At 46.0% G+C, this 288358-nt stretch overlaps 4 protein-coding genes across 10 annotated transcripts; 2 read left to right on the top strand and 2 right to left on the bottom strand.

Annotated features, from left to right (window-relative positions):
* Positions 1-11367: 11367 nt before the first annotated feature.
* Positions 11368-95593, bottom strand: LOC140394450 (ubinuclein-1-like). The gene is made up of 18 exons (XM_072481724.1): positions 95143-95593; positions 81148-81240; positions 79108-79203; positions 69335-69478; positions 65568-65674; positions 61725-62190; positions 58040-58110; positions 53576-53705; positions 42370-42414; positions 41654-41772; positions 40047-40169; positions 30996-31139; positions 30120-30170; positions 28704-28746; positions 24854-26098; positions 21043-21313; positions 16411-16500; positions 11368-13371 (listed from the first exon to the last, which is right to left on the bottom strand). Exons 1-18 carry the CDS (start codon positions 95365-95367, stop codon positions 13319-13321), a joined length of 3516 nt encoding a protein of 1171 aa, XP_072337825.1. The 5' UTR covers positions 95368-95593; the 3' UTR covers positions 11368-13318.
* A 212-nt stretch (positions 95594-95805) lies between these two features.
* Positions 95806-138498, top strand: glyr1 (glyoxylate reductase 1 homolog (Arabidopsis)). 4 transcript variants are annotated; one of them, XM_072481725.1, is made up of 16 exons: positions 95806-95887; positions 96070-96106; positions 98267-98346; positions 101330-101453; positions 109670-109798; positions 110142-110210; positions 115400-115453; positions 118650-118700; positions 120748-120821; positions 124415-124514; positions 125791-125901; positions 128869-128970; positions 130581-130743; positions 132004-132183; positions 133334-133458; positions 135222-138498. In XM_072481725.1, the coding sequence occupies exons 1-16, from the start codon at positions 95847-95849 to the stop codon at positions 135294-135296; spliced, it is 1515 nt and encodes a 504-aa protein (XP_072337826.1). In that variant the 5' UTR covers positions 95806-95846; the 3' UTR covers positions 135297-138498. The 4 variants fall into 4 exon arrangements, with proteins under 4 accessions (XP_072337826.1, XP_072337827.1, XP_072337829.1 ...); XM_072481726.1 differs by having other exon boundaries at positions 125809-125901; XM_072481728.1 differs by lacking the exon at positions 125791-125901.
* Positions 138499-144601: 6103 nt separating this feature from the next.
* On the top strand, positions 144602-171849 carry rogdi (rogdi atypical leucine zipper). Of its 3 annotated transcripts, none has more exons than XM_072481730.1 (11): positions 144602-144687; positions 153191-153262; positions 154136-154218; positions 155912-155966; positions 159030-159110; positions 161259-161354; positions 162757-162879; positions 164270-164383; positions 168552-168601; positions 170460-170586; positions 171650-171849. In XM_072481730.1, exons 1-11 carry the CDS (start codon positions 144646-144648, stop codon positions 171689-171691), a joined length of 885 nt encoding a protein of 294 aa, XP_072337831.1. In that variant the 5' UTR covers positions 144602-144645; the 3' UTR covers positions 171692-171849. The 3 variants fall into 3 exon arrangements, with proteins under 3 accessions (XP_072337831.1, XP_072337832.1, XP_072337833.1); XM_072481731.1 differs by having other exon boundaries at positions 162781-162879; XM_072481732.1 differs by lacking the exon at positions 162757-162879.
* A 6163-nt stretch (positions 171850-178012) lies between these two features.
* Positions 178013-198883, bottom strand: smim22 (small integral membrane protein 22). Of its 2 annotated transcripts, none has more exons than XM_072481733.1 (4): positions 198710-198883; positions 185912-186115; positions 183960-184039; positions 178013-180402 (listed from the first exon to the last, which is right to left on the bottom strand). In XM_072481733.1, the coding sequence occupies exons 2-4, from the start codon at positions 186039-186041 to the stop codon at positions 180355-180357; spliced, it is 258 nt and encodes an 85-aa protein (XP_072337834.1). In that variant the 5' UTR covers positions 186042-186115; positions 198710-198883; the 3' UTR covers positions 178013-180354. The 2 variants fall into 2 exon arrangements, with proteins under 2 accessions (XP_072337834.1, XP_072337835.1); XM_072481734.1 differs by having other exon boundaries at positions 198690-198852.
* Positions 198884-288358: the final 89475 nt, after the last annotated feature.

The following is a 288358-nucleotide window of genomic DNA, read 5'->3' on the forward strand; positions in this document are numbered from 1 at the left end:
CCCTTGGATTAATAATAATAATCTTTAGTGTCACGAGTAGGCTTACATTAACACAGCAATGAAGTTACTGTGAAAAGCCCCTAGTCGCCACATTCCGGCGCCTGTTCAGGCATGCAGAGGGAGAATTCAGAATGTCCAATTCACCTAACAGCACGTCTTTCGGGACTTGTAGGAGGAAACCGGAGCACCCGGAGGAAACCCACGCAGAAACGGGGAGAACGTGCAGACTCCGTACAGACAGTGACCCAAGCCGGGACTTGAACGTGGGATCCTGGCGCTGTGAAGCAACAGTGCTACCCACTGAGCTACTGTGCCACCTGTAAGGATTATAAGGTAACAAGAAAAGCGGGGGAGAGAAAACAAGAAGCGACAGGCCAGTTAGCCTAACATCATTTGTAGGGAAAGTGCTAGAACCTATGATTAAGGATGTGGTAACAGGTTAGAAACATAGAAAATATGAGCTATTCAGCCCGTCGAGGCTGCTCCGCCATTCATCATGATCATGGCTGATCATAAAGTTCAATACCCCGATCCCGCCTTCCCTCCATGTCCTTTGATCCCCTGCGCCCCAAGAGCTATATCTAACTGCTTCTTGGAAACATACAATGTTTTAGCCTCAACTGCTTTCTGTGGTAATGAATTCCACAGGCCGACCGCTCTCTGGGTGAAGAAACTTCTCCTCATCTCTGTCCGAAATTGTCTACCCCGTATCCTCCGACTGTGGCCCCTGGTTCTGGACACCCCCCACCATCGGACACATCCTTCCTGCATCTACCCTGTCTAGTCCTGTTAGAATTTTGTAGATTTCTATGAGATTCCCCTCATTCTTCTGAACTCCAGCGAATACAATCCTCTTTTTTAAACAATAATATCGAAGGGATATCAAGAAAATGCAGAAACAAAGAGCAATAAAGAACAAGCCATAATACAGTAACAATGCATGTAACACTACAGCAATATGACACAGAATCCTCCCATATATACAAATACATCAACCACACCCTCAAAAGGATTTTTAACCTAAATAATCCACTCCTACCACTTAATAACCAATAACTACCATACCCCGCGAATCTCCCCCTCACACCATCGATGTTCCAGTACTTCTTGAAAAAGTCGATGAATAGCTTCCACCTCATCGAGAACCCATTCCTCTCATAACGAACTTAATTTTCTCCAAATGAAGAAACTCAGCAAGGTCTTTCTCCCAAGACCCGGTGGGTCTGAGGACGGCCAGTTTAGCAAAATTCTCCTCCGGGCTCAAGGAGGGCACTATGTGAACCCTCCCCCCTCCCCCCTCCTCTTTGTGGTGTTGAGCTTGTATCCAGAAAAGGAGCCAAACTCACTCAGAATCCCCGATATCTTATCAAGTGATTCCATGGGATTAGAAGTGTACAACAGGAGGTCATCCACATATAGAGATCTGGTGCTCCACTCACCCTCATTCAATACCACTCCGTTCCCTACAGGGAGGCAAAGGCCACAACATCGACTTCTTCCCCCACCAGAGCACCCGCATCTCCAGATACTCTGAAAATAGCGACCCATGGGGAAGGCGTGACTACCCAATGCCTTAGACAATACATCCGTGACTCTACTCCAGAAGCCCACCAACTTCGGGCAGGACCAGAACATGGGGGCATGATTCGCAGGGGACCCAACACATTGCACTCAATAATCAACCACTTCTGGGGAGAATCAGCCCAACCTTGCTGGCATCATATGTGCTTTGTGTACAACCTTAAACTGAATAAGACTATGTCTGGCACATGACAAGGACATGTTAATTCCTACGCAGCGCTTCTTCCCAAATCCCTCCTCGCACCACCCCTCCTAATTCTTCCTCCCATTTTTGTTGCATTGCAATCATGGAAGCATGAAGGGGCTGGTTTAGCACAGGGCTAAATCACTGGCTTTGAAAGCAGACCAAGGCAGGCCAGCAGCACGGTTCAATTCCCGTACCAGCCTCCCCGAACAGGCGCCGGAATGTGGCGACTAGGGGCTTTTCACAGTAACTTCATTTGAAGCCTACTTGTGACAATAAGCGATTTTCTTTTCATTTCATTTTCATTTCCTCCTTCTTGGCCAGCCCAGCATGCATGTCGGAGATCTCACCATTCCCAATTGCATCCTTTGAAAGGAGCCTATCCTGTAATCCCGGGGTGGCAACATTGGGAACGAACCCACCTCCTTTCTCAAAAAGGCCCTGATTTGGCGGAATCTGAACCCATTACCATTGGGCAATCGGTATGCCTCCGCTAACAGTCGAGTCCGCAAATTTCCTGCTCAGAAATAGGTCTTTGAAGCATTTGGTCCCCAAATGGTCCCACTCCCGAAACTTGGCATCTAATCTAGCTGGGATAAATCTCTGGTTACCACAGATCGGGGCCTTCATATACATGCCCTCTAGGTCAAAATGTAGCCGGCCCTGATTCCACACACTTCGTTCGGTGAGAAGGGCCGAAGCCAGTGCCCTCAAGGAGGGCACTATGTGAACCCCCCCCCCTTTGTGGTGTTGAGCTTGTATCCAGAAAAGGAGCCAAACTCACTCAGAATCCCCGATATCTTATCGAGTGATTCCATGGGATTAGAAGTGTACAACAGGAGGTCATCCACATATAGAGAGATCTGGTGCTCCACTCACCCTCATTCAATACCACTCCGTTCCCTAAACAACCCGAGAGTCATCGCCAATGGCTCAATTACAAGGGTGCAGAGCAAAGGAGAGATTGGGCACCCCCGTCCAGTCCCACACTGCAAGGTGAAGTCCTCCGAGTTAACCCCATTAGTGGAGATGCTTGCTTTTGGGCTTGTACAGCAGTCTGACCCAGTCTACAAATCCCTGTCCAAACCCAAACCGCTTCAATATGTCAAACAAGTACGCCCAATCCACTCGGTCGAATACCTTCTCGCCATCCATCGACACTACAACTTCCATCCCACTTCCTCCTGTGGGCATCATAAGTACATCTAATAGCCTCCACATATTAAGGCGGTAATATTCTGGTTTGGTCATCTTCAACTACACCCGGAACTCACCCCTGTGGCCAAGGTCTGAACCAGGAGTGAGATCGGACAATAAGATCCACAGTGTTCTGGATCCTTGTCCTTTTTAGGATAAGCGAAATGGAGGACTGTGACACGTGGGAGAGGACACCCTTCTCCAGCACGTCATTGTACATCCGCACCAGCAACAGACACAGCTGCGTGCCTAAACGTTTGTAGAATTCTGTTGGGAATCCGTCTGGGCCTGGGGCTTTCCCAGACTGCATTGACCTCACACATCCCACCACCTCCCATACACCTAGTGGGACCCCCAACCCTTGGAAACTCTAATCCATCCAAAAAGCGCTGTCGCGACTCGTCCCCTGAAGGAGGTTCTGGTTGGTACAGTCTCTGATAAAAGGACTCAGAAATTCCTTTGATCCCTTTTGGGTCTGCTACCTCCCTGTCCCTCAGCCTGCCCATCTCCCTGGGCGCTGCCAGTTTCTTCAGGTGGTGAGCAAACATCCTGCTGGCATACACTAACCTTTTAGCTCTGCACATTTGTCTCACTGCCTTATCAGAAGTGACCAGATTAAAATCCATCTGGAGCTTCTGGCATTCCTTCAACATTGCTTCATCAGGTGATTGCCTCCACCAACCTTGTCTGCTCCTCTCTCTCCACCCTCAGCCTGTGTGCCTGGATCGAGAGGAGTTCTTCTCTAACCACGGCCTTCAGTGCCTCCCATAGCACCCCGGCGGAATCCTTCCCTGTGTCATTCTGATCCACAGTTACAGATAGCCCCTTCTATCCTTTCACATATTGCCTCACCCACAAGGAGACCTATGCCCAGCCTCCACTGGGGACTGCGAGGGGACCCCTTTTCGGCCTGCAGGTACATGCAGCTGAAAGTGGTGCACAGAGCACACCTAACCAGAGCCTGAATGAGCAGGTTCTTCCCGAGGTGGAGGTCAAATGTGACCGGTGCCAGGGAGGCCCGGCCAACCACACCCACATGTTCTGGGCCTGCCCCGGGCTTGCCAGGTACTGGACAGCCTTCTTCGAGGCAATGTCCAAGATTGTGGGGGTGGAGCCGTTCCCAAGAGTGACAGTCTTCGGGGTATCGGTCCAGCCAGAACTACATATGGGGAAGAGGGCTGACGCCCTGGTTTTTGCTTCCCTAATCGCCCGCCGGAGAATCCTGCTCGGCTGGCGATCAGCAGCACCACCCACGGCTGCAGACTGGCTGGCAGACCTGTCGGAATTCTCCACCTGGCAGAGATCAAGTTCGCCATCCGAGGGTCAGAGGATGGCTTCCACAAAGTGTGGAGGTCATTCACCAACTTGCTCCAAGCCCTGTTTGAGGCCAACAGCCAATAGAGTGAAGGGAAATGAAATGAAAATCGCTTATTGTCACAAGGAGGCTTCAAATGAAGTTACTGTGAAAAGCTCTTAGTCGCCACATTCCGGCGCCTGTTCGGGGAGTGGAGGGTGGGACGGAAGCACAGGAGCCAACGGGGCGACAGGGAAGGGGGGGGGCGTGGCCGAAGAAAAAGGATGGGAGGCTGGAAAATGGCTGACACAGAGGCCAGAGGGTCCACAACGGGCCGCAAGGAAAGGAACCCCCAAAGAAACACCTTAAACAGGATGGGAGAGGGGAGAAAAAGCAGTGGGGGTGGGTGGAAGGGGAGGCACAGCTCTCACGTAAAGAGCAGAAAACTGTACTTGCACAGTAAGGGTCCCAGGAAAGGACTCTGAAACAACGAATGAAGGGGAGAGGGGGGTACACGGTAAGGAGGTAAATGACTGGTACTTTGTAACGGAGGCATTTATCCTTATTGAATGTACAGTGTATAAAATGTAAAAACCTCAATAAAAACATTTTAAAAAAGATTGCGAATCAATGAATATGGGGATCGGGATTCGCAATGGGCGTTGAAGAAGACTGGCCCCGATCTTACACAAGGGTTCATATCGCCTGCTGCTAGTTCTCAAGTTCAGCCTTACCAAGCCGTGAAAGGTTGAATTTTAAAACAGAGAGAGAGCATTGACAGCAGTGAATGCAAGAATGGCAAGGGGGAGAGTCAATTTAAAATCAAATGGGGCAGCAGATGGCAATGAGTGAATAAATTGACAAATCAGAAGGTGGATTGGAACTGGGCCTGGGGCAGGGTGAGCTGCAAACACCGAGGAATTGAGAACTCTGTGGAATGGGAAAGAACAAGGACGACTTTGAGACTTGTGAAAGGAACCGTGGGACAATGGACATCAGTGAAGCAGGAAACCAGTCAATAGAAATGAGGGACGTTAATATTAAACTGAATACACAGGTGGTTTCTACTAAAGGGCTAAGCAGTGAACAAGAAAATTAATTAATCAGCACAACCACGGCATTTCGTGCCATGTCAAACGATAAAAGCAGATTTTTAAGCTGCTTATTGTGGTTGTGAGCTGCATTTATCTTGATCCAATCTGCTCTCGTCGTCACAGATGTTAATTTATATGGCATCTTTAACATTAATGACGTATTTGCAAGACCTCTCTCAGGAGCAGGCATTCTAGAACAAAATACGACACCGTTGCCAACTTTAGCCTTAGTTTAATTGCTCTGTTCTATCACCTTTGCTCTTGAGTCGCCAGGTATCTTTCTGATACCGCCACGTGGTTCAAGTCCGAGTAATGATTAATAATGCACCACACCGCTTAGTAAGAGTTAAATCAACGCTCATTTATTATATACAGCAATCACTACTCATGCATAAAAGCTACTTCCTACAACTAACAGGCCAATACTTAACTTGGAAATGGCCCACCAGGTCAGGGAAACGAATGGCCTTTTGTTCGGGTTCTGAGCCTGCGGGATTCAAAGCTGGTACAGATTGATAGCTAGGAGCGCCTATCTCGTTGCGAGCGTTGAAGTAAGACTTACGGGATGTTTCGCGATGGCTGGACCGGTCACTGTCAAGGATTGGTCTGCGTTGCTGAGTGAAATGGTCAGAAGAAGCAGAAGGGTGCAGGAGGATGCAGAAGGGGTAGCAGAAGGGTCGATTTGAACTTGGACTCAATTCTTATAGTCCCCAGGGGCTTCTCGCCTTTTGGGGCGGACCCTGTATCTGGTTCCAAGTGATTGGACTTTGTCCCAATCACTTGGTTCGATATTCTCCAATGCTGGAGCGATTCCTTGATCGATGGGCGGTCTTGAGGTGATCGTTCACCTCCCTTTGGTAGGCTTCTGTTGGTGCCGATGAGTCTGGGTTGGCTTTGTGTCTAAAATGTTGCACATTGTTCCCGGGGATTGCTCATTAGTATGAAGATGGCTGGTGTTTTGTTGTGCTGATGGTTACTGGTATCGACCTTGTCTGGCCTTCCCAGAGGTGAATACAGTTTATCAGTAGCTGCTTGTTTTAGTCCTGTTGGGTGATTTTCCCATCAGCCTTTGCCGTTCGCCATTTTAAATCGGGGTTAGCCATTCTAAAATCGGGAGTTAGCCATTTTAACTGGCTACATCACACAGGGAGATATTGGGTTAGGCGACTTAAAGCTTGGTCATGGGCAAGTTTTAAGGAGTATCTTAGCGGAGGAAAGCAAGACAGAGGTGCAGGGAGCCAGGGCAAAGCCATCAATGGCGGAGTAAATAAAATTAAGGACACAGAGGAGGTTCACAAGAATGATCCCTGGAATGAAGAGCTTGTCATATGAGGAACGGTTGAGGACTCTAGGTCTGTACTCAGAGTTTAGAAGGATGATCTTATTGAAACTTACAGGATACTACGAGGCCTGGATAGAGTGGACGTGGAGAGCACGTTTCCACTTGCAGGAAAAACTAGTGCCAGAGGACACCATCTCAGACTAAAGGGACAATCCTTTAGAACAGAGATGAGGAGGAATTTCTTCAACCAGAGGGTGATGAATCTGTGGAACTCTTTGCCGCAGAAACCAAATCACTGAGTGTCTTTAAGACAGAGATAGATAGGTTCTTGATTAATAAGGGGATCAGGGGTTATGGGGAGAAGGCAGGAGAATGGGGATGAAATAAACATCAGCCATGATTGATTGGCGGAGCAGACTTGATGGGCCGAGTGGCCTAATTCTTGGGCCGAGTGGCCTAATTCTGCTCCTATGTCTTATGGTCTTATGATGCACAAGATGCTAAAATTGGAGGAGTGCCGATATCCTGGAGGGTGTTGACATACGAAAATAAAATGAAAATTAGGAGCCCACTCCAACATTCAATAAAATCATGGCTGATTTAATTTCAACCTCAAATGTGGGGTTGGAGGAAGTTAGAGAGAGGGAGAGGCGACACCCTGTGGAAAACAAAAAACAAGTTGACAATGTAAAACTCAGGACATTGCTTGCCCGGGAGCCAAGGGAGGTCAAAGAACAAAGAACAGTACAGCACAGGAACAGGCCCTTGGGCCTTCCAAGCCCGCGCCGATCACATGTCCTATCTAGACCAACCTTCTGCATCCTTCTATACCCAGTCTGTTCATGTACCTATCCAGATATGTCTTAAAAGATCACAAACATATCTGCCTCAACCACCTCTCGGCAGTGCATTCCAGGCCGCCGCCACCGTGTAAAAAAAACTTCCCCGCACATCTCCACGGAACCTATCTCCCCATCAGTGAGCACAGGGGTAATAGAGGAACATGACTTGCTGTGAGTTAAGACACGGGTGCAGTATTTACTCCACTCAGTCAAGACTAGAGGTAACAAGGCATGAATGAGAGTTTCAACGGCAGATCAGCTGAGACAGGGGAAAAGTCAGGTGATGTTAGACGTAGGGGTCTAAGTATTGACACAAATAGGAAGTTGGAAGCTCATCTCCGGATGAAATGTGACAGTAAGATTGCGAACACACTAGCTTAATCGCAGGCTATTTCCAAGGGGAGGGATGGGGTTGGTATCGAGTAAATAGAGGTTTGTGCAGGGACTGAAATTACTTGTTTCAGTCTTCACAATGTGGAGATTTTCTAACCCTAAATACAAGTACCATCCACTAACAAAGAGCATTAATAATACTGGCACTATTGCTTCACAGCGCCTGCGACCTGGGTTTGATTACGACCTCGGGTCACTGTCTGTGTGGAGTTTGCACTTTCTCCCCGTGTCTGCGTGGTGAAGTTAAAATCACCACTATTCTTAGAAATCTCCCCCTAAACCAAAAAGGGTCAAAAAAGATGTTCTAAATAGTGAACAAGGATTTTCACTCCTCGACTCCTTTGCAGACTTAAGTAGGTGCTATTCAGGTCAAACTAGTGTTTCAGGTTATCCCCGGTATAACCTATATCTTCAAAGAAGGTTTTATCTACTTACCACTTAGTAGCTTCGATCCTGGGACCCGCCTTGCTAAGTAGACTTATCGATATTTTGTAATAACCACTGTTTCAGGTTACGGTTAATTTTTAAATTGCTTTATTTTACTTCAAAAGATAACATCACTGTCTTTACATCAAGTAAAAAAGATCTTGCTTTGGATTTTCCGTTTGTTGTTCGGACCTTTGTGGCCCCCTTGACAATCTCTCTTCTTATCTGTGGGCGTTCTCAGTAGCTTCGATCCCTTGTTCAGCTCCTGCATTCAATCATTCCCATGTACCGAAGCAGCTCAGAGCTGGAAGTGGCTGCTGGCGATTCAGGATATTTATTTCCCTTCTCACAGCCGTGCTGGTTACATTTTTGTTTCAATGATAAGCATTGGTAAAAATGCTTTGATGCTGGTCAAATCTTAAGAGGAGTGATACATTCGTTTCTCTCTCGTCATGTTTGAACTGTCTCCTCCTTGGTGTTAATTTATGCCTTATTAGACTGGCAATTTTTATCAACTGCTTGCTAAAATAATTAACTACTAGGAAAGTGTGAACTATTGTTTCCTCTATGTAACTAAAAACTTAAATCACTAGTATTTCTTTAACTTGAAAGGACAGCATCAGATGAGCTGTCTCAAGCTGGTTTTCAAGCTATTTGCATTTCAAACCCTCTTTTCTGAATGCTGTTAACCCTTTCTGGGATTTTTGCTTGCTTTTTCCTCCTATTTCTTAGGGTTTTGTCAGACCTTCATGTTTCAAATGACATCTTTCCCATTTTACGTCATAGTGGGTTTCCTCCGGGTTCCTCCCAGTCCAAAGATGTGCAGGTTAGGTGGATTGGCCATACTAAATTGCCTCCTGGGGTGGAGTTGCAGGAATAGGACAGGGGATTGGACCTAGGTAGGGTGGTCTCTCGAAGGGTCGGTGCAAACTCGATGGGCTGAATGGCGTCCTGCTGCACTGTAGTGATCCTATGATTCCAAAGCAGGAGAGTCTGGCTGGGCTCCTCATGCCTCCTTTATCCAGAGATGCACTCTCTCCAATTACCTAACTGCTGATGGATCATTCCCGTGGATCCTGGCTACAGCCTCGTGCCTGCGATATTCCACCCTCACCAGTATACATTTTGGACTAAAAGGTTTAAGGAAAGAGTACTTCCTAAGTGTGAGGGCAGGGGGTATCCAGGTACAAAGATCATTAAAATGCAATAAACAAATAAAAAGGTTAATGGGATGCTGGTCTTCATATCTAGAGCACTAGAATGTAAATTGGGTGGAAGTTATGTTTCAGTTCTGCAAAGCCCTCGTTAAGCAATCCATTTTGGTCGTAATAATGGAAAAGCAACTTATTCTACAAACGAAGAGAAACGGTGCAGAGGGAGCTGGGTGGCCTGCATGAATCACAGAAAAATAGTCTGCAGGTACAGCAGGTAATAAGGAAGGCAAATAGAAATTTGGCCTTTGTAGCTAAATGAAAAGAGTATAAAAACAGGGAAGTGGTGCTGCAAGTGTAGAAGGCATAGGTGAGACCACACCTCGAGTACCATGTACAGTTTGGGTCCCCTTATTGGAGGAGGGGAGTAGTTGCATTGGAGGCAGTTCAGAGGAGATTCACTAGATTGATTCCAGAGTTGAAGGGTTTGTCTTATGAAGAGAGGTTGGGCGGTTTAGGCCTATACTGTCTCAAGTTTAGAAGAATGAGGGGAGACCTAATTGAGGTACATGATAAAAGGCCATGACAAAGTAGACATAGAGAGGATGTCTCCTCATGTGGGGCAGTCTAGACCAAGAGGTCATAGTTTTAGGATAAGGGGTAGCAGATTTAAAACAGCGATAGACCAAAATGATTTCTCTCAAAGGGTCATTAATCTGTGGAATTCACTCCTCCAGAATGCGGTGGAAGCTGGGACATGGAATGAATTTGAGGAGGAGATAGACAGATTTTTAATGTCGGGGTGGGCTCAAGGAGCTGAATTGTATACTACTGCTCGTGGGTATGTTAGACCACAGCTGGAGTACTGCGAGCAGTTCTGGGCACCACACCCCTGGAAGAGGAGGGAATGGGGAATGCAATCTTAAAAGTTCAAGATGGATTTTTTGAAGGTTTTCCAAGACAGAAAGGGGAAACTTTTTCTGCTGGTTGGGGAAGTCAAGGACTAGAGGCACCATGTAAAAATTTGGACAAGACTTTGTTACGATCCAAGTTTGTTATAACTGGACGGAAAGATCCCAGAATGGAGGCCTGGCTCAAAAGGCTGTAACTTTAAACTTTAAAAAAAAACATGGAAGTCACATGATCATTAATTAATTTTAACAAGGAAAAATAAATTTAACATGAAAAGTTGGATTAATATACAATATTACCCCCTTAGTTTAACATATACACACACACATTTTAAGACTAACAGATTACAAAGTACATTTTTAGCTTCAATGGTCCCATTATCACACCCTTTTAGACACACAAGATCGGCTGTGGCCAAATGCACACACTCCACTTTGAACCCAAGTTAGTGTCTGTGGTTTTCTCCTCAGAACCCCCCCCCCCCACAAGATGATCGTCACAGGAGAGTTACCAAACTCCACTCCCAACATCGTGGCACAGCGGCTAACACAGCAGCCTCAACTGTGCCAGGGACCCGGGTTCAATTCAGGCCTTGGGTGACTCGTGTGGAGTTTTCACATTCTCCGGGTCCATGTAGCACACTGGGTTAAATCGCTGACTTTGAAAGCAGACCAAGGCAGGCCAGCAGCACGGTTCAATTCCCGTACCAGCCTCCCCGAACAGGCGCCGGAATGTGGCGACTAGGGGCTTTTCATTTGAAGCCTACTTGTGACAATAAGCGATTTTCATTTCATTTACAATTCAATTATCTCCTTTGGGTTGTATAACCTAAAATAGTTCACATTTGGTTATAACAAAATTGGTGCCATTTTTATGAAGAAAAAGGGAATTGGAAGCAGGTCACAAAGAGAAGTGACCATCAACGTTCGCTTAAGGATTGCTCAAATAAACAATTTTCAATTGCGCTGATGGGAAACATCCTGTGTTAAAAACCATAAGCAGTCATCACCGTTTTCTCCAAAATGTTCTAGTTTATTGACGTCAGTGTGCAACAGGAACAACCACTTCTTGTCCTGCAGCAAATACATACACAAGTCTCGAATAAAACAATATACAATGAAGCACCATCATTCAAAGTAATGTCTATTTTAATTAAAACAAACTGAACTTACTAGCACATCACAATATACAGAGTTCGAGAATGATTATACAATTTCAAGTAGAGCTAAACTTCATTAACACAAAATCAGATCCAGCAATTTTCAAATCCTGAGTTTCTGTAGAACATTTGTCATTGCCTGTGAGTCGCCCATAGTATCAAATATGACTGGAGCACTCCAGAAATGAAATGTCACTTTTGTTTAAAAACCGTCTGAAAAAGCCAATCAAACCCAAAAAAAAAACCCTTTCAAACCATCAGCCTGCGACCATGTTCCACAAGCTTGCGTTATCTCGCATGAAAAAAATCTTTGGCTTCTCCGCTGACGTGGTTCTCGATAATCAACTAGATTGTGCCAAATGATGAACCACGTGGGAATTATTATTATTTTTTTAAAAAAGAAGTCACTTCCCAAATCCTGTAGTTTATTTTCCTTTTTAAAAAAAATATAAATAAGGTTAGTGTCGTACAGGGATTAAGAATACATGAAATCTCAGCACATACTTTCCATCTTCTCCACTACAAGGAAAGGCACTGCAATTGTATCACTCTTACTATCAGTATCTTTTACAATACTGTAGGTAGTCGTCATTACGAACAACAAAATGATCATTTTTTTTCGGGGCCAAACTGAAAGGCCTTGGGCCCACCTTCAATCCTGGGTTACAGTAACATGAGGAGCTGTAAGAGTATATGACTGAGATTAATGGCTTGCTTTTTTAAAAAAAAACTTCTGGACACCAGGCCAAGCTGATCAGTACTAGTCGCTCCTAAGTTGCAACTGAGGTGGTTGGTACAGGTATTGAAAGCAAATTCTTTAACACTTAACCTTTTCCCTCGAATCGTTAATCAACTCATCATAGTTCTGATTTGTTATATTCCACGTGATCTTGTGCTTCGACAAGCACAAGGGTCACAATAGTGCCTCAGGAGTTGTGGTCCTGTTCACAGTGCACCAACAGAGCAAGAACACGACAATGTATAAATGCCCCTTAAACAATTCACCATTACAGGCAATAAATAGCAATTTCAACTTTTTTTTTTTCTTTTTCAATGATCCAATGCATAGTGCTCTGAAGAACTCTACACTAATTGGAACTTGGACATCTTTAAAAACAGAAAACTCTAGCAGAGTTTGGCTGTGCCAAATAGAGCGGCACATTTCTATCCCGCTTATCCCGAAACCTGTATTGGTTCGAATTCACCCCACCTCTACAAAAAGTGAGCCAGAGAGTCCACCCCAACCACCACCACCACGTGCCTGTTTCCAATAATGTCACCCTGCTTGCACACATTCCAACTTGTTGCCCGAATAAAATATAAAAGCTTTTAATTAAGCCCACTGCTGAACACAGGATTATTTTTTAATGGTTAGAACAGAATACAGGAACAAACCTAAACACTCTAGCTGCCTTAAATCTCAGGAATGCACTGCATACAATTTTGCTCTAATGACCATCGTTGCTGTGTCAATATTAAAAGTGTTCTTGCATAGGCATTCAGTGGAAGATACTTTTCTAGACGTTTCAAATCTAAGCAGACACCAGACCAACTCGAGGTCCTCCAGCTATTCACTTGGCCCCCCGATACCTTTGCCATTGAAGCAAACCCTTTGTCAGTCTCAAAAGGTACGCAGCAGATTTCAACTAGTGTACTTGCCCCAAAAATAAAAGGGCGCAAGTAATCCATGAACAAGAGCAAATGCAGAGTTGGCCATCCAGCCCAGCAGCTCCTACAGCGTGGCTGCTCCCTCGGGATTTTGCTGCAGCAATAGCTTCATTCGACTGTGCTTTGTGGCAGAGCTCACTGCATTTTGCGTTGCATGCTGGAAGTTTCCCCATGGATCTTGTTGCTGTCTGCATTTGAAGGGAAGGAAAAACACAATCAGTAACAGTCAACTTCACGCGTGGCTTTCTGGGATGGTGGGGGGAAAAAAGGCTGGAGTGGATTTTGGTCTGACTGAAAGGCTGAGAAACAGAAAATCTTTCCACCCAATGTTAGTTCCCAGCAGGCTGGCCGAGCATTGCTCCTTCCAAGTGACTAAAAATATCTCGAGCCAAATTCCAGAAGCACATCCACTCCTATAAAACAGGGAATTTATATTTCTTGCACTCGCCATTCTCCCTCGAACCCCCAATTAATAGGCAGTTACAGGCTGTGGATTGTTGTTCAGTTGGAATAAGACCAGGAGTGCTCAAGCTGATGACAAAGGAACCACACAGCGAGCAGAGAAGTGACATCCTCACCCTTCATTACTGGTGAAGAGGTTGGAGAGGTGAAAGGACAGCCTATGTACAAGCGGGACTTCATTTGAATTGAACTTGATCTCAAGATTCCATTCTTCGGAAGTCAGCTGGCTGCACAAACACTGGCTCTTAGCTTTGAATGAAGATAGAGAGAAATAATTTGCAGTTTCTTCCGGGGCTAATTAGAGAAGTATTATTTTTTGTTAAACTTACTCGCCACACCTCCATTCTGGTACAACTCATATTATGCCTTCCAGGTTAGCTACAATGACTGATCCATAAGGAACCTAATTTCCCTCCTTTACTGACTAATTTTTCCTGCTATGATTTCTCTCTCGTGAGGCCACTTTCACCTCGCTGGCGGTAGCAGTATACCGGCAGTTCTTCAGTCAAGTGTCAGGCCGGACATTGAACACGAGCTGTCTTTTTGATTATGGAGTGCCACCCAAATTGGCACCCTGCCTTCATCCAACATCTACAATCTACCTGCTTCCAGCAGGGGGAAATTGGATTGGGATCAGAAGTGAGAATGCCAAGAATCAGCACATCTATCGTTCCCCATGAACAATGATATGCGTTTGGATTGGAGGTGAGAATGTGAAACTGCAGTTGGCTCACATCAAAACTGAAGAACCTGGCAGGGCAGCCAGGGTGTTGACCGATTTTAAATTTTAACATAACCCTCTCTCCCCACCTTCTCTGCCTCGCTTAAGAAATAGACAAATTACAATATTAAGGATGGCACTGTAACATTACCAGATACAGTATGCTACCACTTCTGTATATCCTCGCATATATACCTGAATATATTTTTTATTTGAAAACTGAATGCTGGAGAACACATCACGTGAGGATATTAATTAACATGTGGAGTGGGAATAACAAACTTAATGGGGATCAATAAGGGCTGCAAGTCAAATGCTGCAATTACATTATTTTAAAGGCATTTCATACCCCCAAAAAGCCATCATAAGGATAGTGGGCAGCCTGGCGCACAGGGGTTAGCACAATTGCTTCACAGCGCCAGGGCCTCAGGTTCGATTCCTGGCTTGGGTCACTGTCTGTGTGGAATCTGCACGTTCTCCCCGTGGGTTTCCTCCGGGTGCTCCGGTTTCCTCCCACAGTCCAAAGATGTGCAGATTAGGTGGATTGGCCATGGGAAATTGCCCTTCGTGTCCAAAAAGGTGGGGTGGGGTTACTGGGTTACAGGGATAGGGTGGATGCTTGGGGTTTAAATGGGGTGCTCTTCCCAGGGGCTGGTGCAGACTTGATGGGCCGAATGGCCTCCGTCGGCACTGTAAATTCTATGATTCTATGATAATCTTCCATTTTCAAAAGCAGTTCAGATTATATTTTAAAAGTTTAAAAGAAACATGCAAACAACAATTAAAGAAGACCAGACATGAAGCACATATACACCAGCTCCTGTTCAGTCCTTTTAGCCCTTGGCAACATCTTTACATCCAGTCTTTACAAATATACAAGCACCAATTTAGAGAAAAACATTGTTGCTAAAACAGTGGTCTTTAACCATTTTAGATACAAGGCTGGCAGTGCTGCCTCATGGGACCCAGGTTTGATTCCGCCGGGGCTCTGGGTCACTGCCCGTGTGGAGTTTGCACATTCTCCCCGTGGCGGCGTGGGTCTCGCCTCCACAACCCAAAGATGTGCAGGGTAGGTGGATTGGCCACTTTAAATTGTCCCTTAATTGGAAAAAAATAATTGGGTATAAATTTACATTAAAAATATAGATACAGGGCTGATTAAACCTAACGAGAACATATACAGTTGAATGAAAAGTGGAATTTCACCCCTAAAGTGGAGCAGTTCTTGGCCCCCAACTATCTTTATGGCTGAGAGAAGTGATTCTCTAAACTTCACTCATTTTGTCACTCGGTGGTTCAATGCAAGCATGCTTTTTAAAAATAACTAGACCTTTTGACTGGAGATTTGGGTCACAGTACTTTGCAACAATCCAGATTGCTCAGCTCTTTTCAAGCCTCACTTCTGCACTCCGTATTCTTGCTAATTTACCTACAAACATTGTGTGCAACTTCAATGCAAATTACCTCCAGGGGCCAAGTAAAGAGAGACACTTCCGACTGTATCCATCCTGAACTATGCATTGCCCGTGAAATGACGCCGGTTAAATGCAAACGTGCGCTTGCAGTTCTCTTAGCCAGCCTTTCATCAAAATTGCAGTTCTGGTGCAATAGCAGGAGCACTATTCGCAACATTTAAAATAATTACTATTACATTATCAGTGGTAGTGGTCTAAATTTAATATTGTAATTTTAATGCAGGCACTTGCAAAATAAGAAATGCAGCTCCTTTTTGGAAACTGAATGTCACTCATAATTAATACAATATAATTTAAAGAGGATGACAAGAAAACAAACCATTGTATGAAGCAAGTATATTGAAGCTGTAATTAGTCTCTCATGGCCATACCTTTCCCCATAAAATTCTCTATGTCAACATATCAAACATAAGTTAAAATGAGGAAAAAGAAATAAACGTTAAAAGGAAAAAGTGGCAAAAATGTCTCGAAAAAAACTGATATTTGACATGTTTGACAATACTACATTTAGCAATTTACTATCGTGTTGGGATGCACAGCGTAGAGACAAAAGTCACGTGCTATATTACCTTGCAGAGACTGCTGTATGTGGGTGGGCAAAACTGCATGTGGAAGCTGCACTGCATGGTGAGGGTTTGTGTGTAAGCCAGCAAAAATACCTAGAGGGTGGAAAGAGAGAGTCGAGAGTGAGCATGCAATTTAGTGATTAGTCATTTCAGCACAGACATCTGCAATGGCAAGTACAATCACTGGTTTATAAGATGGGAAAGTGATTTGATGCCATCGGCATTGCAGCGCCTCAGTGACTGTTTCAATGTCAAAGGTGCAGCTGAGAGCTAAAGACAGTGGAAAGCAAGGACAATCAACCTACCAACCACCAAACAAAATACACTATTTTAAGACTAACAACCTAAAGTATTTACTCATCGACACCGCTGCATTTCCACAATAAATGCTTAAAACAAATTGATTGTGGAGTTTCACTGCTGTATATTTTGAGAGAAAGACTTGCATTCATATAGCACCTTTCTCAGGGCATTCAAAGTCTTAATAGCTAGTTGAGTACTTTCAGAAGTGTAGTCACTGCAGGAAACACTGCAGCCAATATGCACAATGTGTGATAATGACCAGAGAACTTGTTTTTTGTGCCGTTGGTTGAGGGATTGAGATTGGCCAGGACTCCGGGGATAATTCCCCTTATAGTCTTTGAAATAGCGCCATGAGATATTTCAAGTCTACCCGAGTGCGGAGACAGGGCCTCGATATAAACATCTTATCCAAAAGGCAGTAACCTCCAATAGTAGTACGGCATTCCACTAATACCGCACTAGAGCATCAGCCTAGATTTGTGTGCTCAGGTCGCTGGAATGGGACTTGAACCCACAACCTTCTGACTCGAGAGGCCAGAGTGCTACCAATTGAATGCAGGGCTAACACTCAATGTAAGGTGCAATAAATACAGCTTTAGTCCCCGTACACAGCAAGCATCTTCTTGATCAGTTTTTCCCCCACTCACTTTTGCTCAAGAAATCAGGTGTCATTATTGCACATATTAACACAACAGTACAAATGATTAAGCTTACAGAATAATATTTTTGTAAAAACTAATTTTCAGAGACCTGACACTCTCGGAGAAATTCCAGATTAAAGTTCATAAGGAATCCGTGAGCCATGCCAGCAGCTAAAGTTTTTCTTATGCTTAAAGCTATGTTTAAAATGGTTAAGAGTTATAATCTGCTTTCTGTATTTTATTTTGGTATGTAGTCTGATGAATATAATTTGTATTTGTAACACTTGCTTATTTGATGGTACATCATTGAACATGATGGAAGCACCTCTGTGGCTGAACAAAAGTAGATGCTTCAATGATATCTGGCTAAGCCCTGTGCCTACTTTTGTAATAGAGATTGTCAGTCTTCCAATCTTGTAAGTAACTTTGTCAACAGTCCAGCAGGATGGCCGCAGGCGGAGCCAGAAATAAAAGCCAAGATTTATTGTAGTTTTGTAGCAAGCGCTGCCTTCGGATATCAGAGGACAAAAGCCTTCGACAACCGTGACGTCCGTACTGACACCAAGATCCTCATGTACAAGGCAGTGGTCCTCCCAACTCCTTACATGGCTCAGAAACTTGGACTACGTATAGACGCTACCTCAAGGCCTGGATTCTCCACATGATCTGGGAGGACACGTACTAATATCAGTGTCCTTTAAGGAGCCAAAAGCACCAGCATCGAGGCCACGAACATCTAAAACCAACTCTGCTGGACTGGCCACTTGCTTAGGATGCCAGAGTCCTGATTGCCAAGGCAAACCTTCTCCACCTAGCTCAAGGAAGGCTCCCAAAGAGGAGGACGAGAAAAGAAGCACTTCAAAGACACCCTGAATGCGTACCTTAATAAATGAACATAGATGTAGGGGCAGCACGGTAGCATTGTGGGTAGCACAATTGCTTCACAGCTCCAGGGTCCCAGGTTCGATTCCGGCTTGGGTCACTGTCTGTGCGGAGTCTGCACATCCTCCCCGTGTGTGCGTGGGTTTCCTCCGGGTGCTCCGGTTTCCTCCCACAATCCAAAGATGTGCAGGTTAGGTGGATTGGCCATGATAAATTGCCCTTAGTGTCCAAAATTGCCCTTAGTGTTGGGTGGGGTTGTTGGGTTGTGGGGATAGGGTGGAGGTGTGGACCTTGGGTAGAGTGCTCTTTCCAAGAGCCGGTGCAGACTGGATGGGCCGAATGGCCTCCTTCTGCACTGTATATTCTATGAAATTACGTCTATGTCAACACCTGGGGGACCCTTGCTCAGAAGAGATCTACTTGGAGGAACCTCTGATTGGAGGGACATAGTTCTTCAAGAACACCCAAATGCAAAAGGAGGTCTGGAAAAGGAGCCCGAGAAAGAAATACCAGCGATCTCGAGTCCAAGGAAACACCTGACAAGTGCGTGGTCGGAGATGCAGCTCTTGGATTGGGCTCATCAACAGAACTCATACCAGTGGCATGGAGATTTCTAGGTGGACAATCATACTCGTTAGCGAGCGATTGCTGAAGGAAAGTTTTATGGGGAATGTGTTTTTAAAAATTAGTTTATGGGATATGGGTATCGCTGGCTAAGCTTGCATTTATTGCCCACCCAATTGCCCTTGGAGAAGGCATTTGAAGAGTCTAAAGAAGCCATGGCGAATTGCAGTAGTGCATCCTGTATATGGCGCACACTGCCACCACCATACATCAGTGGTGGAGGGAGTGAATGTTTAAATTGGTGGATGGAGTGTCAATCAATCTTTGTCCTGGATGGTGTTGAGCTTCTTGAGTGTTTCCGCAGCTGATCCAGGGAAGTGGATAATATCCCCCTCCCCAAAAGACACTGATGTAAGATGCTGGTGGGGTAGGGCCAAACATGCCAAAGTCAGCAGTTGCCATACATCAGCCAAATTACAGAGTCATTACAGCAATGCTTGATGTGAACCAGACGAGTAATGGGATTACATTTTAATAATGTTAAAAGTAGCTCCTATCCCAGGGGACAGCCTTTATCGCTTTCTGACTTGTCAAATGTCCAGTACCCATGGCTCTCCTCATACCTCATGAACTTTGACACATTGTGGCAGATGTTCCTCCACCCACCATGGATTTTTGGATCTCGGAACTCTTCAGGAGCACAAAATTCCAGTGACAGGTTATCTACTGTCTTTTAAACAGATGTGTCCAAATTCACTCAAGTGGTGCTCAGCAGTAGCAGACTCTAATTAACCTCGGCAAGACCCAAAGTTTTGCAGCAGCAAGTGAACTCAGTAACCAGCCTTAACCAAACTACATACATTTCATTTTACCTTGGCATATGGATTTTGTGCTTAGAACAGCACATTCTCAGACTTACCGAAAGCAATGCCATGACAGGTTTCTTAGCAAAACACTGAAATTGTACATCAAAAGCATTAACACCACATTTCAAAATGAAACACCCTGTTGCAGGTACAAAATTATCTTTTTTTTTTTAAAAAAGCACGGTGGCTTCACAGTGCCTTGGTCCCAGGTTCGATTCCTGCTTGGGTCACTGTCTGTGCGGAGTCTGCATGTTCGCCCCATGTCTGCGTGGGTTTCCGATTTCCCCCCACAAGTCCCAAAGACATGCTTGTTTGGTGAATTGGACATTCTGACTGCAAGGTTGTGAATGATCTGGTTCAGCTTCAGACAATTTCCAAATAGAGGGATGGAGGAACCCTGGGAGCAAGAGTGAGGTCAGGGACTGGTTTCAGTCTTCCCAATATTTAGTTGGAGGAAGTTTTTGCTCCTGTACTCCTGGATGTCAGGCAAGCAGTCCATCAATTTAGAGACAATGGGAAGTGGGGAGGTCGAATGTGTAGCATAGTATAAAGCTGGGCGTCATTAACATACACGTGGAACACAAAGCTTTTGGATGATGTTGCCGAGGTGTCCTCAATAGAAAATGCATGGGATGCGGGCTGTGCCAGCATTTTTGCCCATCCCCAATTACCTTGAACCAAGTGGTTATTCAGTGGACAGTTTAAGAGTCAGCTACATTGTTGTGTGTCTGAAGTCACATATAGGCCAGACCGGGAAGAATGGCAGATTTCCCTCCTAAAATGACATTAGCAAATCAGGTGGATTTTTATGACAATCGACAATGGTTTTGTTTCATTATCATTAGACTTTCAATTCAAAATTTATTTTTGTTGAATTCAAATTTCACCACCTGTTGTGGTGGGATTTGAACCTGGGTCTTGGAGCACTGGGTCTCTGGATTACTCGTCTTGTGACAATACCACTAGGCCACTTTCTCCCCTTTGTCAATTATTTGAATATGTCATGCAATACTAACATTTGATAATATGTTTGGGAATAAATGGCTTGGGAGTTACTGATTCCAACAGTTCACAGAAGAGGAATCAACAATGGTGCCATTACTAAAGCACGGGTGATTTTAACAGCATATGTTTGGGTTTAACCAAGCCGATTTTTCAATCGGATCATCAACACTTACCTTCAATACACTAATATTCGCCATAGAAACAGTAACAAATTTAAGAATAACCATTTTCATTACTTCTTAATATGCTCTCTACATTTTGAAGGGAATGATATTCTCTACGTTCACTCCTGTAAATGCTGCCAAAGAATTGTGTTGTACGAGATCTCAAACAACAAGATCCACCCTTCAAAATCTCCAGAACGTACAACTTACTATGCGCAAGGCCATGGTGGAATGTTCCTGGGGCAGGTCCCGTGACTATTGCATCTGTTGATACAGCAGATTTTGGTGTAGAGTCTGAGCCTAATGTTAAAACGGTGGGGAACGTAAAGTGCATAGGAACAATGCCTGGCATCATCCCGAGTGAGGCTTGGCTCAGGGTTGCTGAAGTGATTTTCTGGTTTGCTGCATTAAAGGAAGGTGACAGAAGACTCAAAGATGGAGAGCTGGCGAGTAACGCTGCTCCTGTGGTAGCCTGTAGAGACTAAGACAGAAAATATCAACATAAATGCCGATGTTAAGACAGTACTAAAATTTTTATTTCAATTAAAGCTTCATTTAGCCTGGATTACATACTATGATTTTCATAGTTTGAAAGCAATGCAATATAAGCATACTTGATATTGTGTAATAGCACCCGAAAATAATTGCTGGTTAACAGGTCTATAATTTAAGCAACTCAATAAATAAATGGCATTTCATTTCGGTAGTGAAAATGTTTGGACAGTATGATCATCTTTCATATTAGGTTCTATCAGACAGCACAAATCCATACTGAAGCTATATATCGGTATAATGCCATGTTAATTCTCAAATAAGCCTTGATCCAAACATGGACAGAAGAGTTGAAATAAAAAGGTGAGGGGAGAGTGACTGCCCTTACATCAGGCCGCATTTGACTAAATGTAGCATCAAAGAGCCCTAGCAAAACTCAAGTTAATGGGAATCAGAGGGAAAACTCTCCTCTGGTCATTCATACTTAACACAAAGGTTGCGGTTGTTGGAGGTCAATCATTTCAGTCCCAAATAAATCACTGGAGAGTTCAGTCCCAACCATGTTCAGCTGTTTCACCAATGACTTTCCCTCTATCATACGGTCAAAAGATATTCTGGGAAGGGAGTTGCCACTGACCAGAAACTGGATTAGCCATGTAAATATTTTAGCTACAACAGCAGGGCAGAGGCTAGGAATCCTGTGGCCAGTAATTCACCTCCTGACTCCCCAAAGCCTGTCCACAATCTACAAGGCACAAGTCAGGAGTGTGAAGGAATACTCTCCACTTGCCTGGATGAGTGCAGCTCCAACAACAAAGAAGCACAACACCATCCACAAGGCAACACGCTTGATTGGCACCCCATCCACAAACATCCACTCACTCCAGCACCGGCACTGACACATAGTAGCAGTCATATGTACCTCTACAAAATGCACTGCAAGAACCACCAAAGTTCCTTAGGCAGCACCCACGACTACTACCATCTAGAAACAGCACTGCCTGGAGGTTCCCCTCCAAGTTACCCAGCATCCTGACTTGGAAATATATCGTCATTTCTTAACTGTCGCTGGGTCAAAATTCTTCAACTCCCTCTCCAACAGCAAAGTAGGTGTACCTACAGCATATGGTTTTCAGCACCACCTTCTTAAGGGCAATTAGGGATGGGCAATAAATGCTGGCCGAGTCAGCGAGCCCCACATTCCATGAATGAATAGAAATGGGGATGTTTGCTGACGATTGTACGGTGTTCAGCATTATACACAACTCCTCAGGTATTGAAGCAGTCTGTGTCCATATGCAGCAAGACCTGGGCAATAATCAGGCTTGGGCAGATATGTGACTAGAAACATTTGTGACATACAAGTGCAGACAGTGATTATCTTCAACAAGAGAGAAATTAACCAGCTAACCAAGATCCCTCTCTCTCTCTCTCCCCCCACCATCAACATACTGGGGGTTACCACTGACCAAATCCTGAACCCAGCCATATAAATATGGCGGCTACGAGAGGCCGAGCTGGGAATTCTGCAACTCACCTCCTGACTCGCCAAAGCCAGTCCACCATCCACAAGGCACAAGTCAGAAGTGGGACGTCATATTTTCCCCTTGCCTGGATGAGTGCAGCTCCAACAATACTCAAGAAGGTCGACACCACCCAGGGCAAAGCCACCCTCTTGATTGACACCCCGTCCACCACCTTAAACATTCACTCCCTCCACCACTGATGCATAGTAGCAGCAGAGTGTACCATCTGACGGGATGCACTGCAACAATTCAACAAGACTCTTTTGATAACACCTTCCAAACCCAGAACCTCTACAACCTAAAAGGACAAGGGCAACAGGTGCAGCACGGGGACACCATCAAATCCATTTCCCTTCAAGACAAACCATCCTGGCTTGGAACTATATAGACGTTCCTTCACTGTCACTGGGTCAAAAGTGAACCAGAAGGGTTTTTACTGCAGCTGGTGATAGTTTTGTGCCACCATTACCAAGGCCAGCTTTCAATTTTCTTTCCTTTTATCCAATTGAATTTAAATTCCATCAGCGGCCATGTGCCTACGGCACATATTTAGCCTGGGCCTCCAGATTACTAGCCCTGCAACATACCACTGTGCCACCATCTCCCGGTCAGTATTAAGTAGCATTAGTAAAAGAAAATTGAATGCAATTTGGGAGGGGTAACTCTTGTAACAATGCCCTTGGTGTTTTTGCATTCGTTTCAACCTAAAAGCAGATTACGTAACACATGGAATTAACATTTGCTTAATTTTACCGTGAGAAATTTAAGAGAAAGGAGGAAACTGATTGCCTCAGGTTTTGAAAAGATTGGAGTGAAAACTTTGCTGCTAATCACATTTTGTGCATCTTTTTAGGTCAATTAGATCACACGATTCAACAACATTTTTGAAAGTCAAAGCTAATTATTATCTGTATGTAACAGAGATCCGAAATGTGCGTATGGGCCGCACTTAGGATGACGAACATTACACTTAACAAATTCCACAACCTAGGGCCTCGACAGCTGTATGGAGAAAACCACCAACAGTGAAACAAGGGCCAGAATCTGAAAATTAAACTGAAACACCACAACCAAAGCCAAGCCACACAGCACGTTGTTTTTCTTTACATTTGAGCCACGTCGGATGTTATCATGGCAGAAGAATGCCTCAGCGTGTACATGCATCATGAATTAAGTGAGGTGATTCAGAAAGGTAATCTTAATTCAGCTTTATAACGCTTAAATGTCTGTGCGGAGTCTGCACACCCTCCCCATGTGTGCGTGGGTTTCCTCCGGGTGCTCCGGTTTCCTCCCACAGTCCAAAGATGTGCAGGTTAGGTGGATTGGCCATGATAAATTGACCTTAATGTCCAAAATTGCCCTTGGTGTTGGGTGGGGTTACTGGGTTCTGGGGATAGGGTGGAGGTGTTGACCTTGGGAAGGGTGCTCTTTCCAAGAGCCGGTGCAGACTCGATGGGCCGAATGGCCTCCTTCTGCACTGTAAATTCTATGAAATGACTGAGAAATATTGGCAAAAACATTAGCAGAAAACCTCCGCAGGTCCACAGGTTAGTTTCCTCCAACTGCTGAATATGGTCTGATAGAAACGAGGTATAACTGTATATAGGCCAATTGCTTGATTCTTACAGGCGAGAGAAAAGACCTGAGTTAAGGAAGAATATCGGCGAGAGGGCTTGTATGCGAGAATGAAACACCCAAGTTTTTAAACCATTCTCTCGTTTCTGAAAGTAAACATTTCAGAAAAATAAAATCTTGAGACAGATATATATGATCTAATGCACAAAATGACCAAACATGACCAGGAGACATAACTTTAATTTGAATAAGTGGTAACTGCTGGCCTAACCTAAATAATTGGAAAAGCAGCAAACAACAGAATATTCAAAATGCAATTAAATTCCAAACAGTATGCTAAACTATATTATTTTAATCCCTCCTTTCCAACAGTTATTAAACCCATGTATATTTTAAGAATAAATCCATACATTTCTGTTTACACTCACCAGTATTGCTCCTGAGGCAGTGGAACTATTAACAGCTGAAGATTTAAGAGAAGAAGTTAGTAGTTTAGCTACACCCTGCGTGCCACTACTTGAATCTCCATTACTGCCACCTGGAGGGGCGACTAGAGTAAGTTTCTGAGAAATTGAAGGCTTCTTTACATTGATATTAGGTGACTGCCGATTTAACGCCTGTCCTGAAGATGGAGACTGTCTATTTAAATGACAACTACTGGACACAGAAGTTTGAATACTTGATACGTTCTGAGTAGGACTACTGGAAGGGATAGAATGCTTAGCTGTTGTGACAACAGTCATCGGAGACTTGAAGGTTTGATTTGCAGAGCTCGGAGAGTTGGTATGTTTTGCTGTACAACTGACAGAAGTAATTGAAGTGCCAAGCGTTCTGTGAGGGCTGGGAGAAGTCTGTACATTACTTGCTAAAGACGATGAGACAGAATGAAAATTTTGAGTCTTTGTTGAGGTTTTTAGGTGCTGAATTAATGGCCGTTGTTGCAATTGACTAGTAGCTTTAGTCTGAGAACTGGTTTGCAGTTTGCTTATGCTAAAAGATGGTGATGACATGAAGTTTTTCTGATGTGAGCTGGTCTGATGGTACTGTTTCGCAGCCTGTGTCGACACCTGGTTTTGAACTTGGGACTGAGATGTACGTTGCACACCAAGATGCTTCAGCTTATTTTGGGGAGTCTCTGCGAAACCTTTGCTGTTTGCTGAAGAAATGTTTTTAAAGGCAGTGATGAGACTAGTGGTACTTTCTGAAGTCCTTTCCTGAGACAACTGTCCCAAAGCGAATGCCTGTCCAGCCAAAAGATTGAGAGGTGAATGTGACTGAGGAGCAGGCGATGGAGCGGAAGAGGGAGCGGGGACCTTTTGCAAAAGTTTCTTCTCTGATGACACCGCGACCGTTACTTTGTCACTCAATGAATTTGATACTAGAGAACTGAAGTTCTTGGTGCCTCCTGCAGCATCATTGAGAGCAGCTAGTGCGACAGACACATCTTCCAGAGAAGGCTGGTTATTGGGTAGATCATCATCGAGGGAATCGTCTAAACTGAATGACTGGGGGGTTGTCGTATCACTGGAACTCTGAGCAGCGTTGGAGGAAACTGAGACATTAATTGGAGTGATAGGTGGAGTGCATGATCCTTGCACGGTGGAACCAGCGTTACTGCAATGAATTGGGGTACTTGTTTGCTGCAATTTTCGTTCAGTCTTGAGCATCTGATCCTGTAAAAGAAAAAAAAAAAAATGCATTCACGTTCAACCCCTTAAAAAGACAAATTTATATTGCGTTGTATTCCTCACTGTAATGTCGTTTGTTAAATTACTTTTCTTTTCACTACTTCTTTGAATTTCATTCATTTCTAAAATAGAGTCGATTATTTAAACTTGTACACAAGAAATGGTACTTTATTTGCTGCAGAGATTGGACATTTCGTTACTTGAAAAGACTGCGTAAAGGCACAGTTTGGCCTGCAAATTGTGTGGAGGTGGATTAATAACTAACATTTTGCAACTCTGCAAAGCTGCTGTACAAAATACAGTTCATCAAGCAAACTATAACCAGTAATTCTTTTTCAATGCCACATCTGAAGAATAAAGTAATCCCCCTCAGTACAAAGGGCATTCTGCATTTTTATTTCTCCATTCCCGGTGTTCAGGGAACCAAAGGTGCAACCAAAGATTATGGCCGGAATTCTCCGACCGTTGGGATTCTGTGTTTCCGTTGGCAGAGCACCCCCACCATTGGGTTTCCCGGCGGCGTGGGGTGTCTTCAATGGGACGTCCCATTGATAGCGGCCGGAACAGAGGATACAGCCACCAGCGAACGATGCACCACCTAGAAACACAGTTGCGGGACCGGTGAATCCAGTGCTGTGGTCCCATATGGCGGTTCTAAATTTGCATGCAGTTTCTAATTCGCCCCCCTTCCCCAAGAATATCCCTAGGAAAAGGGAATTGCTATTTCAACTAATAAATTAATCCCACAGCCTAGATACCCATTTTGAGTTTTCTGCTACCAATCATCTACAGTCTCCCTCGTTGACATACGACTTCCCCTTCTTGGCCTTTTGGCTAAGATGAACGTGGGATCAGGTGTAATGCCTGGATCTGGTATGCCTCTCTTGTGGAGACCATGAATTGGATTCAATTTGAATTTGAATTGGTTTTTGGAGCAGGCAAGGAGCTGGATTAGGGGTTCGCCCCTCTCCACACTGAGCCCTGGCTTTGTTACTCAGGAAAAGTAATTTTTAAAAAACTGGTGATTTTTATCGGGCCTTTTAAGCTATGGAGCAATAATTAGCCTTTTCTTTGAATATGCCTTACTACACTGCACACTAAAGAGGTTTACAAAACCAATGTGTAAAAGATGACTAAATGGATGCACCAAAAGGCTATTCTATAATGGGACAGGCCATGTTTGGTAAGAAGACAGCTGCTAACCAGAAAGCTGAATAAATAACTCAAAAAAGTGGCTTGTAAAGAGCTTTGAGCCTTGTTTTGCACGGATGAAAAACTTGGGCCCTGCAGAAAGAGGAATCCAACTTGCTAAATAGCTTTGAAATGTGGGTTTGAAGGAGAATGGAAAGGATCCGATGGAGAGTAAAAGTAACAAAGTGCTTAGGAGATTGAATGACTTAATTAGGAAAAAGGAGAGACTGGGGCCGGAATTCTCTGGCCGTTGCGATTCACTTTTCCCGCCGACAATGCACCCCTGCCAGCGGATTTCCTGGCGGTGCGGAGTGGCTACAATGGAAAATCCCATTGACAAGCGGCTGGAAAATATAATTCGGCCTCTAGCGAATGGCGCGCAGCCAAGAAACACAGTGACTGGGGGACTGTAGAATCCAGCCCTGGGTTTCTCTGAGAAACATAGACTTTTCCCCTTTATTCTTTCACAGACGTAGGTGCCACTGGCAAGTCCAGTATTTGCTGTCCCTCCTTAATTGCCCTTGAACTGAGTGGCTTGCTGGGCAATTTCAGAGGGCAATTAAAAGTCAACCACACAGCCGTGGGTCTGGAGCCACAGGTAGGCCAGGCCAGGTAAGCTCGGCAGATTTCCTTCCCAAAAGGATAGTAGTGAACCAGATGGGTTTTCACAACAATTGATACTAATGGCCATGGCTGCCATTACTGAGGCTAGCTTTACATTGCAGATTTATTGATTGAACTCATATTCCACCAGCTGCCATGATGAGATTTGAACTCATGTTGCCAGAGCATTAGGATTACTAACCCAATAACATCGCCACTGTGTCACCGCTTCCCCGTAACACTTGTAGAAGACACGATGGAGGGAGGATTTCAAGGAACGTTGGATGGCTTGAAAATTGGAGGACGTTATTGCCAAATATAAAGAATGGCACGCAGTAGAGAGAAGTGGGAAGATTATTCTAAGCCAAGGACCTGTCTTTGGGCAGAGCACACATGATGATGATGATGATGAACGCTTACTGAAGCGAAAGTAAGCCCACAACTATATTTAATTAATTGTTCAGAAGTCCTTGCTAAATAATCGATGTTCATATTGGATTTTGTGTTTTTGCCAAAGTAAAGCATCCCAATGCTGCGGAATACATTTCTATATATAGAGCCAAGATAACATTCGCCCAGCTCAGATGCTGCATGGAACAGGTCCAGAGTCAAATGATTTAATCACTTTGTTAATTAGTAAGAAATTCAATTTCTTTAATTTGTCCCATCTCAAGAACTATCATTGTAAAAAAATTCTTCAGACAATTGTGATAAAGAAGTCAAATGCCTAAGGATTACTTGCCAATAAAATATATTTCAATTGTGGATCTTGTCTCAATACACCGGTGGCACTTACCTTCATTTTAGTCTTTGGGGCAGCAATGACTTTCTTCTTCATTCTAAATTAAAATGCAATCAATGTTAAGTTTGCAGTTATCTGTATCTTAGTACTTCCACAGCACAATGCCAAATATAATGATCAATGTAATGGTTCAACGGTAAAAATTGTGCTTTGCGTATAATTCTGCTGAATGGACCTGAAGATTGGCAGGGAGCTTCAATACTTCTGTGAGGGAGGGATGAAAACTGGAACACGAACATAAAAAATAGTAGTAGGCCGTACTCAATATATTCAATGATGGCACACACCCCACTCTACCGTACCTGCTCAGTTCCAGTTCCAATCTTGGACGCTTATATGAGATCACCTCTCATTCTTTTAAACTCCAACAGGTACAGGGTATAATTTACTCTGCCTCTCATTACAAGTCAGCCTTCTCATCCCAGGTGCCGTTCTAGTGAACCTCTGCTGCATTGCGTCCAAGGAAAATGCACAGCAGGTTCCAGGCCAGGTAGAGTGGGTAAAATATCCAGGATGGATGTTTCACAAAAGGAGGGTGGGAGACGAAGAGGGGGAATGGAATACTAGAGCAACAACTTAAAATGGTTTGAATCCCCCCCCCCCCACCCAGATTTATGGTGTCACATTGCTTGTACTGAGCAATATAGGGATCTGATTGGTCATAGTATCAGATGGGTGAACAAAGCCATTTTTCTGCAATAATGTGGCACTGCAATATTATGCACAAAATGAGCAGTTTTGGTCTTTGGTTGTGCTCCAAAAAAACCATAGAATTTACAGTGGAGGCCATTCAGCCCATCATGTCTGCACCGGTCCTTGGAAAGAGCACCCTATTTAAGCCCATGCCTCTACCCTACCCCGTAACCCCACCTAAGGTTTTGGATACGAAGGGGCAATTTAGCACGGCAAATCCACCTAAACTGCACATCTTCGGACTGTGGGAGGAAACCGGAGCACCCGGAGGAAACCCACGCAGACACGGGGAGAAAGTGCGAACTCCACAGACAGTCATCTGGGGCTGGAATTGAACACTGGTCCCTGGAATTGTGATGCAGCAGTGCTAACCACTGTGCCGCCGTGCTGCCCAAGAACTGGACTTCAGTGGAATGAAAATAAGGTAGTTCTATAAAGAGCTAGTAAGTCACACTTTAAGTCACACCATCAGATCACCGTCCAGGCAGTTAACACGAAAATCTATTTCAACAGTGTCGTTAAAAAAGTGTTTGTGTCTTAGAATACGAATGACTTAATTTAATTTAAATTCTAATTTAATTTAAAGATGTTAAGACACCATTTTAACATTCCATGAGGTTCTCTCAGTGGGATTAGCAGATATGTTACTGAAGCTGCTTGTGCTGGGGGAAAAAAGGGCAGGAAATACACAGCGGCAGTAAAGCTGCAAATACTCACAGTATTGAGGTGACATGAACATGTACTTTCCTGCTTTCTTTGAATAATGTTCTGTTGAGGAAAAGCAAATCTAAATATATTGCGTTTTTTTGTTCTTACTGTTTATTCCATGTGGACCATGTAACAATCTTTTAAACAATCCATGCCATGTTGCAATCACCAGCAGAAATTATCTTTCAAGTAATTTATAACTTAAGTGTCCACACTGGAGATATTGGGTGAGCAGAAAACTACCTGGGAGATTCAGCTAATGAACAAACTGCAGAATCATTATTAAATCTTAAAAGATTTTAATTTGTAGCCTGCAATCCTGAACAGGTGCTTGTACGGTTAGAAAAATGAATTTATGAAAATGTTTAATAGAAGCGGTTATTCTTGCAGTTGGCCCTGAAAGTTACAGATACTGGAGCAAAGGCCTACAATTCTGATGCTGCGTGGCATGTACTGATCCAGGGGTACTGATGGGTATAATCCTCCTAATGGCAGAGTGTGCCCCCATCCACAGCATCGGCAAGACCGCCATACACCACATGTTGTGAGGAACGCAGGCACACACACTGTCACGCCATCTTACTTTTGCAGGCACCAGCTGATAGAGAAGCTCTCGTGCCTCTTAATGCTCATTACTCACTCTGTATAGGATGTTCATTTAACTTGGAAATACTTAATCTTAGTTGAAACATGTGCTGTTTACAAACTTTCAAATGAACTGATTGCACTCTATGGTGCGAGGTTGGCTCATTTATCTGCAGGATGCACAGAACACCTGACAGCACAGGGGGCAGCGCTGCATGGGACTATGTTATCAATTTCCAGAACAATGTTAGAGGATCAACAATGAAGAATGTAAATAAAAAATACACAGTTGCCACACACCTTCCTTGCATCCATCCTTTAGGCCAGAGTGGTCTGACCTCCGATTCAAGAAAAGACTTTAGGTAGTCTTCTGCAGCTTGGGTCTTGTTTCTCTCCTGCTCATAACAAGCCATTTTTGTCCTCACCACACTACACAGCAAGCCTCTGTATCACAACATAATAAAGAGGTGTAAAAAGTTGGTGGTACAGTATGTTGACATGCCAAGAAGGGCATAGAGTAAGTACCCCGAGAACATCAACCATGTGTCATTTTCTCTTAATTGGTCAGGAGTTGCGGTCCAGACAGGCTCCGGGCACGTTCGTGAGCGGACGCAGCAAAAAGGCTCCCGCAGTTCCACGAAGTCGGGGCTTTTTCAGGGGGCCTCCGGATTTTTAAAAACAAAATGTCAAATTTTTTATTTAATTTGGGCCCTCGGGAGAGGAGCGATCCGGCGGCACCCCCCCCCCACCACCCCAACGCACGTCAGCAGAGCACAGGGCAGGACAAGCGGTGGCCAGGACCGAAACGGGGGCCGAACGTGCAGCGAGGAAGGAACGGAGGAGCGACTGACACCCCCCCTAGCAGGAGAGCGCAGGGTGCGACGAGCGGCGGCCCGGACCGAGCAGCGGGGAACGAAGCAGGGACCATCCGAGACTCTGGACCAGAAGCCACTCTCTCTCTCTACCTGGGTAAGTGAGGGAAAAGGAAGGAAAAAAGAACTTTTGCAAAAACAAAACCCTGAAAAGAAAACTTTTAAAACTTAAAAAAATAAATATTTTTGCACTTTTCTTGTTCTCACCCAAAACATCCGAGAAGAATTTTATAAAAGAGGGAAAAATAAAGTGGTAAAGGAGAGAAGGGAGGGGAGAAGAAAAAGGGATTGGGGGGGGGGGGGGGGGGAAAGAAAATAAATAAATAAATAAATAAGAAGGGGGGGTGGGGGAATGCCAGAAGGCAGCCAAAGCCGAGGGAGAAGGGGCACCAAAGGCAGACGGGGCAATGGGCGAGCCAGTTCAGACAAGCCAATCAGCGAGCAAAGCGGCACAACGGAAGTATCGCCGCATCAAAAAGAGCTGGGCAGACAGGTGCAATCTCCCCCGGGGCTAGGGGGGAGCCGGAGCTGGAACTGGAAGACAGCCTTTGCCGATGCGCTGAGGGAACATCAGCAGGTAAACAAGGCAGAAGCTAGGGCAGACATAGAGGCCGCAGTGCAGGCAGCAATTGCCAAGGCCCTGGCGGAGGTGCAGCAGGCCCTGGGCAGAGCAGAGGAGAAATTGGACGCCCAAGGGAAGAAACTGGAAGCCCAAGAGGCGACCATCAAGGAGCTGGAGAAAGCAGCGACTGACGTGAGCGTCCGGATCACGGCCCTGGAGAGGGAGGTGGCGAGACTGGGCACAACACAGGGGAGCCTGAAGGGCAGAGTGGACGACCAGGAAAACTGCTCAAGGAGGCAAAATGTCAGGATAGTGGGCTTACCAGAGGGGATCGAGGGTAGAAACCCCACAGCATACGTGGCCGAGATGCTGGGCACCTTAGTGGGGAAGAAAACCTTTCCCAGCCCACCATAAATGGACAGAGCACACCGGTCGCTGCGCCCGAAGCCCAAAGCAGGTGAACACCCGAGAGCAGTTATAGCTGAACTGCACTGGTACCAAGATAGGGAAAGTTTCGCTGGGTACAACATACCAAAACGCACGTTGCTCTTGTGAAGAGCTGCTTTCGCCCTATTAAGCTTGGCCAGGAAAAACAGAACCTGCGAATGGGAAGGATATGCCATTAGAATTTACGAGGACATTGGGGCAGACCTAGCCAGGAGACGGGCCAAGTTTAATAGAGCGAAAGCAGCTCTTCACAAGAGCAACGTGCGTTTTGGTATGTTGTACCCAGCGAAACTTTGGGTCACATACCAAGAAAGAGAATACTTCTTTAAAGCTCCTGCCGAAGTAAACAAGTTTGTCGAGGAACACGGGCTGGAAAACCACCAGCGAAGGTAGAAATGATGGGCCCCTGGCAGGGGGCAACAACACGCCGATGGGGGGGGGGGGGGGGGGGTGAGGCAACGCCAGGCCCCCCCGCTCCCACACCACGGCGAGCGCACCCTGAACTAAGAACAGACCACTGCCCGAGGGACCGCTTCAGGTGGGAGGCCAGGCCCCAGCACGAGGGAACGAGAGTAGCGGAGAAGGGAGAGCAAGCAAGAGGAGTGCAGGGTAGGATAGGGGAAGAGCGGGCAGAAAACCGTAGAGGCCGGGCAGGGGAGAAGCGAGACAGTAACTCCCGAGAGGGGGGCCACCGTACTAGCGGGAAAGCTAGCGCCGGGGGCATGCAACAAAGCAGGGCCGCAGCGCGCCCCCAACAGGGGGGAAGGCATCAGGCTGGAGGTGGGGGGGACCACTCAACAGAGACGGGAGAGCAAACTGGGACAGGAACAGGGGAAAGAGGGACAAAGGAGGGGTACAAGGGAGAGGGGGGGAAAAGGGGAGAGACCGGTAAGGGGGGGGGGGGGGGGGGGGGGGGCAGGGAAGGAGAGACCGGGGAGGGGCGGCACAGGGAAGGAGGGACAAACAAGGTTTGAAAAGGAATTGGGCTACAAAGTGCCACAACCAAGGGCTCGAAACAAGGAATCGCTGCAAGCACCCACCCAGTACAGTCTCTGGGCGAAGGGAGACCCCAGAGTGCAGGGGGCTACCCGCATGGCGGACGCACAGTGGGCGGCCATGTCGGGTGCCCCAGGGACAAAGGGAAACCCTGGAGCGCAGGGACCCGACCGCGTGGAGAGAGCAGTGACAGCAGTCATCCTGGACGGCCCCCTAACAAAGGGAAACCCCGGAGGGCAGGGGCACGTCCACCAGGGAAGTATGGTTAATCCCACAGGAGCGTGGGGGCAGAAGCCCCCCCCACCAGGATAGTCACCTGGAACATAAGGGGACTGAACGGCCCAGTGAAGAGATCCAGAGTCCTCACCCACCTAGGAAAAATGAGGGCCGACATAGTCTTCCTCCAAGAGACACACCTGAGAGAGCAGGACTGACTGCGGGCAAGAAAGGGCTGGGTGGGACAAACCTATCATTCCTGCTATGGAACAAGGGCCAGGGGGGTGGCGATATTGATCGGCAAGAGGACAATGTTTAGGGCGACAAAGCCGGTTACGGACCCAGGGGGACGGTACATCATGGTCAGCGGGGCCCTGGATGGGGCACCGGTAGTACTAGTTAACGTGTACGCACCCAACTGGGACAACACGAGCTTCATCAAGAAGACCATGGCAGAAATCCCTGACATAGCGACGCAACGACTAATGTGGAATACTCTGCAATTGTGATATCAGACCACACTCCATACTACATGGACGTGAGGCTGGAGACGGGCAGGGCCCAACGCCCCACATGCAGGTTGGACGTCGCCCTACTAGCAGACAAGGCTTTCAACAAAAGGTTATCACGGGCCATTGCAGAGTACACAGAGAACAACCAGAACGGGGAGGTCTCACCCGCCACGTTCTGGGAAGCACTAAAGGCCGTACTAAGAGGGGAAATCATCGCTTTCAAAGCACGAAGAGATAGGGAGGAAAGGGTGGCGAGGCAGCAGCTGGTCGACTGCATACTGCAGGTAGACCGTAAATACTCCGAGGCCCCGACCATAGAGCTCCTGACGGAGAGGAAAGAGCTACAAAGGAACTTTGACCTGCTCTCCACCAGGAAAGCAGTGCACCAACTCCGCCAGGCACGTGGGACCCTATACGAACACGGAGACAAAGCCCCCACATGCAGTTGCCTGTTGGCACACCTGCTGAGAAAGCAGGCAGCCACCCGAGAAATTGCACAAATCAGGGATACCAGAGGCACGCTAGAAACAGAACCAGAAAAGATCAACAAAACCTTCAAGGCCTTCTACCAAGGGCTGTACACTTCAGAGCCCCCAATGGGGGAGTCTGGGATGAAACGGTTCCTTGATGGACTGGACATTCCAGTCGTGGGGAGGGCAAAAAACAGGGCTTGGAAGCACCACTAGCACTGGGAGAGATCATGGACAGCATTAGCTCCATGCAGGCGGGGAAGGCACCAGGACCCGACGGGTTCCCGGCGGACTTCTACAAAACATTTGCGACAGCACTGGCCCCGCACCTGCGGGAGATGTTCACAGACTCGCTAGCGAGGGGCACACTGCCGCCCACGCTAGCAGAGTCCTCAATCTCACTGATACCTAAGAAAGACAAAGACCCAACGGAATGTGGGTCATACAGACCCATCTCACTGCTGAATGCAGACGCCAAAATACTGGCCAGAATCCTAGCCAAAAGGTTAGAAGACTGTGTACCTGAGGTTGTCGCAGAGGACCAGACGGACTTTGTCAAAGGTAGACAGCTTACCTCGTAGACAGCTTACGCCTGCTGAACGTGATAATGGCCCCCTCCGGGGAGAGAACACCAGAGGTGATCATCTCCCTAGATGCAGAAAAGGCCTTTGACAGAGTCAAATGGAAATACCTCAGAGGTACTGGAGCGGTTCGGGCTTGGAACAGGGTTCACCTCCTGTGTAAAGCTCCTATACAACGCTCCCATGGTGAGCGTACGGACCAGCAATACCAACTCCCGATACTTCCAACTGCACAGGGGCACCAGACAAGAATGCCCACTGTCCCTGCTGCTGTTCGCTCTAGCGATCGAACCACTAGCAATCGCGCTCAGAGCATCAAAAAGCTGGAGGGGGATCCGAAGGGGAGGCAGAGAGCACAGAGTCTCATTCTATGCAGATGACCTGCTCCTCTACATTTCGGATCCACAGAACAGCATGGACGGAATCATCGCGCTCCTGAAAGAGTTAGGCGCCTTCTCGGGCTACAAACTCAACATGAGCAAAAGCGAGATCTTCCCGGTACACCCACAAGTAGGTGGGGCAGCCCTAACGGGACTGCCGCTTAAACAAGCCCGACATAAATTCCGCTACCTGGGGATCCAAATAGCCTATGACTGGAAAGGGATCCACAAATGGAACCTCACCAGTCTGACTGAGGAAGTAAAAAAGGACCTGCAAAGATGGAACACACTCCCACTCTCCCTCGCGGGGAGAGTCCAGACGATCAAAAATGAACATGCTGCCCAGGTAACTCTTCCTATTCAGATCCATCCCGATCTACATTCCCAAGGCCTTTTTCAAAGGGGGGGGGGGGGGGGAAAAGAATGCTAGGATCCCAAATAAGGTCTTACAAAAAACAAAATCCAGGGGGGGGGGGCTTGCCCTCCCAAACCTACAACTTTACCACTGGGCGGCGACGGCCGAACGAATAAGGGGATGGATCAAGGAGCCAGAAGCAGAGTGGGTGCGTACGGAAGAGGCCTCCTGCATGGGGACCTCCCTCCGGGCCCTCACCATGGTGGCGCTCCCATCCCCATCCCCACCCAGAAAACACTCCAGCAGCCCGGTGGTAATAGCCACCCTCCAGTCCTGGAACTAACTACGGCAATTATTTGGCCTGACCAGAATGTCGGGTAAAGCTCCCATCTGCAGCAACCATAGGTTCACGCCAGCGCTGACTGACGCCACCTTCAAAAAGGTGTGGACAGGACAGAAGGACATTGACAGTCAGGGACCTATACACGGACGGCAGGATCGCAACACTGGGCGAACTGACAGAGAAATTCCAGCTAGCCAGGGGGAACGAGCTAAGGTACCTGCAACTAAAAAACTTCCTACAAAAGGAGACAGGGACATACCCACAACCACCACAACAGACACTACTGGAAGAGTTACTGGATGCAAGCATACTAGATAAAGGAAACTGTAGTGACATGTATGACCGACTGGTAGAAGGGGCCGACACCGTATTGGACGCAACAAGAATGAAGTGGGAGGAGGACCTGGGGATTGAAATAGGGTGGGGACTCTGGAGCGAAGCACTGCATAGGGTCAACTCCACCTCCACGTGTGCAAGGCTCAGCCTAATGCAACTAAAAGTGGTACATAGAGCCCACTTAACAAGAACCCGTATGAGTAGGTTCTTCCCGGAGGTGGAGGACAGATGTGAGCAGTGCCAAGGAGGCCCAGCCAACCACGTCCACATGTTCTGGTCCTGCCCCAGACTTGTGGAGTACTGGACAGCCTTCTTTGAGGCAATGTCCAAGGTGGTGGGGGTGAGGGTGGAGCCATGCCCGAAAGTGGCGGTCTTCGGGGTTTCAGACCAGCCAGATCTATTCCTGGGGAGGAGGGCGGACGCCCTTGCCTTTGCCTCCCTGATCGCCCGCCGTAGAATCCTGTTCGGCTGGCGGTCAGCAGCACCACCCAAAGCTGCAGATTGGCTGTCCGACCTCTCGGAATCTCTCCAGATGGAGAAAATCAAATTCGCCATCCGAGGGTCAGACGACGGCTTCCACAGAACATGGGAGCCGTTCACCCAATTGTTCCGAGACCTGTTTGTGGCCAACAAACAAGCAGAAGAATAGCCAGGTAGCCAAGAAACAGGGGAGAGTAGCCAAAGCATGAGAGGGAGAGATAGACCGGGAGGGGGGGACAGCTAAATCTAAGAGGAAGGAAAGGCGAGCCACAGGGGCGGGGTAGAGGGAAGAGACGGAACAATAGAGGAGAGCCAGGGAGGGGGAGGGGGAGGCAGGGAAACGTTGACAAACTTAACATCCACAGGAACAGAGAAAACGGGGAAGACGGGAGGGCCGCAGAAGCGCGCAGAAGCGGAACGAGACGACAACGGCAGCGAACTCCGTCTGGGAGAAGCAAGGGACGACAACACCACGAACAGATGCGTGTAAATAATTTTGCCAAGTGTACAGAGCTGCTGCTGTTGAGCGGGGGCATAATACCGCCCGAAGGCTTCTCAGGGAAAATTAAAACGTCAGCAGCAGCAGCGACCCGTAGGGGAGTGGGGGTGAGGGCTCCGTTGGGAGGGTGTGGGAAGACTGAGGCGCGAGGAGTCACGTCTAGTCAACTGCTATTGTATATTCTCTTTTTACACTATGTTAATGTTCACTCTATTTTGCTGTGTTAGGATTATTACTATTTATTATGAAAAACCTTGCAAGACTTTAATTTAAAAAAAATATTTTTTTTTAAAAAGGAGTTGCGGTCCAAACAGAAATCAGGATACAAGAGCTCCGAACTGTTTGATATGCAAGACTTAACACACTAGCTGATTTATTGATGTTTTGAAAATGCAACAAGGTTACATAAACTCTCACTCATCTTGATTGTGCAAAATTTGGCGAGGTTCCCTTAGCATAGATGGTGATCGAAATCTCAACTCCAATGTATAATATGAAGGTGATTAATTCCATACTTCTAAATTGTTCATGCATATAACACCACAATTCTACTTGCTGAATACAGTTAAGAGAACGTGAAGCAAGCTCAACAGCCTACATTTCCCTTTAACGTGACTGTTTTTGGCTGCAACATATCCAAGATTTGGTCTAGTTTCAGGTTCAAGTCCAGATTTAAGTGTCTCCTCTGGCTGCAAAGGGTGATCACAAAATGGGCTCATACAGTTTCAAGCACATTTATCATTTGCGAATTCACCACACAAAAGGGCCACTAATTCAGCACTGTTTAGTAATTACACACAAATAAACCAACAATTGGAAATATCAGACTCCTACACTATAGAGTGCTACCATTTAAAGACCATGTGGTTAAGGCTCAGAGGCAAGTGTTTATCTTTACCACAACAATGATAACCTGGTGGGGTTCAGAGTAATGGAATAAAATGGACAACAATGAACAGTTAATTGTCCCACCAGATTACCATCCACATGGCGCAAACAAAGATTTATACCAGTTTCTGGATATGGTTTAATTATAATGAATGCATGATCTAGTGTAAATGTCACCCCAGTCCCAGAGGATGATGAGCCACTCTCCCTTTTTGAGAGAGAGCTGACTGGTGGTGATTTAACCCGAGGGTCACCACACCTCAGGTGAGGGGCAAAATTGAGAAGGCGGGGCCTCCATGAATAATGTGAGCCGGTACGGGAATTGAAGACACGCTGTTGGCATTGCGCGGCATCACAAACCAGCCATCCAGCCAACTGAGCAAACCGACCCCTAATCATGATCTGATGTGCACAACTTTAAAATGCTCAACACACACAGTAAAATACAAAACCTGAATAAATGTCCCAATTTCAGCTCAGTATACATCTTTATTTAAAATATTTATCACACTTTTGTTCTCTCCTCCAAACCTAGACTTGCTGATCTCACTAAAGCACCTTCCACCATTGTTCCATTCTGTCCTGCCATTATGACCAATATTACGTTTTATCTCCACTTGGGCCATTAAATCCTGACCTCCAATGGCATCTCATCAAACGTGAGATACCTAGCTCCAAGTTTGTTTCTGATTTATCTGATCTGTTATTCCCATTGCTCCTGAAGAATACCATCAAAATTCTACGTAAGGTGGTCCCCCTCTTACCTTTCGAACAACCGACCAATTGGCCTTGCAATCTCCCCTTCCGGTCTTAAACTTCTAAAACTGCAGAAACTACTGTTGATCCTTAAATTGTCCACCACCTCAAAAAGTTCTGAATTCCTTCACCAACACGAATATGGTATTCACCTCACTTGTCCCATTCCTGACCAATGCTACACAGCTCTGAAATTTGACTCTTGCACACTTTGAATTAGACTGTCTTGGATAATATCCCGATTACCCTCCAAAACAAATAAATCGCCCACCAAAACTGCATTATGGCATTCAGAAGCCTCCCAAGTTGCTCTATTTGTATTGTAGTCCAGTGCACCTATTTCCTATTGTAGCCCTCAAACCTATTTCCATTAAATTGGAGATCCTTCATGGTTCTCCTCATCCATTCGGATTACCAATAATCTATTCTACTAACCAACAAATATTCACTCTCTTCCTGATAATTTCAGCTACACAACATTAGTAACAGTGGGCCAATTTGACATGCAGTCCTGTCAATCACTATGTCCATAGTGAGTTATCATATACAGCACAGATGTAATCCACAATGAATTGGATAATAACCGGGTGAACTTAAAAGGCATACTATTGTTACAAATGTCGTTATGTGGTTTGTCACAACAATCAACATATCAAACCTGATCTCCTCATTCCAGTGAAACTTTTTACGAGGTCCCACAATTCTTCTTCCCAACTTGTCTTCTTCATCATCATCATCAGAGAACATTCTCTCCTTCTGGTCCTTATCCTCCCCCATCATCCTGCAGGTCAAGAATTTGAAATAAATTGAAAATTCACCAACTTATCGGTCCCAATCTGCATGATTCGGAAAACCCAATGATTAATTGGCAATGCTTATTGGTGCCTCCATGCTTCTTACAAACATACAAATGAATAATCATGTTGACCAGTAACTACAACACTTTTTATAACTACCTGAAAAAAAGTTTATGATCCCACACTAAACAAAACTATTTAAGTCACAGAAATATGGTGGAGGTTAGAAATAAAGCTTTATTGCTTGCAGGATTATAAAGAGAATGACAAAATGTCAACATTGAAACACCCAATGTTATGTTAAAACAAGTACTTTTTACTTTCCACTTAGTTAAATTATAGGCAGCAGTGCGACAGCACCAGGGACTTGGGTTCAATCCAGGCCTCTGGCGACTTGTGTGTGGAGCTTACACATTCGCCCCGTGTCTGCATGGGCTTCCTCCGGGTTCTCCGGTTTCCTCCCACAGTTCAAAGGTGCGGGTTAGGTGGATTGGCCATGATAAATTGCCCCTTCGTGTCCAGGTTAGGTTATGGGATTACGCGGAGAGGCCAGGGTTGTCGGTGGAGTGGACACGGGTAGAATGCTCACCTTGAAGGTTTTGTGCAGACGGGGTGGGCCAAATGACCACCTTCTACACTGTAGGGATTCGACGATTCTCGTTTTTCAATAAAGAACAAAAGTAAATCCATAATTTGTGCATAGTTAGTAAGTCAGTCGATTCATTTTCAATGATCTTTCTTTGTGCTTGGTGTGACTCCAATCGATGGAGAGTTTTGCATGATTCCCATTGACCTCAATTTTGCCACAGCTTCTGGATGCCAAACGTGGCCTTGATGTCAGGGGCAGTCGATCTTGCCTCACCTCTGAAATTGAGCTTGTTTGACTTTGTTTGGACCAAAGCTGGAATGAGGTGCGGAGCTGGGCATTGGTGAGCAGGTTATTGCCAATTTTCACTTGATAACACTGAAGATGACACCTTCCATCGCTTTGCTAATGCTTAAAGAGTAGGCTCGTGGAGTGGAAATTGGTCAGATTGGAATTGTCCTCTTTTCACAGATTGGACATACACAGGCAATTTTCCACAATGTCAAGTTGACGCCAGTTTGTGGCAGCAGTGGAACAGATTGACTGGGGTGGGGGTGATTCTGCCCTGAACAAGGGGGAATAACGATAAATACAGAGCTAGCCCATTTGGGATGTCAGGAAGTACTTATTTAAACAACAGGTAGTGGAAATATATAACTCTTTTCCTATCCGTCGCTTCCTCCACCCCTTCCCAAAATAGATGGCTGTTTGGCTAGATCAGCGGAACATTTCAAAACTGCAACTGATGGATTTTTATTAGGCATGAGCATTATGAAATTTGAACCATGGTTGGTTGAGGGAGTAGAGTCCAGTCGAATAGACCGAGGGGCTGAATGGTTTTCAATGCAAGTGCAATCTACTGTATTGCAATGTGGCACATACTTAGCAAATTTAGCTTGGCTGTGAGCCTGGCAGTCATCTTGATACTTTGCCATCTGATGTGGCATTGCTTTCCCAATTGCCTCTTTCAATTTATATATTGGTTCCTTCAGCCGGCCATCCTGCAAGAAAACAAATTAAAAACAAAAAACATTTTTCTTCGATAATAAATTCCAGCACCTATCAATAAGGCCCAGGTAATACCACGGATTCAGAATTTTAAAAATAGTATCTTTGATCACCCCCAGCCCCTGAAAAAATGTAAAACCATTAATTCTACACAAGATTTACAGCATACGTTTGATATATTAGTAAATCTAGGTTGTTAATATTACACAACATAATCTTTTAATGAAATGCAGCGATGTAGACTTTTCTTCTGCCACTAAAAGGAGCTCTGATACTTGGTGGTAGAAGCTCGCCTGAAGAAGTGGCAATCCAAATGTTATTCCTGATGAAACTGGTCAAATTAGCCAAGCACAAAGTGAGGCTAAGCAGAAGGATATGAATGGCTCCAAGTGAAATACTAAACACTGGTTTAAATATAATTTAAAACGGTGTAATCAGACTGTTGCAGGTTACGTATAGAAAAACGGTTTTAAGATCACACCACACGCACGTATAAACCAATCCAAACATGACGTTAAAGAGTTTCACACACAATCTTTAAAATTCATTTGTTATTTACGATAGTCAGTGAAACCTGTATAAATGCTCACCTGCATAAAGCATTCACCTGTCTTTACCAGCCATTTTGCCCCAGTCTGCAATAATTTTTTAAGAGGACAAAAAAATTAGTTGTTTAACAGAACTCCCACATCAGAATTAGGAGAGTATAGAATTCCTTTCCCCCACTCTTTCACTTTGTCCAAAAAAATATTTTATGGAGAAAGCAACATAGCAGCCAAAACAGGAGACAAGCTGGTCACGTATGAGAATGAGTTCTAACTTCACATTTAAGTTAAATTCACCCAAAACAATGATGTGTTTGCCGATTTGACATGGTTTTATGCTGGCAGATCATGCTTCGTGAATTCAAGAGTCTACTCCTCTTAATTCAAAATGACTTTGTTCAAATTATGTGATCATTCAGAATATCAGAGCACTAAAATCCTACTTTCCAGTCACTTACAGACTGTTTATTCAAATTACTGGGTGATTTGATAGTTTAAGCACAAGAAGTATCTTTGAATTATCAGGAGAAGACTGTATAAATGAAGTGTGTATGATCTTATCTCCTCGTGATCACTTTCTAAGGGTGGCACAATCAAACAAACCCAGCATGAAAGTAATACTTTTACTCAACAATAGAAGAAACTGTTATACTAATAACTTAAAAATCCAAATATTCAATTTTGCCAAGATGAATTTAATGTAACTTTATAGGGGACAAGTTTGAAGATTATACACAAATAATATATGTTGTAAACATTAATATTTGAAGTGACATCATTGTTTGCCTGGAAAGCAACACTTGTCACAGAATAATTTTATTTTCCAACAGGAATCAAACCTGGATTAAGCAACCAAGTGTTTCTGTTCTACGAGTAACTACTTTGCACAAAACTCAAATGGCTACGAGTTCTCAATATTATTACAAAATTTAGCATATTTGTCTAAATGAGGTTAAAATGATTAGTGATTTGTTTTTGCTGCATAGGGTGCTGCCATTTTCTTATTGGCTTATCAGTAAACAGGAAACCTGGACAGACAAAATTTAATCAATCATTCAGGCTTTTAGAATAAAACCGTGGCTCCTGTTAGTTTGGTTGCGTGGTAGCCGTTAGCTTGGTTGCGTGGTAGCCGTTAGCTTGGTTGCGTGGTAGCCGTTAGCTTGGTTGCGTAGTAGCCGTTAGCTTGGTTGCGTGGTAGCCGTTAGTTTGGTTGCGTAGTAGCCGTTAGCTTGGTTGCGTAGTAGCGGTTAGCTTGGTTGCGTAGAGTTGGTTGCGTGGTAGCCGTTAGCTTGGTTGCGTGGTAGCCGTTAGCTTGGTTGCGTAGTAGCCGTTAGCTTGGTTGCGTAGTAGCCGTTAGCTTGGTTGCGTGGTAGCGGTTAGCTTGGTTGCGTAGAGTTGGTTGCGTGGTAGCCGTTAGTTTGGTTGCGTGGTAGCCGTTAGCTTGGTTGCGTGGTAGCCGTTAGCTTGGTTGCGTAGTAGCCGTTAGCTTGGTTGCGTGGTAGCCGTTAGTTTGGTTGCGTAGTAGCCGTTAGCTTGGTTGCGTAGTAGCGGTTAGCTTGGTTGCGTAGAGTTGGTTGCGTGGTAGCCGTTAGCTTGGTTGCGTGGTAGCCGTTAGCTTGGTTGCGTAGTAGCCGTTAGCTTGGTTGCGTAGTAGCCGTTAGCTTGGTTGCGTAGTAGCGGTTAGCTTGGTTGCGTGGTAGCGGTTAGCTTGGTTGCGTAGAGTTGGTTGCGTGGTAGCCGTTAGTTTGGTTGCGTGGTAGCCGTTAGCTTGGTTGCGTGGTAGCCGTTAGCTTGGTTGCGTGGTAGCCGTTAGCTTGGTTGCGTAGTAGCGGTTAGCTTGGTTGCGTAGTAGCGGTTAGCTTGGTTGCGTAGTAGCCGTTAGCTTGGTTGCGTGGTAGCCGTTAGCTTGGTTGCGTAGTAGCCGTTAGCTTGGTTGTGCAGTAGCGGTTAGCTTGATTGCGTAGTAGCCGTTAGCTTGGTTGCGTAGTAGAGGTTAGCTTGGTTGTGTAATAGCGGTTAGCTTGGTTGTGTAGTAGCGGTTAGCTTGGTTGTGTAGTAGCGGTTAGCTTGGTTGTGTAGTAGCGGTTAGCTTGGTTGTGTAATAGCGGTTAGCTTGGTTGTGTAGTAGCCGTTAGCTTGGTTGTGCAGTAGCGGTTAGCTTGGTTGTGCAGTAGCACTCTCAGCTCCGAAAGCTGAGGCCCTACGCAGGACAAGGGCAGAAAATCTAGGCTGAGGGATTGCTACTCTTTCAGAAGTGATCACTTTCGACTTCCGGGTGCGGCGATGACCAGCTAAGTCGCACGTTTCGGCAGCTCCCGGTGGAACGGACTTTAGGGCTCTTGATAGGAGCCCCAACGGCAATTTTAACGGCTAAAAACACCGTGCGGTAAACCAGAAGGGTGTTCCCCCTGGACACGGATGGAAAAAGGAGAGGAAAGTGGCCGGATTGCAGCGGATCCTTTGGAACAACGGCAAGGAAGGCAAGCAGAAACCAAGATGGCGGCGGAAGGTGGCAGTCTCATATGGGGCCCTGAACAACAAGAGTTCTTGAAACGCTGCGTGGAGGAGATAAAAAAGGAAATGAAGAAAGAGTTGTTGGCCCCGATATTACAGGCGATTGAAGGGCTGAAAGAGGAACAAAAGACCCAGGAGCAGGAGCTTCGGGTCGTGAAGGCGAAAGCAGCAGAGAATGAGAACGATATACAGGGCCTGGTGGTGAAGTCGGAGATACAGGAGGCACACCAGAAACGATCTGTGGAGAGGTTGGAGGCACTGGAAAACAACGCAAGGAGGAACAACTTGAGGATTCTTGGCCTTCCTGAAGGTGTGGAGGGGGCGGACGTCGGGGCATATGTGAGCACGATGCTGCACTCGTTAATGGGAGCGGAGGCCCCGACGGGTCCGTTGGAGGTGGAGGGAGCATACCGAGTTATGGTGCGAGGATCGAGAGCAGGAGAAACTCCCAGAGCCATAGTGGTGAGATTCCTCCGTTTTAAGGATAGAGAAATGGTCCTTAGATGGGCGAAGAAAACTCGGTGTAGTAAATGGGAGAACGCGGTGATCCGCGTTTATCAAGATTGGAGTGCGGAGGTGGCGAGAAGGAGGGCGAGTTTTAATCGGGCCAAAGCGGTACTTCACAAAAAGAAGATAAAATTCGGAATGCTGCAACCGGCAAGACTGTGGGTCACATATCAAGGGAGGCACCACTACTTTGAGACGGCGGATGAAGCGTGGACTTTTATTGTAGAAGAAAAATTGGAATGAGTGGATTATGAAAATGAACGTTTGGACAAAGTGGTGGGGCGAATGGGGGGGGGGCGAAGAGGGGTTTTATGTTTTAATCCTGCGGTATGGTAACTTTTCTCTCTCCCACAGGTGGTGATGGGGGGAGGTGGGGAGGGAGAGGAGATGGGGCGTTGGCCATGGGAGGCGGGGCCGAGGGAGAGGCGCGGGCTTGGTTCCCGCGCTATGATAATTATGGCGGGAATAGAGAAGCAGGAAGGAGGGGGCGTCGCACGGTGCGAGCCGTGATCACGGGGGGAAGCCGAGGTCAGCCAGAGTTTGCTGACTTCTGGGAGCAACATGGGGGGAGTAATTACGCTAGCGGGGGGGGGGGGGATTACTGGGTTGCTGCTGCTGGGGAAAGTGGGTACGGGAAAGGATGGGCGGGGGGGGGGCAGCGTCTGGGAGAGATACAGCTGCGTGGGAACTGGGTGAGAAGCTGGAAAAAGATGATGGCTAACCGGCAAGGGGGGGGGGGGGGGGGGGGGGGGGTGGGAGGGGGGGGTGGGAAGCCCCCCAACTCGGCTGATCACGTGGAACGTGAGGGGGCTTAACGGGCCGATAAAGAGGGCACGAGTACTCGCACACCTTAAGAAACTTAAAGCAGATGTGGTTATGTTACAGGAAACGCACCTGAAACTGATAGACCAGGTTAGGTTGCGCAAAGGATGGGTGGGGCAGGTGTTCCATTCGGGGCTGGATGCGAAAAACAGGGGGGGTGGCTATATTAGTGGGGAAGCGGGTAATGTTCGAGGCAAAGACTATAGTGGCGGATAACGGGGGCAGATACGTGATGGTGAGTGGCAAATTACAGGGAGAGATGGTGGTTTTGGTAAACGTGTATGCCCCGAACTGGGACGATGCCAACTTTATGAGGCGAATGCTAGGACGCATCCCAGACCTAGAGGCCGGAAAGCTGATAATGGGGGGAGACTTTAACACGGTGTTGGAACCAAGGCTGGATAGGTCGAAGTCCAGGACTGGTAGGAGGCCGGCAGCAGCCAAGGTGCTTAAGGATTTTATGGAGCAGATGGGAGGGGTGGACCCGTGGAGATTCAGTAGACCTAGGAGTAAGGAGTTCTCGTTTTTCTCCTATGTCCATAAAGTCTATTCACGCATAGACTTTTTTGTGTTGGGTAGGGCATTGATCCAGAGGGTGAGGGGAACGGAATATACGGCTATAGCCATTTCGGATCATGCCCCACACTGGGTAGACTTGGAGATAGGGGAGGAAGCAAGAGGGCGCCCACCCTGGAGAATGGACATGGGACTAATGGCAGATGAGGGGGTGTGCCTAAGGGTGAGGGGATGCATTGAAAAGTACTTGGAACTCAATGACAATGGGGAGGTTCAGGTGGGAGTGGTCTGGGAGGCGTTGAAGGCGGTGGTGAGGGGGGAGCTGATATCAATAAGGACACATAAAGGGAAGCAGGAGAGTAAGGAACGGGAGCGGTTGCTGCAAGAACTTTTAAGGGTGGACAGACAATATGCGGAAGCACCGGAGGAGGGACTGTACAGGAAAAGGCAAAGGCTGCATGTGGAATTTGACTTGCTGACTACAGGCACTGCAGAGGCACAATGGAGGAAGGCGCAGGGTGTACAGTATGAATATGGAGAGAAGGCGAGCAGATTGCTGGCACACCAATTGAGGAAAAGGGGAGCAGCGAGGGAAATAGGGGGGGGTGAGGGACGAAGATGGAGAGACGGAGCGGGGAGCGGAGAGAGTGAATGAAGTGTTCAAGACATTTTATAAAAAATTGTATGAAGCTCAACCCCCGGATGGGAGGGAGAGAATGATGGATTTTTTGGATCGGCTGGAAATTCCCAAGGTGGAAGAGCAGGAAAGGGCGGGACTGGGAGCACAGATCACGGTAGAAGAAGTGGTGAAAGGAATTAGGAACATGCAGACGGGAAAGGCCCCGGGACCGGACGGATTCCCAGTTGAATTTTACAGAAAATATTTGGACTTGCTCGCCCCGCTACTGACGAGGACCTTTAACGAGGCAAAGGAAAGGGGACAACTGCCCCCGACTATGTCAGAAGCAACGATATCGCTTCTCTTAAAGAAGGAAAAGGATCCGCTACAATGCGGGTCCTACAGACCAATTTCCCTCCTAAATGTGGATGCCAAGGTCCTGGCCAAGGTAATGGCAATGAGAATAGAGGAATGTGTCCCGGGGGTGGTTCATGAGGACCAAACTGGGTTTGTGAAGGGGAGACAGCTGAACACGAATATACGGAGGCTGTTAGGGGTAATGATGATGGCCCCATCAGAGGGTGAAACGGAGATAGTAGTGGCGATGGATGCCGAGAAAGCATTTGATAGAGTGGAATGGGATTATCTGTGGGAGGTGTTGAGGAGATTCGGGTTTGGAGAGGGGTATGTTAGATGGGTGCAGCTGTTGTATAGGGCCCCAGTGGAGAGTGTGGTCACGAATGGACGGGGATCGGCATATTTTCGGCTCCATAGAGGGACAAGGCAGGGATGTCCTCTGTCCCCATTACTGTTTGCACTGGCGATTGAGCCCCTGGCGATAGCGCTGAGAGGTTCAAGGAGATGGAGGGGAATACTTAGGGGAGGAGAAGAACACCGGGTATCTTTATATGCGGATGATCTGCTACTATATGTGGCGGATCCAGCGGAGGGGATGCCAGAAATAATGCGGATACTTGGGGAGTTTGGGGATTTTTCAGGGTATAAATTGAATATGGGGAAGAGTGAGCTGTTTGTGGTGCATCCAGGGGAGCAGAGTAGAGAAATAGAAGACCTACCGTTGAGGAAGGTAACAAGAGACTTTCGTTACTTGGGGATCCAGATAGCTAAGAATTGGGGCACATTGCACAGGCTAAATTTGACGCGGTTGGTGGAACAGATGGAGGAAGATTTCAAGAGATGGGATATGGTAGCATTGTCAATGGCAGGGAGGGTGCAGGCGGTTAAGATGGTGGTCCTCCCGAGATTCCTCTTTGTGTTTCAGTGCCTCCCGGTGGTGATCACAAAGGCTTTTTTCAAAAGGATAGAAAAGAGTATCATGGGTTTTGTTTGGGCCGGGAAGACTCCGAGAGTGAGGAAGGGATTCTTACAGCGTAGTAGGGATAGGGGGGGGCTGGCACTACCGAGCCTAAGTGAGTATTATTGGGCCGCTAATATTTCAATGGTGAGTAAGTGGATGGGAGAGGAGGAAGGAGCGGCGTGGAAGAGATTAGAGAGGGCGTCCTGTAGGGGGACCAGCCTGCAGGCTATGGTGACAGCCCCATTGCCGTTCTCACCAAGGAACTATACCACGAGTCCGGTGGTGGTAGCTACACTGAAGATTTGGGGACAGTGGAGACGACATAGGGGAAAGAGCGGAGCATTGGGGGGGTCCCCGATAAGAAACAACCATAGGTTTGCCCCGGGGGGAATGGATGGGGGATATGGAATGTGGCAAAGAGCAGGTATAACGCAATTGAAAGATCTATTTGTGGATGGGAAGTTTGCGAGTCTGGGAGCGCTGACTGAGAAATATGGGTTGCCCCAAGGGAATGCATTTAGGTACATGCAATTGAGGGCTTTTGCGAGGCAACAGGTGAGGGAATTCCCGCAGCTCCCGACACAAGAGGTGCAGGACAGAGTCATCTCAAAGAAATGGGTGGGGGATGGTAAGGTGTCGGATATATATAGGGAAATGAGGGATGAAGGGGAGACTATGGTGGACGAACTAAAAGGGAAATGGGAAGAAGAGCTAGGGGAGGAGATTGAGGAGGGGCTGTGGGCAGATGCCCTAAACAGGGTAAACTCGTCGTCCTCGTGCGCCAGGCTAAGCCTGATTCAGTTTAAGGTATTACACAGGGCACATATGACTGGAACACGGCTCAGTAAATTTTTTGGGGTGGAGGATAGGTGTGCGAGGTGCTCGAGAAGCCCAGCGAATCATACCCATATGTTCTGGTCATGCCCGGCACTACAGGGGTTTTGGATGGGGGTGACAAAGGTGGTTTCGAAAGTAGTAGGAGTCCGGGTCGAACCAAGCTGGGGGTTGGCTATATTTGGGGTTGCACAAGAGCCGGGAGTGCAGGAGGCGAGAGAGGCCGATGTTTTGGCCTTTGCGTCCCTAGTAGCCCGGCGCAGGATATTGCTAATGTGGAAAGAAGCCAAGCCCCCGGGGGTGGAGACCTGGATAAATGATATGGCGGGGTTCATAAAGTTAGAGCGGATTAAGTTCGTCCTAAGGGGGTCGGCTCAAGGGTTCACCAGGCGGTGGCAACCGTTCGTCGAATATCTTGCGGAAAGATAGATGGGGGAAAAAAGAAGGCAGCAGCCCAGGACTTTTGGGGGGGGGGGGGTATAGCCTGTGACAAGGCAGTTGCCAATTAGGGCTAGTTTTCATTTTTGTTATTTAATATTTATTTATTTGTTGTTTTTTGTTTATATAAAAAAGGTCATTATTATCTGTATTGTTATAATGTTGTGTAAAGGATGCACAATGTACTGTGTTGGTTGACCAGAAATTTTCAATAAAATATTTATTAAAAAAAAAAAGAAGTGATCACTTTCAAACCATACATTAAACTATGGCGCCAACTCGCTGTTCACATGTACATGAAAGATTCCATAGCAATATTCCAGGAAAAGCAGAGCAATCCTCCCCATGCTTTGGACAACGTTTACCTCTCGACCAATATCACAACAACAGACCGTCTTGTCTCTTTTCTCCAAATGCTTTAGCTGCTACGGTCATCGACATAACTATGGCAGCTATACTTCAAAACTACTGAATTGACTGCGACGAGCTTTCGGACGTACAGAGGTTGCACAATTCTGGGCATATGCCACGAAAACAATGAAACAGAAGACCAATTTTTTTTAATGTTGATTGGCAAGGGATGTTAGCCAAGGTAACAACAGTCCATCGTCTACGGACACCTTAACAGACAGAGGACTTCTGCTCAACCACCCACCCAGAGGATGGCTCTTCAAACGACCAAGAATTTCCTTTTGTGCTGCGCTGGAACGGCAATTTGGGGCTTCATTTGGCCTCGAGTTCCAAAACCTTTGATTCAGAGGCAAGTGTGTACATAAATGAGCAAAGCTCATATGTGGTATTACCGAATATGGCAGTCTGTCTGTTCATAAATGTCAGTCTGTCTGTTCTTCTGTCGTAATCTTTAAATTTTCTTAATATCCTAAACTCCATGGCCCATCACAGAGGTTTCTCAACACAAAGTTTCACCCCAACTACGATCAAAGGCCTTTAAGTTGCGCTCAGCAATGGTTGCACTGCAATGAGAGGATTGTATAAGAACCATACACATCATGGCGAGTGGCTGGAAGAAAAAACTGCTTTCAGCCTACACTGAACTATTCAGGATTTCCACATTAAGAAAAAACAGGTGTGATTTATATACCCTAGTGTACAGTGCTGAGGTATCGAGATAGTCAAAAGTGGGAGTTATGGCTCGGAGAGGAAATGAAGCCGAATAATATTTCGCTCTCTGGTAGCTTTCCAAAAGACAGGGAAAAACCCCTTGCATCAAGACTACACTTTGAGAAGAGAATAGCATTTAAAATATATAAAAGATAACGCGTACAATGCAATTTGCTACATTAACATCTGTTCCAGAAAATTTCTACTGGAAATAAAATATCACGTGGGTAAAATATTACAAAGGGATTTGGTTACATACAAATAAAGGTCTGTCCATTTTAGATCAAACCCTTATTACATTACAGAATGTGGTCATCCACAACTGATAAACATCTCCACTCTATAATTTGACAGCGACATCAAGAATCTTGATGAATTAAAATGGAGCCTTGACTGTTGCTGCTTGGCCTTTCTGCAAAGACTGATGGGAGGCACGGTGGCACAGTGGTTAGCACTGATGCCTCACAGCGCCAAGCACCCGGGTTAGATTCCGACCTCAGGTGACTGCCGGTGTGGAGTCTGCACGTTCTCCCAGAGTGTGCGTGGCTTTCCTCCGGGTGCTCCGGTTTCCTCCCATATTCCAAAGATGTGCAGGTTAGGTGGATTGGCCATGATAAATTACCCCTTAGTGCCCAAAGGTCAGGTGGGGTTACGGGAATAGGGTGGGGGAGTGGACTGAGGCAGGGTGCTCTACGGAGGGTCGGTGCATATTCGATGTTGTTGCAGTCCTTGCTAACAAACTAGTCGTTCTTGCCCACTAATTCCATACTAAAAACAGCTTGGGAAATTGGTTTGTGCATTCAGGAGTGAGTTTTTAAACTGGGGCAATGATAATCACTGCTGAACAACCACCCTGTCTCAAACAAATAAGTTTACAATTGTGAAGGCTCATTCCCTCAGAAGAAAATTTGTATTAAGAGATAAAAAATATATATCTTTGTCGGTCTGTCTTTTATCTCCAGTATTTTCCCATCTTTATTTTGCTTTCAGAACATCAATTAAAATTGAATTTATATTTCCTGCCTTATTGTTCCTGGTTTAGACTCTGCAGGTCTCAGTAAACATTCTTCAACCTAACTGGTTGAAGAATCTTGCTGCTGCCACCCTATTCACATCATACCATTTAATTTCCCAATGCTTGCTCAATCAGGACTACCCTATGCAATACTGCACTCACTTCCAGTATTATGTGTAGCAGAATGTGAAGAACGCCAAATCCAGAAACAGGTTAATGAGCAAGCCTGGCTGTTTCATCAACAATTCTCCGAATTGCTAAATACTAACCTGGCTCAGGAACCCAAGTACCGAGTTTGCTATGAAAGTTGACTTGGTTCCAACCTTATTCTGGTGACTCATTATGAGGTCACACGGCCTGAAGGGTGGATGGTTTGTACACCTCGACTTTCTTGTCTACGAATAATGATTCTGATGTAAAATACCACGAACAATACTACAGTGATGAAAGCATTTAACACAAAATCAATGCTCCATCAAAATACCCAATCAATACATTATTCTGCGAAATATAGTGACTTAATGTAGGAAAACGTACTAGCAATTCTGTGCCAAGAACATTCCACCAACCACAATGAGGAAATGACCTCAGCAGTAATGGCGTGTTGAAGCACTCACATGAACCACCAAATTAACAGCGAGTCTTACTTTAACCATTCATGCAAAGCAGCGCACCAACAATAATGTGAAACTGCAGTATCAATCTTGATCATAAGCTCATATCATTGTACAAGGCACACACACACACACACTAATTTAAATAGGAGTTTCTCCAGCAAGAAAAGGTTTGTTTAATTGTCAAGGAGCTCAGCAGTAGCAAATTATGAGATTATAAATCAGTCTTTCTCTGCTAATTATTGCAGTAAACTGTGCCATCCCTAAACGTGACAGGAGCAGATAAAACAAAGACAAAGGAATAAGCTTCGAGATATTGCCAAGAATGGGAGATTGCGTTGTATAACATGCACCAACGAAAACTCCACCCAGTTGTGTATTGGGGAAGCATGAAATGCATGAGGTCGTGTGTTACCCATACAACTTTTGGGAATGGGTGAGTTAATTGCATTAAACATAAAACCAGCAGCTCCTGAAATGTGTTGCTGCTTAGTACTTTCAAAATGTAAAGATCTGCTCCTAAACCTCTATCAAAAAGGCAATTTGCCCATTAACAATCAAAACGTTTTAGATCAAATATAAATCCTTCTAGGCAACTGTCTTAAAACACTTCACATGTAAACTGCATTCTCAACAAAACAAAGACAATAACAAGACCCTATATAAAACAATAAATAGTAAGACCCTTGTTTAATGGTACACTCAAATTTACAGTCAATAACTAAAACTAGTAATGGAAAATGCTTATGTACAAAAATATAACTCTTCAAACATGTTTATATCATAAACTTGGTTGGAATTATAGACGTTTAGCAAATTATAGCTTTTAAAAACTGGATAAGTTTCTGTAAATGGTTTTCCTAATTTCAAGACAAGAGTTACAACTGTAGAATGGATTTTATATTTAGAACACACATTTTCATGTCAGTTACCTGCTCGTTCAGGTGTAGTTTCTTTGCCCTTTTGACCAGAGTGTCCTTGCTACATGGTAAGAAGGATGCCAGGTGTGCGTAAACTCCAGAGCGGGCCTGAGTATTCAATTCACGGGACTGTAGCTCAATACTGAAAACATAAACATATCAAAATAGATTCAGAGTGGGTAGCAAGAGTCTCACCAAAATTAAAAACATCCAAGTTCTCTCTCTAATAAAGCCTCTTAACCACACTACACAATCATGAAAAGCTTGAGCGTTCAAACAGCATTGGGTTATCGGCTGAACACTTGCTTTCTCGTCTCTGTATTTTAGGCCATCACTCCTTTGCACTAAGTAATTGGATGGCAAGGAACCGGTTTTGCCATCTCATCAATAATTGGATAGCAAGGAACCGGTTTTGCCATCTCATCAATAACTTTTGTTTTTTGCAACACTTAACATGCGTCAGTAATAACATAGATGATACATTACTGTGCCCTGTTGACCCCATTCCTTTATGTAGCATGGAAAGGTGGTATGGCAGCAGAAACACAGGGGCAAATTGCTCAAATTAGCTCTCCCGGTGTCAGAGCATCGCACATCAAGAATTCAGGTGGCGAGAGTAGCTGGCCCTGTACTATTCTAAGACAGATGGACAGAAAATGGTATGGAGCATGCTGATCATTACGCCAACATTCCTGATGTGCAGTCTGGTGTGTGAGGCTCTGTGCTAATTCATAATATTTATCCCAGGTTCAAAATAGCACCAACAGCACAGGCTTGATTCCCGTTCAACTGAGGTAGGCTTGGGATCTGTCTCTTTGGGCTGCCCGAGAGTGGAAGGCAACGGAAACCACCACTAACAAAATCCCCCATAAAAACGGCTCAGAAGGAAATTCCAGCAGACAATGAGCCAAGCACGTGCCTTCAGGCACAGAACGCATGACATAATAGGGCAGCATGGTAGCATTGTGGATAGCACAATTGTTTCACAGCTCCAGGGTCCCAGGTTCACTTCCAGCTGTCTGTGCGGAGTCTGCACATCCTCCCAGTGTGTGCGTGGGTTTCCTCCAGTTTCCTCCCACAGTCCAAAGATGTGCAGGTTAGGTGGATTTGCCATGATAAATTGCCCTGAGTGTCCAAAATTGCCCTTAGTGTTGGGTGGGGTTGCTGGGTTATGGGGATAGGGTGGAGGTGTTGACCTTGGGTGGGGTGCTCTTTCCAAGAACCGGTGCAGACTCGATGGGCCAAATGGCCTCCTTCTGCACTGTAAATTCTATGACAATAATAGGATTAATTTGAAAGCATTTCAAAAATATATTGTTCACTATCAAGCTACCCCTGTCAGCATCAACGGGGCCGAGGTGGAGATGGTTAGCAGTTTCAAATTCCTAGGGGTGCACAACTCCAAAAATATGTCCTGGTCCACCCACGTCGACGCTATCACCAAGAAAGCACAACAGCGCTTATACTTCCTCAGGAAATTTGGCATGTCCACATTAACCCTTACCAACTTTTACAGATGCACCATAGAAAGCATCCTATCGGGCTGCATCACAGCCTGGTATGGCAACTGCTCGGCCCAGGGCCGCAAGAAACTTCAGAGAGTCGTGAACACCGCCCAGTCCATCACACGAACCTGCCTCTCATCCATTGACTCCATCTACACCTCCCGCTGCCTGGGGAAAGCAGGCAGTATAATCAAAGACCCCTCCCACCCGGCTTACTCACTCTTCCAACTTCTTCCATCGGGCAGGAGATACAGAAGTCTGAGAACACGCACGAACAGACTCAAAAACAGCTTCTTCCCCGCTGTTACCAGACTCCTAAATGACCCTCTTATGGACTGACCTCATGAACACTACACCCTGTATGCTTCATCCGATGCCGGTGCTTATGTAGTTACATTGTATACCTTGTGTTGCCCTATTATGTATTTTCTTTTCTTCCCATGTACTTAATGATCTGTTGAGCTGCTCGCAGAAAAATACTTTTCACTGTACCTCGGTACACGTGACAATAAACAAATCCAATCCAATCCAAGCTAGCTTTGCCCAGTAGTAGGGATATAAAATTGATAATGAATAAAGAGACATATAGAAGATTTTTGTCTGGCATGCATCAGGACACTTTTCAAGATTACCAGTATAGAAGGGGAAAACAGCAAATTAAACTGGGAAAGAACAGAATATCGATTGGATGGCAAGTGGACGTTGATTGCTAGAGGAGTTGCCATGGGCACTGCACTAGCTAATGGTGACGATTGATAACTGCCAAGCATTGTTTCAAATTTAAACCAGGTAGCCTGGCCCTGATTGGTCAAGGCATTGTTCTGGAGAATGAATCAGCGAAAGGCTGTCAAATTATTTTGTTTAGCTGAAACAGGTGCAATAGGTGTACATGTTCTTTCAAGTAGTCGCCATTAACAGGATGCTGCTGTCAAGTCAACAATACATTCTGCCCACCACACAAATGAGTAATGTGGTGCATGAATTTCAGTGCCATTGAGATGCTCTGTATGTCCCAAAGATTGGCGGAATGTATCAAACAGCATGTTCCAGCCATTGTTCAGAACGGGCAAGGTGCAGGCCTTACCCAACCAGCCCGTGCTTACAACTCAAAATGCTGTCCGACATTAGTTGTGATTTCATCATTGGACAACATTTTCTAAATAATTCTCAGTGTGCTAAGAAAGATGCTGACAACCAATTTAAGGTGGTCAGTCAGGCTTGCAGTGCAGCACATTGGAGTGTACTTATGAATACACAGGGCAGACAGAACATGAACGCACATTAGATCGTTTTTTCAGCGAAACAAAAAAAGTGACAGCATTTTGCGGATCCAGTCCCTAGGGCAATGCCTTGACCAATCAGGGTCAAGCTGCCTGGCTTAAATCTCAAACAATGCTCATTTGTCAGTCATCATCAAGTGATACATTCTCCATGGCAACACCTCGACCAGAGTCCACTTGCCAACCAATCAGCATTCTCGGTTTCCTCCCACAGTCCAAAGATGTGCGGGTTAGGTGGATTGGCCATGATAAATTGCCCTTAGTGTCCAAAATTGCCCTTAGTGTTGGGTGGGGTTACTGGGTTATGGGGATAGGGTGGCGGTGTTGACCTTGGGTAGGGTGCTCTTTCCAAGAGCCGGTGCAGACTCGATGGGCTGAATGGCCTCCTTCTGCTCTGTAAATTCTATGATAATCTATGATAATCTTCTCATACAGCATAAAACTGTTATTTTCCCCATATTGTGGTAATCTTGAGAAACGTATCCCCAGTGAAAGACAAAAAGCTTTGACATGCCTCTTTCTTTCAGCAATACTCAGGCCACGTACCACCAAACGACTATTTAGGTAGAAAATTATGAGACAGTTTTGATTTGTGCATCTAATTCAATTAAAAATAGTCCAAATGCTTGACCGATTGAGTGCTTACAGATATTTTGACAAGCCAGATTTTATTCAGTAGTTACTCCAGTTGGTCTGGCCACAAGCACATTCAAATTCAATATATGTGACAAACAGATTTCTAGTCTAGGCACAATATAAAATATTTATCTTTTACAATACAAGGTTAATCGAGCGTTTATACAAAAAGCTACTTTATTTTTTTCCTAATTATTAATTCAAAATTATTAGCAGGTTCTGATGAGGTTTGAGCTAAACAACACTTCAAAATAATTCAAAAACTTCAACCTGTTTATTATCAAACTAATTTCCCAGCTCAATCGGATTCATTTCACATAAGAATGACTTCAGCTTAATTTCTACAGATGGGAAACTTAATAACATGGAATTTACAGCACAAACAGTCCACTAATTCACGCCAGGTTTTACGCTCAACACAAGGCCCCACCATCCTCATTGAATTTAGAGTGCAGAAGGAGGCCATTCTAACCATTGAGTCTACGCCGGCCCCTGAAAGAGCACCCTACCTAAGCCCACACCTCCACCCTATCCCCGTAACCCAGCAACCCCACCTAACCTTTGGACTAACTACGGGGCAATTTAGTGTGACCAATCCACCTAACCCGCACATATTTGTACTGTGGGAGGAAACCGGAGCACCCGGAGGAAACCGACGCAGACACTGGGAGAACGTGCAGACTCCGCACAGACAGTGACCCAAGTCAGGAATCGCATCAGTGTGAAGCAACAGTGCTATCCGCTGGACTACCGAACCTACTTCATTGAATCCTGTTGGCGTATCCCACATACACTTATCTAGTTTCCCTCAAACGCATCTGTGCTTTTTGCAACAGCTACCCAATAAAGAAGGTTTTCTTGAATTACTTAATTGGATAAGTAGCAATCTTTTATCTATCCTGTCTAGTTTTGGACTTCTAAACAAGTGAACACATATTTTTAACTCCCACCCTGTCAAATCCCTTGATAATTTTAAGAGCCTCCATTACGTCACACCTCAAAGAAAAGAACTCATGTTTTTGCAAGGCAGCCAATGTTCATTGGATTATACTTACTTTAGTAGAATATTATTGACATCTTGTGTGAAGAATTTCTGCTTCCCCTCTCCTTCTGAGGCTTTGGCAGCCTACAAGACAAGAATATCATCAGCTTTTTTCGTAACTTCAGGTCCCTTCTAAAGCCTATTTTAATTGGATTAAAGAGCTGCAGTTCTTGATGATCTTCAGCACCAGTTTGTCATAAACAAAACTGAATGGCAACCAAGTACTACAGAAGAAGAAAAAAAAATTCAATTCAATAGCCTTCTGGCCACTTCACTTTCAAAATTAACCTTGATATCAACCAAGTTTGAAAAAAAAAAGACCCAAAATGATTAAGACTAATAAAAGTTAATATCTTGGTATGCATGTTAACTTTTTTTCGAAGTCAGTAAATGTTTTAATGAACCCGGATGTAGTAATTGAGTGTAATAATTGTATTCCGATAGTGGTTTAAGTGGGGAATTCACTTCTTTTCCTATAAATAGGAACAGTGGTTAACTACCTAACTCAAACAAAAAGGGTATAAATAGGAAGAGAGAGAAACGGTGGTGAAATTTAGAGGTGCACATTTGTCTGTCTCTGTAAATAAAAGCCTGTAAATTGTCTAAAGATTGGCTCCAGTTCAATCCTTCACTACCTAGCTATCTGGATTAGAACATAGTTCACTTTCATAAAATAATCTGGATTAATTAGTTGAACATTGCATGCACTTGATAAGTTTCTGAATTTATGAAACATTGGTTGTAAAGTTGTGAAAGTACACCTCATGCATTTCAGCACAGTTGAATCCATCAGCGAACCAGGTAAAAATGTTCAGACACCGGATTCTTGATATTCCCCATTTCAGTTTACTGGCCACAAATTGATCGCTTACATAAATTCAAAGGAATTCTTTCACGCAAATATAAAGCTATTTTCCTCCGAGAAATAAATCAAAGCCAAAGCATTAGAACACATGCCAGCCGACGTTACAATTCTCTCAAGTTCCATTTTCATCCACGTTAGGCTGGCGGAATACAACGGCCAAAGATGTTGCACCTTGATTTTGCTTTCCTGCCCAGAGAGTATATTTAACCTCCGCTGTGTAGTTTAGTCATCATTGGCAAAGCCATCTTTCAATGATCGAGAAAAAAAGCTTCTGCTTAAGAACTTATGATCTTCGTTCTGCAGGTTTTTTTTTCTATTGATCCTCACTTGTCTCTAATCCTTTTCCTGCACCATCAGATTTTAATGTTTATTGGGTCGTTGTTTAATTGTAAAATACATTTTTTTAAAAAGAAAAGAAAACATTGATAACTTGCTTTGTCAAGACATTTAAAACGTTTATGGTTCAGCAGAGTTAGAAAATGGAAGATAAATTGAACCAGTGAGGGGATATGGAAGGCAGTGTTCATTTCAAAGGGATGAAGGGGTAGCTGGCAAATAAATGGATATTAGAATGGAGTGGGGACGGAGGGAGAAAGGGGAGAATTGAAGTAATTATGTGGGATGGTGGTGGAACACGGATTACTACCAATAAGTTGCTGAGTTTTACTTTAGTTGATTGGCCTGCACGTCCATGGAGTTTCAGTTGAATTAACTTTGGAATGCCAAGACCACTCGCTGTTATACAATAGGTTTCAGCAGCAGAGTATACGGTGCACAGAGAAATCATGAAGAATACTTCACGTTTTGCCTTATTAACTTTGGCAGTGATATTAGCCCAAGCCCAGCCTCCAACTTACCTTTGTCTTGCATATAGGTTCCGGCATGAAGTATACTTGAGTATGCGTTAGACTTCATATTAAAACAATTCAAAGTTTGTCTATGAGAAGTTATGCCCAGATTTTCTGTAACATGTCTGTTTACCACCTCATTCCCTTCCAGCCACTAGATCAAAGTGCAACATTGCATAGACCACAAAAATAACTCCTTTCAATGACCTGACCCGCCTTGTTTGCAATCAGTGGTGTAAAAGATCTGCTCCTCCCTGGTTAGGATTTTCTACAGACCCCTAGATTTTAAAACATTCGAAGTAGATTGGAAGTTAACAAATGTAGCTGCACTATTCATGAAAGGAAGCAGAGTGAAAACAAGGTACGGCAGGTCAGGTAGCCTGACATTAATCATTGGAAAAATGGTGGAATCTATTTTGATGAAGTCTCAACAAGACGTTTAGAAATCATTGTATGATCAGGCACAGTGAACGTTATTTTTCAAAAAGGAAATGTGTCCAACAAGCTTATGAGTTTTTTGAGGATTAACTAATAAGGTAGATAAAGGGAATCAAGTAGATGTAATATAGTTGGATGAACAAAAGGCATTTGATAAGGTGCCGCTCAAAAGATTAAAACGTAAAATAATGGCTCATTGGGTGTTGGGGGTTATATATTAGCACAGATAACAGATAGGAAGCAGAGAGTAGGGATAAATAGGGTATTTTTAAATTGGCAGGTTGTGACTAGAGCAGTGCCGCAAGGATCAGTGTTGGGCCTTCAGCTATGTACAACCTATGTCAAAGCTGCAAAGCGATATAGAGACAACAAGGTAACAGGTAGAGTGTGAAGTGTGAGGTTATTCACTTTGGTGATAAGTTAAATGTTGATGTTCACAGAGAGTTGGGTGCAACTGTACAAGGAACAGAAAGCTAGTATGCAATTACAGACAGCAATTAGGAAGGCAAACAGCATGTTGACCTTGCAGAGACGGAAATATTGGAATTTTTATATAAGTATGACAAATGTACAGATCTTCGGTGAGGCCACATCTGGAACAGGTTGGACAGTTTCAGTCTGCAAATTTAAGGGGAATATTCTTGCAAAGGCTGGTGAATCGTTTGCACCGTCTACCCCAGAGGGCCTTGGATGTTCCATCGTTAATTATTTTTAAGGCTGAGATAGACAAATTGCTGGCGTCTCAGGCAATCAAGGGGAAATGAGGTGGACGATCATCAACGTTCTTGTTGAATGCATGTCTTTCATTCTTTCTTTTCGTTTCCTCCAGCAACAAATGCCATTTCAACCCTTCCATTTAGTGATTGGCAAGATTATATACACATGTGGCGGCACAGTGGCACACTGGTTAGCAACTGCTGCCTCATAGCTCCAAGGACCAAGGTTCAATTCCGGCCTCGGGTGTCTGTCTCAGTGGAGTCTACACTTTCTCCCAGTGTTGGTGTGGGTTTCCTCCGGGTGCTCCGGTTTCCTCCCACAGTCAAAGGATGTGCAGGTTAGGTGGATTGACCATGGTAAATTGCCCCTTAGTGCCCAACAAGGTTAAGTGGGGTTACTGTGATAGGGTGGAGGCGTGCGCTTAAGTAGGGTGCTCTTTCCAAGGGCCGGTGCAAACTCGATGGGTTGAATGCCCTCCTTCCGCACTGTAAATTCTATGATTAAAACCTGTGACTTTATGTGCCTGGAAATCCAGCCCTCAAAGCTTAGGTCCTCGATTCTATTTCTAACGGATCATTTGTCATGTACAAATTTTGGAGGTTGTGAGAGCAATATTTATGCTGCTCCTTATTGATGGTTAAATCCTACTGAAACGAACATGATCTGGTAGTATCAGCAGCTTTAAATACTGCCAAATTTAGTGGGAGTATACACTTACATGTTACATGTGACCCCCCAATGACAGAAACGTGACACTTTTCTGTAATAAGGTATCTTATACCTGGTGATTTCTTTTTCTTCCTGTGGTAAATGTTTCAATTGCATCTTACCTGTGTTAGCTCATTAATACGTTTTTCTAGTAGGGCTGGAAGTCCTTCGGGCAATGTGGGAACCTGCTTTGATGTTTGTCCCGCTGTTGAGTACTGTAGAAGAGGCAGAGGATCGCTGCCATCATCAAAGTCATTAAGGGGACTCCCTGGGGGAGAGTCATTCAGAAAACGTTCCAAGTCTATTTCTAGCTCAACACTGCTGGCCACTTTCAGAAGATCACTCTCATTTGCAGATCCAATAAGTGAAAGCAGAGGGTCCGAAATATTAATGTTTAGTGAGCTGTTATCAGTTTCGTGAGGGGTGCCAGCCATAACTTGAGAAATGGGCATGGTTTTCTGCTCCTCTTGTTTCTTCAAGGCTTCTTTCTCCTTCTCAAATTTTTTTAACATCTCTCTCACACCCAAGGCTCCCATGTATTTTTTCTTTTTCTTTTTATCTTCTTTGTGGACGTTGAGCGGCATAAACCTGATTTAAAAAATATCAGACAGCAAGGATGAGCAAAAATAAAAGACAATTAGAATGCAATCAGTGTTTCAATTAAGATCTCCGTTTTCTTATGATTGATTGGAGGTCCGCAGAACTTGCATCAATTAAAATACTCTTAGTTAAGGGTCCATAAAGATGTACAATCAAAGTAGAAAGTTTACATTTGCAGCATTTGCAATAGGTCCTGGTGAGATTCACTTGTGTTTCCATTCAAGTAACTTGAAATTTTAAAGACCATGACCCTTAATTTTTGCAGAGGGTTTGCTCTAACCCAGACATAGTTTCGGTAGGAGGCGAGCAGAAAAAGCCATTTTCCCAGTTCCATTGTGTCTCCACCAATCTACTAAAGATACAGCCAGATATCTGGAGATCCCCAAGGGACTTTCAGAATCACATCTCTTAAAATATGGATTTGATTTGTCACATGTACCGAAGTACAGTGAAAAGTATTTTTCTGTGGCCAAGGGAACGTGCACAGTAGACAAAAAAAACAATCGACATAAGTAACAATTTCTAAAATATCAAAATAAAAGATTCAGTGTTTGCTATATCACAATTTTTGGAACATATCAACATTCTGATGTGTATCAAATATGGCCACCGTTTCCCTCCGAAATCAGTCTTTTTAATAAAAATACATTTTGGCATATTGGATGATGAAAACTCTCCTTTAACTTCTGGGTCCTGGCTCAAACACACCCTATACTGATGGAATGAAGTTTTAAACTTTTGTTTCTTCAAAACTAGTAAAGTTGCCATAGTCCCAGTTGACCACAGGCTGCTTTCCCCTTTTAGGGGAAGAGCTGACTGATGGTGATTTAACTTGAGGATCACCACACCTCAAGCGAAGGGCAAGGTTGAGAAGGCGGGGCCTTGATGAACAACCTCAGCTAGTAGGGGAATTGAACCCGCGCTGTTGGTCTCGCTCTGCATCACAAACCAGCTGTCCAGGCAACTGAGCAAAACTATACAAAATACAAGATGGGTATTCAGAGCTCGTACTTAATCAAATACCTCAGATTAATACTGGAGACTGAATTCACTCCGTCTTTTTCCAGAATCAGTTGAATTATGACCAACTCATGGGGATGTTGCAGTGGCAACAAATAGTCACGAAGAGAACATTTTATGACTAAGATGCTATCTTATTATGTCCAATCTATATTTCAAATATATTTATAGAAACTGCTGGTTCATGAAGACTGAGAACCCATTTCATCTCCAACAGCCAAGAAGCCACAACCAGGAGAGTCACTTAGAAGTGACAGGGCCATATTCCATTCCAGAATATTGACATTCCTATGACACAAACAATTTTACACTGAAAAATTGGTCCCAAAACAACTAGACATGGCACAGTAATTGCAGGAAGAATCCAAGCTATAATTCTGTGCTGTACTGACTCTATAACTATAATTTATTTTGTGGGCACATATTATACACAAAGAATGCTTATAATGAAATCCAATTTCTAAACATACTGGGCGGGATTCTCCACTCCCGCGCCGAAGTGCCCACGCCGTTGTGAACGCCGTCGAGGTTCACGACGGCGCGAAACGGCCCCTATCCCGACCGATTCAGGGCCCGATAATGGGCTAGGAGCGGGGCCGCGTCATTTACCGCGCCAGGCCTTGTCGCCACGTAAAGGCGGCGCCGCATACATGACGTGGCTGGTGCCGCATAACTGGCGTCACCCGCGCATGCGTGGTTGCCGTCCTCTCCGAGTCTGCCCCGCAAGAAGATGTCAGACGGATCTTACGGGGCTGCGGAAGAAAGGAGCTCCTCCTTCAGAGAGGACAGCCCGACAATCGGTGGGCACCGATCGCGGGCCAGACCCCATTTGAGGCCCCCCTCCCGGTGCAGGATCCCCCCCCCCCCCCCCCCCCCCCCCACCCGCAGGCCGCCCCCCCAGCGTTCCCGCCGGCAGCAACCAGGTGTGGACGGCGCCGGGGGGAACCCGCCGTTTTGGCCTGGCCGCTCGGCCCATCCGGGCCTGAGAATAACGGGGGTGGCGGAGAATCGCCATTTTGGGTGTCTCGGGCGATTCTCTGGCCTGCGCAGCGCGGAACTCAACGGGGTCGTTATCGCCGCTTGGGAGAATCACGGGAGGGCGTCGTACCGGCGTTGCGGGAAATTTTGGCAACCCAGGCGATTCTCCCAACCGGCGCAGGAGTGGAGAATCGCGCCCACTTTGTCCAAAAGTAATATTCCAAAAAGGACGTTTATTTTTGAGGCAAAGACTCCAGTGCTTTATGACAATTTTTCCATAGGACATACAGCATAGATGCACGCCTTTCAGTCCAAATAGCCCATGATGGTGCTCGTGCTCCACTCAAGCCTCCTCTGAACTTTTCTCATTGCAACCCTCTGTCTTTGGTGCATTTGTATGAATTACATCAACTACTCCCTGTGGTAGGGAGTTTCACAATCTCACCACTTCTAAATTTCCTGTTGGACTTTTTGTTGACCAACTAGGGGATTGAAGCACAATAAAAGTCAATCAAACTTTCCAAACATCCTGCCTCCAAGTCAAGGAAGGTGATACATAGTTTGTACGACAACAGCACAATACCTCTATCTGAAAGGTGAAAAAAAAACCTCAGAAGGTTTGCAGCATCTATAGCGAAACAGAATTATTAGTACCAAGTTCATGTTACCAACCTGAAACGTCTTCTGTTTATAGACGTGGCCAGACCTGTAGTTTCGGTATTTTTTTGCTAACTTTGGATTTCTAGTATCCACTGTATTTTGCTCTTACAATATCTCTCAAGTTGACCAGCAAATTGAAAGGTTGGTACTTGCAATAATACGGTTTGTGCTTTGTTGATTCTTGAATGTTGAGAGTGGCATGTTGCCATGGATTTTTGTCTGGCACTTAACAGGACAAACTAAGAACGCCAATTTCAAATGTTCACAACAATTCATACTACAGGAAGATAGGGTGCTGATTGGTCGACAACTCAACTCTGATTGGCCAATGCATTGCCATGGAGAAAGCAACAGGGAACTACAAACTCCCCAAGCTCCCAGGTAATTCAAAAAAGGCACAAGGCTTGAACATATTCCTTTTGTTTGCAGAAAATGGGTCCCTGCATGCGAATGTGTTGCTTTTCGCAAACAAACAAGTTTGATCATCTTAAATTGGTTGTTCGTGTCACCATTGACACACTTTCAGATTGCTCAGTGAGTGCTGCCCATGCATGCTATCGTGTCTAACAACAGACGTTTTGTTTTGGGTTTTGCAAGGGTGAGCTGGCCGAGTACGGTCTGTACTCTGCTGATTAGGAATAATTGAAAGAACATGTTATTTGTGAATTTTCTTTCAAGTGTAGACCCTTAAAAGCCACATGACTTACCCAGTCTGTTTGGAAATTTTTGATTTTTGAGATTTTTTCTCTTTCTCATGTCCATCTTCTTTTCTCCTTTTCTTCATCTTTTCGTTACTTTCTTTTAATTTTCGTTTCTGTTCAAAAGAGAGGAATATCAGGACTAAAATAAAGAGGTACTAATCAAAATATAAAATTAACATAATTGAGATCCACCTGAATATTCTCTACAATGAATGCAGATTGCAATGGTAGGTGATTTTAATTAGCTTTTAAAAGTGCACGGTGTTCCTCTGGTTTAGGTTAAATTGACTTTGAATTATGCACCTCAAACAGTAAAGAGATTGCACATTCTGCACATAGAATATTAAAATGTTAATTGTACTGTGTTCTGTATACCACGGACAGTCTGGTAATTGACAAAATTATTCACATTTTTAAAAAAAAATCATAGATGACTCAACTTCTCAAACATCTGCAGTCCACATGGTGTAGGTACACCCTCAGTGCTGTTTGAAAGTGGATTGCTGAATTTTGCCCAATGTTATTATTCCAAGTTAAGATGGAGTGTGACTTGGGGAGAAATTTGCAGGCAACGGTGTTACCATGCATTTGTTGTCCTTGTGCTTCTAGGCAGCAGGGATCACTGGCTTGTCCAAGGAACTGTGGCGATTTGCTACAATGCATCTTGCAAATGGCACAAAATGTTGTCACATATATGAAAATTAGATCATAGAATTTACAATGCAGAAGGAGGCCATTCGGCCCATCGAGTCTGCACCGGCTCTTGGAAAGAGCACCCCATCCAAGGTCCACACCTCCACCCTATCCCCATAACCCAGTAACCCCACCCAACACTAAGGGCAATTTTGGACACCATGGGCAATTTAGCATGGCCAATCCACCTAACCCGCACATCTTTGGACTGTGGGAGGAAACTGGAGCACCCGGAGGAAACCCACGTACACACGGGGAGGACGTGCAGACTCCGCACAGACAGTGACCCAAGCCGGGAATCGAACCTGGGACCCTGGAGCTGTGAAGCAATTGTGATATCCACAATGCTACCGTGCTGCCCTAAATTGAAGCAGAACGAGGCCATTCAAGCTTGCCCTGCCATTCATTATGATCACGGCTGATCTAGCACTGTTGCCTCACAGCGCTGAGGATCCCAGTTCAATCCCAGGTCATTGTCCGTGTGGAGTTTGCGCATTCTCCCCCCACAACCCAAAGATGTGCAGGATAGATGAATTAGTCATGCTAAATTGCCCCTTAATTGGAAAAAAATAATTGGGTACTCTTAAGTTTGCCTTGATTCCTTTAGCCCCAAGAGCTATATCTAATTCCATCTTGAAATTACACAACTTTTTGGCCTCAACTACTTTCTGTGACAGTGAATTCCACAGATTCCATTCTCCGGGTGAAGAAGTTTCTCCTCACCTCAGTCCAAAAAGGTTTACCCCTTATCCTCAAATTATGACCCCTAGCTCTGGACTCCCCCATTATTGGGAACATTCTTTCAGAATCTACCTCGTCTAATCCGGCTAGAATTTTTTTTGGTATATTTTAAAATAAATTTAGAGTACCCAATTCATTTTTTCCAATTAAGGGGCAATTTAGCGTGGCCAATCCACCCACTCTGCACATCTTTGGGATGTCGGGGCGAAATCCATGCAAACACGGGGAGTATGTGCAAACTCCATACGGACAGTGACCCAGAGCCGGGATCGAACCTGGGACCTCGGTGTTGTGAGGCAGCAGTGCTAACCACTGCACACCGTTCTGCCCATCCTCACCGATTTAGCCTCTCCTCATTTGACAGTCTCGCCATCCCAGGAATCAGCCTGGTAAACCTTTGCTGCACTCCATCAATGGACATTGCCACTTCTAACGTGATGTTGAAGGAAAGGTCACTGATGAATTAACTGCAGATAGTTGGGCAAGAGCACTACCCAGAGGAATTGTTGCAGCAATAATACCACGATGATGAAAGAAACACTAAGCCTTTATTAAGGGAACAAATCTCCTGACTCAGTAGCTGCATCAGTGTGACATGATCATTCCATAATAAGGACAAGTTTACACACTGAAAAATAACAAATAATCCTATATATGTTCCCACTCTACTGTTTAGTTCTCTGTTCTACTTTATTTTTAAAACCCTTACTTTTTCCACCTCATCTGATCCATGATATTGTTCCTAAACATTTTCCCCATAAGTTAAAACCACCTAAATACATGCTTTCTTTTTCCTTCCCTATATTGGAGAACGAGAACAGGTTTGGGAAAGATTCATATGCAAACAAGTTTCTCAGTCTAGATAAACCAATGTCAGACAGTTCAAATTTATAAGCAGAAAACCTGACCCCTCCCACTCTCCCAGAGAGTGTGTTATGGATAGCACATGGCTCAAAGCAACCATTGTCTCTTTAACTACTCTAATTTTGTTTCACTGTTTGGAGAGATAGCTTCGCATTTAGCAGAGAAAGGCTGCTGAAAAGATAAGGAACTTGTGACATGGCAACAAAACAAAAACCTATAATATAGAAACTAAGACACAGAGGAAAAAAGGAAACAGAGAAAATCACTCCATTGTTAAGATCAAAAAGTCAGAACGAGAATCGAAAATCCAAAACTCTTATTTAATCAACAAGATTGAACTACAACCACAGCTAGTCATCAATCATAGTACAGACAGGAAATTGATATTTTTGAAAGACCAACCATATAATTTGGGAACTACGGCCTAGGCCACACCCATAATACTGTGTGCAGTCTTGCCTGGGCAAGTGCTCATTATAAACAGTCGGCTAAAACCACAGTAAGCACACGGTATAGATTCACCAGCCCAAAACTGGGAACGTGACGTTCCTGTACCGTGTCAGGGCGCCATGGTGGCATAGTGGTTAGCACTGATGCCTTACAGCACCAGTGACCTGGGTGCGATTTGGACATTGGGTGACTGTGTGGAGTTTGCATATTTTCCTCCGGGTGTTTCGGTTTCCTCCCACAGTCCGAAGGATGTGCAGGTTAGGTGGCTAAAATTGCCCCTTAGTGTCCAACGGTTGGATGGGGCTACGGGGATGGGTCTGGGTAGGAGTCCTCTTTCGGAAGATTGGTGCAGACTTGATGGACCGAATGGCCTTCTTTTGCACTGTAGGGAATCCATGGTTAAAGGTGGTGTCTTGGATTAATGCCTCATCTGAAAAACAGAACCTCTGACTCCACAATACGTTTCAGCCAGGATCATGTGCTCATGTTTTCTGGCGTGAGACTTAACCCGTGACCATCTGATTCAGAAGTAACAGTCCTAAAATTAGGCCAAACACCACTTTAAAATATATTGAATATACTGTTAAATATTTGAAACAGAACCCTGCCACCACTCCCCCGCCCCCCAAACCCCCACACAAGCATAGACAGTGGATTACTCTAGCAAAGAATCAAATAGACATAATGATTAGTATGATAGCCACCTGCACTCTAGACTTTGAAAAAAATGTTTAGATGAGGATCTTTTAAAAAAGAATATCAAATGTGGGAGGAGGGCGGAAAATTGTGTTTAAATGAATTGGTTCCAGCTAAAGATACGGCTTTTCCTTTTGTGCAGTAACTTGTACAGTTCAATAACTTGTACAGTTCTATGATCTGTCAAAATTTATCAAATACAATTGTGCTGGAAATACTAGTGAGTTTTTCTCTTCAAATGCCAGATTGGAATGAATGGCATTGGTGCTGATACATTAGAATAAATCACCTATAGAGTATGCAGCACATAGCAATTGTTTTGTTCTCACCTTTGGAGACTTTGTCTTTTTCTTGTCCTTCATAAAATCTTCATCCCCATCGGATTCAGATGCTTGACGGAATTGCAACGTTCCACTATTGATATAAAAACCGCCCAGCTTGGTGGTCAAGGAGGCTGGAACAAGTTCATCGTACTAGAACAGCACAAAGAAAAGGCATCACTTTTAAAATAATATTTGACTAAGCTGACCAAAGAAAGATTACTTGCTTGTCCCTAACTTTATCTGCTGCATACAGTAGTCGGCCGAATGTGCCGTAAACTGTAGTACCACTGGAGAAACTCTTTTTAAATCATACACCGTGACAATGAAACTATAGCTCAGTAAAATGTTGAAATCCCCAAAATTGTTCTGCAGCAATGTGTTGGCTGTCTTATCCATTCGGTTCGCTGGATAATTTTGCTTTTTGTTGCTGCTCCTCAAAATATTTTCCATACCCCTCTCTGCCAACTGTTGGTATTTTGTGACTGATGATGATAAATGCACTGTAATGGAAATCCTTCCCTTGCATTGCGACTGGATGACAGCAAGGATAGTGATAGCGAAATTTGGTTTATAGCAAAGCATAAGGATCATTCCTGTTTTATGATGTACTTGTATTGTCAAACCTACTAACAAAAAGATACACCACCACTTCCAATTAGGCAGATTGTGGCATTTGTTGACAGGATTGGAGTTTCTAAAAAGTATGTTCTCCTTTTTGTTATTAGGGTGAAAAAAATACTCCTTCTTGGTAAGGACAATCGGATATTGAGCTCCTGCTCCAGATAGTAGATGCACTTTTAAAAAAACTTGATAGTGACACCAAGCAATCGTTGGATTTCAAAATTTAGTGCGGGGTTGACATTGCTCTGTACTTTACCAGCAGGAAATCTGAGCATCACTCAAACTAGCACCCAGAGCCAAAAAATTACCAATTCCCGCTTAGGTTTGAGCAATGTCTGAAGAATAAAAAACAGTTAAATGTCTTTTTGCAACAAGGAATTATAAAAGAGATGGAAAATTTGACAATAGAACACATTTAAAAGCTTTGTATCTAAATGCACAATTCATTCGGATCAAAATTGTTGAGTTAATGGCACAGAGTCAAAAGGGTAGGATTTGGTGGCGATTACGGAGACGTGGTCACAAGAGACCAGATCTGGTGATAGAAATTGACTTTTCTAATCAGCTATAACCATGAGAGTAAGGGAAGATGATAGAGGTTTAACTGAGAAATCATTAAGAATAATTAACTATAATCATATTAAGCATTACTTCAGTGCAACAATAGCTGGGAATCCACTAAGGGTTAATCCAGATAATTCTCTTTAATTTTTAGGTTTCACATTTTGCAAGTTGCTTGAGACTGCAAGGCCAGTGACGTCAACTAGCTAAAAGACCCCATTGTATGGTAAAAAAAATGGGCGGCCGTCCAGTACGAATAGTCTCGTTTCTATTGTAACAGCCAGCCTAGGACTGATAATTTCTTAACAAAAAACGGTGTTTTTCTAATTAAATTGACAAGCGATGGAACGGGAAATTGGCACCAATATATGTAAATACATATATCTCTTAAATTGATAGACAGACAGTTTGGTCGAATTGAGTGAATTATAAAAATTAGTTAAAGCCAATCAGAAGTAAAAAGGACAGACCTTAAGATAATCTCCTTAAGAATCACTTACCGTGATGGAAAAACTCATTCCGGAATCACCCTATCTATATTTCTGAAACCCATTTCTTTGCTGCTTGCTAATCGCCATCTTTCTTTTGTTTAGATCACTATGTTATCCTGTGTATTATGATTTGAAGAATTACCACGATCTGTAATTTAATGAAAACTCAACTACTGTATTCGCTAAAGACAATTAATCTGACTAGCTTGCTGCAGGGCTAGTCGGAGCTTCCTAAATGTTGTATTAAAAACAAGTTTACCAGTGGCACAGCTGACAAATAAAGTACAAGTGGACTTTGCCAAAAATCACAGACTTGACCTCTGTTATTTGGGGACTGAGAAGGGATAAAGGGTATCCAGGGTTCTGAATCGACACAGAGATCCATCATCTGGGAATTGAATATCCAAGGATACTCAGTAGTGTAGCTTTGCTGGTAAAGAAAGGGATCATTGTTATAATGAGATAGGTGGTAGGTGGATTGGCCACGCTAAATTGCCCCTTAAAAAAAAAGATATAAGCATTGGAGTCTGAGATGTGGAATCAGTCTGGGTAGAAATAAGAAATAACAAAGGGAAGTAATCCCTGGTTGGGGTAATCTATAGGTCCCCAAACAGTAGTTCGCAGTGGGGCACAGTATAAACCAGGAAATACTGGCGGCTTGTAAGAAAGGCAATAATCATGGGTGATTTTAATATTCACATAGACTGGATTAATTAAATTGGCATGGGTAGCCTCAAGGGAGAGTTCATTAAATGTATAAGAGATTTTTTCTTGGAACAATATGTTGTGGAACCAACCCGGGAGTAGGCTGTCCTGACCATTGGGAACGGAAGAGGTGTCAATAATGAAATGAAATGAAAATCGTTTATTGTCAAAAGTAGGCTTCAAATGAAGTTACTGTGAAAAGCCCCTAGTCGCCACATTCCGGCGCCTGTTCGGGGAGGCTGTTACGGGAATAATGGCGCCCTCAGACTGGTCCCTTTACACAAAGCCACCTCCATCCATTCCCACGCCGACCTCTCCTCCACCATCCACTTCCATACCATAGTTATGCTCTCCCCTAATAATAATTCTGCAGATTCGACAGCGCTAGCCCCCCCCCCCCCCCCCCCACACACACACACACAATCCTTTTCCAGGCCGTCCTGGCCCGGGGAACCTTACCCACCCACAAACTCCAGTATCATCCTATTCACCCTGCTAAAGAATGACTTGGGCACGAATATCGGGAGATTCTGAAACACGAACAAAACCTTTGGCAGCACCATCATCTTTACCGTCTGGCCCCTTCCAGCCAACAACAAAAGCAACACATCCCACCTCCTAAAGTCCTCCATCATTCCCCTCCACCAGTTTTGCCAGATTCAGCTTGTGCAGCTGGGCCCCGCTGTGTGCCACAAGTATCCCAAGATACTAAAAACCCACTCCGACAACCCGAAACGGCAACCTCCTTAAACTCCCTCCCTCGACCCCAGGTGTTTATCAGGAATACCTCACTTTTCCCCATATTGAGCTTAGACCCGGAAAAAAGACTAAACTCCCCCAAGATCCCCATAATCCTGGCAAAACTTTCAACTGAATTCGCAACATATAACACGAGGTCATTAGCATATAAAGAGACTTGATGCGCCACCCCCTTGAAGCCCGAAGTGCCATTGCCAATGGCACGGGTGAAGAGCAAAGGGAGAGCAGACATCTCGACCTCGTCCCCTGATGCAGCCCGAAATACTCCGAATTGACACTACTGGTCTGCACACAGACGCACCTTCGGAGCCTTAAACAACAATCTCATCCAGTCTACAAACTCCTGCCCAAACCCGAACCGCCCCAACACCTCGAATAAGTACAGCTGCTCCATACAGTCAAACACAATCTCTGCATCCATTGACACAACCACCTCCACTTCCCTGCCCATCGAGGGCATCATTATTACATTCAATAACCTCTGAACATTGGCCGATAGCTGCCATCCCTTCACGAACCCTGTCTGGTCCTCCCACATCACCCCGACACACAATTCTCTATCCACACCGCCAGCACCTTCGCCAATAACTTTGCATTCACATTCAACAACCAATTTTGGGCGGTATGATCCACACTGCTCCGGGTCCTTATCTTTCTATAAAAGGTGCGGGATAGACAGCGTGGAGGGGAAGCTCACTCCTCCCCATCGATTCATTGTACACCTCCACTAACAGGGGCCCCAGCTCCCATCCATACCTCTTAACCTCTGCAGGGAACCCATCCGGACCCGGGGCCTTCCCTGCCTCCTGACTGCATCGCTTCCCCCAGCCCCTGTACCGCCTCATCCATCCTCAGGAACTCCAGCCCATCCAAAAACCGTCTCATGTTCTCATCCCCTCCTGGGGGCTCCGTACTATACAACTGCTGATCAAATGCCTAAAACACCCTATTCAACCCAACTGAAAAATGCCAACACTCTCCCCACTGGTATCTCCATAGGCCAAAGTTCTTACAAGTCCCCAAGTCTATGGTCTCGCAAAAACCTGCTTGCCTTCTCCGGCGCATCCATGCAGAATGCCTGGCCCTGGTACATGATCCACAACTGGGCTGGGTACAACATTCCAAACCTCACTCCTTCCTTGAGCAGGACCGTTTTGACCCCGTTAAACCAGCCGGCACTTCGCCTACTCCGCACCAAAATCCTGGTAGATCCTAATCACATTCCCTTCCCAGGTGCACTTCTGTCTCCTTCACCTGCCGTAGAATCTTCTCTTTGTCTAAGTGTCTGTGCTGTCGTACCCATCGTTCTTCGCCCTTCTCCTCAAGAGACCTGTGAGCTTGATCCACCTCGGGGTGGGGGAGCGGTTGAAGAACGCATGATAGCTACCTACTTTGTGGCCTGTATTCCATCTATGCCTTCAGGCAATCCCACAATCAGGATATTCCGCCTCCTTGGCCGATTCGCCAAATCATCCACTTTCTCCCTCAGTTCCTTTAGCCCTCTGCCACCAGCGTCATCTCTGCCACTAATGAGGCCAACCGATCCTCAGGGTCCGCAACTGACTCTTCCACTTTTTGAAGTGACGCACTATGTGCCTCTAATCTCTCAATGGCTGCCCGAATCGGGTCCGCCACCGTAGCCAGGTCTTCTGAGGCCTCCTGCCTATGCTGTTGAAACTTGACCGTCAAAAATTCCACCAACTGTTCCGTGGACCACTGAGTGGGGAATGGCACCACAGAGCTTTCCGCCATCTATCTTTCTTCTGCACTCCTCGAAAGCCCCTGGTCTTACAGTTGCACTGTTTGATTGGGCTGAGACATGCCCACCCTAAGGAGAATTTTTAGCTATATCTGTTCCTTTGCTTCGTACCAGCAAACACCCCTGTGAGTGGGTAACAAGGACCAAACAATTCCACCTCAAGCAGGAGCCACCAAATGTACGACCACTCACTCCATGGCCACCGGAAGCCAAAAAGGGGATTTCTTGATTCATTAGGGGATCAGGGATTATGAGGATAAGGGAGCGGAATGGGGATGAGGAACATATCAGCCACGATCGAATGGCAGAACAGACTCGATGGGCCGAATGGTCAAATTAACTCAGTACTGACTTTATCCAATTCTGCCACAATAGTTAATGTATTAAAAACCAGCCTTATTCACAAAACACTAAGTTAATTTTTGGAAATAATTCGCTGAAACAGAGAACAGGAGTTGAGCCGAGCCTATCAATTCAAATAAAAACATTCTGCATATTTTGTTCAATGAGTAGCAGCTCACTTGAATTTAATTTATGGTTAATTATTTTGAAGATGTTTATCAGCCTGTCCTTTCCAAATCTGCAAGAATATCTCAAACCTCAAAAGAGATTTGGATAGGCCAAATAGCTTGTGCAGTATCTCAGCTAAACGGGAAAAAAATTAACCATATTACCGTCTATGAAAATGAAGAAAGAGCCAACTTTAACAATTATTTTAAACATGGTTATGTTACTATTCACCATTCTGCTTGAATGAAGTATGAAATACAGAATAATCAATTGGAATTCAGCATTGTTGGGGCGGCACAGTGGTGCAAGCTGCCTCACGGCGCGGAGGACCCGGGTTCGATTCCGGCCCCAGGTCACTGTGGAGTTTGCACATTCTCCCAGTGTCTGCGTGGGTCTCACCCCCACAACCCAAAGATGTGCAGGCTAGGTGGATTGGCCACGCTAAATTGTCTCTTAATTGGCAAAAACAAATTGAGTACTCTAAATTCAAGGAAAAAGGAATTCAGCATTGTGAAGAAAGAAAGTCAAATTTTCAGGTTGACAAGAAGTATTATTTTGCTACCTTAGAAAGACAGCGAGTTCTGTGAAAGCAGTGTTATTAATACCATAAAAGGTAAAGTTTTAAACTTAGTGAATGAGCAGAGACACTTTGATGTGCAGATACCCAGGTCATTAAAAGGTAGATAACACCATAAAACATCAATCTGAGTTCTTGCAATAGAAAAGATGCAGGACAGATTCATTGAAACGTTCAGGAAATTAGAAGTTACAGTTTTGGAGAGAGAGAGAGAGAGAGAGAGAGAGAGACTGTTCTCTAAAACTTCTAAAGGTAAGGGGAGACCTGGTAGAAGTTTCCAAGATTATGAATAGCAAAGTTACAAAGTTTTATATCATCATATTGTTACCATTGCACTGAGCAACAGAAACGAGAAAATAGAAAATTAAGAATAATGAAAGGAAGGTTTGAAAAAAGATTTACATCAAGCGTGGTTAGAATCTAAAACTCTCTGCCAAAACTGCTGTTGAAGTAAAGCTTTCGGGAGAAAAAAAAAAAATCAGAAATAGAAGATTACTCAAGTGTGGATATTGAGCAAGAGATAGCTTTTGACTGAGTGGCTTTTGATTGAGTGGCTTATGAAAAGAAAAGCACTGGCAAAGACTGCATGACTTTCTCATGCTTCCGTTTGCCCTCATTCCCTATTTCAGTTTTAAGATTAGGGAGCTACTAGGGAACCATATGTACTTGATGTATTGGACTTTATTTAATTATTTTCCCCAAAGTTGTCCTGAATCCTTACAAATGTTACATTACTCTCGCTGCTTCTTCCTAAAAGTCACCATTCTGATTCCTGTCCTATGATGCACTGCCTTTCCTCAATGTCGATTTATGTCTGCAACACTCGGGGATGGTAATTTATATGTGACTTTTTCTGCTCAAGAACCTACCACCTTACTCCAAATCTCTGTGATAGGTAGTTGGGTTATAATAAAGTAGCATGATCCAAGCATATCTAACGCACTCTATCTATCAGCTGAACCTGTGAGCCAAGGCCTGTTAATTACAGCTCCTAAATCTCACTGCCTCTTAGGTGATTGAACATAGATCATAGAAAATACAGCACAGAACAGGCCCTTCGGCCCACGATGTTGTGCCGAACTTTGGTCCTAGATTAAGAACAAATTAATTTACACCTCATCATTCTACCGTAATCCATGTACCTATCCAATAGCCGCTTGAAGGTCCCTAATGTTTCCAACTCAACTACTTCCACAGGCAGTGCATTCCATGCTCCCTAACCCTAACACTACTCTCTGGGTAAAGAACCTACCTCTGACATCCCCCCTGTATCTTCCACCATTCACCTTAAATTTATGTCCCCTTGTCATGGTTTGTTCTACCCGGGAAAAAGGACTGTCTACTCTATCTATTCCCCTGATCATTTTATAAACCTCTATTAAGTCTACCCTCATCCTTCTCCGTTCTAATGAGAAAAGCCCTAGCACCCTCAACCTTTCCTCGTAAGACCTACTCTCCATTCCAGGCAACATCCTGGTAAATCTCCTTTGCACCTTTTCCAAAGCTTCCACATCCTTCCTAAAATGAGGCAACCAGAACTGCACACAGTACTCCAAATGTGGCCTTACCAAGGTTTTGTACAGTTGCATCATCACCTCACGGCTCTTAAATTCAGTCCCTCTGCTAATGAACGCTAGCACACCATAGGCCTTCTTCACAGCTCTATCCACTTGAGTGGCAACTTTCAAAGATCTATGAACATAGACCCCAAGATTGGTGATGGGATATATGGGACGCAGCAGTACCTACAAACCGGGAGGGTTTCTTTATGCACAACAAGCAACCCCATAAATGTATCAACAAAGAAGCAATTATATGACTTTGGGAACAGGAGAGACTTGAATATACACCACCTATATTATCTACCACAAAGGGGTAAGCTTTGGACTTTTAACTTGTTCCTAGGAACCAAATCCCACAATTTGTAAGCCAAATCATACTCACATTCTTCGAGCTAGTCTTATCAAAATAATCCCCAGTGAAGTTTGGAATATTCAGTTCATTTACATTCAATGTGTTGCCAGCTCTCTGCCAGATGGGAGCATTATTAAAAACTGAACATGAAAAGCAGCCAGTACAACAGGTTAGATAATGTCACCAAGACACTGAATGTTCCAACTATAGAAATAGATCTAAAGTTCAAATTCCACCACTTAGTGTGAAATGCGATTGACTGGCTATATGTGAAGGCATTAATATAAAAAAACAATTATGATTCTTGTTAGTTGGCCGTGAGCAGTTTTCTTCCACAATTATAAATATTAGCCCTGTTTTTCAAGAGGAGTACAGCTTCCCCAGTTTTTCCTACTTCTTCCCAGATTTGTTCCTACTTGAGAAAACTCAGTGAAAAGGAGAAAATCTGAGGGCAGTGTTCATGAACACTAAATATGCATCTCAAATTAGAGAAGGGAAGTGAAGTTTATCTTAAAAATGTCATTAAATTAATTCAGTGCACCTTAATGATTGGAACCACGAGTGAACACAGTTATTCCTGTCCAAAATAAACAGAGCAGTTAAGACACTTTTTGGGAACATTTGAGATTGACTTTAATACAAATTTTTAATGGTTATTGGTTTAGACTAATATAGGCAATTGTCCATTTTAATTATTGATGTTTTTGTACCAGTAAACACGACCATGACATACTGATTACACCAGCCAAGCTTTCTTTATAGAACCTTTTAATCTCTTTTTAGCTATGAATAAACTCGGATTGTTTTCGTTGGAAAGATGGAGGCTGAGGGGAGACCTGACTGAGGTCGACAAAATTATAAGAGGTATACTAGTCAGAAACTTTTTCTCAGGGTGGAAGGCTCAATTGCAAAGGGACACAGGTTCAAAGTGAGAGGGGGTAAGTTTTTCACGTAGAGGGTGGTGGGAGCCTGGAACGCGTTGCCAGTGGAGGGAGTGGCGGCCGGCACGATAGCAACTTTGAACATGCATCTTGATAGACACACGAATGGGCGGGGAATAAAGGGATACAGATCGTTTGGGCACTAAGTAGTAGGTAAAAATAAGGAATCTGGATCGGCGCAGACTTGGTGGGCCGAAGGGCCTGTTCCTGTGCTGTAATGTTATTGACACTTCCACCCTTGGAAAAAGCCTCTGACTATCCACCCGGTCTATGCCTCTCATTAATTTCGTAGACCTCTATCAGCTCTCCCCTCGGCCTCCAGCTTCCCAGTAAAAACAATCCTAGTTTACTCAACCTCTCCTCAGCCAACACCCTAGAGACCAGGCGACATTCTCTTTCCATAATAAAAAGGGATTGCTTTCCCTTTCATGCTATTTAGTACACAGTGCTCAGAAAATGCCCAATTACCAACATGGAAAAAACGTTAAATATCTCACACAGGTACAGAAAGTACCCAATGACACCAAGACTAAAAGCTTTGCAAATAGCATTGCTTTTCAATATATTTTAGCCTTACTTTATTCATAAAACGCAAAAGGCAATGTCATAAAATTACTGACATCTTGAAGCAAGAACCAGAGAGGCCGGTACACGCTATTAGAAGTATTTCTTTTAAGAGACCGGGGGGGGGGAAAAATGGTCAGAATTGCTTTCTGTGCATACATGTATGTATTCTTGCCAATTACTAAATGGAAGTGTTGAAATGGAATTTGTTGCTGGAGGAAAAGAAAGGAGGGAAGAAAGGAAAGAATGAAAGACTTGCATTTAAATACTGCTTCTCATTTCCTCAGGACATCATAAATGCTTCACAGCCAATGAATTATTTTTGAAGAGTGGTCAATGTTATTTATGGGCAGTACTCATTAACTGTGTTTACTTACAGCTTCGGAGTTATCTATAAATGGGTCAGTTTCATCATATCCATAACCCATGTCGATAAGATCCTGGATACGATCCTTCCTGCGCTTCTTTAGGCCCTAAAATGTAAAAACTATACATGAACAGACATCATTAATTGTACTGGTGCTACTTATTTATTCAATCAGTCTCTTACTTCAGTTCCATGCCGCTAGGGCCAGTCAACCTTTCTCTACTAAGTTCTGAATGCAGTTCGCCTGCATCAAATTCAATCACTTCACGCAGTAGATCAAGCAGCCTTTGATTTAGGACAGCACTCCCACTCGAGTCAGAAGTTGAAGGGTTTGAACCATGTTCCCGTCCCGGCAAATGGAGATCAGAGGCTCTAACTCTGATTGATGGGTTTGATGTCCAGCGCAAGACTTGTGTTTAGCGAGTGTGGGTGTCACCAATGCTCAAATGTATGGGCTGTAACAAGCTCACAAAGGTCTCTAGATATACAAGACTAACCATCAAATAATTTGGTATGATATGGTTATGGCCATTGGAGGAGCATTCATGTCATGACTTGTTAACCATTTTTAGTGACTCCTGGCACTACCACATAGTAATCTCCAAGAGAATATTGTGAAATTATGAATATCAGTCCGGGGGGTTTGGGGGGGGGGGGGGGGGGGGGTTACCCCGCATGAGGCTGTGTCTGGATTTTTAAATAGTTATTCTGGAGGTAGAAGTGATTTTTCTCCTCAGACTCTTTCAGACTAGCTATCAGGGTAATACTGGCAGAACCATCGAACCCCCTATTTAATTCACTTCTGTTGGATGGTTCCCAGTCCAGCGCATTGTCCAGAGGAAGTTAACACTTCTGTCCAATTGCCATATAAACCCTTACATGGGAACGTCCTCGCGGGATTCCACATCGCATCATTGGGGTAACCCCTGAATGCGACACTAGGGAACCAGAAATTTATGGATCACGATTGCCACACTTGCAGGGCACCACAACCAGAGTCTGTTAAAAAGGCCACTGGCCCAAATTTACATTTCAAATATTTGTGACAGTAAGCACTGAACTCTGTGGGAGTTTAACACTGTAGACAGCTGGTGCATGCTCCAGAAAAAGAGCTGCTGTACTTCTGGTGCAGTCATGTGGCAATTTATTCAGCACACAGGCTAATGAATACATTGGAAAGTGAAAGAAACATTTGCCTGGTTATTGCATTAACAGGAAGCTTAAAACGTGGACGTGGCAAGGGATTAAATAAATGCATCAGCAATAGTGTTGGGATGGGGGGGGGGGGGGGGGGGGGAAAGAGGAGAAAGACAGGTTAAATGGCTGCTGATAAGGGATATGCATATGTGCCCATTGTGATATCTTGAAAGTTAAACAGCAGTTTCAAAGATAATCCATTGCAAATGAACCATAAATATTCATTCCTCATTTTGTGCGATAAACCCATTTCAGTCCGTCCGTTGCGTTCCCCAATCATGGAATCTGCTCTGCTGCTTCAAATGTAGGAGAAGAAACCCACAAAATCAACTTATAATGAGATGATCTTAAATAGAAGTCTCTACTTCAATTGGGATATCTGTTGGGATGAGAGATTTTAAAACCAATCCCATCGGATATGTAATACTTAAACGCGTCCAATATTAAAAGCTTGACAAACAGGTCCAGTAGTGCAGCATTTCAGGTTTAACCATCGTTAAAAAAATAAGTTTTCATTCTGAAGGTTGCAATGAAAATTCAAGTAAAATTGTCTGGATGAATGGGCAGCACGGTGGCACAGTGGTGAGCCCTGCTGCCTCGCGGTGCTGAGGTCCCGGGTTCGATCCCGGCTCTGGGCTCACTGTCCGTGTGGAGTTTGCACATTCTCCCCGTGTTTGCATGGGTTTCGCCCCCACAACCCAAATGTGTGCAGGGTAGGTGGATTGGCCACGCTAAATTGCCCCTTAATTGGAAAAAAATGAATTGGGTCCTCGTAATTTATTTTTAAAAAGTTTTTTTAAAATTGTCTGGATGAGTTAGCTGATGAAATAGTACAGCAGCAAATAAGACTCACATATTTTTCTTCAAACTTTTTAGCCAAAGCCTCAATTTCTTCTCCCCTCCGGTCAGCATTAAACGGAGCATCTAAATGTTTAGCTGCGTCTTTCTAAATTAAAATAAAAAGCAAAAATCAGTACCATGTCATGTATGGAACGCAAAAACAATTGTCATGCTTTTCAATATCTGCTTTCCCCAGGTTCCTCCATTCTTCACATACTCCTCACTAATAGGGAGATGCACAATACTGCTCTAGAACCTGGTACATGGAGGTGCATATCGTTTTTGGGTATTGTAGGGCCTAATCTGCCGATACATATGAATGCAACAAGGACCATTATTTCATTCACAGCAGCTGATTGCATGAACGCCACCCGAAATCTGGGACACCTTGTACGTGCACTGCATTGTGTATGTGCTCTGACACACACACATTGGATTTGTTTATTGTCACATGTACCAAGGTACGGTGAAAAGTATTTTTCTGCATGCAACTCAAACAGATCATTTAGTACATGAAAAGAAAATATGTAATAAGGCAACAGAAAGTACACAATGAAAATACATAGACACCGGCACCGGGTGAAGCATACAGGAGTGTAGTATTAATCAGACCATTGAGGTGCTTTCAATTCCAAAGCAAGGTGGAGCAAAAGGTGGAGCATGCAGGGGATACTCCCATTGTTAACCACAACCAGATCTTCCAACCAGTACAGTAACTACCAACCCAAAACATTATGTTTGCTAGTAGATAGTATCCAAAGCCTAAAGAAACTGGATTAAATTGGCCCTTCCCGTCATACAGAAATTGAAACATTGGTTTGTGAACACATCTCCTGAAAAGGCCTCCAAGGAAGGAACATTGAAATGAGTCAGTTCATATTTTACACCATTATACTTCAAGCTTGGGATAAAAAAGTGTTACTATATCACATAAGTGTGTTCAGATGAAATAAACACAGACTAGATGATGGCTAATAGGTGCACAAAAATCAAGGACAGCAGACTCAAGATCCACAGAATTTCCAATTAACTCATAATCTGCAGGATTATGTGATATGCCAATCAAGCAATAATAATTTTCCATCTTTAGTCTGCAATGTTCTTATTTTTGAGCTGGGAACATTAATTTCTAACAGCACAACATGCAAAGTTCATAAATTTGCAGTTTATCTTATTTTCTATCAGCTGTTCAGCTGCACAATTTCATGAGGCTTGGGTGTATCAAATGTACAGTCATGCAACAGCTACGTTTAAAAAACAAATCTATCTGCTGTCTGCACAAAAGACTATTCTTCAACAAAGCATGCATTAGCATCCTTCCAGAATCAGAGAAACCATTTACATTTTTTGTTTTAAATTTAAAGTGTCCAATTCTCATTTTTTCCCCCAATGGAGGCCAATTTAGCATTTGGAAGAGCAAAGTTTTTTTTTCTATTTTGAGTAGTTGTGTGACACTAGTGAATGAATAGATTTTTTCAAGTTATCAAAGTAACAAGCTGTGTTCAAAAATACACAAATTCCACAAAGGAACATTTAGTCAGTCATAAGCACAAAAATTAAATATTTTGTTCTTTATATTTTGCTATATATACACACACACAAGCTGGTACTACAGTACAGCAACAGAAGAACAGTGTGCACAAACACACAGCATTCAGATACCACATGAATCACTGCCTATCTCTTCCGTATAGTATCTCAAGAACAAGTGCCAAAAGCCAGAGGAACCAGGGAATTTATGCACTGTGCACATATGCCAGTTCATCACTTACAGAAGAGATCAACCACTCAAACTGGGACTGCTTCCAAAATGTTTTTAAGGCTAAATATTAAAAGTCAGAAGACCAGTTCAACAGTTTGCTCCCTCTCTCTCTCTCTACATCTCTCTCTCAGGAAGTCAAAACAACCAGATATAACCAATGCCTAGATTATATTTATAATATAAAACGTATCTTAAAATCAGAACAGATGGGGTAATCAGCTTCTCCCCTCTTTTGATGCTTTTAACTCTTTAATATCCTATATGTCAAGTGTTGGTAACAATTCACAAATCAGAAACTTTTTCTGAAGATTCCACACACACACATACTTCTTCTTCATGGAGCAATGTTATTTTTACCTTCAAGAATGGGAGCACAAAACACCACCATGAAAAATAGTTATTCTTATATGCCTATATAATAACAGCATGTGAACGGAGGAATTAATGCAATGCCAAACAGAATCAGACAGCTTATTGCAATCTGTGGTATCAAACTCCAATCAACTGGATTACTACCTTTGTTCACTGACAAATACCCATCTTCCTTCCATCTATATACCCCTCACAATTATCTACTGAATAGTTTTCAACATACTCAAAGCTTTCCAGTGTAATAACTTGTATTAAACACCCAACGAATCAGTGTATGAAAGAACACTTGTTATTCCCTGCTGTTTTTTCTCACCTTGAAAGGTCGCTGAGATAATGAGAAGCCAAGCAGCAGAAATCCAGACAGACTTTCAACAACAATCTCTTAATTGATCTCATGGCTTATTTTGATCACCTCTCCTTGGAGACTACCTAATCAGTGCTTTTAAAGGAATAGGCCAGGTCAATATGCAACAATATCTTTTGCATAATGCCTTTAATGTAGAAAATCATAGAATCCCTACAGTGTAGGAGGCGGCCATTTGGTCTGCATCGACCGCATCAACCTTCTAAAGAGCATTCTACCTAGGTCCACTCCCCTGCCACCCCACCCTATCCCGCAACCTAACCAGTCCATTCCTGGGTACGAAGGGGCAATTGATCATGATCAATCCACATAACCTGCACATCTTTGGACTGTGGGAGGAAACTGGAGGAACCCAAACAGACATGAGGAGAACATGCAAACTCCACATAGACAGACAAGGCCAGAATCAAACCTGGGTCCCTGGCGCGGTGATGCAGCAGTGCCAACCACTGTGCCAACATGTTGCCCAGAACACTCACCTTATGAAATGAGTTCTCTATTCCTAGTTTGCCTCTGGTTAAAGAACACAGGGTGACCAGCAGAAACATTTCAAAAATACACTGATAGCCTACTTGAAGATCAGCTTTGACGTCAACAGCTGGGAAGTGTGCGCATTGGACCACCCACGATAGCAAGCTCAGCCTCAAGGTATAGATGGCTTTGAAACAAGGTTTTTTCCCCCAGAGGAATTCCAAAAAGATGGATGCCAAGCCAAGAGGTTAAGAAGTGTGATCAAAAGCTGGGTGTTAAAGAAGAATGGGAAGAGGCAAAGGGACTTGGGAGAGAATCCCAGAACATGACGTTGAGGTAACTGAAGATGTGACTATCAATGATAGTGTGAAGGAGGTTGGAACCTAAGAAACAGACCTGAGGAAGTTAGAAAGAAATAAAGGGTTATGGTGTTTGGGTGGAAAGTGGAGCCGAGTCCACAAAAGATCAGCCATGATCTCGTTGAATGGTGTAGCAGGCTCGAAGGGCCAGATGGCCTACTCCTGTTCCTAGTTCTGATTCCAACTCTGATAACACTCAGCCTCATCCCCAACGTTCACTCCCCCTGTCATCTATATTTCCTTTCCGCTTTGTTATCATTAGACTGGTCCTGCCTGTTCAAACTATTAAGTTCTACCTTCTCCTCGCATGCTGACCTGCGTCTTTGGTCACTGTCCTTCCTTTTAGTAATGTTTCCCTGTCCATCATAGTCAACTCTTGCCTCACACCATCATTGTTACCTTTTAAAAATAATATTTTTATTCTCCTTCTTTTTCACATTTTCTCCCAAATTTACATCCACCAACAATAAACAATAATCAGTGCCAAATATGTCAATCCCCATATCGATAACAGCGATCCCATCCTCCCACTAAACCCCAAACATTAGGCCGAAAGTTCATATAAACAAATGACAAAAGGGAATCAGGAATCACCCATCGTCACCATTAACACACACAGCCCCCCTCCCCCAACCCTCCCACCCACACGCCCCAACTAATGTTCGATGTTATCCAGTTCTTGAAAGTGCATAATGAATAATGCCCATGAATTGTAGAACCCCTCCATCCTTCCCCTCAGTTCAAACTTAACCTTCTCAAGAGTCAAGAATTCCAACAGGTCCCCCCACCACGCCAGGGCACAGGGTGGAGAGGTTGCTCTCTATGCCACCAGGATCCGCCTTCGGGCGATCAACGAGGTGAAGGCTACAACATCTGCCTCCGCCCCCCCTTTCCAACCTCGGCTGGTCCGACACCCTGAATATGGCCTCCTGAGGGCCCGGGTCCGGTTTCACGTGCACCACTTTAGAGATTACCCTAAAAACCTCCTTCCAGTAATCCTCCAGCTTTGGACAGGACCAAACCATATGAATGAGGTTTGCGGGGTCCTCCCCGCAACGTTCACACACATCTTCTACCCCCTCTTGTGAGATGTGCTCTACATACCACCTTCAGCTGTATCAGCCCCAACCTCGCGCACAAGGTGGAGGCGTTCACTCTCCGTCACACCAGAACCCCTCCTCCATATCCCCATCTAACTCTTCCTCCCACTTTGCTTTGATCTCTTCCAGTGGTGCCTTCTCCTCTTCCAAATTAGCTCCGTAATCCGTAGCCTTCACTACCCTCTTCTCCAGTCCCCCTGTCGTCAGCACCTCTTCCAGTAATGTGGAGGCCGGCTCCACCGGGAAGCTCTGTATCTCCTTTCTGTCAAAATCTCGAACCTGCATGTATCTAAACATTTACCCCTGCTCCAGCCCATACATCGCTTCCAGCTCCTTCAATCCTGCAACCGACCCCGAAGAAACAAATCTTTTAGTGTCTTAATCCCCTTCTCCTCCCATTTCCGAAAATTTCCATCCACTTCCCTGGCTCAAATCTGTGGTTCCCCCGAATCGGCATTTCCCTTGACCCTACCCCCAACCCGAAGTGTTGGTGAAACTGCCTCCAAATTCTCAATGAAGCTATTATTACCGGACTCCGAGTATTTCCCCAGGGCCTTCGGGAGCGGCACTGTTGCTAGTGCTTTCAGCCCCGACCCCTTGCACAAACTCTCCTCCATTCTGACCCACTGGGAATCAACCCCTCTGACCCAGCTCTGCACCTTCTCCACATTCGCCGCCCAGTAGTAATACATGAGGTTCGGAAGACCCAAACCCCCTGCCTGCCTTCCCCTCTGCAGCAGCACCTTTCTAACTCTGGCCACCTTCACTCCCCATATGAATGAGGTAATCATTCCTTCAACCTCTCTGAAGAATGCCTTTGGCAGGAAAATCGGCAGGCATTGGAAAATAAACAGAAATCGCGGCAACACGTTCATTTTAACCACCTGTACCCGACCCGCCAGAGACAGAGGGAGACCATCCCACCTCGCCAGATCAGATTTCACTCTCCCCACCAAACTAGAAATGTTGTACCTGCGAAGCCCAAACCCCCCCCACCCCCCACTCCCAGGCAACCTGCACTTCCAGGTATCTGAACTGAGTCCTTGCCCTACGGAGTGGCAGCCCCCCCCCTCCCCGCCCCCATTCCCAGCAGAGACACCACAAAATACTCACTCTGGTCTAGACTTAGTTTGTACCCCGAGAAAGATCCAAACACCCGAAGCAGCTCCAATATTCCACCTATTGACACACTCGGTTCCGACAACTATAACAGCAAGACATCGGCATATAAGGACACCCTATGCTCTGTCCCCCACCCCCCGCACTATTCCTTTCCATACCCCCGAACTTCTTAATGCGATGGCCAACGGCTCAATCGTAAGTGCAAACAGCAGGGGGGACATAGGACATCCCTGCCTAGTCCCACAGTGGAGAGAAAAGTATCTCGAGCTGATGTTATTTGTGCGGACACTCGCCCTCGGCTCCTTATATAGTAGCTTTACCCAGTCCACAAACCTTGGTCCAATCCCAAACCGCTCTAGAACTGCCATCAAGTACCCCCATTCTACCCAGTCAAACGCCTTCTCAGTGTCCAATGCCACAACCACCTGTTTCCTTCCCCCCTGCCGGTGCCATAACCACATTCAATACCTTTTGAAAAGAGCTGCCTCCCTCTCACGAACCCGGTCTGATCGTCACCTACCACCTTCGGGAGGCCTACCCGCCAGTATCTTCACCATTGTTACCTTTATTGAGATTCAGGACCCTAGTTTCAGAATCAACTACCTCACTATCCATATAAAAGCAAATTACTGCAGATGCGGAAATCTGAAACCCAAGAGAAAATGCTGGAAAATCTCAGCAGGTGTGGCAACATATGTCGGGAGAGAAAAGAGCTAATGCTAAGAGTCCAGATGACCCTTTGTCAAACCCATGGCTTTTGACAAAAGGTCATCTGGTCTCAAAAAAAGTTAGCTCTTTTCTGTCCCTACAGATGCTGCCAGACCTGCTGAGATTTTCCAGCATTTTCTGTTTGGTTACCTCACTATCCACATTGATAAAGAATTCTATCATATTATGGCCACTCATCCCCAAGGGTTCTCTCACAACTAGATTGCCAACTAATCCATTCTCAACTAATCCATTCTCATTGCACAATTCCCAGTCCAAGATGGCCTGTTCCCTTGTTAGTTCCTCAATGTATTGGTCCAGAAAACCATCCCATATACACTCCAGAAATTGTTCCTCTATTGTATGGTGACTAATTTGACTTACCCAATCTATATGCAGATTAAAGTCACCCATAATCACAGATGCTCCTTTATCACATACATCTCTGATTTCCTGTCTAATGCTATGTTACTATAAGCCTACTTGTGACAATAAAGATTATTATATATTATTCCCAACATCACTACAGTTTAGCAATAATAATCGCTTATTGTCACAAGTAGGCTTCAATTAAGTTACTGTGAAAAGCCCCTAGTCACCACATTCTGGCACCTGTTCGGGGAGGCCGGTACGGGAATTGAACCCACGCTGCTGGCCTTGTTCGGATTACAAGCCAGCTGTCTAGCCCACTGTGCTAAACCAGCCCAGTGGTCTGTATACCACCACTACGAATGTTTTTTTTTAAACCCCCTGGTGTTTCTTAACTCAACCCATACAGATTCCACATCGTCTGTGCTCATATCTTTCCTCTATATTGCATCAATATCTTATTTAATCAACAATGTAACTCCACCACCTTTTCCTTTCTGTCTGTCCTACCTAAAAACTGAATAGCCCTCAATGTTTAGTTCCCATCCTTGGAGGCATGTCTCATAATCTCAACTATATCATACCCCTTCACATCTATCTGCGCAACTAATTCATCAAGGCTATATTATATTTTATTCTGAACACTTTGAGTGTTCAGGTACAAAACCGTTCTTTTAACGTTCCTTGACCCGGCCCGTCTATTTTTTATTGTGCCCTTAATGTCTCTGCCTATCACTGTTCCAATTCTCCTTGTTGCCTTTCTTGTTCTTGATTTCTCCTGCTGTGAACCCTTACATCGGTTCCCACCCCCCTGCCAAATTAATTTAAACCCTCATCCCCCGCAAAGGACAGCAGACCCGTTCCTGCCCAGGTGTAACCCATCCAATTTGTACTGGTCTTACCTCCCCCAGAATAGATCATAGAATGCTTACATAATCAGTCCCATTGCCCCAGGAATCTGAAACCCTTCCCCTCACACCACATTTTCAGTCACATATTCATCCTATATGTCCTGCTGTTTCTGCATAGACAAGCATGTGGCATTGGTAATAATCCTGAAACAACCACCTTGGAGGTCCTACATTTCAACTTGCTTCCTAGCTCCGTGTTCTACTTTTAGGACCTCATCCTTTTTTAATTAAAAAAAACATGTTATTTGTACCAATGTATACCACGAGAACTGGCTGTCTACCCTCCCCCTTCAGAATGTCGTACAATAAAGCTGCTGTAGGTCAGCAAGAAGAGGGGTGATAGGCAAAAGGGATTTGGTATGGTTGGTATAAAAGCAGAATTTTGGATAAGCTGTTTTTACAAGAGCATGGAACACAGGAGAGTATTGAACGAATTGAACCTGGGAGATGATAAAGGCACGGATAAGATTTTCAGTGGCATTATTACTGTTAAGGGTCCATGTAGGTTGGTTATTAATATATTGGGGTTATTCAATTTTGTTTTGACTATCAATCACCAGTCATAGAATAGATTCACAGGCCATTAATTTTTATAACACATTGTCTAGATCTGTGAAAGCTGCTATTTATAGCGGGCATTTGTTTTTACTGCCAGCTAGAGCCTCAAACATCAAGGTTGTTAATACTGTTAAAGAATACAATGGAAACAATGTCCACACAGAACCTTCAACATAAACTATTAAGCTTTGAAGCATTGAAGTGTAATTGTCTTACTGGAACTCTGAATGCAAACCCATACATTGGTTCAATTCTGAGCACAGCAATGCTGGCTTAGCTAGTTAATCACTTTTCTTGTATCACAAAATAAATTCTCTATTGTACTCAACCTTTTACATACAAACACACCAATGCTTCCAGTGGGCAAATGTAACAGGTTCTAACAAAATGTACTACAGAAACAGAGGGTATGCTATGTTGTTTTAGCAAAATAAACCAACATTAGTAAGCATAAATATAGCTTAATATATATATTTCCATGACAAGATTATAATAATATTGAATTGAAATGTTAATTCAGCCTACTGAATTTATTTTGTGCCCATGTCAGAAATCAGCATTAGAATTGTGACAAATGAAAACAAGTATGCTAAACAACCAAAATCAATTGGATACAATGGTAAAAAGATCAGAAAGGGTGCCTTGTGGAAGGGCAAGGAAAGAAACAGAGGAATGGGGAGAGGTGAGAGTCAGCGATAGTGGAGTGAGAAGTTGAGGTGGAATGATGAAAAAAAGGATAGCGATTCATATCTTACAATTCAAGTAATGAGATTAGCATTAATTTCACTTTCAAAGTCATATCCTGAGCTTACTGTGTTTTTATTGTTCTAATTTGCGTATGGGAAATGGGCAAACCACAAGGACAGAAGATGCCTCACCACCATTGTGAAAGATACAGCTGCCATGTCCATCCAAACAAGAACACTTCTATTCACAAACTTGAGAACAGTTGATGATAAACCATTTGAAGTGGGAAGGGGGAGGAAAGAGGAAAAACCTTCCCTCATGGCAAACTCAAATGTTTCTTCACAACAAGGGTCTAAAGAGAAATCTATTAATCCACGTTTCCTACTTTTCTTTCAGTTTTCCTGAGAGAGCAGCATTCATCAGGTTAGCACAATTTCTGTGTAACTCTTGGCTTGATATCTCTGCTACAAAATGCACGTAACAAAATCACGGGAGCAATCCACTGTAAAAATCACTTCATGACACAGAATGATAAAGGATCACCTGACATTAAAACAAATTAAGGTGCATCACAAATTATGAAATACTGAACTTTTATTAACTCAAACACAGATCGCATTTCTGATTTATTTATTTAGTCTGCAAGAGTAAAGAATAAAAGGGAACTATTGTCCAATCTCTTCACACATCTTCTCTACTGAGTAGTACCACACTCTTGTATGCTTCACCCAATGCCTGAGTCTATGTACTTGCATTGTGTATTTCTCATGTATGGAATTACCTGTCTGGTACGCAGAACAATACTTTTCACTGTACCACGGTACACGTGACAATAAACAAATCCAAATGGGCATTAAAATGGAGGATTGAATTGGGCTATTTTAAATATTTCAAATGTTCACATAAACATCTGATGCTAACCCCAAGCAAAAGTATATGCAATGCCATTATTAGGATCCCAGACCCCAACAGTGGCTGGGATACTGGACCAAACCCCAATATCTTATTTTATAAAACTGCATTGAAAGAAGTAATTGCACAAAGAAATAGGGATTTGGTATTTTAATTTTACTATTAATACAATATTAAATTCTTTAACATCACACCCAAAAATAGGTTACAATTAACCCATAAACAATACTACTCAATAGAGTATATACAAAATACCCTTAATTACCATCTCTACTCCCCAAGTAAACAAGAAGAAAGGAAACCCACCCCACATCCCAATGGCACAGAGTAATACTTGATTTCCAGAACAGATTTGGTTCCTGTTAGAACCTCTGCAGACTCTGGCTGAATGTCTTCAAAAAACAGTTTCAACTGTTTCTTTTCAGCCTTTCCCTTGTCCTGAGACAAGTCTCCTCTGCTTTAAATACTATTATATATTTAAAACTATCCTACTGTGAGTGCAAAAGACCTTACATGTGGACTAAAGGGTTGCCAGATGAGAACTCAACTCCAAAGCTTTCTCAAAATGTTTAAATACCTTAGATCCACCCACCAATTGCATAATTTCCCCAAGCTGAAAACAAATTAACGCTCCAGGCTGAAAACACATGTACTCCCCAGGGACTCCCCCGGTCTGCATTTACCCAGACTGTTTGTACTCTGGTCAATTTCACCTCTGGCTCCTAAAAACTTTATGGTCTTGCAAAAGAACATTAAAAAAAAGACTGCTGTAGTCAAACACTCTAATCCAGGCTGTTAACCCTTAAATTGCCAAATGTTTATCTATTTTATCTAAAATCCTGCGTTTGTCACACCACACAGAATGAAATGTCCAAACACAGAATTTGCACTCTCCATATAACTCCATAAATCAGAAATGTAACCGGAATTTTGTCCACAAAAAATAGCTGAGCATATGGCAATGCAGGCAAGTTATATCGCTATCAAAAATAATCAGAGTTCAACTTATTAACACATATAAATTAAGTGTCAAGAATTAATTTTATACTCAAATAAGATCCAGCTATTTATCTGCAGCAGGGAATCTAGCATGGAGAAATGTTCGAAGGGCAATCCATCAAGTGAACTTATGCATGAGACAACTTCTGTTAACATATCTGAATCTGGTACTATATTAAATGAACTTGCAACAGGAATTCAATGGCAACTGTACCAACTCCACTCAATGTGCAATACTGGTCACTTACTTCAATGTTTGCCAGGGTGATATTGATAAGACCAGGATCAATAAGAAGAACCCATCTCCCCTCCCATCTATTCATAAGCTTGTTTGCCATTATGTTTCTGGTAAATGAATTCCCAATATGAAAATAGATTTGTATTTGGCGAAGGAACAAGAGCTCTTAATTAAAATATTTTCTCCAGGCAGCGGAACTGCATTCATAGAATGATTTGATTTGAGCGGTGACAACCTCATTATGTCAATCAAAACCTTTTTCTTCTTGTCGCATTCAAGGATCTTCTAGTCGGACTGCCATTCTTTACCTCAGCAGCGAATATAATGACAAAACAGGAGTGTGTAAAATGTTGCAAGGATGAGACAGGTAGTTAAAAGTAGAGTGTTGGGAGCTAGAATGAGAGGTGATGTATAGAAGATATTATGCAAGAGTTTTAGAGGATGGGGCAGGAGAATCCTCTTCACAGAGGCTATGGAATTCAATTCCAGCTATGAAATTCAATTCCAGCATCTGTGGCTAAGAGAGAAATTGTCAGCATTTGGACTGGATGGGTGAGCAAAGGAAAAAGGTGTTGAAAGGACATGAGAAAAGGCTGGGTAAGTGTGAATAGAATGATATACTCGCATGGAGGATTAACACTGCTAAGGACTGATTGGGGCTACATTTTCTATTTAAGCCGTCTAACTGACAGCCATTATATATATTGTAACTTAGGTGAGCCAAAGTTGATTGCGGTCACCAGTCCATTTGTGATGTGCCTCAGAAAATTCAATTTTCGCAAGATATAAGCATTTGCTGTATTTAGAAGAGTTTCCTGAAATAATGATTTGGCCTGTTTACTTTTTTGATCAGCCAGTCTGCAAAATAGATTTGAGGAAATTATAGTCATAGAGGGCGACAGCACAGAAAAGGCCCTTCGGCCCATTGTGTCTGCGCCAGTCAAAAACATCCACCCAAGTATGCTAATCCCTTTTCCCAGCAATAATGATCTTTATTGTCACAAGTAGGCTTACATTAATACTGCACATTACTGTGAAAAGCCCCTAGTCGCCACATTCTGGCACCTGTTCGGGTGCACAGAGGGAGAATTCAGAATGTCCAATTCACCTAACATCATGTCTTTTGGGACTTGTGGGAGGAAACCGGAGCACCCGGAGAATCCCACGCAGACACTGGGATAACGTGCAGACTCGACACAGACAGTGACCCAAGCCGGGAATCGAACCTGGGACCCTGGCACTGTAAAGCTACAGTGCTAATCACTGTACTACCGTGCCACCCCAATAGAGTCATAGAGGATTCACAATATATGTGGATTCACAGAATGTTGGCAAAAAAATGACAATTCATTGGTTGAGGCCACTGACACTAATGGATTTGGCATTTCTCAAAAATCAACCTCCATTACATATGTGTTTATGTGCACAGTAGCTAATATAAATCCAACATTCTTTGTGGTTTGCCAGAGTACAAATTGCCAAAGCAAATGAAGGAAATAATCAAACCTTAACAGATGAAAACTTGCCCGATTATCGTCCCAACCACGACATACTGAAAACTGATTTCTAAGTATTTGCCATTCTACCTTGCTTCAAATAAGACCTGAGTATTTCTATGTTGAACTGTAAAATTTGTAATTGAGTAAATTCAGGGGAAAAAAAGTATTATGAGAATTTGGCTGATTAAGTCTTTTAGATGTTCTTTTTTTCAAAATTGTGGAAACCTTGTATTTATCGTTTTTTCTCAACAGCTCTTCATTTTTTAAAGAGATTGTTACCATGGTTATGCACAACATTGACCAAAACGGAGTATGCACTAACATTGCTTCATTCCCCCAATATTACAATCAAGTCTGAATTTTTATAGTTAAATTTCAACTACTACTCCACTTTTAAGTATTTTTTTTACAGGCAAAATACAAATTAAAGATTGAACATTTGCACTGCAAATAGCACTATATTACCTTGCTGCTCCACTTACAGCATTCATACACACAATATACACTGCAAATGGCATTACCTTGTTGCTCCACTTACAGCATTCATACACACAAAATTCACTCTAACAATAAAATTCACTCTATGGAAGCCAAGTAAGATGGCTGGGTACCAAACCCCAGCTGCATGTACATTACTGCTATAGTATTGGTATGAAGCTTAGCAAGGCTCACTGGATGAAGTCTCTAACCAAGTCAAGAGAAAGCTCTAACTTAACTCCAGTCAGACCAAACTTGATTCTAGATTTTCAGTCCAATGTTACTGTCATCCCTCACCTCATCGGGACATATCTTGTTCCTTCTGCTACTTTGGTTGTCCAACCCATAAGGAACTAACTGCAGGTAAACAAAACTTTGTGTTTTTTTTAAATTCCCAAAGCCCAATCTCATGAATTTAGACAGCATTTGAGTACGAGTGTTACAGTTTCGATCATCAAAACGACATTTTGTTACGTGCAGGCAAAAGTATTTGACCATGGTGCGCATCGTTTTGGAGCGGATGCATTTTCCAGTTTTCTTGATCAAACCACATTATTTCAATTATTGTTGACGCCTTAAATCATTGTGTGTGAAACCGTTGGGCAGTAAACAAGCGCGTTTGAAAAAAAAGCACTGTGGGACGCAGAATATTAATGTTTCCACTTCATCTGTGCAAAGGGAGGGGGGGGGGGGGAGGATTAGTGCTGGCAACGCACCTTTCAGCCGCAAAAATTAAGAATTAATGGGGCAGCTCAAAACGGTACCAAGTGTGGTTTCCAGATTACGTCAGGCAGATCGGATGTGTGCACGACCATCTGTCCAAAAGACAACACTGGCTGAGCAGGATTAGCAAAACAAGTCGGTGCAAACTCACGGCAACTAAGTAGGAGAGAGCCGAGCTAATTTTAATTCGGCGACCGGAGAACTCGTGAGACTTTGCACCTCCTTTTGAGTAAGTGGTTTCTTTTTAAAAACAAAACACAAATTAAGATTAGCGGTGGGTGTTTGTCCGGGGGGGGGGGGTTAGAAGGTTCCAGATCGGCTCCACCTCCGTTAACTTTACACCCGCACACTCTGGCGGGCCCCGGGGCAGAGCTCACCTTCCGCACTCGCATCAACTCGGGGTAAAAGAACTCGGAGCAACTCTTCTCGCTCGACTCGGAGAGGGCCAGCGTGTGGCGCGACGTGACGGCCGATATCTCCCCCTTCACCAGCAGCCCGGCGGCGGCCGCCGCCGCCTCCTCCCCGTCGTCGTCCTCTCTCTTCTTGAGGAGAGGAGCGGAGACGGGCAACGTAGTCAGGGACACTCGTCGCGGTTCGGCCATGTTGCGGGCCGGCTGCGCGGGACCCCCTCCTTCTCTCTGCTCCCCCCCCCTTCGCCTCGCTCCTTCACCCTCTCCCGGTTCGACCCGCTTCTTTTTTGTTTGTTGGGCGGCGGTTGCGAGGAGGGGGTGGTGGTGGGGAGCGCGGAGGGAACCGAACAATCACAATCCCTTCAACAGCAACAAAAACAAACCCGACAAACTTCGGCCGCCGCCATCTTGCCCGGCTGCCGCGCATGCGCGCGCGCCCACTCTCCCGTCGCCGCCTCGGGCCACAATTTTAAAAGTTTTTTTTTCTCCTTCACCCTCCCTCACCACCGCCCACCCCACACACTAAGAAATAAAAAATAAAACAGTTATTCCTGCCGCTGGATACCGGCGTTCGCGTGTAAAAACAAACATGATTAAATCTGAGGGCGTCGACCTCTGACCTGTGCGGATCACGTGGGAGGGAGGGCGATGGACGGGCTGCTCTGAGTAAGATGGCGGCAGGGGCCGGTTTGCGGGTGGGCGATCTGGTCTGGTGAGGCACGGCAGACTTTCCCCGCCCGCTGATTTTTTTTTTAAACAAAATTTAAATGCGATCGCTGCGCGGTTATTTCCCTCCCCTCAGCCCTGTACACCGAGTAGCTCTTTTCTTCAAAAGGAAAATCTTGCTTTGTCTTTTTTTTTGTTGGGTAATCTCTCGCTTTTCTTTTCCCTCAGGGGGAAGCTGGGTCGGTACCCGCCCTGGCCCGGAAAGGTGAGGTCTTGAAAGCCGGCGTGCAGGAGCGCTTTGACCTGTTGTCTATCTATGGTGGAGGAAATGGGTGTAGGGTTGGTGGAAGGTTACATGGGTGTGTGGGGTGGAGATGGTTGTGTGTGTATATGGTGGTGGGATGTGTGTGGGGAGGGGGCCGGTAGGGCGGGGTGTTCATGGTGGGTGGGGCTGGGTGTTCATGGTGGGGGTGGGTGGGGCAGGGTGTTCATGGTGGGGGTGGGTGGGGCAGGGTGTTCATGGTGGGGGTGGGTGGGGCAGGGTGTTCATGGTGGGGGTGGGTGGGGCAGGGTGTTCATGGTGGGGGTGGGTGGGGCAGGGTGTTCATGGTGGGGGTGGGTGGGGCAGGGTGTTCATGGTGGGGGTGGGTGGGGCAGGGTGTTCATGGTGGGGGTTGTAGGGTGGGGCAGGGTGTTCATGGTGGGGGTTGTAGGGTGGGGTATTGGTGGGGGATGTGTGTGAGTGGAGTGTTCATGGTGGGTTTTGGATGGGGCTTTGTGTTCATGGTGGGTCTGGATGGGATGGGGGTGTTCATGATGGGGGTTGTAGGGTGGGGTACTGGTGGGGGGTGTGAGGGGGATAGGGTGTTGGTGGTGCAGGGGTGTGAGGGAAGGTGGGGTGTGTGTGGATGGGGGTGGGGTGTTCATGATGGAGGTTGTAGAGCGTTCATGGTGGGGTTGTAGGGTGGGGTATTGGTGGGGGTTGTAGGGTGGGGTATTGGGGGGGGCTGAGGGAGGAGTGTGTGGATGGGGTGGGGTGTGGGTGGGTGGGTGTTGCTGGTAGAGTGTGTGGGTGGGGTGCTGGTGGAGTGTGGGTGGGGTGGGGGGGGGAGGGTGGGGTGCTGGTGGAGTGTGTGTGGGGGTGTCTGGGGTGGGGTGGGGGGGGGAGGGTGGGGTGCTGGTGGAGTGTGTGTGGGGGTGTCTGGGATACATCTGGGGTGGCATGTATGTGGGGGTTGGGTGCTGGTGGGGGGGCATGTGTGGAGAGGGTGGTGGTGTTGGAGCGCATGCATTTGTGGAGGCTGCGTGTGGGGGTGGCATTACTTACGAACAGACTAGTTTAAAGAGCAACAGATGTTTGAATTTATTTTTGTAAAAAATTGTAGCCTTCTGTTTGAAGTCTTGCCCTTTTGTGCAAAACATGCTGTGAGCGTTGATATTTTTAATCTGTGTTTGTGGAGTGGTGTTAGTAACTTATTAAAACCAGATCTCTGACTTGCTTCTGAAGGTTAATTTCAGTAGTAAGGAGGGGAACAGCTGATCCTAAGAATTAATGGTGAAATTATGAGCAAACAGTTTTTGAGAGCTGCCACATTGGCTGAAGTAAAGCTAGTGGGAGATGTGCAAGCAGTTGCAGTGTTTCTATAAAAAAAAAAAAAAAAGCAGTAAAAGAGAATTACAAAGTTGCTAGTTGCTGAAACTGGGACCGTATTTGGTAATGCAAGTTCAGGCACATAATTTAGCTTCTGGTCTAGATCCGGAATCTGTTGGAGGTAATTCTTCCAATTCCTTCTGTCAAGTGGCATCAGAGCCGGCAAGGCAGTACCAAAATTTCTAGAATGTAACTTTGTAAATAACTAGTCAAAGCTATCCATCAGCACTAAAGTCACAATTATCATAAATATAAAATAATTTTCAAACAATGCTGCAAAAGTCTCAAAAGCAAAGATTGCCTCAATAGAAACTAATGCAAAAACTAAGTACAAAAATGATTGCCGTGTATATGTAATATAAATATTGATAGTTAAACTTGTAAAATGGGTGCTTTAAAACTCTGCAAAAGATACTTAAAAAAATAATTTTCTCAAATGTTTTTTCTGTGGATAGTCATCTATTTTGGTTTTGGATTCCAGCATCCACAGTAACTTGTGTTTGAACATCTTAGCAACTTAAGACTATTCTAAGCTAGTACATGTTTTAATGTGAACCAGGTCTGTTGCAGCGAACACTACTTGTGATTTGGTAGAATGTTGACCAGTATGTTATCTTCAAATCGGTTTCTGCCCCAATGAATACCAGCCATTTACCTTTGTGCTAATCATCAGTCCTTGTACTGAATTCCAGAGCTACTTCTCTTGAGCAACTGTGATTCTCATTTATGTCTATAACTGATTAACAATTAAAATCAATGTTTCTCTGTTTTAAGATTGTTAACCCACCTAAAGATCTAAAGAAACCACGGGGGAAAAAATGCTTCTTTGTAAAATTCTTTGGAACTGAAGACCAGTAAGTCAACTTTTTTAAAATGACGCTTGGAAAAGCATAGTTTAATGTTTAAAAAAGCTGTTGCTGTATTGGGCTGAACAAGCTAGCTGCAGTCTACCAAAGACTGCACCACTGATCTTGTCACTTTGCACTTAATTCCCCATCTTCCTCCGGTGCCACCCCCACCCACTCCTCTGTTCCATGAGATTCTTCTATATATTCTTCCCATCCAACTAATCAGCTCATAGACCCATCACCCATCCTAGGTGAGAAGTAGGTCATTCAGTCCCTCTAATTCAGTTGATCATGGCTGGTCTGTACCTTGACTTCATTCATCTGTCTTTAATCCATATCCTTTGAAACCCTTGCCTTGCCTAACAAAAAACAGTCTCCGTGGAGTTTTTTTCATTGGCATACACTCAACAGCTTTGTGTGTGAAACTATTCCTAATTTCCACTAGCCTTTGTATGACGAAGTGTTTCCTTCCAACACCCTGAACGGCCTAGTCCTAATTTAAGATTATTCCCCTCTTGCTCTGGGCCTCCTCCCACAAGGAAATATTTTTTCTCTCTTTAGTTATCAAATCTTTTAATATTTAAAGCCTCAATAATTGCCCTTTCCTGGAGACCTCCTTATCCCTTTCAAAACTGCTGTTGCTATCTCCAAATCCTAAAACCTATTCTAACCTTGAAGCTCGATGTTTGGATTTTTCCAGTCCAGTTTTAGCAATGGTCAGGCCACTGATATTACCACGGCTGCAGCCTTAAATTGCATCCAAAATGACTTGACCATGGTCTGTTTCCTCTTTGCCTCCTCAAACCTTTCAGCCTCTGATGTTTTATGATGCTGTTCTCCCCTGCCTCTTGCAGCCAAGCACATTCCAGCGATCATTTTGCTTCACTGCTCGCACCTTTAGAGCTTGTCCAAGGATCTATCCTTGGCCGATGCTTGCTGATCTTTCTGGTGCTACTCTAGCATCTGCCACTGGGTCATTTCCCATATGTGTGCTCGCAACATCCAGATTTTCCTCTATATCTTTTTCTGTGGGTCAGGTACAAGTGACAAATTCATTCATCCAATTTCAAGAAAATCAAAGCCGTTGTTCTTGACACTTGCTTTAAATTCTGACTGTTTTAATACTGCTTCCATGCCCATCCTTGGCCTTTTGCTTAGGCTGAGGGAGACCATACAAAACGCATGTGCTGTGCTGAGTTTTCAATCTTCTACCCTGTCTGTTGTCGAAACTGCTTGTTTTCATCTACATACATGCCTGCATTGCGATAGAGCTCCTTATCCATTTTTTCCTTGCTGTCTCTAGGATGTTATTCCAATACTCTTTGTACTGCTGTATAAAGTGCCTTGTATGTAATGAAGGTGCAACATGTGTTTCTATTTTCAACTTTTGATGAGAACAGTTGACTTATAGAGCACTTTTTAATCACAGATCACGCATAGATCTAGGTCCTGCTGCGGAAGTACTTAAAATTATCCTTTTGCTTTCTGTTTAGCACGAGCTAAATTCCTGCTCCCCTTTGCAGCTTATAGGGAAATTACATGTTTCCATTGAAGTTTAAGGGATCCATCAATAAGAAACTCTGTGTTGGCATAGATCAACTTCCTTCATGGTCCTAGATGCCAATTGAGATACGGTATCAACTCTTAACATTTAGTATCTGCTAGACCGATGGCACTGAACTGTAAAATGGTTGATCTTGTATAAAGACTACAGGTGGCTCTTTTCTAACACTGAGACTTGATGGACAAATCTTCAGGATGTGATTGCTTCTTACTAATATGAGAACTTTAACTAGAAATATAACAATTTATTTGACAAAAACATGCTTCCTTTAATCATAGAATTTATAGTGTAGGAGGAGGCCATTCGGCCCATCGAGTCTGCACCGGCCCTTGGAAGGGCACCCTACGTAAGCCCATGCCTCCACCCTATCCCCGTAACCCCACCTAACCTTTTGGACAAGGGGCAATTTAGCTTGGCCACTCCACCTAACTTGCACATTTTAATCCTTAAAACTGCGCAGATCCAGGTAACTGATGGTTGGTTTTGTCAGATTTCAATTTGCATGCTGTGATGAATTCTACAGTATTGCTTTAATGTTAATCCAATGTTAACATTTACAGTAATAACCACTTAGAACTGAGACATGGTGTCATAATTACTCTGCAATATTAATAGCCAATGTGTTTATAGTAAAGAGAATCTGCTAAAGGGGTGGCAGGGTGAGAAAATAATATCACTATTCAAACACCTTAACTGTACAGAGTAATTACAGAAGAAATAATCAGGATATTTAACTAGCTGTGTAATTAAATAGTGCAGTGGAAGCTGTTTAATTCGGATCCCCTTTGATGGAAACTAATTTCTCTACATTAGCTGGCTTTTGTATATTGTCATTCCTGAAATTCCTGCTTGTGCATAATGCAGAAGTCATCTTCAGTAGTTGATTGCACATTTGCAAAGCAAAATTAATGAGGCACAGAATATTGTTGGAAATGCCATGAACATGGTTTGGCTCTCTAATCAAGGTACACAACATTAGCTACATATTGTATTGGGGCGGCACGGTAGCACAGTTGCTTCACAGCGCCCGGGACCCGGGTTCAATTCCCGCTTGGGCCACTGGTGGTGTGGAGTCTTCACGTTCTCCCCATGAATGCGTGGGTTTCCTCCGGGTGCTCCCGTTTCCTCCCACAAGTCCTGAAAGACGTGTCTGTTAGGTGAATTGGACATTCTGAATTCTCCCTCCGTGTCCGACCAAGCGTCGGAGTGTGGCGACTAGGGGATTTTCACAGTAACTTCATTGCAGTGTTCGTGTAAACCTACTTGTGACACTAATAAAGATTAATTATTATTATTGTTTGAATTTTAGTAGCACAAATCAGTAAGCATTAGCTATTTTATGGCTTTATGCAAATTGTCTATTGGAAGACTTGGAAGTTCAATTCAAGCAAGACCAGTATAGAGATTGACTACATTGTTTTGCAGCGCATGGATCAAGGTAGACCAGCTTAAATCCTATCACGTTCACAAGGAGGAAATGATCAAATCTACCAAAGGGAAACGGTTCCAACAGGCGGTGGATGCAGTTGAGGAATTTATTAAATCTAAGGTAAGGTGTGCCATCGTATCAAGGATCAATCACCGTTAGTTTGAGAGAATATTATAAGTCAGGGATTTGTAATGCATATTTAAACTGGTTTCCATATAAAGCACACTTGCATTCCAGGATCATGGAATGCCACATTAAATGTATGATGTCAAAGTGTGAAATTAAACCCATCGTGCAGATCTGATCTGAGATTGACTTATCATTTATTTATAATTTAGAGTGCCCAATTCTTTTTTTTTTATCAAGGGGCAATTTAGCGTGGCCATTCCACCTACCCTGCGCATCTTTGGGTTGTGGGGGTGAGAACCATGCAAACACCGGGAGAATTTTCAAATTCCACATGGACAGTGACTGAGATTGACTTATCAGGAGGGATGCCATAAATAAAATAAACTGATTTCTTGCAGTTAAGCATTGGTAAGACTGTAGTCACTGTTTTCATTCCCCACGACCAAGGTGCAGATCCGGGTACTAAGAGTTTAGGGTTTCTGCCTCCATCACCAACTCGGGCAGTGAATTCCAAGCACCCACCATCCTCAGCGTAAAAACGTTTTTCCTTCTGCCACTTAGCTTGAATCTATGACCCCTATTTTTTTGAACTTTCTGCCAAGGAAAACAAGTTCCTCCTGTCTACTCTACCACTACCCCTCTCAATTTTGTATACCTCAATCATGCCACCCCTCTGCTTTCTCTGTTCCTGGGACAAGACCCCCAATCTCTCCTCGTAGCTACAATTCTCCAGCCCTGGCAACGGTCTAGTAAATCTTCTCTGAACTCTCCCCAGAGTAATTACATCCTTCCTGTAAGTGATGACCAGAACTGCACACAATACTCTGGTTGTGGCTTCACCAGTGTCTTGTGTAGCTCCATCATTATACCCCTACTTTTGTATTTTACAGCTATGCCAATGAAGGAGAGCATTCCATATGCCTTCTTTGCAACCTTAACTACCTGTACTACTACCTTTAGGGACTTGTATACTTGCATGCCAAGACCTCACTTCATCTACCCGCCTCAGTATATTCCTGTTCATTGTGTGTTCCCTGTTTGACCTCCCTAACTGCATTGCCTCACACTTATTAGAATTGAACTCCATCTGCTGCTCTCCTTCCCACTCCTCCAACCTATCCAGAACATTTTGGAGATTACGGCTATTCTCTACATCCGTGTTTTTCAAACATTTTTTTCCCTCGGAGCCACTTTTACTATCTGGCCGACCTTCGGGACCCACACCATGCTCACTTGCAAAGACACAAGATTGTATTTCACTCAAGAAATTTTTACAATCATAAATTGGACTCTGCACAAACAATTTTTCTCCCTGGGAAGAGACCACCCCTCCCCAACCACCAGTAAAATGTTGAAAATCATAAAGCTCAAGCTCCCAATTTCATAGTCTGAAGTTATTGGGAGTTTATCTTGGGTTTTCTAGAAACAGTAAATTGGCATGACAATGCATTTCTTGTGCCCATACCCGAGCTGGGCACTGACTAACTTAACAGGATATAAAGGGCAAGCAGGAGCTTACACTGAAAAATGAGACTTCACATAATAAAACATTCCAATTCAAAAATTGGTAAAATAAATGTAAACACTATGAATGCTCTCAGGATGCAGGATATTCAGATTCTGCTCCACGGAGATGATTGTGACAATGTTGCATGCAGTTGTTGTTCCATTCTCTTGTGTAATAAGTTAGTGGATCAGAAAAACATCCAACCACGCCACACAAGTCATACAAAAGAGCAGTTTGAAGAAAGTGCATCCGTACTGGTACCATTATACTTTTTGTGCTCTGAACAGGGCTTTTCAAAGAATGTAGCTGGTGCATGACTCTGTTGGATGTCTTTGTCTTGGCTTTGGGATATCACAGATGACCACTGAAGAATAGTTGCCACCTGGAAATGAGACTGGAGGGGAGGTTAATTCACCTTCCTCTGACCTGGATTTATCCTGGTCCAAACAGGATGGATTGTCTCAATGGGGCATTGGCCATCCTGATATAACGGAAGATTTTAACCCAAACACTAGCAACTTTAACGCAGCCACTGGCAATGGTAGCAATTCTCTCACCTCCTTTCCGGCCAGCAATAGTCGCACCGTCAAATATATTACTGCCATGCTCTTCTGTACCATTTCTGTAATCAGTATTATTAGCAACGTGACTTTGCTGAGGATTACCATAAGGTACATCTTCCCTCTGTCGCCCGCATTCCCAGCCTTCAGCTCTCGTGTACAATTAGCCGCTGCATCAGCCTCACTCCTGATCTATTCTCCCATTTCTTACCTAAACTTCAAATCACATTCTATGATCTTGGTCTGCCCTCTTTCATTCTGGTCCTTGCCATTCACGTTATTTTTTTTGCAACCCTGCACTCTGCGACACTTCTGAAATCCACCCGCGGATTGTGACCCACACTTTGAAAAACCCTGCTCGACGCTGTCCACTACAAGGCCAATTTTTGCATCGCCTGCAAATTTCCCAATCATGCACCCCGCATTCATGTCCAAATCATTAATATATAAAATAAGCAGCAGGGGTCACAACAGTGCGGGGCACCACTTGAAAGAGCTTTCCATTCGCAAGGGCAGCCATCGACCATTATTTTCAGGTTACTAAGCCTGCCAATATTTCCCACTTTCTCTGTATCATAGCTTTGACAAAGGGTCATCTAGACAATAAATGTTAGCTCTTTTCTCTCCCTACAGATGCTGCCAGACTTGCTGAGATTTTCCAGCATTTTCTCTTTGGTTTCAGCTTTGGATCCAATTTGCCACATTACCCTGTGTCCCATGGGCTTTTACGTTTTTGACCAGTCTGCCATGTGGCTCCTTGTTAAATGCCTTAAAATCCATTTAGGCAACATCCTCAGCACTACCCTTATCGATCCTCCTTGGCACTTCCTCGAAGAATTCAATCAAATTTTTATGGCATGACCTTCCCCTAGCAAAACTATGCTGCCTATCCCTCACTAGTCCGGGCCTTTCTAAGTGACAGTTTATCCGATCACTCCGGGTTGATTCTAACAATTTGCCCACCACCGAAGTAAGGCTAACTTGCCTATAATTGTTCGGCATTTCCTGCGGACCCCTTATAAACAATGGAGCCACATTTGCATTTCCCCAGTCCTCCGGAAACTGCCTGGTATCTAGTGAAGATTGGAAAATAATCCTTGGACATTTGCTATTTCCTCCGTGAGCTCCTTCAACATCCAAGGAAACAATCCATCCGGCCCTGGCGACTTATCCAATTTCAAGGATTCCAACACCTCTAACACTTCCTCTCTCGTTATGCTTAATTTATCTAATGTTTCACACTGCTCCTCTTGGATTACTATTATCCGCATCATTCCTTGCCTTTGTGAATATCGATACAAAACATTATTTTATAAACTCTTCCCATATCCTCTTCTGCATCTTCACACAGGTTTCCTTTTTTCATCTCTGATAGGTCCCACTTTTTCTTTAACTATTCTTTTGCTTTTTATATACTGGTAAAACATCTTTGGGTTTTCCTTAATATTGTTAATATTTTTTCTTGTTGTCTCTTTGATTTCCTTTTTTTAATAAACTTGATCCCTGTACTTTCTATACTCCCTCTGCTATCTGCAGTTTTAAGATTTTTGTGACTATCACAAGCTTGCTTTTCTGCTGAATCTTCCCCTGTATTTTTCTAGACAACCATGGGAGTCTAGATTTGGCTGTACCATTCTTATTTTTGATGGGGACATGTCTGCTTTGTACCCTAAGAATCTCACTTATTAGTGCGCCTCTCACTGTTTTACCATTTGTCCAGTCCACCTCAGTCAAATCACTTATGTAGAATTTGCCTACTCCCAGTTTAAAACTTTTACTCCTGATTTATCTCTGTCCTTTTCCATAATAATACAATGGAATTGTGGTCACTATTCCCGATGTGGTCACCCACTATCACTTCACCCACTTGCCCATCTTCATTTCCCAAGACTAAATCCAGAATTGTGCCTCTTCTTGTTGGGCTTGTCATGTTTTTTAAAAAAAACAAACATCCTGGACACAGGACATCGATTTTTCACCCTCCATGTCCCTTGTATTGTTTGAAACTCAGTTGACATTGATATTGGGATAAAGTCTCCTATTATTGCTCTCTTATTCCTCCAGGCAGAAATTTGCCTACATGTATCTTTTATCTAACTCCCTCTCTCCATTTGGGGGTCTGTCACACATTCCTAGTGTCGTGACTGCCTCTTTTTTTAAAATTCCTTTTTTTATGGATTTAAAGTACCCAATTATTTTTTTTCCAATTAAGGGGCAATTTAGCGTGGCCACCACCGACCCTGCACATCTTTGGGTTGTGGGGGTGAGACCCACGCCGACACGGGGAGAATGTGCAAACTCCACACGGACAGTGACCCCGTGCCGGGATTGAACTCGGGTCTCGACACCATGAGCCAGCAGTGCTAACCACTGCGCCGCCGTGCCGCCATTCCTAAGCTTAACCCACAAAGCCTCATTTGTTAACCAATTTAGTATATCATCCCTTCTCACAACTGCCATTGATTCTTTTACCAAACATTACCTTCCCCACCCCCTCCTTTTTTGTCACCCACTCTATCCTGCCTGAAAACTCTATATCCAGGGATATTGAGCTGCCAATTTTACCCTTCCTTTAGCCAGGTTTCCATTACAGCAACATCCTCCTGCCATGTGTTTATCTTTGCTCTTAGTTCATCAACCTGGTTTGTAATTCTCCTTGCATTGAAGTATAAACAGCTCCACCCCATCAGTTTCCTTTGCTGGAGGCTTTTTAACCCTGGTTTCTTTTGTCTTTCCGAGTCACTGACTACATCTAACTAATGTTCTGCCTCCTCGTTCCTGATTGGAATATGACTTATCTAAGCCTACCCTAGGGTTCCAATCCCTGTGCCAAACCTCCCCAACAGAACTGGCAAAAGCCCCTGCGAGGATACTGGTCCCAGCTTCTGTGAAGCACCTTGGGATGTTTTGTATATGGTGCTATATAAATGTAAGTTGTTGTATGGCTAGTATTGCAAATGGAGTATAAATCATAGTCCTACAGGCCTTTCAAAATGTGTTCTGTCTGTACCATACTGTAGTATCAAGGCTTCTCTTTAAATGGGTAATGAAGTCAAAATTGTTTTGCAGATTTACTGTTACCCAGTTAGTTGGACTATTAATGTGAGGGACGGTTATTGTGTGATATGTGTTTGAAATGTTTGAGCTTGGGACATTTGAGCTTTAATATTTGAAGAAGGATTAAATTTGGTACCTGGAAAAACCATGGCAATTGTGTCACATATCAACGTTTTAATGCTTTAACAATGCAGATCTTGAATAATTGATGAGCAGAAGAACTCTGGATAGGGCCTGGATAATGACAGGCTATCAGTCCTGAAGGTTGTTAGAGACAGTGCAATTGAAAGTGACATGTAATTGCACATGACAAGCAGTTCCCATTTTTAAAAATGTGGACGCAGGTATTGATATTGGAAAGTGGTTGGGAAATCTGCACTGATGCAGGTTTTTCACATTCAAACTCGACCCATTTTCTTTGTGGCACTGAACGTGAAATAAACGAGGTGTAGCCTTTAGATGAAATGTGGAGGGCAGGATGTTAGTGTACTCAATCCCAACTATACCCATTGTAAATTTGTGTGGGGGTGTGGTGTGGGTCACAATAATTACATTCTTCTGCCAATGGTCGTGGTGTGGTGCTGACACTAAATTGGAGTGTGTAATTAGAGTGACCAGTTTAAATGGACAATTTCCCTTCTAAATGAGGATGTGAGAATTTATAATGTGAAAATTTGATAGGAACAAAGCCCAGATACATAATTTACATGATAAATCAGGGAATATTATTCTCTTGCCCATTTTTTATGTCTATGTTGCTGTTTCTCACCTTTTGAAATGAAATGAAAATCGCTTATTGTCACAAGTAGGCTTCAAATGAAGTTACTGTGAAAAGCCTCCTAGTCGCCACATTCCGGCACCTGTTCGGGGAGGCTGGTACGGGAATTGAACCCTGCTGCTGGCCTGCCTTGGTCTGCTTTCAAAGCCAGCGATTTAGTCCTGTGCTAAACAGCTGGCTCTTTCCTCTCCTACCATTTCTCTCCCTTAGTTTCTCTTTTTCCTTGTATCTACATTTTTTCTTTAAGATGGTGTATACATAGAACATAGAACCTCAACTATTCCTGTCTCCGATATGCTCATGCTTCATCGATTCTTGCACCCACACCTTGCACAGCAGTGTCTCTTTCCCTTTGACTTTGCCTCTTATCTGTTCCCACTGTTGCTCGGTTCACTGGCTTCCCATTTCCCTTCCTGTTTGCTCATAAAATTCAACTTTTTTTATAAAGTACATGAGACAGGAAACTGTTTTTCCAACTCTGTCTCATGGGTATTAGAAATTAGGAGCTCTGTTTCATAGCTGTACGTGATCAGCATTGTCTTTCTGTCAAAATAACACCGATGGGACCATGGACTGCAAGATTACTGTCTGATACTCACCCACGTGCCTGCTGACTTCTTTGTGTCAGATCACGTTTTTTTTTTTTTTGCAGATCTTTTAGATAAATCTTCCTGTAATGTTGAATATCCAAAGTGTTTTTATCTGTTGATATTCAGTTCAGCTGCCTATTTACTCCAATGTACAAGAATTCTGGCTCCTTGCACATTGTTGATTTTAATTGCTCCACTATTGGTGGCCTTGCCTCCAGCTGCCTGGGCTCTCGTTCTGATATTCCCTGAAATCTCTGCTTTTCTACGTTATTTTTCTTCTTTAAGATGCTGCTTAACGTGCGCCCCTGACCAAGTCTTTTTGTCTTTCAAGTACCACATAAATGCAAGTTTTTTTTTAATGCAATTCTATTTTTAAAAAAAAAAATCTTTGGTGTCTGAAATCTGTCATACTGCTTGGATCTTGTCATCAAACTGTAAACTCTACAAAAAATGTTTTGGGGGTGGGGGGTTGCTGCTCTGCAGTGTGGGGAGTGAAAGGGGGTGGAATAACTTGTTTAATTTTGACCTTTTTTTATTTTTTAACTGCTGTGCTTCATCACTTTCAGTTGCTTTCTTAAAGTGGAGGTTTTTCTGCATGCTTGTCATTATTCTCTTTTCTTCGTATCAACATTTATTGTTAAAATTTGAGGCGTGTGCCAAGCATTTCCCTTGTGCCCAGCACCACGGAATATGCCTGTCTGTCGACCAATGCACCCCTAATGGACCAGAATGTGACTTGTGTATGTTGCCCAGGGATTGAACAGAATTGAATCACTGTAATTAGTTTACTCATTTGAAATTAGGCATATCAAGTTCTTGTCGTATTTAAATGCTCCATTCATGGTACAACTTCAGCTGTAAATGATAAATCATGCTTTTAGTGATGATCTCTAGAATGTCAACTATGTCCTGGACACATTCTTTGACTAATCAGCAAAAACGTGAAGTTGTATTTGCTATCTTTTACTTTCCTTGTAATCAACGTATCCTTTTTTTATTTGCTTGTGTGGCTCCTTTTTTTTAAAAAAAAATTATTTTTCTTTTGCACAGTAACTTAGAGAGGGTTCAACTAGTGTGCAGCCTGTGGGGAATTTTAGTGTTGCAGCACAACGCTGGGGCACGTTGTTTGTAATAAAATTCTACTTCCAAGCTGTCTGCTGAGGGTGCATCAAGGGTCATAGATGTCATCTTCTAAATTCAGCTCAACTGCTTACTGTATTCAAGAAAATCTTGTGATCAGAAAGCTCTTGTCAAATGGCTGTGAAGAATGTGATTTGTAATTTTGCAGAAAGGATCAATGAATGAAATCTATGAAGACACTGTACTAAGTTTTTGAATATAGCTACAAATGCTGTAAACACAACAAACATTTGTGCAATAGAACGCTACTGAAGTCCTTTGCGTTGAGCTGCATGATTAATTTTTAAAAATCCTGCTCATTGAGATATCTTAAAGATAAGACATTTTAAACAATGTAAATGTCTCCACGGTCCCAGAGGATCGGAGGCTGCTCTTCCCTTTGAGAGCTGACTGGTTTAACCTGAGCGTCACCACACGTCAGGCAAGAGTCAAGGTTGAGAAGGCAGGGCATATGGGTTTGGTCGTAAAGTATTCCGTTGAAATAACATTGAACAATTGCCTCACTACCTCATGTTAAATTGGGTATCGGGGAAAATCATATCCATGTCTTTAACCTTTGACTAATTTCTTTTCAGGTGTCTGCATTCACTTCAGAAGATAAAAGCAGGCACATTTCATCTGACGGTAAAAGACAACATTCCTCCACAGCAGAAATTTCAGAGCACAGTGCAAGGAAAAGGGGGCGGCCACCAAAGGAGGAAAAGGTTGGTCTTGGGTTGAAATTAATTCAAACACAGCCGCATCCTTTTTTATTTTTGTGGGGCAAACTTTTAATTTTCTCCCTATGCCTCCAGTACATTTGTGAATAAGCATATGCTAGTTGCCAGTATGTGGCCAGACAGCCCAAGAACAATGTATTTTTCTCCTTCCTGCAGGGAAATGGGTTCATACAACTCCCACGACTGATGGTGATTAGGGCTTCTAATGGAGAAATTAAACTGTCTGTTAAGTTAAATATACTGATGAATGCATGGTAATGCTATGCCCAGGAGGTAATATATAGCTTCTTTATGAGATGTGACTAGTATTTTCTTTCTTCCGCTACAGGATTCTTTCCCAGAGCCATCCACGGTGAAGAGGTTGGTTACGGGTCCAGTTGTGGGATACAAGTGGAAGGTGGGTCACAGGTTCCTTTACTTCGTAAAAAAGCCTAGGTGGCTAGCCATTTTAGGTTTTTATTGACGCGCCCTATGTAGGAGTACCCTTGTGCAAACATGCTGACACCAAATAGGTTTGTGGCAGTAGATGTGGGGAACATTGGAGTTGGATCTGCTTTTCTTTCTGAAAGTTTAAAAACTTTGGGATGGAACACTAGCTGTTGACTATAAAATCCTATTAATATCCATTTGTCATTTGATTTTCTCAATCAAAAAAATGTAGTTATTCTGTACATTTACACACCTGTCATTATTTGTGCTTCCCTTTTGAAAATTCAACTTGTATTGCCCATGCATGGCTCCCAAAGAGTAGTAATGCCGCCAAGTTGTTCAGTACAGCCACAGCATTGGCAATGTGGAAAATTTCCCAGGTATGTCCTGTACATATATATAGGACAAATCCAACCCAGCTAATTACTGTGCCACCAGTATACTCTCGATCATCAGTGAAGTGGTGAAAGGGGTCTTCAACAGTGCAATCCAAGTGTATTATGGGGTCATGGCTCAGAAACTCTAGTGTATTATGAAGTTCACCTGACCTATAACTTTCTATGTTGAGTTTGGCTAGGATGAGCACAAGAGCCTTCGCTTCAGGTGTGATTCATCAGACTTTCTCGGTGCTTTTATCAAAACAAAGTTTATTATAAGAATGTAGGTAACATATATAAAGTGTTTATCAAGAATTTGTTATCAATTACAAACATAAAAAAACACACAACAGCTACAATAATTTCTGAATAAATCCCCCTTAGTAGCTGCTCCAATTCAATACAAAATCCAATAAAGCCAAAACCCCTTTCAAGGGAGTGGCACAGCACACTGTAATTCACTTGAATGGGACTGGTCCTTTCCCTGAGATTCTGGTCCAGCCTCCAACCAGCAGATTGAAAACTCCTTCCGGAAAACAACTCTATCTTTTAAGGTTACCACGGCAGTTTGTCACACCCAATGTGCTTTCCGTTCCCTGGAACAGCTTCAAAATAAAAACAGGGAAACACTGTTTCTTTCTTCTGCGGTCCAAAGCAACAAATTGAAACCAAAACACTAAACTCTCTCTCACCTGACAGCCACCGCCCAGCTCCGCCCACAAAATGACATCACTGAAGCCGTGCTACAAGCCATGTGGTAAAACAAAACCTTTCTTAAAGGGACACTCGCATGGCAAGTGGCACTGGCTTAGCAATAACCTGCTCGCTGACACTCTGTTTGGGTTCTGCCAGGGCAACTTGGCTCCTGACTTCATTGCAACCTTGATTCAAACACCGGCAAAAGTGTTGGACTCTGGGGGTGAGAGTGACTGCCCTTGACATCAAGGCCACATTATCTATCTCTTCTTTGAAACCATTTAATGACTCCAATTCCACCGCACTGTGGGGCAACGAGTTCCACACAGCAGGTCAGAGGCTAGCCATTCTGTGGCGAGTAATTCCTTTCTTGCCTCCCCAAAGCCTGTTCACTATCTACAGGGCACAAGTCAGGGGTGTGAAGGAATACTCTCTCCGTGTCTGAATGAGTGCAGCTCCATCAACACTGAAGAAGCTTGACACCATCCAGGACAAAACAGCCTGCTTGATTGACATCTCTTCCAGAAGCATTCATTCCTTTCACCACCAACACTGTAGCAGCAGTGTGTGCCATCTATGAGATGCACTGCAGGCAAGGCTCCTTAAGACAGCACCTTCTGAACCTTCTGAACCCATGAGCACCATCTAGAAGGGCAAGGGAAGCAGATACATGGGAACACCACCTGGAAGTTCTCCTTCAAGCCATTCACCTTCCTGATTTGGAAGTACTTCACTCTCTAGGGGTCAAAATCCTTGAATTCCCTCCTTTATAGCACTGTGGATGGTCTGCAGCGGTTCAAGAAGGCAGCTCACCACCACCTTTGAGGCCAATTAGGAATGGACAAGGAATGCTGGCCTAGCCAGCGAAATCCACATCCCTTGAATGAGTAAAGAAAAAAGATAAATGGTTTTAAATCTGAATTCCCTGTGATCTCTAATTATACCCTTCATTTTGTTGGGAATTGAAAGTATTCACAATATTAATCTCGCCTGGCTTTTAATTCTGTTGCCAGTCATTTGTCTGTAGTTTCGGCTGTGACAAGCGATGACTGTGTGTTAGGGAGAGGATGTTCAACAGTAAATGAATTTTAATAAACGTCCACTCAGTATGGACTTGTCATCTTCATTTATTTTGTATTATTTCTGTTAGAACGGGAATTAAACACTTGATTGGCTACTAAACCGGGTTCATATAGAAACTAGAAAGGGCAGGGATATAAATAAGTGGGTGCACTCGATCACTCGATCTTTCAAGAATTCAATCAACTTTCTAACTTTCCGGGGAAGCACTGGTTGAATTTACAACATTGCTGAAGATACAATGGCAAAATATAATATTTCATTCATCATATTCAAGCACTTTGGCTTTCAAAAATCAAGTTGCATTCTACCTAACCAGTTTAATTTTCTGTTTGATGCTGAAACCAACAATGTTAGCTATGCATGATTTAGTTTGCATAATTTAGAAACCGTTGTGGTGTAGAGTGCTACGCTGGTTGGAACTTGCCTAGAATGTTAAATTGAATGATCAGCTGAATAACTTGTAAGGGTTTGTTCACTTAATAGGAACTCTAACTGTTGGGTGGGCTGGGCACTTGCTGGGCACAGTGTTTGAATCACAACTGCAACAAAGGAATGCGATTGAATAATTATAATGGTGCTTTGTGTGTCCATGCGTAGAGAAGTGCTGCAATTGAAAGATAATTCGGCGTTTAAAAATGGCTGTATTGATGTATGGTATAACGTGATGAATGGTGGTGGATTTGGGGAATATTGGATTCTAACTATTGGGGTAGTTTAAAGGTTAAAAGTTCGGGGTTATAATGCTTTTGACTGCAGTGGTTATGTGGTTACAAATGACTTTGCTGGGCCTGAGAGCCTTCGGAGCCAGAAGATGAAATTGACCAGAGGGATGTGTTTTTCAGTCTGGGCTAATGCACAGTGGTTTGACTGGGGAAAGTCCCCGGGGAGTTGATGTGCTTTTAGCCAAGAGAGGTCATTTGTTTTTCAGCTTGGCGATGATTTCATTGCTGGGTGGAGTTAAGAGATTGAGAAAACTTGGAAGAGCGAAGTTGAAGGCTGATCAGACTGACAGAAACCATGATTCTACCAGGAGGATAGTTATAAAATGAGTAATATGTAAAGCAGAGCAGTCTTGTCTGAGGATAAAGAAGAAGCTGAAACACGTGAGGTGAACCAACTTTTTGAAGACATCTTGCCAAAGTCTGAAGGGGTTCCAACAGTCCAAATGTGTTCTGTAATGCAGTATTACTCTATGCCATGCTGATTTTAAGATGGATTGAGAGCTGTATGTTTCTTGTTGTTTAATGGGGAATTGAGTACTGTGTGAAGTTAGAATTTAATATTGTACTCTATTTTAAAAACATTTTTTTTTAAATTTAGAGTGCATAATTATTTTTTTCCCCCCAATTAAAGGGCAATTAGCGTGGCCAATCCACCTACCCTGCACATCTTTGGGTTGTGGGGTGAGACCCATGCAGACACGGAAAATGTGCAACTCCACATGGACAATGACCCAGGGCAAGGATCGAACCTGAGCCCTCGGCGCCGTGAGGCAGCAGTGCTAACCACTGTGCCACCGTGCCGCCCTGTATTCATTTTTAGCAAAACAAATACCAAATCCCTATTTCTTCATGAAGTCACTTCTGGAGCAATTCCTTCTTTCCGCACAGTGTTACAAAACAAAATAAAATATTGAGGTTTTGGTCCAGTAACCTAGCCACTGTTGGGATTTGGGCTGGGATCGTAATAAACCATGAGAGGATATTTGTATTTGACCACGATTATTTCATAGATACAATTCCTTGTATGTGTACAAGATCGTAATTGCGATTTCAGATCTCCTATGCAATGGGAGTGTTTCAAATTTAGGTTCTTTCCTGAGATATCCTTTCGAGGACATTAGCGCTAGTCACTCTGTAAACAATCAAAGCATCTAGAGTTTAGAATATAGATTATACTATACCCTGGAAATGTACAAGTATTGCCTTGTGATTTGAACTGGATATTGTGTTTTTCTAACGTGTGCTTCTTTAAAAGCCAGATACAGATCATTACGTTGTTTTATTTCAAAACAAACAAATTTGCATAGCAACAGTTAATGATTAGACTACAATCACACTGTGTTCTTGTAAGAATACAAAATAATAAACATGCTTCCCTTCCCCACAACAGTAGTTAGCGTCTTGATGTCAACAAATTAAGTATTCTCTATTTTAAATGTCTGGACCTGGCGAAAGCCTTCTCTTTAAAAGTCTGACTACACATTTATCCTTTTTAGGTTCTGTTCACAACATATAATGTGACCATTGCCAAATCGCTACCAAGCACCCAGGACAAAGGAACCTCCCTAATGTTAGTGGCTGTGAAGTGACCAACTTTAAAACCGAGCTCATTGGCGTTTTAATCATGCTTTGTTTCAATGCCTCCATTTATTTAAACTTGAGAAATCAATGAAGCAGTCTTCGCATGAGCCTAGATTGGCTCAACTGCCCTCTACTCTTATCAGTGAATGGTGTGTAACTAGGATTTGAAAACTCAGTTGAAGTGATTTTTATTGAAGACATGGACTATGAAGAAAAACGTGAAAAACATGAACTAGATAATGTATGCTAAGTTGGTGCTCACAATTGCAACCATTGGGAGACTGGTGACCATAATGATTTGCTCATTGCATGCTTACTAAAATCGCATATGCAACTTTGCAGTAATTGAATTACCTAAGACTTTTATAAAAAAAAAAGTATTATGCATAGAAAATGGTGGGAGCCATTATGGAGAGCCCTGTTTATGGTTCTAGAAACTGTGCTCTGTTGCTATCTTCACACAAAAATGGGAGTGATGAATGGTGCAGAAGCGTTGAATGTCGTTTGTTCCTTTCTGAAATGTTGAATCTTTGTAAAGCTGTTGTTTTCCTGTTGACTATATTTCCGTCACTAAGCCTTTAGATCGCCAGGGAGGGAATTTCTGGTGCAATTCTCCCACTCGTCTCCAATAGAAGTCTTCAGTTATAGGATCAGAGTATAATACTTACTGTGCTCAGATTTGGTTTTTCTAATTGCAGCAAGTAAAGGACGACCCTCACTTCCATCACTTTCTGCTCAGTCAGTCTGAGAAGGTAAGATGGTGCAGTCTAGTGCAGTTTATTCCAGTAATAAGCAAAATGCCAGGTAGTAGAAAACTTTGGTCTCCTTTCTTTTATTAATGCTTCACTTTTTTTTTTTTCATTTACATCTTCATTTTCCTAAATATGTTGCTGCTGTTCTTTTTCCTAATTGGTGAGAACGTCTTTGACTGCCAGTGTGGTCAGCTACCTGAGGGTACAATTGCTGCAGACCAAGTTGGTCGACAAATGTTTTGCCTCCATTCAGGATACACTCATGGGCGTCCTGCTTAACTACACACGTGGGGTCGAGTAACAATGGGAACTGTTCCTACTGGCAGGAAGCAACTAGATCCGTTATTGGATCATAAAATATTAGTCAGTTAAGTCCTTGTGTCCTCACTTTTACTTAAATAGTTGGTTATTGGAATAAAGTATAGACCCTAGGATTATTTTTTTTTTAAAAATGTTTAAAGTGGTTTTAAAATATTCAATGAATTGTTTTAAAAGTTGCGGTGTATTTTACTGAGTAAGTGTTTTAGATCTATTAAGCTTGAGACTAAGCACAACTTCAGGATTTAGTGCATGGGTAGATTAACCCAGAAATACAGAAGTTGTGGCCCTGTCACTGATTGCTCCATCACAGACTGTGCTGTAGACCCCCACCCAGAGACCGCATCGCAGGCTTCTTGACAAAGAACTGAATTCAGTTGATTTGTCAAGGAGTTCCCCTTCTCTGCTCACATTGATGTCCGAAACGGGATTGAAAATGTTACACATTTCTCAATTAGGTGTAACTGGGATTTTAACAGCAATCTAAACGTGCTGAGCAAAATATCAGTTCATGAAAGCATTATTTCATGTCTTAAGTGTTGGTTAAATATCTCCAGTTTTGATCTTTTTAATTTAAAAAAATTTAAATTTTCAGAATATTTCCGCTTCTGCCCTCACTCCATGCGTATGTTTCATTCTCAATGTAGTTTTTTTTAAGTTAATTGATTTTGGTGCTTTTAGTTTCCTATTGACTGAGAGAATTATTTAATGTGATTGGCTGCTTGGACAGCTTGCTCTGTCGCTCAGTGACATGATGGAATGTTGCCTTGCCTGGCAAGAGCGTTCGGATTCTCATCGCTGAGATTGCTAGATCTCACAGTGAGATTTCCTTCCAAGTTCAGAGTCCCTGCTTCAACACTAAACTGCAAACACTGGGTCAAAATGTCCTCTGAAGATCCAAAATACGTTTTCAACTGAAGTCGGTTCTGCTGAACGTTTGTTAAAACATAAATATTTTTTGCACGTGCGTATGGGAAATTGGTATAACAAAAGTGTATCCCATCAATCTCTGACTTCCTCCTCCAATCACTTGATGGCAGTAACTGTATTGCATGAAACGTGCTGGCCTCATGACGCAAAAGACTATCATGTTCCTCAGTTTGCATAATCTTCTAAAGGTCGAAACTCGTCCAGTTACTTCCCCTCCATTCCTAGTTTCCGTGGACCACCATCTTGGTTAAGAACTCAAGTGAGCAACCTGCTCTCTAGCTGTAACCCGGAAAACGTACTGCAATAGTTGTCAGCAGATGTTGGGTCAGCCTGTTTGTTTTTTTCCCCTTTGGAAAACACTACCCATAACATTGGGATGAAATCGGCAGTTCAGCCTGTGTATGGGGATGACATAATATTTGGGTACAGCACATTGAACTGTCAGCATCAATCGCCCCTTCTGATTCTATATATTCAAAGATTCAACTAAAAAGAGACCCATCCGTTTTGAATATAGAATGGGTTACTTTGTAGCTGCAAAAGTAATTTTGTGTCAAGGTAATAAAAGTACTTGCCGAGTGCTTTTTATATTTAAAGAACTGAAAACATCCTTTTTGTGTGTCTACCTCGCTAATTTAAATTGGAGCATCGGGAAGAGCAAGTTGGGTGATGGCATTAATATGCCAGCAGTCGTTATTGGACAACATAACCAGATGCAAATTAAGCATTTTCAGTAGTCTGTCTTTGAAAGTACAATATTTTAAATTTCAGATTGGGTCATGAAATTTGCATGTGAATACTTAACATTTGTGCTGTGTTCACATATGAATACTTACCATGTTGTGCTGTGTTCCTCTGCAAACTATTCAAAACTGGCATTAGCCCATTTAAGAGGCACAATTTTATCATTTGATTTATAAACCGCAGTAATAGAATCATTTTAAACATTCATTTGTTGACTTCACTAATTGTAAAATATACACATTTGCCAGTTGCCTAATGGAATGCTGTGAGAACAGTATTTGGGTTTTTTAAATTGGTGACACCAGACATTTCAAAAACTCAAAGCCATTCTTAACATGCAGAAGCTGCGAAAGCACTTTTAAGTTGATGTATTTAAATTAACGTCCAATTAAGTTTATCAAATTTGATTAAGGAAGACTTCCTATTGAGACAACCTTTTAAAATCCCCTTTTAAGCTGTAATTGTTTGCTCCAAATTCTCCTTTTTGAAGTAGGTGACGGTGATCTTGCCATCAGTTTTCGCACAGCCCTTTTTAAATATTGTGCCGAGTATAAATGACTTCCATTTGAATGCCTACTCTTCAGCTTTTTAAAATTCATTTATGGAATGTGGGCGTCGCTGGTTAGGCCAGCATTTATTGCCCATCCCTAGTTGCCCTTCAGGCTGTGTTATACCAGTGTTACACCATTCCGTTAATCAGCCACATTAGCCTTGGTGACAATGCAGTCTTAACATGTATGAAATTGAATTGATGTTGCAGTTGCCTTATGGTCCTCTCGGAGTAAAACTGGGCAACAAAGAATCTTTAACATGGTAAAACTGTAATTGGAATATGTTTCATTTGAAAGAGGGGGAGCTGGTGGTAGATTGAAAGAAATGATCATAGAAAATATTTTTATTGCTTCCAATGGTTACAATTAATTGTTTTCCTCCAGTATATCAGTGTTTATTTTCTGAGCTAGGCATGTTAGTTCTAGAGATTAAGTCTCTCCTACAGAAATTTCCATCTAGATAATACATCTTTATGATACCTAAACAGCAGTACTATCAAATTAACATGTGGAGAGCTGAAATATTAACCCGATAAAGCTGTATGTTTATCAGACTATCATCTAAATACCTGTTGAAGTTAAAAGTATTTGGGCACAATGTTGTGTAGATTTATTTTTCATGGGTAATTGGCTCCATTTTTATTCATTAACAGTCGGAGTCATGTTCTGCTATCATTCACCAACTAAAGACCACAGCAGAAGAGGTTGGTAACATATTAGTTCTCTTCCATTTTTAAATGTCCTCGTCCATAAAAGATAAACTCTTGCTCACTCTTCTAAATTGAATCTTAAAATGTTACAGCACAAAAGCATGTAATTTCCAAGTGCTTTTCCACAGTAGCTGCTTCGTCAAATCTCATTCTCCGACTCGCTTCCATGCCTTTTCATGGTCCTCCTTTTCAAGCACCTGTTTCCCCTTAAGAAAAAAGGTTATGGACTTCAAAAGTTTGTGACCGTGGATTGCACATTTCTGACCTGTTTATCAAAATCAGTCTGGCTTAAGTACTGCAATAAAATTTGAGTTCCCCGTTAATTTTTGTTGTGGTTAACCTAAAGGTTCAACTTGAGTTTTCTCTGCTCTAGTGAAAATAGCCATGACTTCTCCGATCTCTGCATAGGCTGTTAAATGAGAGGTTACACCCAACAAATCCATGCTGTACCCTTATCATTGTCCTTTTCATCCTCTAATGGGCAGATTGGACAGGCTGGGCCTGTATCCATGAGAGTGAGAGGTGATCTTATTGAAACGTACAAGATCCTGCGGGGACTTGAGAGCGTGGATGCTGGAAGGATGTTTCCCCTTGCGGGTGAGGCTAGAACTAGGGGGACACGGTTTAAAAATAAGTGGTCTCTTATTTAACATCCTAGATGAGATTTGTTTTCCGGAGAGTTGTGAGCCTTTGGGACACTCTCTCCCAGAGAGCAGCGGAGGCAGGGTCGTTTGAATATTTCCGAGGTAGAGGGATGTAAATTCTTGAGGAGTAGGCGGAATGTGGAGGCCACAGTCCAATTAGCATGATCTTATAAATGGCAGAGCAGTCTTGAGGAGCTGGAAGGCCGATTCCTGCTCCCTAATTTGTATATTTGTTATGTGTCCAAAATTTTACATGCTGTTTCATGTGTGCTCACTTACATCATCTTCTGTATGTTCTACATAACCTCGGTACAAAACCAAGAATTCCACTTGCATTATTTCAGGCGTTATTGACATGGCTGTCAACATTTAATGACCTAGAATACCAAGAGTCCCTTTCTCATGTATTTCACTTAAAATCGTACATTGATGGTGTATTTCCTTTCCGTATTCTTCTACAGTCTATTTTGCTGCACTGGATCTGCATCTGCCAGCACCATTTTTTCTGGTTATCTGTGTCCCCACTCAGTAATCAAAACCTTCTTTAAAATTTGGTGGCGTTTGATTTTTTTCTAAATCCATATCCACGATCGCATACACTTTTTAAAAAAAAAAAAAAGAAAGTGACCCAACATATTGTCGTGAAATGACACCAGCTCAATCCTTATTGAGTGGAAGAACCACCATTTGCTAATGCCCTCAGCAATCTTTCCGTTCACCGTAATATGCCATTCTCTTGCCATCCAGATGGCACCGTAAACATTTTTTTGATAAACTGTATCACTGCATTTTTTTTCACCTATTTCAAAATTCTTTCGCGTTAGTCAAATACAACCTGTCTTTTTAAGAATCTATTTTGACTGCCCTTGAAAGAGCTCCTTTTTCTTCAGGTGCTTATTAATTCCATCCCATGTTTAAAGAATAATTTACCAAGAGTTTATAATTTTCATCTTTTCTGATGCGAAATGTCAGATTTGCCATCTTGCCGTCTTTGGTACAGTTTTCCTTTCTGTAGAATTTATGGCAAAGACTTAATCTAACATTGGATTCTCAATCACCCTATCAGGATCCTTGGGTATGAATTGTGGATCCTATTGATTGTATACCTTAAATTTGAGTAATTTCTTCTATACATTTTATCTTCAAATGGTCCTTCCAATAATTGTTCCACGTCCACTGCTGGTGGTTCTAAGCATACACCGTTCTTTCCATTTTCAACTTGTCTCTTTATCCAGATGGGGAAAATTATTTTAGGCTACAATGTAATATATCGGTGCATGTGATCCCTCTTTTAAAACAAAAAATAACCTGGTGTGTGTACACTCAATCCTCTTTAAGGGTTCTTAATTGAAATCTCAACTCCATGTTAATTAATTGATCTTGTTTTATCTCCATAGGAGGCAGAATCAACATCCATCCAGGCTGCGGACAGTACAGCAACCAATGGCAGTGTGACTCCTACAGACAAACGGTAAGGAAGGGCCTGAAAGTAAATATTGGGGGGGGGGGGGGGGGAATGTAAAGTCTCATAATCCGTTTGATAAATGATTGGGGGTTGGACTTGACCCAAAGATCAAACCTTTCCCAACATAAAATGAAATCTCAAATGCCTGAAGGTATGTATTTGAAGAGATCTGCAAATGCTTGTCTTGTCAAATGTGTTCTGGCCATATAGCTGCTCCATGGCTCCCAACGGTGACTATCGGGAGTTTGACTGATCAGCATAATTGCAGATGGAGATATGTTTGGTCTTAACATAGAACATAACATAGAAAATACAGCACAGAACAGGCCCTTCGGCCCACGATGTTGTGCCGAACCTTTGTCCTAGATTAATCATAGATTATCATTGAATTTACAGTGCAGAAGGAGGCCATTCGGCCCTTTGAGTCTGCACCGGCTCTTGGAAAGAGCACCCTACCCAAACTCAACACCTCCACTCAACACCAAGGGCAATTTGGACATTAAGGGCAATTTATCATTGGCCAATTCACCTAACCCGCACATCTTTGGATTGTGGGAGGAAACCGGAGCACCCGGAGGAAACCCACGCAGACACAGGGAGGACGTGCAGACTCCGCACAAACAGTGACCCAAGCCGGAATCGAACCTGGGACCCTGGAGCTGTGAAGCAATTGTGCTATCCACAATGCTACCGTGCTGCCCTTGAGAACAAATAAATCTACACTATATCATTTAACCGTAATCCATGTACCTATCCAATAGCTGCTTGAAGGTCCCTAATGTTTCCGACTCAACTACTTCCACAGGCAGTGCATTCCATGCCCCCACTACTCTCTGGGTAAAGAACCTACATCTGATATCCCTCCTATATCTTCCACCTTTCACCTTAAATTTATGTCCCCTTGTAATGGTTTGTTCCACCCGGGGAAAAAGTCTCTGACTGTCTATCTATTCCCCAGATCATCTTATAAACCTCTATCAAGTCGCCCTCATCCTTCTCCGTTCTAATGAGAAAAGGCCTAGCACCCTCAACCTTTCCTCGTAAGACCTACTCTCCATTCCAGGCAACATCCTGGTAAATCTTCTTTGCACCTTTTCCAAAGCTTCCACATCCTTCCTAAAATGAGGCGACCAGAACTGTACACAGTACTCCAAATGTGGCCTTACCAAAGTTTTGTACAGCTGCATCATCACCTCACGGCTCTTAAATTCAATCCCTCTGTTAATGAACGTGAGCACACCATAGGCCTTCTTCACAGCTCTATCCACTTGAGTGGCAACTTTCAAAGATGTGTGAACATAGACCCCAAGATCTCTCTGCTCCTCCACATTGCCAAGAACGCTACCATTAACCCTGTATTCCGCATTCATATTTGTCCTTCCAAAATGGACAACCTCACACTTTTCAGGGTTAAACTCCATCTGCCACTTCTCAGCCCAGCTCTGCATCCTATCTATGTCTCTTTGCAGCCGACAACAGCCCTCCTTACTATCCACAACTCCACCAATCTTCGTATCGTCTGCAAATTTACTGACCCACCCTTCAACTCCCTCATCCAAGTCATTGATGAAAATCACAAACAGCAGAGGACCCAGAACTGATCCCTGCGGTACGCCACTGGTAACTGGGATCCAGGCTGAATATTTGCCATCCACCACCACTCTCTGACTTCTATCGGTTAGCCAGTTCGTTATCCAACTGGCCAAATTTCCCACTATCCCATGCCTCCTTACTTTCTGCATAAGCCTACCATGGGGAACTTTATCAGATGCCTTACTAAAATCCATGTACACTACATCCACTGCTTTACCTTCATCCACATGCTTGGTCACCTCCTCAAAGAATTCAATAAGATTTGTAAGGCAAGACCTACCCCTCACAAATCCGTGCTGACTATCCCTAATCAAGCAGTGTCTTTCCAGGTGCTCAGAAATCCTATCCTTCAGTACCCTTTCCATTACTTTGCCTACCACCGAAGTAAGACTAACTGGCCTGTAATTCCCAGGGTTATCCCTCGTCCCTTTTTTGAACAGGGGCACAACATTCGCCACTCTCCAATCCCCTGGTACCACCCCTGTTGACAGTGAGGACGAAAAGATCATTGCCAACGGCTCTGCAATTTCATCTCTTGCTTCCCATAGAATCCTTGGATATATCCCGTCAGGCCCGGGGGACTTGTCTATCCTCAAGTTTTTCAAAATGCCCAACACATCTTCCTTCCTAACAAGTATTTCCTCGAGCTTACCAATCTGTTTCACACTGTCCTCTCCAACAATATGGCCCCTCTCATTTGTAAATACAGAAGAAAAGTACTCGTTCAAGACCTCTCCTATCTCTTCAGACTCAATACACAATCTCCTGCTACTGTCCTTGATCGGACCTACCCTCGCTCTAGTCATTCTCATATTTCTCACATGTGTAAAAGGCCTTGGGGTTTTCCTTGATCCTACCCGCCAAAGATTGTTCATGCCCTCTCTTAGCTCTCCTAATCCCTTTCTTCAGTTCCCTCCTGGCTATCTTGTATCCCTCCAATGCCCTGTCTGAACCTTGTTTCCTCAGCCTTACATAAGTCACCTTTTTCCTCTTAACAAGACATTCAACCTCTCTTGTCAACCATGGTTCCCTCACTCGACCATCTCTTCCCTGCCTGACAGGGACATACATATCAAGGACACGTAGCACCTGTTCCTTGAACAAGTTCCACATTTCACTTGTGTCCTTCCCTGCCAGCCTATGTTCCCAACTTATGCACTTCAATTCTTGTCTGACAACATCGTATTTACCCTTCCCCCAATTGTAAACCTTGCCCTGTTGCACGTACCTATCCCTCTCCATTACTAAAGTGAAAGTCACAGAATTGTGGTCACTATCTCCAAAATGCTCCCCCACTAACCAATCTATCACTTGCCCTGGCTCATTACCCAGTACTAAATCCAATATTGCCCCTCCTCTGGTCGGACAACTATTGGTTTTCCAGATAGTCATGGGGAGGTGGTGGCATAGTGGTATTGTCGATGGACTAGTAATCCAGAGACCCAGCATAATTCAGGTTCGAATCTCCTCACGGCACACTGTTACAGTGTGGAATCGCACAGGAGAAAAGGTATGCTGTAAAAACCCATCTGGTTCACTAATGTCCTTTTAGGAAAGGAAATCTGCCGTTCTTGCCTGGTCTGGCCTACATGCATTCCGGACCCACAGCAATGTGGTTGACACTTAACTGCCCCCCCGAGGGCAATTAGAGATGGGCAATAAATGCTGGCACAGCCTGCGATGCCCACGTTCCATGAACGAATAAAAGAAAATTACTGATGAGTCATGCCACATTGATCCAATAAACACCTGGTAATTAAGCATTTTTCATAAAATTATCATATAACTGCAATCCTGATAGAAGGGTTCCTGTTTCACTTGGTTTATAGATTTAAATAATAAGATTTATATAATTTACACAAATCCAATCAGCAACTTTGTTTAATAAAAGTTGTCAGTTCCAATAGAAATGCAATATCTGCACAGGATTTTAAATTGAGGACATAACTAATCTGGGTAGATATCATTTTTGATGAATAAAAATAGTTTCATTTCTGTCTTTGCAGGATAGGCTTTCTTGGTCTAGGCTTAATGGGAACTGGAATTGTTGCAAATCTCTTGAAAATGGGCCACACTGTTACAGTGTGGAATCGCACAGGAGAAAAGGTATGCCTCCTTCAGACGTCTGATCTGTTGACTATTGAGTTGCTCAGTAATTCTGTCAGCCTTGCTTCAATGGGTAGCACTCTTGCCCCTTGAGTCGAAATATTGTGGGTTCCAGCTCCACTCCAGAGACTACAAACAATTCAGACTTGTGTTTCAGTGCACTTTCGGGGAGGCTGTCTTTTGGGTCTCGTAATCGCGTAGCATTATTTGAAGAACAGGAGAGCTCTGCATGTCTCCTGTTCAACATTTATCTCTCAACAAACATCACTGATCTGGTTTGTCTTTCACTTGGATCCTTGCTGTATGTAAATTAGTTGCCACATTTCCTGAGCACAGGAATATGGCATTGAGATTGAGGAACAGCGGTGATCATATTGAATGGCAGAGCAGGTTCGAAGGGCCAAGTGGCCACCTCCTATTTTCTAAGTTTACTTTATAACACTAAGTAGATTTCAAAGGTATTTCATTGTTTGTGAGTGCCCTGATGTCGTGAAAAGGGCCATTGAAATTCAGCTGTCTGCCTTCACTGCATGAAGTATCTCATTAGTTGGAAAGTGCTTCTGGATGTCCTACAGGTGTTGAGTACAAGTCCTTCCCTTTACTGCAGGTCAATCAATGGCTTGCAAGATGGAGCTAGAGTGCACAAGGTCCTTACGACTCAACAAGCTCTGGTTATATAACGAGGATTGAACCACAAGTTGGGATATGAAATACCGTATAGATTGAATCTTTCTTTCTATACTGTTTTGCTCTTGTTCAAAATAGCTGGCTCATTCCAGTGGCATAGAGACTGAAATCAGAAATATATTTAGCCCATCCTTGTGTCATAGAATTTATAGTGCAGAAGGAAGCCATTCGGCCCATCGTGTCTGCACCGGCCCTTGGAAAGAGCACCACACCCAAGCCCACACCTCCACCCTATCCCCATAACCCAGTAACCCCACCCAACCTTTTTGGACACAATGGGCAATTTAGCATGGCCAATCCACCTAACCTGCACATCTTTGGACTGTGGGAGGAAACTGGAGCACCCAGAGGAAATCCCCGCAGACACTGGGAGAACGGTCCGCACAGACAGTGACCCAAGCCTGGAATCAAACCTGGGACCCTGGAGCTGTGAAGCAACTGTGTTAACCACTCTGCTACCATGCCATGTAGCTTTGTGACACAGCATTATGGAACACTAGTTCCCTGTGAAAGTACACTCTTGAAATGAGTCTGTGTGATTTTGTTTTTGAAGTGAAAATTTATCAAACACCTCTTCGTTTTGTGACAGTGCGACCCTTTTCTCCAGGAAGGGGCACGTTTAGGACGGACACCTGCGGAGGTGGTTTCTACATGTGATATCACACTCTCTTGCATCTCTGACCCAAAGGCAGCTAAAGATGTAAGTACACCTACTGTTTCTTAACCTGATTGGCTGAGCAACAACGGACCATAATGTTCGCTACCTTAATCTTTTTTAAACACTGTTTAATTTAATGGCGAGGAACTCGTATTATCTTCCACGCAAGTTCACTTCAGCCATTATCACAGCGGTCTACATTCCATCCCAGGTAGAAGTGAGGAAGGCGCTGGACGAACTGTACACAATTATAAACAACTACGAAACAGAACACTCGGAGGCCTTGTTCATCGTGGCCGGAGACTTCAACAAGGCCAACCTCCACAGTGTACTGCCAAAATTCCACTAGCACATCTGTCCCACCAGGGGCGACAATGCTACTTAAAAATCAAGGGAGGCTAGCGTTCCATCCCCCGACTGCACTTTGGGAAATCAGACCATAAGACGGTGCTCCTTCTCCCGGCATACAAGCAGAAACTCAAGCGGGAGAATCCAGCTAAGCATGTTGTACAGTGCTGGTCTGAGGAAACAGAAGAGCTCTTGCGTGACTGCTTAGAGACAGTGGACTGGTCCATATTTAAGAACTCAGTGACCAACTTAATGAGTATGCCACCACCGTCACAGACTTCATCAGCAAATGTGTGGGCGACTGCGTGCCAAAGAAAGCAGTACGTACGTTCCCCAACCGGAAACCAGGGCTTAATCGCAAGATTGACTCCCTATTGAAGGACAGATCTGAGGCGTTCAAGTCAGACGACCCTGACCTATAGAAGAAATCCAGGTACGACCTCCGCAAAGCCATCCGAGATGCCAAGAGAGAATATCAAACCAAGCTGGAGTCACAGATAGACTCTTGGCGGTTGTGGCAAGGACTAAACAACATAACGGGCTACAAAGTGAAGCCGAACAGTATCTCCGGCAGCAGCGCCCCCCCTCCCCGATGAACTCAGTGCATTCTATGCTCGGTTCAAGCCGGTAACCAACAATCCGCTATCGAGTGCCCCAGCAGCCCATAACTCACCCATACCCACGGTAGCATTGTGGTTAGCACAGTTGCTTCACAGCTCAAGGGTCCCAGGTTCGATTCCTGGCATGGGTCACTGTCTGTGTGGAGTTTGCACTTTCTCCCCGTGTCTGCGCGGGTTTCCTCCCACAGTCCAAAAATGTGCAGGTTAGGTGGATTGGCCATGCTAAATTGCCCTTCGTGTCCAAAAAAGGTTGGGTTGGGTTGGGTGGGGCTGCTGGGTTACGAGTGGGTGTGCGCGCTTGGGTGGAGTGCTCTTTCCGAGGGCCGGTGCAGACTCGATGGGCCGAATGGCTGCCTCCTGCACTGTAAATTCTATGATACTATGATCACAGCTTCCGAAGTCAGATTGGCCTTGCTGAAAGTGAACCCTCGGAAGGCGACGGGTCCGGATGGGAACCCTGGTCGTACACTCCGAGCCTGCGTGGATCAGCTGGCAGAGGTGTTCACGGACATCTTTAACCTGTCCCTACTCCACTCCGAGGTCCCCGCCTGCTTCAAGAAGACCACCATCATACTGGTGCCAAAGAGGAACCAGGCAACGTGCCTCAATGACTACCGTCCTGTGGCCCTGACATCAGTCGTAACGAAGTGCTTCGAGAGGTTGATCATGAACGCATCACCTCCATACTCCCAGAACGCCTTGATCCACTGCAATTCGCATACCGTCGCAACCGGTCCACAGCAGATGCCATTTCCCTGGCCCTACACTTATCCCTAGAGCATCTCGAAAACAAGGACTCCTATATCAGGCTCCTATTTATTGACTACAGCTCTGCATTCAATACCATAATCCCAGCCAAGCTCATATCAAAGCTCCAAAACCTAGGACTTGGCTCCCCACTCTGCAACTGGTCCTCGATTTTCTGACCAACAGACCACAATCCGTACGAATGAACAATAACACCTCTTCCACAATAGTCCTCAATACCGGGGCCTCGCAAGGCTGTGTACTTAGCCCCCTACTCTACTCCCTGTACACACAACTGCGTGGCAAAATTTGCTTCCAACTCCATCTACAAGTTTGCTGACGATACGACCATAGTGGGCCCGATCTCGAATAACGACGAGTCAGAATACAGGAGGGAGATAGAGAACCTAGTGGAGTGGTGCAGCGACAACAATCTCTCCCTCCATGCCAGCAAAACTAAAGAGCTGGTCATTGACTTCAAGAAGCAAAGTACTGTACACGCCCCTGTCAGCATCAACGGGCCGAGGTGGAGATGGTTAGCAGTTTCAATTTCCTAGGGGTGCACATCTCCAAAAAATCTGTCCTGGTCCACCCACGTCGACGCTACCACGAAGAAAGCGCCAATACGTCCTCCGGAAACAAGGAAATTCGGCACGTCCACATTAACCCTTACCAACTTTTACAGATGCACCATAGACAGCATCCTATCTGGCTGCATCACAGCCTGGTATGGCAACTGCTCGGACCAGGACCGCAAGAAACTTCAGAGAGTCGTGAACACCGCCCAGTCCATCACACGAACCTGCCACCCATCCATTGACTCCATCTACACCTCCCACTGCCTGGGGAAAGCGGGCAGCATAATCAAAGACCCCTCTCACCCGGCTTACTCGTTCTTCCAACTTCTTCCATCGGGCAGGAGATACAGAAGTCTGAGAACACGCACGAACAGACTCAAAAACAGCTTCTTCCCTGCTGTTACCAGACTCCTAAATTACCCTCTTATGGACCGACCTCATTAACACTACACCCTGTATGCTTCGTTGATGCCAGTGTTTATGTAGTTACATTGTATACCTAGTGTTGCCCTATTATGTATTTTCTTTTATTCCCTTTTCTTCCCATGTACTTAATGATCTGTTGAGCGGCTCGCAGAAAAATACTTTTCACTGTACCTCGGTACACATGACACACACATCCAATCCAACTTCTCAACATATTTTTCGGTTACCCTTTTCACAAAAAAAAACCATAGAGTCTGAACATTTGCAGTAAGTTTTATTTGTGCTTTCAGCTGGTCCTGGGTCCCAGTGGGGTGCTGCAAGGGATTCGACCGGGCAAATGCTATGTTGACATGTCTACAGTGGATCCTGAGACGTCCACAGAAATCTCACAGGTAATAAGATGAGCAGATTTCACAAAAGCACAAGATTTGCTCTTGTCTTGTAGATTGTGCTTGTACTAATTTTCAGTTCAGCCAGAGTGAACTTGTACATATCTAAATATCTGGATATTTCATGCAACACAAGATTATAACATTGAAAATCGAAGCAATAATAAAAATGTAACCATTCTGCAAGTGAATGAAAACTGATTACGTAATTCAAACCAACTTCGTGAAATGTACCTTTTTTCACAGTCTGGTTGCATTGATAATGACTTGCACCTGCTGGTCTTAAGGCTAGGTTTCGTTATAAATGTGGTGGGCTGATTGAGCAAGTGGAAAACCCTCAGATAGGCAATAGTTACTGTTATTCTGAAATGTAGTTTCTGGTTGCAGCTTTGTTTCAATTTCCTGTGCTTCTCTTCTAACATTTTGCTTCAGTTATTCATCTGGGTGGGTGGGGCATTCCAGTTCTCTCCATTGACTGGGCAGCTAGAATGTGGAGCAGACTACCGCTGACAGTACAGGGTTTGATCCCTGTTCCAGCTGAGGTAGACTTGGCGCCTGCCTCCTCGCCCTAGTTGCAGTTTAAAAAGACTATGTACCACGGTGCTATGTGGAACTGTCGAGCACTTGCCTTTGAGTAGAAAAGTGAAGATTATCCATTCTTGTATTTTGTTACCAATCTGCCCTTCTAAAGCTTTTGGGTCATCTTTCTTTGCTCATTGCTATCACCTATGCTGTATGTTTTCAGTGTTCTCTGCCCACTGCTGAAATATGTTTTGCTTTTCTGTTTTCTTCGATAAGCCTTGTGCTCCTGTCCTTGCTTCTAGTCTGGTTTGAATGTTTCTGTCGTTAATGTCAGTTCAATCTCTTGTAACAAAACGCATGGTATAGAAAGTTGCTTCCCCAGTAGCTTGATGGACAGATGTGTCACACAATATGGTGCTGAGTCATTCCAGTGGAGAACGCTCGATTTGATTTTGATATGGGCTGGATTAGCTGTGCTTGGTTGGCACAGCAGTGCAAATGGGACAAAGGATCTCCATCTCCCTGTTGCGAGGGAGGGTAAACATTGGCTACCATCGCCAGTCCTGTTTATTGCCTGACACTGTTCTTGAAAAGTGCACAGTGTGGGCATTGCAAAGCAAACAGGACTGACGGGAAGCTCTTTGAGATGCAAAAATGTAGTGGTGCACTGTTATCATCCAAATCCTTGGAAGGTTCTGTGACTTGATTTAAAAGGCAGATATGTTGAATTTTCAACCAGTTTTTAACAAAATATTTTAGTGTGCATGATTGGCATGTGGGAGGGTGACTCCACGAAGGATTTTCTTGGCACAAAGTGAAGTGGATAAGGAAGAATTGTGTGGTTGAAAAATCTACTGCACGGTTACCTTGGATCTCATTGGTGATGGTTTCAAAGTTTTCCTGACCCAATTTACAAAGTATGATCTAACATACCAACTGGTGCTCCACTTAGTGCCGTGACTCCTGTTTTCTGATTGGGGTGCCCGGTGCTACATTAAGATCCTGATCGTTGACGGGCCTTCTTTGGGATACTCTTTAAACTTAACAGGTGGTAGCCAGGACTGATCTGTAATTGTTGCTCCGTTGCATAGGTGATCACTTCCAGAGGGGGGCGCTTTCTCGAAGCACCAGTCTCTGGGAATCGGCAGCTATCGGAAAATGGAATGCTGGTGATCCTTGCTGCTGGAGATAAGGCATTATTTGATGATTGTAGCAGCTGTTTTCAGGCCATGGGGAAGAAGTCTTTCTATTTGGGTAGGTTTGTGTTTACAGAATCCTCAAACTATTTCTCTCCTATATTTGAATTGCCTTGATAGAATTGTTTATGGTGCGAGCAAGTTCTATGTCTCTGAAGAAGTTATTTTAGGAGGAACGGCAAAATCATAACTTTGTGGTGAAATTGATTAAGCATCGAACCAGAGGAACAATTTATGCAAGCAATTAAATATATTTGAGAATTTCCGCAAACCAAATGTTGCTGTATAATCGGCAATTTGCTTTTTTTTGATACAGAGCATTATTTTAAAAAGTCTCATCAGTGACTCTACTTCAAAACTCTGTTCAAAACAACCCTGCTTGGGCGGGCATGGTGGCGCAGTGGTTAGCACTGCTGCCTCACGGCGCCGAGGACCCAGGTTCGATCCCGGCCGCGGGTCACTGTCCGTGTGGAGTTTGCACATTCTCCCCGTGTCTCACCCCCCACAACCCAAAAAGATGTGCAGGCTAGGTGGATCGGCCATGCTAAGTTGCCCCTTAATTTAAAAAAACAATAATAATTGGGCACTCTAAATTTATAAGAAAAAAACACTTTCCATAGATATATTTACATATATTTCTTGATTTTATATTGCCATGTCAATTTTTTTATACATGTATGCTGCTAAACCAATGAAACTGGCTAAATGTGATAGCATGACATTTTCCCCAGAGAGGCGGTAACGTACACACTTGAAACCCAACAAAGCATTCTGACTGTATCCTCAAGCTGTGCCCCCTCCCCTTTCTCAAGCTCGCTAACTTATTCCCTCCACTACTAAATAATACCAGCATTCTGTGTTTAATTACAAAATGTTTTTAAAAAATCACCCTGAAGAGTGAATAGATTTAATCCTTTTTTTTTTTTGCGATCCCTAATGAGGGATCTGCTTTCCAAAATGACGCACCTCATCCCACCAGTGCTTAATTTGCGTAACTAATTTGTCTAATTGAAAGAAAAGTACCGTCAATGCTGAAATACAAGCTGATCTGTGAGCATCTATGGAGAGGGGAGCCGGGTTTCAGCTTGATGAACTTTGACGATGGATCATAAACTTGAAGCTCTGTTCCTCCCCCCGCCGATGCTGCCAAACCGGAGTGTTTCGGGCATTTTCTGTTTCTATTGTTTAACGGCGGCTAGGGGACTGTCTTGACTAGTCTTGAGCATGGCTGTATGAAATTAATTTGAGATGCAATTTCTGCTTTCAGGACTAAGTGAAACACATAATGGGCAAGCTTAAATTATTGTTTTCTTTTCAGGTGAGGTGGGCAATGCATCGAAGATGATGCTGATTGCAAACATGATCCTCGGCAGTTTCATGGCTTCTGTTGCTGAAGGATTCACATTGGCTAAGAGAGCCAGCCAATCGCAAGAAGTATTGCTTTACATCCTGAGTCAGGGACCTTTAGCAAGTGCTTTCTTGGACCAAAAATGCCAAAGTAAATAACTTTTCTAGTTCCTTTGGGTGGAATTGGTTAATGCAGAGGATTCTGATTGTCTGAAACATAGTTAATTAATTCCAGATTGGTAGAAACAAATTAATTTCCAGTTCGAAATCCAGATGCAAATATTGCTATTAGAAACAAATTGGGGGATTTGGTTCAAATGCGAGTCCGTATATATTTCATGAATCATAGAATCCCTTCAGTGCCGAGCGAGGCCATTTGGCCCACTGAGTCTGCACTGACCCTCTGAAAGAGCACCCTATCCCCATAGCCCCACCTCGGGGCAAATTAACAAACCCACGCAGACATGGGGAGAAGGTTGTAAACACCACACAGTCGCCCGAGGTCGGAATCGAACCCGCAAATCACTGTGCAGCATGATCTGATATGGGGCAATAATCTTTCAAAGATCTGTAATATTTGAATCAATGGACTCACATCATTGATAATGGGTGTTTTCTGTGGTTGTAGTGTTCATGCTCGAAGAATGGGATTAGGGGAATGTTACTATGGAATATTACACAGATATGCCACAAGCTCAGCAAGCTTTTTGGTTGGCTGTAAGACTGAAGAGGAATCTGAAAGTTGGCTGCTTGCATAACGCATCCAGTATTTTTTTTTTTAAACTGGCCAGTACACTTAGATTTTTACAGAACTTTAATCTTGATCAACATAAAGTTGTAACTCTTAATTTGATGTCCTTTATCTTTTTGCTATAGCTATCTTGGGCAGCACGGTAGCATTGTGGTTAGCACAATTGCTCCACAGCTCCAGGGTCCCAGGTTCAATTCCCAGCTGGGTCACTGTCTGTGCGGAGTCTGCACGTTCTCCCCGTGTGTGCGTGGGTTTCCTCCCGGTGCTCCGGTTTCCTCCCACAGTCCAAGATGTGCAGGTTAGGTGGATTGGCCATGATAAATTGCCCTTCGTGTCCAAAATTGCCCTTACTGGTGGGTGGGGTTACTGGGTTATGGGGATAGGGTGGAGGTGTGGGCTTGGGTAGGGTGCTCTTTCCAAGAGCCGGTGCAGACTCGATGGGCCGAATGGCCTCCGTCTGCACTGTAAATTCTATGTTGTAAGATATGTTATAACAAATGACCAGCAAGCCCATTAACCTTGTATCCACTAGTGATTGTCTCATTATCAGATATTTTACAGGGAAGCTTCAAGCCCGACTTCTTGTTGAAACACATACAAAAGGACCTCCGGTTAGCCATTGCTATGGGTGATTCTGTCAATCATTCAACTCCAATGGCTGCTGCGGCCAATGAAGTAAGTTGAGCGTGTTATGCCCTTAATGCTTCTTAAATCACATTTTAAAATCAATAACATTGGACTAGCTCCATGAATCAGTGGGGATGACATGAGGCACCTGTGCTTTTCCCCACATTGTGGTCCTGATCTGTTGAACTGTTCAGAAAGCACAGCATTCCGAGAGGTTCCTGATTGATGGGAGATTAATGTGCAGACTGGGAACGGTGTATATCATGTCAGTCAGCAGTGGAACGTACTACAGCTTATTGATGCCCTAATTACAGTTTTAGACAGTCTCTCTCTCTCTCTCTCTCTCAATAATATATAAATATATCTCTCCCCTTCTACTCAATCTATCCATGTTCACCTTTGTTTTTGCTTCATTGTTCAAATTTTAATCTATATGTTTAGACTTTGATTTTATGTTAAATGTATTTCTTAAACATTAGGTTGGCAGTTAAACTGACTCCACAAGGCAAAGTGTTTTAATCCTAATTAAGGATTCCTGTTGTGGAATTTGAAAGCACGTTTGGTTGCTTGTCAATTCTGTGTTCATAGTTCAAGTTCAGTTATTGTGCTCTGTAAAAATTCTTCTTTTGATTTCTTGCTGATTTTGGTCATTGAAAAGAGTTGAGAGTCCAAGTCAACCCATGTTGCAGCACATTCTGACAGGACTGAGGGTTCTCCACTATAGTATCCACAATAGCTTTGAGTGTTACATTAGATTTTCTGTTGGTTAAGAGGCACCCTCAGCATAGAAAGAAAGTTAGAGGTGGAACAAATAATCAACCAGGAAGTGACTGAAGGTGGCAGTGTTGTCCACTACGAGAATTACATCATAAAATGGTGTGATATTTGAAATGGCCGATCCGACTAATCTTAGTCGGATCAATAATTAGGAAATAAATCTGACTTTGAACTATATTCCTGTTACCATTCCAAAACTTTGCAGTGGGAATACTGAAATATGAAATATCTAGCAATAATAAATCTGCTTGGATGACTCTGTAATTGTCAGCCTTTTGCTTCTTAAGTGAGACTAAAACAATTAGGTACTCTGGACAAATACACGTGAGCAAATCGAACCTTTAATTCTCTTGAATATCTTGATCTTAAACCTAAGCACTTTGAGAGACTGGGAAAATAATTAAGCCAAGTTTTTTTTTTTTAACTCTCCTTTAAGGAGATGGGAAAGTTTTTAGGTTTTCCCTACTCTGGCTTTTCGAGTTGCAAAGCGCTCCCAAAGGCGTGGAGGCATGTTGTGGAAACCGCCCAGGAAGCCTGCAGTCCCAGGAGATAAAATCTTCTAAGGTTGACCCCACCTGTTCTGTTTTTATTATTTAAATTAGAATTTCATTAATGTAATTTTAAAAATCATTTTCTCCATTGCCCACCTGTAGGCATCTGAGAATGCTGATGTTTAACATCATAGCAAGTCAGAACATCAGTAATACAGGTCTGTGGCAGGTTTTAGGACAGGAATTTTATTAAGTGTATAGTAATTGGAAGTCACATCACTACATTAAAAATTAATGGGGGTAACATGAATTCTTGATTGTCCTGTGTTAATCCTTTTTGAGCTAACATATTTTAAAATTCATATCTGGCACTCATTCAATTTTGGAACTGATTAATCGGATTTGTGGAAGCAGGGTGATTCCTCTCGATTTCTCCATCCTCCCTTAATGCCTTTCCGTCTTCCCGTGCTTTGCAATTTATGTTCTGTTCAATTTTGACATCGGTATCAAACTTCTCTGATTTTTAAAAACATTTTTTTATAGGTGTTCAAGAAAGCGAAGGCATTGGACCAGTCTGAAAATGATATGTCTGCAGTATACCTGGCATGCAACCAGTGACCACAACAATGTTTTAATTGTTTCCTTTTAAATTCGGGGGCCATTTATTTTGGTTTTTATGTTTCCATTATCAGTTACTGCTCTAATCTGCCACACTGGTCATTGTACGTTGATTCCTCGGGTGCCTGAGAATGATAATGGGTCCATATCCAGCCAGATGTCATGAATACACTGGCACGTGGCACCTCTGAGACTGTGAAATAAGCATGTGCTGACCAGCTGCTGCTTTTCTTTTGGTTGTAATTTTGTTCGGATGGTGGTTAAGAAGTTATTGGAAGATGGGTTGTTGAAAAAAGGTGTATGCTAGTGTTAACCCTTAACAGTTGGTTTTACTGGCTTTGTTATGTACCTCCTGATGTGGTAACTGCTGATACAAGCCCAGTTCTGGTACTGTCAGTCACCAGACACAGTATTATATCACCAAGTCATAAGTAACAAAATGAAGAATCTCTTGAGCACTGCTGAGAATAGTGGGGCACACAAACAATTTAAGGCCTGTGCTGTGGTGATATTGCAGTACGTTTTATGCTCTGGTTATCTTGGTGATGCCAGTGTGGGTTGCGTTATATATATCCGAATGTGTCTGGTATTGTTCTTCTGTACAAAATGAAACATTTTACTGAACTGGTGTCCTGCTTAATGTTTCCCGTGTGGTTTGCACTGGAGGAAAAGGATTTATTGAGGCCGATAATGGGGGTGGGGGGGGAAAAAGAAACACACACATGGCACTGTAAAGTCTGCATATTTTCTGAACAAGTCCAGTTCTTACTAACGTGTATCTTGTGTGCAGCGATCTCCTGCTTTGGGAGTTTAAAAACCCCATAACGATCTTTATAACTTTAAAAACTTTTTCCGAAAGGAAATGTATCTTGCTGCCTTCTTTTAAAAGAAAAGTTGTTCCTTTGTTTTGTACTCAACCGGGTTATTGTTGATTGTTCTGATCAGACGGACCTCCGTTTTCTTTTCTCGATTCCAAAAAAATGTTTTGGGACCCAATCAGAATGTTGCAGTATTAAACCAGCAATAAATGCTGGAGGGGCTTCTGAGTAAATTTCTTTTTCTGTGCGTAACTTGCTCCCAATGCCATCCTGTACATTACACCATTTATACAATTTCTGTATTCCGTGCATGATTGTACTTAACCTATAATTATAGGTTTTTCTTTAAATTTGTATTTATTTACCTTCCTAGGTTTGAAGTATTTGTTTCATTTGCCCACACACTTATTTAAAAATAAAAATAATGCAAACCTGTCGGATATGTTTGTGGCCCGTAATCTTTGTGGGTCTTTGCGCTGATTATACACAGGTGTAGATCCAACTTGGGAATGTAAATTGGATGTGGCTCCCGTTACTTTTAATTGTTTTTACTTTACTGACACCCTGTTGTTGCATGGAGTGGGTGTGCAATGTGTAAATCTTGTTCACTTTACTTTGTGAGGCATGTGATCACTTTTGTCTACACCAAAGCATGATGTCAGGTGTTTAACAAGACCATCTATTGGACCGAAGATGGGTCAAATTTCATTAAGCTGGTTTTGATGAATATGTAAGAGTGGCCAAATTTGACCGGGATTAGCCCTTAGAGCTCTGACTTGAACAAGGGACACTAAAATCAAAAGTTAATCTCAAATGCATGCACACCTCTGATTGACAGCAGCCCCCTGAGGCTCTGCCTGTATTACTATTGTTTGCTATTCCTGCCTGTGAAATAATTTACAGAATTATCAGCTGCCATCAAACTTTGCCTTTGTGTGAGCTCTGTATCTTGCATGCTTTGAAGGAAGTCTGCCCTCGTATCCAATGAGAATGGAATCTATTTGCTAGCTTTGCTGTGGTTCTAGTCAGTAGTAAAATGTACAGATGGCTTCTTCAGAACTCTTCACTTAAGGTTCAGATTACTGTCACCTTTATCAAACTTGGAAACCCTCAAGATAAATGTATTGGACGCAAAGGTTGGGCGGGCGGTGCACATGCACACACCCAAAAAGTATGCTTAACTCGTGTCCAGAATTGGCAGTTTTGGGAATGCTGCTAAACAGTCTCGCCAAGTATCTAAACTGCAGAACGTCTTCAGCTTGCTTGTCCTGTAAGATCATTATGGAACCTCAAGTTTTTTTTTTAAAAGAAGAAACTGGACTATGGCACTGTTCACCAAGGAGCACTACATCTCTTTCGTTCAAGCTTTATTGTAAAATGCTGAGGACCATGTGGCTACTGTACATCTCTGTATTCGAGGTTACTGTGACTAGAACTACTTTTTTGTAAGATTTCTGGGGACCTCACCCCTGTAAATGCTATTTCAGAAACAAAAAGAACCCAATTTCAAGATGCATCAAAAATGTTGGCTTACAACCACTAACAGCATTTTACTACATCTTCCTATGTGTTGTAGCTTTAACTTTTCCAAGACTTTACTTAATTATGATTTAATTCATTCCTGGATAATTCTCTTGCACGTAACCATTACTGTGCTTCCACTTTGCATCAAAGGTTTGTTTGCTTGAATTATTAAACCATTGCCTTGCAATGCACAGAGTGGCCTGTATCTGTGATCGAGAATGGTGCATATTCAGTGCTATACTTTCACAAAAATTGCCTGTACTAATCGTCAAGAAAATCTACCTGTAAATGCTGCTTCCACTGCGAAATGACCCCCCCTCCCACCCACACACACACACACACACACACACACAAAGTATAGTAATGCCATCCCGTCCATGTTCAGTTAACATTTTATCAGGTAGGATTGGTATCAAGCTTATTACAGATCTGGAGTTTCACCCTCTAGAAAAATACCAGTTAATTTGTAATATTAGCACTGGCTAACTTTGTGCAAACGTCTTGAGTGAACAACTACAGATAGAACCTGAATTCTGTAAAGGACACGTGTACACAAACTGCTGTGGTATTTTCTCTGCATTTATTGTACTTTTTTTCTTCCATGTAGCCTGAATTCAAAGTTGCATCCAAAGTGCACAATATCCTGTCATTGCATTTTTATATGCCTTATGATATTTCATCTTAAGATCAATATTGCAGAAATTGGCTACTATTTTTATGGATCCATAACAATTATTTTATGTACAAAATTGTATACAACTTGTCAAATGAGTATTTGGAAGTGTAGTGATTTTTTTTTTTTAATGTATTAAGTTGAGTCAAGCTTGGTCAATAAATGCTGTTATTGTTCAGGAAATTGATTTATAGTTGTCTCTGCATTTCATTTAGTAGTGTACAAGCTGAGATTTAAAAATAGTTTTTTGCTATTAAGAACACACAAGGTAGTTTTAAGAAATTTATATTTGTATTGTCAGACATTAGCAATAAGATATAGTTTTAATAAGATATAGTTTTAAGTGTGTAATGTTTCTGTGCCTGGAAGGTGAAAACCTGTAGTTAGATTCATGCTGGACAAAGGCGTTTGCATGTGTGGGGTCGGTTCATGCTCAACTATGTTTCCGTTGTGCTTCAAGAGGTGTGAACAATAAATAAAAGATGCAAGCAGGTGAGTGTTGCTTAGGAAAGGGAAATTTAAAAAATGTTTTAGCTGGATATATTGCAGATGGAGCCAGGACACCAGGGAGTAAACATCTCAACTCTGCCAGAAGCTGGACAGGACAAGGGCGTTGCAATGATGCAGGTTTCCTGAGGAACACGTTATGGTCCAGGGAATTGGGGCAGAAAGAAAATCTGACGACTTGGAGTTAAGAGAACATGAAATAAAGGGTACTCGGACATTTCTGGGAACCAAGTAGGACAGCAGACTTCTGAAAACGCCATTTTCATAAATGTTTGATGCCATTTTAATATTCATAGAATTTACAGTGCAGAAGGAGGCCATTCAGCCATCGAGTCTGCACCGGCCCTTGGAAAGAGCACCCCACTTCTCCAACCTATCCCTGTAACCCAACCTAACCTTTTTGGACACTAAGGGCAATTTAGAATGGCCACTCCACCTAATCTGCACATCTTTGGACTGGGAGGAAACCCACACACACACGGGAAGAAGGTGCAGTCTCCACACAGACAAGTGACCCAAGCCGGGAATCAAACCTGGGACCCTGGAGCTGTGAAGCAACTTTGCTAACCACTATGCTACCGTGCCCATATTGTATGGGAATCGGGGGTAAAAGCAATGGTTTAAAATCCTGAACAGGATTCACTTTGGAAGTTTGTTTTAAAACTCATTTAGAAAGCTTGGACTAGATTACAAAATGCAAACCACTAATGGAAAGCAGTATTGTGAACAAAGATTTTGGTGTTTTTTTGGGAATGGAGTTTGGAAACTCGTGTGACAATCATTGGGGGGATTCAGAGGAGGCATTCACTTGAGGTCCAGAGTGGAGGGAGTATTTGACCACGGCTAAAGGAATGTGTTACTGAGCCCGTTGTAGTTTAAAATATACTTTGTAATCCATGTTAAGGGGGAAGTAAAGAAGTATTGTATCATAGCCCAATTTTTCCATGTTCAATCCTGCCCTGCAGTTGAGCATTAGTAATCCTGACGACGCCCTCATTATCCTTATTTGATTTTAGCTTGATTATAAGAACAAGAACAAAGAAATGTACAGCACAGGAACAGGCCCTTCGGCCCTCCAAACCCGTGCCGACCATGCTGCCCGACTAAACTACAATCTTCTACACTTCCTGGGTCCATATCACACTATTCCCATTCTATTCATGTATGTGTCAAGATGCCCCTTAAATGTCACTATCGTCCCTGCTTCCACCACCTCCTCCGGTAGCGAGTTCCAGGCACCCACTACCCTCTGCGTAAAAAACTTGCCTCGTACATCTACTCTAAACCTTGCCCCTCTCACCTTAAACCTATGCCCCCTAGTAATTGACCCCTCTACCCTGGGGAAAAGCCTCTGACTAGCCACTCTGTCTATGCCCCTCATAATTTTGTAGACCTCTATCAGGTCGCCCCTCAACCTCCATCGTTCCAGTGAGAACAAACCGAGTTTATTCAACCGCTCCTCATAGCTAATGCCCTCCATACCAGGCAACATTCTGGCAAATCTCTTCTGCACCCTCTCTAAAGCCTCCACATCCTTCTGGTAGTGTGGCGACCAGAATTGAACACTGTACTCCAAGTGTGGCCTAACTAAGGTTCTATACAGCTGCAACATGACTTGTCAATTCTTATACTCAATGCCCCGGCCAATGAAGGCAAGCATGCCGTATGCCTTCTTGACTACCTTCTCCACCTGTGTTGCCTCTTTCAGTGACCTGTGGACCTGTACTCCCAGATCTCTCTGACTTTCAATACTCTTGAGCGTTCTACCATTCATTGTATATTCCCTACCTGCATTAGACCTTCCAAAATGCATTACCTCACATTTGTCCGGATTAAACTACATCTGCCATCTCTCCGCCCAAGTCTCCAAACAATCTAAATCCTGCTGTATCCTCTGACAGTCCTCATTGCTATCCGCAATTCCACCAACCTTTGTGTCGTCTGCAAACTTACTAATCAGACCAGTTACATTTTCCTCCAAATCATTTATATATACTACAAACAGCAAAGGTCCCAGCACTGATCCCTGCGGAACACCACTGGTCACAGCCCTCCAATTAGAAAAGCATCCTTCCATTGCTACTCTCTGCCTTCTATGACCTAGCCAGTTCTGTATCCACCTTGCCAGCTCACCCCTGATCCCGTGTGACTTCACCTTTTGTACCAGTCTACCATGAGGGACCTTGTCAAAGGCCTTACTGAAGTCCATATAGACAACATCCACTGCCCTACCTGGAGCAATCATCTTAGTGACCTCCTCGAAAAACTATCAAGTTAGTGAGACACGACCTCCCCTTCACAAAACCATGCTGCCTCTCACTAATACGTCCATTTGCTTCCAAATGGGAGTAGATCCTGTCTCGAAGAATTCTCTCCAGTAATTTCCCTACCACTGAAGTAAGGCTCATCGGCCTGTAGTTCCCTGGATTATCCTTGCTACCCTTCTTAAACAGAGGAACAACATTGGCTATTCTCCAGTCCTCCGGGACATCACCTGAAGACAGTGAGGATCCAAAGATTTCTGTCAAGGCCTCAGCAATTTCCTCTTCAGCCTCCTTCAGTATTCTGGGGTAGATCCCATCAGGCCCTGGGGACTTATCTACCTTAATATTTTTTAAGACGCCCAACACCTCATCTTTTTGGATCTCAATGTGACCCAGGCTATCTACACACCCTTCTCCAGACTCAACATCTACCAATTCCTTCTCTTTGGTGAATACTGATGCAAAGTATTCATTTAGTACCTCGCCCATTTCCTCTGGCTCCACACATAGATTCCCTTGCCTATCCTTCAGTGGGCCAACCCTTTCCCTGGCTACCCTCTTGCTTTTTATGTACGTGTAAAAAGCCTTGGGATTTTCCTTAACCCTATTTGCCAATGACTTTTCGTGACCCCTTCTAGCCCTCCTGACACCTTGCTTAAGTTCCTTCCTACTTTCCTTGTATCCCACACAGGCTTCGTCCGTTCCCAGCCTTTAAGCCCTGACAAATGCCTCCTTTTTCTTTTTGACGAGGCCTACAATATCTCTCGTTATCCAAGGTTCCCAAAAATTGCCGTATTTATCCTTCTTCCTCACAGGAACATGCCGGTCCGGAATTCCTTTCAACTGACACTTGAAAGCCTCCCACATGTCAGATGTTGATTTGCCCAGAAACATCCGCCCCCAATCTAGGTTCTTCAGTCCCCGCCTAATATTGTTATAATTAGCCTTCCCCCAATTTAGCACATTCATCCTAGGACCACTCTTATCCTTGTCCACCAGCACTTTAAAACTTACTGAATTGTGGTCACTGTTCCTGAAATGCTCCCCTACTGAAACTTCTACCAGCTGGCCGGGCTCATGCCCCAATACCAGGTCCCTTCCCTAGTTGGACTGTCTACATATTGTTTAAAGAAGCCCTCCTGGATGCTCCTTACAAACTCTGCCCCGTCTAAGCCCCTGGCACTAAGTGAGCCCCAGTCAATATTGGGGCAGTTGAAGTCTCCCATCACCACAACCCTGTTGTTTTTACTCTTTTCCAAAATCTGTCTACCTATCTGCTCCTCTATCTCCCGCTGGCTGTTGGGAGGCCTGTAGTAAACGCCCAATATTGGGACTGCACCCTTCTTATTCCTGATCTCTACCCATATAGCCTCACTGCCCTCTGAGGTGTCCTCCCGTAGTACAGCTGTGATATCCTCCCTAACCAGTAGGGCAACTCCGCCACCCCTTTTACATCCCTCTCTATCCCGCCTGAAACATCTAAACCCTGGAACGTTTCGCTGCCAATCCTGCCCTTCCCTCAACCAGGTCTCTGTAATGGCAACACCATCATAGTTCCAAGTACTAATCCAAGCTCTAAGTTCATCTGCCTTACCTGTAATACTTCTTGCGTTAAAACATATGCACTTCAGGCCACCAGACCCGCTGTGTTCAGCAACTTCTCCCTGTCTGCTCTGCCTCAGAGCCACACTGTCCCTATTCTCTAGTTCCCCCTCAATGCTCTCACCTTCTGACCTATTGCTCCCGTGCCCACCCCCCCCCTGCCATACTAGTTTAAGCCCTCCCGTGTGACACTAGCAAACCTCACGGCCAGGATATTTATGCCTCTCCAGTTTAGATGCAACCCGTCCTTATATCGGTCACACCTGCCCCGGAAGAGCTCCCAGTGGTCCAGATAACGGAAATCCTCCCTCCTATACCAGCTGTTTAGCCACGTGTTTAGCTGTTCTATCTTCCTATTTCTAGCCTCACTGGCACGTGGCACAGGGAGTAATCCCGAGATTACAACCATAGAGGTCCTGTCTTTTAACTTTCTGCCTAGCTCCCTGAACTCCTGCTGCAGGACCTCATGCCCCTTCCTGCCTATGTCGTTAGTACCAATATGTACAACGACCTCTGCCTGTTTGCCCTCCCCCTTCAGGATGCCCTCTACCCGTTCGGAGACATCCTGGACCCTGGCACCAGGGAGGCAACGTACCATCCTGGAGTCTCTTTGGCTACACCTTCAAATGTTTGGTGTTTTAGTTTGCTGTGAGTTCATACATGTGCTTTTCATATGCACATTGTAGTCTGGAGCTATGTATCATTCTTATCACATGGCTGAACAGGAATCACTCCAGCTCTTATCGCCTGCCTTTGGCATATGTTGCAAGTATGTGCAAGTTTCAATACTTCATTATGAATATACCTTGACCATCAAGTCCTGGGGTGGAATGTTAACCTGGAGATTATGGCTCAGAGGCAGGAACACGACCTACTGCACCACTCCTTTCTGCAAAAATCTATTTGTAAAATATGAGCATTATAAACGTTTCAAAATAGCCATCTCAAAGTGCAATGAAATGATGTTTTCTGTAACATCATGTTGCACTCAGAGGTGCTTCAATACAATCAAAGAAACACTCACAACGGTCATTGCCAAAAGTGCAGTGGTATTAAGATGCCCACCGAGCTCAGGTCGCAGGTTAAGACTTTTTTAGCCACGGTGTACTGAGGGGAGGGGAATTGTATAGAACTCCTTGGCCTGTATGACTCACATTGAATGTAGACGGATATATTACCAATTTTATTGAAGCAGCACAGAGCAATGAGAGGGTGGCACGGTAGCACAGTGGTTAGCACTGTTGCCTCAGAGCGGAGGTTCGATTCCCGGCTTGGGTCAGGCTGTGTGGAATCTGCACGTTCTCCACATATCTGCGTGGGTTTTCTCCGGGTGCTCCGGTTTCCTCCCACAAGCCGCGCGAGTTAGGTGAATTGGACATTCTGAATTCTCCCTCTGTGTACCCGAACAGGGGCCGGAATGTGGCGACTAGGGTTTTTTTGCAGCAACTTCATTTGAAGCCTACTTGTGACAATAAGTGGTTTTCATTTCATTGCAGCGTTAATGTAAGCCTACTTGTGACAATAAAGATTATTATTATTGCTCTCCGCTCTTCAGACTTTCTGGATTCAATTAAACCTCCTTAAACCTCGGTATCTCTTTCAAAATTGGCTCGCGCTGTGATTGTATGGAATTTACAGTGCAGCAGGAGGCCATTTGGCCCATCAAGTCTGCACCGGCCCTTGGAAAAAGCACCCCACTAAAGCCCACATCTCCACCCTATCCCCGTTACCCCACAAGGGGTAATTTAGCATAGCCAATCCACCTAACCTGCACATCTTTGGACTGTGGGCACAGTAACCCGGGCAGGGCCGGGGGCAGTTTGGTGGAGAGAGGAACTGGCCCCCTCCCCTCTCCCCTCCCGGGGGCCGCGGGGACAGGTTACAGCGCGGCACCGCCGGAAGCGGCGGACTGATTTCGCGGCGGACACCGGAAGCCGCGTTCCTGCCCTTCACTGAGCGGGATGGCGGCAGCGGCGGCCAGTGAGGCGGAGAGAGCGGTGTTGGTGAGTGCGGCACCGGGACGGAGGGGCGGGACCGCGGCAACCCCACCCGAGCAAGGAGGGGGTGAGAGAGACCCCGCCGCCACGGACCACTGGAGGGGGAGGAGGAGGAGGAGGGAGGAGGGGGGAGGGGGGGAGGGGGGGGGGGTAAGGAGACTGGAGGAGGAGGGGGGTGGGGGGTAAGGAGACTGGAGGAGGAGGGGGGTGGGGGGTAAGGAGACTGGAGGAGGAGGGGGGTGGGGGGTAAGGAGACAGGAGGAGGAGGGGGGTGGGGGGTAAGGAGACAGGAGGAGGAGGGGGGGGGGGGTAAGGAGACTGGAGGGGGTAAGGAGGGGGTGGGGGGTAAGGAGACTGGAGGAGGAGGGGGGTGGGGGGTAAGGAGACTGGAGGAGGAGGGGGTGGGGGGTAGGAGACTGGAGGAGGGGGTGGGGGGATAAGGAGACTGGAGGAGGCGGGGGGGGGGTAAGGAGACTGGAGGAGGAGGGGGGTGGGAGGTGAGGAGGGGGTGGGGGCGGTAAGGAGACAGGAGGAGGAGGGGGGTGGGGGGTAAGGAGACAGGAGGAGGAGGGGGGTGGGGGGTAAGGAGACTGGAGGAGGAGGGGGGTGGGGGGGTAAGGAGACTGGAGGAGGAGGGGGTGGGGGGGGGTTAGGCGACTGGAGGAGGAGGGGGGTGGGGGGGTAAGGAGACTGGAGGGGGTGGGGGGGGGTAAGGAGGGGGTGGGGGGTAAGGAGACTGGAGGAGGAGGGGGGTGGGGGGTAAGGAGACTGGAGGAGGAGGGGGTGGGGGGTAGGAGACTGGAGGAGGGGGTGGGGGGTAAGGAGACTGGAGGAGGGGGTGGGGGGGTAAGGAGACTGGAGGAGGCGGGGGGGGTAAGGAGACTGGAGGAGGAGGGGGGTGGGAGGTGAGGAGGGGGTGGGGGCGGTAAGGAGACAGGAGGAGGAGGGGGGTGGGGGGTAAGGAGACAGGAGGAGGAGGGGGTTGGGGGGTAAGGAGACTGGAGGAGGAGGGGGGTGGGGGGTAAGGAGACTGGAGGAGGAGGAGGGGGTGGGGGGGGGGGTTAGGAGACTGGAGGAGGGGGTGGGGGGGGGTAAGGAGACTGGAGGAGGCGGGGGGGGGGTAAGGAGACTGGAGGGGGTGGGGGGTAGGTAGACTGGAGGAGGAAGGGGTGGGGAGTAAGGAGACTGGAGGAGGGGGTGGGTGGTAAGGAGACTGGAGGAGGGGGTGGGTGGTAAGGAGACTGGAGGAGGGGGTGGGGGGTAAGGAGACTGGAGGAGGAGGGGGAGTAAGGAGACTGGGGGAGGGGGGGTAAGGCGACTGGAGGAGGGGGTGGGGGGGTAAGGAGACTGGAGGAGGGGGAGTAAGGAGACTGCAGGAGGGGGTGGGGGGGTAAGGAGACTGGAGGGGGTGGGGGTGAGGAGGGGGTGGGGGTGAGGAGGGGGTGGGGGGTACGGAGACTGGAGGAGGAGGGGGGTGGGTGGTAAGGAGACTGGAGGAGCAGGGGGTGGGTGGTAGGAGACTGGAGGAGGGGGGTGGGGGGTAAGGAGACTGGAGGAGGGGGTGGGGGGGGTAAGGAGACTGGAGGAGGCGGGGGGGGGGGTAAGGAGACTGGAGGGGGTGGGGGGTAGGTAGACTGGAGGAGGAAGGGGTGGGGGGTAAGGAGACTGGAGGAGGGGGTGGGGGGTAAGGAGACTGGAGGAGGAGGGGGAGTAAGGAGACTGGGGGAGGGGGGCAAGGAGACTGGAGGAGGGGGGGGGGTAAGGAGACTGGAGGGGGTGGGCGGTAAGGAGACTGGAGGGGGTGGGGGGGTAAGGAGACTGGAGGGGGTGGGGGTAAGGAGACTGGAGGAAAGGGTGGGGGGTAAGGAGACTGGAGGAGGGGGTGGGGGGTGTAAGGAGACTGGAGGAGGAGGGGGAGTAAGGTGACTGGAGGAGGGGGTGGGGGGGTAAGGAGACTGGAGGATGGGGTGGGGGGGGTAAGGAGACTGGAGGAGGGGGTGGGGGGGGTAAGGAGACTGGAGGAGGGGGTGGGGGGGTAAGGAGACTGGAGGAGGAGGGGGAGTAAGGTGACTGGAGGAGGGGGGTATGGAGACTGGGGGAGGGGGTGGGGGGGGTAGGAACCTGGAGGAGGAGGATGTGGGGGGGTAGGAGACTGGAGGAGGAGGATGTGGGGGGGTAGGAGACTGGAGGAGGAGGATGTGGGGGGGTAGGAGACTGGAGGAGGAGGATGTGGGGGGGTAGGAGACTGGAGGAGGAGGGGGAGTAAGGAGACTGGAGGGGGTGGGGGTGTAAGGAGACTGGAGGAGGAGGGGGGGTAAGGAGACTGGAGGAGGGGGGGTAAGGAGACTGCAGGAGGGAGTGGGGGGGTAAGGAGACTGGAGGAGTGGGGGGGGTAAGGAGACTGGAGGGGGGGGTAAGGAGACTGGAGGAGGGGGTGGGGGGGGGTAAGGAGACTGGAGGAGGGGGTGGGGGGTAAGGAGACTGGATGAGGGGTTGGGGGGGTAAGGAGACTGGAGGAGGGGTTGAGGGGTCAGGACACTGGAGGGGGGGGGGGGCGGGGACACTGGAGGAGGAGGTTGGGGGGGGTGAGAGAACCGGGCAGTGACACCTGGAGAGCTGATCAGGGGTGGGTGTGGATACCTGGGCAGAAGGAGGGGAATTTCCTGGTAAGGGGGTATGGATATTTGGAAAGCAGAAGACCGGGGGGGAATGGGTGCATGGTATGCGGTGGATGTCAGGGAGCAGGTAGTGGAGTTTAGGTACAGCAAAAGGAGCCAAAATCTGGGGTATTGGCTACTGGAGGGGGGGTTGGAGGAGGTTACCGGGTGTCTGGGTACCAGATGCACCTTCAGTTTACCAACAAAAGTTCATACACCCTGCTGCTGGTCATAAAAGGAGAGAAGGAATAGATATGTTTAACATTTGATCGGGGTGCTCTAATATGTGAGAGAATCGACAGTTAAAGCATTTTGTTTTATCATGTTTTCAGTAGTGGCGTTTCTGTATAGACTCACTTGTGCTCTGTAGCTTATTTTGACAGGACGCTGAATTCAGTTGCGTAGATACCATAGCTTAACTAAGCAAAAGTAAACATCATGGGTCAAAATCCTAGAACTCCCTCCCTATCAATACCATCACCATGTGGACTGCAGAGATTCAAGCAGACAGCTCGTCATCACCTCGAGGGCAATTAGGGATGGGCAATAAACGGTGGGCTACCCCATCCTAATGAATAAATAAAAAAACAATCAAGCGGTTTATCTTTAAAGTGTGTTCCCTCACATTATATTGGGATGTTATTTCTGTTTTCCATTGCTGCATTTAATATAATAATAATTGCTTATTGTCACAAGTAGGCTTCAATGAAGTTAATGTGAAAAGCCCCTAGTTGCCACATTCCAGCGCCTGTTTGGGGAGGTCGGTACGGGAATTGAACCCGCGCCGCTGGCCTTGTTCAGCATTACAAGCCAGCTGCTTAGCCCACTGTGCTAAACCAGCCCCAGTGTTTGCTTTATGGCACAGTCCATTAACTTGTCAGACATTGTGTGGAAAGTTTTTGGTTGTTAATTTGATTTTGTTTTTGGAGCTGGCCAGATTTTCCAAAAAAAAAAAAACAGTTCTGGGAAGACAGAATATTTTCAACCCCTTTTATTGTAGTCCAACAATCAACACCAAACCCTTCAATATTGGCCATGCCATTATTTATCTACGGAGAGCTGGTGCTGAAATGATGGGGCCTCCTATGCCGCAACAATTCTGTGATCGTCATGCGAGTGTCTGGGTTCCGATGGAAAAGCTTGATTGCAGTGCTTGCGAATGTTGGCATTTCACTTCCACTTAGATTCTCTTCTTCTAATTTGATTTGTAAATGAGCTGATTTATCTCAGCTGCTCTCCCTGTTTTTTTTAAGTAATTTTAGGAAAACCATGTGATCCCTTTCTTCATAGTGAAATGAATTGTAGATGGGGTATTGGGTTGAATGAGTGAGTGGGTTTGAAGAATAATAAAACTTGTAAGTGGTAAATACTCTGATGTTACCTTTGACGTCGAGTGCAACAGTTTTTAAATATAACTAAAATACGCAAAGCAGTAATTTGTACAAATATTTTTGACACTAAAGTCATAGCAAGCTTACAACATTGATTCAACGTTGAGACTGTGGTTTGGAATTAATTCTGAGGAGAGAATTGAGGTACCATGGGTGTTTGCAGAGAAGACAAGAAAATATTTCAGCTTGTGAAAATTGTAAACGGTGTTACGACCAGGTGAGGAGTGAGCTGGATCTGCCTCGAATCAGCAACAAAGCTTTTTTTTTCAAATTCCTTTCCCAGGAAATGTCTTTTTCAACCCAAAAGTATTTATTTGTAAATAAGAAGCTAATCAAATCAGATTTTCTTAAAGAAAGATTGCATCTATTAGCTACTAAACCGGAGGGAAAATAACAACATGATGAAACACGCATATCAGAAACAGGAAAGTTAGAGTCTCAAAGTTTTTTGAAAAAAAAAATACAATCAAGTCCTTTGTTCATCATTGAGATGTAGGTAGTTGAACATTGTGGCTGTCTGAAGTTAGTTGGGTTTCCTGTAGAATTCTGGAATTGACTTGCACTCTGTTGAATTTATTCTGGCTTCATAGAGAGACAGACGGGTATCATTGCTCTCTTCCAGCAGTTTTTCAGATGACTGTGATGTTTCTTTTTCCTTCTGCTCCTGTCTGCTTGGTTGAACCAGTTTTTAACGCACATGTCTGTATATTCCTATGAAGGAACTTGATTGGCATGTCTTATAGTCATTTTTGCAGACCAAGTAATCCCATTTTAGATCTCTGAAACCGTTGACATATTTCAAGATAGAAATCGACAGAGGTGGGATTATTCTGGTCGTCCTCTGGGTTTTGAATGTCTGATACGTTTCTGGTTGGTTAGCAGTTTCCATTGCATCAGTAGAACGACAGTTGATTAAAAGTCCAGCACTTTGCATTTTTTAATGTCTTCCTGAGAGAGTTCCTGTTTGAAGTGGAGTTTGACAGCCCAGCTCGGTGTGACAACTCCATGTAGCAAGTCTGCAGCACAATTCATGTGGAAAGTTACCAGAGAAGTGGCAACCATTTCTTTGATCCGCGTCTTTTCTTTTTAAAAAAAAAAAACAGGTCTTTAAATAGTTTAATGTGTCTGTGGTGTGCTGGTGAAGTTGTCGGCAGATTTTACTCTGTCACAGTTTACTGTCTTGAAACCCATCGTACAAGGTACACCCAGCTTCTGTCGCGACACGACGGACTTCCTACAGAAACTCAGCACCCATGGACCAGTTGAACCAGGAACATTCCTCGTCACAATGGACGTCTCGGCACTCTACACCAGCATCCCCCATGACGACGGCATTGCTGCAACAGCCTCAGTACTCAACACCGACAACTGCCAATCTCCAGACGCAATTCTGCAACTCATCCGCTTCATTCTGGATCACAACGTCTTCACCTTCGACAACAAGTTCTTCATTCAGACGCACGGAACAGCCATGGGGACCAAATTTGCACCCCAATACGGCAACATCTTCATGCACAAGTTTGAACAGGACCTACTCACCGCACAGGACCTTCAACCGATGTTATACACCAGATACATCGATGACATTTTTTTCCTTTGGCCCCACGGCGAAGAATCACTGAAACGACTACACAATGACATTAATAAGTTCCATCCAACCATCAGACTCACCATGGACTACTCTCCAAAATCAGTTGCATTCTTGGACACACTCGTCTCCATCAAGGACGGTCACCTCAGCACTTCGCTTTACCGCAAACCCACGGATAACCTCACGATGCTCCACTTCTCCAGCTTCCACCCTAAACACATTAAAGAAGCCATCCCCTATGGACAAGCGCTCCGTATACACAGGATCTGCTCAGACGAGGAGGAGCGTAACAGACATCTACAGACGTTGAAAGATGCCCTCGTACGAATGGGATATGGCACTCGACTCATCGATCGACAGTTCCAACGCGCCACAGCGAAAAACCGGACCGACCTCCTCAGAAGACAAACATGGGACACAACCGACAGAATACCCTTCGTCGCCCAGTACTTCCCCGGAGCGGAGAAACTACGTCATCTTCTTCACAGCCTTCAACACGTCATTGATGACGATGAACATCTTGCCAAGGTCATCCCCACACCCCCACTACTTGCCTTCAAACAGCCGCGCAACCTCAAACGAGCCATTGTTTGCAGCAAACTACCCAGTCTTCGGAACAGTGACCACGACACCACACAACCCTGTCATGGTAATCTCTGCAAGACGTGCCAGATCATCGACATGGATACCACTATTACACGTGAGAACACCACCCACCAGGTACGCGGTACATACTCGTGCGACTCGGCCAACGTTGTCTACCTCATACGCTGCAGGAAAGGATGTCCCGAAGCGTGGTACATTGGCGAGACCATGCAGACGCTGCGACAACGAATGAACGGACATCGCGCAACAATCACCAGGCAGGAATGTTCCCTTCCAGTCGGGGAACACTTCAGCAGTCAAGGGCATTCAGCCGAGCAGAAACTTATAGCCAAGTTCCGCACACATGAGTGCGGCCTCAACCGGGACCTGGGATTCATGTCACATTACATTCATCCCCCACCATCTGGCCTGCGAAATCCTACCAACTGTCCTGGCTTGACACAATTCACACCTCTTTAACCTGGGGTTACCCCATCTTTGGATCTGTAAAGATTTAATCACCTGCTAATGGCCGCATTCCTAGCATTGTTTGGCATCTTTGAATTTGTCTATATATGTGTTTCTGGAACAGACCTCTTCACTCACCTGAGGAAGGAGCAGCGCTCCGAAAGCTAGTGACATCGAAACAAACCTGTTGGACTTTAACCTGGTGTTGTAAGACTTCGTACAGTTTACTGTTGTCATGACACCAGTTTTGAAAAAGTGAGTAGGGAAGTAACATTTTTTGGGAAGCCCCCGATTAACATAAGCAACGACAGAGAGCGATTAGAAGAAATGCCATTGCGCAGGTTTATTGTAGCAGGAGCTGAATTATTCTGGCATACACCATTGCATCATTTTAGAATGCGTTTGAAAGTAGAAGAAGGTACCAGACTATGGAGAGAGAGGCGTGACAGCAAGATTGATCCTGGGCTCCTCTAACAATAGACGAGATGGTTTAAAGAGCTTCATTCTGTGGTTGCGACTTCATGCGATCTTAATCTTGCTGGAAAAAAATAGAGCACCCCTTGCACGAAATGTGGTTTGGCACTGATATTCTTATTTTTGAATATGAAGAAACGTGGCGGATAACAATGAAACGCCTGATCATAGAATTTATCATAGAATTTACAGTGCAGAAGGAGGCCATTCGGCCCATCGAGTCTGCACCGGCCCTGGGAAAGAGCACCCCACTTAAGCCCGCACCTCTACCCTATCCCAGTAACCCCACCAAACCTTTTCGGACACTAAGGACAATTTAGCATGGCCAGTCCACCTAATCTGCACGTCTTTGGCCCGTGGGCGGAAACCGGAGCACCCGGAGGAAACCCACGCGCACACAGGGAGAAAGTGCAAACTCCGTACAGACAGTGACCCAAGCCAGGAATCGAACCTGGGACCCTGGAGCTGTGAAGCAACCGTGCTAACCACTGTGCTTTCGTGCTGCCCACGATATGCGCCTATGGCTAAAAGAGACCTTTTATTATCCTCTGGCAGTGTAATACAGTTTGGTTATTTGCATTGATTAAGCGGCCCTGCAAACTGAGTTCTTTGTGCCTTGCTGCATAGAAGCAGTGGACATAAATTATTCTGTGTTGATTGTATAGCATATCAAATATCTGGCAATGACTGTGGGGTTGTGTTGACCTTCTTCAAATTCACGTGTGCTTTTTCTCTCCGGTTGTAAGCTTCAGTGGGGGAAAGCAAAAATTGTCACAGAGGGGGAGAAGAGTGCAAGTGTGCACAACCTCACACCCTGCGGCAGAGATCTAGTTACTTTACCCAATATAAAGAGAGGAACTGGAACTCGGAGGTTGGACTGGATCCAGCTGAGTGTCACAGCAGCCGACAGTCACAACAGATTGCATTGGACCAATGGAAATGATAATGAGGGAGGCCTCAGCTCTCCTCCATTGTGTAAGGGGACCAAGTCTGTTTTTTATGTTGGAAAAGAGGATCTTGTGTGAAATTGGTCACAATATCTTGATATATTTAATTATTTGAGAAAACTGCTAGTTGCAGGTCATTTTATCAACTCTCATAAAATTAAGGTGTGGCATGTCTCTCGCTTCAATGCGTAACCTCTACGATAAAGGCAGCAATTATAATGCTGAATTACAATTAGCTTGAGTATTTTAGATGTAATGCGAAATTCCGTGATATTGTATGTCTTCCTCCGTCTTAAATCTAGCCTCTCACCTCCTGACACATGTCGCTGCTTTTACAATTACCTCCAAATTGCATTATTTTGGTGAAAAGTTTATATATTTTTTTTAATATTTCAGGAGGAGGAATTTAAATGGTTATTGCGGGAAGAGGTTCATGCTGTCCTTAAACAGCTGAAGGATATTTTGAAGGTAATTTGCCCTCTAAGTGAAATTATCGGCACTAGTTTGTTTCAGGCCAGACGACATGGGGTTGACTTGTGATGTAGGTAATGTCTTTGAGAATTAATATTGATGCATGATTTAGGCTTCAAAAAGTACTGTCGTAATGGAATAAAGTGAAAACCAACAGCATTATATATATATATATATATATATATATAGTTCATCCAGCCCAACATGAATATATTCCATAATGAATGAACTACAACACTTCATGTTGAAATCCTTCAAACTCACTCTGATCATCGTCTGAATCACTGAGCAATTCTTCCCGATGCCCTGGTTGTATAACATCATCAGGGTTCACCTTCGTCATCGTCATTGGTAGTACCACGAGCTTTGGCATCATCATTCCACGAGTAATTGTCCTCCGTACCATCAGGCTGAACAAGGTTTGTAAGACTGTAGGGAATAAATGCCACATCAGTGTTGGTTGATCTCTTTCCCCCCCCCCCCCAAAGGTTACATCATCAACAAGGAGGGATTTGAACATGTCCCAAACGGGCAATTGTTATCTTTGCGTCGTCCCCCTGGTCTCAAATTGCAAGCTATATGAGCATATCATTGCTGAATGCGGGGAATATTAGCAATTATGTGGCATGCGCGCATCCTGGGTCCTGACTTTCAGTGTGAAAATCAAGAATTCCAGCACATTAGTCCCATAATTTGGAGGGAATCAGTTTTGACCACTTCAAATCACAATTTGTGTGGAAACCAGAACAAATTAATTTTAATGATTGTCAACAGAAAAAAAAGAATTGTTGGCCAGCTGTAGATAACGCTATGCTGTTGCTTAAGAGGTGCTTTTCCTTTCTAACTAACAATGAACTCCTCTCTGTGCAGGAGGCTTCCCGACGCTTTACTCTGTCAGCCACTGGGCCCGAAGGCCAGACTCGACAGGAGAACTTCAAACTGGGAAGCTCGGTGTAAGCAGTTGACTTTGTACCCTGTTTACGGGCAGCCGACCACTAAAAATAGCAAACTTCCTTTATCTACGAACACACCTTCTCAGAGAGCTCAGTTGAGGAAGAATCAAGTTGATGGAAAAGATCATTTTATTTAATTAAAAAGTGAAGGGGAATACTGCTTTGGAAGATTTTTTTTTTAACATTTGAAGGCTTTGTAAAAATTATTTTATTTCTAAATGTGTCCAGGATGTCTGGACATTAAATATTCCTTCTCTGATCACATGCGGAAAGCATTGAATGTTATGTATCGTAGTACTAAATGGTGTCATGTGGCTGAGCTATTTTCTGTACGTTTTGGAACTTATTTTAAACTTCTTTGCTTTATGTTTCTTTCTTCTCTTCCTCCCCACGGCCAAATCCCAAATTCTGTTTTCCTTTAGGATCCATCCATTCCCTGAGCCAAGCAACCTGTTCCCAACCATCTTCCAGTGCTTCTCTTCCCAACTACTTTAGGATGATTGAGAGTGATTTATAGTTTTCACTTCCATGTAGTTACCTGCTTTCTTATTATTTTTATTTTATTAGTCTTTATTGTCACAAGTAGGCTTGCATTAACACTGCAACAAAGTTACTGTGAAAATCCCCTCGTCGCCACATTCGGGTTCACAGAGGAAGAATTCAGAATGTCCAATTCACGTAACAAGCATGTCTTTCGGGACTTGCGGGATGAAACCGGAGCACCCGGAGGAAACCCACGCAGACACGGAGAGAACGTGCAGACTCCGCACATTGACCCAAGCTGGGCATTGAACCTGTCATTTCACAGTTCTCTACATTAAATTTGAACTGGCATGAGTCTGCCCAGTCCGTTAGCCTGCCCATGCCTTGTTGATGTTTATCACTGTCCTTCGCACAGTTCACATACCTGCGAGTTTTGAGTCATCCACAAATTTTTGAAATTGTGCCCTGCACACCCAAATCAAAGTCATGAATATAGATCAAGAAAAGCAGTGGCCTTTATACTGACCCCTACCATCTGTCTGAAACGTAACAGTCCAACACTACTCTCTGTTTCCCATACTCGAGCAACTTCATATCCATATTGCCATTTCTCTTTTATTCCATGTGTTTCAACTTTACCGTGAGGCTTGTTATGCAACAGTTTATCAAGTGCCTTTTGGATGTCCATTTACACTACCTCAACCACATTTATCTTAATCGACCCTTTGTTCATCAAAAAACTCAATTAAAAACAGTAACCATTTTAACGTTGTTCGCTGGCTGAATTGCACTTATGAAATAGCACCATCCTCGATGTTAATATTGAGGTATAGAGTTACAGTGTAGCAACACTCTCTCAGTTAGTCCTGCACCATGTGCTCTTCTGGCTGTGACAATTTAAATCAAAATTTTCCTCCCCAGCAAAGGATGATTGCCAAAGATGCCTTGGTAGGAAAGGAAGGAAATGCCATTTGATGCAATTGAGCTAATTGTGCATTGTTTTCCTACCTAGAAAATAGGAACAGTAAGGTCAAGTTATTAAACAATGTTATTGTTGCAAGTCTATTAACTGAAGCTTTAAGTCACAATCTTCCATGGGTAGTTATGAAATAATTTATTGTGCATATAGACCATACGTACAAATCGTATTTTTCTCTCAAATTTACATACCACGACATGAATGTTTTGTAAGATATTTTTTCTTTTCCAGAACAGACCAGGTGAAGGGTGTCCTTACATTACAGGCAGATGCACTGACTCAGGCTGTGAGTACATATAAGATAGATACCAGCATCATAGACTCAAATAATATAATTCATTGCTTTTAATTGGAAATGGAGCTGGGCTGTTCCTGGGCGGAGGGGGGGGGGGGCTCAATAAAATATTTTCTTTAAAAAAAAAAGAAAATGTAACTGGGTATTAATGTGTTTCAGTTAAAATGAAAAAGTCAAGGGGCACGGTGGCGGAGTGGTTAGCACCGCTTGCTACCTGCAGTGCTGAGGGACCCGGGTTCAATCCCGGCTCTGGGTCACTGTCCGTGTGGAGTTTGCACATTCTCCCCCACAACCCAAAGATGTGCAGGGTAGGTGGATTGGCCCCGCTAAATTGACGCTTAATTGGGGTGGGAAAAGAATTGGGTACTCTAAATTAATACAAAAACAAAGTGTCAATTCACATTGCTGAGAGTCTGGAGTCACACATCGGCCTGGCTGGATAAGGAGGGTAGGTTTCCTTCCCTAAAAAAAAGGATACGAGTGAACCAGATGGCTTCTTGGGACAATCCATTAGTTTCATAGTCACCATTACTAATATTAGTTATTTTCTTCCAAATGTATTTAATTAATTGATTTTCAATTACCCAGCTTGTGTGATGGGAATTGAACTCCTGTTTCCAGGTCTTTGATAACTACCCATAATGGACCATACCCCTTGTTCTAAATGCACAAAGTCTAAATGCACATACATACGTACATGTCTGTCCATACATGCATACACATATATATTTTTGTGGAGTACATTGTATACACAGAATCTTAGAACTCCTGCAGTGCAGAAGGAGGCCATTCGGCCTATCAGGTCTGCACTGACCCTCTGAAAGAAGATCCTACCCAAGCACAATCCCCTGCCCTATCCCTGTAACACCCTTCGAACCTACACATCCTTGGACACTAAGGGGCAATTTAGTGTGGCCAATCCACCTACCCTGCACATCTTTGGGCTGTGGGTGTGAGACCCACGCAGACACAGGGAGAACATGCCAACTCCACACGGACAGTGGGCCGGGATCGAACCCGGGTCCTCGGCGCCGTAAGGCAGCAGTGCTAAGTGGCCTCCGACACAGCCCAGCGAGCTACACGAGTTGTACAGGGATGGGCAATAAATGGTAACCTTGCCAGCGACATCCATATCCTAGTCAATGAGTTAAAGGAAAACTGTCCTTTGGAAATAACCGCACGTTGAGCTTTGCAGGTTGTGAAAACTTGTTACACATGCCAGGTTTTGAATTTTTTAGGAAGAAATTCAAGCGTGACATGGTGTATGCCACACAGATATTACACAAGGAGCATCTAAAGTTTATTTTCAGTGGGGGTCAAGTGGAAACATGTTCCCTCCATACCCAAGACTGGGAAACGTGGAGAATCTAACCCCACCCTACTAACAGGCAACGCCTGGCGATGAGTTCGACTTTGAACTAATGATTTAGTCTGGTTACCATTGCTGAGTTGCCAAATTGTTGCTGAAATATAGCGATTCATTTCTGACGGCTGTGGTTACGAATTCAAGGTAGAAAAACACATCACTGTGTCTGAGCACACACAATATTAAAGCATTCAGAATATTATATTCCCCATTGCGCTTGAAGACTGCGTTCTTTGGTTTCAAGTGCAAAGTAGTTTGCATCATAACACTTCTGAAAGTCAGAGTGAATTCCAAAGCGCTGTGAAAGATTTAATCTTGCATTTTCCAAAATAAAGGGCTTTCAAGGGAGCGACTGGTGCAGTGTGTTTGATCGCCCGTGTCAGCAACAAGGACGCCCGCGCACCCCAGCAGTTAACTTCACGCGGGGTGGTGGGGGAAACCAGGCCTCCCATCAATGTGCAATAAAGGAGAGACAATTGGAGAAGAGTTGTCCTCTGCTGAGTCGCGCACAGTTCCCAGAGGCTGCATCAATGAAGGCAGGCAGAAAGTTGGTCTCTGGGACTACAGCAAAACACTTTTGCTCAACAGAGGAAGCATTTGATGGAATATCTCCTTTCTTTTATTTGTACTTTATGAATAATAGTTGAGGGTAAATGGGATCTCCAGACAAGGTGAACGTTTTTCCTTGTTCCGTGGAATATATAATAAAATAAATTGATAACTCTGGACCTGCAACTGTTCTATAAAAACTACTTCGCCTAAATTTTCACGATAAATTGAAAATAATTATGTATATGGCTGGAGGCTTGACTGCAATTTTACCTGAGCTACAGTGTACGCATGTCACAGCTTTTTGTTATGTAAATATAACAGTGTCCTCTGCCAATGAAACATGGCTGCCACCCCCACCCTATCTGTACATGCGAACTGGTCCACACATGCACAGCTATCTAATGGCTTCACAGCTGGAGTCTGCCGCCTGGAAGTGGGAGAGAGGGATGTGCAGACAGGAAACAAATTTGTTCCTTGTGGGATAATTGACTGCAGTCATTTCAATGAGTGTTTCTAAACTCTGTCTCACTATCCAAGTAATGAGAGCGAATAGTAGGTCGCTGTGAGTGTTAGGCAATGTGGTCAAACATTTGCAGACACCACCAATCCACTTGCATTACTGGGATCGTGAGACAGAGTTTAGACCAACATGGCTGCAGTGAAATATCCCCACGAAGAAAAGATTTTAGTTTCCTGTCTGCAAATCTTTCCCTCTAACTCTCTAAAAGGAGTTTTCAAAATCCGTCACTGTCATTCCAGGGTAGAAATTCACAGCGCCCTCTCCTGGTGATTCGCGTGAGCCCTGCTGTACACATTCCCCCCCCCCCCCCCCCCCCATAAATATGGTGACCAGTGGCAAATGCAGCGTAAATATAAAGAGTTCGGCCATCTCTAGATAACTAGGGGCTGTTTAGCACAGGGCTAAATCGCTGGCTTTGAAAGCAGACCAAGGCAGGCCAGCAGCACGGTTCAATTCCCGTACCAGCCTCCCCGAACAGGCGCCGGAATGTGGCGACTAGGGGCTTTTCACAGTAACTTCATTTGAAGCCTACTTGTGCCAATAAGCGATTTTCATTTCATTTCAACTGCTGTGTCCACGAGACTGATCCTGAGGTTTCTTCTGTTTTCCAATATAGGATATTAACCTGAGACTGCCCAAACACAATCAGGTCCTGCATTCTACTTTCCGAGAAGATAAACAATGGAAAATGCAGCAGGTAAAAACACTCATTACAGCACTTCTGTCACTGTAGGCGGCTATCCATTCTTTCATATGATTGCTGAGCTTACTTTGACAAGTAAACTATTAACGTACTGACCATGGTTGCAATTCCGATACCACTTGTGCCATTATCTAATCTGTTAAACAATAGGCCGCAGTTAGCCGTCATCTTGCGTAGCTCTGAATTTTGCTCGTTTTTATCACGCGCTGATTTGTCTTTACCCTCACTGAAAGCTCCTCCGCGAAGAAAAGAAAATATTCCACAGCAGTGAAGGATTTGCACATGGGGAATTAGGTGCCAATCCAATAGGTGGAGTAACCTCCGATTATAAAGCAGCAAATACTGGAAGCCCTCAGCAGGCCAGACAGCATCTGTGGAGAGGGCAATTATGTCGATGACCCTGTGATTTATAAAGTCCTTGACCTGAAACATGAACTCCTGTTTCTCTTTCCACAGGTGCTGGGTGTCCTTTTTTTTATTGTAACTGTTTGGAAACGAGAACGGCATAGAATTGACCCATTGTTAGAATCTTTTGTCAAAACCTGCCCATAATTAAGGAGGCAGTGACCTGTTTCATGTTCGCCCTGCCCTTCCCTGCTTCATTCAGCTCGTGGACTCAGATCCGATCTCTCCTGCAGAAAGTAAATTGATGAAAATAGACCTCATGTTCCAACAGGAGGTTGTTTTGGATCCTGGTATTTTCTACCTAATGTGTCGTTCGAGGCAGCGTTTGGAGATTCCTGAGAGTTTGCTAAACATTGGATTAGGATATTTGAGATTGGACTTTTCTTCCCCGCCCCACCACCCCCAAGAATAGTAAGGGTCAGGGATTCACTACTGGGATGACTGAAGCATTTGAAAAGAAGTATCTTGATGAGTTGGAACTAGCCGCAGGTAACTAATTGGGAATCCACATGTCCTGCTTTCACTTCTGATTGATAAATCTAAAACAGCGACTGATACGTTCCGTGGTTCAGCATCTCGACTTGAAGTGTTGCTCGGTAGAGTGGGCAGCACGGTAGCACAGTGGTTGGCACAGTCGCTTCACAGCTCCAGGGTCCCAGGTTCGATTCCCGGCTGGGTCACTGTGTGCGCGGAGTCTGCACGTTCTCCCCGTGTCTGCGTGGGTTTCCTCCGGGTGCTCCGGTTTCCTCCCACAGTCCAAAGATGTGCGGATTAGGTGGATTGGCCATGCTAAATTCCCTGAGTGTCCAAAAAAGATTAAGTGTGGGTCATGGGGATAGGGTAGATAGGTGGGCTTGAATAAGGTGCTCTTTGTAAGGGCTGGTGCAGACTCGATGGGCCGAATGGCCTCCTTCTGCACTGTAAATTCTATGATTTCAACATTGTGCGTTTGGGAAATGTCAGTTGGTAAGATGGTAATCCTCTTAACAGTGTCAGAGATTTTTGATGATTGGATGCTTTGCGTGCGTGTGTGTGTGTAAGGATGGAATAAACAAATAACGTGAAATTAAGCAAGGTGGGGAGGAAACCTCTGCGGAGTAGAAGCAGCAGCATGAAATCTGTCAGGCTGGTCCTGTTTCATGCTGTACAGTGTTTATGTAGTAAATATATATGTGATGTAATTACCTTTGTTGTTCGGTATACAAGCCATTTTCCACCAAAGTCCGAGCATATAGAACATAGAAAATACAGCACAGAACAGGCCCTTCGGCCCACGATGTTGTGCCGAACTTTTGTCCTCGATTCAGAACCAATTAATCTACACCCCATCATTCTACCGTAATCCATGTACCTATCCAATAGCCGCTTGAAGGTCCCTAATGTTTCCGATTCAACTACTTCCACAGGCAGTGCATTCCATGCCCCCTAACCCTAACACTACTCTCTGGGTAAAGAACCTACCTCTGACATCCCCCCCCCTATATCTTCCACCATTCACCTTAAATCTTAGCTGTACATCTGTGGCTACTCGGCAATTGGATAGCACCGCATTAGAAATTGTGGGTTAATGGGCCACGTCGCTTTTTCCTTGTTCCAATCGTTCTTGCCATCCTGAGCCTGTCACTCCTTAGGTGGCAACGTCCCTTCCATTTTTGTTTTCGACACTTTCTTCCCTCTGCCCTCCCCGCCATCCAATTCCTCGGTCTTTGATTTAACTTCCTCTTTCTGGCTTAACAGATTCAGGATGCCAGGAACCATGTTGGGCAAGCCTTGTACCTGCTGAACAGCAGAGATCAGTCTTACCAGTTTAAAAGTGGGGCCGAGGTCAACAAGGTCAGTCGGATTTAAATACTTACAGCAACTTAGCAGCAAATATCCTTGAATAATCAATGCCTGAATTAATTGTTAAATGCATTTCATTTCAAAGCTTCTAAGCTTTAAATATTTAATAACCCTAGATTATTTTGCTAATATCTAGTGACTGTTATCTACCAGTGGTCTGCAAAAATCAGATAAAACGTTAACTTTCAAGCAATGATGGGTAAAAGATGGGGGTTGCTGTCATGTCCCCCCTACTTCTGGAAGTGACATGTTCCAGAGAATTGGAATGGGCTATATTAAATGGTATTTTAATGCCCTCATTATGGCGTTTCAGCACTTGTTTCTAAATTTTGCCTAAATTGTTCCAGTTTTGAAACGGGTTTCTTACATTTGGTATGGAAAATCATGGAGTCCCTTAAAAGGCTCAGCAAGTTGTCCAGTCAGTATCTAAGACTGGGATTTCCCAGCCCCGCCGGGGTGGGTCCCACCGCGGGAGATTCAGCGGCGCAGCCAAAAGCCTGGGACTGGACCATCCCGGTGGAGGGCTGAGGCCTGATCCTGCCCTGAGCTGTACAGGCCGGGATCAGTTTCCCGTTCCTCACGGCAATCTCCGCCAAATTGGCAGTGGAGGCACTGCAGATTGGTGTCTGATCGTAATCCAGCAGCCCATGTTAGATGGTGTACATTGAGAGTTTCAATAATCAAATGTCTGACTGGCACTATCAAGCCACAAATATCAGCTGACGCCTCCTGGGTGAGACTTGACGCTCAGAATGAGTCAGTGCTTTTAGAAGAGCCGGGTGAACTAAGTCCATCTTCTGCAAGAAGGTCTTAATTGCCGACTGCCATTGTTGCAGGTTGGCTGACGATTGCAGAGTAAATATTCTGTGTAAAATTACAAGACCAAACTATTTTCTAGTGATTGAATATAAAAGCTTTCTGTGAAGTATCTTTGAAAAAGCTCATAGCCACTGATGTGTCAAAATGATAAAGTAGCTCCACTGTGTCCCTGGCTGCGAAAAGATTAAAATTCATTTAGTTCTGAGTTGAAAATTGCTTCACGTGATGTATAGCCCAATTCACTTCCAATGTTGAGGCACTCCTGACATGCTTGTGAGTTATCTGCTCTGTCTGTCTTGTGAGGATAATTATCTTTCTGTATGATTCATCGTGGCAGATCCTCTCATTCTTTACGTAAAAGTAATAGAGGAAAAACACTGTGCCTGAGACCCTATCTGAAGGAGCAGAAGTCAGCTTAGCAACTGGGATGAAGATGGATATCTGTGTCCAATGAGTGGCAGCTTTGTTTCCCCACTTGTTGCTAGAGTGAAGTTAATATTGTGTTTACCATTAATTAATCCAAAAGATTACCAATAATCATTAACCAGTCCTGAAGCCTACCTGTACCTGACAGAAACGCAGACGTTTTATTTTTAAGCTCATGGATGCAGTAATGTTGCAGCTAACCCGTGCTCGCAATAGACTCACCACTCCTGCAGCAATGACGCTCCCGGAAGTTGCCTCGAGCAGTTTGATGGTGAGCACGTAACCTATTCTGTGACTGACCCGAGTCTTTTGCTTTGCTCGCTCGCTCGCACTCACTTGCTCTTGCTTTCACTCTCCCTGCTTCCCCACCTCCCACCCCACCTATTTCATCCTACCTCTCTCCACCCGTCAACCGGTCCAGTATTATATTGCAGCTGTAGCTGTTGTGTTCTGCTTCTTCATGTAGTATAAGCTGCTTCCTTGATGTATACTCTGACAAATGAAGGTTCAGACTTGGAGATAGGTTTAACACATTTATTGAACAGTTATCAATTCTACTACTTGAGTTTGACTCTCCTGCTGATCTTGCTATAGTAACTCAATCTAACTAACCAGTTTGCTCTAATCCATGCGGTGGGTGTGATGCTTCCGATCTTCCCCTGTGCTTCTCACTTGATGTCGCCTGTGGAAAAGAGAGAGAGCATGTGTGCCCTGTCCTTTTATATGGGTTGCCCCCTTGTGGTAGTGTCACCTCTGGGTGTCTTGACTGCCCATTGGTCGTGTCCTATCTTACTGACCTATTGGTTGAATGTCTGTGTGTCATGATGTCTCTGGTGCTCCCTCTAGTGTTTACTCAGTCTTAGTGTATTTGCATTAACCCCTTGTGTATTTACAGTGATGCATATCACCACAGTAGCCTCAGGGAAAAGGGCGGCATGGTAGCACAGTGGTTAGCACTGTTGCTTCACAACACCAGGTACCCGATTTGGGTCACTATGTGCGGAGTCTGCACGTTCTCCCCGTGTCTGCGTGGGTTTCCTCCGGGTGCTCCAGTTTCCTCCCAAAAGTCCCGAAAGACGTGTTGTTAGGTGAATGGGACATTCTGAATTCTCCCTCAGTGTACCCGAACAGGTGCCGGAGTGTGGTGACTGGGGGTTTTTCACAGTAACTTCATTGCAGTGTTAATGTAAGTCTACATGTGACACTAACAAAGATTATTATTAAAAGCCAATAGCTTCACACCAGCACTATAATTAGTAGCCTAAATTGTAATCCAAGGACATTTAGTATCAAAATCCGTGTCACTCTTTGTCATTAGCTTTTGTGTTGTCTGAAAACTAGCTTTAGGGAAGGATTGTGGCCGACAGTTTTCCATCTCAAAATAATACTGGACATGTCAAATGCAAGACTGCTTAATTTATGTTCACAATAAGTCAATCGCCTTAACATGCACCGACTTTGTATCACACTGCATAAATATACATGTTCCCATATGACTTTAATTAACTTGTTCCCATGTGACTTTATATTCCAATAGGTTAGGATCTTGTAAGAATGATAAACAAAGATACTCTTAAGGAATTCAACTTCCATTTTATCAGCTTAAGCCAGTGTTTAATTGTATATATTTGTAATAACTAAATATCTTAATTCTGTTTTAGAAAATGTTCACACCACCACTTCCTGGTGACGTCTTTGCAAATTTCTACATTAATCTGAGTAAACTTTGTTTGATTGTGTACCAGCTCCATCTTCTGCAACCCAATTTGAATAAGGTAATATGTGGCAGTAACACCATCCTTATTATATCACTGTTACGAATATTAAGATTGTAAGATTATGTTTTGGGACTGCCTCTTTAATTTTGAGTACAATGGAGAAATGAAGGGGGTCATATGACCTGTTCTGAATTCTGCCTAACGACCAACTTAGGTGGCTTGGTTGTTAAAGGATAAAGCGTTGTTTTACTAGGATCAAGATGCATGATGTTAACACCTGGGGATAATGGCAAGGGCATCTGTGATGACTGGATGGAATGTTAGTCCCTCCAGTGATAACAGGGAGGTGTTAGGAATGTTCAGGTGTTACAAACGCTTGTACTTTGAACCGCCTATTTAATGGATAGAGGCCCATGCAATTCACATTGCCATGGGGGTGGGCTTTAGGGGTCTAGTTGGTAGAAAGCTATTAAAAGAATCGGGTTGCAGTTTTCCAAAGATAGTCCTGAACCCCTCAGATTTCACAGACATAGTCGATCTGCAAGTGTCTGAGAGGGCAGAGAGATAGAGGCAGCGGTCTCTACTGGTCACTGCACAGAATGTGGTTGAGAGATCACACTCTCATTGACGAATTCAGTGAGGATTTGATAGAGGCTGGAAGATTTGCCTAGCTTCGCCAGAGGGAAGTCTCCAAGGTAACCTCACTGAAAGTCGGTTTGAGGAAGAGACGTTATTTGGCTGGAAGAGGAAGGAGGTCACCGGGAGCTGAGAGTATCTTTGAACTGGTTTCTGGTGAATAAAGTGTCCTCTTGAGGTTCAGAGCAAAGAGGGGGATTTCCGTTGTTTTAAATGTTAAATGGAAAACTTTCTGTAGTTTTGAGTATAATTTGCCTACTGAAATTGTTTAGTCAGTGACTTACTTTGTTACCATAAAAGACTTAAAACTTAATGTTGTGTGCTCCTTCACTGAAATGTCTCCTTCACTGAAAAGTCGAACATCATTTTACAAGTTATCCGTGTCTATGGGAATTGTTACATTACCAACTAGAGTTGCCACCTGTGATTAAATGCATTCATGGAGGTTTCATCACATCACAGCACGGTAGCATTGTGGATAGCACAATTGCTTCACAGCTCCAGGGTCCCAGGTTCGATTCTGACTTGGGTCACTGTCTGTGCGGAGTCTGCACATCCTCCCCGTGTGTGCGTGGGTTTCCTCAGGGTGCTCCGGTTTTCTCCCACACTCCAAAGATGTGCAGTTTAGGTGGATTGGCCATGATAAGTTGCCCTTCGTGTCCAAAATTGCCCTTAGTGTTGGGTGGAGTTACTGGGTTATGGGGATAGGGTGGAGGTGTTGATCTTGGGTAGGGTGCTCTTTCCAAGAGCCGGTGCAGACTCGATGGGCCGAATGGCCTCCTGCACTGTAAATTCTATGATCTATGACCTGTCCCCTCATTCCAGCTATTAATCACCAGTGCATGCATCCTTGTAACAAACTGCCTTCCTACACCAATTGGAAAGCAAAAAGACTTATTTTTTAATACAGAAATTTAAAGTACTAATTCATTTGTTTCCAATCAAGGTGCAATTTAGCGTGGTCAATCCACCTACCCTGCCCATCTTTGGGTTGTGGAGGTGAGACCCACGCAAACACTGGGAGAATGTGCAAACTCCCCATGGACAGTGACCCAGAGCCGGGATCGAACCTGGGACCTCTGTGCCGTGAGGCAGCATTGCTAACCACTGAGCCAAGACGTCTTACCCAATTGGATGATGTGCGACTGTCTGTCAGCCAACAGTTCTCTTCTCCCTCCCTCCCCCCCCCCCAATCTTTTTTTGAATGTCTCAAATGATTTTTCTCCAGGGTTGGACATAGGGGGAGTCCAGGAGATTGATCAAGATTGGGCTGAAATCTCCTGGAATTCAAGGAGATTTGGCAATCAGTGTAAATGGGTTTGTTTTGTGCTGTTGTTCAGTAGTAAACATGACACTTTGAATGTGATATGACGTTGCTCAGATTTAACTTGGGCTTGTGGTCGTTATGCATGACTTCTATCAGTGACTTGGAGAATGAACCGTTTTTTGTTTGTGTAAGTGACACAAAATTGGGTGCATTGATGTTGACCAACGTGTAATATTAAGGTACCGGGCCTGACCCCAACCTTTGTTAGGAAAGCGGACAAAAACCCCAAGCAATTTTTAATTTGTAAAACTGTGAGGAAAGGAAACTTCGCCCTGGGAGTGATGTCTGACCAATAGGGATCATGTTAAAACCAACTTTAATTTAAACACAGAATTAACCAGATTAACATCCGGGCTTTACAAATAACAGTTAAACAGTTCTTAAATGAAAGAAAAAACTTAAACTTGCTGTCTACATCTGCCTCTAATTCCAGTTGAGCAACTCAATACAGTTCAAATGCTCCTTATAAATAAAGTTAACAAAACTGGTTACTTTAAATAAAAGCAAATTATTGCAGATGCTGGAATCTGCAACAAAACAGAAAATACTCAGCAGGTCTGGCTGCATCTGTGGAGAGAGAAGAGAGCTAGCGTTTTGAATCTGCATTGACGATGAGTAACCTGTGCAGATGGGAGCAGGAACTTGCATCACAACATTGCCAGGCTGAGAGAGTGGGCAAAAATATGGCAGATGCAATTTAATGGTGGTGGGGGGGGGGGGGGGGGGGGGTCAGCCACTTTGACGAAGAACCGAGTTTGCAGATGACATTAGTTTTGGCACAGTTAGGTTGTGATGATGAGAATAAGAAGTTATATACAATGGACAGATAAGGTAAAACTATAGCCAATGGAGTTCAGCATTAGATCACCCATTTTGGAAATAATGAAAACAAATCCAAATTTCTCCCTAATGCTGAGAGACTGGAAGTTATGGGAAAAGCAAGAATCCAAATCAATAAAAACCTACGGTGGTCTTTAAATTGGAACGGCTGATAGGATGCTGACCTTTACCTCCTGTGTGAGGTGGACGTGCTGCTGGACTACAAGGGGGAGGGAAGTGATTCTCAACTTGGTCAGAGCTTTGGTTAAACCGCAGTATTGCCTTCATTTTTATAGTCTTGTAGAGGCTGCAGTGCAGGTTCATCAGAATCTTACCAAGGCTTAAAGGCTCCAATTCACAACCGATTGCATAAACGTGCTTCCTGTTGTTGGGGCTGGTTTAGCAGTGGGGGCTGGTTTAGCACAGGGCTAAATCGCTGGCTTTGAAAGCAGACCAAGGCAGGCCAGCAGCACGGTTCAATTCCCGTACCAGCCTCCCCGAACAGGTGCCGGAATGTGGCGACTAGGGGCTTTTCACAGTAACTTCATTTGAAGCCTACTTGTGACAATAAGCGATTTTCATTTCATTTCATTTCCCTTGAGATTGTGGGGCAATCTAATGGATCTGTTTAAATTGGTGAAGGAATCCAATCGTATAGAGGAACCGTTTTATCTAGTGGAGGAATTCAGAACAAGGGAGTACAATCTTCATATTAGAGCCCAAGTCATTTTGGAATGAAATGAGAAAGCACCTTTCACACAATGCGTATTGCAATTTGGAACCCACATCCTCCAATGGATGGCAGGCCGATTGAAATTTTCAAGACCGAGATTGATGGATTTTGTTAGGTGAAGGTTTCCGGAGATGGGGATCAAAGTGAAGAGGAGGTACAAATCGCTATGATTTAATTAAATGGCGGATCAAGCTTGAGAGGCTGAATAACCTCCTCCTGTTCCTGTGACTGCGGCCAGGCTGTTTAAACAGCATCATGCAAATTCACACTGGCCCAGTAGCAGATTCAGGATTGGAAAGTGACATCCTTCTGTAACTTAAAAGGTTGTCTAAACAGATTCACCTTGTGGGACGCTGAGATTGTTAATGTTAGCCTGGCAGGTAGCCTCGTTCTACACCCCCCCCCCCCCCCCTGTTTGCTTTCCCCTCTGTGTCATATCAGATGATGTTCCATTTAAAATATGACATACAAAACGAGCCTAAACTCCTGGACTCGAGACTGGAAAATTTCCCAACTTTGGTTATTAACTTACAAGGTCATGCATAAAACTATACATTTTTAATGTAGCTTTGAAGGAATGAACATTTTACCAGCAGCGTTGATATTCTTCACAATAAGAAAAGAATTACTGGGGAGCCCTATGATGTAAGAAGTTCTTGTTTTGGTTTTTGGGCGATCGTCTCCTCACCGGTTTTCCCCTCACTTTACAGAACTTCAAACCTGCAGGAAGCTCCGTGCTGCACAGCCCGGGATCCATGTTGTAAGTGTCTCTTTATTTCGGGAAATGTTGCATCAATTCAATTTTGACCCACTAACTTGGCTTAGTCTGACACTGTTGCTTCACAGCGCCAGGGTCCCAGGTTCGATTCCCGGCTTGGGTCACTGTCTGTGCGGAGTCTGCACGTTCTCCCCGTGTCTGCGTGGGGTTTCCTCCGGGTGCTCCGGTTTCCTCCCACAAGTCCTGAAAGACGTGCTCTTCGGTAATTTGGACATTCTGAATTCTCTCTCTGTGTACCCGAACAGGCGCCGGAATGTGGCGACTAGGGGATTTTCACAGTAACTTCATTGCAGTGTTAATGTAAGCCTACTTTGACAATAAAGATTATTAAAAACAATTGCCCAGCTGAAGACTGGAAGGTTTGGAGTACCTCCAACCAGCCGCCTTTTCTGACCTATTTGCTTTAAATTGAGTTTTTGCTCACATCTGGAAAAAGTGACACTGTGCACACATTGAATCTGGGACATTTAAATTTCAGTGCCAGGAGCAGTGGAAGCCAGAGAGTTTGTAAGTGTATTTCATTTTGCATATGTGTCGCATTTGCATTTGACGCACTCTTCCCAGGAATGTTATTGCTTTTTAAATGATTTCCGTCTTATTTGTTTGTTCTGTTGGGTATCTTGCTGTGATTGGGGAATAGCTGTTTTATTGTTTTGGTTTTTTTGGCGGGGTGGTGGGGGGGGTTCAGTGGCGCTATTGCAGATAATGCCGAAAACTACATTTTGAAATATCTGTTCCAGAAACTTGGGCAAAGGTTGCAATTGAAATCGTTGCAGATCCAAGTGTATTGTGATTCACTCAACAAATTACAAATGTTCAATGTTTTAAAAGACTTGCTAAAATAATTGATGTTATTCTGTAGGTTTATTAGATGTGCATCAGTATTCCCACGTGCCTTCTCAATGATTTTATTGCAACAAAACAAGATTAAAATGTTGGTGCGTAAATGTAAAAGGACATTAGTTAATTTGCAAATTCACATTGCTAATGGATGTCTCGGCTCTCCACAAATGTTTCATTAATGTTGTTGATCCAGTTTATAAAGAGACCTACACGCAGTGGACAGTGCCACAATTTGCGTTTCAGTTGTAAGGTGAATGGAATGGCAGAATTCCGTCCCCAGAAAGATTGCAAAATCCTAGAATCATGCGGTTAAAAACATTAAAGCATTGTATACTAGTGCTGCCATGGCAGAGTGCTGTTGGGGTCACTGGTTTGTGCTGGTGAATAAATCAAATTGCATTATTACATGGCCCTCCTGCATTTCTCCTGGGATCAAACTGCACAGTTCTGTCCATTTATCTGAGTACTGTTACTAACATTTTATTATTGAGATGACAGTGCACTGTTTGACTGTTGCTCATTATACAAATTCAGTGATACTGTTGCTATTACTGCACTATCTTATAGGAGCATTGTTATCTGAGCCTCTTAAATATGAAGTCAAATACAGAGTTTGTAACCTCACGTGTCTGCCTGCTGAGGTTTGTATCACGGACGCTCTGCCAAAGTTGGCTTTCAGAGGCCAGATGCTTCTCTGGAGTGGGAATGCACGAGGCGCCACCTATCCTCCTGCCTGTGAATGGCATGCAGCCCGTTGCGATCTAAGGGAAGGAAATGCCGTCAGAAGGGTGGAATCCTGCCCCGTAGTTCGTTCACAGCTCGGCTTTGAGTTGAAAGTCCAGGGTGGACTGCCAGCCGAATGTAGAACCAGAGAACTGTCACCCCAGTGGGCTTCCGTGACAGCAGCACCAAGCATGCAGCAAGAGAGTCTTTCTTTCTGGGCTAAGTGTCAGCAGGAATGAATTTCAACGGGTATTTTCTCCATTCTGTGTTACAGTGAGCTTAATAACCAGAAATTTGAAGTTAGCCACGTGCACAAAGTGGAATGTGTGGTTCCCTGGCTAAATGACACATTGGTTTTCTTTACTATCGCACTGCAGCTTTGTCAGCAACTGAAGGATAAGGTACAGTCTATTTTCTTCACTTTGTTAAAGCGTAAATATTTTGATGGTCTGTTCACAATTGACTACTTTGTGTTCATAAGAAACTAGTTTAGTGACTGCCAGAGCAGTGTGATTAAGTTATTCTAATGAAATGCTGTCTGATTACAATGGCCAACGCCATTGGGTAAATTTGGCTAGGTTATTTCCGGGCTGCTAAATTAAATAGCGCGGTTCCTCCTGATAACTGGCACGGTGTTGTTTAGTCTGATGCATGCTGTCTTCTCTTCTCCCTCACCCACCTTTTTGCCCCTCCTATGGACCTCTGCATTCGCTGATGCCCCCTGCTGGGCAGGGAGCTCACAGCTGCCGCAACTCTCTGTTGTGCTGCCCTGTAACGTCGGGTCTGAGCAGCCTTGCTGCCTGTAATAAACATCTCAACATTTGCGAGTGGGAAGTTACAGATTAAATTAGTACTTTCCTCAGATGTGCCATCTTCCTGGCCTGGGCACTTTGCCATTTTAAGCCCTTTTGAAATTGAGCTGTATTAGTTGAATTGAATATATTAATCTGTTTTTTTTTAAGAAACTGATTTGAAAACTTGCACAAATGAAAGATGTTAAAAATATTGCCTTAAATCAGAGTTTCCCAAACTTTCCAGCCACAGAGCCATTTGACCTCACGAGTTCTGACAAAACTCCTGAGAAATATTCTTATTATATTGAAGAATTAAAGCTTAAAATGATTGTTGTGCAATATGTACAAACATATAAAAACAAATCTATGTCTTATCAGGGGCTCTCCCGCCCCCCCCCCCCCCCCCCCCCCCACCCACCCACCCACACCTTCCCTCTTTCTCTTCCCCCACTCACGCCTCCCCACTTCCTCCCCTCCCACCCACGCTCCCCCTCTTCCTAGCCCCTCCACCCAAGCTCTCCCTCTTCCTCCACCCCACCACCCCCCACCATCTGTGCTCCCTCACCCGGTGATAAAACTTGCTACTTTGAGAATTTGGGTAAAGTGCTGTGTTAAGAGTTTTTTTTTTTTCCATTGGATGATGCTATTCTTTTTCTTAATGTCTTTTCAGATTTCTGTGTTTTCCAGTTACTGGAACTTCAAACACTACTGATTCCGAGCAACAAACTAAAGGAAGATCAGTCTGCACTTTGTACCCACCGCCTGCCCCCAGCTCCCAGTCCGTCTACTGTAAACACTGCCCCTGAATGCTTCGGGCAGTTTTTGTTTCGACTTTAGAAATCGATAAGCTACACACGGTGCACTTTGCTCACCTGCCCTCTTGTCTCTTGTTTTAATAAGTTCGATTCCTTGTGGTGCCAGGTCTGGCAATGTTTGGAAGTGAGCCATCGAAAGAAAGTGCCGTCTAAATGTTCAACCCTGCGATAAGCTTTTGGTAGATGTTCATGTCAAAACGTTAGGTTTTAACGGTTAAAGATATAGTTTACCGCTGCTGTGAGGAACATGATAGCAAATATGCGGGTGGTATTGACGTAGAAGGGGTGATTTCTATAGAATCACATAGATTTTGCATTGTGCACTTTTGACCATTTCCGAGTCGCAGGCTGTGTAATGCAGTAAGCCCCCCGAAGAGAGAGCTTGCTGTTCAAGCACTGAAGCTAATGTTTTCAGCCTGTTCAACAGGGAAATAAAATAACTAAAACTATACATTATACCTCTTAGTGGACCAGCCAAACATTCTTGAATTACAATATCCTTGGGACCCAGAGATTCCTTTATCAAGAAGAAATGGAAAGATTGATGTGTAGCCATGTTTAAGTTTAAACAGATCATATTTGCGCAGTTTATATATATATAATATATATATAAAATTACAGTGGCATTAGTTAATTTTAAACTTGTGCTGGTCACAAATCAACCAGGTCTTGTGTGCATGGCGGCTGTACCTGGACCTCGATTATTCTTGCATCGGGGTTTCTGAACTGGCGATCTATTTTGTTTCTCTGATGAGTTAGCAACTTAAAATGGACAAAACTGAAAAATACCGAACAAAACAAAATAGCGAAAAACTGAGCCCAAGTTGATTTGCACAAACGTTAGACTTCTAAGATGTGCTGTGTTTTAGCTTATTGACTAGATCTGCATTGCTCAAAATTTGCTTGGGAGCCCTTTACGTAGTTGGGAGTATCGAACAAATGGGTTGGCTAATTATGTTGGGTATGTGTTTGTCTGGAGTCACAGCAGACACGAGTACTGACCAGTTGACACTAAAATATTGGAAATTACACTGCGTAGTTAATGAAAAATATTAGATTTGCGCACAGCGTTAATGAACAGGGGAAATGTATTAAACATGTATTCCAGAAAAGTGAATCCTTGCACTTTGAAAATGTAATCTGTTCAGGGCATGGTTTCGAGGTGTAGGGAATTGTTTTGCAGTGAAGGATGCACAAGGGGATCTTGAGCAGTCCGATTAATCCCCGTAATGCAGGACATAAAGTGCATTTGTGTATCCCCTCTGGATACTTTGTGGGTAGTGGGTGCGTATTAACATGTTCATATTTCGGTTGCATTTTTGTAAAATATTTGGATATTTGTCATAATGCATTGCTTACATTGGCGAACTATGACAACTTATTTTTTTTAGCTCTTTGCAAAAGTGATATTAATCTTGAAAGTACCGTTCACAGTGGGATTATATTCAGGATCCAAATATTGTATTTCAATAGATTGTGGTATCCAGAGGTCATTGATTTTTCTTTGAATCTTAACCATGCACTGCTCTAATTATGTCCTTTTGTTAAGAATCCAGTACAAATAATGACCACCTTTTAATGCGCGTCTTCAGCTGAGAATGGAGACTGTCCAAAAGTTTGTTTGTTCGAAATGAAATTTGACATGGTGTGCAGTAATACTGTTTTAATTTCTTTTGTAAATATTGAAATTTGTTTCTACTAAGTGTGTGAGGGACACAATTTGAAAAATATCTGATTAAGCATCCTGTGATTATATATTCGACACTGATCAAATTGAGCATTGTTCAAACTGTCGTTCCACCAAATAGTTGTTTGAGAAGGAACACCCTGTGCTTCCAATATCTGGGAACTGTGGAACCTGTTCTAAAGTGTTGACACCTACACTTTATTGTTAAATGTTATTGCCGTCTAGAAGCTTTGTGGATAAAAAGCAACATTTGAGAGTACTAACTCTGCCGCTGACTTTAGCCGGCATGCTTATCTGTGTAAGGTGATGCAAAGCATTCGCAGTAGCTGAGTCCTTGATTTGCACGGCATTTAACGCAATTGTGGAAGCATGAATGCTTTCTTGACAGTAGCAGATTGCAGTAGATTACAAACCCACAGACCTCCGCCTTCTCTGCCATTTTCTTTTGCAACTTCGTCGCCTCGGTCTGTGGAAATAATTGCGCTGCAACTTGAAATGTTTTGCTGGAGGAGAGAAAGTAGTCTTCGCTTCCCTGCTAGGACCGTTAACACGAACACGCAGAGAGAAGTTGCGGGGGGGGGGCGGCGGAGAAGAGAGAGATTTTCTACTTCTAAAGAATCGAAGCCCAGCTGGAGTCTCGTGGTGACACGGTTTCCTGTCTTAAGGTGTTGTGCCTTGTACAATAATTGTTTAACTTGTAGCAGAGGATATGGGCATCACTAGCAAAGTTTTAGTACAACTGAACAGCTCGTTAGACCATTTCAGGGAGAAGTTGAAAGTTGACCACATTGCTGTCGGAGTTATATGTCGGCTAGACCCAATAAGGATGGCAGATTTCATCCCCTAAATCAGATGGATTTTTATGACAATTGATACATTGATTGATTAATCGAGTTGCACCAGGTGTCGTGGTTCTGTGCCCCAGGAGCATTAGCTTGGACCTTTCGATAATTCATCCAGTGACATTACCACTAGCACCATCATCTCCCTTCGTTAATTGTGAAGCTGTTTGTTGTAAAGTGTGCTGAAGTTACAAGCTGTATTTTTGAATAAAGCAGCATGCTGAGTGGGATAGGTGAGGGCATTGCATAGGCCAGTTAACGTTTACTCAAAGCTCAAACTTCTAGGTGAAGTAAGGAAGAATAAATAAGTATGTGCCACATAAGTTATTAATTTTTTTTTTACTGCTGTGATGTCTTCCAGGATCATGTAAAATGAATATAGTATGTTGAATATGTTTTCTGTTGCTATTCCTGCGGTCAATCTCAAACAATGTGCTTATGTTTTGATGTCTGCTGTAGATGTAATTATGTGACTGAGACCAATTATATTTAACATGGATTGTCTAAATTATTTGGAATGTATTGTGGACCAAACAAATCATTCAGATTATATCTGCAATAAAGTATTGATCTCAAAGAATGATCGAGTTGTTCAATGCTAAGTTTGAGCCCGTGTCCATTTTCATACACTTGCTGTCAGTAATGGCAGCACTCTGATATTTTTGAGCTGGGGTAGCAATTATTGCCAGGGTCGATTCAGATCATAGTCCATGTAGCGCAAAATAAATGAATGGGAATTGGGGCAGCACGGTGGTGCAGTGGATTAGCCCTGCTGCCTCACGGCGGCGAGGTCCCAGGTTCGATCCCGGCTCTGGGTCATTGTCCGCGTGGAGTTTGCACATTCTCCCCGTGTCTGCGTGGGTCTCGCCCCCACAACCCAAAGATGTGCAGGCTAGGTGGATTGGCCACGCTAAATTGCCCCTTAATTGGAAAAAATGAATTGGGTACTCTAAATTTTTTTTTTAATGAATGGGAATCGTATCAATTTCTACAAGTGTACCCAGTATGCTGACTGAAAATGAGCCTTTAATATAGTTTTTGAGAGAATGGGTGGCTTTGGAGTGCGGTTAAGGCTAGGATTAATGCCTGTAAGTGTTTGAAGCCTTATTTCGGAATCACAATACAACATCCTGACATTTTTGGATTAGGATAGCGATATTGTATGTTAGATTTGATACGTTAAACAATCGGGAAACATTTTAGTTTCGTAACATCTCAGCATTGATTTGTAACAGATTTTCTTTTTTAAATTTAAAGTGCCCAATTATTTTTTTTTCCAATCGAGGCAATTTAGCGCGGCCAATCCACCTTCCTGCACATCTGGGTTGTTGGGGTGAGACCCATGAAGACACGGGGAAAATATGCAAACTCCACACGGACAGTGACCCGGGGCCAGGATCGAACCTGGGTCCTTGGCACTCTTGATGCAAACAGTCGACCTGACTGCAAAACACAATTACATTTCTATAGTCTCCCACATCGGTTTATTTTGTGATCACGTTTTCTCCACTTTTGTCTCCAAATTATAATGAATTTAATTATCTTCCCTAACTGTAAGTGCTGATTTCTCTTCTAACCATCTGAAAGCTTAAGTGTTAACAAATCTTGAATAGTATGTGCAGTTTTGGTGTCTCTATTTAATAATCGTTTATTGTCACAAGTAGGCTTCAATGAAGTTACTGTGAAAAGCTCCTAGTCGCCACATTCCGGCGCCTGTTCGGGGAGGCCGGTACGGGAATTGAACCCGCGCTGCTGGCCTTGTTCTGCATTACAAGCCAGCTGTTAGCCCACTGTGCTAAACCAGCCCCTGGAAGGATGTAAAGGTGTTGGAGACTATTCAGGGAAGGTTTTTAACTAGAATGAGCGAGTTGTCTTACAAGGAAAGGTTGGACAGACTGGACTTGTTTCCGCTGGAGTTTAGAAGAGTGAGAGAGGGGCGGCACATGGCGCAGTGGATAGCACTGGGACTGGGGCGCTGAGGACCCGGGTTCGAATCCCGGCCCTGTGTCACTGTCCGTGTGGAGTTTGCACCTTCTCCCCGTGTCTGCGTGGGTTTCACCCCCACAACCCAAAGATGTGCAGGATAGGTGGATTAGCCACGCTAAATTGCCCCTTAATTGGAAAAAAAACCCAATTGGGTACACTAAATTTATTTTAAAGAGAGAGGGGTGACTTGATTGACGTAAATAAGATCCTGAATGGTCTTGACAAGGTGGACGTAGAAAGGGTGTTTCCTGTTGAGGGTGAGTTCAAAACTCCGGGTGGGGGGGGGACGGACTGTTTTTAAAATTAGAGATCACCCTTTCAAGACACAGATGATGAGAAATTCTTTCTCTTGAGAATTGTGTGACTTTGAAACTCTTCCTCAGAAGACCGTGGAAGCAGGATTGCTGAATATATTTAGAGTGGAGGTAGATAGATTCTTGTTCGGCAACAGAATCAAAGGTTATCGGGGTGGATGGGAATGTGGAACTCGAAACACAAAAGCAATCAGCCATGATATCGAATGGTGGAGCAAGCTCGAGGGGCTGAATGGCCTCCTTCAGCTCCTATTTTGTATTTTCGTGCATCGAATTGAAAATTAGGAATTATATCCTGATAATCTGGGTTTAAAACCTTTGAAAAATTGTTCCGGGGGCATTCTTACTCCAGATTTGGGCAGCACGGTAGCATTGTGGTTAGCGCAATTGCTTCACAGCTCCAGGGTCCTAGGTTCGATTCCCGGCTTGGGTCACTGTCTGTGCGGAGTCTGCACATTCTCCCCGTGTGTGCGTGGGTTTCCTCCGGGTGCTCCGGTTTCCTCCCACAATCCAAAGATGTGTGGGTTAGGTGGATTGGCCATGATAAATTGCCCATAGTGTTCGTAATTGCCCTTAGTGTTTGGCGGGGTACTGGGTTATGGGAATAGGGTGGAGGTGTGGATCTTGGGTAGGGTGCTCTTTCCAAGAGCCGGTGCAGACTCGATGGGCCGAATGGCCTCCTTCTGCACTGTAAATTCTGTGTGTCAGTTGACAGACCAAGCAGATGCAGTTTAACTGTGGAATTGTTTGTGAGGCATTAAATGTGATCAAATTTGTGTTATTCTGCATTGTGACCAAGAAAGTGTACTGTAAAAGTATCATCGGAAGTGATGTAAAACATCTACAGGTCTGTGGCCTGATTTGCAAGCATTCTAAATTTTCAATGACCATTTGAATTAAGAAATCATTTATTCTGAAAAGTAAGAAACTATTCTGTCAAGTTTGCAGTTTTGGAAGAACTTATGAAGTCAGCCAGAAGAATTGGCTCTGTCAAAATGTTCCTTGTGTTTGCCTAGTGTAAATTTATTCTGACAAAATAGCTTGCTGATTGATATTGGGCAATTTACGCTGAAGACATGAACGCAATTTAATTTTGTTGTTTGGTAATACAGAACTGAGTAGGCTGAAAGAAGACATTTCAAACCATGTTTGACACTTCACTGTCAGTCACCATCAACTGGTGCATTCCCCATGGCAACACTTCTATCAATCAAGAGTCCACTTGCCAACCAGTCAGCACTCTCTCCTCATACAGTATAAATGGTTGTTTCCCCTGACATTGGTATTCTTGTGACTGTCCTGATGAGTCCAAGAGGAAAAGCTTTGACAAAATGTATTTTTTCAGCCACGCTATTTCGTTTGAACAAAATGCACTCTAAACCAGTAATATGTGGTACATCAGTTTATTTTAGTACAATCTTATTGTGAATGAAAAGAATACACTAATTAGAATTTCAGTGAAATAATTTAGCAGTAATTAAAACTAATATTCAGAAGTATATCTAGCGCAGCTCAAGTAGAACATGGTACATCTCCATCACCCACCATTAGGTTCTGAATCTTAGTTGTATGTTAACTCCGGTGGAGTAGCTGCTTTGTTTATAAAAAGTGCATAATTTTTAGGATTATCTTGAATTGGCTTAAGCTGGTCTTTACCGCTGAAGGTTTAGGAACAGGTCACCTACTTGTTAGTGCATCCCCAATAGTGTTCTCTTAATTAACTACACTGCAAACAGTAAGAAGTCTCACAACATCAGGTTAAAGTCCAGCAGGTTTGTTTGGAATCACTAGCTTTCGGAGCGCAGCTCCTTCATCGGGTGAGTGAGCTGAGGAAGGAGCAGCGCTCCGAAAGCGAGTGATCGCAAACAAACCTGTTGGACTTTAACCTGGTGTTGTAAGACTTCTTACTGTGCCCATCCCAGTCCAACGCCGGCATCTCCACATCGTGGCATCGCAAACATGCAGCTCTTGACCGGGTTCTTTGTGGCAAGAACTGGCAGGGAAAGGGGAGATGTAGCTGATGGCAGCAAGTTTGGTAGTTTAACGCAGATGTACCTGTTGTGTTTGGCCAATACCTCGGCTATCTAGCGAGATCAAAAATCAAACACAGCACTTTGTCGAGTTAAGTGTTTGGCTAAAGCAAAAGCAACCTATTTGCTATAACCTTGCACCTCAGTTAAGTTCATGCCTGCAAAATGGAAGGTGAAAGTTTCATTGGAATAATCGAACCGTGATATGAAATCAACGGATGAAATCAGAGAGATCCATTGCTGACATTTGCACACACAAGTTGTTTAAAAGTTTCGAGTTGTAATATTTGTGCCCTCCAGTTCTTGGGATTTCCCTGTACCAGTGAATTACCAGCACCCCGTCAGAGTCTCAAAGCCTCGTCCTACCTTTAACTCATCTGTACTTCATTAATACAGTACACAAAGTTCAGTGCCACACATCTGAATCGCAAACCTGGACATAACTCTGCCGTATCTTTTCTAGACGATTCTGCCATGAGCTAGCTGTACTTTAAGAATGGTTAATGGGTTTGACTGCCATGGGAAGAGTCAAAACACATGGTCCAGCTTCATGTCGCGGTAACTGGGGTGGCACGGCGGCACAGTGGTTAGCACTGCTGCCTCACAGCTCCAGGGTCCGAGGATCAATTCCGGCCTCGGTTGATTGGAGTTGGCACTTTCTCCCCCTGTCTGAGTGGGTTTCCTCCGGGTGCTCCCGTTTCCTCCCACAGTCCAAAGGTGTGCAGGTTAGGTGGATTGGCTATGCTGAATTGTCCTTTGGTGTCCAAAAAGGTTAGGTGGAGTTACGGGGATAGAGTAGAGGTGTGGGCTTGGGTGGGGTGTTTTTTCCAAGGCCTGGTGCAGACCCGATGGACCGAATGGCCTCCTGGTCGCCACATTATAGGAAGGATGTGGAAGCATTGGAAAGGGTGCAGAGGAGATTTACCAGAATGTTGCCTGGTATGGAGGGAAATCTTAGGAGGAAAGGCTGAGGGACATGAGGCTGTTTTCGTTAGAGAGAAGGTTAAGAGGTGACATAATTGAGGCATACAAGATGATCAGAGGATTGGATAGGGTGGACAGTGAGAGCCTTTTTCCTCGGATGGTGATGTCGAGCACGAGGGGACATAGCTTTAAATTGAGAGGAGATAGATATCAGACAGATGTCACAGGTAGGTTCTTTACTCAGAGAATAGTAAGGGCATGGAATGCCCTGCCTGCAACAGTAGTGGATTCGCGAACATTAAGGGCATTTAAATTGTCATTGGATAAACATATGGACGATAAGGGAATAGTGTAAATGGGCTTTAGATTGGTTTCACAGGTCGGCGCAACATCGAGGGCCGAAGGGCCTGTACTGCGCTGTTATGTTCTATGTAAATTCAATGATTAAAAGAACTTTCTGTTGAAAAGCTCCATTCTGTTCCTCAACCAAACTTTAAAAAGCGGAATTCACTAGAAAGTAAAAAAGAGCTGATTTTGTGTTGATTTTAACATATGTGCAAACTGCAAATAGAAAGTATTGTTAAGCCATTAGTACCGGATTGATGGAAAGCTGGCAAAGATGATACATTTCACTTTTGGATGTGATCCAGGGAAGGTGCCTGTCAAAGTGACTAATATATCAGTGGAGAACCTCCACAGGATTCATGAGAAATTCAGGTACGCAGTGAAGAATATTGCTAATTGATCTGGCCTCTGGCTGGAAGTCGCCTCCAGACTCTAAGGTTCCAATGCCAGATTGTCAACTCCCACCTTGTGCTTTCCATGCTGCAAGAGAGAAAAACCAAGCATCAGATTGATCATTGTGGACGTCTTGAAATGCTTTGATTCTTGCTACTCATCAGATATTAAAATTTATTCTCCCTGGGGGTGGCAATGTTCCATTATTTATTGCAGTTTGTTTTGTAGGCAAAAAAATAACAACGTTGCATGCTATTCTCTCGTGGGAAGTGGATGTCTTTGGTAAGGCCAGCATTTGTTGCCCATCCCTAATTGCCCTTGAACCAAGACCTACTTAGCCATTTCAGAGACATCACATTGTCGTGGGTCATAGAATCTGCAGTGCAGAAGGAGGCCATTCAGCCCATCAAGTCTGCACCGACCCTTGGAAAGGGCACCCTACTTAAGCCCACGCCTCCACCCTATCCCCGTAACCCCACCTAGCTTTTTTCGACACTAAGGGGCAATTTAGCACAGCCAATCCACCTAACCTGCACATCTTTGGACTGTGGGAGGAAACCGGAGCACCCGGAGGAAACCCACGCAGACACGGGTAGAACATGCAGACTCCGCACAGAGAGGCACCCAAGGCAGGAATTGAACCCGGGTCCCTGGAGCTGTGAGGCAGCGGTGCTAACCACTGTGCCACCGTGCCGCTAAATGTGGCTGGAGCCACATTTAGGCCAGACCAGATCAGGATGGCAGATTTCCTTCCCTTCTGAAGTAAGTTAATGAACTTGATGATCCAATGATAGTTTTTTTTAACTGGAGATTTAATATTTATTTTATATTTAGAAATTCATTTTATGTTAAAAGTTATTTCAGGTAGGAATGTACTGTGTTTCAAGCTACATTCTTGACCCGTTGACAAAATATCCACAAGAACCTAACTCCAGTTTATAAATTAATTCTTGAGGAAAAATCTGATTCGCTTAAAGTCACACTTTGCAAGATGATGTCACAAAGCAGTGCTGTGTGTGTCAAAAAACAATTAAAAATCCACGGGCTGGAAAGCTGAATTGAACTATCTTTAGAAACAGGCAATAATGCCAGTGCTGGCTTTTTCAGAGAGAGATCCAATTAGCCCTGCTCCTCTAATAAAAGCAAAATACTGCGGTTGCTGGAAATCTGAAAATATAAACAGAAAATGTCGGATAAACCCAGTCAATCAATGATAATTTCATGGTCACAGTTACTGAGACGAGCTTTCAGTTCCAGATTTTGTTTATTGAATTTAGATTCCACCAGGTGGGATTTGAACCCATGTCCCCACAGTAATAGCCCAGGCCTCGGGATTGCTAGTCTGGTGATATTTTGGCGGCATGACAGCACAGTGGTTAGCACTGTTGCTTCACAGCTCCAGGGTCCCGGGTTTGATTCCCAGGCTTGGGTCACTGTCTGTGCGGAGTCTGCACGTTCTCCCCGTATCTGCGTGGGTTTCCTCCGGGTGCTCCGGTTTCCTCCCAGAAGTACCGAAAGACGTGCTTGTTAGGTGAATTGGACATTCTGACTTCTCCCTCCGTGTACCTGAACAGGTGCCGGAATGTGACGACTAGGAGCTTTTCACAGTAACTTCATTGCAGTGTTAATGTAAGCCCACTTGTGACAATAATAAAGATTCTTATTACCAGTACGCCCTATGCCACAATCCTACTAGCATCCACAATAAGAAACAAACTGAACAATAGCCAAACTATGATGCACGTTTGCAACTGCTTGCTTTTGAGGAATTAATGATGGAGACAAACACCAGGTTCATTTTATTCTCTGTTGGCCTCCAATTATTGGCCATCATAAGATCATAGATAATGTTGGGTGCACAGGATATGTTACGTACAACTCAGTAAGGCTTTACTCAAACAATGGAGGTTGCAATCCGAGGTATTTCCAGAAAAAGAGGTAAAGTGGACAATTTCTCTCTTGTATCACAGACGTTTCTTTTTAAAACGTTGATGGCAAAGTCGCCCTAAGTAATTGGGGCTCAAGATAACTCTCCCAACTGGGGAAAGCATGCTTCCATTGGTGTTGTCACTGCAGAGTTGAGAGCAGATAAACATCAGTGTGAATGTGAGGTTTGAAATATTTGCATTTTCAGCGTTGATTTTATTAGCTGATAACCATGACACACACTGTTGGGGGTTATATTACTACTTTTTAAAAAACTACCCCCCTGCCCTTGTTTAACGGAAAGCTGCAAATTGGCAAATTATTGCTGGGGGCATTCAAGAGGAAGTTAGGAATGGGTAGGTTGAAAACAAGCGGAGACAGACACACACACACATACACAGACAGGCACGCACAGACACACATACACAGACAGGCATGCACAGACACACACACACATACACAGACAGGCACGCACAGACACACACACACATACACAGATACACAGACAGGCACGCACAGACACACATACACAGATACACACACATACACAGACAGACACACGCACAGTACCTTTAAGACATGGATGTTTAAGCAATGTACCTTTAAGAAAACAGTGATGTCAGATGTGGGTGGAGCTGGGCTTTAGATCAGCCATTTTGGCAGTTTTTAGTTTTGCAGTTTTAAAAAGCAGCTTGTGTGTGTCTGTGTGTTTCCAGAGAGCTGCAGTTTGGAGAAAAAGAGCTTGGGGAGTGTCTGTGTTTGCAGTGAGCTGGATCTCTGCCATGAAAGACTGTCTCTTGATCATTTGGGTGATTTAAACTCATAATAGTAAAGCCTTTAACCTGATGTGATTCTGTTTAAAGGTGTTAAGTCTCTTGGAAGTTTGAAGGAACATTTTAAGGAATTATTTACTGTTGCAATATTTTCTGTGTTATCTTTGAAGTAAGGGGTGTTAAAAGATCCAATGTTTATTTAAGATGTTAAGTTGAGTTCATGGAATAAACAGTGTTTAAAAACCCACGTGTCCATAATTGTAATCCCACACCTAGGGAACAAGCCCTGTGCTAGGAAAAGCAACAAATACATTAAAGGGAGAGGTAGGTTGAACTCCATGATACATTTTGGGGTTCTGAAAATGCCTCACCCATAACAACAGACACACACACAGACACAGACTGACACACACGCATGCACACACAGACAGACACACCCACACAAACATACACAGACGGGCACACACACACGCACAGACACGCACACACAGACAGACACACACACTCACACAAACATACACAGACACGCACACACACACTCACAGACACACCCACACAGACACGCACACACAGACAGACACACAAAGACACACACACACATACCCAGACAGGCGCACACACAGACACAGACAGACACGCACGCATGCACACACACACAGTCACACAAAGACACACATACACAGACAGACACACGCACACACATACACACACACACTCACACAGACACACACTCACAGACACACACAGACACACCCACACAGACACGCACACAGACAGACACAAAGACACACACACACATACCCAGACAGGCGCACACACAGACACAGACACGCACGCATGCACACACAGACAGTCACACAAAGACACACATACACAGACAGACACACGCACACACATACACAGACACATACACAGGCACACACAGACACACACATATATACAGACCTTCTTGCTTGGTGAAGAAGAAAAACAGCAACCCCAGCAGCATCGAATTAGGACCAAGAGGATCAGGGCCAACACTGCACCTAAGTAAGAAAAACATTAAGATTAGCGCAAATTCATGATAGTGCAAATTGTTTACAGTCTTAGGAGGAGCGGACTTGGTAAGGAGTGGCACAGTCTCATTTTGTACTATCTCATGTTGTTGAAACACTTGGTCACCTTGATCTTCCTGTCCACCATTGAAAGGAAAGTGGACGGTGCAGTGTCTCCAGGGTAAATTCAGCGAACAGAGGAGAGTTGTGGGAAGGCGAGGATGCATTCCTTTGTTTACAGCAGTGGCTGCCATGTTGAGGTAATTTTTTTTAAAAGGTCCAGTCTTTCAGCGATTGAGTTCAGGATAGTGAAAGGATGAGTGAGCAGGTGAGTGAACGGGGAGGAGGCTGACGCTGGATATGGAGCGGAGAGGAGGGGACATTCCGTGGGACTGGTCCAGAGAGCACTCCGGTAATGTGGGATGTGATTGTGGGATGGGGAGGGGTTGCGATCGGGTGTGGAGTTACTCGCTTGTTAGATTATGTTTTGAACTGTCTGACGTTTGCAGGGTGGACATCCGGGTAAGTCCTGAGTATCTAACCCAAGTCTCCATCCTGAAGGTCCAAATCAGAGACTTTGAAGGTGGGTATCGCGTAGCAGGGAGTCAGCCAATCAGAAGTTTAAACTTCCCAGGCAATTCCCACGTATGTCTGTGGGTCAAGATTTCCGCAGTGCCTGGACCCCCATCTCCTATCACGTGTCTGTCTCCACTAATCAAAGCAGGACAATTTGGATCTTGGTAGCTGCAGATTCTGTCACACACACAAAACATCAAAGGTTACATCATCAGTACACTTGGACTCCAAGTATTATTAATACTGATTTATTGGGACATTGCCAGTCTTCTAGTATTTCCAGGAGGTTATTTGTGTCCTCCTTAGTGAAGATTGTTGCCAATGTCTTTGTTTAATTTAAAAAGTGCACAATTCCAAAGGGCACAATTCCTGGACATGTTACTTTTGGTTGCAGAGGACAGACTCCTGTATATGTAGAAGTGCAGTATGGAAACCTTCCAGAGACCCAACACTTCAATTTAATTCTGATTTAACAGACAACTCTTAAGGGAGTGCATTATTATCCATAGTATAAGCCAATAACCAAAGGATGGAGTTAACAAACAAATCAGCCGTGATCTAATTGAAGGGTAGAAGGTGCTGAGTGATCTCCAGTTTCTATGTCCCTGAACTGAGTACTTCATAATAGAATATTATTACTTATTGTGAGAGGAATTGAAACAAAAGTAGGGAGGTTCTGGTGAGCTCACATCTGGAGTATTTTGTACAATCTTGGTCTCCTTATTTCAGGGAGGACATGAATATATTAGAAGTAATTCAGAGAAGGCTTACTGGGCTTATACCATGGGGTCAGTTATTACACGAGGTAAGATTAGACAGGCTAGGCTTGTAACCGCGGGGGTTTAGAAGAGTATGAGGCGACTTGATTGAAACAGATTAAGATCCTGAGGGTCCTTGGCTGGGTGGAGGTGGAGAGATGACTGCTTACAATAAAGGGGACAGAGATCAGGAGAATTTCTCTCAGCCGTTTGTGAATCTCTGGAACGCTCTTCCTCAGAAGGCTGTGGAAGCAGAGTCTTTGAATGTTTTCAAGGCAGAGTTTGATAGATTCTTGATTTAACAAGGGGGTGCAAGGTTACTGCGAGGGGGGGGGGGGGTCAGCGGGAGGTTGCAGTCGGGTCAACCATGATCAGATTGAGTGGCAGAACAGGCTCGAGGGGGCCGAGTGGCCTTAATCCTCCTCCTATTTTGTATGCTCATGCAATTGTATCATTCGCAACTGTTCTGTCAGGAGAATGATGTAAAGCATTTAAAGTGAATCAGCTTTGTTGCTCTTTAGTACCATACCAATGAAAATGAAGAAAATGGCAAAAGTGGCGATGTCCCAGTTGGATTGAAAAAGCTGCTTGCTCTGTAGTCTCCTCACAACGTCATTAAACTGTGCTTCAAGCTGAGAACCCAAATCCTGGTCGGCCATCTTCAACGCGGCTTTTTCCGAATCCACTCAAACGTTCAGACTTCTTCTCCAGGTCAGCCAGCAAGCGACATGAACTGCAAAACACAGGACAGAATTCACCATCTCCAAACGTGTCAGAATCCGAGCAATCCGATTCTGCAAAGGATGTAATCATGTTCAATATCGCTACTCACCCGCTGCTTCATAAATGAAGCGAACTCCCTGGAATGATTTAGTATCACTAAAAGGCACCGGCTGCAGGAAAACCCCTCAGCCAATTTTAATAAGAAAGATTCAGTGAATTTACTGAAATATCCTTTTGAATTAAATGTTAAGGTAAGCACAGGTCATGTGGATATAACAGCGTGGGGTGAAGATAAATGATGGGAATCTTTATTGTCACAACTAGGCTTACATTAACACTGCATTGAAGTTGCTGTGAAAAGCCCCTAGTTGCCACATTCCAGCGCCTGTTCGGGTACGCAGAGGGAGAATTCAGCATTCAGGGAAATTGAACCCGTGCTGCTGGCCTTGTTCTGCATCACAAACCAGCTGTCTAGCCCACTGAGCTAATCCAGCAATCATCCACTAGCACCTGTAATAAACATTTACTTTACAGAATTGCTCAGCTTGCTTGCATGTAGTATCTGTAGCATAAGGGTCTACACGGTTAATGTGGGACTGAGTACAGTACCACCCACACACTGATGTAAGAGAGCCCTGCACCCAACGTCAGTCGAGTGTTGGACAGAGATGTGTGTACCAGCCAGCACTGAGAGGTCTCCGAGCTTGTACCCATTATTGTGTCTTTGTGAATAGTTCTTTTTTTGAAAAATAAATTTAGAGTACCCAATTCTTTTTTTCCCAATGAAGGGGCAATTTAGCGAGGCCAATCCATCTACCCAGCACATCTTTGGGTTGTGGGGGTGAGACCCATGCAGACACGGGGAGAATGTACAAACTCCACACAGACAGTGATCCGGGATGGGGATCGAATCCGGGGCCTCGACGCTGTGAGGCAGCAATACTAACCACTGTGCCGCCCCTCTTTGTTAATAGTTCTAAGAAAATCTTACTGTTAACCTACGTATGGCTGCGAAGACCTCCCGAACTGTAACCAACACCCTACAACAGTAGCAATATTAATTAGTCACTTTCTCAACCAACCCCTGTGCTTTATAAATAGAAGCAATAGAATACAAAAGCCAACATATTTTGGTGAAACTTTACAAAGTACAGCTCAACCTTGATCGGAACATTGTATCCAATCCTGGACACCGCACTTTGGGAATGATGTGAAGGTAAGGGTGCAGAAATGAATATTCCAGGGATGGGTGTAAATAGATTGGAAAAGCTGGTGATGTTCTCCTTGGAGAGTAGGAGGTGAGAGGCCATTTTCCAAAGGTATTCGAAATCGTGAGGGATCTGGACAGAATAGGTAGGAAGGAGCCTCCCGGTGGAGGAAGGATCGGGAATGTTTTGCTCGATTGGATGTATTAAACAATCTCAAATTTAACTTCCGCTCCCAATTGAAGCTGACCTAACGACATAACTTCAGCATTGAACCTGGGTGCAGCTATTGCTAATGCCCAATAGGGAAAGACCACAGTGCATCAAGGGTACTGGAAACAATGCACATCAACCCATGGAGTGAATGTAGAAGGAGCACCTTGAATGTGTTTCTGCACTGTAAGTGGAATAAGGCTCATGAGTACCATATACTGTATCAGAATGATCTTATTGCCCATTTAAACTGCACCATTGCACATTTTATGAATCAAGCATATTTTTGAAACAAGAAATTGAAAACTGTTGTACGGTTTTAGTGTGAATACCTCCTGTAATCTCCCTTTTAGAGTTGACCTGCCAATCGCGAGTTTAATTTTCCCGATACTCCAGCGGTGATATCTGAATCTACCTGCATCATGAAAACGTGGTGCTTAAACTATGGTTTAGCAGAGTCCCGGCGGTCCACCATATATGACATCCGACGTATCTGCCCATTGTTTGCAATGCTGTCACACCGCAAGTTTTAACAGTGAAACCTAATGGCCACATTTTGGCCTAGGTTATCCACCGCTGGTGGTGGAGTACCTGATGCGGCTGAAAATCGGGATCAGCGCCCGGCGTCGGTGGGCACCGATACAAACACAATTCCACGATCGCCCACTGGTGGCGGGATCCAGGTTTACACTTGCACCACATTTGCATCCATTTAGCGGGCCCGGCACTCTATCCTCCGAGCCTCCGTAATACTCCAGTCCCTGGGGTCGGGAATCATGTGGGCGTGAATTACCACAGGTCTCACCAAACGTGGGCCTGATGTGGGGGATCTCGCGGTGGGCCAAGGGGGTAACTTCCTCCCCACAATACACTACCTGCCCACCCCTCCTTTACCAGAAACCCCCATGCACCCCCCACCGACCTCCAAAACAGGAGAATCCCCCAAGACACCCTCTTAATATGGAGACTACGCCTGTGACCCTCTGAATAGGGAGACCCACCAGGGACCCCCTTAATAGAGAGACCCTCCCAGGACCCACTAACTAAAGTAACCCCCTAACAGAGACCCCATAAAGGAACCCCCTAATTAAAGGGAACCCCCACAGGGACCCTAACTAAAGGAACCCCCACACAGACACCCTAATTCAAGGGACCCCTCACAGGGACACCCTGATTAATTTGAACCCCCCCCTCAATATACGGCAAAGTTCCAAGTAAAGAGCTCTGTAAAAATATATTCAGTTAACAAGGTTCAGGTTGGTAAACACAGATCGAGTAGAGCCAATGTTCCCATGTCCAGCCATACAAATCCCTCCTGCACACGCCACACGGGAAGGTGGGGCTGAACTCTGCCCTGTCGCCACCTTAAAGAAAACAATTTGCAAGATCTGCACGGGGGAATTTTCTAACAAAAAGCAGCTTGGGTCAGATTATTGTCACGGTTGCTTTTTTTGTCAAAAGAGGAAAATGAGATCTATCAGGTGACAAGATGTTAAATCCTAGAAAGGTTCAGAGAGGAGTTTCCCAAACGTATCTGTCAACTCTGGAATCATAGCTGCTATCCTGTGTGAAATGTTGGGCAGCGGTGGAGAGGTTAATCTTGGGATTGAGACTGATCCCGTGACCGCAGCGGTCTAACGCACACTGTCAATGGCATTAGAAGCTTTGTCGCTCACCTCTTTCCTGTCAGCTCAACAAGTCTTCAAAACGTCAAATTTGTTTCGTTTCGTGGCTGCACGGTAGCCTTGTGGATAGCACAATTGCTTCACAGCTCCAGGGTCCCAGGTTTGATTCCCGGCTTGGGTCACTGTCTGTGCGGAGTCTGCACATTCTCCCCGTGTGTGCGTGGGTTTCCTCCGGGTGCTCCGGTTTCCTCCCACAGTCCAAAGATGTGCAGGTTAGGTGGATTGGCCATGATAAATTGCCCTTAGTGTCCAAAATTGCCCTTAGTGTTGGGTGGGGTTACTGGGTTATGGGGATAGGGCGGAGGTGTTGACCTTGGGTAGGGTGCTCTTTCCAAGAGCCGGTGCATACTTGATGGGCCGAATGGCCTCCTTCTGCACTGTAAATTCTATGATCCTCACAGCGGACGTACCATTCCTGGCAGCACCTGTTGAGCTCACACTGATGGCTGTTGCCTCGGTGTAGGAGGACGGTGTAAGACGTTGGCAGCACTGCGCTAAACAGGGCCCAGGGGCAAGTTCCCCCACTTGCCCCTTAACCTCGCCGCAGTTTGGGTCAGAGGTGACAATCGCGTGCCTTCTTCTTCTGACCAATGCCTCCTCTCGTGCAAGTCAGCTCAGTCGGAAAGCATCACGAGGACACGCACTGATCTTTATTTTAAATGGCCCTTCTGCCCGACCCAGGGGCTGTTCTGTCTCACAGCCCTCGTCGGCGTGTGTGTGGCGTGGGGGTTTGGGTAGATCGCTGCAGCCATATAGAGATGTTGGTAGCAAGGTGATGGGTCGTTGGCCACCCCATTCAGGCTCCTCCTGCCATGTTTCGGCAGGAGGGATGAAAGTACGGACCATTCCCCTTCCGTTTAGACCAACCTGGACTGGGATGTGCTCGCCCAGTTATTAAAATAAAAGGCAAGCATGCCAAGGTTCCAGCCTTTCACATTGGCAGTTAGCATTTCAACCGAAAATGTCTATAATCAGCCAGTTGGACTTTGGCAAAACCAACCAGCTAATTCATTCTAATGTAAAGGTTAACCTGTTATAAATAATGGAAATAATGCCGTGTATATAATATTAGAGTTTCACTGTACAGAAACAGGCCATTCAAGTTCAAATGGTCTGTGTCAGAGTTTATGCTCCACGAGCTTTCTGAAAAAAAAGAAATGAAAATCGCTTATTGTCACAAGTAGGCTTCAAATGAAGTTACTGTGAAAAACCCCTAGTCGCCACATTCCGGCGCCTGTTCGGGGAGGCTGGTATGGGAATTGAACCCGTGCTGCTGGCCTGCCTGGGTCTGCTTTAAAAGCCAGCGACCCACATTCTATTAGTGACTATCTTTGATTTATGGCCCCTAGTTTTTAGTTCACGTAGAAACACCTCCTTTACATGTAACCTGGCAGACACTCTCATTATTTGAAAGACTCCTATCCAGACATCCCTCAGCTTGTTCAGTTTTTCTTGCTAGTTATGTTCTGATGCATCAGTTGCCCTCAATTCTAATTACCAGTAAAATTTAGCTTTGTGCTTTACAATTACAAAAACTGTTATAGTCTGCATAGAAACTAATAACTTAAAAATATACGTGCTATTAGCTAATAGCTGTATGGATGACATGAGAAGATTTCACATTTTACGGTAACAAATGACTAAAAGCACTATTGATTAAACACTATTCTCATAGGCGATTTATACTTTAAACTAAAGAACAGACTTTTAACACTACCAAAAACACATTGGGCGGGGTTCTTTGATCCTGAGGCTAAGTGTTTACGCCATCGTAAACGCCGTCGCATTTTACGACGGTGTCAACAGGCCCCCAGGATCAGCGCTGCTGCACCTCACAGGGGGCCAGCACGGCACTGGAGTGACTCACACGGCTCCAGCTGCCGATACCGGCATCAGAAACTGTGCAGCGGGTCTGCGTATGCAAGCTACGGCTGGCGCGAACTCACGCATGCGCGTTATGACCGGCGCGAACTCGCGGATGCACGCTAGTTGCCTTCTCCGCGCCGACCCCGACGCAACATGGCGTAGAGCTAAGGGGCCCGGCACGGAGGAAAATAGGCCCCACCAGGAGAAGCCGGCCCACCGATCAGTCGGCCCCGATCGCAGGCCCGGCCACGGTGGAGGCCCCCCGGGGTCGGATCCCCCCTCCCCCCCACCAGGCTGGCGCCCGCACGATGAGCGCCGAGGTCCCGCCAGGTAGGACCACACGTGAACGGCGCAGGCGGGACTCGGCCTATCTCGGCGGCCACTCGGCCCATCGCGCCCGGAGAATCGCTGGGTGGGGGTTGCGTAGAGCGGCCCCCGACTGGCGCCACGCCGACTGTGCCGGCACCAATGGCGCCGATTCTCCGATCACTGGAGAATCGGCAGAGCGGCATCATGTGAATCGCGCCCGTCGCCGCCGATTCTCCGATCCAGCCCGGGGTCGGTGAATCCCGCCCCCTATCAGGCAAACATTATATCGTCCTTTAAGTAGACATTAAATTCTTCCAGAATCAGTCCAAAATGATTCTCAGCTCCTGAGGATTTACTCTCAATCTTTTTTCTTCCCAGCCTGGAAACCTTTAACTCCAGTACTGTCTTTCACAGTGTGATTTGTCCTGGATATTTATCCCTCTACTAAAGCGAGGCAAATCTTCCAGACTTATTTTAGCTCCTCACAAATTCTGTCTTTCCAATCTGAGTGCATGGTCCCACCTACATTCCTGTGTGTGATGTCCCATAATGTCTTCCTGCCTACAGCTGCTCACTCTCGCCTCGATCTGTCAGACTAACCCTGCCTGTTATCTTAGGATATCTTAGACACACTTTCCCTTGCAAAGCCGAGCATCTCATGGCAACATGAATCACCTGGGCTGTGTATTTTATCTTGGACGTAAATGGTCAGTTTAAAGTACAACTTTTCACAGCCCAACATTCTCAACACTTTTCTGGGACTTTGGAGATTCAGACTAATAACTGTCAACATCCGCATTCAATTGATTTCCAAATTTACTACTGCCTAAAACTACACTTTTGTTGCCTTTATATTTCCTGCAGTGGAGAAACCCTATCAAAACCTGCAACTCAATCATTGCTGAGAAAAGAGACTTGCTATTAAAGCTTTTTATCTTGCACTTCTCAAGACAGCTCGCAAGAAATTACCGAGCATTCCATTTATATCACACATTGGTAATTAACCTTAGACAGAGAAATAAAAGAGTAATTTGTCCAGGGGTAATAGTCCACTGTGTAACCGCCCCTGTACATAGAAAACAACTAGAACAATGCTAAAACCATTGTGATAAACTAGAGCAAAGTTTACAGGAGGGTAATAAGGAATTTAAAAACTCACAGCATTTACTCTTATCTTCACTCTGCCAAACACAGATGAAAACATTTCAATTGTGCAAGTGAGAGTGCATGTACTCCAAAAGTAGCACAGGGAGTCCTAGAGGGAACCTTCACCTATTCGGGAGAGTGAGAGTGCGGCCAAGAGGAGACGCAAGCTACAGCACCCAGAATGCATCCAGGCTCTCAAAACAATCGACTCGGGCTCTCTGTCTGGGAAATGAGGATTTCAAGCACTGGAACTTTGTCCCAAAGCGAAGCGACCACTCTGCATTTGTTTACGAGCATTGAGAAGTGAGGTGGCCTTGTGAGAGGGGGGCAGATCTGCCAGAACCGTGGGCCCCAGTGAGAAGCACTGTGTGAAACCACTCTCCCTGGCATGGGAACCAGCGATTAGCAGCGAGTAGGCCCATTCACACCATTCCCCCGAATGGCCAGGCTCCAGTCTTTAACAGCGTGTGCACCAGCTCTCCAGGGACCCCTCCGGTGGTCGGCACGGCCCTCTCTCCAAGCTGCCAGCTTGGGTGGTTGTAAAAGTCCCGCAGCGGTATTTTGAAGCATAGCAGGGGGGTTATCCCTGGGATCCCGGCCAATATTTACACCTCAATCAGCATCTGAAAAATAACCGATTATCTGCTCATGATCACATTGCTGTTGTGGGATGCTGCTGTGCGCAAATTGGTGTGTTATATCACAATAGTGACTACACTTCGAAAAGTACTTCAAAAAAGCGGTTAAGAGGCATCTTGTTTTTGTGAAAAGAGCCAAACAAGTGCAAGTCTTTCTATTTTTAAAAAATTGGTGTTCTAGCTGGGGATGAAAGGAACATTGACCTTTCCCAGTGTGTTCGCCGCTCTCTGTATTCAGCTCGGGATTCTTATGCGGCGACGGCTGACATCAGCAGCTACAAGGGAGTGAGTCCTTCAGCGCAGCTGTTTGTCTGTTTACACGGGTTCGGTGGGCATGCATTCATTGCTCTTGGGCAATCAATCGCCTGACTCCTTCCTGCCACGGGCACGCATACAGTGTTGGTGAAAATGTGCTTGTTCTCCAACTGCTAGCAACGGAATGAAGGATTGCAGGATGATTTCACTCAATATATCACACGGGAAACAAATGACCAAATCGGATAACAACACAAAGTGAGAGAGTTTTTCTCTGTGCTTTAGGGAGAGTCACATAATGTGTTTCTTGTAGTGATATGTAGATATAGAGACATTTAAAGGGTTAATGACTACATCATAGTGTAAGACAACCACTAGATGACAGCAGTAGATTCCTGTATAAATATAAGAACTCAAAGGATCTTGGGTCTCATTGAACCAGGAGTGACTAGACAGCAGGGTGTTAGAGAGATAGATAACAGCATAGTTAGCACATGTAGTTCAAAATAGTTAATACTTTATTCTGAATTACTTGATCACTAGTTAGAGTCCTGTAAGAGTGTGCAAACTCAATATTAATCAATTCGTTATTCATTAAATCTGTTTTGCTTTATGTTGAAGATTGGTGGTTTGTTAAGAATCACACCATCAAACCATTCTGGAGACATAAAGCAAAGAGTAATGATATATTACCAAAGAGTAACATATTTCTATATTGAGTTAAATGTTATAATAGTGTTGTCAACCTCCAACCTGCCTCCTCCTTAGAATTCCTGCTCCTACAGACCCACAAGCTAGAGAAAGCATAAGCTTACATCTGTATTAGAAAGCTTGTTTTTTTTCCATCTGGAACAGTCGGGGGCCTGTAACTTGAGGCCTCAAGTCCACATCAATCATGGCTGACCAGGGGTCTATCCTGCCATTACCAGGAAGGAAGTGTTGATGTGACTGTACAAGGCATTGCTGAGTCCGCATCTGGAGTATTGAGCCCAGTTTTAGTCCCCTTATTTGAGGAAAGATGTAGTGACTTTGGAGGCGGTTCAGAGGAGGTTCACTAGGTTGATTCCAGAGATGAGGGGTTTGTTGTATGAGGAGATATTGAACAGTTTAGGCCGATACTCTCTAGAGTTTAGAAGAATGAGGGGAGATCTCATTGAGGTACACAAGATGCTGAAAGGTATGGATAAAGTAGACGTGGAGCTGATGCTTCCTCTTGTGGGCCATTCTAAAACAGGAGGTCATAATCTTGGGATAAGAGGTAGCAAATTTAAAACGGAGTTGAGGAGAAACTACTTCTCCCAAAGGATTGTGAATCTGTGGAATTTGCTACCCCAGAGTGCGGTGGATGCTGGGACAGTGAGCAAATTTAAGGAGGAGTTAGACAGGTTTTTAATTGGTAATGGGTTGAAGGGTTATGGAGAATGGGCAGGACGGTGGAGTTAAGGCCAGGACGAGATCAGCCGTGATAGAATGGCGGAGCAGACTCGATGGGCCGAATGGCCTAATTCTGCTCCTATATCTTATGAACTACCTGTTTCCAACAAGAAACAGAAAGTGTGTTCGTAACAAGGCCGAATAGGTTGACCGTCGACCTGTAAATACTTCCAGCATGCCTATGGAAAGCAGTAGTTCATAAGACATCGGAGCAGAATGGGTGCTGGGTGGGACTCGAACCTGGAGCTTCTAGGCAGGGAATCTACCAACTGCGCCACAAGAGCTCCCTCTCCAACTTGTGACAAATCCTAAAAGTATTTTGTTTTCGTTCCCTCGTTCCCACCTTCAGTGCCTACCCCGGCCTCTCCCAAATTCAGCCCAGATTCAGTGCAGCATTGAAGCAATTATTTTGGCCCCTTTAACACAACGCAGATCTGAGGTAATTTTATATTCTTTCCCCGAGAACATTCACTGGAACTCTGAAACCCGTGTGAATGATACGGCTACATATAAACTCTTTACTGGAAATTTATTGGTTATGAAAGCGATTTCACCCCACTGGGTTTAGCTGCTTCTTATTTTTCAACCAGTAATTGTCACTAATGTAGCTGAATGGTCCTGTCATAACTGATGAGATATTCAAGAGCTTAGTCAAAATGGATTTCAGACTGGATTATTCCAAACCAAAGTTAGCAACCATAATGAAATGAAAATCACTTATTGTCACAAGTAGGCTTCAAATGAGGTTACTGTGAAAAGCCCCTAGCCGCCACATTCCGGCACCTGTTCGGGGAGGCTGGTATGGGAATCGAACCGTGCTGCTGGCCTGCCTTGGTCTGCTTTCAAAGCCAGCGATTTAGTCCAGTGTGCTAAACCGCTGAGAATGTCAAATCAAATATTAGTTAAGGGATATGATCCATCTTATGTTTCAGTGATAATTCAGTTGCCTCCCTCAGATTCACACCATCATTAATAAACACCTTCATAAACGTCGCTCGCTTTCGCCCCTGCCTCAGCTCATCCACTGCTGAGACCCTCGTTCGTGCCTTTGTTACTTTTAGACACGATTGTGTCCGGTCTCCACTTCTGGCTGGTCTCCCACATTCTACTCTCTGTAAAGTTGAGCTAATGGAAAGCTCTGTTGCCTGTGTCTGAACTTGCAACAAGTCCTGTTCCCCCATCACCCCCCACTGTGCTCGCTGACCTACATCGGTCGAGCGCCATCCTGATTTTAAAATTTACACCCTTGTTTTCAAAGCCCTCCATCCGTAACCCCCCACCCCCACCCCAGGGCCCCCACCCTCTGAAACATCTGCACTTCCTCTAATTCTGGTCTCTTGAGCATTCCCAGTATTAATTTCTCCTCCTTTGGTCACCGCGCCTTCAGTTATCCAGGCCCCAAGCACTGGTATTCCCTCCCTACACCTCCCCATCTAGCTTTCCTCCACTATGACAGTCTTAAAACCCACCTCTTTGGCCTACGCCGCCTGACCTAAGGGCAGGATTTAACGGCTGTTCACACCGATGGGAATTTCCGGTCCCACACCGGCGTGCGTGTTTCCCGACGACGAGGGAAATCCCATTGACAACGGCAGGACTGGTACATCCCGCTGATGGGCTGCCTCCCTCGCTGGAAAACACGCGGCGGATTGGTGAGAAAATCAAGCCCAATATCTCCCTGTGTGACTGGATGTTATCCTTAGTTTTGTAACTCTCCGGGCGGCACAGTGACGCAGTGGTTAGCACTGCTGCTTAACGGGGTCGAGGACCCCGGTTTGTTCCCGGCCCTGGGTCACTGTCCGTGTGGAGTTTGCACATTCTCTCCGTGTCTGCGTGGGTCTCTCCTTCCCCCCCCCCCCCACCCATTCTCTCCGTGTCTGTGTGGGTCTCTCCCTCCCCCCCCCCCACAACACAAAGATGTGCAGGGTAGGTGGGTTGGCCACGCTAAATTGCCCCTTAATTGGAAAAAAAACCGAATTGAGTACTCTAAATTTAAAAAAAAGAAAAAAAAAAGGTTTGAGAGCTCTCCTGTGAAGCACCTTGAGTTCTTCCATTACGTTGATGGTGCTACGTAAATAAGATGTTGTTGTTGTTGATTGCTGACAGCCAGAATTGGAGCAAATGTTGAGGTACTTTAGTTGTCGATCATCATGATGGCAGATGAATGAAATGAAATGAAAAGAAAATCGCTTATTGTCACAAGTCGGCTTCAATGAAGTTACTGTGAAAAGCCCCTAGTCGCCACATTCCGGCGCCTGTTCGGGGAGGATGGTACGGGAATTGAACCGTGCTGCTGGCCTGCCTTGGTCTGCTTTCAAAGCCAGCCATTTAGCCCTGTGCTAAACCAGCCCCTAATCACATAAATCATGTAAAACCTCCAGGGATACGTTGGGTTGGCGACTCTCCAGGCCAGTGATGCCGCCTGAGCAAGAGCTGGCCGTATTTCTGACTAATGTTCGGCCTGCAGTTAATTTGTCTTTTCGCTCATGTTGCTAACGAGGTAACTTTCTGTCTTTTCTAACACCGGTTGCTGCACATTAAAGTAATGCATTTACAAAGGTTCCTGTGCAGCAAATACACTCAGGCGCTCTTAGAGTTGGCAACTCTGGTTGGATATTTTAGGTTTCTTTACGTGACCTCCAGCCTTATCAGCCACACAGCACAGTTATAAATAACTTCTCCCCGACTGCAATATTGAAAAATGAAAATCACTTATTGTCACAAGTAGGCTTCAAATGCAGTTACTGTGAAACGCCCCTAGTCGCCTGTTCAGGGAGGCTGGTACGGGAATTGAACTCGCGCTGCTGGCCTGGCCTTTAAAAGCCAGCGATTTAGCCCTGTGCTAATATTTCCAGGACTGAGAGGTGAGCACGTTCAAAGAAAATGTCACGGAAACTCCCAGTTTATTTCATGTCTCCATGCCTTTTCTCCGGGAAAGCTCACAGCATAGATTATCATAGAATTTACAGTGCAGAAGGAGGCCATTCAGCCCATCGAGTCTGCACCGGCTCTTGGAAAGTGCACCCCACCCAAGGTCAACACCTCCACCCTATCCCCATAACCCAGTAACCCCACCCAACACTAAGGGCAATTTTGGACACTAAGGGCAATTTATCATGGCCAATCCACCTAACCTGCACATCTTTGGACTGTGGGAGGAAACCGGAGCACCCGGAGGAAACCCACACAGACACGGGGAGAACGTGCAGACGCCGCACAGACAGTGACCCAAGCCGGGAATCGAACCTGGGACCCTGGAGCTGTGAAGCAATTGTGCTATCCACAAGGCTACCGTGCTGCCAGTAATCAGCAGTTTTCAGGAAATTAATCTTTAATTCCTGGAGCTCAGGTGCTCGGTCGGAGTTGATTTGGAGATTTACCTGCTGACTAGCCAGTCTGCTTTGTCATTCTAACGTAACCTTTGTTGTCAATAAATCATTGCGATGTTGGAATAGGTATGCGGAAAATCCAAGAGGAAGTGGTTTCCCTAAAAATATCGGCCTAGTCCGAAAACAGGTAATTTGAGCGTCTGCATTCGAATTATGTTACCGCAAAAGGAAAGATTTTAAAAATTATTTATCCCTTGAACATGATTGGGATCATTTCATTTCCTCTTTAAGTAGTTTTCCTCTTGGTAACACAGATGTAAAGAAGTGAGTATTAAAGTGAGTCCCAAACGGCATTAAGAAAATAAAACTTCAGAATGATTTTCTTCTTGTTTCCTGATCTCACTCTTCCACCTGTTGGAAACTGCTAAAGCCGAAAGCAGACGGTTCAAATTGCATCAAGCGCGACTCACAAAACTAGAAGAAAGCCACCCCACGACGCCTTACCTTTCACATTCCTCACTGACCTTTGGTTAAAATCATCAAACCTCTCCCTCTGCTCCCCTTCGGCCGTTTCCTTGCCGGGTCCGTGAGGGTTGTGTGGCACTTTGCGCTGGCTGTTTGGGTTCTGCCCTGCCCTGCCCTTCTGTGGGCAGTACACCGTAATCAAATCACACACTTCCTGCTTCTCGCTGCTTGCTCACCGCTACAGTGGGAGAATGGGAGGAGCCTAAATGCTTTGTAAACCACACATCAACTCCTGCGCCAGGCCTCCAAGTCAAACCTTGCTTCTGATTAATATGAGGGAGGTACCGTGACAAAAAGTAACTTCGTGGCCCATCTTTGTATTTTGACGTTAGGTTAACTTTCCTGATTTTGTGAATCTCTCTTTTTAATTACTCCTTTTGTTCTACCATCTTTTGCTCAGCACAGGAAGTTCGGAATTAAAAAGTGACAGGCTCAGGGAAGAGTGGAGCTTTTCACCCTTTATATTGTTTGGAATAACTTGTTGAACATCGAGCTGTTGTGAAGTGTATCTGTGTAGTATAATTATAATCTTTATTGTCACAAGTAGGCTGACATTATCACTGCAATGAAGGTACTGTGAAAAGCCCCTAGTCGCCACATTCCGGCGCCTGTTCGGGTACACTGAGGGAGAATTCAGAGTGTCCAATTCATCGAACAGCTCGTTTCACGGGACTTGTGGGAGGAAACCGGAGCACCCGGAGGAAACCCGAGCAGACACGGGGGGAACGTGCAGACTCCGCACAGACAGTGACCCAAGCATCGAACCCGGGACCCTGGCGCTGTGAAGCCAAAGTGCTACCCACTGTGCTACCGTGCTGCTCCTATGTGTTTTATGGACTAGGCATGCTTTGTGAGACGGGCGGGATTCTCCAGCCCGCCAGCCGCACGTTTCTCCGCCGCGCACGCCGTTCGCTGGCGGTGAGATTCTAACCTCCCACCGCTTGTCAATGGGATTTCCCCTTGTAACCACGCCTCACCGCCGGGAATCCCGCTGGCGGGTGTCCGCTGCCGGCGGGAAAATTGAACGGCAACGACCAGAGGATTCCGTCCGACATTTCCATCTTTTAAGTTGATAAACTTCTACATATCATAAAAGAAAAACTCACTGTAGCGCCACCACCCACAAGAGGCTGTAATTACAGTGTGACAGGTTTAGATAGGAACCTTCCATATAAATGTGGACGGAGGAATTTTTCATGAATGCTTGAAAATAAGGATGGAACATGTGACTTTTAGATAATAGAACAGCATGGTGGCCGTTAGCACTGCTGCCTCACGGCACCGAGGACCCGTGTTAGATCCTGCACCCAGGTCACTCTCCGTGTGGAGTTTGTACATTCTCTCTGTGTCTGAGTGGATCTCACTCCCACAACCCAACGATGGGCACGGGGCCATGCTAAATTGCCCCTTAATTCGGAAAATAAAAAATGTAATTAAAAAAGCAATAACTGGTCAGCATGTCCTGGTCAAAAGTATCCCCTGCCGACTAAACCCACTTCGTCCGAGGACAGTTTATCTGGTGTAAAAACCCATCTGGTTCATCAATATTCTTCAGGGAATAAGATCTGCCGTCCATACCCTGGTCTGGCCGACATGTGACTCCAGACTCACAGCAATGTGGCTGTCTCTTAGCTGCCCTCCGAAATGGCCCTGCAAGCCACTCAGTTCAAGGGCAATTAGGCCTTACCCAGGACATCCATGTCCCATGAAAGAATAAAGAGAAGACAGAATCTGCTGTAGGACTGTGTGTTCTGTGCTGAGATGGTGTTGCCCCATTTTCACATGGTCACAATTGCAAATGGAGACGTCTTAAAGATGAGTACCTTTCAGCAGAATGCCCAGAAGTGGCGGGCATGCGTCAACTGACATAGAATCATAGAATCATAGAAGTTTACAGCATGGAAACAGGCCCTTCGGCCCAACCAGTCCATGCCGCCCAGTTTTTTACCATTAAGCTAGTCCCAGTTGCCCGCACTTGGCCCATAACCCTCTATACCCATCTTACCCATGTAACCATCTAAATGCTTTTTGAAAGACACAATTGTACCCGCTTCTACTACTACCTCTGGCAGCCCATTCCAGACACTCACTACCCTCTGAGTGAAGAAATTGCCCCTCTGGGCCCTTCTGAATCTCTCCCCTCTCACCTTAAACCTATGCCCTCTAGTTTTAGACTCCCCTACCTTTGGGAAAAGATGTTGACTATCTACCTTATCTATGCCCCTCATTATTTTATAGACCTCTATAAGATCACCCCTAAGCCTCCTACGCTCCAGGGAAAAAAGTCCCAGTCTATCCAGCCTCTCCTTATAACTCAAACCATCAAGTCCCGGCAACATCCTAGTAAATCTTTTCTGCACTCTTTCTAGTTTAATAATATCCTTTCTATAATAGGGTGACCAGAACTGCACACAGTATTCCAAGTGTGGCCGTACCAATGTCTTGTACAACTTCAACAAGACGTCCCAACTCCTATATTCAATGTTCTGACCAATGAAACCAAGCATGCCGAATGCCTTCTTCACCACCCTGTCCACCTGCGACTCCACCTTCAAGGAGCTATGAACCTGTACTCCTAGATCTCTTTGTTCTATAACTCTCCCCAACGCCATACCATTAACTGAGTAGGTCCTGGCCTGATTCGATCTGCCAAAATGCATCACCTCACATTTATCTAAATTAAACTCCATCTGCCATTCGTCGGCCCACTGGCCTAATTGATCAAGATCCCGTTGCAATCCTAGATAACCTTCTTCACTATCCACTGTGCCACCAATCTTGGTGTCATCTGCAAACTTACTAACCATGCCTCCTAAATTCTCATCCAAATCATTAATATAAATCACAAATAACAGTGGACCCAGCACCGATCCCTGAGGCACACCACTGGTCACAGGCCTCCAGTTTGAAAAACAACCCTCTACAACCACCCTCTGCCTTCTGTCGTCCAGCCAATTTTGAATCCAATTGGCAACCTCACCCTGGATCCCGTGAGCTTTAACCTTCTGCAACAACCTACCATGCGGTACCTTGTCAAAGGCTTTGCTAAAGTCCATGTAGACAACGTCTACTGCACTACCCTCATCTACCTTCTTGGTCACTCCCTCAAAAAACTCAATCAAATTTCAACGCTAAGCTCAAGATCTGAAGACGGAAGACACAGAGTTGGGATAAATGGGTCTTCGTCTCGGTGGCAAGATGTAACTTGTGGGGTGCCACAGGGGGCCCTTGGACCCCAGCAATTTACAATCTATACAAATGACTTGGATGCAGGGATAGAAGGTTCTGGAGTCAACTTTGCAGACAACACAGAAATATGTGGGACAGTAAGTTGCAATGAGGAAATAAGAACCTTACAAGTCAACAGAGATAGGTTAGGAGACTGGGCCAAAATGTGGCAGATGCAGTTTTACGTGGATAAGTGTGAGGTCATGCATTTTGGTCAGAAAGATGGGAAGGTAACTTATTATCTAAATGGGGACGGACTCCGGGGAGCTCCGTTGCAGAGGGATCTGGGTGTCCTTGTGCATGAGTCACAGAAAATGAGCATGCAGGCACAGCAGGTAATAAAGAAAGCAAATGGAATGTTGGCATTTCTAGGTGAAGGAATAGAGTATAAAGGTAAGAAAGTGTTGTTGCCGATATACAAGGCATCGGTGAGACCACACCTGGGTCCTGTGCACATTTTTGGCCCCCTTATTTGAGGAAGGATGCAGTGGCATTGGAGGGAGTTCAGAGGAGGTTCACTAGTTTGATTCCAGAGATGAGGGGTTTGTCGTATGAGGAGAGATTGAACAGTTTAGGCCGATACTCTCTAGAGTTTAGAAGAATGAGAGGAGATCTAATTGAGGTATACAAGATGATAAAAGGTGTGGATAAAGTGGACATGGAGCGGATGCTTCCTCTTGTGGGTCATTCTAGAACGAGAGGTCATAGTCTCAGGATAAGAGGTAGCAAACTTAAAACGGAGTTGCGGAGAAACTAATTCTCCCAAAGGGTTGTGAATCTGTGGAATTCGCTACCCGAGAGTGGGGTGAATGCTGGGACAGTGAGTAAATTTGAGGAGATAGACAGGTTTTTAATTGGTAATGGGTTGAAGGGTTATGGAGAACGGGTAGGACGGTGGAGTTGAGGCCAGAATAAGATGCGCCATGATCGAATGGCAGAGCAGACTCGATGGGCCAAATGGGCCATATGGCCTAATTCTGCTCCGATACCCCAGGTTCGATTCCCGGCTTGGGTCACTGTCTGTGCGGAGCCTGCACATCCTCCCCGTGTCTGCGTGGGTTTCCTCCGGGTGCTCCGGTTTCCTCCCACAGTCCAAAGATGTGCAGGTTAGGTGGTTTGGCCATGATAAATTACCCTCAGTGTCCAAACAAAAGGTTGGGTGGGGTGACTGGGTTACGGGGATATGGTGGAGGTGTGGGCATGGGTAGGGTGCTCTATCCAAAAAGGGCCGGTGCAGACTCGATGGGCTGAATGGCCTCCTTCTGCACTGTAATTTCTAGGATTCTATGAAGCGTGCTGGCTGGAGCTTGGGGTTTTACCGCCCCGGGCACAAATGGCAATCTTCCATGAACTGAGATGGGTTACCTAGACAGAATCTCTTTGCCCAACTCCCCAGGCAGGCAAAGGAGGCAATGACGTCAGGGAGAGAGTTAACCACATCTGCTGTTGATGGGGGTGATGTGAGCAAAGAGAGATTTACAGCGGAGCGGAGTGAGCTTTATGGAAGAATAAAGAAGGAATGCCACCATCCATTGTCGAATTAAACATTGCCAAATGCTAGCTCAATGTGGTCATTTAAAATGTCATTGTGGAGGATGTTTATGGATGCCATTGTCACGGATATAACAGTTAGGTTATTTTCCTCGCTGCTGCTTTTCTTTGGTCTTCTCCTGTTTACGTGTTCCACTCGACTCCAGCAAGGTGGGACCTTGTTATGCACCGCACACCACAATAGGGAGTTGGCGAGGTAACCAAGGAATCATGTGCCCCTACGAGGTTGTCACAGCGACTCCCTGCCACTTACTTCTAAATCCTCTTGAGAAACAAACGTGCAGCCTGCCGACCTGACCTGCACAAACCCGTGTTAACTATGTTACACCCGTTGTTAACTATTTACACATTAGTCTTCAGCTATCTGGCTGATAGCCACAGAGGTATGAGCACAATAAGGTGGGTTAAGGCAGAAACTGGTTCGACCTGATTCCAAAGCAGAGGTAATTGCTTTCGGAGAATATGAAGTCTTTAAGCTTTTTCTCTCCTCCCTTAAGGATCGACTGGCTTCCCCCAGCGTCATCAACACAAACGAACTCTAATCAAAGTGCCCGGTTTTGGAGGGGCGCAATGAATAAAGCCCCCAAATCATTAAAAGGATAAAAGAACGAAGCATATCAAATAAAAGCGAATGACTGCGGAGGCTGGAATCTGAAACAAAACCAGAAAATACTGGACAATCTCAGCCAGTCTGACAGCATCTGTTAAAGGGAAGGGAGCCAACGTTTCGAGTCTGGATGATTCTTTGTCAAAGGTAGAGAGAACTAGATGTAGGATCAGATTTATACTGTAGTGGGGGCGGGGGGGGGGGGGGGGGGATGTGGAGCAGTGGGGCTGGACAGGGGGCCAAGTGATAGGCAGAGATAGACAAAGATGTTGTGGACAGAAAGACATAAGGAATGTAAATGGGGGTGATTAAGGCTAAGAAGGGTGCTGTTAGTGGCTCATAAAGAGATTAGAATGTGTGAATGGCCGAACAAAGGTGAGCAGTGTGTCAAACGGCAACTTGGAACAGGGAATAATTGGCCCACGTGGGGGGGGGGGGGGGGGGGACTGGAGACAATGGTAAGGGAAAAACAGATCAATGGAAGAAATGGAAATAAAGTGATAGAAATAAAAATGGGGTGATGGTGGAGAGAGTTCACAGTCTGAAGTTGTTCAACTCAACGTTAAGTGCTAAGGGCTGTAATGTTCCTCCAGTTTGCCTTGGGTTTCACTAGGACATTAAAGCAGGCCAAGGACGGACACATGGATGTGGCTGCAACCCCCTCCCTTCCTGGCAACCCCCTCAGAAAATCCACGGCAGCATGATGTCAGAACGGTGTGAATCATAACTGGCTTCGAAAAGCATGGCCAGCAACACTTCTGAGGAGGGTTCAAAGGAGGGCTCTGTGCTGATCAATACTGGCTCAGTCTGCGGGGACCTTCATCGTGGAGTGTATGCCCTTCATCATGGAGTGTATGCCCTTCATCATGGAGTACATGTTCTTCATCATGGAGTGTATGTTCTTCATCATGGAGTGTATGTCCTTCATCATGGAGTACATGTTCTTCATCATGGAGTGTATGTTCTTCATCATGGAGAACATGTCCTTCACCATGGAGTGTATGTCCTTCATCATGGAGTACATGTTCTTCATCATGGAGTGTATGTTCTTCATCATGGAGAACATGTCCTTCACCATGGAGTGTATGTCCTTCATCATGGAGTGCATGTCCTTCATCATGGAGTGATTGTCCTTCATTATGGAGTGTATGTCCTTCATCATGGAGTGTATGTCCTTCATTATGGAGTGTATGTCCTTCATCATGGAGTGATTGTCCTTCATCATGGAGTGTAGGTCCTTCATCATGGAGTGTATGTCCTTCATCATGGAGTGTATGTCCTTCATCATGGAGTGTATGTCCTTCATCATGGAGTGATTGTCCTTCATCATGGAGTGATTGTCCTTATTTATGGAGTGTATGTCCTTCATCATGGAGTGTAGGTCCTTCATCATGGAGTGTATGTCCTTCATCATGGAGTGATTGTCCTTCATCATGGAGTGTATGTCCTTCATCATGGAGTGATTGTCCTTCATCATGGAGTGTAGGTCCTTCATCATGGAGTGTATGTCCTTCATCATGGAGTGTAGGTCCTTCATCATGGAGTGTATGTCCTTCATCATGGAGTGATTGTCCTTCATCATGGAGTGATTGTCCTTCATCGTGGAGTGTATGTCCTTCATCATGGAGGGTAGGTCCTTCATTATGGAGTGTATGTCCTTCATCATGGAGTGATTGTCCTTCATCATGGAGTGTAGGTCCTTCATCATGGAGTGTATGTCCTTCATCATGGAGTGATTGTCCTTCATCATGGAGTGATTGTCCTTCATCGTGGAGTGTATGTCCTTCATCATGGAGGGTAGGTCCTTCATTATGGAGTGTATGTCCTTCATCATGGAGTGATTGTCCTTCATCATGGAGTGTAGGTCCTTCATCATGGAGTGTATGTCCTTCATCATGGAGTGTATGTCCTTCATCATGGAGTGATTGTCCTTCATCATGGAGCGTATGTCCTTCATCATGGAGTGTAGGTCCTTCATCATGGAGGGTAGGTCCTTCATCATGGAGTGTATGTCCTTCATCATGGAGTGTATGTCCTTCATCATGGAGTGATTGTCCTTCATCATGGAGTGATTGTCCTTCATCGTGGAGTGTATGTCCTTCATCATGGAGGGTAGGTCCTTCATTATGGAGTGTATGTCCTTCATCATGGAGTGATTGTCCTTCATCATGGAGTGTAGGTCCTTCATCATGGAGTGTATGTCCTTCATCATGGAGTGTATGTCCTTCATCATGGAGTGTATGTCCTTCATCATGGAGTGATTGTCCTTCATCATGGAGCGTATGTCCTTCATCATGGAGTGTAGGTCCTTCATCATGGAGGGTAGGTCCTTCATCATGGAGTGTATGTCCTTCATCATGGAGTGATTGTCCTTCATCATGGAGAGTATGTCCTTCATTATGGAGTGTGGGTCCTTCATCATGGAGTGATTGTCCTTCATCATGGAGTGATTGTCCTTCATCATGGAGTGTATGTCCTTCATCATGGAGTGATCGTCCTTCATTATGGAGTGTATGTCCTTCATCATGGTGTGATTGTCCTTCATCATGGAGTGTAGGTCCTTCATCATGGAGTGTATGTCCTTCATCATGGAGTGTATGTCCTTCATCATGGAGTACATGTTCTTCATCATGGAGTGTATGTTCTTCATCATGGAGAACATGTCCTTCACCATGTAGTGTATGTCCATCGTCATGGAGTGTAGGTCCTTTGTCATGGAGTGTAGGTCCTTTGTCATGGAGTGTATGTCCTTCATCATGGAGCGATTGTCCTTCATTATGGAGTGTATGTCCTTCATCATGGAGTGTATGTCCTTCATCATGGAGTACATGTTCTTCATCATGGAGAACATGTCCTTCACCATGGAGTGTATGTCCTTCATCATGGAGTGATTGTCCTTCATCATGGAGTGATTGTCCTTCATCATGGAGCGATTGTCCTTCATTATGGAGTGTATGTCCTTCATCATGGAGTGTATGTCCTTCATTATGGAGTGTATGTCCTTCATCATGGAGTGATTGTCCTTCATCATGGAGTGTAGGTCCTTCATCATGGAGTGTATGTCCTTCATCATGGAGTGTATGTCCTTCATCATGGAGTGATTGTCCTTCATCATGGAGTGATTGTCCTTATTTATGGAGTGTATGTCCTTCATCATGGAGTGTAGGTCCTTCATCATGGAGTGATTGTCCTTCATCATGGAGTGTAGGTCCTTCATCATGGAGTGTATGTCCTTCATCATGGAGTGATTGTCCTTCATCATGGAGTGTATGTCCTTCATCATGGAGTGATTGTCCTTCATCATGGAGTGTAGGTCCTTCATCATGGAGTGTATGTCCTTCATCATGGAGTGTAGGTCCTTCATCATGGAGTGTATGTCCTTCATCATGGAGTGATTGTCCTTCATCATGGAGTGATTGTCCTTCATCGTGGAGTGTATGTCCTTCATCATGGAGTGATTGTCCTTCATTATGGAGTGTATGTCCTTCATCATGGAGTGATTGTGCTTCATCATGGAGTGTAGGTCCTTCATCATGGAGTGTATGTCCTTCATCATGGAGTGTATGTCCTTCATCATGGAGTGTATGTCCTTCATCATGGAGTGATTGTCCTTCATCATGGAGCGTATGTCCTTCATCATGGAGTGTAGGTCCTTCATCATGGAGGGTAGGTCCTTCACCATGGAGTGTATGTCCTTCATCATGGAGTGATTGTCCTTCATCATGGAGAGTATGTCCTTCATTATGGAGTGTAGGTCCTTCATCATGGAGAGTATGTCCTTCATTATGGAGTGTAGGTCCTTCATCATGGAGAGTATGTCCTTCATCATGGAGTGATTGTCCTTCATCATGGAGTGATTGTCCTTCATCATGGAGTGATTGTCCTTCATCATGGAGTGTAGGTCCTTCATCATGGAGTGTATGTCCTTCATCATGGAGTGTATGTCCTTCATCATGGAGTACATGTTCTTCATCATGGAGTGTATGTTCTTCATCATGGAGAACATGTCCTTCACCATGTAGTGTATGTCCATCGTCATGGAGTGTAGGTCCTTTGTCATGGAGTGTAGGTCCTTTGTCATGGAGTGTATGTCCTTCATCATGGAATGCATGTCCTTCATCAGGGAGTGTATGTCCTTCATCATGGAATGCATGACATTCATGTAGCCACCTAAATTGGCCAGCTCCCGATTTAAAATGGCGAATGGCAAAGGCTGATGGGAAAGTCAGCCAACATAGACAGAAACCAGCAGCTGCAGGTTTGCTGTGTATTTACGTCTACAAAGGCCAGACAACATCGATATCAGCGACCATCAGCATAACAATGTAGCAACCATCTACATACTGATGAGCAATCCCCGGGAACAATAAGTAACATTTGGAACACACAAAGCAAAGCCAGACTCCTCGGCGCCAGCAGGCGCTAACACAAAGGAGGTGAACGAGCACCTCAAGACCGCCCATCGATCAGGGAACCGCTCCAGTATTGGAGAAATCGAACCAAGCGATTGGAACGAAGTCCAATCACTTGGGACCAGGTACAGGGTCCGCCCCGAAAGGCGGGAAGCCCCTGGGGACTATAAGAGTTAAGCCCCAAGTTCAAATCGCTCTCTTCACCTCTTCGTCCTGCCCGGGTCACCCAGCAACACGAACCAACATTGACCGTGACCGGTGCAGTGACCCCCGAACAAAGTAAGTCTTAATTCAACGCTCGCTACGAGATAGGCGCTCCTAGCTACCAATCCATACCAACTTCGGATCCCGCAGACTCAGAACCCGAACGAAAGGCCATTTGTTCCCCTGACCTGGTGGGCCAGTCCGAAGTTAAGTATAGGCCTGTTAGTTGTAGAAGTAGCTTAGACGTAGAATTTGTGCATGAGTAGCGATTACCGTGTATAATAAATGTGCTTTGATTTCAATCTTACTAATCGGTGTATTGGGTTATTGATCATTACTCGGACTTGAACCTCGTGGCGGTATCATAAAGATACCTGGCGACTCGAGAGCAAAGGTAATAAAACAGAGCAATTGAACCAAGGAGAAAGTTAGCAACATTACTTGGCGACATCTGACGGGACCCGATCTAGAAGTGGCAAAACCACTCCGGGAGAACACAGAATTTGAATTAGAGATCCAATTGGGAACAGAAAACCACAAGCGTTCAAGCAGTTCTGACCAATACTCATAATTCGGAAGCGTGTGTATGCATGCGTAACTAACAGGGCGGTAAGGTAAAACTGATAGATTTTTTGTTGCGACAAAACTGTCGGGAGTTTGTATATCGGAAAGTAGCGAAAGCCGTACCCGTATTTACAGCACCGCCTTAATACCCCTGTCCCAAATTTGAAGAGCAGCATTCGGATAGGAAAGATGGCAATGCAGGCAATGCAATGCCTCATGAACCCAGAGGAATTTGCGGTCGCAGCGACCAGCAGCAGTAGAGTGGGACAATGTCCCATTTGGGAGGAAGAAATCAGGAAATATCTCAAAGGGAAAGGATGGCCCCTTTGGAATAAATTCTGTGACAACGAGGAATCAGGCCCCGGGAGTATAGGACATACTTGGTGGGAGAACCTGAGCAAGATCCACAAAAGAGCTTAGGGATAGCTTGCAAGCCGATGGCAATCGTGTCCTGCTTGGCACAATTGTGAGGCACAGAGGAGGTCGTTAGGACGCTCCGGAAAGAAATAGAGGGCATACATCGAATGAGTAAGGTCGATGGTAGAAAGAGAGAACTTAGAGTTAAGGAGGAAGTTGGCAGCAAAAGACGGAGAGGTGGATGAAGCCAAAAGGGCACACCAGTCTTGTCTGGCGCACTTAAGCAGCTTCCAGTCTCAATATGAAAAGGCCTATCAGGACACGCAACGTGCAGTCCTGGTACGTGAAAAAACAGAAAAGCAGGTAGAAGCATTGCAGAGACAGTGCAGCGACCTAAAGGCAGCGTTAAGAGCACTCCATGCTGCCACCACGGAGCAAAGACAAAGCACGCTAGATCATGCAAAGTGCCGGAAGCAGATTGCAGAGCTGCAATCGCTGCTTTCAGTTCAGAAAGGATTCCAGGAAAGCTTTGGAGCAAAGCTAGATGAGGAAGACGGCCCTGATTGGGAAGAATTGAATGAAACAGCGCAGAGATATGTTCAGGGAACATGTGCGCAGGGAAAGACACAAAAGAGAAAAGTGCCCCATCCCTCCACAGAGCAGATAGTTCAGGCTCCAATGAACCCAGTCACCACCCACCGCACAGCCACATTGGACGATGCGAATTTCTATACTCCACCCCCTTACCAGTGACCCAATTACGGGACACGTGCGATAAGATCACACGTTCCTCCCCGCCATTTCTTTGCCACAATAAAGCATCAGGCGACCATGTACGGCCTGGATGGGCGAGAGCATGTAAAGCTCACAGTTTTAAGTTTAGACCCTTCAGTCGCAGCAGCCCTTCCCGACCCACAGAATGTAGGAGGAGGCACCCTTGCAGAAATGCATACCGCGATCCTGGATGCGATCGGGTATAACCGGGGTGACCCCCGTAGATAGCCTCAACAAATGCAGGCAAAAGAAATCCGAGCACCCCACAGCGTTTGCTGGACGCCTGTGGATCCACTTTGCAGCAGTCTTTGGAGACGTAGACCGTGCCCATTTGTCCCCAGACAATATGGCCAAATGGACTCGCACCCTTCTCCCATGCCACAGAAACAGGACAGAAAGCTTGCGCGAGTTATGATCCCTCAGAGGAGGCTCATAACCAAAAATGGGTGGTAAAAAGATTGTCCCGTGCCTGGGAGCAGTCTGTACAAAGCAAACCCACAGTTAAAATTCCCGAAGAAAAGCAGGCCGGAGCAGATATACAGGCAGTTACAACACACCAGAACTCCGCATGGGTAAATGAAGGAAAGAACAGCCCCCCACCCAAGTCACAGGAGTGTTACAACTGCGGACAGTTGGGACACTTCGCAAGAGAATGCAATGCCCCTAGAAAGCCACAGAGAGCCCAGCAGGCGGGCACTCTGAGTAAGAAGAAGACAGAGCCCATTCATAGTGTTAGCAGCCTTTCGGATCAGACGGACCTGACCGGAACGGACTGACGGTGTTCGGGCTCCCCCAGTAGGGTCTGCGACACCCTTTGGGATAGGTCCGGACGATCGGTAGTTGCAGCGAAAATACGGGGACAGTCCATCGAATTTCTCTGGGACACAGGAGGGTTCCGCACCACAAAAAATTCCTCCACCCTATTTTAAAAAGACACGTGGCCCACTACAGCCACTATCACCCTCAGCGGCTTTACAGGCCACTCACAGCAGGGACACATCACAGCCCCTGTACCCATTCAAATCGGCAACATCACCACCAAGCACCCTGTAGTTTTAGTTGACCTGCCCCACACAGCAGAACACATTCTGGGAATCGATTTCATGAATTCCCACAATCTTTCATTTGATCCAGTCAACCAGTGTGTCTGGAAAATGGCGAAATCCGCAAGAGCCCCCGCAACGCTCAACATAGGTGACTACGCGAACAAAATTAGCGCCGTAGGCGAATTTTGGTTCAACCCGACCACGCTTAGCACGGACAAGCAGGTTAGGGCAGTTCTGCAAAAGAACAGGGCAGCATTCACAACCCACAAGCACGACTGTGGACGGACGACTGGCTCCGTACAAATAACAGGACCTGACCCTAGACCCCAGAAACAGTATGGATTGCCCCAAGAGGCAGAGGGAGAAATCTCAAAGGTAATAGAAAGCTTATTAGAGCAGGGTGTACTTAGATCAGTAGCCTCCACTAATAATGCCCCGATTTGGCCAGTGAGAAAGCCCGATGGATCATGGCGACTGACCATCGATTACCGGGAACTCAACAAAGTCACCCCCGCAGCAGCCCCCACAGGAGCAACAAGTCCCGAGACCATGCTCAAGCAGGGACTCAATTCCTGATTCTTTCCGGTCTTGGACGTCAGTAATGGATTCTGGTCCATTCCATTGGCAAAGGCGTGCCAGTACAAATTTGCCTTCACCTTTAAAGCACAGCAGTACACGTGGACATGCCTGCCACAAGGCTTCCACAACTCCCCCTCCATTTTCCACCGACAGCTGGCAAATGGTTTAGCCAAATTCTCTCGCCCCGAATGTCTGGTTCAGTACGTAGACGACCTACTACTGCAGACAGACACCAAGGAAGAGCACATTGAGCTTCTGTCCGAACTCCTGGAACTATTACACTCAATCGGTTGTAAAGTCAATCCCAAAAAGGCCCAGATTTTGGAAGGAAAAGTGATATATTTGGGAACAATTATCACACACGGTAAACGCGAGATCGAGCATAAAAAGATTGACTCGATTGCTAAATTGCCCCTTCCCCAGAACGTTTCAGCCCTCCGGTCATTTTTAGAACTGGTTGGCTACTGCCGAAACCACATTGACGGTTTCGCCAGCAAGGCAGCGCCCCTCTCAGACCTCCTAAAGAAAGGAGCCCCCTGGGAATGGCTTCTGCAGCAATAGAGGTAGCGACCACAGACCGCACCCTTTCAGCCGTGCTCCTCCAGGAACGGCACGACCAGTTAAGGCCCGTAGCTTACGCTTCCAGAATTTTAGATGCTGTGGAGCAGGGATTTTCAGCCTGTGAGAGGCACCTGCTCGCAGTATTTTGGGCAGTTCAGTATTTTTCGTACGTTACCGGACTGAACCCCATCACAATTCTCACCGAACACACCCCCACCCAACCTTTACTGGACGGACGACTCAAGGATGGTACAGTCAGTCAGATTAAAGCAGCTAGATGGACCCTTCTCTTGCAGGGATGGGACATCACAGTAAAAAGGACAAAGACACACACCTATTTTGCCGACAACTTACAGTACCCCGGAACCCCCCATGAATGTGAGATTATCTCTCCACACCACAACACAGGCCCCTTTATCGCTAAAACACCCCCCAGAAAGATAGGTAGTTCAAACCAGAACCCCCAGCACACGGACACATGTGAGCCCATAAAGATCTATGTGGATGGATCTTCCACAGTCTTGGATGGGAAGCGCATAACAGGTTGCGGTATCTATGTCGAGGACGCGCAGGGACGAGTCCTCAAGGAAATATCGTTAAAACTACCCGGACACTTAGGCGCGCAGGCAGCAGAGCTCGCGGCCATCACGTATATAGTTGAGCACCCAGATTCCTTCCCCAGCCCAGCAGGCATATACTCGGGCAGCCTCTATGTCTGCAACAGCCTCACGGAATTTCTGCCCCTGTGGAAAGCAAGTGGATTTGTTTCTGCAGACGGAAAACCCCTCCCCTCAGCCCCATTGCTTCGTCACGAGCGCCATGACGTCAGAGGCCCGAGACCACGCCCATTTAAAGGGGAGATGTCTGAATCTTTAAAAAAAAAAGTGTTTTAAAGCTACAAAACACAAATCTTTCACCTCGAAAGACAGAACAATGCCTGAACTTCTACCAGCTGTTGAAAATAACCTCTGCAGCACCCTGGAACAAGCAGTTTGCACCACTCAAAGTGAAGAGCACAATGACAAATCCGAAACAAAAGAAGATGATTTGTTTATTGAAGAATACTACTCAGACATGGCTGAGTTATTCGGATATGATGATCATAAAAGCATCAGCGCCACGGTTGAAAAGATCAACACGACTCTACTCATGGTAGATGAATCCAATACCATGATGCAAAGGCAGATCGTCGATACATTGGATGACAGCAACCTGCCAAATACCCAAGAAGAAAACAACGCCACACAGAGGGTACTGACCGACTCCGTTGAGAGAGCACAGATCGACTCCACAGAGAGAACACTGCATGACTCCACACAGAGAGTGATGAAAGACTCCACAGAGAGAGCGATACAAGCCTCCACAGCAAACTCATTGACAGACTCCAAAATGGAAGCAACTCAAGACTCCATAGCGAATTCCATGCATGAACAAGACTATGAAGGTCTATCAACCTTATCTGAGCAACCAGCAGCAGGCTATGAAAGTCGACCAAGCTCATTTAACCACCAAGAAGACACTGAATGTCTACCCACTGTGTGTGAGACAAGTGACAAAGAAATCACAATTCCCATACAAGATGTGCAAGATCACAGCGAGACTGACAGATCTCAGCTCGTATGTACAGAGGCAGCACGGTAGCATTGTGGTTAGCACAATTGCTTTACAGCTCGAGGGTCCCAGGTTCGATTCCGGCTTGGGTCACTGTATGTGCGGAGTCTGCACGTCCTCCCCGTGTGTGCGTGGGTTTCCTCCGGGTGCTCCGGTTTCCTCCCACAGTCCAAAGATGTGCAGGTTAGGTGGATTGGCCGTGCTAAATTGCCCTTAGTGTTGGGTTGGGTTGTGGGGATAGGGTGGAGGTGTTGACCTTGGGTAGGGTGCTCTTTCCAGGAGCCGGTGCAGACTCGATAGGCCGGGTGGCCTCCTTCTGCACTGTAAATTCTATGAGAGGCACTCAACAATCAAAGTGAAACTACTCTTGAGTCCAGTGAGACCACGTCAATTAAACCTCATCCACTCGAGCCTGTCCACAAGAAAATGAAATCTTGAAGATTTTGACTCCAGACGAGGAGCATCAAGAAACCAATGATGATTCAAGTGAACCAGAAATGACTCCAGAAGAGGAGCACCAAGGAATCAAAGAGGAATCACATCAACAACAAAGGAGTGATGTCACCAAGATCAAGGCAACATCCGGTCATTCTCACAATCCTCAAGAAGAAACGCTCAATGAAGCATCAGATACGACAAAGGACACTGACACAAGTAACTTTGAGAATTACTCGAATTATTCACACGGAACAGTCATTGAACGCGACACGCACGACAAAAACAACAACAATAAAACAACAACTTGTAGACACGGTACAACTCTGCACATGAGGGACAATGTAACAGCACAGCCCACAACAATGACAAGAGTGCAGACATACCACGGCATGACACCGAATCTCACCAATTCACGTTCGCTCCACTACAAACAAGCAAACCAGCGTTCAAGAAAGATGACATACAGAATCGCTACCACAAGCATAGAAAAAAAAAAGTCTATCAGACAACGAAGTGGTTGGACCATTCGAGCACCTCATGATGACTTCTTGGTTACTTAAACACAAGAACACTGACGACATTCACAAAGAAATGACAACATCAACATCACCACTTCAACAACAGAAGAAGAAAGCAACTCAACCATACAAATTCATAAGATTGGACTCATAAACATTAATTGGTATTGTATATTCATCAATATCATCACAACTTGTACATATCATCATTCATCTACGTTTTGTACAATTTTCTTTAACAAGGTACAAAAAATATGTAACACGAAAAAGGGGGGATGTCGTGATATGCGTCATTGTATATACTCAAGGGGTTTATGTAAATACACTACAACTAAGTAACCACTAGAGGGAGCACCAGAGATGTCATGACATGCAGACATGCAACTAATGGGTCATTAGAACAGGACACAACCAATGGGTAATCAGGACACCCAGAGGTGGCATTACCACAAGGGGGCACTACACGACCCATATAAAAAGGACAAGGCACACAGGCTCTGCCTCTTCCACCGGCAGAAACCTAGAGAGCCAGGCAGGGTTGATGAACAGCAACATCACATCCTAGCACATGGTCAAGAGCAAGCTTGTATAGTCAGCGGAATAGACTGAGTTATTAGAGAGGCAGATTAGCAGAGTGTCGAACTCATTTAGGAGCATTGTTAATCATTCAATAAATACGTCAAACTTATCTCAGAGTCTGGAGCATCTTTTAGCAAAGCCTACATCAAGTAGAAGCTTATGTTACTGGCAATAACATAACACAACAGTCACCACATATTAGGAAGGATGGGAGTGTCCTCGAGGAGGTGTAGAGGGAGGCCTACCAGAATGGATCCAGAGGTGAGGGAGTTTAGCCACAAGGTGATGGTGGGGACTGAGGGGAGATGGGATACAGGATTGTACCAGGTTTAGGTAAGGTGGACAAAAATACTGTCCCCCATTATCTGGTGGAAACAAGGATGAGGGGGACAGAGTTAAGGATTTGGGCAAGTGAGAGGGGGGGGGGGGGGGCATGAGGAAGAACCTTTTTCCACAGTGCGGAACTGCCAGAGCGCTTGGCTGGCAGTACCAGGATGCCAATCTGACAGTGCCAGGGTGCCCAGGGGCCAGGTTGCCCATTCCAGAGGTCGGGCTCGGGGTGACTCGCCCTTAAGAGGTGGGGTGACGGGGGGGGGGGGGGGGGGGGCGCGGCTCGAGGACACAAGAAAACATAAGTTGGGTGAAGTGAGGGGTCCGGTGGGGTCACTGAGGGGGTGTCGAACTCAGTGCTCTGGTACTGGTGGAAGCGGAGGTGATGAACGATTGCAAAGGGAATTGGATGGGCACTTGGAGGAAATAGGCTGGCAGGAGTACAGGGGTACAGTGGGGGAGTGGGAAAGACTGGATTTCTCCACCGGATGCCAGCATGGACTCGATGGGCAGAATGGTCTCATTCTGCTCTGGAAACGACGCCATGACCTCGGAACAGGAAGGGCCCATTTGGTTCCTCAAATCTGTTCCGCTGCTCGGTGAGCGCACAGCTGATCGAACTCAATAAAACTGCCTTTCCCCAAAATAATTCAACAACAAGAATTGACCGATCTCAGATTTGAAGCGATTTAGCATCAGTCGCTGTTTGCGGTCGAGCGTTCCAAACTTTGACCATACTTTGTGTGTGGAAATGTTTCCTATCGGGAGGAACTCAATGTCCTCCTTCAGTGGCCAGTTTGGGGTGGGGGGGGGGGTGTTTAATTGCACAGGTGGCTGGCGATCCCATCACATTCCCACCTCCTTGCTGGCAGTGCCAAGAAGCCCGGATAGCAGGTTGCCCATGCCAGGGTTGGGCCGGGGTGCCTTGTCCTTAAGTGGTGGGGTGAGCGGGGGATGGGGGGGGGCTCGAGGACCCCGGAAGATATAAGTTGGGTGAAGTGGGGGAGGGGGGGGGGGGGCGGGGTCCGGAGGCCGCAGTGGGGTCGCTTTGCGGGATGGGAAGGGGGGGGGTTGAGAGATCGGGGTTGCAGCCACCAAGAAACACCCCGTTAAACGCGGCCAAAAGCGCCTCTCTTTCCCCCCCCCCCCCCCCCGATGACACGCCCACTCAGTGACTGACCAGTGAACTTGGCATCGGAAAAGGAGAACCTCCCCCCCTTGCTGCAGAACCCCATGCCCCCTGACTACCCCAGCCATCACCCTCCCCTCCCCCGCCACCCTCGCCACACTCACCAGTGTCTGGGGTCTGATGGTGATACAGGGTCTTGGGCGGAAGAAATGGGTCATTAATGCACTTAACCTATTTTTACGTTCAACTTAGCAGTTATCAGCTTGCACCTGTTGCCTGTGTCCAGCAGGCGTCAGTATTGATCTGCCTTAAAATCTTGTTACGAATTCCCCACAGAGACCAGCAACCGTAACTAAAATAAATTAAACCTTCCATTTAATAGCTGAAAGGGTGGTACAAGATTTCACGTTTTGTGCATCTTTCCGCTTTTAATTCCATCACAACCAAAAATCCCACTTCACCATTATACTGTCCCTTAGGGAGAAATTCATTTGTCCCTGAATTAGTCTGAAGCAATTCTTCGCTCCTGAAAGTTGGCTTCCATTCTTTTCCTTTCCAAGCCCAGTTGTTTGTAACCCCCGATCAGTCTTTATGGTGAGGGATTCCCAGGTGATTCTCCCTCTAGCTCAAGCTCGGCAAATCATCCAGCCTCATTTAAAATCCTCACACATAAGGCGCGGGATTCTCCGCAAACTGGCGCGATATCCGCTACCCGGCGCCAAAAACGGCGCGGATCACTCCGGCGTCGGGCCGCCCCAAAGGTGTGGAACTCTCCGCACCTTTAGGGGCCAAGCCCTCACCTTGAGGGGCTAGGCTCGCGCCAGAGTGGTTTCCGCTCCCCCGGCTGGCAGGAAAGGCCTTTGGCGCCACGCCAGCCGGCGCCGAAAGGACTTCGCCAGGCGACGCATGCGCGGGAACGTCAGCAGCCGCTCACGGCATCCCCGCGCATGCGGAGGGGAGGGGGTCTCTTCCGCCTCCGCCATAGTGAAGACCACGGTGAAGGTGGAAGAAAAAGAGTGCCCCCACGGCACAGGCCCGCCCGCGGATCGGTGGGCCCCGATCGTGGGCCAGGCCACCGTGGGGGCATCCCCCGGAGCCAGATCGCCCCGTGCCCCCCCCTAGGACCCCAGAGCCTGCCCACGCCGCCTTGTCCCGCCGTTCAAAAGGAGGTTTAATCCACGCCGGAGGGCGAGGGTTGACAGCGGCGGGACTTCGGCCCATCGCGGGCCGGAGAATCGCCGGGGGTGGACCCGCCGACCGGCGCGGCGCGATTCCCGCCCCCGCCGAATCTCTGGTGGCGGAGAATTCGGGACACGGCAGGGGCGGGATTCACGCCAGCCCCCGGCGATTCTCCGACCCGGAGGGGGGGGTCGGAGAATCGCGCCCTTGGTCTTTTCAATCCGAGCCATACATAGAAACATTCAAAATAAAAGCAGGAGGAGGCCATTCGGCCCTTCGAGCCTTCTCCGCCATTCATTCTGATCATGGCTGATCATCGAGTTCAATACCCTGATTCCCCCTTCCCCCCTTATCCCTTGATCCCTTTAGCCCCAAGAGCTATATCCAATTCCTTCTTGAAATTATACAATGTTTTAGCCTCAAATACTTTCTGTGGGAGTGAATTCCACAGATTCACCACTCTCTGGGTGAAGAAATTTCTCCTCACCTCAGTCCTAACAGATCCCTAGTTCTGGACTCCCCCACCATCGGAAACATTCTTTCTGAATCTACCCTGTCTAATCCTGTTAGAATGTTGTAAGTTTCTATGAGATCCCCTCTCACTCTTCGAAACGCCAATGAATATAATCCGAACCAATTTAGTCTCTCTTCATATGACAGTCCCGCTATCCCAGGAATCAGTCTGGTAAACCTTCGCTGTACTCCCTCCATAGCAAGAACATCCTTCCTCAGATAAGGACACCAAAACTGCACACAATACTCCAGGTGTGGCCTCACCAATGCCCGATACAATTGCAGTAAAACATCCCTATTCCTATACTCAAATCCTCTCGCTATGAAAGGCCAACATACCATTTGCCTTCTTTACTGCCTGCTGTACCTGCACGCTTACTTTCAGTGACTGATGTACGAGGACACCAAGACCTCCCTGAGTATCCACCTCTCTCAATTTACACCCATTCAAATATTAATCTGCCTTTCTATTTTTGCTACCCAAGTGGCTAACCTCACATTTATCCACATTATACAGCATCTGCCATGCATGTGCCCACTCACTCAGCCTGTCTAAATCCCGCTGAAGCACCTCTGCATCCTCCTCACAGTTCACCCTCCCACCCAACTTTGTATCATTTGCAAATTTGGAGATAATTCGTTTAGTTCCCTCGTCCAGATCATTAATATACAATGTGAACATGTGGGGTCCTAGCACAGATCCCTGCGGTACCCCACTAGTCACTGCCTGCCAATTGGAAAAAGACCCATTTATTGTAATTTTTTGCTTCCTGTCTGCTAACCAGCTTTCTATCCATCTCAGGACTCTCCACAATCCCATGTGCTTTAACTTTGTCATCTGCTTTGTGAGAACTTGTTGCAAACCTTCTTAGAAAGGTCATTTGGACTCAAAGTGTTAACTCTGTTTTTCCCCACAGATGCTTCCGGGCTTCCTGTGTTTATCCAGCATTTTCTGTTTTTATATCTTATAAGCCATTCTTCTCACAAAGTCCTTTTTTATGACAACATGAATCACATAGGCCCCGTATCAAGGTAGAAAAGCTGATTAGCTATTCTTAACTATCCCTAACTCTCTTTTATGTTGGAAATAAACGGAAAGTTCAAAGCATACCTGCTGACCAGCCGACATTCTCAACACTTTTCTGGGACTTTGGAGACTCACCGTCGATCCACTATTCACACTCAGACTGTGGTAAAGAGCTTGCACCTTCTTCCTTCCAATCCAAGCCCCCTTTAAATGGGCAGCTTAAAGCAGTGTTTTTCAAACTCTTTTTCCCGGGACCCACTTTTGCCAGCTGGCCGACCTTCGTGACCCACCATTATTTCTTACCCTGAATGCGACAGGTGAGCCGGCTTGGTCCTCACGATCTCACTCACTTTGTCATTCAATGTTACACTTCTGCTCAGGACTGCAGCTGACGAGTTACGTTTAGCTGCATAGTCTGCAAAAAATCAAGACTCGCCATGTTTCAAACGTTTTCGAAGTTTTGAAGGTTTTCAACTTTCATTTGCCAGTACTTCCCTGCATATAAAACACATAGGGCTGGATTCTCCCAAAATGTCCCCGCACCGGCGTAAAAACAGTGGCGTATTACTCCAAAAATTCCTTGAAAAAAGTTAGACGAATTCACAGCCCTGCAGGGAGCTAGCAGGGACCCAGAATGAATCTCTCAGATTTTGCTGCAGATACGGGCCCTTGCACTTCCGGGTCAGAGGCCGCGCATGCGCACGGCGGTGACCTCCAGCGGCTACGCCGTGCTCCATGGTGGACTCAGACCGCGGAGCCAGACAAAAGAAATAGAGCCCCCGATCGGCCATGCGCCCGAACATCAGACCCTGCACATTTAATCACTGACCGCCTATAAGGCCCCGCCCTGGTCTCCGATCCGCCCGCCCCCGACCAGGGTGTCGCGGACAGAGTCCGCAGCCGCCACGCCAGCATTCCCGACCGGCAATAGGTGGCTAGTTCCACGCCGTCGGGAACTTGGCTGGTTGGGAGCGGAGGATCGCTGGGCGGGCCTCTGGCATTGGCTCCCCCCGGCGGCGCGGCGTACTCCGCGGTCACGCCGATATTCGGGACCCGGAGAATCGCCGGACCGGCGTCGGGCTCGGTCACGGCGTGAAAGTGGATTCTCCGCCCCGGCACCGGCTGCGATTTCAGCGCAGGGCAGCGGGGAATCCAGCCCATGGGCTTTGCATCCTGATTTGCATTGGCAAAACTAACAATGTCACACCTCAAGAAATTATTTTGATACTGTTTTGTTCCTGATTTCTGTTTTTTCTTTGTTGGGTGTTCACCAGAGGCCCTGGAGGTCTGGATACAGCACACCAGCACTGCTTTGTCCTGCTGTGGACTCTCCTGAGAAGCTCTCTCCAGCAGATTTAGTTGTGAGATCCTGGCCTGTTTGTGTCTGTGGCCCTCTCTTCCTTTATTACAAAATGATCCATCTTCAGTTCTTCACACAGTCCTGTTACTTGCTTGCTGTCAGCTACAAAATGGAGGAATCTCTCCTCCTTTATTTTGCAACCAAACCACGGTTGTAGAGGGTGCGTGATGTCAGTGTACGGGTTCCTCTGCTGCCGCTTCTGGTGGGAAGGCTCCATGGTTTATATTTAAAAGCCGCTCGCGGCCACTGGGCACTCCGCGACCAATCGGTCAAGACCCTCCCGTCACCAGCCCGCGACCCACCCGTGGGTCCCGACCCTGAGTTGGAAACACTTTGGTTTAAAGCATAAGTGTTTACAACCTGACATTCCCAACACCTTCTCGGGATTTTGGAGACTAGCAGTCAAACCGCTGTAAACCCAGATGCGTGAGCCACTGTCTTCAAGTGTGAACATTTTACAGGTTCTTTCCAACAAAACAATCTGTTTAATCCTCAACAGCCACATCACCCAGTCTGTTGCCAGGCAGATTTCAGAACAGGTCACATGACCCTCTTCATTTTACCCTGAATTTAAGTCAGGTTATTGAACTTTATTCTTCACGGACTACAGTTCTAAGAGTGAGAGTTGAGGACGTGAACCACCCACATTCACGGGGCATGGAAACATTTCTGGACTTTCTCCGAGGAAGACCCAGTATAGGCTCTCCCTCTGTTCCTTGCTATCTGTCATTTAGGAATGAGTAGAGCCTGTCTCATGCACAACACGATGGTTAGCACTGCTGCCTCACAGCGCCAGGGTCCCGGGTTCAATTCCGACCTTGGGTGACTGCACATCTTTGGACTGTGGGAGGAAGCCAGAGCACTCGGAGGAAACCCACGCAGACACGGGGAGAACGTGCAGACTCCACACAGACAGTCACCCGAGGCCGGAAATGAACCCGGGTCCCTGGTGCCGTGAGGCAGCAGTGCTAACCACCATGCTACTGTGATCGGGGTACAAAATAGACTTCAACACCAACATGTATGGAAATCATTCGGAAGCACCGCCTGCATTTTGTTGATTGCCCCGCCTGTCACCCAAACCAGTTTTGGTCTCCATATTTCAGGAAGGATGTACTTGCTCTGGAGTTCGAATGGAAAAGGTTGACTGGGATGGAAGGTTGTCCTATGAGAGGCTGGGTAAATTGGGCCTGTATTCTCTGGAGTTGAGAAGAATGAGACATGGTAGCTTTGAAGCACACAAGCTCTGAAGGGCTTGACAGTGTAGATGCTGAAAGGTGTTTCCTCAGCAGATGTTAACTGCTGAACATACCAAATCCCTAAGGGAAACTTGGCTTACCGGCCAAACCCTTTTTCCTATATTCTGATAACGAGAAGAAAACATACTGATCTCAGCAACATGAAGGGCAATAACCCTTCAGGGATATTTAAAAAAATTAAAAAGATTTATTAACAACAAGAAAAGAAAAGTAAAGCGCACAAGATTACAGTTACACAGTTAAAATTGGTTCTCCAAAACATTCCTCCAAAAGACTCCTTACTTGGTCAGACCTTCCAAGCAGCACTCTTTATAGATGTTTAACTATAAAAATCCAGCAATATTGTCCAAGGCAAGACTGCTGTTGCTTTAATAATGCTTTATCACACAACCTCTCAAACTCTCTTTTACTCTGCTCTGGGGATGCGGGAAACCTTTAGAAAGAAGACTGCGTTCTGCAGCCCAAGATTTCTCTGGCTTGTCTGGATGACGGATTCAGACTGCACCCTCTCCCAGCCGGGGAGCTGTTTCCCTTAAGAGGTCTTCCCCACACAGCCAACACCAAATCAAACCCAGCATCTCACCTTAAATATCCTTTTTCCCTTTTATCCATGATTCCATTGTCCCCTGCACTTCTGTGAACTCAACTTTCCCAAAATATAAAAATCTCTCATGTTCTCCATTGGCTCCCACTTTCACATCAAATAAAGACCATAAGACCATAAGACATAGGAGCGGAAGTAAGGCCATTCGGCCCATCGAGTCCACTCCACCATTCAATCATGGCTGATTTCTACTCCATTTACCCGCTCTCTCTCCACAGCCCTTAATTCCTCGAGTTTAATTGAATAACTTTCCCGTGTTTACTGATGAAACTGCAAGTTGTAAAAGCTCCTTACTCCCCTGGGAAAAAAAGTCCCTGATGCAATTTCCTAAACCTTATAAATCACTTGATCAGAAAAGTCCCAGTGTAAATGAATACATCTAACACCTTTACTGCTATTCCCTCAATCCTTCCAGACCAATGCTTTCTGTTAACCTTTCCCCAGCTTAATTCAATTGTTTACACACCTACTTTGCCGAATAAGACAATATTCCCCACAATAAAAGAAAACATCCATTTTCACACGAGAGAATCAGGACAGTCTCAGAATAAAACTGTTTCTGCTGCCCGGAGAATCGAAAACACGGGGCACAGTAATAAAGGATAAAGGAGCTATCATTTAGGACTGGGGTGAGGCGAATTTTCTTAATTGAAAGGGTTGTGAATCTTTGGACGTCTCTGTCCCAGAGTGTTGTGGCCTAATTGAGGTGGAAATCCAACAAGCACAGAAACTTAGAAAATAAAAGCAGGAGGAAGCCATTCGGCCCTTCGAGCCTGCTCCGACATTCATTATGATCAGGCTGATCATCAAGTTCAATACCCTGATCCCGCCTTCCCCCTCTATCCCTTGATTCCTTTAGCCCCAAGAGCTATATCTAATTCCTTTTTGAAATTACACAATGTTTTGGCTTCAACTACTGTCTGCGGGAGTGAATTCCACAGGCTCGCCACTCTCTGGGTGAAGAAAATTCTCCTCACTTCAGACCTAAAAGGTTTACCCCTTATCCTCAAACTATGTCCCCGAGTTCAGGACTCGCCCACCATCGGGAACATTCTTTCTGAATCTACCCTGTCTAGTCCTGTGAGAATTGTATAAGTTTCTATGAAATCCCCTCTCACTCTTCTAAACTCCAATGAATATAACCCTAACCGACTAAGTCTCTCCTCACATGACAGTCCCGCCATCCCAGGAATCAGCCAGGTAAACCTTCGCTGCACTCCCTCACTAGCAAAGAACATGCTTTGTGTGGGTGTTAGGGTTAAAGTTCAGCTTTCTTGAAAGAGCATAGAACATACAGTGCAGAAGGAGGCCATTCAGCCCATCGAGTCTGCACCGACCCACTTAAGCCCTCACTTCCACCCTATCCCCATAACCCAGTAATCCCTCCTAATCTTTTTTGGTCACGAAGGGCAATTTAGCATGGCCAATCCACCTAACCTGCACGTCTTTGGACTGTGGGAGGAAACCGGAGCACCCGGAGGAAACCCACGCACACACGGGGAGAACGTGCAGACTCCGCACAGACAGTGACCCAGCGGGGAATCGAACCTACGACCCTGGCGCTGTGAAGCCACAGTGCTACCGTGCTGCCCTACATTCAATGCTTCTGCTATAAAATATTGTGCAAAATTTGGAAACCGTAAGTGTCTGAATAACTTTCAAAGCCTTCAGAAATAGGCCAATCATTTGCCTTGTTTTTTTCTGCCTTAACCTAATTCAGTCTGAGCAGTTTTTGGTACAAGCATGCCTCTAACCACTAATTTAAATTGCTTAATTTTCTAGGTTTTGGATCTCTATTTCTATCTCAGCGTTACAAAGCCAATGTGCAGAGTGGACAGGGAAAGCCCTTAATCCATCTCCTCGCTTGCTCCAAAAAACAATTCAAATTCAAATTGAATCCAATTCATGGTCCCTGCAATGCTACATCCAAGCTGACAGGAACAGGCATTACACCTGACCTCGGGCTTGATCCAAGCTCGATCTTCACCAGAAATGCCGTCACATGGTGTAAACAGCTGCCAGCAAGTTCAAATGTCGCATGCAACCTCCGAGAGAGTTCCTTTCCCAGACTGCACTGGCATATTTGGCTTCAGAACCATCCCTGACTTTAACCCAATCTGCCTGGCTGGAATGGAATGGTTGAATGGTTAAAATCGGGAGAATTGCACCTTGGAGAACGGCCATCCTGACTGTGCGCCGACTGAGGTCGAAAGTGTATTCCAGAAGGAGGTGGCTGCCCTGAGATTATATTTGCATACGGCCTTGATACCATTTCAATCCCAATGCGATTTTAGCCGGGAGATTCCTCCACGGGTTGGAGACAAACTTGTGGCGAAACCCTTTTCGATACCTGACATCTGGGGGAGATGGTGGGGCTGTAGTGGCAATATGACCAGACTAGCAATCCGTAACGCTCCGGCGACGTGGGTTCGAACCTCACCTTGGCGGCTGGTGGAATTTAAATTCAATTACAAAACTAGTGTCAGCCACCGTTAACGTAAAACCGTCGATGGTTGTTGCTTAAAACTCACCTGGTTCACCAATCTGCTGACCTTGTCTGGCCGACATGTGACTGACAACCCACTGGAATGTTCTGTGTTGTGGCCGTAGTACAGCTGCACACAGAACATCCAATTCTTTGACCAGTAATGTAATTGGGGCTGGTTTAGCTAAACAGTGGGCTAAACAGCTGGCTTGTAATGCAGAACAAGGCCAGCAGCGCAGGTTCAATTCCCGTACCGGCCTCCCCGAGCAGGCGCCGGAATCTTTTCACAGTAACCTTATTGAAGCCTACTTGTGAGAATAAGCGATTTTCATTTCACTTATTAACAAGATGAACATGTGGAAAGATAACTCACGAACTATGCTACAAACGGTAACGAAATAAATGAATTCAGTGAATTCTCCTGGAGCTACTTCTAGTGCAACCGACCTCTTGTACGACTTACTACCAACTGTCGGATCTCTCCAGTCACATGGTAGATCTCTATCGCCACCTGCTGGTTGGAGGTCGTATGGATAACTATATACATTGATAGATAACTATATACAAAACTGTGCACAGGCATATCACCACACCCACCACTCTTAGCTGCCCAACCTCCACAGGGCAGTATAATGCTGTGACTCCCACATCTCTGTGAAAGAATAAAGGAAACTGAAATGTCACTGCTTTAATTTGTGCTCCTCCGCAAAGCTGGAAAGATCCTCAACTTCAGGAGAGCTGTTCTCTGAACCTTACCTGCTCGGGGTCATTACATCAACCTGAGTTCTAAACCGATCCGGGTTCTGGTGCCTGAACTGATAGTGCACTTGGAGGTGCCTCTACAGAAATGGTTCTTCCTCTCTGTGATATCTTCCTCAAGGGCTCATGAGCATCTAGAGCAGTGGTTCCCAACCTTTTATATGCCATTGCACACATCTATAAACATTTTGAGGCACACCTGCTATTTTCTCTGTCACCTTCCCTTACTGGAAACTTAGTTTTTTTTACTTCCGCCAGTCTCTCTCGCTTCTCCCAGGGTTTTAGCAGCCTTTTTGAGTTTTCGCCTTTTTTTGTGTGGGTGCACTGGGACCCGTGTCTTCAGCTCCAAGTCCCCTTGGTCAGGCACCTGGGCCGGGCCAACATGGAAAATCAAAACCACGCCTGTGCGTCCTCTTTCCCAGCCGGCGCATGCGCAGGACGCCCAAGACTCGTCGGGTCTTGAAGATACCGACCACAGAGCTGAAGACGAAGGTTAGTTTTAGTTTAGTTGCATGAAATTGGAATCATTTTGCATCTTTATTTGCGGCACACTTGAGGGGGAGGGGGTCTTCACGGCAGCACTGACTGGGAACCACTGATCTAGATTGTGGAGAAACAGGAGAAGGATCACAGAATTCTTGCAGCACAGAAAAGGGCCATTCGGCCCACTCTGTCCGCATTGGGTCTCCAAACGAGCATCATGACTTAGTGCCGTTCCGCAGTCTTTTCCCCGTACACCTGCGCATTGTTTCTATTCAAATAATCATCTAATGACCTCTTGAGAGCCTTGATTAAACCTGCCTCCACCACACTTCCAGCCTGTGCAATCCAGACCCCAACCACTCGTTATGTGGAAAGGTCTTCTCACATCACATTTGCAGCGAGGATGGCACAGAGGGGCTGGGCCCTGACAGGCTGGTGTCACGGGAATGTCACTTTAAGAAATGTCTGCCTGCTCAAGTGGCTACAGTGATGTCAGAGCGTGGGTGGAGCTGAGCTCTGGCTCTGCTTTTTAGTTTTGCTTTGAGGAAAAGCTTAGGTGTGTCTGTTTAAAAAAAAATCATTTTAGTGTTGGAGCTGCAGCCAGCCAAAGAAGGTGTAATTTTGATCTCTCTGCAATCTAAAGACTATCTCTGGATCATTTGGTGAATTCAGAGTGATAACTGCTCTCAGTAGAGAATTTAAACCTGATGTGCTTCTTTTAAAAGGTTTTTTTGTCTTATGGATGTTAAAAGGAAAGTTTAAAGATTACTTAGAGTGTTGTGTTCGTTGGGGGTTGTATTTGAATTGATGGTTGCTAAGATGTTCACTGTATGTTTTTAAAAGGTTAACTGAGTTCATAGAATAAACATTGTTTTGCTTTAAAAAGTACTTTTAGATTTCTGATGCACCACACCTGTAGAGTGGGCCATGTGCTCCCCAGATCACAATCTAGTAAAAGTCGTGGGTCAGGTGATCTCCATGATATACTTTGGGGTTCTCTAAACCCTGGGCCATAACAAATTGGGGGCTCGAGGGTGATAAAAGTCTATCTATTGGGTTGGCTTTGCAAACTTAAAGATGGTGAGGGGTGAGCATATTGTGGTAGCTTTTCAGGTGTGGCATTATAGTTTAAGTAGGGTGTGTGTTGTGGACAATGGCTCTTTCAGTGGCTCAGAAGTTTTCGGGAGTGGAGATGGTGACACGCAGTGCCTTACGGACAGAGACTAAAAGCATACTGTTAGATTTGGCAAATACATTGCATTTAACATTACCTGCCAAGGTACAAAACGATGAGGTACTTACGGTGGTAGCTGAGCATTTAAAATTGCCTGAGATACGCATTAGAAATGACAAAACTTCAGTTACAAATCAAGCAACTTGAACATGAAAAAGAATTAAAGCAGCTTGAATACGAAATGAGAGAAAAAGAAAGAATAGCCCAAGCAGAACAAAATGAGAGAGAAAGGGAGATACAGATCATGGAAAAAGAAAGAGAGAGAGAAAGAGAGAGAGAGAGGAAAAAGAAAGAGAGAGAGAGGACAGGGAAAGAGAGAGAGAGTTTGAACTTCAGAAAATGGCCATGAAACATGACAGTCAGTTAAGATTGGCGGATGGAAAGAAAAACGTACAGTTGGAGGATAGTGATGAGGATGAAGCGAAAGAGCTTCATAGTCGAAGGCTTGGTGGGGATCTATTTAAGTATGTACATGCATTGCCAAGGTTTGATGAGAAGGAGGTAGAAGCCTTTTTATTTCATTTGAGAAGGCAGCCAAATAAATGAAACGGCAACAGGATATGTGGGTATCACTGATTCAAACAAAGTTAGGAGGTAGGGCTAGTGAAGTGTTTGCATCACTTTCAGAGGAGGTATCTGAGATGTATGAGGAGGTGAAAATATCCATCTTAGGTGCATATGAACTAGTGCCTGAAGCCTACAGACAAAGGTTTAGAAATTTAAGGGGAGGGATTCTCCACCCCCCCCCCCCCCCGCCGGGTCGGAGAATCGCCGAAGGCTGGCGGGCCCCCCTCGGCGATTCTCCGGCCCGCGATGGGCCGAAGTCCCGCTGCTGGAATGCCTGTCCCGCTGGCGAGAATCAAACCACCTTTCTTACCGGCGGGACTAGGCGGCGCGGGCGGGCTCTGGTGCCCTGGGGGGACGGGACGCGGGACGATCTGGCCCCGGGGGGTGCCCCCATGGTGGCCTGGCCCACGATCGGGGCCCACCGATCCGCGGGCGGGCCTGTGCCGTGGGGGCACTCTTTTCCCTCCACCTCGGCCACAGCCTTCACCATTGCCGACGCGTAAGAAACAACCCCCCCCCCTGCGCATGTGCGGACTTCCGCCGGCTGGCGAAGTCCTTTCGGCCCCGGCTGGCGTGGTGCCAAAGGCCATTCCCGCTGGCCGGAGGTGCGCCAACCCCTCCGGCGCGGGCCTAGCCCCTCATGGTGAGGGCTTGGCCCCTACAGGTGCGGAGAAATCCGCACCTTTGGGGCGGCCCGACGCCGGAGTGGTTCCCGCCACTCCATCCCGCTGGGACCCCCTGCCCCGCGGGGTAGGGGAGAATCCCGGCCAAGGAAAGAACCTGGTCAAACATACATGGAGTATGAAAGGATCAAACAGAGTAATTTTGATAGGTGGATAAGACTTTGAAAATAGACCAAACGTATGAAGCTCTCAGAGAAATTATACTTTTGGAGGAGTTTAAAAATTCAATTCCTCATGTGGAAGAGCAAAAGATCCAGAGGCCATTCCAGTACACAATATTACAGCTAAAAAAATTCTTTACTAGATAAGGACTACCCACAGAAATACAATCAGATCAAGGATCAAATTTTACCTCAAAGTTATTCAAAGAAGTTATGGGTAGCTTAGGAATAAAACAAATTAAATGAACTGCGTACCATCCAGAAGCGCAGGGAGTGTTAGAAAGGTGGCATCAGACATTAAAGACAATGTTGAGGGCTTATAGTCAAGATTATCCAGAGGATTGGGATAAAGGAATACCATTCGTACTGTTTGCAATTAGGGATGCACCTAATGAGTCAACCAAATTCAGTCCTTTTGAATTAATTTTTGGTCATGGGGTAAGAGGACAACTTAAATTGATTAAGGAAAAATTGGTGAGTGATTACGTGTCAAATTTTAGGGAACGATTAAATAGAGCTGGTGAATTGGCTAGACAGCATTTACAAGGTGCACAACATGTGATGAAATGGGTAGCGGACAAGGGGCGGGATTCTCCGTCCCCCCGCCGGGTGGAGAATCGTCGGGGGGGGGGGGGGGGGGCGGAGTGAATCCCGCCCCGACGCTGGCTGCCGGATTCCCTGGCGCTGGTTTTTCGGCGGGGGCGGGAATCGCGTCGCGCCGGCCTGGGGCCATTGGCAGTGGCCCCCCACCCCCCGGCGATTCGCTGCTCCGCGATGGGCCGAGTGGCCCCCGTTTCCAGCCAGTCCCGCCGGCGTAAATCAAACAAGGTCCTTACCGGTGAGACCTGGCTCTGCGGGCGGCCTGCGGAGTCCTCGGGGGGGAGGGGGGGGGCATGGGGGGCTCTGGCCCAGGACAGGTGCCCCCCCGGTGGCCTGGCCCGCGATCGGGGCTGGTTTAGCACAGGGCTAAAGAGCTGGCTTTTAAAGCAGACCAGGGCAGGCCAGCAGCACGGTTCAATTCCCGTACCAGCCTCCCCGAACAGGCGCCGGAATGTGGCGACTAGGGGCTTTTCACAGTAACTTCATTTGAAGCCTACTTGTGACAATAAGTGATTTTCATTTTAATTTGATCTGCGGGCGGGCCTGTGCCGTGGGGGTACTCTTTCGCTCCGCGCCGGCCGCTGTAACGGTCCGCCATGGCCGGCGCGGAGAAGACCCCCCCCCGCACATGCGCTGAGATCATGCCAGAACAGGCTGGCGCTCCCACGTATGCGCCAACTCGCGCCGGCCGGCGGAGGCCCTTCGGCATTGGTTGGCGCAGCACCCACCCCGCCTGCGCCGGCCTAACCCCTGAAGGTGGCATCTTCCAGGCAGCCCGACGCCAGAGTGGTTCACGCCACACCTCGACGACGGTATGGCCCGCCCCGCTGGATAGCGGAGAATCCCGGCCAAGAAATCCAAAGCTCGTAGTTTTGCCAGTGGGGATAAAGTTTTAGTGTTGTTACCAGTGGTAGGTGAACCTTTAAAAGCTAGGTTTTGTGGACCTTATCAGATTGAAAGGATATTAAGTGAGGTGAATTATGTGGTTATAACACCAGATAGCAGGAAAATTCACCACGTGTGTCATGTGAATATGCTTAAAAGGTACTTTGAAAAGGAAGGAGAGCAAAAGGAGGAGGTTTTAATGATTCTAACTCAAAGTGACGAACCAAATCCAGATGACTGCGAATTTGACGTACCTAATATTAAATTGGAAAACGAGGATGTTCTTAAAAATTGGGATAAATTGTTGAGTTACCTTCCAGAGGAAAAACAAACTGACCTGAGAGAGTTATTGATATCACATGGGCAAGTTTGTGGAGATAAATTGGGAAGTACTAAAATGGCTATACATGATGTAGATGTGGGAAATGCTGTTCCAATTAAATAACATCCATATAGACTTAACCCTTTAAAATTGGCACAGGTTAACAAGGAAATTGAGAGTATGCTTAAAATGGCATAATTGAAGTGGGTTGCAGCCAATGGAGCTCACCCATCCTGATGGTACCAAAACCGGACGGTACCCAACGGTTGCGTGTGGACTATAGAAAGGTTAATGCAGTTACAAGAACGGACTCTTAACCTATCCCACATTCGGCGGATTGCATTGAAATGGTGGGACAATCAGCTTTTATTTCCAATTGGATTTACTTAAAGGTTACTGGCAGGTACCTTTATCCAAAAGGGCGAAGGAGATCTCAGCTTTTGTGACTCCAGGTGGTATGACTCCTTCTGCACTGTAAATTCTATGATAATCTATGATACCAATTCAAAGTTATGCCATTTGACATGAAAAAGTCTCAGCCACATTACGACGGTTAACTAACAAAGTTGTTTCAGGATTACCCAATTGTGCAGTCTACATCGACGATCTGGTAATTTTTAGCCAGACATCGAAAGAACATTTAAAACATCTGATGGAATTATTCGATCGACTTCAGGAGGTGGGTTTGGTGGTAAACCTAGCCAAAAGTGAATTTGGAAAAGCCCAAGTCACTTTCCTTGGCCATACAATCGGACCGGGTCGAATGGTCACACGGGATGTGAAAACAAAAGTTATTGGGGAGTTTCCGATATACCCCCGACGGGAAATAATGCAATTTCTTGGTATGAGTGGATTTTACCGGAAATTTGTACCGAATTTTAGCAGTGTGGTCGATCCACTGACGGACTTGCTCAAGAAGTGTAACAAATTCCAGAGGACAGCGGACTGTCAACAGGCATTTGACGGCCTGAAGGCGGTGTTAACCACTGCTCCTGTGTTAGTCATCCCAAATTATACCAAACCCTTCAATGTGGCTGTTAATGTGAGTGATGTGGGCGTAGGTGCAATGCTTCGACAAGACGACGACGAAGGGTTAAAGGGGCTTATTGGTTATTTTTCGAAGAAATTGAATTCTCACCAGAAGAAGTATTCTACGATTGAAAAGGAGACTTTGAACTTGGTGCTGGCTTTGCAACATTTTCACATTTATGTGACCAGCAATCCATCTGACACCGTTATCTATACTGATCAGAATCCTTTGACATTTTTGGAGCGATTCCGGACTAACAATGCAAGGCTGTTTCGCTGGAGTTTATTGTTGCAGCCATTTCATTTAAAAATAGTACATGTGGCAGGACGAGAAAACATGATAGCCGATGCTTTGTCTCGAATGTGATGTTGAGAAGCCGGTTCGGTGGAGGAAGAAGAACTAAAATGGACTATGTTGTTATACCTGCGTGTGTTGTTTTTTGAAACGAAAAAGTAGATTTACTGTCTGCATTTCTTAAAGGATAGTGAAAAGGTGAAAAATGAAACCATCTTGAAGTTGACGGTTTATTTTTTTTGGGGGGGGGGGAGGTGTCATGGGAATGCCACTTTAATAAATGTTTGTCTGCTTAAGTGGCTACGGTGATGTCAGAGTGTGGGTGGAGCTGAGCTCTGGCGCTGCTTTTTACTTTCACTCTGTGTCTGTTTTTTTTTGTTTTGTTTTAGTGTTGGAGCTGCAGCCAGCCAAAGAAGATGTAAATTTGATCTCTCTGCAATCTAAAGACTATCTTTAGATCATTTGGTGAATTTAAACTGATAACTGCTCTCAGTAGAGAATTTAAACCTGATATGCTCCTTTTAAAAGTTTTTTTTTGTCTTATGGATGTTAAAAGGAAAGTTTAAGGATTACTTAGAGTGTTGTGTTCGTTAGGGGTTGTATTTGAATTGATGGTTGCTAAGATGTTCAGTGTATGTTTTAAAAAGGTTAACTGAGTTCACAGAATAAACATTATTTTGCTTTAAAAAATACTTTTAGATTTCTGATGCACCTCACCTGTAGAGTGGGCCGTGTGCTCCCCATACCACAATCTAGTGAAAGTCGTGGGTCAGGTGATCTCCATGATATACTTTGGAGTTCTCTAAACCCTGGCCCATAACACTGGACACTGATAGGACGGGCATTGAGGGGCTGGGCATTATGGGCAGGGCATTGAGGGGCTGGGCATTGAGGGGCTGGGCATTGAGGGGCTGTGCATTGAGGGGCTGGGCATTAAGGGGCTGGACATTGAGGGGCTGGGCATTGAGGGGCTGGGCATTGAGGGGCTGGGCATTGAGGGGCTGGGCCTTGAGGGCTGGGCATTGAAGGGCTGGGCACTGAGAGGCTGGACATTGAGGGGCTAGGCATTGAGGGGCTGGGCATTGAGGGGCTGGGCATTGAGGGGCTGGGCATTGAGGGGCTGGGCACTGAGGGGCTGGGCATTGAGGGGCTGGGCACTGAGGGGCTGGGCATTGAGAGGCTGGGCATTGAGGGGCTGGGCACTGAGGGGCTGGGCATTGAGGGGCTGGGCACTGAGGGGCTGGGCATTGAGGGGCTGGGCATTGAGAGGCTGGGCATTGAGGGGCTGGGCATTGAGGGGCTGGGCATTGAGGGGCTGGGCATTGAGGGGCTGGGCATTGGGGGGCTGGGCCTTGAGGGCTGGGCATTGAAGGGCTGGGCACTGAGAGGCTGGACATTGAGGGGCTGGGCATTGAGGGGCTGGGCATTGAGGGGCTGGGCATTGAGGGGCTGGGCACTGAGGGGCTGGGCATTGAGGGGCTGGGCACTGAGGGGCTGGGCATTGAGAGGCTGGGCATTGAGGGGCTGGGCACTGAGGGGCTGGGCATTGAGGGGCTGGGCACTGAGGGGCTGGGCATTGAGGGGCTGGGCATTGAGAGGCTGGGCATTGAGGGGCTGGGCATTGAGGGGCTGGGCATTGAGGGGCTGGGCATTGAGGGGCAGGGCACTGAGAGGCTGGGCACTGAGAGGCTGGGAATTGGGAGGCTGGGCATTGAGGGGCTGGGCACTGAGAGGCTGGGCATTGAGGGGCTGGGCATTGAGGGGCTGGGCATTGGCAGATGTCAGGCATCTCAGCAAGAAGGCAGCAAGGATGATGGACTAGACTATGGCTTCTCCTGAGGGTGCAGGTGAGGAGAGATGTTCTCTTCTCAGCCAATAGCAGGAGCTGACCACAGCCGAATAGTCCACCCTCCCACCATCATAACTCCTATCCCCTGCCCTCACCTCAGACGATTTAGCCTCCTGGTGCTAGCCCGTTTAGCATTGCTTAATTCAGCTATCTGCTCTCGTTGATGCCCCATATCTCACCTGGTGAATGGAATGATGTGGAAGCCAGAAAACCGTGGGGAGACCTTCCTCTGGGATAGACAATCGACCAGTCAGTGCAGTCCGCCAATAGACAGTCTAAAGCTTAGAGAAGCCGCCACTGATTTTTGATCCTTCATTGTAAATTCCTCCAACGTCCATTTGCTATTTGTCTGCAGCAATAGTAGCAGGAGGCCATTCGGCCCCTCGAGCCTGCTCCGCCGTTCGATAAGAACATGGCTGATCTGAATGTGGCCTTAGCTGCAGTTCCCCTGTCTGTCTTCCGTAACCCTTGACTCCCCTTTTAGATCACAAATCTGACCCACTCAGCCTTGAATGTACTCAATGACCCACTCCAATAGAGTTCCACAAAGTGACGACACTCTGAGAGAAGAAATCTCTTCTGATCTCCATCTTAAATGGGGGACCCGGGGGCGGGATTGTCCGGTCAGCCGGCCGCGGTTCCCTGCGAGGCGCGCCCTCGCCGGACAGCGGGATCCTCCATTCCGGCAGCCGTCAAATGGGATTTTCCATCGTGGCCACCCCGCTGCCGGCGGTGCGCAGGGTCCCGTCGACGGAGAATTCCGCTGCTTTTATTTTTAAACTGTGTCCCCTAGTGCCAGAGTTCCCCCAGAAAGCGAAACATCCTTTCAGCACCCACCCCGTCAAATCCCCTCAGAACCTTACACGTTTCAGTGAGGTCCCCTCTCCTTCAGTGGGTATAATTCTGTGACGCACAGCATCGCAGCACGGGTCCACGAGATCTGATTTTACGGAAATCACCATCCTTTCAAAACTGTCCAATAAATCAGGAAACAAACTGCAGTCACCACTTTATCACCTTATCCCCTCCAGGATATAGCTCATTCAATTGAAGCTCCCTAATTGTTGTCTGGTTGACTGAACACTTGACGGTAATAAGGACCCACTTATGCTGCGCTGTTTCTTTGCATATTGTTCTGAAACGGTTTATAATCTGGTGTCAATAGTGCGGTGAAGATTGAAGAAATGAGTATGAAGTACATACAGTGTGACAGGTACAGGTACTCTGTGGAGCTGAGCCAGTATCGATGTGACGTGCCAACTTTCACTCCGCAACTCCACGTCTGTCAGTAACGGTGAAGGGAAAATTGCGCAAGGGACTTCAGCGATGTTTTGCATGGGCTGCACGGAATTTAGTATCCCCCCCCACACTCCCATAAGTCACTCTGATGTATTTACCGCGCTGGCTTCAGATCTCCACCTGTCAAAAGCTGTCAGTGCGTTTTGGAGAAGACAGATAGTAGCTGGACGCTGATTATTCGCGGAGTAGAGGACACGACTAGTTCCCAACAACTCCCAGCTCTGAGCAAGCTTACGCTGTGCGACAGAAAAATTAGAACATAGCCTCTCGTCTCGTGTAAGTGAACGAAAATAGAGAGACTCGCATTTATATAGCGCCTTCCTTGACGTCGGGACATCCCAAAGTGCTTTCTAACCAATTGCATCTCTTTCGAAATACGGTTACAGTGGCAATGTTGGAAACCCAGCAGCCATTTATCAGGTTCCACCAACAGCAATTAAATAAATGAATTGACCTGTTTCAGGTATTGGTTGTAGGATAAGCATCGGCCAGGCCATCGTCTTGAGCGTATGCAAATAAACTAACCCCTTAAGTTCATCCGATCTCAAGTTTGCTTTGGGGTTATGAATAGAAATTTGGATCACACCAGAACTGAGGGGTGAGAAAGATGCCACCAGCCATACAGATGGAAACAAATTCTCTTTATGGTTCAATTCCATGGGATACTTAATGATCATGTCTCATTCAACACTGTGCAGCACCCCCTGAAAAGCCAGCATAGATTGTGTGTTATAAAAACAGAAAATGCTGGATAGACTGAGTAGTATCTACGGAGAGAGAAACAGAGTGAACACTTTGAGTCCATATGACGCTCCTACAGAGCTGAAGAGAGACAGAAATGTGGCGAATTAAATGCTTGGAGAGGGGGCTGGGGCAGAATTGAAGGTCAGCGATAGATCGGAGTTAAGGAGAGATTGACAAAGATGTCATAGACATGAGACAAGGGGGCTGTTAATGCCTCCGCATCACCTCACACCACAGTCCCCAACCTTTTACTCCCCCCCCCCCCCCCACACTCCTCCTCCCATTTATTCTTGATCCTCACCACTCGCCCTTTTCCACCCAGCCGCATATATCTCCAATCCTGCCCTCTCCCAACTCATCCAGGAGCAGCCCCTCCATCGCCTCACCTTCTCCACATTCACCATCCAATAATAGTGCAGCAGGATCGGGTTGCGCCAACCCCCGCTTTCTGTCTCTGCCTTCCCCGCCCATATAAACTCCGAAATCACTGTCTCCACCTTCCGGAAGAAGGCCTTATTGAGAAAGATCGGGACGGTCTGGAAAACAAACAGGAACCTTGGCAGCACATTCATTTTTACCATCTTCACCACCTGTTAGATGTAATGTATCCCATCTCTTAAAATCCCTCCGAAACTCCTCCACCAATGTTGCCAAATTCTATCTGTGCATCATGGCCCATTCCCTCGTCACCTGAATCCCCAAACACCTAAACCTCTCTCTAGCTACCTTAAATTTCAATGCCCCCAAATTAGCCCCCCACCCCGCCGCATTCACCGGAAACACCTCGCTCTTCCCAATGGTCAATTTACACCCAGACAAGGCCCCAAACCTCTCCAACAGTCCCATGATCCTACCCATACTCTACATTGGGTCCGTCACAACATCAACAGGTTATCCACGTACAACAGCCGGTGCTCCCTGTCCCCCCTCACCACTCCGCAGACCCCCTAAGGGCCATCGCCAATGATTCAGTCGCCAGTGTGAATAACAGCAGTGACAGTGGACACCCCTGTCTTGTGCTCCAGTGCAGTCCAGAACCATGTGAACTCATCTCGTTCATGCGCACACTTGCCACCGGGGACACATACAATAGACGCACCCAAGCCACAAACCTCAGCCCAAACCCAAACCTTCCCAGAATTTCAGAAAAATACCTCCACTCCACCTGATCGAAGGCCTCCTCTGCATCCATAGAAACAATAACCTCCTGTGCCCGCCCCACTGACGGAGTCATAATCACATATAACAACCTCTTGATGTTGCTAGAGAGCTGCTGGCCCTGGCACACATCCTTCCATTTTCCCCACCAACAGCCTAACTTCCATGTCCATATTCAACAACGAAATGGGCCGATACAACCTACACTCCAACGGATCCTTCCCCTTCTTCGGGATTAGCGTGATTGGTGCCTGTGTCAACGCCTCTGGCAGATGTAGCCATCTAAAATGGCCACCTGCAAAGGACCATGAGAATTTTGGTCAACTTGGACACAGACAAGTACACAGCCTCTGTATATTGTGCAAAGAAGCCAGGCCTGACCGAAACTTGCACTCAGTAAAGGTCAATCACCATTTCCCCCAGGACAATAAAATTTGAATCAAGGAGCGGCAACAATAGGAGACTAACCGGCATCACCTCCCCTTATTTGGAAAGGCCTACGTGCCTCGGACAATGATAGCTAGGACCCGCCCAGCCACCGAGGTATCTACCCCTGATTGGCCGGGATCAATGAGGGTGATCGAAACCCTATCGATCCACAGGATCTGGAGTTAGGACCGCCCAAAAGGGCGCGAAAGAGAATAAGGATAAGAAGACCTGCTAGGGATCGGCCGCTTTTGGACCGGCCTGTGTGCGACCAATTGCAGCGTATCAACCAGCCAAGTTCCAGGACCCGCGATCGCTACCTGAAGGACGAGCCCAGCCGAGACGAACCTGACGACTTCCAACCGGCCCACGGGAACACAGATAAAGGCCTTATCTCCCGCACAGTGCCAGTCACCCCGAAGTTAAGTAAAGGTCACCTCAGTTGTTAGGTTTAGTTTAGTGCGTAGCTGCGTGAATCATTGCATATAAAACAAGTGTGTTTGTTAATAAACTGTCTTTTGAACTAATATACTGGTTGAGTAATCATTCGGTCAATACAAGAAACAGCTTGTGGTTCACATAGAAATAAAGAAATCAACATAGATCCCGCTTCTCCAACGCCTCATCCCCAACAAATGAGTTGCCAAATCTGCCAGAAACACCTCATAAAACTCCGCCGGGAAGCCGTCCGTCCCTTGGGGCCTACGCCGACTTCATCCCTCTGATACTGTTTACCACTTTCCTCGGCCCAGTGGCTCCTCCAATGCCTGCCTCCTCTCTTCCTCCAACTCTGGGAACTCCAACTCATGCAAAAACCATCCCATATCCCCCTCCTCTCCACCCAGCTCGGGCCTGTTCAGCTTCTCATAATACCCTAGAACACCTCATTTATGCTCCCCGGCCTTGATATCACCTCCCCATTCTCTGCTCACACCCTTAGAATTTCCCTGGACACTGCCTGCCGCCTCAGCTAGTGGGCCAGCGTACGGCTCGCTGCACCGCTCATACTCCTCGCTGCACCTCCGTACTCATACTGCACCCCTTCACCCTCCTCGGCTGTCGCACGACCTTACCCGTGGTCAACCTATCAAACTTTCCCCTGCAACCTCTTCCTCTCCGCCAAAACCTCTTCAGTGGGAGTCCCCGAGTGTCTCCTGTCCACCTCGACTAGCTCATCCAGCAACTGTCCATGCCCCTCCCTCCTCCTCCTGTCCCTGTGCACCATCCACGAGATAATCTCCCCTCGAAGCACCGCATTCAACGCCTCCCAGAATGTGGCCGCCGCCACCTCCCGGTTGTGATTGTAATGATATGTAGACTGACATGAAACTAAGGGGTTAATCAGAACACCCGACTTTGGCACGACCACGGGCAGCATGGTAGCACAAGTGATTGTGTCATGTGAGAGTACCTTTAAGAAATGGGTGTTTAAGAAATGTACCTTTAAGAAATGGGTGTTTAGATGTCAGAGTGTGAGTGGAGCTGGGCTGTCTGTCAGCTCTTTACTTTCGTTTTAGGCTGTTTGCTGCAGGGTATGTTTTAGTTTCCATTTCAGAGCTGGATAGCTGCAGTCACAGCCAGAACATGTATTAGTCTCGCTCTCTGTAATCTAAAGACTGTAAATCGATCCTTTGGTGATTTAAAACTAATAACTGCTCTCAACAGTGAATTTAAACCTGATCTTTGTGTTTTAAAGGTTTTTTTTAAGTCTTATGGATGTTAAAAGGACAGCTTAAGGATTACTTAGTATTGTATTCTTCGGGGGTTATATTTGAATTGATGGTTGCTAAGATGTTCACTGTATGTTTTAAAAAGGTTAACTTGAGTTCATAGAATAAACATTGTTTTGCTTTAAAAAATACTTTTCCATTTCTGCTGCACCACACCTGTAGAGTGGGGCGTGTGCTCCCCATACCACAATCTAGTAAACGTTGTGGGTCAGGTGAACTCCATCATACAATTTGGGATTCTCTAAACCCTGGTCCATAACAAATTGGGGGCTCATCCGGGATAAAAGTCTATCTATTGGATTGGCTTAGTGAACTTAAAGACAGTGAGGGGTGAGCATATTGGGCAGGATTCTCCGACCCCCCCCGCCGGGTCGGAGAATCGCCGGGGGCTAGTGTGAATCCAGGCCCCGGCGCTTGCCAAATTCTCCGGCACCGGATATTTGGCGGGGGCGGGAATCGCGCCGCGCCAGTCGGCGGGCCCCCCCATGGCGATTCTGCAGCCCGCGATGGGCCAAAGTCCCGCTGCTGGAATGCCTGTCCCGCCGACGAGAATCAAACCACCTCTCTTACCGGCGGGACTAGGTGGCGTGGGAGGGCTCCGGGGTCCTGGGGGGGGGGGGGGCGTGGGGCGATGTGGCCCCGGGGGGTGCCCCCACGGTGGCCTGGCCCGTGATCGGGGCCCACCGATCCGCGGGCGGGCCTGTGCCGTGGGGGCACTCTTTTCCCTCTGCCTCGGCCACAGCCTTCACCTTGGCCGACGCGTAAGAGACACCCCTCCTGCGCATGCGCGGGAATGATGTCAGCAGCCGCTGACACCCCCGTGCATGCGCAGACTTCCGCCGGCGAAGTCCTTTTGGCCCCTGCTGGCATGGCGCCAAAGACCTTTCTCCGCACCTTTGGGGCGGCCCGACGTCGGAGTGGTTCCGGCACTCCATCCCACCGGGACCCCCGCCCCGCCGAGTAGGGGAGAATACCGGCCATTGTGTGGTTGCTTTTCAGGTGTGGTATTTTAGTTTCAGTGGGGAGTGTGTTGTGGACAATGGCTCTTTCAGAGGCTCTGAAGCTTGTGGGGGTGGAGACGGTCACACGCAGTACCTGACGGACAGAGACTAAAAGCAGACTGTTAGATTTGGCAAAAACATTGCAGTTAACATTACCTGACAAAATGCGAAAAGCTGAGGTACTTACCGCGGTAGCTGAGCATTTAAAATTGCCTGAGATAAAGTCTGACTCATTAGAAATGGCAATGATCCAGTTTCAGATTAAGCATCTTGGACATGAAAACGAATTAAAGCAGCTTGAATATGCAATGAGAGAAAAAGAAAGAGAGAGGGAGATACAGATCAGGGAAAAAGAAAAGGAGCGAGAAGAACGAAACAAAGAAAGAATAGCCCGAGCAGAACAAAAGGAAAGAGATAGAGAGGAAAGGGGAAAAGAGAGAGAGTTTGAACTTCAGAAAATGGCTATGAAACATAACAGTCAGATAAAATTGGCAGACGTAAAGGGAAACGTACAGTTGGAGGATAGTGATGAGGATAGTGAGAAAGAGCGTCATAGTCGAAGGCTTGGTGGGGACCTATTTAAATATGTCCAAGCATTGCCAAGGTTTGATGAGAAGGAGGTGGAAGCCTTTTTCATTTCATTTGAGAAGGTAGCTAAACAAATGAAATGGCTTTTTTTGATTTGATTTGATTTATTATTGTCACATGTATTAGTATGCAGTGAAAAGTATTGTTTCTTGCGTGCTGTACAAACAATGCATACCGTACATAGGGAAGGAAGGAGAGACTGCAGAATATAATGTTACAGTTATAGCAAGGTGTCGAGAAAAGATCAACTTAATATGAGGTAGGTCCATTCAAAAGTCTGATGGCAGTAGGGAAGAAGCTGTTCTTGAGTCGGTTGGTACGTGACCTCAAACTTTTTCCTGACGGAAGAAGGTGGAAGACAGTATGTCCGGGGTGCGTGGGGTCCTTAATTATGCTGGCTGCCTTTCTGAGGCAGCAGGAATTATAGATAGAGTCAATGGATTGGAGGCTGATTTGCGCGATGGACTGGGCTACATTCACGACCTTTTGTAGTTTCTTGCGGTCTTGGGCAGAGCAGGCTCCATACCAAGCTGTGATACAACCAGAAAGAATGCTTTCTATGGTGCATCTGTAGAAGTTGGTGAAAGTGGTAGCTGACATGCCAAATTTCCTTAGCCTTCTGAGAAAGTAGAGTCGTTGGTGGGCTTTCTTAACTATATCTGATGACCCAGTTGTATACACCAACAGGCTGAGAGCCCTCTGGTCTCCTGGCTGTTCCATTTTACAAGCCCAGTCTTGCTCAAAATCTGACTTTGCTAACTCCCCCTCCAGAGCCAGTTACTGCCTCCAGGAAGCACCCGTCATTGTACATCTTAGATATCTCAGAGCAAGGGAGAGATAACCCTGCTAGTGGGCATCAGGCTCACTTACAAGAATATTTAAATATCTCTGCAATCACAAATGTCTCTCATGATTACGTCTCAGCTTCTAGTAGCTGCTGAGCTGTCTCTTTACTTTCCTCTGAGTCCACACCCAGGTATGACCATTCAAGCACAGTGAACGTAGTTCAGCTACCAGACTCACATGATCAAACACTAAACAGTTGGACACTACACCCGGTGACATTAATTCGCCGCTGAATCACCTCTGGGGCAATTTGGGGCTTTGCATGATGGGACCTGGAACTGTTCCGGGTGTCGAATCCCGATTGGAGATTAAAATCCAGCCCATTGTCCCAGACTGTTTGCAGCATCAGTGTCAACCCCGGCTCCTTCCTAACTCAGAGACTGCGTGCATCCGTCGCTGGCCTCCACCTCTGTCTCCGCTCGTCTGAAGCACCTCGAGACACTTCTCTATGTTAAAGGCATTAAATAAATGCATGTTTTTGACAATAATGACTGTACATCCTTTGACAATAAACGCGCACTTCAAATTGATATGAAATGTGTTATTTCGAAAGACTTGGAAATAGTTTTTCCGCCTGGTTTTACAATGCCACGTTTTATTCAGTTAATAGATCCTGCACTCAATGGCTACACAGGAATAAATATTTGATGAGCAGTTTCTCAATAATATATGAGCAGTTGCGTGCACCAATTCTGAATACAAATTATAGGGGACTGTGTGTTGCAATTATCATCTCAAATGCTTCGCTTATTCACTGCACTCACCTAATCCATTTTACACACTGCAGCTCTCAATGACATCTCCTTGTCCCACTACAGCAATGGGAGGTCGATATTGAGTCTAAACTCTGAAACGAATGCATCAAAACCACCCAATGATAAGGTCATTTTGAAGTCACCATAACAAAATTATAGAGGCACAAGTGTTTAAAAAGTGAATCAATCGAGACAGTCTCTACTGCTTGTAGGGTAATGAATCTATGAACCAGAAAACCTAATAAAAGTGAAGTCTCTTTGTTATTGCCTTTCCGTTGATTAATGTCCAAATTACTGGGAAACAATAAGATGCCAATCATAACTCAATACGAGGCATGGTACATTTTTAAAGGAGCGACGTGCTGAATCTATGAACCAGAATCAGATACAGCCACTATCTTGACCTCTCTGGATTCATAGAATCCCTACAGTGCAGAAAGAGGCCATGCGGCCCATCGGGTCTGCACCAATGCTTGGAAATAGCACCTTACCTAGGCCCACACCTCCACCCTACCGCATAACCCAGTAACCTTGTCATGATATTGCCCTTAGTGTTGGGTGGGGTTACTGGGTTATGGGGATATGGGTGGCGGTGTTGACCTTGGGTAGGCTGCTCTTTCCAAGAGCCGGTGCAGACTCGATGGGCCGAATGGCCTCCTTCTGCACTGTAAATTCTATGATAATCTATGATAATCTATGATAATCTATGATATGTATATTGACTGGGATGTAAAGAATTAACAAGTTAATGATAATGCTTCTTCCCACGAGGCGGAACCACAGAACAGTCATATATATATCATGTGACACTGGGATTCTGGGAAAAGATGGTAAGGCACGAGAGAGAGCAGTTGTGTATTTGAGAGCTCTGTAGTTAGACATAGCATAATTTGATACAGAAACCTTCTACTTAAGGAATGTGAACGAATCTTATGTAGTAGTGTACTAAATTTATAGTTTTGTTCGCTAACAAAGCTTTGTGGTCTTTATTCAAATCTACGCACCCGAGCCATCCTGGTTAAGCAAAATAGAGAACACAACAAACTTCTCCACATCTTTTGAACACTAAGGGGCAATTTATCACGGCCAATCCACCTACCCCTGGACATCTTTGGACTGTGGGAGGAAACCGGAGCACCCGGAGGAAACCCACGCAGACACGGGGAGGACGTGCAGACTCCGCACAGACAGTGACCCAAGGCCGAAATTGAATCCGGATCCCTGGCGCCATGAGGCAGCAGTGCTAACCACTGTGCCACCATGCCAAAATGCTGGAAATTTACAATCCTGCTCTTTGCAGCTGCTGTTAACCCTTCGTGGGATCTTTCCCTACATTCTCTCAGGTTTCTCTCAGACCAGATATTGCCAGACTGTTTCAAATGACACATCTTTCCATTTTATCAATTACAACAGCACGTTAGATCCCAGCCGGGTCTCTCCTGTCGGTACCCAAACTGGCTGATTTTATACAGAAGATAACTATACAGGGTATAGAGTACCGGCCCCCTGTAACGGGGGAGCTCCTGTAGCGAGGCTCATGGGGAATTTAATCATTGCCACCTGGTCACGCCTGTGCGGGTTATGACACAAACCTTTGGTTCCAAATGTAACTAATTTGAATACGTCTCATTTTTGTTTTGATAAGGAGAGATTACACAAACTCGGGTCCTATTCCCTGGAACATAAAGGGGTAAAGGGGTGATATGTTCCAGGGTTTTGAGGAATTTAAGTTTGAAAACATCTTCTAAATCAATGGTTATTTTTATTTCGAACAATAGTTAATGTTATATCTGTGCATTTTTGTTACCCCGAGGTCTGAAGGGACCTGGGGCAAAGGTGGGTATTGGGGATTACGTTGCAGGTCTTCCCATTGAACGGTGGGACAAGCTGAAGGGGTTAAATGGCCTCCTCCTGTGCCACCTGTTGAGGAATAGTCACTTAATGGCCTTTTTCTTTCACCCAGCATCAATTGTTAGGCTGCTGGGTAGGGTGGGAAAATGAGAGTCAAAGGCTTGCGCTGCGCCCAAAACAGTTTCGCTTCACAGCTTTTGGAAACGCAACAGTAAGTCTTCCTCCGGCCGATGTACAAAGACTGAACCGTGACACACATTTGTTCCAAAAAAGATGGAATAATTGCTGGAAGATAGGCTTCACAGTAGACTACACTGGCTGCTGGTCAACACTCGGCTGAGTGTCAACATCTTAGTGGATATATCTTCACGCCATAGGCACTAAAACCCAACACTAAACCTGGATGCCTCGGGCATCAAGATGGCTGGACTATCACAAGCTGCCACTGTGCTGTTCAATTGTTCTTGATTATGTGAATCCGGTAACTTACTTATACTCGCTGTGCTTGATTGATTAAGCTTGGGTGTGGACTCAGAGTAAAGTAAACAGACAGCACAGAAGCCACTAGAAGCTCAGCTGAGTGCATGGCGAAGAAATGGGGGAGGGAGGGGGCAGAGAGAGGAACCTAAAATTGAATGGACGGGATTCCCCCCCCCCACAGGGAAGCAGCCCTCCCCAACCCAACTGCAATTTCACACTTAGGCGGGCAGGGTCCCAGGTGGGAAACTCGCCGTTCCATCTATTAAGACCCTTATTGGCCATTTAATGGATTTTTATTCACTTTAGTCGGCCAGAGATGAGCCTGAATTGAGTAGGTGAAAGAAAACTATGTTTATTGTGAAGCAATTATATTTACAATATACATCAGATCCCAGCTGGGTTTGCTGCCAATTTCATGCCTGGCCCACTTTATATAGAGTCAATCAGGCACGTCCTTGGACTCCTTAGCGGGGAGCTTGTACTCGGTGAGCCTCAGGGGGGAGACTGAACGCTCCAATCCTGTTGGCCTTGTGCGGGTTATAACATTCATCCAGCGTCAATCTGTAGGCTGGCGGGTAGACTGGGAAAATGAGAAAAAAAGGCTGTTCCCCATCTCGGGTGGGAAGGGAAGGGGGGGGGGGTGCCTCACTCTGAAGGCTCCTTCAGAGTTAGGGTGCACTCCCCTCTGGGACTTTGGAGCTCCGGGCCTCCTCCCCCCCCCCCCCCCTCCTAAGCCTACCCATATCATCACCCCCACCCCCCCACCCTCCACACCCTCCGATTCCCCAGGGTGTCCCCCACCACCCTGCCCCCGGCACTTACCTTTCCAATGGTCTTAGGAGATAATCCCAGGCAGAGCAGCACAGTGCCTTGCCAGCTTGGAGAGCTGTGGGCCGATAGCACTCACACATGTGACGTCCTTCCAAAGGTGGACAGAAGTCCCACCCACTGCCAATTGACGCTCAAGCGAGTGTTAAATGGCAGTGGGAGTTCGAGAGGTGGTGACTGCGTGTTTATCATAGAATTTACAGTGCAGAAGGAGGCCATTCGGCGCATCGAGTCTGCACCGGCTCTTGGAAAGAGCACCTTACCCAAGGTCAACACCTCCACCCTATCCCCATAACCCAGTAACCCCACCCAACACTAAGGGCAATTTTGGACACTAAGGGCAATTTATCATGGCCAATCCACCTAACCTGCACATCTTTGGACTGTGGGAGGAAACCGGAGCACCCGGAGGAAACCCACGCAGACACGGGGAGAACGTGCAGACTCCGCACAGACAGTGACCCAGCGGGGAATCGAACCTGGGACCCTGGAGCTGTGAAGCAACTGTGCTAACCACTGTCTCTCAGGATGGTGAGTGTCATCCTTAACATTCTACCCTTCGAAGCGAGTGTGGCCTCTGTATTGCTCTGAGACATACAAAATATATAACACCCACACAGACAATTGTCCAGTCGAAAGCTGCCGAGGATCTGGAGCTCTGTCTGGAAGACTTTATATGGAAATCAAACACTTTATTTATTCTTTCGTGGGGGTGAGGCCTGCATTTGTTGCCCATCGCTAATTGGTCTTGACTTGCTGGGTCATTTCAGACGGAAGTTAAGAGTCAACCATATTACTGTGGAACTGGAGCCACATGTAGGCCAGACCAGGGTAAGGGCGGCAGATTTCCATTTGCCAACCAGATGGGCTTTTACGACCATCAACAATGAGTCCAGCTTTTAGTTCCACATTTTATTGATTGAATTTGAATTCCGCCCAGGGCATTAGCCTGGGCCTCTGGATTACTAATCCAGTCGCATCACCACCATTTCCCTCAAATTTGGAATGCACTGTCTGAAAGGCCAGCCGGGGAGGATTCAATAGTAACCTTTAAAAGGGAGCTGGGGGTGGGGGGGGGCAGTACGTTGGCACAGTGGTTAGCACCGCTGCCTCATGGCGCCAGGGATCCGGGCTCAATTCCAACCTTGGGTGACTGGTCCATGTGGAACCATGGAACCATAGAATCCCTACAGTGCAGGAGGAGGCCATTCGGCCCATCGAGTCTGCACCGATAGAACCATAGGATCCCTCCAGGAGGAGTGTTTGCAAATTTCCCCTGTGTCTGCGTGGGTTTCCTCCGGGTTTGCTCCCACAGTCACAAAAACGTGCAGGTTAGGTGGATTGGCCGTGCTAAGTTGCCCCTTTGTGTCCAAAGATGTATAAGTTAGGTGGGGTTACGGTGATAAGGTGGGAGAGTGGGCCTAGGTAGGGTGCTGTTTCAGAGGGTTGGTGCAGACTCGATCGGCTGAATGGCCTCCTTCTGCACAGTAGGGGTTCCATGGTTTTATGCTATATACTTAATCAGGGAAACATACACCAGGGCTAATGAGAAAGAGAAGGGGAGTGGGGCCAGTTGAACAATTCGTCGAGCTGACACTTGCGTGATGGACTGAATGGCCTCTTTCTATGCCGTATCATTCGAAGACTCTTTTATGTAACCCGCGATACTATCAGCAGCACATGAAGAATGCAGCGGGGTAAGAAAGAACCTAAGCCAAGTGGTAAGTGTTATCGCAAGCCCACTTGTGGCATTAATAAAGATGACTATTATTACAAATGCTTATTTTCTTTTGTCAAGCAGGGGTTGTGATTTCTCTGAAGCGTTTTGCAAAGTGGAGGCGGCTGTAACCTATTAATAAAGCCTGCCCCGGGGGGAGGGGTGGTGGGGGGGGGGGGGGGGGGGGGGGGCGGGGGGGGGTCGAGAGTTAACCACTTTGCTGATGGGCTTGACTCTGATTCGTGACAAATCCAATGCAAAGCCCTCGGTCTGGATAATTCTCAACAAGAAGTGGGCAATGGGCCACGACTTGAGTGGATGCTAATCGAATGATTCATGATTAGCGATAATAATGCCTGTGGATAGAAGACTTTCCAAATTGATTGAGCGACCTGGCGAGGAAGCCAATTATTTTGTCACGAGCCTATTGCCGATGAAAGATACCTGAAGCTTCCATTATTGAGTAATGAATTAAATGTATTTATGGGGCTGTTCTGGTTAGGTAACATGGAAAGGTTGTTATGGGATACAGAATAAGGAGGTGCTAATCTTTGCTAACAGTAATCCAATCTTTTGTGCCTTGAAGTGGGGAGGGAAACAAATTCTTAACAGAAGTGATCGTGGAACAGGGGGGGCATGCAGTGTAAATTTTAAAGGATGTTCCTCAATGGACTGAAAATAATGACTTACAAATCTGAAATTCTGATATCTATTTGAGCCTGGTCCGCCATTCAACATGATCATCTATCTCAACCCCATACCCCAGCGCTCTCCCCATACCCCTTGACACCTTTAGAGTCTAGGGGCGGGATTCTCCACAATCGGCGCGATGTCCGCCGACCGGCGCCAAAAACGGCACAAATCAGTCTGGCATCGCGCCGCCCCAAAGGTGCGGAATCCTCCGCATCTTGAGGGGCCGAGCCCTCACCTTGAGGGGCTAGGCCCGCGCCGGACTGATTTCCGCCCCGCCAGCTGGCGGGAAAGGCCTTTGGTGCCCCGCCAGCTGGCGCAAAACTGACTTTGCCGGGCGGCGCATGCGCGGGAGCGTTAGAGGCCGCTCACGGCATCCCCGCGCATGCGCAATGGAGGGAGTCTCTTCCGCCTCCGCCATAGTGGAGACCATGGCGAAGGCGGAAGGAAAAGAGTGCCCCCACGGCACAGGCCCGCCCGCGGATCGGTGGGCCCCGATCGCGGGCCAGGCCACCGTGTAAGCATCCCCCGGGGCCAGATCGACCCACGCCCCCCTTCCCCAGGACCCCGGAGCCCGCCCGCGCCGCCTTGTCCCGCCGGTAAGAGAGGTGGTTTGATTCTCGCCGGCAGGACAGGCATTCCAGCAGCGGGTCTTTGGCCTATCTGGGCCGGAGAATCACCGTGGTGGGGGCCCGCCAACCGGCGCGGCGCGATTCCCACCCCCGCCGAATATCCGGTGCCGGAGAATTCGGCAACCGGCGGGGGTGGGTTTCACGCCAGCCCCCGGCGATTCTCCGACCCGGCGGGGGGGTCGGAGAATCCCGCCCTAGAAATCTGAATGGAATGAAATGAAAAATAAAATTGCTTATTGTCACAAGTAGGCTTCAAATTAAGTTAATGTGAAAAGCCCCTAGACGCCACATTCCGGCGCCTGTTCAGGGAGGCTGGTACGGGAATTGAACCATGCTGCTGGCCTGGCTTGGTCTGCTTTCAAAGCCAGCGATTTAGCCCTGTGCTAAACCCGCCCCAAATCTATCTATTTCCTTCTTAAAGATAGTCTGACTCTAATGTGCAGATTCCCGACGTACCTGAGGCTTTGGGATTCAACCTCTTTGCCTCAGAAACCCCGGGCGAGCGTCATTCAGCACTGGTCCCCACAACTGTGTGGCTGGACAATTTCTCCATCCTGACCACCTGTTTCAATCAATCAATGTCAGTAAGAGTATCAGTAGAGCTGGTAGTTTGTACTTACGCGTGGGACATGTGTTCGTTTGTAAGGCTTGTACCAAAATTGCAACAATCCTTGTCGCGAATGATCATTGATCATCCTGCCTGCAATATTTATCACTTCCTTCTACTCTTACATCTGAAGCCCACATTTATCAAGGTTTTCCCGCTCGACCACCGTAACATCAGCGGAAGAACCATTACTTGGGTTCCCGTGACTCACCCACAAGCAGAGTTAATAGGCCACAAGCAAGGCCCGTGGTTTCCCTCTGTTTACATTCATGGTGAATCTTTATGAAGCAGCTCATTGATGTCGCTTTGGCTGTATTTGCTCGCCTCGCATCATTTACGTTGATAGAGAGAGAGAGAGAGAGAGAGAGGGAGGAGAAGTCTCCAACCTTGTTTGTGGCCTATTAACTTTGCCGGAGAAATAGGCATCAGGCAGATCCGGTGGGGTAGGCCCGGGGAGCCTGCTGTCCCTATGACCCCAGTAATGCAGTACCACTGATGCGTGAAGCAGTGCTCTTTATACCGGGGGCAATTCTCTGCACGCCACAATCATGTTTTTGAGCATAAACGAGGAATCAGCGAGATGGAAATTTGTGGCTAAATAGCTGCTCACTGCCGAAAGGCCCACTGGAAGCTATTTTGGAGCGGACTTCAATTTAGATGCCAGCATTCCTGACCAATCCGGTCAGGAGCCTCATTAATACATTTAAATAGGCATCCTAACAGTTCCTAAAGTGACTACTCTGCAAAGTGTATTGGGTACACTTGTCCAGGCTGATTTCATTTTGTGGTTTTGTGCCATGATTGGTCCCACTCTAGCCCCTGGCCCACTCCCCTGGATTTCCTGCTCTCCCCCATGTTGTACATTTTACATCTCGGGCCTTTGCCGCGATGACACCAGTTTCAATGGGCGATTCTTCCAAAGGGGATCAAAGACCACTAACGAGCGGGTTTAGCCGCGTGCTTCCTGACGTTAGCAGGGCCAAGAAACACACGGCTATTCAATACCACTCGTGTTGAATAAGGGGCCTGAACGTACCCCCGTTTTGTGCAGTGGGGAGCTCGGCTCGCTGGAACTCCCCATTGTAGCCGGAGATCGGGACGCCATTTTTAAATGGCGTCCCGCTCTCCAAGGCCCCCGAAATGATGCCCGAACTCTCCCCAGCCAAAACGCAATATGGGAGGGTCCCGATCACTACAATTGATCGGAGCATCCGAGCAGTACGATTGGCTGGGCGGTACTACCCCCTACCCATTTCTCCCCCCCTCCCAAACTAAAACTGCCCCGTCATGTGTCCGCCATGCTAGACGGGCCTCGCAGGCCCCGCTGTCTCTTAGAGGTGCAAGTGTAATGATTCCTTGGCCGGGATTTTCGGAGCCCGTACCAGGTCGGAGAATCGCGCCTGGGGCGCACGAATCCCATCACACCGAGAATCGTCGACAATCGCGCCGGCGGAGTCGCCGTGGCGCTGGTCAGGGGCCCCTCCGCACCGGGCCCCTGTAAGGCTCTGCCATGTTGCCCGCGGGCCAGCGTGGAGACGGCCGTGGGGCGCATGCACGGACCCGCGCCGGCCATGGCAGGCAGGCCTTCGGCGCCGGAGCAGCGCACAGCCCTCCGGTGCCGTTCTCGCCCTCGAGGACGGGGAGAATAACTGGGCCTGGAGTCCCATTGGCGCCGGCATCGCTCGCGCCGGTTTTGACACTGGCGTCAACACTTGGCCGCGATTTCGGAGAATCCCGGCCCTTATGTTTCACCACCCTGACCTCCGAAAGAACCTGAGAAACACCAGGGGCTGGATTCTCCGCCGCCCGCGCCGACAGCGAGAATCGCGATCGGGTGGAGAATGTCGTGTGGAGCAAAAATCGGGAATTGCGTCGGGCGCCGATTCAGACGCAATGCTCCGTGTCTCCCGTTGCCGGCAGCGCCACGCAAAGCCATCAGTGAGTCATTTTATAGAGCTGACGTGATTCTATTTAACAGCTGTAACATCCTGCGGGGACTGCCGCAAGTTCTATCTCACCGGAGTCTTTATCTAACTCGCAAATCAAAATTAATCACGGTTGGAAAAATGATGGCTGGCTCATTCTTGTCAAGTCAATCACATCAGACACTGTGAAGGTTACCACAACAGTAATTCGAGGGCAGGTCCCTGGCTGTTGAGAGTGCTTCAAGAGAAACTTCAGTGAAGGGGATCAAATATCAGTGTCTTGTTCTGGCATGGGGTGTGTCAAATTTCAAACCAGCCAAGAGGTAATAAGTGTGAGAAGGTGGTGTGCCGGTTCGTTAGCGACATGTCACATGGCATTCAAAGCCCAAATAGCCTGTGCTGCTGTGCATGTTCCATATGAATCCTTGCCCTTCCTTTCCTAACCCCTTCAACATCTCAACGTGTTGCCCTTTTACCCCCAGGGCAACACGTTGGCACAGTGGTTAGCACTGCTGCCTTACAGCGCCAGGGACCAATTGAGCCTTGGGTCACTGTCTGTGCGGAGTCTGCACGTTCTCCCCGTGTGTGCGTGGGTTTCCTCCGGGTGCTCCGGTTTCCTCCCACAGTCCAAAGATGCGCAGGTTAGGTGAATTGGCCGTGATAAATTGCCCCTTGGTGTCCAAAGGTTAGGTGGGGTTACTGAATTATTGGGGATAGGCGGGGCGTGCGCCTAAGTAGGGCGCTTTTTCGGAGGGTCGGTGCAGACTCGATGGGCCAAATGGCCTCCTTCTGCACTTTCGAGTTTGAATGATTTCTATGTTTGTCTCTAACATGAGAGGGAATCTATTAAATATCTTTATGTAATTCACAGGTGGATCCAAACACTCCCATACTTTGTCCTTCCAACTTGGGTGAATAATGTCACACCCATCACTCTCACTGGCATTCAAAGGATTCCTAAACTCGACAATGATTCTCAGGGGAAGGTGGTGGCATGGGGGGTAATGTAGTCAGACTTGTAATCCAGAGGCCTACGCTAACGCTCTGGGGACATGGGTTCAAAGCCCACTATGGCAGAATTTCAAACTCAGTTAATAAATCTGGATTTTAAAAAACAAGTCTTGGGGATAGTGATCACAGCTATGTCGATTGTCGAACCCATCTGGTTCAGTGAAGCCCTGTGGGGAAGGAAATCGGCCATCCTCACCTGGTCAGGCCTTGTAGCTTTCACAGGAGTCTGAGAAGGTTTAACTGTGAAGGTTTATTTAGTCAAAGGAAAATCAGACTGCCACGCGGCATTCAGCCCATCAGTCCGAGCCGGGACTATCGACCCGCCAGTTCCAATCGCGACCGACTTTTAAGTACCTGATTCACAAGTTCCAGCCTCTAATTCTCCGCCCCCTCAGCGAGGACAGCTCATATTCCATGAGCCCCATTGGGACATCAATTGGAATAATTGTGTAAATATTTCAGATATAGCATGAAAGTGATGGCCCAAATGGCCTCCCTCTGATTTGTATAATTTCCCAACCGTCAAAAGGTCGGGCTGCTGTGGGTGATTCCTCCACAGTAAAAGCCTCGAACGGAAAGCCGAGTTTATAGAGGGATAAGGTGCTGGAAACCATCGTCTGAAACGAAAACTCTTATTCCTTTTTACCTATGGTATTTTACCCCTTTCCTCCCCTCTGTGTTTGTTTGTCTTGTGTGTGCGTGTGTCCAGAGGGTGGGGGCAGGTTTAAGGGGAATTAGATAATAGTTAACTAGTTGCACTTGCTGCAGATTTCATTATAGTTCGTGTTATTAATAAAAGGTAATTGTGTTTACATTTACAAACCTGGTGACTGTAATTATTGTGCAGCCAAGGGCCAAAGACCTTGGGCGGGATTACCTGAACCCCCACCGGGTTGGAGAATCGGCGAGGGGGGGGGGGGGGGCGACGTGAATCACGCCCCCGCCGGCTGCCGAATTCTCCGGCGCCGGGGATTTGGCGGGGGTGGGAATCGCGCTGCGCTGGTCACGGCCGCTGGCAGCGGCACCCCCGGCGATTCTCCGGCCTGTGATGGGCCGAGTGGCCGCCCGTTTTGTGCTGGTCCCGCCGGCGTAAGTTAGAGTAGGTCCTTACTAGCGGGACCTGGCGGCGCGGGCGGCCTCCAGGGTCCTGGGGGCGGGGGGGGGGGGGGGGGGGATCTGGCCACGGGAGGTGCCCCAACAATGGCCTAGCCCACAATTGGGGCTCAGCGATCCGCGGGCGGGCCTGTGACGTGGGGGCACTCTATTCTTCCCCACCGGTGGCTGTAGCAGTCCGCCATGGCCGGTGCGGAGACAAAGCCCTCTGCGCATGCGCTGGGATGATGCCAGCACATTCTGGCGCTCCCGCGCATGTACAACCCTCGCCGGCCAGCAGAGGCCCTTCGGCGCCGGTTGGCGTGGCGCCAAGCCCGTTCCCCGCCAGCCGGCGCGGCGCAAACCACTCCCGGGCTAGCCTAGCCCCTGAAGGTGTGGAGGATTCTGAACCTTTGGGGCAGCCCGACGCCGGAGTGGTGCACGCCACTCCTTACCGCCGGAGTTGCCCTCCCCGCCGATTACGGCAGAATCCCGCCCCTTGTGTATTTTTCTAAGAATTATTGGGTAATTCAATTGTGTTGTGACTCTGGGTCAAGTGGGGCTGGAATTGGCCACGCACTGGCCCAATGTGTCGTAACACTCCCCACCTGCTCCCCCACACCTCCCCTCCCTTCCCTGGGACCCCCAAAATGTGGTCCTGGGCTCTGGGCCTCGGACTCTGGGGGCCGCTTGCTGTCCCAGTCCTGTCGACTGCAATTTGTGGCGCTGCAGGGACTAGAGAGCTGCCGGCCAATCAGATTGTCCAGCTTCCTTTCAGAGTGAGGGGCAGAAGCCCCGCCTCTAATTGATAAATGCTCCCTCCAGCATTACATGGCCTGACCGTGCTGGCTTCTAGAAGGATCTATCCGACTGGCCCCTCGCCCTTGCCCTTCCCCTGCATACCGCCATGTAAATATTCCCCCTTCTTGGGCCTTTCCCTTTTGAAAGTTCACGTTTGAATCAACTCGCACTGTCTTTTGTGGCATCGTATTCCAATGGCCCCATGAAACACATTCCTTCCCCCCCTGAATTCTTTCACCAATGTGTTGACGACATTCCCATCGCCGCTCAGCGGTGGGATCAGCACAAGACAGTCATTGGCAGCGGAATGTTCGCATTCTTCATTATTCTTCGTCTCAGCAAACCTTTCAAAAATTCAAAGCAGACTCTTGCCACTGAACTGCAGTTTTTGAGTTGATGATAAGTGAAATGATATTTTACACAAAGCAAAAGGTTAAGTTTGAAGCCAAGGGATGAGGAGAAGTCTTTCTGGTTCTTACAAAATCGAGTGGTCCAATTTAGCTCTCTATAATTCGGCGGATTTCGAATAGCACCAGCAGTGCCTGTTGGCAAGTTAATGGACGATTCAACATTTCGGCCAATTTGGCTAGAAAGTATTCAAGCGCCCTGACCTACTAAAACACGGGCGAATAAGTAGTTGTTGTTGCCTGGCACTGCAGAACTTGAATGTTGTGCAGAAGAGAGACATGTTACAGAAGCTTTTCATCCTGTACTTATCAGGACAAACACAAGGGGCAGGATTCTGCCGTAGTCGGTGGGGCGGGCAATTCCGGCGGGAAGGAGTGGCGTGAACCACTCCGCCGTCGGGCCGCCCCAGAGGTGCGGAATCCTCCTTCAGGGGCTAGGCCGGCCCCGGAGTGGTTTGCGCCGCGCTGGCCGGCGGGGAAGGGACTTGGCGCCATACCAACCGGCTCCGAAGGGCCTCCGCCGGCCGGCGCGAGTTGGCGCATGGGCGGGAGCACCAGCGTGTGCTGCCGTTATTCCAGCGCATGCGCAGAGGGCTTCGTCTCCGCACGGGCAATGGCGGACCTCTACAGCCGCCGGTGCGGAAGAATAGAGTGCCCCCACGGCACAGGCCCGCCCGCAGATCGGTGGGCCCCGACAGCAGGCCAGGCTACCGTGGGGGCAACTCCCGGGGCCAGATCCCCCCGCGGCCACCCCGAGAACCCCGGAGGATTCCCGCCCCCATAATATCTCCGGCGCCGGAGAATTCGGCAGCGGGCGGGGGCGGCATGCACGCCACCCCCCGCCGATTCTCCGACCCGGTAATTTTTTCGGTATTGTCCCCCGCCACCCGCTCCCCCCCCTCCTCCCAACTCCCCTTCTCTTGCTCATTCATGGTCCTTTCCTTGGCAATTTACGTCACCGTGGGTAGTTATTTGGTGTTTATGTGTGGACAGTGCCCTCCTTCTCCGTTCCCCCTCCCTCCCTGTCGCTTGGCCTCCCTTCTTCTCTCCTCTTCCCATCCTGTTGCCAGCCTGCTTTTGAGGGTTCCTTTACATGTGGCCTTGTGTTGGGCCCTCTGGTCTCTGTCTCAGCTGCTTTCTGGCTTCACCCTTGTTAATTCCTCTTGTCTCAACCACCCCCCCCCCCCCCCAGTCCCCCCCCCCCTCCCATTTCTGTCTGCTCCCCGTGGTCCCGATGGTTACCGTGCATACCCCCTCCCCCCCCCCCCCACGCTATTGGTTGTTGGCTGCAAACAGATTGGTGAGTGGCGCCCAAGCTTTGTGGAGGCCATCCTCTGACCCTCAGATGGCGTTGGGAATGGCTGGTAGAAACCTGTGGGTGTCGCAGATAGGGGCCATGGTGGACACCTCGGTCAGACTGAAGTGTTGCCTCACCTGGTTCCAGGTTGTCAGGGCTGCTATCACCACTGGATTTGTTGAGTGTTTTGCTGGTGGGGTTGGGAGCGTTGCCGTGGTGAGGGCCGGGAGGATCGTTTCTGTACAAGAGGTCTCCGCCATCCTCACCCATTCTGTATTTGGTTCCTTCACCCATCCCCTCACACTCTTGGCCATGGCTGCCCAGTGGTAGTATTGAATGTTTGGAGGGCCAGGCTGCCCACGCTTCTTCTCCTTTGTCGCACTGTTTTGGGAATTCTTGGATTTTTCTCTCCCCACACAAATGCCATAATCATTTTGTCTATTGCCTGGAAAAAGACCTTGGGGATGGGGATCGGCATGGACCTGAACAGGAAGCGGGACCTGGGCAATACGTTCATCTTGATTGCCAGGGATAGCGGGAGTGCCTCCCATCTCTGTAGGTCCTTTTTAACTTTCTAGACTGGTCCAGTTCCAGTGACATACATTCGTGAGCAGAGACCCATTCTCTTCAAGCACAAAGAGTATGCTCAAGGTTTTCATTTTGAACTACCCGGGTACTTGCGGAGCCCATAGTTCCCCGTTGCTTTCTCCATGGCAACGTCTCAGCCAAATCAGCCGCCTTGCCAATCAATCAGCACCGGTTTCCCCTGTAATGTAAATTGTTGTGATTGCTCGAGGTTTGGAATTCTTGTGTCCGTCCTGATGAGTGTAAGGTGAGAAACTTTGGCAACCTGCCCCTTTTTCAGCAATAAGTACACGTTGTTGTTGCTGCATTTCTGCTATTCGCTGTTCGTTATTGTAATGCACATGAGTTTATCCGACATGACAATCTGCTCATACCCCATACCAGCCTCCCCGAACAGGCGCCGGAATGTGTCGACGAGGGGCTTTTCACAGTAACTTCATTCGAAGCCTACTTGTGACAATAAGCGGTTTTCATTAATGCGGAAAGGAACTTTCAGAGATTTCATTAAGCAAGGTGAGACCAGGGAAAATCAAACTAAACCTTTCAATCTTCTCCCCATTGATGTTCATGTTGTGTGGTGTTTTCTGTTGTGTGAATTTGATTTACACCCATGTAAAAGCTAGTCACCTTTTTTTCTGTGTGACCTCCGAAATCCTTTTATATCGTTCACGCTTAGACACCTCGACTCTTGACAATCGGCACCCGTGGAAACCACTCTGGCTGAACCTCTGCTCGGACAGCGAACCATGTTTATCCATCATGAGTTGGGGGGGCCCTGCCGTTCGATTAGTGCTCAAACAAGAACGTTCCGCTTTTCAAATTATCGCCAAGCCTTGATCCAGCTGGGATTCAAAATGACTAAACTCTGGAGTGTTGAATCCTGCAGGCGAGGCTGATGCTCAGAAGTCATCAGTAAATACTGGTTCAATACTTCAGCAAATTCTGAGCTGGACAATAGTAGGTGGAGGGCAATGCACGTAAAGAGATCAAGTCGGATTTATTTTCAGAAGAAGCGATTTCCGTAGAAATTCCAACAGTACAAAAGGAGGCCATTCAGCCCATCGAGTCTGCACCAACCCTCTGAAAGAGCTCTCTATCTCAGCCCACTCCCCTGCCCTATGCCCGTAACCCCGCGCAGTGATCATAGCCAATCCACATTACCTGCACATCTTTGAACTGTGGGAGGCCTGTCGAGCCTGTTCAACCATTCAATACGATCATAATAATAATGATAATCTTTATTATTATCACCAGTCGGCTTACATTAACACTGCAATGAAGTTACTGTGAAAAGCCCCTAGTCTCCACATTCCGGCACCTGTTCGGATACACTGAGGGAGAATTCAGAATGCCCAATTCACCCAACAAGCACGTCTTTCGGGACTTGTGGGAGGAAACCGGAGCACCCGGAGGAAACCCACGCAGACACGGGGAGATCGTGCAGACTCCGCACAGACAGTGACCCAAGCCAGGAATCGAACCTGGGACCCTGGTGCTGTGAAGCAACAGTGCTAACCACTATGCTACCATGCCGCTTCAATTATATTTTCCCATCCGTTCCCCATATCCCTTGATACCCCAGAGAGACCAAAGAAATCTGTCTATCCCACAGCCTTGAACGCATTCGACGATGGAGCATTTCCAACCCTCTGGGAGAGAGAATTCCAAAGGTTCACAACCCTTTGAATTCAGTCATTTCCCCTCATCTCAGTCCTAAATGATCAGCCCCCTTATCCTGAGACTGTAACCCATGTTTTAGGTTTCCTGATTCGCGGAAACAATCCTTCAGAGTCCATCCTATCAAAGCCCTTCGGAATCTGGGATGCCGCACATACACTCGCTCACAGGACTCTGCCTAAACTGGGTGAAATGCTGCACATTACTGTCCCAACTCCTGCTCCCTGGGCTTCCTGACTGTGATAATAACCTCAACGGGATTACCCTGCTGATAGTATTGTTATGGTCAAGTGACCGTTTAATCTCTGATCTCCGCTCTTGGAACAATGCAAATTGCTTTGGAAGATACTGAGGAAAGTAAACAATCTGTATTAATGCCCCTTTCCTCTATGAGAGTTGGTAACCATTTTGTTGCGATATCACTCTTGTCTTGTGAGAGTACCTTTAAGAAATGGGTGTTTAAAAATGGGTACGTATCTAAATATCTGTAGTGAGAGTACCTTTAAGATATGGGTGTTTACTACTGCAGTGATGTCAGAGAGTGGGTGGAGCTGGGCTGTCTGTCCTCTTTTTACTTTCGTTTTAGGCTGTTTGCTGCAGGGTGTGTTTTAGTTTCGTTTTCAGAGCTGGATAGCTGCAGTCACAGCCAGAAGGTGTATGAATCTCTGTAACCTAAAGACTGTAAATCGATCCAGGTGATTTAAAACTAATAACAGTAGTGACTTTAACCTGATGTGCTTCTGGTAAAGGTTTTGCTTTCAAGTCGTATGGATGTTAAAAAGGAAAGCTTAAAGGATTACTCAATGTTGTATTCTTTGGGGGTTGTATTTGAATTAATGGTTGCTAAGATGTTCACTGTATGTTTTAAAAAGGTTAACTTGAGTTCATAGAATAAACATTGTTTTGTTTTAAAAAATACTTTTCCATTTCTGCTGTCCCACACCTGTAGAGTGGGCCGCGTGCTCCCCATACCACAATCTAGTAAAAGTTGTGGGTCAGGTGAACTCCATGATACACTTTGGAGTTCTCTAAACCCTGGTCCATAACACTCTCTTCAGGTGAACAGGAGCGAGAAATCAGGGAAATGCCCAGATTACATCCAAAGGATGGTCATTCTTGCTTGGATGTCCTCTTGCTCCCTTTATTTCTCAACCACCACAAAGTACCCACGTTTTGGCAGTGGTTCACCTCATCAAGCCATGACAGTCACTCTTCTTAGATCCTCCTCACCCTTTGCTTCCCTTTAGCTATGAGGATAACTAGATGCCCCCTTCTGAGTCAGCCGGGCAACTGCTGAACTCAAGAACAAATAACAAAGAACAAAGAACAAAGAAAAGTACAGCACAGGAACAGGCCTTTCGGCCCTCCAAGCCCGTGCCAACCATGCTGCTCGACTCAACGACAATCTTCTACACTTCCTGGGTCAGTATCCCTCTATTCCCATCCTATTCATGTATTTGTCAAGATGCCCCATAAATGTCACTATCGTCCCTGCTTCCACCACCTCCTCCGGCAGCGAGTTCCAGGCACTCACTACCCTCTGTGTAAAAAACTTGCCTCGTACATCTACTCTAAACCTTGCCCCTCGCACCTTAAACCTATGCCCCCTAGTAATTGACCCCTCTACCCTGGGGAAAAGCCTCTGACTATCCACTCTGTCTATGCCCCTCATAATTTTGTAGACCTCTATCAGGTCACCCCTCAACCTCCGTCGTTCCAGTGAGAACAAACCAAGTTTATTCAACCGCTCCTCAAAGCTAATGCCCTCCATACCAGGCAACATTCTGGTAAATCTCTTCTGCACCCTCTCTAAAGCCTCCACATCCTTCTGGTAGTGTGACGACCAGAATTGAACACTATACTCCAAGTGTGGACTAACTAAGGTTCTATATAGCTGCAACATGACTTGCCAATTCTTATACTCACTGCCCCGGCCAATGAAGGCAAGCATGCCATATGCCATCTTGACTACCTTCTCCACCTGTGTTGCCCCTTTCAGTGACCTGTGGACCTGTACACCTAGATCTCTCTGACTTTCAATACTTTTGAGGGTTCTACCATTCACTGTATATTCCCTACCTGCATTAGACCTTCCAAAATGCATTACCTCACATTTGTCCAGATTAAACTCTATCTGCCATCTCTCCGCCCAAGTCTCCAAACAATCGAAATCCTGCTGTATCCTCTGACAGTTCTCATCGCTATCCGCAATTCCACCAACCTTTGTGTCGTCTGCAAACTTACTAATCCGACCAGTTACATTTTCCTCCAAATCATTTATATATACTGCAAACAGCAAAGGTCCCAGCACTGATCCCTGTGGAACACCACTAGTCATGGCCCACCAATTAGAAAAGCATCCTTCCATTGCTACTCTCTGCCTTCTATGACTTAGCCAGTTCTGTATCCACCTTGCCAGCTCACCCCTGATCCCGTGTGACTTCACCTTTTGTACTAGTCTACCATGAGGGACCTTGGCAAAGGCCTTACTGAAGTCCATATAGACAACATCCACTGCCTTACCTGCATCAATCATCTGACTCATTGGGAAACTTGAAGACACCTTGGGGTAATTTAAAATTCAGGTAGGCCAACAGGTTGATTAAACATTTATATTTCTTTGAAGTCCGACCTGATATATAACGGGCGGCCAATCTAGTTCCGTCATATTTGCCTCCGTGCCCAGAGTGAAAATTACCCCCGTTTTTTTTCTCTTTCAAATTCAGGATTATTTCTTTTTTTTTTACATTTTTAAAAACAAATTTAGAGTGCCCAATTCATTTTTTTTCAAATTAAGGGCCAATCCACCTAACCTGTACATGTTTGGATTGTGGGGGCGAAACACACGCAGACACGGAGAGAACGTGCAAACTCCACACGGGCAGTGACCCAGGGCCGGGATCGAACCCGGGTCCTCAGCGCCATAGACAGCAGTGCTAACCACTGTGCCACCGAGCCGCCCAAATTCAGGATTATTTCTGAGGTGTGGGGTCAAGACCCAATAGACAACTGAGGCGACATTCTCCGACCCCCCCGCCGGGTCGGAGAATCGCCGGGGGCTGGCATGAATCCCGCCCCCGCCGGTTGCCGAAGTCTCCGGCACCGGATATTCGGCGGGGGCGGGAATCGCGCCGCGCCGGTTGGAGGGCCCCCCCGCTCGATTCTCCGGCCCGGATGGGCCAAAGTCCCGCCGATAAATTGCCTGTCCCGCCGGCGTAAATTAAATCACCTACCTTACCGGCGGGACAAGGCGGTGTGGGCGAGCTCCGGGGTCCTGGGGGGGGGGCGCGGGGCGATCTGGCCCCGGGGGGTGCCCCCACGGTGGCCTGGCCCGCGATCGGGGCCCACCGATCCGCAGGCGGGCCTGTGCCGTGGGGGCACTCTTTCCCTTCCGCCTCCGCCACGGTCTCCACCATGGCGGAGGCGGAAGAGACTCCCTCCACTGCGCACGCGTGGGAAACTGTCAGCGGCCGCTGACGCTCCCGCGCATGCGCCGCCCCGAGATGTCATTTCCGCGCCAGCTGGCGGGGCACCAAAGCCCGTTTCCGCCAGCTGGCGGGGCGGAGATTCCTCCGGCACCAGCCTAGCCCCTTAAGGTTGTGGCTCGGCCCCCAAAGATGCGGAGCATTCCGCACCTTTGGGGCGGCGTGATGCCCGTCTGATTGGTGCCATTTTGGGCGCCAGTCGGCGGACATCGCGCCGTTTCGGGAGAATTTTGCCCCTGGATCCTAGCTGCAGGCAAGAGATTTCTGTTGGTGCACAGAGCGTCGTCATGGCAGGCTTCAATGGAGGTCATGATGTGGAGATGCCGGCGGTGGACTGGGGTGAGGGTGAGCACAGTACGAAGTCTTTCAACACCAGTTTAAAGTCCAACAGGTTTGTTTTGAATCACGAGCTTTCGGAGCACAGCTCCTTCCTCAGGTGGATCAAATTCACCTGAGGAAGGAGCAGTGCTCTGAAAGCTAGTGATTCGAAACAAACCTGTTGGACTTTAACCTGATGTTGAAAGGCTTCTTACTGTTCGATGGCGGTGACTGTAAAGAGCTAAAACAATGTAAACGTCCCACAGAAACTTGAAGACCGCTGTCATGAAGCACACTGGTGTTATCTGCGAGTGTATCCCGACTTGGAACACCGGTTCATGGGGGTCTAGTTTTATTTTTGTTTTGGTGGGAGGAGACAAGTGAGACACCAGTGATAATAAATAGTCCAGTCAATCCTGTAACAATTATTAAAGACCATTTATTAAGGTAACGAAAAGACAAATACACGCAAACAGGATGACTCTACTCTCACACAAGCAAGAGATGGAATTACTAAACACACACATTTTCTATAGAGCGCACCCCTTGTTACATAATGTATCGATGATTCCTAAACTCTGTAAAACTTTTCCTGTTCCGCAAACAACATGCAAATTGAAAAACCAGCTGCAGCTTCCACACAAAACAGGGATGATGCTCAAAGCTGGGAACCGTCTTTTTCCTGGTCCAGCAAAGATATTTTAAAACTGCTGTTACGAAGGTTTTCTGCACTGCCTTGGCTCTAAGGCTTAGAAGCTTGCTTGCTGTAAACTTGGCCTTCGGGATTGGTGGCTGGAAACTGGCCTGTCCACTTTCTCAGACTGCTCGATGATAACTGCCTCCTGCTTCTCAGGATCTGCACAATTATACCTTTGTTGTTTTTTGATTATGCCTCCTGTATATTCGGCTGTCTGTCCCTATCAACTTTCTTGACTATAGATTAACATATGCATCTCTCGGGGTCCTTCCCAGTCGTCTTTAATCTGTTTTTCCTCCATAAGCTATTCACATTTGATAATTATCTAAACTGCCGTTCTAAACTTGTTATCAGGAGAGACACATACCAATTGAGGTCCTTTGAATACTGTTCCCTGCTGTCTGCAGGCAGGCTCACGACAATCGCATTGCTCAAAATTCTCTCAAAGTTTCACGATTGAACTGGTCATTGTGGGCTCCTAACTTGGGACAGTGCAGTTGCTATAGTTACTGTTTAGAGTGCTCTGAGTCATTAGCGGAATTGCTTGCTCCCGCACTCTCTCTGGGAGCATGACAACATTCTCTTTGTTGTCCTCCCATCCACATCTGCTTTGCTTTCACCACAAAACAAGAATCCCAGTCCATCCATTATAAAGATTATTGAAAAGTGGGAAAGATAAGACTGCATTGTGTTATCTTGATGCACACTATGTTTTCTAAGTGATATTGAGCACACCTTAGTTTAAGACTCTCCACACTACCCTGGTTATAAGGCTCCTTCACATTGTCTCTCTAGGGGATATAATTTTACAATAATGGTGCTCTCACATCAAATGTATCATTTAGCTTCAAAGCGGCAAATAACATCTTGGAAACAGAACAATACGAGACTCCACTTTATAAATTTATAAAACATGTTCCGAACCTGTGAGTTTTCTCTGGGCCCTTTTGTCACCTCGTGGTCAGCCATACATACGAATTAGGATAGGAGAGGCCCCTTGGCCCAGCGTGTCTGCTCCGCCATTTCTTCACCCACAGAGTGGTGAGCCTGTGGCATTCGCCACCACAGAAAGCAGTTGAAGGGCGGGATCTAACGTGGTGCCGGAAAGCAGTGGCAATCTGACCAGTAGATGCCGGTAAATCCCACTTCCAGGGTCTACCTGGCTGGCATCCTGGCCTCTCGCTTCACTGAGCAGTTCCGGTGAGGGGAACTCCGCAGTACAGAAAACACGGCTAAGTGCGGCCTTGTTGGGCAGATCCCCGCTGAGGCCTCCGATCCATCCGGATGGGCATTAGATAGCGGGTTGTTCCTTGGCGCTCCGAATGCCGGGATACACCCGGCTAATCTTGCGCTACAGGACTTTGTCCCCAATCGGGTAGATCGTGCCCTGTATGTTTTCAAGAAGCGGTGAGACATAGCACTTTGGGTGAAGGGGATCAAAGGATATTTGGGGGGGGGTAGGCAGGATCAGGCTATTGAGATGGATGATCAGCCGTGATCATAATGAATGGCGGAGCAGGCTCGAAGGGCCGAATGGCCACCTCCTGCTCCTATTTTCCATGTTTCTGTGATCAATTAAGTATCAATCGTAGTTTAACTCAGCGGGTAGGCCTTAGGTTTGCACCAATACGAAGACAATATATTTTTTATATTGGTTTTAAATTGATGAACAGTTTTCAAATAAATATATTGATCTCCTCAGACCAGGGGCGAGATTCTCTGACCCCCCGCCGGGGTCAAGACTCGATAGACAACTGGGGTGACATTCTCCGACCCCCCCCGCCGGGTCGGAGAATCGCCGGGGGCTGGCGTGAATCCCGCCCCCGCTGGTTGCCGAATTCTCCGGCACCGGAGATTCGGCGGGGGGCGGGAATCGCGCCACGCCGGTTGGCGGCACCCCCCGCGGGCGGGCTCCGGGGACCTGGGGGGGGCGCGGGGCGATCTGGCCCCGGGGGGTGCCCCCACGGTGGCCTGGCCCGCAATCGGGGCCCACCGATCCGCGGGCGGGCCCGTGCCGTGGGGGCACTCTTTTCCTTCCGCCTTTGCCATGGTCTCCACCATGGCGGAGGCGGAAGAGACTCCCTCCACTGCGCATGTGCGGGGATGCTGTGAGTGGCCGCTAACGCTCCCGCGCATGCGCCGCCCGGAGATGTCATTTCCGCGCCAGCTGGCGGGGCACCAAAGGCCTTTTCCGCCAGCTGGCGGGGCGGAAATTCGTCCAGCGCCGACCTAGCCCCTTAAGGTTGGTGCTCGGCCCCCCAATATGCGGCGGATTCCGCACCTTTGGGGCGGCGCGATGCCGTTTTTGGCGCTGGTCGGCGGACATCGCGCCGATACCGGAGAATTTCGTCCATGATTTCATGCAGTCACCGAGATGTTCTCCTGGGGAAAGAAAGTTAGATAAGAAATGGGAGCGGGGGTAGGCCGCACTGCCCCTTGAGCCTGCTCCTCCATTTAAATATGGCTGACAGTCAAACCCACTTTCCGCCGCCGCCGCCCCGCGCCGTATTTCGTGTTTGGCGCAAGGGGCGGAGAATCCAATTTCACGCCGAAATCTGGCCCACGCCGGTCCGTCGATTCTCCGGGACCCGAGAATCGGCATGTTCGCGGAGTACTCCGCGCGGCTGGGGGGGCCAATGCCAGAGGCCCGCCCAGCGATCCTCCGCTCCCGACCGGCCGAGTTCCCGACAGCGTGGTTCTAACCACGTATCGCTGTTCGGAAAGCGCGCGTGGTGGCTGCGGACTCAGTCCGCGGCCACCCTGGCGGGGGCGGGGGAATCGGACACCGGGGAGGGCCGTATAAGCGGCCGGGGGGACAGATCGGTGCGGTTGGATCTTCGGGCGGGCGGCCGATCGGAGAGGCCTACATTGTTCATCTGCCTCCGAGTCCGCCGTGCCGCTCGGTTCGGCCGCGGGAGGCCGCCGGCGTGCGCATGCACGGACTCCAGACCGGAAATGCGGGGGGCCGTACCCGCAGCTAACGCTACGTGAATCACTCTGGGTACCTGCTGGCCCCCTGCACGTCAGTGAATCGGCTCATCTTTTTCCAAGAAGTCTTGAGAGTGAAACGCCAGCGTTTTTACGCCATCGTGGGGGACATAGTCAGATTGGGGGAGAATCCAGCCCCATAGCCTTAGTGATCCGACCACTAGGGGAATCAGTTAACCTCGGTCTTGAGTCTACTCAGTGACTGAGCATCTACAACTCTCCTGAGGAGAAAGCCCCAAAGATCCGCCACCCCCTGAGTGACAAAAATTCCATTCGCCTCAGTCCTATAAACAGGGACCTAAAAGAAAGATTTCGCTCAGAAGTTTTCGACGTGTCGTGGGAAATTATCCAATGAATTGAAATAGGTACCTCTTTGAGGAGGTGAATCCTAGTTATTACTGCATATTTGGAAAAGAATTGTAAAGTGGAATAAATCATGCAATCCTGAAATTCCTGATTACCCTTGTAGCTGCTTCCATTTACCTAAAGGGGTTATTTGATTCCCTGCGTGCACCACCTCAAAAAGGGAGTTTAGAAAAATCCCTTTAAACGAGGCTGGTTAAAACGCACAATTCAGGGACACAAGTCGTTGTGGAAATGGAGTCTTTAAATCCTTCCAAAATGGAATTAAACCATTGATAGAGAAAGGGCGATATTGGATGGAATGGGCAGCAGGGGGGGGGTGGGGGGGGGGGGGGGGGGGGGGGTGGGGAGGGGGGAATTAAATCTACCTGGTTCTCGGAGCTAAGGGGCTGCAGAGATTTGATGTGTCAAGTGTCATGTTCCTGTGCTGTGGCATCTCATGAAGATTGATGATCTGGTTTAGATAAATGATCACGATCATTACTGGACCAAGTGACAGGAATTGGCATTTGGTGGAAGGAGATGAAGAAAATGATGTGGAGACGCCGGCGTTGGACTGGGGTGGGCACAGTAAGAAGTTTTACAACACCAGGTTAAAGTCCAACAGGTTTGTTTCGATGTCACTAGCTTTCGGAGCGCTGCTCCTTCCTCAGGTGAATGAAGAGGTAGGTTCCAGAAACGTATATATAGACAGATTCAAAGATGCCAGACAATGCTTGGAATGCGAGCATTAGCAGGTAATTAAGTCTTTACAGATCCAGAGGTAGGGGTAACCCCAGGTTAAAGAGGTGTGAATTGTCTCAAGCCAGGACAGTTGGTAGGATTTCGCAAGCCCAGGCCAGATGAAACTTTGACTTTGTCTATATATATGTTTCTGGAACATACCTCTTCATTCACCTGAGGAAGGAGCAGTGCTCCGAAAGCTAGTGTTTGAAACAAACCTGTTGGACTTTAACCTGGGGTTGTAAGACTTCTTACTGAGAAAAGGAAAGTGCTGGATATTCTCCTGACCCCAGAGAGCTTCATAAGAAAGAAAAACAGCAAATTCTGGGCATATTCTACAGCATCTATGGAGCAATAGAGAGAGAGAGACAGAAAGAGAGAGAGAGATGGAGAGAGAGTTAACAGAACATTTACATTCTGCTTCTCCTTGCACAGACACTACTTGACTTGCTGAGTATTTCCTGCAATTTCTCTTTTTACTTCCCTGTACCCAGGGTTTTTTAGCTTCTTGCATCATACTGAAAATTGGTTGAAAATCTTCAGCATGTTTTCCCACCTGCCCAGCGCTGACCCTCTTCATTTACCTGGGCACAATAATGGGGTCTGGACCTACGATCCAAGGTGTGTTTCGGGAGCCCACGGAAGTTTGATTTTCCAAAGGGAAATTCCCCTGCTCCTGGGGGCTCTCTGAGTTAGAGTCAGATTTGTTTACCTGAATAATTACCCAGGAAATGCGACAGTGAAAAAACACTAGTCCATCGCCTGGGTAAGTACAATCCTGACTTCCCAAATCTCTCAAACCAATGTGATTGACTGCCCCCTTGGCAGCCCCCCCCCCCCCCCCCCCCCCCCCCCCACATGACTAGCCCTCCCACCCTGACCTGTTCCAACGTGGCTACCCCTCCTGACTGGACCCCACTAGTCCCCACCCCCCCAACAACCCTCCCCGCCCCAACCCTCCTCCTCACTCACCCACTTACCACCCTACCCACTGCCAACCTACACCCCAGACACTTGTTAATGTATTATTAATCAGAGTGTGTGGAAACTACCTTCTTAAGGGAAGTGCTAGTTAAACATGTGACATTGATTATCCTATAAATACAAACCGATTGGACCACTTTGGATGAGAGTTTCTTGTGGGATAATAGCTGTGGGGAAATGTCTTACAACAAACCCATGAGCAAGGAAGGGAACCGGCATCTTCGGGCGGTTCCGGCTGGGACGATGTACTTCCCAACGCTTTGTGGCGTTGCTTTGGCTTCTTGAATAAACCTTTCAATTTGAATCTTTCTCGGGATTCCTGTGATTGTAATAAGCAGTTTGAACCTTAAAGGCCAGACTGAATTGATTCTCCCACCAAAGCCCTGGTTGTAGTAACACCGCCCTGCCACCTCACCCACCTGCCCACGGACCAGCCTGCCACCTCACCCCCTGCCACCTCACCCACCCGCCACCTCACCCACCTGCCACCTCACCCCCTGCCACCTCACCCACCTGCCACCTCACCCACCTGCCCACGGACCAGCCTGCCACCTCACCCCCTGCCACCTCACCCACCTGCCACCTCACCCACCTGCCACCTCACCCACCTGCCACCTCACCCACCTGCCCATGGACCAGATTGCCCACTTCAACCACCTGCCAACTCACCCATCTGCCACCTCACCCCCTGCCACTCCACCCACCTGTCATCTCACCTGCCTGCCATCTCACCCGCCTGCCCACCGGCCAGATTGCCCACCTCACCCACCTGCCAACCTGCCCACCTGCCATCTCACCCACTTGCCAACCGGCCACCCTGCCCACCTCACCCACCTGTCCACCAGCCACCCTGCCAACGGCCACCCTGCCCACCTCACCCGCCTGCCATCTCACCCGCCTGCCGACCGGCCACCCTGCCCACCGGCCACCCTGCCCACCTCACCCGCCTGCCATCTCACCCACCTGCCCACCAGCCACCCTGCCCACCTCACCCACCTGCCATCTCACCCACCTGCCATCTCACCCGCCTGCCCACCGGCCACCCTTCCACCTCACCCACCTGGCACCTCACCCACCTGCCACCTCACCCACCTGCCATCCCACCCACCTGGCACCTCACCCACCTGCCCAACATCCACTCTTCTATCTCACCCACCTGCCACCCCACTCACCTGCCACCTCACCCACCTGCCACCTCACCCACCTGCCCACCAGCCATCCTTCCACCTTACCCCCCTGCCACCTCACCACCTGCCACCCCATCCACCGGCCACCTCACCCACCTGCCCACCAGCCACCCTTCCACCTCACCCACCTGCCACCTCACCCACCTGCCCCCAGCCACTCTGCCCACCGGCCACTCTTCCCACCTCACCTTCCTACCCACCACCTACTTCACTCATGAACAAACTTTCCCCCTGTGGGGCCATTCAGGCCTTACCACAATCTGGCAGCTGGTGCCGCAAAAAGGGGGCATGGCTTCTCCTCCTTGCTCTCTCCGAGGATTCCTGCGCTGGGGGGGGGGGGGGGTTCATCTCCATCCTGTGTCGGAGGTTTGGCCAGGAATATCGTATCCAGCGAATTGGGTAGTTTTCTGCCTGATCAGCGTTTGGCCCAATGATGCTGAAAGCTATTTGTGAATGGCTTCACTCTCCTGTTTCTGAACATGGCTTTGCAAATATCTCAGAAAGAAAGAGTTGGAAACTTTAAACTGGATAAGTTTAAATGCTTCGGTAAATAAGGCTGGCAGAGAGCATTGATTAACATTCTGTATGAGCCGGAAGGTGTGTGACTGCCTATTATCATGACAATAAGGTGCGAACAATAGACAAGGTTGCCCAGAGTGATACAATCCTTATTTTTAGACCAAAAAATAAGTATCCGACTTTTGAGGCATTGATTTGAATTTTGTTTACAAAGGCAGACTCAAAGGTTTTTAGTTATTTCTTTTGAAGAGAACCTATTTACACTTAACTCACCGCAAGAGGAAAAGTAATTTATTTATGTTTCCATCGTAACTGCCTTATTTGTAGCCTTTCAGCCATAGCATATATATAAATTATTTTTGTGTTTGCTGTTGTGTGATAATAATCTTTATTGCCACAAGGAGGCTTACATTAACACTGCAATGAAGTCACTGTGAAAAGCCCCTAGTCCCCACACTCCGGCGCCTGTTCGGGTACACAGAGGGAGAATTCAGAATGTCCAATTCACCTAACAGCCCGTCTTTCGGGACTTGTGGGAGGAAACCGGAGCACCCGGAGGTAACCCACGCAGACACGGGGAGAACGTGCAGACTCCGCACAGACAGTGACCCAAGCCAGGAATCGAACCTGGGACCCTGGAGCTGTGAAGCAACGGTGCTAACCACTGTGCTACAAGAAAGACGTTCTCTTTATTGAAAATGGCCCTTGCCTAATTTTTTTAACTCTCCTCTTCCCTTTGCTTTGAGACAGAATGCAGCACAATGCTGTGTCCAGCAGTTCCATGAATATCTTTGTAGTGCCGAGAGGTGCATTATGGCTGATTTTTCCCACTCGGGACCCACGTCTGACACTGGGATGGCCAAGTTATGTTGGAAAGGAAATGGACACCCATTGCTGGAGCCATTGTTAAATATTCAGGGCTTGATTCAAACGGCAAGGCATGAATAGCTTCCAATGCAGAAATGGTTCATTTATAACAGATTCTTCTTTGCTGTTGAGTGTTCTCACTCAAATAGAGTTCGTATTGGACACATGAACCTTATTCATGCAGAGCTTCCCGACTGCCTGCCAAGACACGATTGGTGGATGCTAGGATCTCAACCAGACAGATTCAGGAGGTCCCATAAAATATTTAAAAACTTGCATTTATATCGAGTCTTTTACAACCATTGGACACGTCAAAGTGTTTTATCGCCGCTGAAGAACTTTTCAAACGTAGTGACTGTAGGAAACACAGGGACCAATTTACAGACTTCTCCCACAAACTGCAATGTGATAATGATCCGATAGTCTATCTTTGGTTGGGGGATAAATAAATAAATATGCCACGGCTAACCACACAGCTCTTCTTTGACATAGTGCCTGAGAGAGCAGATCCCACTCCCTCAGCACTGCATGACTTGTCAGCCAAGGTTTTTATGTTCAAAGTTCTTTGAGTTACTTTCTTGACTCAATATCTGCGACTGTTGATTCTGCCCTACTGTGTCAGATGTCTCCTCTGGTTAGAGCAAATCAAAGGTCGCCCTCGGCTTTCTCTTGAACAATAACAAAGCCGGTGAACTTTGAATCATTGCATGTGCCGTCTTACAATCAGTTGCAAGAAACATGTTCACACGGCGATGAAGTGAACCTTAGTCTTAAGCAGCCTTCAGTGCATGCTTCAAGGACTGGACAAACCTTTCGGCGAAATCATTTGTTGATGGGTGGTAAGGTGCTGACTTAAAGATGTGTGGAGTTCAGCATATTAAGAAATCTTCAAACTCAAGGAATGTAAGTTCTGATGTCCTTTGCCACGCTTGCTTTGTACACAATAATGTATGTAATGGTCTCAATAGGATTGTTAGATTCTGGACGAATTTCCCGTAGTAATTGATTAATCCTAGGAATGACCAAAGTTGAGTGACATTCATTGGCCGTGGAGCCTCCATTATAGCTTCCATTTTTCTACATGCTTTGTGCAAATCTTTACTGTCAATTACGTGTCTAAGAGCCAGTACTGACGTTAATCCAAAAGGCAATCTCTTGTAGTGGAGTAGGCCTTTGTGAGTGATGTTGGTGAACAGGTTTTGAGATTCATCGGAAAGTCATTTGCAGTTATCCCTGTGATTGGTCAACCTAGCTGAACTTCTGTCTTCCTGCTAGGCCTGCAAACAAATATTCAATCAATGGTAGCGGGTATTGATCTGCACAAAGGACCGCATTGATTGTCATCTTAAAATTTCTGCAGATACGAATTGTACCATCCTGTTTTATGACAGGTACAATAGGGGCTGCCCAGTTACTAGCAGTGGCGGCTCTAAGACTCCTGTTTCCACAAGTCTCAGTAATTCAGGTTCTACCTTTGGACATATTGCATAGGGCACAGCTCTAGTCTTTAGACATTTCGGGCGGCTATTTTTCTTGGGCTTCAGGAACACTTGTACATCTTTCGTGGATCCTGATGTCGCTTCAGAAACACTGCTGTATTTTTCCATTTAGGTTTGTAAGTCCTATTTTTAATCAACTAAGCTGTTGACAGCACTCCAATAGCAGACAAAGAAAGCTGGAAAACTTCCTTGTACCACATAGAGAGGCAACTCTGCAGTTTGTCCAGTTAGACCATAAGACATAGGAGCGGAAGTAAGGCCATTCGGCCCATCGAGTCCACTCCACCATTCAATCATGGCTGATTTCAACTCCACTTAACTCAATCTTGGCGGAGATCTAACCTCGCAGTGGCTCTATCTCTTCAGTGCAGGACCTCAAGATCACATCCGCTGGTTTCAAAGGCAGGTGGTTTAGTTTCCATTCGTAGATGGTCTCAGGAATGAGAGAGACGGCAGCCCCTGTATCGACCTCCCATTTTAATAGGTTGACCAGTTATTTTTGGCACTACCCGAAATGGTGTGACTTACCCTGGACTGAGAGCACCCTCTACTTCAACTCTTCATCAGAATGAATTGCTTTAATTTCATTGTGATTGGTGTTCTTTTCTTCCACATTGTGAATTTTCTTAGCTGAATCTGTTTTGTTTTCTCCTTTAAAGGGGTTCTGTGCCCTCCTATGAATGTCCTTCTCTGCAGAAGTTATTTTACTCCAGCAAGCTCTTGCTGTATGGGCAGTTCTGCCATAGTTTTTTACACTGGCTGTCCTTGCTCCAGCAATGGCCCGTTTGTGGACCGTGATTGGACATGCCCGTTGCTGGGTAGACTTCCTCTGGATGGCAGCAGCCATTGTGGACCCTCGTGTTGGCCTCGAGCTGCGAAGCCTCCTTAGCCGTGAGGCCCACCAAAAGAGCAATATCCAATCCAGCCTTCAGAACTAAATGATGCTCTGTTACTAACCTTCTTTGAATGGCCTCATTTTTCAAACTACATGTGGCCATCTAAAATGGCCGCCCGCAAAGGATAATGGGAGTTGTGGTCAGGTTGGGACACAGACGCTACACAGCCCCTGTGTATTGTGCAGAGGAAACCAGACCTACACCGATTCTTACACCTGCTAAAGGCCAATCACCGATCTCCCCAGGACAATGGACTCAGATTGAAACGTAGCAGCAGTAACAGACTCGGGGGTGCCTATTCACCTTATTTGGGAGTGCATGTGTGCCTTGGACAATAACAACTAGGACCCGCCCAGCTATCAAGGTACCCACCCCTAATGGGCCAGAGTCGATTAGGGTGATCAAAATCCTATCGATCCATTGGATCCTGGGTTGGGAGCGCAAAATATCGGCGGATAAGAGGAACTGCGCGATCAACGTTCTGTCTCTTTTGGGACCGGCTTCTGTCCCACCAACTGCAGCACATCGACCAGCCAAGTTCAAGGACCCGCGATCGCTACCTGAAGGGCGAGCCGCAGCCTAGACGTACCTGATGACTTCCAGCCGCCACACGTGGGGATTCAGACAAAGGCCCTGCCTAACCTGCACAGAGCCGGTCACTTAAAAGTTAAGTAAAGGTCATTTAAGCTGTTAGGTATAGTTTGATGTATAGATTATAGTAGATTATTACGCATAGAACCAAGCCTATGTTTAATAATAAACAGTAATTGAACTAATATACTGGTTGTGTGGTCATTTGTCCAAGACACGGAACGTACTCGCGTCTTGTGGTTATTATTAATAAAGATCAGAGAGCAACACATACACCAAACAATCTCGAATGGCAGCGTCGAGCGATGTGCCGAATGCACAGAACTCTGCAAGTCTTTTCAAAGTTGCAACAAACTGCACAATACTTTCTCCATCTAATTGATTCCTCCAAAAGAAAACAACATCTTTCTGCAATAATCAATGGCTTTTGTGCACAGTGATCCTCTAGTACTTTCACCAGTCCTGGATATGTCTTATCCCCAGGTCGCTCTACTGAACTAAGCTTCTGAGCAAATTAAAAGTTTTGCTCCCGATTGTACTTAAGAGACCTTAATCTTTTCCGATGTTGTGATGGGTAAAATGCAATGTGGAACCTCTCTACACAAGATTTCCAGTTCCCTGAATCCTCATCAAAAGAGCGCCATTTTACACGGTATCGGAACGTTCTCACACTCTGCTTAATTCAATGGCCTAGTTCATGCAATGAAATGAAAATCACTTATTGTCACAAGTAGGCTTCAAATGAAGTTCCTGTGAAAAGCCACTAGTCGCCACATTCCGGCGCCTGTTCGGGGAGGCTGGTACGGGAATTGAACCGTGCTGCTGGCCTGCTTTCAAAGCCAGCGATTTAGCCCTGTGCTAAACCAGCCCTTTAAAGATGGATCACCAACTTGTAACAGCTTCAAAGTACATAAGCGATGAGAATCTTTTGTTCTCAGTCCCACTCTACCTCCATGTCTTACTGTTGTGACATAGTGAGCACTGCAGCCTGACTCACCGATTGGCGATTTATAGACATAGAACATACAGTGCAGAAGGAGGCCATTCGGCCCATCGAGTCTGCACCGACCCACTTAAGCTCTCACTTCCACCCTATCCCCGTAACCTAATAACCCCTCTTAACCTTTTTGGACACTAAGGGTAATTAATCATGACCAATCCACCTAACCTGCACGTCTTTGGACTGTGGGACATAATTGAACCAGTTGCGTTTTAATGACAATTAGTTGTTTCATGGACACCATTACTGGCACAAGCTAATGACCATTTTACTTAAATTTAAATTCCTGGGCTGCCATGGTGGGATTTGAACTCCCATCTCAGTCTAATATTCTGGATTCCTAGACTAATAAGATAAGGGTGAATAGTTCAAATACAATACACATGGGGACAGTGCATGTGCAAATAAGGAAGGCGTTGATAGTCAAATGTGACTTAAAATGGGAGAGGATATGGATGGCTGTATTTTGGAAAAGTGGAATTTGGAGAAGGGGATACGAGAAAAGGGGATTTGGAATAATGGAGTATAATAGAAAAGAGAAAGAGAGAGCAATAGAAAGCAATCCAACAGAATGGTGGAGGTTGAGATGATCAGCTGCAACAAAGACACAGAGTACAAAGAAAGATAACAGTACAGTGTTCATGGGTTCCACAGAATTAATCTTAACTAGTGTTATTTTCTTGGTCTGCATGAGTAATGGGCCCATCAGGGGCACAACCTGGGTTAATTCCAGGGCAATTATGTATTCATGTACTCATGAATCATGTACATGATTAATATACATGCATCATGTACTGACTATCTGCCTAACTCATTCATTGATAATGAATCATTCCTAAATGATGAATTCCTAAATGTCCCACAGTGAATTATATGGGTTGGCTGCTATCTCAGCTCAGTGGGCAGGCGTGCTCCTGACTCCGAGTCAAATGACAGTCGGATACCAACCTCAGGCCAGGCAACATCAGCACCGAGTGACGGCTGATACTTCAGTACAGTATTGAGCGAACGCTGTATTGTTGCAGGTGCCATTTCTCAGATGAGATACTGAAGTGAGGCCCTGTCCGCTCTCTCGATAGGTGGAAAGAAAATCCCATGCACCGGTTGGAAAAAGGAGCACTGCAGTTCTTCCCATGTCCTGGTCAATATTTGTCTCTTAATGGTTGGTTATGAAAACAAACTTTCTGATCACTTCTTTCATTGATACTGTGGGAGATTGCTATGTATAGGTTTGTTGCTGCGTTTTGCTGTGTTTCCTACATTACTACAGTGACCACACTTCAAATGTACTCAATGAGCTTGGAACATCTTGAGGTGCGAAAGGTACGTTAAGAAATAGAGATAGTTTAAGTTAATTTATATTTGTTTTTGTGAGTATTAGGAATAAGATATACCTTTAAGTAAGCTTAATTTGTGTTTGTATATGGCTTTGCGAGGACTATGTCCAAAGTGGTGAACACCTGGGTTAAGCCGAGCTGGGGATTAGCATTATTTGGGGTAGCGGACGAGCCAGGAGTGCAGGAGCCGAAAGAGGCCGGTGTTCTAGCCTTTGCGCCCCTGGTAGCCCGGCGGAGGATCCTGCTATTGTGGAGGGATGCGAAGCCCCCAAGCGTGGAAGCTTGGATTAACGATATGGCAGGGTTCATCAAGCTGGAAAGGATAAAGTTTGCCTTGCGAGGGTCTGTGCAGGGGTTCTCCAGGCGGTGGCAACCGTTCCTACACTATCTCGCGGAGCGTTACGTGGAGGCCAACAGCAGCAGCAACCCAGGGGAGGAGGGGGGGGGCGCGTTTGGTTTTTCTGTTTTGTTTAGGTTAGAGTGGGGAATTTTCCTTACTGGCATGTTTATTTGTTGAATGGGGGTTATTGTATTTTGTTGGAAATCTCAAGTATAATTTTTGCTTGTTTTGTGCTTTATTCTTTTATTTTCCGGTTGGAGCGTTTTGTTGATAATCGTTGAAAATTTGAATAAATATATATATTTTTTAAAAGAGTTAGTTTCACTTTAAACTTTGCCTGAATTTTAATCAGCTGTATTGACTCAAAACAAACATTGGGCTGTTGCCGAGCAACCAGGGGCCCACACAGAAAAGTAAGAACACCTTAAGTGCAGTTAGAACAAGGTAGCCCAGAAGAAAACAGCATTCCACACAAATTGCCAGAAAGGCAAGGCAACGCACGGACAGAAAGCAAGTCCCAAACTAAAGGACAGAAACATCTCAGAAAACAGGGAATGGGACAGAAGAATGTTCCAGGAAGACTGTGAAGACCAGGAACAAATAAGAGGAATCTGTAAGGGTTCTGAGAATGGGGCGAAGAAAGACTCCAAAAAGGCAAAACTACAGAAAGTAGATGGAAACCAAAGTGGACTTGTGAGAGGCCAGAGATCCAATGTGTGTCAAAGGTTGGTGACACCTTAATGTGATCTGTGATGTAGTGGCGTTCTGTTGGCATGGGTGGGTATCTGAGAGAGTGTGCGGAATGCAAAAACTGAATGCATGTGGTGATCCATGCAGAGAAAAAAAATGGAAGGAGATGTTGAAATCTTGGAAGTGGATCCTTGGTGAAGACAACCGAGTAAAAGCGTTCTTTAAGAGTGGAGACTGGAAACCCTCATGTAGAAGTCAGAGTTTCAGTGAGACCAGTTGGCTCACAATGTGAAAAGTCCCTGGGGGGAATTGAGGATAAAGCAATAGAAGTTCTTTTGGGGGACATTTTAAATGAGGTTTCAGAGTGTGGGATGTCTGATCATAGCTCACCTAATAGTTTACATGGGTTGTGTACCTACTGTGAACATTAGAGTATAAGTTGGATTTTGTAACTTGTGTTATCCTTACAAAACTGCATATATTTGTAAAGATATAAGGTGGGATTCTCCGGAATGGGCGCGATGGCCCGACGCCGGTGTCAGAAACAGCACGAACCACTCCGGCGTCGGGCCGGCTGGAAGTAACGGAATCCTCCGCACTTCCGGGGCCTGGGTGGACACTGGACGGGGTGGCGCCGTGCCAGCCAGCGCCGAAGGGACTGCGGAAGTCCGCGCGTGCGCCAAAGGGCACATACGCGGAACCACCGGCGTATTCAGGCGCATGCGCAGGGGGCTGTCTTCTCCGCGCCGGCCATGGCGGAGGCCTACAGGGGTCGGCGTGGAAGGAAGGAGTGCCCCCACGGCACAGGCCCGCCCGCAGATCGGTGGGAGCCGATCGTGGGTCAGGCCACCATGGCCCCCCCCCCCTGGGGTCGGATGCCCCCCCCCCCCCCCGAGGACCACACCAGCCGACCTACCTGCCAGGTCCCGCCGTGTGGGACCATGTCTAATCCACGCCAGTGGGACTGGCCAAAAAACGACGGTCGCTCGGCGCATCGGGACCCGGAGAATTGCTGGGGGGTGCTGCCAACGGCCCCCGATCGGCGTGGCGTGAACCCCACCCAAAAACCGGCACCAGAGAATACGGCAGCCAGTGTTGGGGCGACACGGCGGGATTCGCGCCACCATCCCGGGGATTCTCCGACCCAGCGGGGGGTCGGAGAATCCCGCCCGTAGTTGTGGGTGAAGGAGTAGTGTATGATAGTATATCTTTTCCTGTTTAATAAATGCTTTATTCTTTTGTTAAAAGCACTGTAGGAGCGTTTTCAGGGATTGAGTATTGAGCTGGCTTTTACGTGGGAATCCCTCCTCTTAGTTAGGCTCAGCTAAATGTAAAGACCTGCGGATACATCAACTCTTGTTAAGGCGGCTTTATTTTCCAAGCTTGGTCAATGTAAGAGGGAGAGCGCTTTGGATAAATGCTCAAACCACTCTACTTCACATTGTTTCAGGTGCAACAGTTATACAATTTCCCAAAATCAGTAGCTCATCTTAGTTGGATTCAATCCAATCCTTGTAGCTGTCGCTTTTACCTTGACAATGAATTTTACTTTAGGCAGCAGAGTGACTGCGTGATCAGCTCACAATTTAGCCCCATTCTGTTCCCTGGCCATCTGTTGTTTTCCAGGATTCTTGTAATCACTACCATTTGTTCTCTCCTACTCCCATCTTCCTTTATTTCAGTGGTTCCTGCCTGTGTCATTGTTTATCTGGGCGCAGGATGTTGGGGCGACTGGTAAGAACTGCTTATTGAGCTGGCTATGTTATTGCTGACCACATTATTTCTGTCTGATTCTGTTTGTCTTAAGAATGTGGCCAAGTTAGCTAGCTTAAATCCCATCATGCACTGCAGCCACTGCTTTGAGCAAGAACAAACAAAAACAAAGAACAAAGAAATGTACAGCACAGGAACAGGCCCTTCGGCCCTCCAAGCCCGCGCCGACCATACTGCCCGACTAAACTACAATCTTCTACACTTCCTGGGTCCGTATCCTTCTATTCCCATCCTATTCATATATTTGTCAAGATGCCCCTTAAATGTCCCTATCGTCCCTGCCTCCACTACCTCCTCCGGTAGTGAGTTCCAGGCACCCACTACCCTCTGCGTAAAAAACTTGCCTCGTACATCTACTCTAAACTTTGCCCCTCTCACCTTAAACCTATGCCCCCTAGTAATTGACCCCTCTACCCTGGGGAAAAGCCTCTGACTATCCACTCTGTCTATGCCCCTCATAATTTTGTATACCTCTATCAGGTCGCCCCTCAACCTCCTTCGTTCCAGTGAGAACAAACCGAGTTTATTCAATCGCTCCTCATAGCTTATGCCCTCCATACCAGGCAACATTCTGGTAAATCTCTTCTGCACCCTCTCTAAAGCCTCCACATCCTTCTGGTAGTGTGGCGACCAGAATTGAACACTATACTCCAAGTGTGGCCTAACTAAGGTTCTATACAGCTGCAACATGACTTGCCAATTCTTATACTCAATGCCCCGGCCAATGAAGGCAAGCATGCCGTATGCCTTCTTGACTACCTTCTCCACCTGTGTAGCCCCTTTCAGTGATCTGTGGACCTGTACTCCTAGATCTCTTTGACTTTCAATACTCTTGAGGGTTCTACCATTCACTGTATATTCCCTACCTGCATTAGCCCTTCCAAAATGCATTACCTCACATTTGTCCAGGTTAAACTCCATCTGCCATCTCTCCGCCCAAGTCTCCAGACAATCTAAATCCTGCTGTATCCTCAGACAGTCCTCATCGCTATCCGCAATTCCACCAACCTTTGTGTCGTCTGCAAACTTACTAATCAGACCAGTTACATTTTCCTCCAAATCATTTATATATACTACAAAGAGCAAAGGTCCCAGCACTGATCCCTGTGGAACACCACTGGTCACAGCCCTCCAATTAGAAAAGCATCCCTCCATTGCTACCCTCTGCCTTCTATGGCCTAGCCAGTTCTGTATCCACCTTGCCAGTTCACCCCTGATCCCGTGTGACTTCACCTTTTGTACTAGTCTACCATGAGGGACCTTGTCAAAGGCCTTACTGAAGTCCATATAGACAACATCTACTGCCCTACCTGCATCAATCATCTTAGTGACCTCCTCGAAAAACTCTATCAAGTTAGTGAGACACGACCTCCCCTTCACAAAACCGTGCTGCCTCTCACTAATACGTCCATTTGCTTCCAAATGGGAGTAGATCCTGTCTCGAAGAATTCTCTCCAGTAATTTCCCTACCACTGAAGTAAGGCTCACCGGCCTGTAGTTCCCGGGATTATCCCTGCCACCCTTCTTAAACAGAGGAACAACATTGGCTATTCTCCAGTCCTCCGGGACATCCCCTGAAGACAGCGAGGATCCAAAGATTTCTGTCAAGGCCTCAGCAATTTCCTCTCCAGCCTCCTTCAGTATTCTGGGGTAGATCCCATCCGGCCCTGGGGACTTATCTACCTTAATATTTTTTAAGACACCCAACACCTCGTCTTTTTGGATCACAATGTGACCCAGGCTATCTACACCCCCTTCTCCAGACTCAACATCTACCAATTCCTTCTCTTTGGTGAATACTGATGCAAAGTATTCATTTAGTACCTCGCCCATTTCCTCTGGCTCCACACATAGATTCCCTTGCCTATCCTTCAGTGGGCCAACCCTTTCCCTGGCTACCCTCTTACTTTTTATGTAAGTGTAAAAAGCCTTGGGATTTTCCTTAACCCTATTTGCCAATGCCTTTTCATGACCCCTTCTAGCCCTCCTGACTCCTTGCTTAAGTTCCTTCCTACTTTCCTTATATGCCACACAGGCTTCGTCTGTTCCCAGCCTTTTAGCCCTGACAAATGCCTCCTTTTTCTTTTTGACGAGGCCTACAATATCACTCGTCATCCAAGGTTCCCGAAAATTGCCGTATTTATCTTTCTTCCTCACAGGAACATGCCTGTCCTGTATTCCTTTCAACTGACACTTGAAAGCCTCCCACATGTCAGATGTTGATTTGCCCTCAAACATCCGCCCCCAATCTATGTTCTTCAGTTCCCGCCTAATATTGTTATAATTAGCCTTCCCCCAATTTAGCACATTCATCCTCGGACCACTCTTATCCTTGTCCAAAGAGTTTGAAAGCTTGTTGTTGCTATGTTCTAAGAATACATATTTAATGGTTAATAATGATTACTGGGTATACTTTCTATGATTAGTCTCAATCCTCAATAAACTAACGTATATAAAGCTAATCTAGTGTTATCCTAGCTATCCAGTTTTTCTGGGCAGGATTCTCCAAGAACCGGCCAGGCGTGCCACTCTGGCACCGAGGAGTGGCGTGAACCACTCCGGCTTCGGGCCGCCCCGAAGGTGCAGAATCCTCCGCACTTTCAGGGGCTAGGCCAGCGCTGGAGTGATTGGCGCCGCGGCAGCCAGCGCGGAAGGGTCTCCGCCGGCCGGCGCGAGTTGGTGCATGCAGGGGAGCGCCAGCGTGTGCTGACGCATCCCAGCGCATGCGCAGGAGGGTTCGTCTCCGCACCGGCCATGGCGGAGGTCCACAGCAGCCGGTGCGGAGGGAAAGAGTGCCCCCACGGCACAGGCCCGCCCGCGGATCGGTGGGCCCCGATCGCGGGCCAGGCCCCCATGGGGGCAGCGCCCCCCCCACCCCCTGTGGCCATATCCCCCCGCGCCCCCCCGAGGACTCTGCAGGCCGCCCGTGGAGCCAGGTCCGGCCGGTAAGGCCATGTTGTGATTTATGCCGGCGGGACCCGTCGAAAACAGGCGGCCACTCGGCTCATCGCGGGCCGGAGAATCGCCGGGGGGGGGGCGCTGTGAGCGGCCGCCGACCGCTCCCGCCAAAACCCCGGTGCCGGAGAATTTGGCATCCGGCAGGGGCGGGAGTCACACCGCCCCCCGGCGATTCTCCGACCCGGCGGGGTTCGGAGAATCCCGCCCAAGGTGTTTCAGCTCAGAACTCCCCCTTCAAATACATCAGCAGATTATGTGACTCCTCCACTTATCTAAACAAAAAAGAAAAGTTTGGATCTATCAAGCCGGGTTCCACCCTTGTTTTTTTAACACACATCATGGAGCTGACCCATGGCGTGGGCTCCGTGACCCGGGAAAGCACTCCTTGGTCCTGCAGATCCTGCAGCTGCTGCTTGAGGCGGTCTTTGAGTGGTGCTGGGACTCTACGAGGTGCGTGAATGACCGGGGTGGCGTCCGGTTTGAGCCGTATTCTTTAAGTGTAGGTCAGTGTGCCCATGCCCTCGAAAACCTCCTGGTTGTGGGCGAGGAGCGAGTGGAGCTCTGCCCTAAATTCTGCATCCGGGAAGTCGGACGCGCCTTCTGGAGACAGAGTGTGTACCCGCTGAACGAGGTGGAGAACCTTGCACGCCTGTGCACCTAGCAGGGAGTCCTTTGAGGATCCAACTATCTCAAAGGACAGTGTGGCTGTGTATGCATTGTGTGTAACCTCGAGCTGGCAGGATCCCATGGCCGGGATAACATTACCGTTGTAATCGACCAACTGACAGCGGGATGGCCGAATCGGTGGTCTGACCTTCAAGGCGTAAAAGGCTTCGCTGAGGCACCAGTGTCTAAACGGAATGTGATTGGTGATCGGTTGACTGTTAGGGTGGCACACCATTCATCACCCGGATTAATGCTGTTCACTGGCACCGGCTGGTGGGTCCTGCTTGGGGACATCCGATTCCTGTCAATGACCGCGACGCGGAAGGCTTCCTGGTCGTCGGTATCACTGGTCTGTACGTCGTCAGGGTATGACTCGGTGTATGTGGGCTGAATGGCCCGCACGTCCCTGCGAGGCTGGCGGAATTGGGGAGCGTTGGCAGGTTGAGCTGCTCGACAGCAGGCAGCGTAGTGGCCCATCTTGCCACAGCGGAGGCATTGTCGATTCTTTGCTGGACATTGCCGCTTTAAATGTGCGGATCCACAGTTGCCGCAAGTCGTGACGTCGTGGCATTCGTTGCGCCATCGCGCATGCGCAGTTCGGTCCTGCGTAGAGCGCGCCTGCGCATCGCGTCCCTCTGCGTCGACGTCTCTTTTGGCGTGTACAAGCGCGGGAGGCCTTGGAAAGTGCGCGAAATGGCTGCCCTCATCCGGGCCGCGGGCCAGGAGGAACTCAATCGACTGGACCCGCTCGGCCTCGTGGAACCCCTGCCGTGCCGATTCGGCCGCCTGGAATTGGGAGTACCGGCTGGTCGCGTTTTCATGGAGGACGCAGGTTTCGATGGCGGTGACTAAGTAGAGGCTCTTAGTTTTGAGGAGCTGCTGGCGTAGGGTGCCCGAGGTGACCCCAAAAACTATCTGGTCCCGGATCATGGAATCGGAGGTGGCCTCATAGCTGCAGGACTGCGCGAGGATACGGAGGTGTGTCAGGAAAGATTGAAAAGGTTCATCCTTACCCTGCAGGCGCTGCTGGAAGAGGTACCTCTCGAAGCTCTCATTCACCTCGATGCTGAAGTGCTGCTCGAGTTTAAGAAGGATCGTCTTGTACTTCGTCTTGTCCTCACCTTCCGCGAACACCAGGGAGTTGTAGATGTGGATGGCGTGTTGCCCCGCCGTGGAGAGGAGGAGGGCGATCTTCCTGGTGTCCGATGCATTCTCCCTTTCTGTGGCTTCTAGGAAGAGCTGGAAGTGCTGTTTAAACAGCTTCCAATTGACGCCAAGATTTCCAGCGATTTGGAGCGGCTGCGGCGGGCTGATGGTGTCCATGGCGCAGGATGGTGGATTCCTGAAGATGTGCAGGTAGGTCTCACAGTTGCTGGGTTCCAAACCTGGTACTATGTCGTGTTGGGTGTTCCGCTATACAGCCGAACCAACACGGTTGCAGATGGTACAACTCTGTTTTATTATTATCAATAACAACATCTGTTAACTCATGGCTGTGGTTCGTTCTTTACCCTTTAACCTGTAGACCCAGCCCTAACACTACCTTAGAGAGGCACTCAGCACATGGTGTATGTCTGAGTGACACGCTGTGAGCTCTGTGCTCTGAGCTATCTCCTGCTGGAATGGGCGGGAACTGTGGTGTTCCCTGTTATATAGTGCGTGTGCTCTTGCTTGTGATTGGCTGTGATGTTGCGTGTGTGTTGATTGGTCCGTTGATCTGTCCACCAGTGTGTGTGTGATTGCACCATGATGTTTATCTGAATATCATGACACAGCCGATTGCCGAAAGCGATTTTGCCGTCGGCAATCGTAGAATCCCACCCTTAGTCTCAGAAATGGAGAATCACGCCCAACTTCTTGTTCAATGGCTATGGGGAGAAGGCAGGAGAATGGGGATGAGAAACATATCAGCCATGATTGAATGGCGGAGCAGACTCGATGGGCCGAATGGCCTATTTCTGCTCCTATATCTTATGGTGTTATGTGTTTCCACCTGTTGCTCATCCCATCAATCTCTGGCCATGTGATGCAAGACCTTTGTTCTTGATTCGCTGCCCGTCTCTCCAGATAGTCCATCCAACATCACCGTCTCTCTCAGACTCAATGGACTTTGTCTCTGTTACTATTGAAAATCCCGACCTCAATAAATTAGCTCTAACCTAAATTTAATAGATCTGAGTGATTTAGACTGTCGATATTGCTCATTAATTCGCTACATCCTGGAACTAAATTTGGCTGAAAGAACACATTTATGCATCTGGGATTCCTCGCACAGATTAGTTGTTCAGTTGCTGTTCAGTAAATGGATCTGCCTTCTGAGGCAACTCGTCAATAAACTGTTACAGTTTCATAGTTTAACTTCTCCCGTGTCAATCAATAAAGGAATGAGACATTCAGCAACATTTGGCACTAAGTTACCCAAGAAACTACTTTGAAGAAATTAATTGCAAAAAAGACATTGTTGGGCCACTGGGAATATCTTGCAGACCTTCTCTCTATTAAATAGCCACTATCTTTATGGAATTATTTGGCAAACTTTCCTTTCCTGCCTACAGAGGATTAGATGCCACAAATTGGTTGTTGTATAAATTGTGTTGATACACGACATCAGATGTGATGGAGCACTGCTCACTAAAATGAAGGTTTGCAACGAGATGGTGTCCAAGCCAATGTTAGAACGTAGAACAGACAGTGCAGAAGGAAGCCAGTTGGCCCATCGAGTCTGCACCGACCCACTTTAAGCCCTCACTTCCACCCTATCCCCGTAACCCAATACCTCCTCCTACCCTTTTTGGACTCTAAAGGCAATTTAGCATGGCCAATCCACCTAACCTGCACGTCTTTGGACTGTGGGAGGAAACCGGAGCACCCGGAGGAAACCCACGCGCACACGGGGAGAGCGTGCCGACTCCGCACAGACAGTGACCCAAGCCGGGAACCGAACCCGGGACCCTGGCGCTGTGAAGCCACGGTGCTAGCCCCTGTGCTACCTTGCTGCCCTTAGTTACTTTTTTATTCATTTACAGGGTATGGGTGTTGCTGGCTCGGCCAGTATCTATTGCCCATCCCCATTTACCCTTAAGAAGGTGATGGCATTCTCGAAGTAGGTCTGACATAGAGGGGTAATATACAGTAAATGGCAAAACTCTTAGGAATATAGAAAGTCAGAGAGATCTGGAAGTGCAGCTCCACAGATCTTTGAAGGTGGCAACACAAGTGGACAAGGTAGTCAAGAAAGCATACGGAATGCTTGCCTTCATTGGACCGGTCATTGAGTATACAAACCGGCAAGTCATGCTGCAGTGTTCATAGAACCTTGGTAAGGCCGCACTTGGAATATTGCGTACAACACTGCCAGAAGGATGTGGAGGCTTTGGAGAGGGTGCAGAGGAGGTTTACCAGGATGTCGCCTGGTCTGGAGGGTGTTAGCTATGCGGAGAGGCTGAACAGACTCGGACTGTTTTCATTAGAACGACGGAGGTTGAGGGGTGACTTGATAGAGGTCTACAATATTATGAGGGGCATGGATAGAGTGGATGGGCAGGCACTCTTTCCCAGGGTGGAGGGGTCAGTCACCAAGGGGCATAGGTTTAATGTCCATGGGGCAAAGTTTAGAAGAAATGTGCGAGGCAGGTTTTTTACACAGAGGGTGGTGAGTGCCTGGAACGCGTTGCCAGGGGACGTTGTGGAAGCAGATACATTAACAGCGTTCAAAAGGCATCTTGACAAACACATGGACAGGATGGGTATAGAGGGACACGGCACAAGGAAGTGCTGAGGGTTTTGGCCAAGGTTGGTATCATGATCGGTACAGGCTTGGAGGGCCGAAGGGCCTGTTCCTGTGCTGTGTTGTTCTTTGATCTTTGTTCTCTGAACCACTGCCGTCCCTAAGGTATAGGAAGGAACACCCACAGAGCTGTTAGGGAAGGAATACCAGGATTTTGATCCAGCGACAGAGAAGGAACGGCAACATGTTTCCAACTCAGGGTGGTGAGTGACTTGGAGACCCTCCAGGTGGTGGGGGTCCCAGGTATCTGCTGCCCTTGCCCTTCTAGACAGTAGTGGCCATAGGTTTGGAAGGTGCTGCCTAAGGCTGCCTCAGTGAGTTCCTACTGTGCTTCTTGTACATGGTACAGATGGCTGCCACTGCTCGAAGGTGGCAGAGGGAGTGAATGTTTGTGGAAGGGGGAGCAATCAATAATAATCCTTATTAGTGTCGCAAGTAGGCTTACGTTAACACTGCAATCAAGTTACTGTGAAAGCAGACTGCTTTGTCCTGGATGATGTCGAGCTTCTTGAGTGCTGTTGGAGCTGCACTCATCCAGGCAAGTGGAGAGTATTCCATTGCACACCTGACTTATAATAATCTTTATTAGTGTCACAAGTAGGCTTACATTAACACTGCAATGAAGTCACTGTGAAAATCCCCTGGTCGGCACACTCCGGCACTGTTTGGGTACACAGAGGGAGAATTCAGAATGTCCAATTCACCTAACAGCACGTCTTTCGGGACTTGTGGGAGGAAACCGGAGCGCCAGGAGGAAACCCACGTAGACACGGGGAGAACGTGCAGACACCGCACAGACAGTGACCCAAGCCGGGAATTGAACCCAGGTCCCTGCCGCTGTGAAGCAACAGTGCTAACCACTGTGCTACCGTAGCGCACTACTTGTGCCTTGTAGATGGTGGAAAGGCTTTGGGTAGTCAAGACGTGAGTTACTTGCTGCAGGATTCCTAGCCGCTGACATGCTCTGGATTTTCCAGTTGTTCGTCCCTAATGGTGAACGTTGTTCATTTTATATCTTGAGGAATGCTTTTATCCCCTTCGGGGAGTAACTGGTTCAACAAGCCCTGGAATGGGATTTCAACCTCGAGGTTCTGGCTATAGAGGTAGGTAGACTACCCACCAAGTCTTCACGCCTCCTCCAAAGTGGGGTGCAGGGAGGAGTGATTCAAAAAGGGTCAGGAATGGAGGATCACTGGGTTTGGTGCGGGCGTTGGGGTGGGGGGGGGGGGGGGGGGGGGAGAGGCAGGTGGGCGCATGTGGCAAGACTGCAAGATATTCGGGGTAGAGAGAGGTACAGCCATGGAGGGATTTGACAGGATGAGAATTTTAAAATGGAAGCATGGGAAGTGGGAGATCAGGAATGATGAGAAAACGAGGAGCCAAACGCTAAAACAAGCGACGCTGGGATTTGAAACGAGAGCAGAGGACGCTGGAAAAACTCAGCAGGCCTGGCAGCATCTGTAGGGAGGGAGAAACAGAGTTAATGCTTAAAGTCTGGTTGACTCATCAACAGGATTAAAGCGAGGGACAATGTGTTAGATCAATGGTGCCCAACCTGTGGACCGCAAGCCACCGGTGGTCCGTGAGAGTACTGCGGGTGGTCCGTGGAAAAGGACAATACGATTACATGTGCCTCGTATGTATCACAAGCGATGTTACAATATTATTCGCAATGTAATTGGCTTGGCAAACAAATACCTGGTGATATGTAAGACTGCCTCCCTAGGCTATGTTGGAAAATAATGTTTGAAACAGCTTGGATACATTGTGGTCCACAAAAGCTTTTAATGGTGATCTATGGTCCACATAAAGGAAAAGGTTGGGAACCGCTGCGTTAGATATTAAAGTGTAGCTGGGAGAGATTGAAACAAGGGGCAGCACGGTGGCACAATGGTCCTTTGCTGCCAGTGTTTTCGACAATACTGGCGACCATGAGGTCGTTGCAATCGGAGTCTGGTTGAGATGTTTTCCTTCTTCGATCTTCGCAAGTTTTTTTTCCGCACGGATATTTTTCTTTCTCTCTATACATTTCTATACTACCTTAGGAACCA

This window comes from Scyliorhinus torazame, chromosome 17 (genome assembly GCF_047496885.1).
Source record: "Scyliorhinus torazame isolate Kashiwa2021f chromosome 17, sScyTor2.1, whole genome shotgun sequence".
NCBI classification, from domain to species: domain Eukaryota; kingdom Metazoa; phylum Chordata; class Chondrichthyes; order Carcharhiniformes; family Scyliorhinidae; genus Scyliorhinus; species Scyliorhinus torazame.

Coding starts and splice junctions, on each gene's coding strand:
- glyr1 (XM_072481725.1), top strand. CDS start 95,847: ATGGCGGCAGGGGCCGGTTTGCGGGTGGGCGATCTGGTCTG. Junction 96,107..98,266: donor ACCCGCCCTGGCCCGGAAAG/GTGAGGTCTTGA, acceptor CTCTGTTTTAAG/ATTGTTAACCCACCTAAAGA. Junction 125,902..128,868: donor ACCCAAAGGCAGCTAAAGAT/GTAAGTACACCT, acceptor TTGTGCTTTCAG/CTGGTCCTGGGTCCCAGTGG.
- smim22 (XM_072481733.1), bottom strand. CDS start 186,041: ATGGCCGACCAGGATTTGGGTTCTCAGCTTGAAGCACAGTTTAATGAC. Junction 184,040..185,911: donor CATTTTCTTCATTTTCATTG/GTATGGTACTAA, acceptor TTTCTTACTTAG/GTGCAGTGTTGGCCCTGATC. Junction 180,403..183,959: donor CTTCTTCACCAAGCAAGAAG/GTCTGTATATAT, acceptor TCTCTCTTGCAG/CATGGAAAGCACAAGGTGGG.
- LOC140394450 (XM_072481724.1), bottom strand. CDS start 95,367: ATGGCCGAACCGCGACGAGTGTCCCTGACTACGTTGCCCGTCTCCGCT. Junction 79,204..81,147: donor AAAAGTTTGAAGAAAAATAT/GTGAGTCTTATT, acceptor TTTACATTTTAG/GGCCTAAAGAAGCGCAGGAA. Junction 69,479..79,107: donor TTATAGATAACTCCGAAGCT/GTAAGTAAACAC, acceptor GTGCTGTTCTAG/TACGATGAACTTGTTCCAGC.
- rogdi (XM_072481730.1), top strand. CDS start 144,646: ATGGCGGCAGCGGCGGCCAGTGAGGCGGAGAGAGCGGTGTTG. Junction 155,967..159,029: donor CAGATGCACTGACTCAGGCT/GTGAGTACATAT, acceptor TTTCCAATATAG/GATATTAACCTGAGACTGCC. Junction 161,355..162,756: donor GTGGGGCCGAGGTCAACAAG/GTCAGTCGGATT, acceptor TGTACCTGACAG/AAACGCAGACGTTTTATTTT.